Source organism: Gymnogyps californianus, chromosome 1 (genome assembly GCF_018139145.2).
Source record: "Gymnogyps californianus isolate 813 chromosome 1, ASM1813914v2, whole genome shotgun sequence".
NCBI lineage: Eukaryota > Metazoa > Chordata > Aves > Accipitriformes > Cathartidae > Gymnogyps > Gymnogyps californianus.
Window position 1 is genome coordinate 130,965,145 of NC_059471.1, and position 288,358 is coordinate 131,253,502.

Sequence of the window (288,358 nt, forward strand, 5' to 3'; positions counted from 1 at the left end):
AAGCAGTCCTACAAACAAGACTCAATTGTGAATGATCCTGTTGATAAAGTAGCTCTACTTGGCACTATAGCCACATTTGAAACTTCACCTCCACCCTTTTCTTCAAGCAGAAGGCCAGATTACAGCCCAGTTGCACTGACCACACACGAGACGGTGTATCCACGTGCCAGGTAAGAACTGCAGCTTGGGTAGCAGCTCAGGTTTATGGTAACCATGAAGACGCTCCCACCCAAAGCGTTCCCCAGTCATGCCCAGGAACTCCTTTCCTGAAGGTACCAGGCACACAGATTGTTATGGGGAAAAGATGCACAACACAGGACATCTGCTGCTCTGCGACAGGCCACACAATTGGTCCCAGTAGAGGTGCTGAGTACGTCACTCAAGGGCTTCATTAAAAGGTCAACGATTAAATCATTCTCCTTATCAACTACTTAAAAATCGCTTTTGCTTTCTGAAATAAAAACAACGCAGCAAGAGCAAAATGATCATGCTGAGCGTTTCTTCTGAGTGTTTGCTGTTCACGTCAGTTCTCAGTGAGTTACAGGACCTTCCCAAAGGACTGAGATTAAGCCCATCACTTTTTCCCCACAGCTTCCTTAATCGGTGATCTGAAAATCACGTATGCAGAGAGCAATTCAGCTGCAGGTATCAGGCAGAGATGAGTGAGGACCACGCTGAATAACGTAGACACAATGCAGATTTGGTGTGTACACTGGCTTGGGCCTCTAGTCCAGGTACAGTCTCTGCAGACCACCTCCCCAGGACCTGGCTCAGGCTACTCATGCCATTAGTGACTCCCTGGCTACAAAGCCAGATCCCACTCCCAGAACCAGTTCCACCCAGAAGCATCAGTATTAGAGGAGGACACAGAACTGTTGCTCAATGCCTCAGGCCGTCCTCTTCCACAGCACAGGGGTGGGCATTTAACAACCTTCCTCCCTAGCCCCAAAAAAGGGGAGAATAAACTCCTCCAGTAGACAGGAGGAACAAAGGAGAAGAGGCTCTGCTGCCTACATCTTCGGTACAGTAAGGGCTTCTTCTCGTAACATTTTGGTGAAAGCGTTGAGCACACGATACATTGAGTTTTGCTGCTCTTGTGCTAACCGCACTGTAATCGCAAGCAGTCCTGCCTCATCTGGACGAGGAATCTGGTTTTCAAGGGAAGCACAGCTGAGAAAGGCTTCAAACAGGATCTGATTAGCCAATTAAAAACAGATGCTGTGCTGGCAGACAGGCTGCTGTGGATGATCTGATACTATCCCCTTCCCCTCGTTTTTGTACATAATGTCCTTCCAAGCAAAGCCACCTCCCCCATAGCTATGTCTAAATTGCATTGGGAATCTTGGCATTTTTTCAGTTATACATGTTGTGAATGGTTTTGCCATATAAAATGTTTTAGAGGGATTGTAGAGTCAAGTAGTTGACTGCTTATCAGAAATCCACCTGGTATTCAAAGGAGGCAGAGGCCATGCTGCAGAGCGCCTGGGGCTGTAGCATTTTAATCTCGGCAGTCCTTAACCTTTACACAGCATTTTCCCCCCTTCTCCTGGAGGAGAGAGCTCCATAGACTCCGGGACCAGAACAGGAACACCCTCCCCACCACCCCACATGCTTTGCTTATTTTTAAGCATACAGGCTAAGAGGGCTCTGTATCCCAATACTGAGGCATAAAACATCTTTCTCTTGTTCACCTTTGGAAGGAAACAGCACCTTGCAGCAGCTTCGCTTGCCTCTTGCTGCTGCAGTACAGCTCAGGGCTGCTTTAGCTCATCCACACCCTCATCTTAGCCTAGTGCAGAGACTGCATGTTGCTGGTCTACATACGCAGTCATTTATCCCTCTAACTCAGGACTGATTCCTTTCCCATGGGAGACTGAAGAAAATCCAGTGGGTCAGTTGCCTTAGAAGTACAGGCTAGGAATTGGTGTTAGTCCTCCTTGGCAATGGAGGATCACAAATTGAGTTGTTCTAGGTAGACTGCTTCTTACCCTCTTCCCCAAACACAGCTGAAACACTCCCCTTAGTCTCCCAAGACTGCACTTGCTAACAGAAGTCACTGGGATCAGTTCCTATTGAGCCACAATCAATGTATCCAGGAATTTCTGTAGTATGCTTAGAGGTGCAAACAAGTTTCAGATTGGGACTGTTCATTCGGTGGCTTGGTCACAGATGTAACAGGAGATTCATCCCAGAGAGGCCAAGGAAAGGGGATAACTCCTTTTGCTTTTGTTTTTCAGTTTGACAAAGAAGGGCTGATAACAGCTTGTTGAATAGCAGAACCATCTAAATTAATTTCACATGGAGTGTCTGGTCTCAGCAGCAGGATGCTAATCCTTTGCAGCACTACAGCCACAAGAGTGCTCAGGGACAGGCCAGGGAGAAAGCCTCATTCAGTGCAAAGCTGAGGCAACACAGGCACATACAACAGGAAAAACAGGGGTTTAGGCTACTGCTGGGGCAGAGAAGATGCCAGAGAAACTCAGCAGCTCTGTTTTCATTCTAGGATCTTGGAAGCAGGAGAGCACAGGAAAAGAGCAGCTCAGCTTCAAGTGTATATGGCAAATTCACACCGGCTCAATGGCCTGTAGAAAGCTGACATTCTGACTGCCCACAACTTTTTGCCACTTCCTACTCCCAACAGCATCCAGTTAAGAAACAAGCACAAAACACAACAGGAGAAGCAGCCACCAGATACTTTACCCTTCGCTGCCTTGGCAATTGCTTCAGACTCTGGCTTGGCCCAACGACAACAGGTAAGCCAAAATACTTTGAGTCACCTGTCCATGGTCAGACATCAGCTTGACAGACTCTGGCTATTAAGACTTCTAATTGCAGTGTCAGCAAAGGAATAGAGGGAAGCTTTCAGAAGAGGTGTGGCTAATGAGTGCCTAAGCACCACATCGGAGTTTTACTGACAACAACGATGTCACTCTACTGTCAACATCACACAGGGTGTTCCAGTGGTAATAACAACACTCATAATTACGCTAATGGACTTCTCTATGGAGACTCCCCTTTTGAGCCTGCAGATGGTGTGAAATAGCTTTAAGCAAGGCAATAAAACCTTCATCAGAACTTTTAATTCTGCAGTGACTGCACTGGGTAGGGGTGTTAAAATGCACACAGAGTTATGACATACACAGACTGCCTCCCTGGCCTCTTCAAGAGGAAAGCATTGTATTCACCCTTAACTAGGGCATGCCAGTGTTTATCTCAGCCTAAACCAAATGCAGTTCAGCTGGTTTAATGCAATTTTTTTGCATATTAGAATTAAACAATTAAATTTTAATAGCAATGAATATCCTGAGCACTTCAATGATTTGGTTTTTTTCACTGGCATGCTACATTTAAAAGTCTCCATTAAAAACAATAAATTGGTAAATTGCCACAACTCCAGACTCACTGGAAAATGCAGGATCTTTGCAGCACAATGCAGGTCTGTCTTGCCACTGAGTTTGTGAGACTTGGGTAAAAAAAAAAAAATTAAAGCAAAGTCTTTCAAGGGAAAAATATACACAATAAGATGCACAGTGCCAAGATCTCTTTTTTGCTTTGCAAATGCTCTGGAGGCACATTTGCACTTCACTGAGCCAAGTCATTTCTTAAAATGACTGGACTAGGGTTTGAAAAACGTGCAGACTGAGTCCTAAGAAGAACTGTTTAGGTTTTATGACTCTGAGCCATCTGTGAGCTAAAGGGACAGAAACCATCTAAAAACTGTGAACCCGAGAGTTCGGTTTTCACAATATGCTCTGAATCACCTTTAATCTGCCTATTAAGTGGACACTGGGTGTTCTGCAACAGCCTCACTGAAAATGCCATGGGTGTGAAAAACAGCAGATGGTTAATGGGGGTGGAAACCTATACAAATCGTTAGAGAAGCATGGAAAATTCATTGCTGGCTATAAAAGTCACTAGACAAGGGCAGCTGTAAACAGCTAGGTGAAAAGAGGAGGTAGGGACACGTGGTAGCTGCTCTGTATAGACTGCTGCTATTTCCTTCTCAGAACCCACCAGAAAAGTGCTGAAAGAATCACATGTGAACTGACCATAAGGTGCAACACTCCCACATATTAACACCAAGGTGGTTTTCCATTATGCTACAGTTTCCAGCTTTTAGCAGCACCTTGGATCTGATAATGGAATCGTGTAAGGACCCTGGAGGACACTTAAAAAGCAAAACCATTTGCTTTTTGTATGTTGTATATGCATAACTGTTAAACCCCAGCCAAGTGATTATCTTGATCTGTAACTGACATACCAACGTGCTGAGGATATGTGGAGTATACAACATTAAGCCAGGAGGCCAAGGTAGGAAAGAAAGGAAACTCAGTATGGCCCATCTTTCACTGCGCTCCTAACTTACAAAAGCCCAGACTCTCAGACTGCAAACACAAATTATGACATGCAATTAGATGACCAAGACAGGATTTTTTTTTCCTGTTTATCCCAACAGTTTACAGTATCTTTAAACAGCAGAGAGATATCTATTTCAATCAACTCAATGGGCATGAATAACCACCTTCTAAGGTATCTCACGATGACTTTTGCTTATGCTCAAAAAAGGTAGTTATTGCAGAAGTGGCAGAACAAGGAAAACTGAAGTTTGGCAAAGACAGAGTAGCAGATACAAGTCAGGGCAGGAAAGCAGCTAGAATGAAAACTGTGCCATCATTTTCATATGTTGTGACATTCTTCCTACCAGGGATTCCATCCTTCTGTATTTGGGACTGCCATCCCTGATTATGTTTTTTTTACAAGGGAGCCTTCTCCCTCTTTTAGCTTTCCATTGGCAGGCTGAAAAACTTTTCACCTCCAGTTTCATAAGTACCCTGTGGCTGAGCTCTCTTACATGTATCACGTCTGTCAAAAATCAGTGTCAGTGTAACAGGAAGGAAGAGGGACACTGGTATCTCTAAGAAACAATCTCTGCCACCAGAGGTTGGGGTTGGAGTCACTGTTTCTTCCTCCCCTCCATACATACTTCAGGCAGATGGCATTCATTTATCATACAAACACATCTGGCCATGTCAAAGGAGAACGTAAACAACTATAGTTAGAGAAATGAAACCGCAAATGCTTTTCAATTTTATTCTTACTGGGAGGGTAGTGGCATCCTGACATGTCACATCATCCAATGAAAACTGACAAGGACTTTATCAAGGCTCCTAGCTCACCTAGCATTTATGGTACTAAGTCTTGCAGTGATCTTGGCTTGGCTGTAGTGCTTTGTTCAGCCTGCAGACATGGCATTCCCAATTCCAGATAGTTTTGCTGGGTCGAGACCAAAGTAATCAGCACTAACAGAAAGGAAAAGTAATCAGATGCGAAACACAGAGACCATATGATGAACAATGTGTCAGGCTGGTACTGCACGGTATTTGTACAGACCAGTCAGAAATGGGTATTACAAATGGAGCTGGAAAATGGTAATAGTTAAAAACATGATCAAGTGTTTTTGATGGATTTCCTAGAAAAGAGAAAGTCTGTTCAGAAATAAATGTAACAGCCTCAAAACAAACCAAAATAAAATGTACCTAGTGATCTTTAAATCAACTTTTCCATTGGATAAATATATTTGAAATAGTTGTACAGTTCACAGTGGCATAAAGTTCTCTGATTGCTTGAGTGCTTGAAAATATCTCATCAGTAAAAAAATACCAGAGCTGGGGGAGGAAAACCCTCTCTCTGAATTCTGTACATGGGCAAATGCACAGGTTTTGGCAGGCATCAGGTCATTGGATCCACGGGAAACCAGCAGCATTGCAGGACTGCAGATCACAAGTCAGGGGATGGAGGATAAGAAGAATAGTAAGGCCCATTTTCCTGCAATGAGAACAGCATGAGCAGTTGAACAAAAGTCTTCTCCAATACACCTTGGTGCAATGGATGACAACACAGAGGCAGAAATAAACAGGTACTCCTGGCTTTGTCTTCCACGAGCACAGCGACTGCCACAATTCACCCAGGAGAGGACTGTGCTGGTAGTCAGGCAAAAATAGGCCTTGGTTTTGCCTCTGTTTTAAGCAAAAAGTGCAGGTTAAAATTGTGCCATTAAGCCAAAGCTGTGATGCAAGGAAGCCACAAATGCTAGCATAGCCAGTCACTCAAGACAAAGTTGCTTACACAGACACACAGCTCTGGCTATTACTTTGTAGTTACAGCACATCCTCTTTGGAATGATTTGGCCAATGCAAGCCATATTCATTCCACCATTTGGTTAGAGACCTGAGATGGTGAAGGGAAGAGGAGGAGGAACCAAGACAAAGGCAAGGCACCCTTCTACAGTTCCATTTCTCCCCACTGCTTCCCCCCACCCCCCCCTCCCCGCATGCTTGTTGGTATGTTGGACAGGGAAGATGAAACACAGTATTTGTTTTCGCAGTCAGTGTAAGGTAGATAGCAGGCATATAACATGCATATCTTGCCTACAGGGTCTTAGTGTGTTATGTTACAGTTCTTGGCTGAAGAAAGGTAGTCTGCCTTTTATGCACATAGGAGATTGCTCTACTGGGAAAGGAGTCTGCTTCTTAGCCAAGCCCTCTACTTGGACTGATGTAGAAAAAAAAAATTTTTTAAGAAAACTGTTACTCACAGAAGAACAACTAGACTCTCCAGGAACCCTCCCGTTCTTCTCCCCATTCTTAACGTGTGGAAGTCAGCCCCTTTAAAGCTCTTGCAGAGCAGAATGGGAGAAGCACAAGAACTACGTTTAGGAGCAAAGACTCATGCTTGCCACATGCAATCACTTACCCTGGCATCATACTCGAGGACGAAAGGGGGGAGATCAATCTGTTCTGGGGGTATGGCTGTGAATAACTGCTGAAGGCTTTCCACATAGTGGATTTTGTCCTTTAGCCCTGAGACTGTAAAGGTTGTGAAAAACCATGCTGAGACCTGAAAATAAACCCCAACAAAAACAAATTAAGATGGTGCTGTTTCAAAACCTTCAAGTTCAACATAATACTCCATAGTTAAACAGGCTTGAGTTAAACTTGAAACACTAATATCATGGCAATAACACAACAAGGTCAGGAAGTACACACCACTGACTGCTAGCAAGCACTGTCTTGAGAGCTTTCAAGCTAGTGTTTTCTGACTCCACACTCACTCGCCCCCAACCGCCAGTTTAAGGTCCCTTTCTACTGTACAAGAGTGACAGCTATTCTGCTATTTGTCTTCAAAAAAACATCAGTATAGTGGCACATTTTCACTTCCAGTTTAGCCAGCTCAGAATATGACCTATTTGACTCTAGATCTGACAGAAGCATTTTCAACCCTTTGCCTTCAAGTTTTCATAGAAAAGGCAACTTGAGGGAGAGAAAGAGAGAGACTTTCAGCTGTTCAAAGGTCCTATTTAAATCTCCTCTCTGCTTTGGGTTGGCTGAGTGAGTGTGTCCTTCTGTTTTATCACATTGCTTATCAAAGCCACATCAACTTTACAAAATATTACTTTAAGCATTCACACCTCTGTCTCTTTTGGATGTAAACAGGGTAAGGAATTTTTGTTTTGCAAAGGCCAGTGAGACACCACTGATACTTCTACAAGTTATTAAATATTCCTGTTTAGATTGACTGCACAAGCTTTTACGTTTCAACCCACCTTCTCCAAAATTAAGCACTGTATTATTTTAGTTTATTTCTTATGTAGTCTTTTCCTGGCAGACTAAAGGGAAAGAAGAAACCGTTCTACAGGTCACAAATGCTCATATTAGGGACCACTCACATGGTCCTGGGCAACCAGCTCTTGCTGACCCTGCTTGAGCAGGGGGGCTGGACCAGATGACCTCCAGAGGTTCCTTCCAACCTTGACCATTCTGTGGTTGTTTGATAGTTGTACTTTGACTGCAGTAAGTTAACAGAAAAGAAGCAACACCGCAAGAAAAGCCTTGAGGAAAGCTGGAGTTTCAAATAAACTAAAACTTCAGGTCAATAAAAGTGATTTGCCTGAATATAAGATTTAAAGAAAAAGTCAATACCTAAAAGCTGTCCTGGAATAACTACGCTGCCTCCTCAAAACAGCATATTTTCATGAGAAGGGAACAACGAAAAAGAGAAAAGGAGGTAGAGAACATTTAAGATTGGTTCATTATTTTAAGGGCAGAATTAGAGATGTATGTTAGCAGAGAGCCGGGAGACAGATTATTACTGACATCCATTATTTACTGTATTTTTCCAGCAAGACCTCTTATGAGTGCCACCGGATGACAGTTTAATGAGTGAAAAATACCCTCTCAATCCTGTACCAAAGTAGCATGCATTCCAAGGCATATTATGAATTACAATCATTAAACATAATTGCTATGGATGTTTAGTGTATAAAAGTCTAATAGGGAATATTTTTGCAGCCATCACGAAAACTGGTATTGGGAAAAGCGATTCCACCCGCCCCACCGCAGTATACAGGCCATTGTAGTTTGACACATCTTACCCAATAACACAGAAAAAAAAGGGAGGGGGGCAGAAGTGTTTCTAGAGTTTTTCTATTATCTCCATTCTCAATAATCACAGGTTATAGAAACAGTAATATGAGAGCAACCATTTCCTTATTGGTAAGAGGACACAGAACTTTAAATTAAACCAAATCCATGTTAATGCACTGAAAGCAGAATAAGTTATACCAGAGCAGTCAAAAAAAGTTAAAAATCTAGACGTCTGCTGAAGTTTTCCTTCATTTTTCTTGTCCTGCAGTTCTGAATCTGAACAAAAGGCTATCAAAGTCACTCTGCCAAGCTACAAAACCACAGGGTTGAAGTATCAGATGTCTTTCCCTCAAAAAACCAGCACAACATAGATAAAGTGTGTCACCAATCTCTTAATTAGGTCATACTCCAAAGAGAAACTTACTAAGATCTGGGAAATTTTATTACAATCAGGAGGATCTTGTGTAGAAAAAGCTAAGTGATTTGCAACAACCTTTATATTGGCATCTGATCTCCAGAAACTGCTTTTATGACTGTTACAGAAAAACAAGACAAAAATTGTTCATGATAAATACAAAGATTATGATGACTATGAATATCTAATTTGAGTATTCAGGTATGTTTCAGTTTCGAAACATTCTTGATTCACAGCCAAGTTACTACATTTATGAAAACAGAATTTCTCTGGGTGAGATTGTTTCAGATCCAGCCACTCACGCTTCAACTCAGAACGTGAGCTCTAAAAAGCTTCATTTGGAGAGCTCTCAGATGAGAGGAGCAGAGAGGATTCACACAAAAATGCCCCAAAGAGCCCTTTATATCTATAGCAATAACAATCAGAAGTACATTTACATGCAAGAGTACGAAGAAACTTGTGATAGCACTTCAAGGGTATCTTAATCTAAGGCCTGGTGGTGAAGTGTTCACACAGCAAGAGTTGCTGCCAGCCTAAAAAACCTGCTATTGCCTATGCTGCGATTTCATCACAAGGACGGTTACGTTTCAGCAGCACAAGAGAATCAAGTTCTTCACAGATCACAAGAACGCTCACATCAAAGCATGAATAAAGGCAGGATCAGTGTACAAAAATGGATTGTGCAGTGACACACGCTGCTTCAGTTACTCTGTGTTTTAGGATAACTGCTGAACCCTCCCTCCCTGCATACCAAACCCCATCTATTCTAGACAGGCAATTATTCTCAGAATATACCCAATTTAAAACAGTTTCATATCTAGAAAAAAAAAAGAATCATGATTGGCACCATAAAGTACATTGAGAACTATGCTTGTTTTCTAGGGGCACATGAGTTTCCAAGAGACATGATGAAAAGCTTCTTGATCCCTTTTAGCCCAGAAATAAGCAAAGCAACCCTAACAGATGGCAGCCATCCACTGTGCCAGGATTCAATACTGCTGTAAAATGGACAATTTATATCAGAGATTTAAGAATGAGATATATGTACAAGAGTGATGTGTTTGGGAAGCTGCATGAATGCACAAGCCTTCCTCCTGCATTTGAGACGGGGTATTTTCCACTACTCCTAGGGAAGGAAGTCAATGCTCCAAATAGGAAGATGAATGTGCCAAACATTTTTTTAAGATATTTGAGGCTTCTGAGCTAGCAATCTTCCAGGGGGACAACAGCCCTGAAATAGCCAAAAAAGAAGGGGAGAGAAAAATCATTCCCTCTTAGCAGCCACCTTCTCCACCACGACTTTCTGCTGCATATTCCCCATCATGTTTCAGAAGCTGATAGTCCCTGCAACAGCCAGCAGCAATCCCACTTGCCTTTCACAGTTAGAGAAAAGGCTTGCCAGAAAGACATGGACACACATCCTCTTTTGTCTCCAGCTGTGCTGCTAGAACAGGATACAAACCAGTTCCATTTCCAGCAAGTTAGAGAACTCTATGTCTCTCACCCTCCCTGCTTCCCACCAACTATCTGTTTGCCCCACAGATCTGGTGAGTCCCACCACATTTCCCAAATGGGCAGAGAACACGGCAACAGACTGGTGAACACGAGTTCTCATCTTCCAACAAAAAAAGGTTTCTCAACCAAATAGAAATGTATGTTAAGAGAGGAGGGGGATAAAGCGCTGCTGAGAATCTAAAACACTAGTACTTCCTAGCTTCAACTTTTCCACTCAACTGTGGGACTTTAGTAATGTTCTATGCCAGCTCCTATATTTTCAGGAGCATCAGAGCTGGAAGCTCTAATTCTAGCACTCAGACCTCAGATCTGTACCCTGTGGGAATAATTAATACCCTGACAGAAACTGGAAGGTATACTGTTGGGAAGCCTCAGTCTCGTCTACATAAAAACAAGGAAGCTCTAAGTCTCATGGTGTCCAGCTGTGCACATGCAAAGAAAGGACTCTTTGGAAATTTAGCAAAGAAATTCTTGCTGAATGTGTGCAAACAGATGTTTTTTCCAGGCGTATAATTTTCTCAAATTTGATCAATGTCAGCAAAAAGCAGAATAAACACAGAGGTTAATCTGATGTGAACACGGAGGATCACATTTTTAACTGTTTTAATAGGACAAACAAAAATTTTAGGAAGGGCTGTTGCTGTCACTTAGTTCATCTGAAGTACTCATACTGCTGCAATATGAGTAGTGTGTATGAAGTACAGAAGGGAGCAAGCTCCATTTTCTGTTGCCCCACACAGATCATAGCCAAGGATAGTATCTTACTGCTTGACAAGTTCAGTTTTTCATGTCCTGAAGGCTTAACAGGGCTTTTCTGCACTCCGTCACAAAGGCATTCTTCCCATCTTTCTTTGCTACTCTACGCTCTGTAATCCTGACTAATCTCATTGCTGCTTGACACACTGCCCTCACCAGGGCAGCTCTGTAAGTGATACGCAGCACACATGCAATGCCTCTTGTGGGGAAAGAAAAGTTGAAACATCCAGGAAATGAACTACACAAAAAAGAATTCCCAGAGTTTTTGGTCATGGTTTGTCACCCTGCCAACCAGACAGTAGGAAAAAGGACAAAATGTTTCTCTTTGAAAGGAACAAGATCCAAAGCTTCCACCTGTCTCTCAAAAGCACACGCAAAACAGGGCACAGACAGCTGCACCACATTGGGGTTCAGCTTATCACTAAGGCTGGAAGACTACAGCTAGATCAAAGATGGGGATGAATTTCAAGTTCTGACTGTGGATCCAGAAGATACTGCCTAATTTTGAAAGTCTTCTATGTACCTCCATGTTCTTCATACTGCAGTATTACATGCTACTCTGCCAACACCCAAAATACACTTTTCTTTTGTACTATTTACCTCACCTTTGAACGAAATGTTGGGTGGACAAAATACAGTGCCTTCAAGTTCCTCTTGTACCTGGTTTAGAGAAAGAAAAAATTCTTTAAAAGTGACTTGTAATTAACCTCACCTACACAACCCAACTGTCAAAACATAGATCATTTTGCTTAAGTGCCTGTGATGTAATTTTTCAAAGTTAGATCTAATATAAGGGCAGATACCAGAAAACTAAATGTAAGGGCGGGGGGAAGGGGGGGAGGCAGGAAGGCAGAATGATTATTTTTCAGGTAAAGACATCACAGCCTGCAGTCTTTTGCGTGGACACTGGAAGTTATGGACAAATTATGACTGCCAATGTTACCCAAGCCTCTTCTCTCACAACTAGCAACATACTTTTAACAAAGCCAGGCTCCAGAAACTCCACCTCTGGATAGAGACAGACAATACACCCAGTATGCTTCTCCAACAGCTCCAGAAGGGAGACTGCAGAGGACAGAACTTCCTGGTTTAATAGATGGTTTTGAGAAGGAAAGAAAACATATCTTCCTTCCTCTTGCCTTTGTTATTTATTTAGGTCTTTGTCCCAGCAAAACTCTCTCACAAATAAATGGGAAACCAGATACAGGGAATGACAAACATTTGCATAGCACAGAGGAAGACCAGACGGGGTTCTTCTCCTATTGACACTCACTTGGCATCAACAACATCATAGAGTTTCTTCAAGAAATTAGAGTCTAGTTGATTGTAATCATTTGTGAGCGTATGGAAGTACACCAGGACATATTCCTTCACTGCAATATGATCCATGACATGGATGAAATACAGAAGAGCCTGAGACAGAAAGAAATGAAATTTATATTTGCAAAGAACTCTTTCACAGTTGCATTACATCTTAATATGCTTCCTTTAATTCATGCACAAATCAGGAATCATGAGGCTGGGTGGCATTATGTTACAGCTACAAAAGCAAGGTGAACATTCCAAGTCTTCAACTTGACTGTAGTAACTTAGATGTCTTTTTTGTCTAGCTGACCTCACAGATGGAGATAAATTCTTGCTGTTTCCATGAAAAACTAATTTGACTCATTACATTTCACTCTTCATGTCTTGGCAGTTACAAAAGCAGGGCAAGTCTCTTTCTTCTTGAGAAGAAAAAGTAGTCCATGTTAGGGCTGTTTTTCTAAAAATAGTCCAGTTCCTCCTTGAAAAAAGCCACCCTAACTCACACAAAGCTTTATAAGGGAATACATTTTTATCTGCCTATAAAAATAGTTTCTATTTACTCTCTTTTAAGTCTTCTACAGATGTTTCTAGTATTAACACCAAATTACCCTTATAATCAGACTCTTACATCCCGAACGTTCACATTCAACCTACACAACTCTAGTTTTACAAAGCTTTACCTTTTCCATGTCTATCAATGTTACAGGGATATTCCTTCCAACCACCACCATTACTGTGCGGCCACAGTTATCTACACCTACAAAAGAAAGAAAAATATGTCTCTGAACTTCTCTCAGTCATGCCAGGTTTTGGAGTTGGTCCCTTTCAAACCAGGGAGAACCAGCCAAAGCTCAGAATTTCTGCAACACAGCTTGTTTTCATCTTAACAACAGAGGAAATACGCTTAGAGTTACTGTTCTCACTATACCAGTAGCTACTCTGATCCAAAAAAGTGTGCATCACATTCGAGAAACTTAAGTCTTAAGGACTGCAATTTTATGTTGCCTGTGTACTCCACATTTACCTAAATCTCAAGTAATAACATGGATTTTATTTATAAAAAACCCCTTCACTTGCAGTTCTACCACCAAAGCAAACTTCTTCCTAGAAACCAAACTCTGAAATCTAATGCACAGATTCCCAGAGCACGCCTTATGGACCCTCCTGCAGCCCACAGGCTCCTGCAGAGCCTTGTCTAAGGCAAACAGAAGAATTTAAAATCGCAGCTACTGAGCAGAAGGTATCACACAGCCTTGGTGTTGGCACAAAGATCAAGGTAAGTATCTGGATTTTTGGGAGGCCAAAGATATCCACCGAAGTGCTGAACAGACTTTCTCTGCAGAAACACAGCTATGCTTTTGAAAGCCTGACTACTTGCCTGTTTCTTCCTGTCATGGCGCAAAGTAGCAATAAGCCACTGGGACTATGGCAAGTTTTTACGTCCGAGTATGATGCTACCTAAGGAGTAAAAGCGAACTGAAGAGTACAGGTTCCCCATCTCTGCTTCCCAGGCTGCAAGGACCTCACAGCTATTATATTCCACTGAACTCTCCATTGGGTTGTTGAATCTCTCCCTCATCTCCCCATCTACTGAACTCAATGTTGCAAGATGTGCTGCCCATGGTACTCAGCCATTAGTACTAGGAGACACATACCGAGGAGAGCAACACAAACCTAACCTGAGGGAAATAAAGCAAGCCATTTTGTTCAAGCAAGCTGTATTAGAAGTTGCTTTGGTAACTGCTTATTCTCTACACTAATCATCTGAAAGCAAAATTCATTTCTTTGTAACAAAGGGGACTGAATTATCTCATACAGAGCACCTTATGCATTGGCTTAATCTAACAGTACTGATTTACATCTAAAGCTACAGATAATTCAGGATAGGCATGTATCCTCAGACTGTTAAAGCAGAGCAGTTTAGGAGTTTACCACACAGTCTTTCAAAGCCAATCAAGAGAGAATTCCTGCTTTACTGCAGAGATATTGCCTACTTCTTGGCCAGGCTTCTAGCTTAATAACATGACTTACTGTATACTCAAGTCCAAAGAAAATATTGTATTTTTATTTTGTATTTTTACTTTAAGACAATATACATCAGTCATCGGTACCTTGAACTTACCTGTCTGGTACAAGGCTTTAAGAGAAGCAATATCAGAGAGGTCTTCAGCTCTTGCCTGACACAGCCAGCGATTATAACTAGAAAGTTAAAAAACATCTGGTCAGATCTAATCCCCCTTTGGATTACCATTAGAAACCTGAAGAGGTATATGGGAAGGGAAAGACAAAAAAGCTCTTTCTGACTTAGCCCTCTCTCTAATGTTGTGGTTTTCTGACCTATGGAGCAACTATGAAGTTGTTAAAGAAAGAAGTGTTGGGGCAGGGGGGAAGATTTGAGTGTCTTAGTTACAGACCTCGCGATTTTCACTAGGGCAATGAATATGCACCAACTAGTAACTGTAGTGGCATTGCATTTGGGCTGAAAAGATTTCAGAATTTTTTTCCCTTTAAATACCTCAGCGTCAGTGTTTAAAAAATAGGAAAAAAATCTCTTTCGAAAGTCTAGAAGTCGAACACAACTACGCAGCAACCAGTGTCACATATGGATTCCCCCCCCGTTTGAACAGTGAACAACTTAGTGCCTCATCTGACAAAACAAGCCAAGCATCATGCCTCAAGAGGACTCCAGCATGGAACGGGTTTTAAGAAACTGATCATGCACATTGGGGGGGGGAGGAAGCCTCAGCATTCATTTATTTATCTTTCTGTTTTGAGAGACAGAAGAAAGATGTTTTGCTATCTGCCCAGAGCCTCAGGAGCAAGTGGGCAGTACTGAAAGCACGCCACTACAGAACATGGTGACTCAACAGTGACATCTTGTGGCAAGGAGATAAGGCAGCTGGTTGGAGGACCTGGGCATGCTAGTGGGTTCATCACTAGCTTCTCTTTTCCTCCTACTGCCCCTTCCCTTCTCCCTTCAGGCCAAAGAGGCTACCACAGCGATCCAGGGTGACACCAGGCTTTATCTGTATTTCCTTGCCAGAAGATTAGGCTTTACAGATAACAAAATCATCATAAGGGGTGGTCCTCTGAACAGCTAACTAACACAAAACATTGACACAGACAAGGAAATTCTCACTTCCTCTGATGCTGTTTTTGCAGTGCTGCCTCTGACAACTGTCCCTGAAGGATGAGGCGTCTCTGTTTATCAACGTCTCCTTCCATGCGGGCAAAAGCATGGGAACCAATGAAAGACAAATCTGCCTCCAGACCCTCTTCATCTGAAGCATCTGCAGTAGAAACAAAGGTAGTGTAAAATGTTCACGCTGCATACAAGACAGCAATGCTACTGCTGAATTACTATGTATTCATAGTATATGACTGTGAGCCAACCCAGTCATCACGCTACAAACCAACACAAAACCCCACAACGTACCATGACGTGGCTCTGATATCTCACCAGTACCACTGACAGATAATAGCATGCGATTGATCACTGCGGACTCCGTTAAAATGTTGGTTTGCCTGAAAACTAACTGGGCAAGTCCTAGTCATCAGCTTCTAACAAAGGGATAACTGTTAACTCTCTCAAAAAAACCTAAGTCTGGAGAGAGTGATTTGGGCTTTACAGTTGTCCTACTTGTCACAGGGGGAAAAATAAGTATGCAGATGGACAGATGCTGCAGCTTTATTCAGTTTAGAAGCTGCACTGTAGAAAGGGCTCACTTCTTTTTATATCATTGACACTGCTTGAACAGATGCTGTAGAACTGGTGGTAAACTGAATTTAGATATTTTTATACTATTGTTTAAAACATGACTGTGTGATGAAATACAAGAGCACAGGCTTGCTTGCTGGTAACATACCAGAATGCTCCACTAAACTTGATGTCATCAAGGAATATTACTAAGGCTTCTAGTACTACCTCTCTGGGCAATCTGGATGGGAACCAAGTTTCCCAGTTTTAGTGTGACATGCTATAGTAGCAATGGGACAAAAGTGCAGGATTCTGCTATACCCATTTGCTCCTACATATGCAAAACCACTAATTTCACGAATTATTAGCTAGTGGTTGAATGCCTCACACTGATCAGCCACAGCTGCAAATACCACTCTAACCAGCAGTTTGGACAGAGGGGGGAAAAAAAAAAAAAAAAAGATTGGAGTCTGATCAGCAGGAGTAGGTACATCAGGTATCAAACTGTGAACAGGAAACTTAAGTTGTCTGTATCCTCACTGCATATTCAGCCTTATTCCAATTGGCCACACAAAAGTAGAAAAACCTTTGAAACCCATTCCAAGTTATCTGCTTTTGATAGTTTAAGGCTTTGCCTGAAAAAGTGTAAAACTTTCACAGCACTGCTTAATAAATAAGGCAGAACATGCCAGCGATGCCCATTTATATATTAAATTCTTTTGCCATATGTATCTCACCTCCTCAACCCTGACATCTAGGCAACCTCTTTACAAACAGACTTCTTTCACTGAGCTTTGACAGCATTTCCCCAACATTGATCTCTGGGCTGATCTAGTTCTTCTATCTTTTAGGGAGTTTCTGCTAGTTTTCATTGAGCATCTACTAGTTTGATGCACATGCCGTATCAACAGAATCTTATCATTTGAGACAAGATTTGCTAATATATAAGCAACACTTTGCTAATATATAAGACAGACCATTAACAATAATGCCTTTTTAAGTTAGGGGCTGCACAAAATTCTGCAAAAAACCTGCAAAGGTCCTAATCGCTTTGGGAGAAAATTTGCAAAGGGAATGAACTACCCCACCTCTCCCTCCAAGAAAGAAAGACAGAACAACAGCTCTACTGCATCTCTAACCACATCACTCTACACAACAAGGCAGAAAGCAGAAGTTACTGCTGTGGAACACATGAAGCCAACAAGGCAGCTTGACAACTGTCTTCATTATAGCCTGCCTTGGGTGAGGTGGGATAGGAAAACATCCCTCTGCTTCCCATGTGCCTTTTCTGTTTTTCCATTGACTTTCACACAGAGATACTTATTCCAAAGTTCAGTTAAGAACTCACCATCCGGAACACCTGGCTTTTCAGTAATCCTGATCTGCCGCTCTGGTACTACAGGCTCGCCTTCCGCATTGCCAATATCTGCAGGGAGGTAAGGCAAGGATTGTATCTCTTCTTCCAACGATCTTGGAAAATATAGAGGCAGCAACTTCTGGTAAGTGGCCTACAAATAAGAAAAATGCGTGAAGGGTCTATCACGCATCCTTGCTCTTCAGTTAACACCTGCCCTTGTAGCAAGGACCTTCTCAGCAGTTTGGAGGCAAAATACCACTTCCCTCAATGGCTCATTTTGGGCTGTTACCTGGCAATAAAGGCAGATAACCTTGATAAAGGTTAACTTTTTTCTGCTACACCAGCACATGACCTTGAGAGGACTCTGCTTTAACCTGCATGAACTCAGGTAGATTGCAGATACTTTAGCTTTGTAATGAAGTTACAATACACATGAATGACAGACTTCAGCAAAGGCTGCTTACATTAAAATGCACCACTACACAGATCACCTTTAGTGATCTGACTGGGAAAAAAGAAGCAGCAATAACCAAGAGAAACCCTCTCCACATGGAGGAAAATAGTGAAAATCTCTACTGAACATTGTAATACTTCACCTGTTCTCTCAAACTCTCTCCAGCAGTTTTAGAACCCCCAACAAGTTAGTTATTTTCCTCATCCAAATGCCACAGAACCTGAACGCAGTGTGGGTGTTCTGCCCAGGAGCTGCTATTAGCAAGTCCGATATACAAGAGAAGTCAATATTCAAACTGCTAGCATCTGTCTGAACACAGATCATTAAATGTCAAGCTTGTTATTTCAACAGGCCAGTAAGCAAGGTTTAAGATGTTTGTAGGTGATCTGTGGACATGCTAAACTGGCCCTTTTAAAGCACAAGGGAAGCAGCATTGTGTAAAGGAGGAAATCTTGTATGAGGAATTTCCTTTCTGGCTGGCAGATACCATCCAGCACAACTGCATGCTATAACCTCTAGTATTGGTTCCTGTTCATGGCTCAGGAACATGGAAGCCAGAAATGGAAAGATTCTGAATATGTCCATAGTGACTGCTAAGAGCATAAACAGTACTGGAAAAGATGCTGTGCTAGTAGGAGACAGAAGGATACTGTGGGACCAAAAGTCTATGTGATTTGAAGGGGAAATCCGACTCCAGCTCTACAATACAGGAGTTCATACTGCTGCAGAGAAGATCAAACATGCCCATGAATTTTGGTGGAATGAAAATCAAGGAGATACCTCTTCAAGCTCAGAGACTGCAAACACCACCTTCTCCAAAGTCTCTCCATGAATCTCCAGGAACCTTCTAACTGTGCCTGCAAGGAAGAAGATTAAATGTAGTTAGCAAAACAGGAGGAGAAATTTACACACATGACAACAAGTGAGGAAGTCAACAGTGTGCAGAATAGAGAGACACATCTCTTTCCTCATACAAAGTAGCTCCACAGGCTGTATGCAAGTGTGGATTAAGTGGTAGTTTAACACACCAAATGGGTTGTTGGCCATATTGGAAATTCCATCTCCACTCTCATTTTAGAGATAGATACAAAAAGAGAAAAAGTCTCTCTCTGATTTTAGCTTACTAGGTATTCCTCAGTCTGTGGAATGGGATTCCATGGACCTGCAAAATCAAGCCAAATCCTTCCTTTACAGAGTCCTGTGCAAATTGCCAAAACCAGACATTCCTAGAACAAGTCATTGTGCCCTAAGTTATCAGGAAAGCAAGATGATAAGCAAGCTACAGCAGAAGCTGGTACAAGACAGAGTCAGCCACACAAAACCTCTGGGGTCAGCTATGCCAAAGAGGCATATAAAAATTATATTTGTAAATCATGAGAGAATTTATTTCCTCTATTACTTTTTTTGGACTCCCCCAAAGCTTTAGCATAATACAGGGACACAGTCAAGTTCCTAAGCATTTGCAGCTGAGGGGAGAAAAATGTTTTGTAACCAAGCTCCGAGTCAGACATATCCTTGTACAGATGAGGTCCTTGAGCTGCAAAAATCTTGACATGTCAGGATTTTCAAGTGCTTTCCTGTCAGACTGCCAAGAGAGAAAGTGTCCAAACAAATAGGTTGGTCTAGCAATATTTTATTAAGTAGCATATAGCCCTACAGAGACAACAGAAGAGAGCAATAAAGGAAAGAAGTCTACTCTACAGAGAGTACATTAGTGTGAGTTCTTCAAGAAACAGCAGAGGAAAAAGAGCTATTTTCAAATGCTTCCTGTATAGAAATTAATATGTAATTCAGTTGACCTGCAACACTACTTTACGGGACAAATGCAGTCGTGCGGTTCCACAGCAAACAGTTTTCTGAATCTATGTGAGCAGATGTTTTCACATGTCTACTCAACAGGCAGATAGCAGAGAAAACAACGGACTTGTTTCTCCAATGTCAGCACCTCTGCTAAACAGAGGGTAAGAAAGATTTCTCCAGTCAACTTGCACAGCAAGAAGAAAACACATTCCTTCCATCTGCAACAACTTTCCTATTGTGCAGGATTACCATGCAGGAAGGTCCAGGGACTGAGTGGTGGTGGAAAGCAGACAGGAGCAAGCCAATAGAAGTGAAAAAGTCAAAAGAGAAGAGAACCAGGCAAGTATATAATATTCTTCTCTGAGAACTTTTCTATTCTTTAAGTATTTTCAGCCTAGGAAATTTTCGGATTTGTTTTTAGTAGCCTTCATTTTTTTTCTTTAATACAGTTTCCTCTTGAACCCAAACAAGTTTGAAAACTTTTAGCATCTACAATGCTTTTTGTTAAGAAGTTCCATAAAACAAATAGTGTAAGCAAAAGAACCATTTCCCCCTGTTTGTTCTGAACCTGATTCATACTAGCATTGTTTGAAGGTTCTTATTTTGGGAGACAGTGAACAGCTGATTCCTATTCACCACTTCCATGCCACTCATGAGTTTATAGACATCTATCACACTCCCTTCAAGTTCAGCGTATTCCAGTGTGAAAAAGACTTTAGCTTACTTAGCTATTTCTTGCCTTTCCCTATTCTTGTTGACCTCCTCAACTTCTAGTTCTACTATTTTTTTTTTTTGAATGTGCAGCTTTAAAGGGTGGACAAAACACAGATTTATAGCATAACATTCTTCATTTTGTTGTGTCTTACTCAGCTTGCTGTTTTGAATTCCAGTGAGCTGCTGTTTTCATGGAACTATTATAATATCAAGATTTTGCTTCCTAGGATTACCACATCATCTTGCATGTGAAGGCAGAAGCATATCACTTTACATTTGGATACGCTGATGACATTAAAATGGCAGATGGAATTCACTCTGTTGCTTGAGGTCTGTCTACAGCTATTCAACAATAAGGCCTCATCTTTGCTATTCTGAACAATTTCTATTACCAGCAAACTCTCTCACCTCACTGTTCAGCATCTTTTCCAGGTTATTAGTTAATATATTGAAGATTGCAAGTTCCAGCACAGATTCTCATGGATCTTTACTGATGACCTCTGAACAGACAAAGGATCATTTATTTTTATCCTCCATTTCCTGATCAACCATGGAAGGCCTTGCCTTTTTACAGCCTCTAACAAACTACAGCCCCCTAAAAAAGGTTTCCCCATATCAACAGCAGTCTGTCAGAGGTAAGCAATCTGCTGGATACTGCCATCCAGTTTATGTCACTTTCCAACAAACTTACGCAGTGCTATGTGGGTTGCATCCTCCAAGGGGTAGCATCTTTTCAGAGAGTTAATGACACAAAATCCTACAGAGCACATTGCCTGTTCCCTGAAATCCAGAAAAAGAGAAACAAATGAATAGACTGTCAGATGAGAAAAATGTCTGTCAGTACAGTAGATAACACAAGTACTTTCTTTCCCCTGCCTCTATGCAGCAGCAATCCTCTTTCAGGTTTTTGCAGAAGGATTCTTTCCTGGCGAGATGTATACATACCACCATTAAGCACAGCAGGAGCGAACCATTAATGATTCCACACTGTTTCCTCTTGTGTTTGTTCTCAGATTTCTCCTTCTACCTCAGCTATGTTGTTCCTGCAGTTTCTCATCTCCTGAATGAAGAAGTTCTTCCCTCAAGCTCCCTGCAATCCTTTCCAAAATACTTTCCTTCCTGTATAGGATTGACAGTGAGGAGAAGGAGGGGAAAAGAAGGTACTCTTTATTGTAAACATTCTCCTGTTCCTCCACCTGACCTATCACTTGTTTTGTTAGAGGTCTAGACACAGACCAAGGTGGCTTACTCAATCCTAGGTATGATTAGACAATCATTGGCATGGAGTTATACATACTTTAAGATCAGTAAGTTGCTTCCAGCACAGAGCCACATTTTCAGAAGAGTAAAGCAGAGGTATTGCCAACAGTCATCAGAAGAGTTTGAGCAAGCTCAGAGTTGGTAGACAATTTCACAAGCGTCAAAAGTTACTCTAGAGAATAGATTGACTGAAAGGCATTCAGAATTCAGTAAGCAGAACTATTAGAATTTTTAAATTGTTTTTAACATGTTTAAATTCAGGCCTGACTTTGCTTGTTACTTCTGAGGCAGAAGAAAACTGGCACATACTAGAAACCTTAGCTGTAATCTTGATTATGAAATGGTTACTACTGCACTGTAATGCACAGTCCAGACTTGGAAGAATTGATCTTCCCAACCCTAAGAAATTGTTAAGTATATCTTCTGACATTGCTCTTGTTCAGGTATTTTTTGTGACTGCTACCATTACAAAAGCCATCACAGGAGAAGAACAGAATACATGAAAGAACACAGAAAAACAGAAAGGAAAAAACCTGTTAGCTAAAAGGAAGTAGAAAATACCACAGATGAAAGAGGAAAACCTACAAACCCATCTGCAGCAACTGTGGATTTAGAAATAACCTTGCACCCTGACTCAGAGTTTTAGATGGCTGTTGTATGAAGGCAGGGAGGCCAAATATATGAACTGATACAGCAGTCAGATCTGCCTGTGGGTATGTCCGTGTGGCTGCAGAGACACGTGAAGCTGCTGCTTGAGCAAGCTCATTTAAAGCTTTTTGCAGCATGGAATCTAATGCAATTATTAATGCTGCTTCTCCTCAGAGTAACTGAATGCTGCACAGCTCTAGCTACACTGTTTCAGGACTTGAACCAGCTCAGGTCTCTCTGCACATTTTATCTACACCGCAACACAGATAAAAGGCATGAAGTATATCATGAAGCCACTAACGTTCTTGTGTCCTTAACAAAATCCAGTATACATAAGAAGATATTCACAACCATTTGGCCTCTGTGCAGATCTGAGTATCTAGAACAGATGTGCCACGGATGGCAAACCCTCATGTAAGTTGTCGTCTGCTTACTTCGCGAGCTGCAGGACATTGCGGTAACAGCTGTATAGAGAACTCTCAGCTGCTGTGCGATACCGGCTTTTGTATTTGGGTCCCACTGTGTGAATGATGAAACGTGCAGCCAAATTAAATCCTTTGGTGAGTTTAGCCTCGCCTGTCCTGCACCCTGAAAAAAATAAACACAAGGACAAATGCCAATGTCATGATAGGAAAGCTAGAAGTATTCAAGCCCTTGATTTCCTCCAGAGTCAGACAACTCCACTTCATATACAGAAGTCAGTGGTTTAGACATCAAATGTTAAGGATAGTATTCTATCTTATAACAGCTGCTTAGTATCACCTAGTCAGGTTGAGGATATGAAAGCTGTGCTCATTCCTCTCAATTTTAAAAGTATGCATACAAGGACAAACCAGAAATTGCTAGAAATGCTGTCTTAATTGCACTGCTTATTATGCTACATACAGAGCCAAAGGGAGACATGATTTAACAATGTGCAGAGAACTGATGCACAAATATGCTATACAACCAGCAATAAAAAGTCCTTCTGAATTTAACAACTTGGTTTGGGGAGACCGCTTTTTGGATAAAAGGACTACAAGTCTCCTGAATCAAACCTACCAGCTGTTGGCAAAGCTATTAAAAATGAATAGATCAAGCACTTGTTTCATCTACGCTCCCAAACAAGGTAGCTTGCTTTGTTTTGCAAGTTTCTTCACATCCACAAGGCGGAAGTATGATTCTCATGGAGATCATACTTTCTTGACAGACTAGGTGTCTAGTCTCAAGGCAAAGAAGTTCAAGCAACACTTTTAATTGTTCTGTTCACAGCACCCTCCAGTTACATACTCTAGGATCATTTACTGCATGCTAGCACACTTTACATCTTTACCTCTTTTTGGTTTTGACTGTTCTTTGGCTATCCCCTGGAAGTTACTCATACTTAATTCCTGTAATTTTTCGCAAGCAAAATCAGTTTGTCAGACCCTATCCATAGACCTCTCTATTCCCTTCAGTTTGTCAATACATTTCTGATAATGAAAAATCCAGGAACAGCTACTGTGTTTGAAGTCTGTTTTTTCTTCAGCACCTGGAAGAGTCTGCTAACTCTCCCCTTCTTCACCCAGATCTAGTCCGCTCCAGTTCTGGACAGCTGAAGAAGTACTTCTAGTCTTTCTCTTTCCCTGCCCTTAAAGATAAGCATTTTCCACCTTCTTCCTTCTGCTTGTACAACTGCACTTCAGCTTTCTGATCTGGCTGAAAACTAATACTTTCACTGGATTAGCTTTCAACCTGATCTTATAGGTTGCTAGTGCCCATGAAAAGGAATGAGACGTGAACAAGTGGCTGCGACCACCCTTCTGGCAGCAGCACCACAGTACCTTGGCTTAAGTCAATCATCAAGCTGCCCACTGAATAGGAGCATTCACCTCTCCCACTCCACTCTGTTCCTCGTGGTGTTCACGCAGGCTATCAGCATGCATGAAAGCATATTTTATGGCAAGAGACATTCCAGGTTGAGAATCTCTCTTACTCAAAACTTTAAGCATGTCTTTTTAATGGCAACAACATGTTGCCTTTAAGCCAATATCTTGTAAACTTTTTGATCCAATAAATCACATCATTAGCTTCTATAGACCTCCTTTTTTGTTCTGGGTTAATCAGAAAGAATATAACAGCATACTAAAACTAAGCATACTCTTCTGAATTACTGCACATCCTCTAAGACACCTCAGCTCAAGAGAGCAACTAAATAAACACAATATGGAAAAAGTAGAAGCTAAACCCGAAACACTTAATATATCAGATATCAAGTTTCTCTTCTTCCTCTGTGGTACATCCAAGTCACGCAACTTGAAAAAAGCAAGCAAAGGCCTGTAGGAAAAATTGTCTTGTGAAAAGGAATGAAGCAAGTTTGGCTGAGGTATAGTTGTGAATTCAGTAGGGAAACTAATAAATTCAGACAACCAGATGTAGCATCAGTAATCTCTAACTACACTTACATCACACTTAGTACTTCCCAATGCCTTCTGCCTGGAGATCTCTACAAAATTTATAAAACTAAAATGAGCAGCAAGTATTATTCTGATTTTAAGATACAGGGTGAGGTGAGCTAGTACAGTGAGCTGCGCAGGTCAAGGTCTGTGGCAAAACTGGGAACAAAGTCAAGATCTTATTTTTTATCCAATGAGATTTCAAATATTAGAACAGCTTCTCTCCAAGTTTAAAATGGAAAGTCTGAATCCTCCATATAAAGTGTGCAGCAGAGAAAAAGTCTTACTGGAGTTGGAAGACTACTATGTATTGCTGTTACAGAAGGTCTTTATTAGACTGCAACAAGTATGTGTTGATAGGCAAGCATATATCAATAGCGCTTCATTTGCAAGCCTGTACCCTTGGCTGTAGTATTTCTGTGTTAATCAAACTACACGTTGTTCCCAGGAACGCACAAGTTAGCTGAGCATTAAAGCAAGCACAGGCCTTCGAAAGGTCAGCATGTCACATGCTTTAAGATCACGATTTTTCTTGGAGTCTATGAAACATGAACATATACCAAGCAGTAGGAATAGAGGAGGAGAGAACTAACTGAAAATCACCACTGCACCATTTTACAGCTTTAGAGCAAAGAGCATACATTTTCACCTCTTCCTGAGAACATTCTCCTATGAAAAAAGTTGAAAGTCAAATGTTTTGGAAACAAACATGGGAAATGCAATGGGAAAGAGCGCAAAAAGGAGGCAGAGGTGACAAAGAATCATAAACTAATTTCTTAACTAAGCTCCCTTCCACTTCTGCTACCATGAAAGACACATTAAAACACATTAAGGGTGCACAAAAGCCAAAGCTGTAACCCAGCCTCTCCTCCCTCCCCCATGCAACACACCAGTAGAGTGTCACAGAAGACCTGATTTCTGAAAAGCTCGTGTCACAAGATTAAAAGGAAACTATCATGTTTAGGGAGTCATGAACCTGCAGAATGCATTACAGAGAGAACACATCAGTGTCATCACAGGGATGGAGGATGCAAAACTACATAAAACTCAGTATGGTAAACGGGAATTTAAGAAGCTAAGCCCAACTTTTACAAATAAGTCCCTACAGAGCTGACAGATCTCAAATTTTAAGGACTCCCTGAAATGTTGTCCCTCTCTTCCCACCTCACAGTGCACACAAGAAACCCAAGTTTATTTGAGAAGAGTTCTGGTGTACATAGCAGGGTCCTAACTATTCTATAACATCTGCTGTATTTTAACAGTTGTTTCCACCCAAAGAACACACTGACTTTTCCCTCTCCTATGAAATGGTTACTCTTCCTCCTGTTTTACTTCCAGGTTACTCACAAAAAGCAAGCTGAATCAGCAAAATATGATTTTATAAAAACAGAGGATGTCTATTCAACTGTAGTTTAAGCTACTGGGAGTTTGTATTAGAAATATTACGGGTCTTCTATCTGTTTTGTTACTACACGATAAGGGGACAGAGCTGTTACCCAGGAGAGTGAGCAGTACTACTCAGGGATCAGTTGGGTCTCAAAATTCAGCTCAATACCATAGTTACTAGAAATGTGAATTCTGAACTGCAAACTATATCAGACTTCTGTATAACCTTGGATAACTATAAACTCTTTGTTCCTCACACACAAAATAAGGAAAGTCTTCATCTAACAGGGACTGGAAATAAAGCTGAGCATTTGTAAATTTCACTATCAGCCATAAACCCTGTTAATAAAGAATCCAGGTAAAGCAAATCTCATCCATTTCCAGAATAGCCTTCCATTAAGGATGGTCTTGTAACTTTCTAATAAAACCTTCTGTTGTGCAGAAGAGGCAAATGAACTGAACAATTTAAGTAGTCACTAAGACTTTATTTAGACATGCGGTGCTTTATCATTCCATCTATTATTGCCATTGTTTCCTGAAAGACTGTGTGTATATTAATAGCCTGAAAGAAGATACACAAAGTGTATATTAGAACCCACTTAATTTCTGCAATGGTGAACTTCAGTTCCTGTCTTCTACAGTGTATGCACACTGAACAGGATAAAAGCAAAATCTGAAGATGTACAAGACTGGCCCCTCAAGTAAAAGTTCTGATAAGCTAACTACTCTAATTGGCTTCAGATAACAATGGGAATTATTGTATCACAAAGGGCTCAGCAACTCATCTGCCACAGATCTTCAATGATCTGTAACCTGAATGGCAAAAGAGAAGAGAGTAGATTGGCAGGCATTTCTTCCATTTATTTCACATTAACACCAGATGTTGGCGGGGGGGGGAGCTATACCTCGATTTTAGTTTGTGCCCAAATCCTGATGCTTTGTACTATGCAAGGACAGTAGATTTCAATACGATAAAAACATCTCCAGCCACTTACCTTTGAGCTTCTGGAGTTCATCTCTCAGGTCAGGCCCAGCATGCATGAATATACTTTCAGATACTGGATTCTTATCAGTGAGAGACTCATTACTGGTATTTACTATGGCTGTGCAGTTCAATAATGCTACATCTCCTTTCCTGAGGAAACAAGGAAACAGTTTATTGCAGGCTAAATGTAAGATTAAGCAGGATGTTCTCAAATAAGTGCTGACAAGCAAGGAAATGCCAAGTTAAAGGAAAAGCATTAACAATACTCCAGGGCCCACATAGTGTAGCGTACCGTGACATGCTCACCATGCAGAATCATCCTTTGCCTCTAACTGATGAGGAAAGATCGCATGCAACCCATCATTTCCTTAAAAACTCCCAGCCTCAACAGTAACTTAGTGATGTATGTAGAAAAGACAGTGTTGTAGTTGTACATAAGGCAGTTTAACCAGCAGAACATATGAAGCAGCGTGCTAAACTGATGGAGTGTAATGTGTTCCAAAAAAACATATATTCTCTCTGGAGATAAGAGGACAGTCCTTGTGGTGTATTAATTTCAAAACTTCAACAATTTTTTCAATTTTTTTTTTTTTGTTTGCATACACACTATTCAGGGCACATTACTGCTGCTGCTCTTCCTCAGTCCACTGAGGATCTAGAGTAACACTGCAGCTACACAAGTTTTCATTGCTTTTGTTCCGAAATTGTGAACCCGCAATTTGATCACGTTCATTCTGCTGTTCAAGGATCAGACATGCAGAAGATAAACAAAGCAGAGATGCATAAGAGACAATGGAGGAGCAGAACTCTGACCTGCTTTTTGTCACAGCAGCCATTAGAGATTTTGGGATCAAAGAGCATAGGAAGGGAAATAAAGATTCCCACACACAGGGAAAGATTCAAATAACAGTTGAAATTGCACACATTTATTACACCCAAGCCAAGTCATAAGAGATGTTTAACCTTTTACTTCTCTCTTTCTTTACTTAATCAGGTTCAGGAAATCCATTAACAGTCCTATTTCCTTCATGTATTAACCAGAAAGAGGTTCAGGCTGATCCCTCAATCTGTGTCCCTGAGAAATCCTTCTCTCTTCACATTGATTAATAAAGAGTTACTCACCTAGAGAGCAGGTTCAAGTATCTGAGTTACAGGAAAGAAAAACTGATGGAGTAAGTTCACCTCAGCACACTGTACTTTATCAATAGATTTTGGTAGAAAAACACGGAGATAGAAAACAGAATGGGGGGTGGGGTGGAGGGGGGGGGTGGGGGAAGCCCGAAGCAAGCCACAAGAACCACATGAAAGAAAGAAATACTGATCTAAACCAGAAAAGTGAAAGCAGAATAAAGCCAGTAAAGAAAGAAAAAAGCTAGTAGACGGCAAGCATATTTTTTAAAAATTTAAAAAATTGTATTAAAGTGCCCAATTAGGTTTTGATATTAAGCATACAGTATGACAGTAGGAAGTACAGCTCCAGTCTGCTGCATCAAGGAATGCCTAGGAACACGCAATTTATAACCTATGGTAGAGCAAAATCTCAGACTTGCAGATTTACAGTGAACAAAAAGACTATTTTCTTCCCAGATCTGTAATGTTTCATTCAAGAAAAGAGGGTTTAAAGGCTTTATTCTAGAGCAGTGATCGTTATATAAGGCTATCAGATCCTGCAGTAAATGGAGAAGTGATGACAAACACACTAGAGCCACATAGAACTTACCATAAGATTATTTTTGCATTAATGTCTTTCCTGTATGGAAAAGGTGATCTAACATCAACTTGAGCTTTTTCAACAGGATTTTGGTGAGAGTCCAGCTGCTTAGCCTCATAGGCATCAGTCCAGCCTGGCAGACTGTCAACATCCACAAATTGGGAAGGAGCACCCAAGGGATCCATGGAATGGAAACAACAACAACTCCTTCCCTCTGCTAACTTGTCACACTCCAATTCTCACTGGAGTCTTCCAGGTGCTTTAAAGGAAGAAAACCAAACCAGGTCACCAGCTGTTCATTAAAAGTAATTCCTGTGCAGCCAGACCTTTCACAAGACTGCAATGCAATTACAGCTAGCAGAAAACAGAAATACAGATTTGCCACTCAACCACTCCCTCTTTCTGTTTTGTTATCTGTATGCAAAAAGGCAATGCAAATACTTGCAGTAAGACAAACCTTTTCTAATAGTGCAAGATGAAAACACCTTCTCTATTAAATTGGTCTAACTGGCTTGTGATCTTGCGTTTTGAAAATGCTGAAAACAAATTCCCAAGTGTATAGAAAGGACCTTAGTCTTTCTGCAAATGATTATTTCTTTATCTAAACAAAAAGCAAATTTGTAGCAGGGTATGTATAATCTGTCCCTTCAGAAATTTTGGTCTAGCCCTGGGTCATACTTTAAAAAAAAAAACAAACACCAAACCAAAAGAAAATACACAACCTCCCAAACCACCACAATCCCAAACCCCAAAAACCCTAAACGCAAAAAAACCCCTTACAAACAAACCAATGAAAACATCCTCCCTCCCCCCAAATCGTACAACCCTTGCAGTTCAGTGAATTCTGAAGCACTGCAAATAAGACTTACAGTTGCTTACTTCTTACAGTCATGCACTTAGGCACAAAACCCCTTCACCCAAATAGGTTTTGCAAGAAAGAGAGCAAAGTTGTGAATTTGAATGCTGGCCCAATGAACTTGCAGACTGAACTCTGCCATCTGACTTTTTTTTTTTTTTTTAAAGGCTGAGATGACACTGGTTGCTAGATTAAGACTCAAACTCGCTGAAACATACTGTTCAATTGCCAGCACATAACACCTAGGCTACTACACTTTCATTGTAACTACTAAACCATACTAGTGAATAAAGCTAGCACAAACGCACTCACATAAGCAACTTCAGTTTGCCATGCACACACCTACTATTTAACCTTTTTCACAGGTTCATAATCGATAATAATTTTGTAAAGACAGCATCCACAAATGGTAATTCTGAAACATGAATTATGAGGTATATTCATTAGCTAGGAAAAAAACCCAAAACAACCAAACATCCAAACTCAAACTGAGGTGTAATAAAGGCTGACACTAGGACAAAGATAGCCCTAAGAGCATCTAAATAAGATTTTTGCCACAAAGAGCTGGGAGAAAGGCAGTGAACAAGAAGATAAGAGCGGTTAGACTGGCTCCAACCAAAAGCTCATCTACAACGGTGTCTTCCCTCTGATGAACAGCCAAAAATAGGGGCCTAAGTACGACAGCGAGAGGCAGGCAGAAGAAGAGGGGTGCACACAAGCTCCTCCTGGATATCCCCCCCCGCCCCCCATTTGTTGCCCGGGGGCCTCCTGCGGCAGAGGCGGCCCCTGCGGGGATGACAGGCTCGCAAGGCGGAACAAAGCGCTGCGAGCGGGACTAGAGGCCCCCAAAGCCCTCGGGCGAGGATGTCGTGCCCCTGCCCGCGAGGAGGGCGCTGTCTCTCCCACCTCTTGCAACCCACCGCCCGCACCCGGGCTGCCGGTAACCAGCACCGCCGGGGGCGAGGCCGGCGAACGGTCAGCTGCTCCATCCCACACCCCCCCCCCCGCTCCACCCAGCCCCTATCAGGGCGGAACCGCCGCCGCCCAGAGCGGCCGCGCAGTAACTCACGGGCAGGCCGCGCCGCCGCCGCTACCAGCCCCGCCCGGCCAGAGGGTCTCGGTCGGCGCCGGTTTGGCGACATCACCCAGAAAAGCGGAGCCGCTGCCGCCGCGCACTTCCGCTTCCGGGAGTAGCCCCGCCCCAGGTTGCCCGGCCGCCGGCTTCACCGCCTCACTTCCGGCGAGGGCTGTCCCTGCCCGCTCCGACGCACCTCCGGCCTCGGCACGTGTGTGGCGGCCGGTTGCAACGGCCGGGCGGGGCGGGACGGGGTTTACCGCAGCGCCTTCCCTCCCTTTCCCCCTCAGCCCGGTTCTCCCCTCGGCGCCGCCATGGGCCTCACCCGGCAGTACCTGCGCTACGGGCCCACCGCGCTCTTCGGGCTGGTGGCCAGCGCCAGGGGCAACGCGGCCTTCGTGGCGCTGCGCGGCGAGCGGGGCCGCTGCGTGGCCGTGCCGGCCTGCGAGCACGTCTTCGTGTGGGACACGCGGAAAGGAGAGAAGGTGAGAGCGGGGTCTTCCCGGGCAGCCCTCCCTGGGGCTGCGGTGGTGGGGCGCGGGGGGTGGGGGGTAGTGTGCGGCGCTTTTGGACCACCTGAAGCAAAGCTGTTTGTGTTAGTAGGCTACGTTTTAAGGGAAGCGTCACCTCCACAGCTTCCCCCCTTTTCTGTAATCTGAGCACACCTTGTGGTGCGGGTCTGCAGCTCTGGGTGCGCCCTGGCTGAATCTCACTGTTGATTCTTTGAGATTTGTCTTTGGTACCTCAGTTGGGGAAAAGTACTTGCTGCCACAGTGACTGGAAAGCCTTTCCCTGTTGAGCTGGCGACCAGCAGCAGCACTGTGTGAAAGTTCTCGGATGAAACAGGGTTGTCGTGGAGTTTGTGTTTTGCCTGTGGAAGTGGGCTTCCCATGTGAAGGTTGTATCCCATAGGGGGGTTAGGAGCTGTAACTTTAAGGACTTTGCCAGATGTTTCCTCCTGTCAGATTCTGAAATCATTGTAAGTACTACTGTCCACTACAAACTGAATTCAGGATTTGCTTTAGCAGCCACTAGAGTGGTGACTGCTGGCATGTTGTTTTGGAGATGTTTTTATCATTCTCCAGTTCCTGTGCAGTCCATGGAAAAGCAGCTCTGTCCTATACCTGAGAAAGGCCAAGCAAGAGAGGATGAGTCGGGAAGAAGCTTTCAGACTTTACTGTCAAACAGTGTTCGTTGTTCTCTGGCACTTAAAATGCAGGGGCAGAAATTGGGGCTTCTGAGTTCCAGGCCTCATTCTGCACCAGTTTGCTGTTTCTTTGTGAGAAATTACTTCACTTTTTGCTGCTGTCTGCCTTGTAAAATGAGGCTAATGACCCTGTATTCAGCACAGGAAGCTGAAAAATGAACTTCTAAAGTGGCAGAAGTGCTCAGTTAGAAGTTCAGTAGAAGAGCAGAGTATATTCTTTCTGTTCTGTAAGTATCTGGCTCTGACGTGTCATTTATCAACATTATACATGTTTTGTCTCCTAAAAATTGCAGGTTCTTATCCTTAAGGGTCTCAAGCAGGAGGTCAGTTGCCTCTGCCCCTCTCCAGATGGGTTGCACTTGGCTGTTGGGTATGAAGATGGATCAATCCGTGTCTTCAGCCTCCTAAGCGGAGAAGCGAATATCACTTTCAATGGACACAAGGCTGCAGTTACAGCCCTGCAGTATGACCATCTGGGTGGCCGGCTGGTATCTGGCTCAAAGGTGAGGGCTGCGCATCTGGAGGACAGCCCTTTCATAGAGATGCTCCATGGAGAAGGCTGACCTGCACTAAAATGTTTGATATTTTAAGTGGGTTACGTGGCCTATGCCTGTAGCGAGAGGATGGCAGTGAGAGGAATTAGGGGTGCAAGACAGCAATGGAGTTGGGGAGCCCAGGGCTGGGAGAATAGCAGGGGTTGCAGGGCAGGAGTGGGGTACTAGTAGAGCTGTTAAAGTGAAGAAGCTTGTGATGTCAGGAATAGCAAAAGCAACTCAAGCCAGGGCAGAGGTGCATTTATTGGTCTGAATGAACCTTTGGGGAAGGAATGTCACTTGCATTAATCATCGCAGACACTCAAATTCAGAGTGAGAAAGCGTGCTCTCAGGTAGTCTTTTCAGTCTCATAGCAGGGGTAGACGTTTTGCAGAGACAAAGGCCAGTCACTTGGAGACACTCTGTTCCAGGATACAGATGTCATCGTGTGGGATATCATCAATGAGAGCGGTCTGTACCGGCTCAGAGGACACAAGGATGCTGTCACTCAAGTCCTTTTCTTGAAGGAGAAGAACCTGTTGGTCACCAGGTGAGCCAGGCTAAGTGTAATGGTCAATCAGGAAAGCAGCCATGATTTTACTTGCAATTTAGACATCCTAAGTGCTACAGCCATTTGTATTTTCCTTCTCGACTCCTGATATCTCAGACCCACCAGTATCTTAGAATATGATTTTGTCACGTCCACATATTTCTTAAGTCTGGTGCCTGAATCCAAATGTGGTAAGCAGAACTGAAATGGCTGTCCTGAAAAAGTGTTTGGAAAAGGGTTTAACTTGCTGGTAAATATAGCAACTTAGAATTATTGTAACAAGGAATAGTGATAATATGTTCATTATGTATGTAACCATTTTTGCTGTTTATCTTGAAGAATTCAGCAGACTTTACCTTCTGTATGTGTAATTCACACAGCAATGTGACAGAAAAATTGCTTCCTAGTAAGCTGTAATTATAGGAATTAATTAAAAGATGATAGATGGTTTTTTGAGATGGTTTTTAGTTATTCAACAAGCTGCTAGTTGACTGTATCCATTTAATAATAAACGGTTGACAGAAGATACTCTTGTTCAAATATCAGTCAATAATTTTTTATTTATTAATATGTCCTCTAATAGCTTAATAGAAAAGTGCATCCAATCAGTTCAGTATAAAATTAGAACAAGTTTCTTGTGCTTTTTTTGTTTCAAATGGAAAAAAGTATTTTGTTGGTTTGGTAGATGATGCCTGTTTCTTAATGCAATTTCAAGTCTTTGCAGGTCAGCTTTAGAAATACTTCTTAATTCTCTCAGTAGCTAAATTGAGATAAAGAATTCCTCTCTTTTTTTTTTTTTTTTTTTTTTTGTTATTAACAGAGTAGAGATGTTATCCTGTTTTTCTGGAGATGCAAAGTTTTGCTTCCTTACTTTAGATTGGTTTTTTTGCCCAAGCAGCTAACTGCAGTCCTTTGTGTACAGAATTTTTTGTGATATTTTCATATGTCCAATTCACAAGTTCCTATGGATCTTATGTAACAAAAGAGATGAATTAACAATAAATATCACTTGTAATCAGAATATTTTTGACCTGAAGGAGCTTAATAATGGAACAAGTTTTATATTTCGATTTAGTCGAAACTTACTGAGGAAAATAGGCTCTAACAAAGTTACCAAAAATTAAAAAAGTATTAATTGTTGTAGGGTGTACTGAAAGAACCTGTATAAATGTTCAAATTACTTTTCTTGGGTGCTGTTGTAGTATTGGGGTAGCATAATATAGCCAGAAAAGTGTTTTCAGGGAGATCTAATCCTATGGGGGCTTTGAAGGACTGAAACAGCTGTAATTCTCCATTAGTAGGAGCAGCTCCAAATCACTGTTCAAAATGAAGGAACCTGCTTTTCTTGTAGCCTGGTCAATGCGCAGGCATGGCACAGGTTGAGAATGTGGAGGGGGGTTTTAGAGGCAGCTTTAGAACTGATCAGCACTTTGCACTTATTGTTCTCACCCTAAGTCAAGAGTATTGTTCTCACCCTAAATAAGTGAGAAGAGAGGCTGTGTGACTTGCTAGATACCTTTTTGCAGTACTTTTGTATTGCTATACTTTGTTCTTGCATAGCTTGTGAAATTCAATGTCTGAGCAGCTGCTCTGTGATGTGTTGTGGCATGTTTTAGATTTTTTGTATTTGTACCACTTTTCTAAGCATGTGAGCTCTGGCAGTCTTTCCTCATGTCTTGAGTTTTTCTTCTTTCTTCCAGTGGCAAAGACACATTGGTGAAATGGTGGGATCTGGACACCCAGCACTGCTTCAAAACTCTGGTTGGACATCGTACTGAGGTAAAGAGGATGTGTGGGGAGCTGTTGGGGTGGAGGGATTTTGGATTACATGTCATGGCTCACTTTGTGCTTTCCCTGCCTTCAGGAGTTGTAAACTGGCACCGTGATACATTTTGCTTGTCATTATGCTTTAGGGATGAGCAAATGAGAAACTTCCAAACTTTCCAGGAGGTGTCATCAACATGCAGTGGGTGACAATTCCAACACAGATGTCCTCAGAGGAGGTCCTGGCTGGATCTAGTCTCTTCTTGGTTGCCGTTTAAATAAATCAATTAAAGATGCTTTGCTGTTGTTATGATAGTTAAAGGAGCCATAAGCCAATTCCTCATGTTGTGCCTCTGGACAGGTTTGGGGGATGGCTTTGATATCCGAAGAGAAGCGTCTGATCACTGGGAGTGCTGACAGTGAGCTGAGGGTGTGGGATATCACGTACATCCAGGAGGTAAGATATTCCTTCTGTAACCCTTCACAGTCTTGCCCAGCTGCTTGTCTTTGGACTAAGATGGGACTGGAACATGTTAAATCTGATTGACGTTCTGGGAAACAGAGCCAAAGCAATGTCTTTGCTGTCTGAGGGGTCCAGAAGCTGCTCTTGGGATAGACTTTGCTGGTTTTTGTGTTTTGAGCTTTCAAGTGAAGCTGTGAGCACTTCCAGAACGAGATTTCCAGAGTGCATCAGATCTACCTGCCTTCTGGCTTATGGTTAGAGAAGACAGTGTTGTGGGTGGATGATAAGCAGGGGAAGACGTGGAGTGGTTTGTGCCTACAGGCATGCCGTAGGCCACTCCTTTTGTTGCAGGGTACGCTAACCACTTGTTCCTCCAGGGAAATGAAGTGTGAGACAAACCAGAACACCATAGCTCTTGTGGTTTAAGGTACTCCTTACAGTTTTTTTGTCTGTGAACAGGTAAAAGACCCTGATGAGCCAGAATCCAAGAAAAGCAAAGGGTCTTCACCTGGAGCAGAAGAAAACACTGAAGAGGATGAGACCGTAGAGTTGGATGAGCATCCTGAGGAAGTAAGCTCAATTTTCCATGCTGTCTGTGGGATGGTGTATCTAACCCTATTTGCATGGTGCTGCTTGCAGAGCCAGCAGGAGTTGTAGAGTTGCTCACACATTGCTTCTCTGTATTGGGTTTATACCCCGAGTGTCATATTTAGTCTGTTAGGGAAAATGTGGTAATTCTTGTCTTGCTTCGTAACATCTTCCTCAGCAGCAGTTACTGCCTCGTCTACCTGCAAAACAGCAGCAGAAGTATGCATGCCAAAACACATACACGTTATTCTCCACTGAAAGCTTTTTCTTTGCCCTCTGTTTGGGGAGGACTAGCAAATATTTAAAGTTCGACAGTGCTAACAGAGCTCTTTCATCAAACAACATGGGAATAAAATAGTTACTAGCTGATTGGCAGCTGCTGAATTCAGTGCTGATGCTCAGCTTTGCAGGTCAGTAGCAGAAGCTGAGAGGTCAGAGTTGCACCATAATGAAATATGGTGTGAGATTCGATTGCAGAAAGCCATTCCCACTTGTGCTGCTGGTGGAGACTTTACTGAATCTGTCTTTCCAGTGGAACTTTCTGGGGTCCTGCTCAGATTTCAGACTACTTGTAGGTACGGTAGATACCAGACCTTGTTAAATACTTTTCCAGCTTCCTCTCCAGAGGATTTCTCTCCCTTCAACCACCCGTTCAAGAGTCTCTGTTCTCACCTTCTCTGCCTCTTCTGACAGAGGAACTGAGCTCTCCTGCATTTGTAGCATAAACATTCAGCTCTCTCTCTTAAATGGCTATGGTTTGCCGATAAAGTTAAGTTATTCTTCCACTGATACTGTCAATGATTATTTTCAGCTAAAATGCAACAAAGGAGATAAGCATTTGTGTGAGCTACAGGCTTGTTTTGTCCCTAGATTATCCTTGCTAGCTGTTCTACCAGGACCCTGTAGGTTGATTTCCCCCTCTTCTCCTCTTGACTTCCCTTGCCAGTAGGTTTCTGAGTTTGCTTGAGAAGATCACTTGACCTTTCAGACCGAAGTTGTTGTTCTTTCCCTACAGCGCCTCGTAAAGTGCAGCAAAGTTGGATCCATCATGCGGGAAGGGAGAGACCGAGTAGTTACTCTTGCCACAGACCGAACGGGCAAGATTTTGGCCTGCCATGTAAGTAATGGAGGGCTCTGCTATCAAGCTGTAAAGGAGGCTGAGACCTTGGGTAATTTCTGTAAGGGCCAGCCAGGGCTTTGCGTGCCTTTGACTTTGTTTGCTCTGTCTCTAGGGAACAGGTGCTGTTCTGGAAGTGTTCTCTGTCCTTTCTGAAGAGGAAGTCCAAAAGAAATTGGAAAAGAAAATGAAGAAAGCAAAGAAAAAAGCCAAGTAAGAAGTCTTTTTGATGTATTTGGATGCTGTCTGTGTCCAGAGAACTGTTAGAAAAGCCCTTCAGCAGCATGACACAGTGGTTCAACTCCAGGATACTGGTCATTCTGTCTGTGCTAGCTGTTGTATTTTGGGGTCACTGTTCCTGCGCATCCTTGGTGCTTGTCTGAGCAACACTGCTCCTAGAGACTAAGGAAATACCTTTATTTCTGAGTCTTCCCCCTGCAAACAAAGCTAATGTGTGCAAAAGAATGGATATAAAATGGGTTTTTCAGAGCTGCTCACTTCTGCCTGACATTCATATTTACACTGCTTGGTGCATCAAATTAAATCCTTGATAGGATGTACAGGAATGAGAGTTTCATCTGAGAAGTCAGAGTGACTCTGATACCTCATCTCCTGTTTTACAGCAGGCAGAGATACAGGTGAGAGCTTTCTTAATGTTTACTTCGTGTTAAGTGTCTCTCTGGGCATCCTGGCACTTAACAGGTGCCTCACAACAGCCCTTAGGGAGAGGTCTGGCTCCAGGGTAGAAACTGAAACACAGGGCATGTAAATCTGGAGATGCATTTTGGCAATGGCTGAGGACTTCTGGTGAGTAGTAGGAGATGAGCAGAAGTTGATCTCCCTCTCAAACACAGCTTTCTGTTGTCTGTTTTGTATCCATCTTTCTAACGTGCCTTGTTCAAGTGCTTTGGCTCCAGAGGAGGTTGCCTTTTTTAGGACAGTTTGTCTCTGTAATAGTCTGCATGCCAGCATAAACTTCACTGTCTCACCCTGTTCTTAAATGTAGTTAGCACTGCTGGATAAGAGGGCAGTTGTCTTCAGCAGGCTAAGTGGTTTCCTTATGTTATTTTCTGTCTCTGTGTTAGTCTGTGTTGGCTGTGCTGGTTTATTTGACTCTCCTCCATTATCTGACATTTCTAGACAGAACTCTGAAGAGGAGCCTGAAAGGAGTGTGGAGCTGAGCCTGCAGGAGGAGATTCAGCGGGTCACTAACATCAGAGCTTCTTCTAAAATCAAGTGAGTGGAAAGCCTGTTGTAGAGGCTGAGCTGTGGTTATGCAGCTACATGGGGAGAGCTCTGCACAGCCCAGTATAGGGAGAGGTGGAAGAAGTTTCCACCTCGACATCTGTTCAGCTTGGAGTAGGGGAGAGGCCTACCATGATCTCCAGTCCATTCGCACCTTTTCCACAAGTGGTCCCCTTCTTGCACACCTCTGTGGCTTAGTGTGCACTTGCTTGTGGCATGCACTCTGTCTATATTTCTCTTTCTCAGTTGTTCTTAATACTTGATCCCCCCTACATTTTGTCTTATTGCACCTGTGTACAACTCTGCTTTTGTCTAATCAAACAGGTCATTTGACTTGATTCTCTCTCCAAAAGGAGAGCTGAAGATCGTACTGCTGCTCCAGAACAACATCATTGAGTCGTACAACCTGAACCTGTTAGCACAAGTCCCACAGGCTGTCCGTGCATCCAAGATAACCATTGGAGGCCACCGCAGTGATGTCAGGACGTTGGCTTTTAGCTCTGACAACATTGCCATTCTCTCAGCAGCTGCAGAGTCTGTAAAGATTTGGAACAGGTACGCAGTCCAGTTGTGTCAGTCCCCTCTGCCCTATGTCTGTCGGTCTTCCGGAACTCAGGGATGCTGTGTTCAGAGAGGCAGAGATAAGGAAGAGGGGACGATGGAGAAATATAAAATAGTGAATGAAGTAGAGGAAGTAAATAGAAGACTATTTGACTTTTTTCCTTATTAGGGAAACTGAGAAGCTATAGAACTAAACCTGCATAATTACTTCATGGAGTTTGATGCTGTAAAGCAGCACTGAGGCTAAGTTTAGTGGCAGGTATGGAAAGACAAATTGCTAAACACAAAGGTCATACATAGCAGTCTAGTATAGACTGTATTTTTTTTTTTTTTCCCCCTTTTTAATAAGAGGTACTAACTGTTACCATAAAGTAGCTACTGCCTGTTCTTTAGGGAACACGTGGGTTTCTTGGCATCTTCTCTGAAGGATCTAGTATTAGACTGAATAGGCTGCTGTTTTGATCTAGAGTGTTGTCCCAGTGTTTCCTGAGTGGTGCCGATTTTCAAGCTCTTTCCTTTGAGCATGCTGTCTTATACTCCTCCCTCCTCTCCTGAATGACAGGAATTACTGTTTGAGAACAGGAGCTCTGTCTTTGCTCATAACAGCAATAAGTCATGATGGTGGACTATGTAATGGCATGTTTTTATGGAAAATGTTCTTGGCAGTAGTGCTGGATAGCATTTGGGTCATAGGATGGTGGTGGTGTATCTTCTGGCCCCAGCTGAAAAGACAGCTGTGGGCAGAGGGCACTTTGGAGCATGTCTCAGTGGGCCAGATTTTGTGTGTGATAAGAGGTTTTGGGCTCTGCCTTTGTCCACAGATCGACCTTGCAGTGCATCCGGACAATGGACTGTGAGTATGCGCTCTGCTCCCTCTTTGTCCCAGGAGATCGGCAGGTCATCATTGGCACCAAGGTAAATAGTGTCCTTCTGCACTTCAGACTGCCTAGGTCTGGAAATATGTTATGAAAATGTCATTAAGGCAGCCTTACAGAAAATGCATTGCATCTCCTGATCTGGAGCACTGTTTTAGGTGTGAAAACCTCTCTGACAGTCGGGTTGTGCTCTGTTCCCAGACTCTTTATGTAGCTCTTGTGGCTTGAGCTGGACAGCTGGGGAGAGCTTTGGGAAGTCCCTGATGGAAATCAGGAGTTTGGCCATCTGTGCATAACAGCCGTCTAATGAAGCTGGCTGTTTGGGAGGTGGGTGGCTGGGGTGCTCTTCTGCTAGGAGCTATCATGTGTCGTGAAGGCAGAGGGGCTGATTTATCCTCTGTGATGTATCTTTCTCCCCAGACAGGGAAGCTGCAGCTGTATGACCTGGCTTCTGGGAGTCTGATGGAGACACTTGATGCTCACGACGGGGCAGTGTGGTCCATTGCTCTTTCACCAGATCAGGTAACTCAGCCACCCTTCTATCGTACGTTGCACGCCTTTTCATGTAGCTCCTTCCTATAGTGCTGTGTTTGCACTACTCATGGGAGTGTGGGAACCCCTCATCCTGGGAGGTGGAGGATGCAGCTGGTAGTGTCTAAGAACTTTAACTGTGGATACATGCACAGCTTGATGAAATATCTCTCTAGTTGTGTGGCACATGGCAATGAGTCTTTGGGCTGAGTGGGGCCGTCCTCATCATCTCATTTGGCTTCTGCATGATTGAGAACACTTGGACTTCCCTGGTGGAGTCCGTGTGTGCAGCAATACATACCTTGTGGATGTGTTCCAGCTGTGGAGAGCTTCAGCCCCTCGTAACCTGCTGCAGTAGCTGATTATCCTCCTTGTTAAATTTGCTGCTTGTCTGCTGGATTAAAGATCTTGTTAACATAGTGATGTTTTTTCTTTGTGTTGCACTCTTCGGTGACCGAGTCACCCTCCCCATCTATCTGATGGTCATTACGCTGAACTTCTCCTGTCCCTGCAGGATGTGTTTTCCAGGCTCTTAATTGTTCTTGTGGTACTTTTTAAGTTACTGTAGTCTTTTTTTGCTGGTGGCCCCAGGATCTGGGTGCACTGTGTGATAGGAATTATACCAGTGCCAAATGCACCAGTGCCTTTTGAATCCATCCAAGGACTTAATTAGCTCTTTTGGCAATAGCTCTGCAGTGAGAGTGTGTATTCAGATAATAATCCACTGTGTCCCTCAAAGCCCGTTTTGGGGCACTGGTTTGCAGAAGGCTTATATGTGGGGCTTAGATCCTTGCTTCCTAACGTATAAATTGATGTTTTGGTTCTGTTGGGGCACTCTTTTTCAGATAGATTGAATAGCTCTGACATTATATAGATATATTTAATTGGTTATTTTTCTAGTAATCCATAAAATCTGTAAGCAATGTAGTATCAAGTTACTAGGTATTTCTCATTTAAAATTAAGCTTTGAAACCTCTTAGCTGGTCTTTAATCTATGGAGTATGTGCTCTATTGAACTATATTGTCCTAGTTTTGTAATGAAAATGTAACACAAGACCAAGAGGCATGCCTTGCGTGAGCAACACTGTTACTATTATCAACTACAGCTTTAATCTTAAGGAAAAGGATAATCCCCGTCAAATTAATCTTCCGTAAGCTCTTTTCTCCATATTCAGTTTACAAACTCTTGTTTGATGGAAACTGCAATTACCTGTTACTTCTGTTGACCATGGTCACAGTTACCAGGCCTGCCTGTTTACTCTGTCTGAATGATGGTGTTACATTAGTTTCTTCCTGCATCTCCCCCAGCGTTTCCAAAGTTGCTGAGAATGGACATTGACAGTTTAGAGAATACCTCATTCTGCTCTGTAAAAGTCTTGGATTTGGGGGATCTGAACCATTGATTTATAAATATCTGGCATAGGTAGCTGCTTTTTGACAGCCTTCTGAGTTTTTGGAGCAGTTTTTCATCACTGTCTTGTAATGTGATTATGGTACATGGTTTTTCCCTGAGCACAACATATGAGAAATGTTTACTGAACCCATGTTTACTGAGGATTACTGTTTAATAGTTCTCGTACTTCCCTCTAGAAATGGGTCAGTACTACTGAAAAGATTTTTTTTTTATTTTTTATTTTTTTTGCTTTAAATGTGCCCATTTTACATGCACACACTCACTCTATTTGGCCTAACCACCCTGGCTGTAAAAATCTGTTTGTGTCTTTTACTCCTTGTATCAGTTTTTCTCCATTACCACAGTTCAGGTTCATATTGGTTTCTATCAATTTCCACTTTCTTCTGTTTGTTGTGTATGCCTTTCTTATTTTTCTTACATGGTCATGTTGCACTAGACGCTGCAGTGGTTTTTAGTGGAATCAAAACCATAGCAAGTAATAACCTGCCTGAGATTCGTTCACCCTACAGATTAAAACATATGGGACAGATTTTACCCTTGTTCTTAATGGAGAGGGGATAATGTTGAACTGTTCTTCCTTTAGAAGGCTGTGCTTGTGGGGTGGTGGTAAGGTGTGTGTGATCCCATAACAGTGAGAGTGTCAATTTGCCCACAAAACACAAGCACATCATTACCTACAGCTGAGATGTCTGCTTTCAGTCCTAAAGTTTCAGTCCATGTCTTGATTTACATTTGGAGTCTTTGTCTTAGACCTCCCTGCCAGAGCTTTTGAAATTGTTGTTGTTGCTCAGCCAATGGATAATGTGTGCTCCAACCAGAGCAAGTGCTCCTGGTGGTGTCCAGTTAATCATTGATACTGTAGGAATGTGGGACATTTGAAAAACCTCCTTGTGTGTTGACAATTCCTTGCTGTAGAATTTCTTTGGGTTATAGCAAAACTGGTTTCACAATAATTTTTTTGTTTTCCTCTGCAGCGTGGCTTTGTGACAGGAGGTGCTGATAAATGTGTCAAGTTCTGGGAGTTTGAGCTTGTGAAGGATGAGAGCAGTGTTCAGAAAAGGTGAGAAAATAAACATTTCTAGACTCCATTCAGCTGCAGTATCCATTGTCATTGATGGATGCTTTGGCCTTTGCTGTGCACTGTAAGAAGTGCCCGTGACATGTACGTGGAACACGTGGAAAAGAGTGTGAGTTCAGTGATGTTTTGTGAAGGTCTGAGCTTAGCTGGGGAAGGGCACTTGCCACATTCTGATCCCTTGCTTGTGTGTGAGTTTAGCTTCTAATCACAGGACAGGCCTCCAGATCATTAAGCAGTAAATTTAGCAGTGAAGTCTATCAGCCTGCAGAGCTGTGCTTATTTCCAGTCCTGTCTTGTTCAAGTTGTAATGAGGAGTGAGATGCTGCGTGTTAGAACTAACTTGCTTTCCCAGGGTGCAATGTGGGAGTTGTATTCATACCTCTTCCCAACTTGTTTGCTTGGGATAACAATTATTTTTTTCCTCTTGTTGCCAGGCTTTCCATGAAACATGTGCGCATTTTGCAGCTGGATGAAGATGTTCTCTGTGTGCGGTACAGCCCCAACCAGAAACTGCTGGCTGTCTCCTTACTGGATTGCACTGTGAAGATTTTCTACATTGACACGCTCAAGGTGCATGACCAAAGGAGCTGTGAGGCTGTGCAGGGAGTGATGTAATTGTAGCCTGAAAGATCAGGAATACATAGGAAAAGTGTCTGTTTATTGTGGGACACTAGTAGGAATCAAAGAGAGACCATGCATCCCACTTCAGGTGCCTGTTTGCTAGCAAACCTGACAGAACCATGGCTGGCCCACACCGAGGAGAAGATCCTTTTTTAGTCTGGAAAGTGTTGTGAAACCTGCAGGTGGCAAGGTTCAGTCTAAACCCTGTGGCCATGGTGGTACTCCAGAGCTGCAAGGCACTGTAGAGGTGGGGATGGATGTGTCACACATGGCATTAAATAGGGCATAGCAGAGGCAAAGCCTGGGGGAGGAGAATCTTCCTTGTGAGCAGTGTGTGGTGGTGGTGGTGTGAGTTGTGTATTAGCACGTGAATGTTAGGGAATGACACAAGACAGACCAGCACTGACAGATAGGCGGACACAGAGATAAACTCCATAGGCAGTGATGATTAGCACCAGTTAGCTCAGCTTGCTTGGGTACTTCCACCCTTCTCTCAGTTCTGCCATCATGGCCCTGCTGCTAACAGTGTTCAGGGCAAGAATGAAAGTGGGGCACTGCTAGAAAGACAGAGCTCCTGAGGCAGAGCAGAACTAGCCTGGAGCTTGGGATTTTCACACATCTCTACTCAGCACGTCTAACTGAGACACCTTTCTTCTGCTTCAGTTTTTCCTCTCTCTGTACGGACACAAGCTGCCAGTGCTGTGTATGGACATCTCCTATGTAAGTATCGTTAGGGCTGTGTGTTAGGTGGGACTGTGGTGATATGGATGACTGCAAGAACCTCTGCTGGCAGCAAGGCCTCTAGGATAATGCTTTCTTGTCACCTCCTTGCTCCCGACTTAGCAGTTTCTTGATGGGACACAGCAAGCCCTCCTTATCCCACAGTCCTGTGCTCACTGGGAGGGGCACAGAGTAGCGGTCATGACAGAACTGACCAGGGCATTGTGTGAGCGAGTGGAAATCAAAATGCTGTGGTGGTTCCCTACACTCGCCTTAAGAGGTACAGCCTGCTCTCTGCTAAAGTTACTAACTGTGTGAGAGGAGCCTGAATTCTTTGTTAGTGGGAGCAGAGAGCAGGTGCTGAGGTGGAGCAGCCTCTTCATGCCTGTTCATTCTTGGGCTGCATCTTGCTCTGGGGTGTCCTTGGAGTGAGGCTCATTGGAAGCCAAAAATGTCGAGATATAGCTAAGGACTTAAATACCTGCAGAGGTTCAGAAAAGAGCCAGGGTGCTGTCAGTGGGCTGTGCCAGTACCACAAGCATGGGCCACCCTGGTGAGAGGAGGTGGAGGGATCAGGAGGGCATGTTTCAGGAGCCAGGTGTCTGCCTGCTCAGCGCTGCTTAGTCACTGGGTCAGCAGCAATTCCTCATAGGGCTGCCAGCCAGCTACCCACACCCTCCTCACTCTTCGTTGCTCTGTAGGATGGGACTCTAATTGCAACCGGCTCTGCTGACAGGAATGTGAAGATTTGGGGCTTGGATTTTGGGGACTGTCACCGCTCCCTCTTTGCCCATGATGACAGGTCAGTCAAATCCTACAGCATCTCTGGGCTGTGGGCTGTCTTACCTCCAAGGGGTTGTGATCCAGCCATAACCCTTTTGTCCAGAATAGAGCGGGGAGAGGTCTGCAGTGTTCCCCAAGTGGGTGAATTTGAGTCTTTTTCCCTTCCAGCGTGATGTATCTGCAGTTTGTGGCGAAATCCCATCTCTTCTTCACAGCTGGGAAGGACAGCAAGATTAAGCAGTGGGATGCAGATAAATTTGAGCACATCCAGACGCTGGAGGTAGGAAGTTTTGGAGACTGTTGAAAGGAAGCATTATCCCTGCATGAGCAGCACTTCCCTCAGGGGCTGGAAGCTGGGTGGTGTTCATGTCTTACCTCTTCTGTCTACCATGCAGGGGCATCACCAGGAGGTGTGGTGTTTGGCACTCAGTCCCAATGGAGACTATGTGGTGTCGGCATCCCATGACAAGTCCCTGCGCCTCTGGGAAAGAACGAGGGAGCCACTTGTTTTGGAGGAGGAGAGGGAGATGGTGAGAATTGCATCCTTCCTGCCAAAGACAACTTCCAGACCTGTTTTATCCCTGGCAGGCAGATTCTACTCCATTTAAGCATGTGTTCTACTCCATTTGAGCATGTATTGTGAGGAATCATACTCACAGAAGGACTTCAATAGGGAGGAAACTCGGGGGGTCTCTAGTCCAACCCCTTGCTCACTGCAGGATAACCGTACAGGTGTATCAGACTGCTCAGAGACTTGTCTTGATACATGAACATCTCCAAGGAAGGAGATTTTCCAGGCTGTCTGAGCACCTGTTCCAGTGCTGAAGCACCGTTGGGGTTGGTGGACAAATTTGTTTCACATATCCAATTGGAATTCCCTTGGAACAATTTGTGATTCTTGTCTTTTCACTGTATCCCTCAGAGGAGTCTGGCTCCATCTCCCCTTCTTAAAGCAGTTCTCAAACCACAGTGAGGGAAGGATGTAGACACATGTGCAGAAGCAGGAGTGGATGAGAAACCTGCAATAAACGTTTTGGTTTGGTTTTGTGGGTTTTGTTTTTTTTTTTTTTTTGTCCCAGCCTGTTTGCAGAGAGCTGAGGTGACCCATAGGCACCATCTTGATGCCCAGTGGTTGGTGTGCTAGGAATGATGGTAGTAAAAGGAGAGACAGAGACAGCTCCTTTTCCACATGCCAGAAAAGTGTGTTTTGGGTCAAGTTTGAGTAGCAAGGTGGGCATGAATACACCAGTAGTGAATTACACACTGATGGGGCCCTAGTCATGTGAGAGACACCAGACAGGAGGCTCTTTCCTCTTGCAGGCTAGGACAACCCTGGGACTTTTCTAGACTTGTTTCTTCTGTGCTGCTTGGGACCAGGGACAAGCGGGCATTTTGCACTGGCATTGTTGATCTCTGCTGATTTGTCCTGGTTTTGCAATGGGCTGCACGAAGCTGTAGGCTCCCATGCTCAACCAGTCTGGAAGGCACTGGTACCCTTGCTTGCTGCCTGCTCACCTGTGTTAATATGTTGTGTTCTCATCCACTGTAGCAACGAGAAGCCGAATATGAAGAGAGTGTGGCAAAGGAAGAGCAGCCTGTGGTGAGTTGCAGCGAGTGTGTGTCAGTCTGACTGAACAAAGTCTGGAACAACTATTTCTGTAAGAGGCTTCAAAGAGGTGTCAGAGAGGACTGATAATTTTCTTGCTTTGAGAAGGTGCAGGGGGCAAGGTGCTGCTGAAGCTGTGGTTGCCCTATGATGCAGTTGACTCTGGTACTTCCTACAGACAACTTCAGGAGAGTGTGTGGAGCTGGCCAAACTGCTACACAGTAGCTGTGGATGCTGAAACCTTGCTGTGCTGTTGCCCTTCCTGTCTCCCCAGTTCAGGTCCACGCCAGCTCTGTACCAAGGCTGGGCTGCCTTCTGACAGCTGCTTCCAGGTCCATGTAGTGCAGAACGGGTGGGGAAGCCTGATCCCTCTTGCTTAGATGCTTGGGTTGTGTTGCCGATCGTTTTGACACTGATCGGATCACTCTGCCTCTGTTGGCAGAACCAGAGCTGTGTTTACCTGCCTCCCAGAGCTCAGTGTTAGCACAGTGCCTCTGTTCCTGAGGAAGAGCTGTGCACTTGGGAAATCCTGTATTTCCCCAGATAAATGACCAGTTTAGGGAATGGGGCTGATCTTTTTCTTAGTACGGACTGTGGTAGGATGCAGGGGGTGCCTACGTGTATGAGGCGCTCAGCTGCAGAAGGAGGGAGCTGCAAACTCTGTATTTTGTAGGTGGCTGGAGAGACGCAAGGAGAGACAGGGCTGGCAGGAAAGAAGACTATTGAAACCATCAAAGCGGTAAGATTGTGTGGGTCCACCAGCATTGCTTTGTGCCTTATCAATCTCTCAAGGAGAGGGGCTGTCGCACGGTCGGAGCATCAGTTTGAAGTTTGTAACCTGTGCTGTCACGTAAGGGCAGATGGCCTCTGCCTGCAAGAGCAGTCTGTCCTGCTCCATGGCCAACAGGGAGGGGTCTGACTCTGGAGAGTCAGGCACCAGGAATTATCTCCTCCCGAGATCTCTCCAGGGAATGAGGTGTGAGGTTCCTGTAGCTGCAGCTTTCTCTGCCTGTCACGTGTGGGACAGATGGGGCTGCTCTTGCCCTTTGGAGTTTGTGGCCCAAAGGAGCACAAGGCAGCTGGGACGTCCTCTAGGCGCAGGCCTCTCCCCAAAGGGCTGCCCAGTCCTGTGGGCATCTGTGAAAGGTGGAAATGTATTGCAGTGCCTGAGATGGGACGTGTACCAGGAAGGTGTGGGAGTGGGTAATTTCATGGCCACAGATTTCAACAGTCTGGTGCTCTTGTAAATACAGAGGCAGTCCTTAATCTGAATAGTCAAAATGGCCCGACTCTGGCTTGTGCCTCAAAGGGGTATTGCTTGCTGGGGGTGGAGTTCAATGTCAAGGCAACAATTGAAGCTGCAGCAGAGAGCACCTGGGGCAGTGGGGGGAATGTGGATGGAGTTTGACATCTTCAGGACGTGATTGATGTGCTCAGGGTAGTGGTGCAGTCTGGACTAGAGGTTATTTTTCTGAGCAAGATGTCCTGTGATGCTCCATGTCAGCCCCTCTGCTTCCACCTGCATTTGTCCAGTTGGACTTGAGCTTTGCTTTGGCTTGTCTGGTGTCACTGATGTGCCGTTCTTGTGCTGCACAGGCTGAGCGCATCATGGAAGCTATCGAGCTGTATAGAGAAGAGATGGCAAAACTAAAGGAACACAAGGCCATATGCAAAGCTGCAGGAAAAGAGGTAAAAGACTGAGGAATGTACCAGTCCCAAGGTGTGTTGGATGTATCCTTCCAGCTCAGGTGGAAAGGCTCAGCATGCAGATAAAATCAGGACAGCTGGAAGTAGCAGAGATTTGCTGAAATCTTTTGGAGAACAAAATGGCACTGTGCTCTGGGGCATGGTTGCTGGTGTGTTCTTTCCAATGACCTTTATGTTTAAAGTCACAGTAGGATGTAAGTTTTATCCCTGGGAGCGCATGCTGCTGCAAATTCATCCCAAAGCCTATTCTTTGCCTTCATCTCAACACTCCCTGCTAAATAAGGGGCTGTGATATAAGTGGGAAAAAATGACAATTAAGAAGTGGAAGAAAATTCATACATGTTTGAGTTAGTCATATACATCTGAGAATGAGATTGTTTAGTGGCTGCAAGTGAGGCCTTCAGCGATGTTCTGGGGAGGGTGCAGGTGTGGGAATTGCAGGAAGACGCTTGATAAAAGCTCTCTTCTACTGTGGGTTAAAGTTTTCTCCATGAATATGCATTCGTACACACACACCTGCCTCATTCTAACCCATTCTGTGTCTCCAGGTTCCCTTTCCCGTCAATCCCATCCTCCGTGCCTATGGAAATATTACAGTAAGTGGAATGCCTAGGCCATGGGCTGTGGGTCATTCTCAACTGGAGTAGGGCTGGTTGATTTGCTGGCTGAGCCAAAACACTGGGTTGCTGTGGGGAAGGGAGGACTACTTGGTTCAACTTGAAATGAAAACTCAGCACTTTTGCTTGTGCAAAGTGAACACAGTTTGGGTTTTTTGTGGTGTGGGTTGTTTTTTTTTTTTTAATATCTTGCATGTGTGTTACAAAAGTTTAACCCCATCAGGGTTAAACATAACCCTGATGGTAGCCATGACCTTATCATGTACCTTATGAGTCAGTGGTTTACAGTATTCTTCAAGATATGGGAAAGCTAGTTCAAACCTTTCATGTGCCTAAGGGCACACCTCCTGCTGCCAGGAGAGTGCAGTTGCCATGCTATAGCATATTCCAGAGGAGCTGTGCCATCTTACACAAAATACCTGAGCACCCACTGGAATGCGTAATTGAGAACCCATGACACTGTGCCCCCCACCACGTGACATGGGTAAGCAGTTACCCAGAGCCATTCTCTCCCTTCCTCTGTGAATATAGGCATATTTAATTGCAAGTTGAATAGATTGAACGGAGGTGAATGGCATCTTATGGCTTAGTAGCTAGCAATTTCTTTGGAGGCGGGTGATGTTTGATTGAATCCCACTGTACAGAGAAGGGAATTTGAACCTGTTCCCAAAGTCTTGGAAGAATGTGCTAGTCCAAGTGCTAGGCCGCTGGGTAAAAACATAGCTGCAAGTTATGACATGTCCTGTTATGTGGTGAACTGACCATGATGAGCATTCAGTATGTCAGACCATGAGCAAAAATACTTCATGCACTGACAGTCGCTTTTCCTCTTTCTTGGGAGAGGCTCTGCTTGTGGAACACTTGTCCCAACGTACCTACTGTGTTGCCTTGACTCAGGAAGCAGGAGCTGGAAGCACATGAAGGCTTCCTGACCTTAAATCACTGCCTGTGTAGCTGTAACCACAGCAGGGCAGCTCTGAGCGAGGCAGGGCTGTGTTGTAGCTGCGCAGGTTTATTTCTATGGCATTGGTACAGCAGTTACTGACTCTGTTTCTATTCCTAAAGAATTTACATTGAGAAAATTCTGTGTGGTAGTTACATGTCCAGGTATTGCAGGCTAGAGCTGGTCCCTTTACCCACTCATGTTACACTAGTACACTAAACTCTGAGAATTTTGGACTATACAAAATACACATACATGGATGCATGGATTTCACCGATAAATAAAAATCCACTACTGTGAGTAGATTAGTTTTGGTTTTCCTGGTTTATTCCAATGTATACTGCTAGATAGCATTTTTAATTACCCTTAGGAAGATCCTTGTTTTTTCATTCTCCCCTTTTCTGAAGAGTATGTCAATGCCAGATGAAACAGCCTTTTGTCTTCCTTCTAACCACCTGTAATCACCTTACAAGAGCCCTTCTGTCCCTTCCTCCATCATTATAGGTATATTTAATTATAAGTTGAATAGACTGAACAGAAGTGAATGAAATCCTATGACTCAGTAGTTAGGCACTTTTCTTTGGCAGTTCCCAGCTCTGCTCTGCATCTGCCAAACACTTTCAGCAGATAAACAGGGGTAGCAGGAATTAAGTCTTTGGGAGATGAGTTTGTGTAAGGTTTGATATGCATAATTTGTCTGTTTCACCAAGCTTTTTATCCATTTTGCACAAGATTCATTGACCTGAATATGAGATGATTTAGCTGGTTGAATATAAATTAGATTTTTCACAATATTCTTCACCAGTTTAGAGTATCCTGAGAAGGCTACATTTATGTTTTGGGGAGGGAGAACTTCTCAGACTGGCAGCTGATTGAAGCTGAAGGGTTTTCCTCTTTGTTATATTCAGCTTGATCTGTCCAACTCACAAGACGTGATTGTGTGTTTTTAACTGGGTGAAACAGACCTTAAGACACGTTTGTCCTGGAATGTTTCTCGATATGCAGAGCTGGTGTCTTTCCTCTGTTACAGCCTTCTGCGTACGTGCTAGAAGTTTTCAAGAAGGTCAAGTCGAGGTGAGTCCCAAGAGCCTTATTGCTGAACAGGTTTGTGACTGAGTATTGGATTTCTGGGCCCAGGACTGGTTGTGGTCGTGGAACAGTCTCTTGTGCTGGGTATGGGCAGTGCTAGAGAGTCTGGAGTTACTGTTCCTGGCAGCCTCTTTTGGAGTGTGCATGGAATTGGGGAATGGAAATTGTTCCTTCCATGGGGAGTGCTGGATGAAGCTTGTGTATGTGGGTTGGCTGCTTGGAGATGCACGTGTATGTAGAGCAGCTTGGGCATGCTGAGGAGGGAAGATTGTGTGCCTGTTCCCTGTGCCAGAAGATGTCTCCTGGCCTGGGCTGTAGTCTGTGCAGATGCACTGTGCTTTGAGGGCAGTCACAGACCAGCAGTGATGAATCCTTAGCACAGCTTTTGTACCAGAACCTACCTATAAGGAAATGTTTCCTGCTCATCTGTCGCAGTGCAGTGGCTGAGACTAATGCTTCTGTCCCTTTGCTTTCTCCTCAGTGAGCTGGAAGAGTCTCTCCTTGTGCTGCCCTTCTCCTATGTCCCTGACCTGCTCAGACTGTTCAATGAATATATTCAGCTGGGTTCAGAAGTTGAACTCCTGTGCCGAGCTCTCCTCTTCCTGCTCAAGTGAGTCTTTCATCTGCCCAGACAGATCTGCTAGTCTTTGTTCAGTTGCTATTGCTGTCCAGAACCTGGATCCGAGGAAGCCCTAACAGGGCACTGGTCAGTAGTGGGCCTGCTGGTTCCTTTGGGCCCCTCCTGTTGGTGCATGTCATGAACTCACTTTGCGCCAGTTACATGAACAGAGAGCTACTCCTTGCTCCTGTGCTGCGAGACAGTGCTTTGGGACAGCACAGAGCTGGGGAATATACCGTTTCCTAGAGCTGCAAAGATGACATTGCTTGCCGTGAACACATGTACCATAAGAGTGTGGGGAAAATTTGGGCTTTTTCATGTGTCTCTGGGTCTGAAGCTCTTGGGAAGCGTCCTTGTGAATAAAGATGTGGTCCCTGCAGGAGATAAGGAATCACTGCAGCCCTCAGCGAATGGTGTGTGGGAATGGATTGATTGGATGCAGAGCGTTGACATGCCCAGATGGGGCTGCTGGTCCTGGTCCCCCAAGTCTCAATGGTGTGAAAGATCCTGCATCAAGGCTGAAATGGCACTGTTGACTGGCACAGAGTGACTATAGAGCCCATGCCCTCAGAGGGTGCCTCAGAGAGACCTTCCCCTTGAACCACTGTATGTTAAAGAGAAGCTTCAGAAAATAGCTTTTCCAGATAAATCTGCCCATGCATGTTGTATAAGGCTGGTCTGGGAGGCCTAATTTAAGAAAAGTCCTATGTCCAGAACATACAGAGGCTCAGGAGAGGGGCTTTCTGATGTTTCTAAGAACAATGCTGCAATACATCACTGCCTGCTTTGTTCCCAGGATACATTTTGGGCAGATCACAAGCAACCACATGCTGGTGACAGTGATAGAAAATCTGAAGAAAACCACCATCTCCAGAGTCAGTGAGGCCCGGGTGAGTGTTGCACCCTCCCCTTTTCCAGGATCTGGAATATCAGGATGGGCCAATGTCTGGGAGCATGTGTTGTCTGTGGTGTCCAGTGGGAAAGTTGGTTGGGGGTCTGAGACCATTTCACCTTTCTCCTGTGCAAATAGGCTGCCTTTTCCTTATGTTCTTCCTGATGTGACACTACCCAGTGATAAGCCTGCACTTACGCTCCCTCCCTCATTTACTCTTGGTTTTCTTTGATGTATGTATTTGGGCTTTGGCTTGCTAGTTTCTAAATATGTGGGAGGTAAATAAACTAGTTCTCTTCGGCTTTTCTGTGGGCTACTAGTCTCTCCAATAATGCAGACTGTGCATCTTCCCAGAGGTAACTTCAGGTGCCTGGCAGCAACTTGTCTTTCAGAAAATACAGTGGATTATAGCTGCTCTTAAGAGAGAACTGTGGGGAACAGAGTGCAGTACTGACTGATCTCCTACTCAGCTGAAATTTACATTTAAATAATGTTGCTTTATTTAAATCTGTGGATTGTCTTGCTTTCATCATTTCTTAGTAGAGGGTGGCCAGTGCAGGACCCTTTGCCCCCTAACAAGCTTGAGATGTGCCCAACAGTGTGGTGCTGGTCTGTCTCTACAGGATGTGCTGGGATTCAACATGGCAGGGCTCCAGTACCTGAAGAGGGAGATTGAGGCCAAGGATGAGGTGTCATTTTTTGCTGATGCTACTGACCGTTTTGAGGAGAAGAAGAGGAAGAGGAAGAAGAAAGAGAAGATGGTTCTTGCAGTGCTCTAGCATTTGCTGCCCAAGACCCAGAGCACCTGGATGGGGTCATGTAACCTCAGTGCTGGCCATGGAAGTGTTCTTGTGGCTGAACATCTGTGATGATGTCCGGTGACTGGGACAAAGTCTGTCCCTTCCCTATGTGGTATACCCAGCATATATCTCTGAGATGAACTCTCTGTAGTCTGCTGCAAATGTATGCACTTGAACTATTTCTCAGGTGGCTGTCAAAGGTACATGCTTTTCCTCCAGCGGAATGCCCGTCAGAAATGGAGTTGATTTCTCCTGCGGAAGACATCAGCTCATTCTGGCAGTGTTGACTCAATGGAGTGAATCCAATGGACTGCTGGTGAGACCATGCTCTATCTAGGGAAGGCAGCTGGCAAGATTTTATGCTGTTTTGACACCTGCTGGTGGTTTGTGGCAGTGCTTAGAGCCCCTGGGCAAAGCTATGTGACTTCTGCCAAAGTGCGAGAAATTGGTCTACAGCTGCTCGCTTTTTAGTGGGACAGGGAAAAACATGGCTGCACTCTATTAAAGGCATATTTATATATGCTTTATGAGACAACTTTGTTCATGGAGTTTTGTCCTGATATTTCTCTAGTAAAGCCTCAACTGCCTTGCCCTGTGTGTCAGTTCTGAAAGGATTTTTTTCCAGAGAATAAAATCTGTGGGAGCAAATGAAAGGACTACCATCCAGGATTGTGCTATTCTGTAGAGTTGGCAGACTGAGCATGAGAAGCGTGGGTTGTTTGCATTGTACTTGCTCCAGTTTTTAGAAATTGCACTGAATTGTTGCAATGTTGTGCTTGTCCTGTATCAGGTAAAATGATTTATTTTCACAGCAGGGGCAGTGAGGCAGGATAAAGTGAGCAAGTCTCTGCTGCTGTTGGTAAGTTGTTAGTTTCTAGTACATGCTGTCTTTTTTACCAGTAATTGCACATTTGGTGGATGTGGTGGGGGCTGCTTCTGGGTACTTTGCTGACTGTTGGACTTACAGGTCTGACTCGGGTACTCCAAGCTGGACTTCTTTCTAACTTGAGCTTCATATGGATTTTTAATTGCATCCCAGTTGTTACTGACGACTGTCTTTGAGTTAGGTTCTCTATTACTAGCAATTATGCACAAGGCAAACAGTTCAGTTGGTCAATCTTTTGGCAGCACCTCAGGTGTAATAACCACACCTCTCAGAATAACTGTTGTTAGTAAATAACTTTGTCAGGGGGCTAACAGTTCACTTGCTTCTTCAGAGTCTGGGTAATTTACAGCAGCACTTCATGCTCCAATTCCAGGAGATGGGTCTCAGACTCTTTATGGAAATAGCAGTCTTCATACAGCTCTGCCAGTTGTTTCTGGGTACCTCTATAATTTTATATTTCTCTAGATATGGATGAAATTTGTGATCAAACAGCTCTACTCAAACATGTCTCCATCTTATTCTGTTCTGTTCCATCTTATTCTGTTGTATTCCTTTACTCCTCCCAAAGGAGACCCTCATAAGAGGGATTACTGCAGTGGGAGGGAGAGGAGGCACTGTAGGATGATGAATTGTGTTGGTAACCTCAGTTGACATCTTGTATCCACGTCAGCTGCTGCTGAAATGGGCTAGCCCACTGGGAAAACAAAGAAAGGAAAGTGTTACAAATGGAGGGGTGGCTCGTGACACCACAGTGCACCTTCAGCAGTGATGACTGAGGAGAGACATACCAAAACCAGGTACGAAAAGGGGAAGCCTGACTCTATGCCTCCGTGTGTTGTGCTCTGTTTACCTTAATGCCAGGGAGATAAATGTTATGGAACCTACGTAATGAGCTGCTGTTTGATGATCCTCTGGGAGGGCTGGGAGAAAAAACATGGCCACAGGTGCACATGAGCTCGGGGACTGATGACAAGGATGTAGATGGTGGTATAGAAGAGTAACTTGGGATGCAGAGTCATCTTCTCATGATGATGACAGATGTCTCCTTTGATCTAAGTTGGAAGAGTTGGAATTCCTTCACCTTTGTCTCTGCTGTCACCGGGATGTGGGAAGAATCCTTGGAAGAAAAGGTCTTTGAGGTGGTAGAAAGTGGTTGTCCTCTCTCCATAGGTGCTGACACAGGCTTCCCCTGTGAACTTTCCCTCTGGTTCTCTGATTTGTATCACTTGTGACCAGTCTGTACTGGCAACAGTGGCTTGCCTCAGTGCCCAGAATGCACTCCCAAGGGGACTGATGTAGGACTGTTGGCTGTGTCTGCAGAAAACTGAAAAGCACCAGGGCAGAAATCAGCAGAGACAGTAGCAAAATCATTGGTGTTGGGAGAATCCTGGATCAAGTTTGACACTGCTTCATGTGGTGTTTTCTCATCTGTGGGTAGGGCTTAAACAATGCTCGCAGCTGGGTATCTGTTTCGGCACCTTCCTGAGCTGGCTTTCAGCCTTGGTTAATAGGTCAAATCTGACTCAAAGAGCTGGACAAATAGTCATGTCTGGTGGGGCAGTGGAAAACACCAAGGCAGTACTCAGACGGCTACTGAGGGAGCTCAGCACACGCTTTAAATGGAAGAGGTCTGCCCTGTGCCAACAATCCACAGATATACTAGAATTCTGATATCCTTGGGTACCTCAACTTGCCCTTTCTTATGTGAAATTCCCTGGATTTACAAACCTGAGCAGGAAAGCACTTGCAAATACAGAGCCAACTTAAAATGTGTGTCGTTAAGAGTATGTGTCTCACTTTACAGTGTGGATGGGAGAGTCCAAAACTGGCATTCATATTTAACGCTGGTGAAAGCTATTATTTAATCCCCAGTCATGGGATTCTCAGTCACTGTACAGTGTTGAGAGAACAAGTCATCTGCATATATCAAGGAAAATTCCCCATCTCTCAGGATGTCACATGCTGGAAAAAGGATGAAGCACAGGAAAGCACCTCATTGGAAATGACTTCATAAAAAGAAAGCAGAACTGCACTTGGATATACAAATATGGTGTCTCACAAAGAGGCTGAGATGTTTCTTTTAGTCACTACTGCGGAAGTAGTAACAAAGTGGGGAAAAGAGGCCATCTCTAAGTGGCTCAGTCTTCCACTATGAAGAGTGATGTGCAGATGAGCATTTGAAGATGATCATGTCTGGTAGTGAACAAGAGGATATAAGCAGAATCCCTCTCTGTCAAGTGTAACTTTGTGTACTCATAATCCCCATCTGGTGTCTGCAGCTAATTAAAGGTAGGTGAACACACAGAGAGTTAAGCCTATCATTGTGAAAGCAAACAGAAACTTAGGAATTGGAAGAACAGAGCAGATCAGCAGCTCTTTCTTGAAGAATCACAGTTGACTTCAGTGAAACCTGCTGCATGCTCAGTACTTCAAAAAGATTTCAGGTGCCTTAACACAGATTATAGAAACCTAACCCCTTTTAAACCTATCAGGAACCATCCAGCACTCTTCTGAAGTGCAGAGTATCAAACACTGGGGTTGAAATACAGTAATCTTTCCACTGCTTGTGTTTCAGACAGCCACATCAGAAGGCTGTGCAACTTTTGGACCACCTTTCCCATTAATAGGGGACAGACACAATATTTATTCACGTTAATCTGATTAAATAAATGAAAAAGCCTACATTGGGATGTTCCCATAATGTTGGACTAAAATCTGGGTATTTCAGTATTGCTGATCTTCATGTTATTCTTCTAGGGCTCTGACCTGTAGTGAAAGAGGAGAGAAAATTAACATGAATGGAAAAAAAGAAAAAAACAAGTGGTGTGCGAGCACTGTGATTGCTACAGACTGGTTTCAGTAGAACTGGCCTATACTCTTGCTGTTGGAAGGGAACAACATGAGAAAGGGTTCTCACATGGGCTTCAACTAGATTAAGAGTTTGCTTTTATTTCACAAATTGAGTGGCATAAAAATCATAACCACGAGTTCAGGATTGGCAGTCTACTTAGTAATACTGAAGGCTTTCATCGGCAGCTTCCTATGCAGTATTTAATTTTGAGTATATTAAGAGAATCTTTGTGAAATGTTGTAAATATAAATGAGAAATAACTAAGAAAATATAAATGAGATATGACTAAGTTTGGTCAGGTGATGCTTCATCAGTGATTTTTGCTTGTTGGCCTCTACTAGGAGGTGTGGCAAATTTGTGATCAAGTCCAATATTGCAGGGAAGTTTCTGGGTCTCAGTGGAGAGAATCATTGGCTCTGGTGATAACCACCTGGGAAAGGTGATAGGAAGTTAAAAAGTTGTCACACTGCCTCTGCAAAGACTTAACTATTTCTATTCCGGATGGTTGAACAAGACTATTTAACCAAATACAGGACTTAACCTAGGAGTGTGTTTCATGTTTTGTGAGACTAAACCAACCAGTCCAGAGTTCCTTGACATGTTTGAGAGAGATACGGTTTTGAGTCCAAGAGATTTTGTGGGGAGGAATGTTTGAAGAGGCATTTGGTACAGTTGCTTGGGTAGCATGGGGTAGCTGTAGCCAGCTTCAGTAGGAACTATCAATCAATTCACAAAAAGACTTTGTCAGAACAGAAGGGAGATTTGGCTATGGTGATGGCAACTGTGATTAGCTGGATTAGCCATGTGGGAGGCAAATACCATGTAGTTAATTTCTCTCCACTTGGAGCTTTTAATGGGAGATGAGACTGATCAGAATTTCTGGTGGGACAGGGGGGTGTCTCACTGAAATGTGAACTGACTGGGTGAGTACTTCTCTTCCATTTCAACACGAAGTGAGAGAAGTTTGTCTAAATTGCCTTCACTGATGAGCTCCAGATTGTAAGCCCCTAAGCTGGAAGGCATTAAATTTGCTGTTCTTCTAGACCATAATTGCATGTTACTCTGAGGGTAAAAGTCCACACTGGAAAAGGTAAGAAGATATTTGAACAGGAAAAAAAAACTGTTTGATGTACTCTGGGCAGTCCTTGTGCAGATGCAGCAGTCAGAGGTGCATGTCTCTCTGCGAAGTTTCTTTTGAGAACTGACTGATGTGGTCGCTTTTCTTTTTCTCCAGAGGAGAGGAAATGAGATACAGCTGGGATTTCTTTACTGACTTGTTAGATAACATGGCAGACTTACAGATGTTAAAGTTGAAAGAAAAAGATGATGTCAGTGTTACACATATGAGGCAAATGGGGATTCTTGAGCTGAGGAGAGAAGAAACATCCATAGGGTTCCTGTTTATGAACTGTCACCATCGATTGTATGGTAGAGTGCCTGAGTTGATATAGGTGAGATGAAACACCAGCCTAATGTTAAACATGTTGGCTGGTGGTTTGAGGAGAAATTCCCAATAAGGCTTTCTTGTTCACAGGGAAGACTTATCCATTCTCTGTATAGTCTGATTCTCTAAGGTTACAGAAATGTGCTGTATGAAACAACATGTGCAGAGGGTTGTGTGTGCTTGGACTTGTCATGTTAAGGTTGCTCTGTCTATCTGTAAGACTCCTGTCCCTTATTAGACTTGCTGTCAGTGTCAGAGGGTCAGCAGTAAGACTTGGGTTTAGAAAGTGAAGAGTGTTAGAGAGAGGCTGATTTATTAGGGCTTAACTGGAATAAATCCAGCCTCCTGCTGCCAGGAGGCTGAAGGACTTGTTTAATATGGAGACAGTTAAGTGAAGGATTTGGGACAGGACTGGGGAGGCTCTGCTGTGAGTGCCTCCACTGAGCTGAGCAGTTGTAGTAATCTGTAAATCTCTTGCAGTGAGTCCTTTGGTTAATGTCACCCAGTGCTTCCCTTTTCTTGTCTCAGGTCGTCATGTCTGTGATGTGTGCATGACAGCTTTGCTGTCAGTTGCATGAGGTTTGTTGACAATGTGGATCAGAAGCCAAGAGGAGGTAAAACAACTGTACTTTAATTTACAGCTGGTATTACTGTATCCAGTACTTACATTAACTAGAAAGCTTTCGGGGTAGTGTAATCCGGAACCGCGGCTTGGGGCTTGTAGGAACCGCCCGGACTGTCGCTGCCATCCCACCCTGGGGGTATCCTTGTGGGCGGCACTCATAAATGTCATTGGTTAACACAGGTGGAATATCATGTTAAGGATCTAACCATTTCTGTACATTTATGTAACTAAAATAATATGTGTGGAGGCTGAAATGAATTCTGGAAGTAAGGCTGTGAAACAACTTGAATCTGGACTACTGCCCTCAGCTCAAAGATTGAAGACCAGGTAAAAATATTGGGGAAGGGCACATGTTTTGGAGGCTGGTCTGCAACTGTGTCTGAGGACTGGGTGAGTGGGAACAGAGCAGGAGCTGGTTTTGCTGCTATGCCACCAGTCATGTCTAGCTCAGCTCCACAACAAAGGGCATGAAAGACTTCTTTGGGGTCACTGTGAAGTAAATTTGGGGAGTTTCAATGTCACTCCTAGAGCATATAAAGCCTCAGTGGAGTTGCTGTTAGCTAGTACTCTGGTCAGTCTCGGAGGACCCTGAAGTTCTCCTTTCTTTGGTAAGGGTCGCCCTTAGCAGGAGTGGAGTTTCTGACATGTTTGGATACACCTTGCCTTGCTATTTCTTTTATAGCTTCCCAGAAGACCTCTTCTCACAGGCTTTTAAGTGTAAATTTGATTAAAAGTCAAACAGAACTTCACCGTTTCTTCTGAACTTGCCCTTAAAAAATGAGCCTGTAATTTTATCTAAAAAATAATAGTTTCTGGAGCACACGGGAAAGAGAAATAATAGTTCCTGACTTTGTTGTTTTCTTTTATTCTACCTCTGTCCTCAATTAAACAACTGAAAAGCCCACTGAACCCACACTGGGCTGATTCCTGACAGCATTCATGCACTTCTGTGCTTGCGTCTCTGCTGACACAGGGATTGTCTCATTTATCTGTTTAGTATCCAGGATGATACATGATTTTGTTGCTCATGAGGCTGTGCCATCAGATGCTACTATAGGTTCCAAAATGTTATAAAGGATTTCCATTGGGGGTGGTGGGAAAGAGTTCCTATTATTTTCATTTATTTTTTAAAAGCCACATCTTTCTGAGCTTACCATTCTTCCTTTTCCCACTTTTGAAAACCTTGTTACTCTGATGTAAATTGCTTTTGGCATCAGAATCTTAAATTGTTCATTTGTTGTGCTTTTGAAAACACCCATTTGTGTGGTTCTGAAAAGGACAGTAAAGCTTGCTGCCTCAGCAGTCTGCACTGGAAACGATGCTTAAGGCTCCTGACAGGTGGACGGTCCCCAGGGTTGGTGCTAGAAGGTGTGGTTTGGAAGTAAGACAACAAAGGATATTTGCTCTCACAGGCAGAAGAAGAGTCTCTGTTTCTGTTAATATTTCAATATCATAGGAAATTTCTTCAAGGCCACCAGTATCTTCCCCTCCAATTATCGTGGCAAAAATCTCTATCTCCAGTTCAACCTGCAAGCCTGCTGCCACCTAGGAGAGACAGAGGATTACTCACAGGTAAGGTGCATGTTTCATACATAGTCCCCTCTAGCAGTCCTTGGAGCTGGTTCTTGTTCTGCGTTGTCTGATGAAATTAAAGACTTGGTACCTAGCACACATGATTGTGCTTGCCAGTTACCCAGTATCTGTTTCACTAGAAAGGTCTGTACAAAACAGTGTCTCTTCACATTGCAGTTTGAAAGAAAACTGCCAGGTATTTGCATTTTTTTTCCCCTTAAATTTCATTTTAGGTTCCAGGGAGAAAAGGGGAATTGGGACAGCTGGGAGAGAACGAAAAAGAAAGGTGATCGATGCCCCATGCCTGTCAGTGTTTAAGAGGCATTTGGACAATGCTCTTAATACCACGCTTTAACTTTTGGTCAGCGCTGAAGTTGTCAGGCAGTTGGACTGGATGGTCGTTGTAGGTCCCTTCCAACTGAAATATAATATTCTATTCTAAAAAGAACATAGAGGTAGGGAGAAAAGGGACAGATGTGTGGAGAGGAAAAGAGAATGGAAATTATTCCAGCCATCTATCTGGACTTCTGTAAGGCCTTTGAGATGGTCCCCCACAACATCCTTCTCTCTAAACTGGAGAGATACGGATTTGATGGATGGATTGTTCAGTGGATGAGGAATTGGTTGGATGGTCGCATCCAGAGAGTTGTGGTCAATGGCTCAATGTCGTGATGGAGATCGGTGACAAGTGGTGTCCCTCAGGGGCCCATATTGGTACCAGTACTGTTTAATATCTTCATCAATGACAGACAGTGGGATCAAGTGTGCCCTCAGCAAGTTTGCAGACAACACCAAGCTGAGCGGTGCGGTTGACGTGCCTGAGGGACGGGATGCCATCCAGAGGGACCTGGACAGGCTTGAGAAGTGGGCCTGTGTGAACCTCATGAGGTTCAACAAGGCCAAGTGCAAGGACCTGCACCTGGGTCAGGGCAACCCCCAGTATCAATACAGGCTGGGGGATGAAGGGATTGAGAGCACTCCTGCTGAGAAGGACTTGTGGGTACTAGTGGATGAAAAGCTGGACATGAGCTGACAATGTGCACTCACAGCCCAGAAGTCCAACCATATCCTGGGCTGCATCAAAAGAAGCGTGGCCAGCAGGTAGAGGGAGGTGATTCTGCCCCTCTACTCCGCTCTGGTGAGACCCCACCTGGAGTACTGCGTCCAGCTCTGGGGCCCTCAGGACAGGAAAGACATGGACATGTTTGTCGGAGCGGGACCAGAGGAGGGCCACAAAAATGATCAGAGGGATGGAACACCTCTCCTATGGAGAAAGGCTGAGAGAGTTGGGGTCATTCAGCTTAGAGAAGAGAAGGCTCTGGGGAGACCTTATTGTGCCTTTCAATACTTAAAGGGGGCTTCTAAGAAAGATGGGGACAAACTTTTTAGTAGGGCCTGTTGCAATAGGACAAGGGGTAATGGTTTTAAACTAAAAGAGGGTAGATTTAGACTAGATATAAGGAAGAAATTTTTTACGATGAGGGTGGTAAAACACTGGAACAGGTTGCCCAGAGAGGTGGTAGATGCCCCATCCCTGGAAACATTCAAGGTCAGATTGGATGGGGCTCTAAGCAACCTGATCTAGTTGAAAATGTCCCTGCTCATTGCAGGGGAGGTTGGACTAGATGACCTTTAAAGGTCCCTTCCAACCCAAACTATTGTATGATTTTAAGTACTGAGTTATGGCTATGGCTCTGGACTAGGAGGTTTAACTTGCATTCTGGCACCGCCTCCTTGCACAAGTCATTGCTTCTTGATTCCATGCCTGTAAAAGCATTGGCAAGGATATTGTCTGGTATTACCTGGATGCTGTGGGGATACTGGCCAGCACAATATTTATTCAGATACAACACGCAGGTGAAGAGAGAGACTGAACAAAAGCAGAAATCATGAATGCTTCCTACTTAATGGGACAATTCCACATGCTATGGTGCTTTGCTAGATAAAAGACTTAAGGTGGAGAATAGTTGCAAGCAGGAGAAGAAATGGTTGAGGCAAGAGTTTACTAAGTTCAACTCTTGAAGGTATGAGGACAGGAGATAAAAGTCTAGGCGTAAGACACAGCAGATATAACAAATACCCTAAACGATGGGGAATCTCAGAGGTAGTGGTGGAGTATCCCGTTTGCTTCAAAAAAGCTCTCTTTAACCTCAGTGCTTGACCTGCTGCTTTCCACTGAACTTAACATGTTTATCCCTCTGCATTCTGGCGCAGGCTCTGAGACTCAGAGCGCATGGGGTGCTTGGTTGAAGGCAGCAGAGAGACAGTGGAAGGCAGCATCACTTCAAATAACTTCAAACAAATCATGTCCCCTGCCAGCTCTATTCCCAGACAGCTGGTGCAAGAGGACCCCTAGATGGCCTGAGGGCCAGCTGAGTCTAGCAAAAAACAAAAGATCTTCTGTGTAACCTACAGGTCCTGGTGTGTACATCACTCTCAGTCCTGTGTGCGGAGGTGGTTGCTTCACCCGAAACCTGTCAGAAAGAGAAGAGAATCAGTTTGCCAGAAACTGTTTCAGGCAGACAGAAGGCACTGCTGGGAAGCAGGCTGTCTGCTCTTCCTCTACTTGTACAAATGACAGCAGAATTTGTTAGCTCATCCTTCCCGTCACAATGTACAACTTGGGCTACAGCGGTTTTCCTGGGCTTCTCGCCAAGGCTCAGGTTTCTAACAAAAAAACCCAAAGGAGCAGATTAATGGGCCAAAGTAAGTCTCCAAAGAGCTCATTACACTACCTGTTCCTTACAACAGAATGTGAAACATCAGCATTCTAAGCCTGCATACACAACGGAAGCTGAAGTACAAATTACATCTTCTTGACAAACACCTGTGTGTTGCACACTCAGAAGTCCTTTACCATCTTTATTTAATGTCTTTAGTGTATTTAATTTTATTTATTTATTTATTTATTTAATGTTGATATTATTCTATTGCAGAAGGCATGATACTGGTATAAATTTCATCTAAATCTTTAATTTCATGCTACCCACTAAGGCAGTAGTTTCACGTCTTTGTTTCTCACTGATCGTTTCACATCTGTGCAGTCCTTTTGTGCACGGAACTTCCACTGTTAAGATCTCTAAAGATCATTAGAGCAGATACGACCTCTACTTTTGCATGGCTCTGGACTTTATCCTGTGGTTTTCTTTTCCACCTAAAGAACAGTTACTAGCATGCACTTGCACCAGAAGCTGTTAAAGGAAAAGCAGTAGAAGACGCATTCCTAGTATGTGGCTCCATCTTATGGAAAGCTCTGGCAGACTTATAAAGTGGCTCTCAGAATTCCTGCGCTTTCTCTGGAGTGCTGTCTGTTATGAGAAACTGGACTTGATTTTTGTCAGGATGTCCCAGCAAGTTCAGGCTATGGTATGGACAGTTTGGAAGGCACATAGATAACTACTGACCCTGTCATGGAAAAGTTTTGACTTCAGCATGAGGCAGACACAGCTCAGAATTGCCCACCATTGGCCCTACCCCTGCCCTCAGCATGTTCTGCTGTCATTCAGCAGCTAGCCACTTAGCTCTCCTCTCAAAGCATCAATTAAAAGGCTTAAAGATAAGCTGGATTTATCAGAATCAAGGTGGTATTTTCCTTGACTGCCTACATATAGTGCCCTGAGGGGGGGAAGTAATGCGCACATCTTGAGCTCTAGGATGTCGGTATGTGATCTGCTGATGTATCATGGCATGCGCCATGACGCTTAAATGTGCATTAAAGGAAAAAATGTCTCTTTGAGGCCATATCTAACCAGACTTATTTAAAAAAAAAAATCATCTCTGCCATCCATCCTGATGGAACAAGCTGTACAGTAGTCTCTCGGCTGGTCTTGAACAGATTTCTAAAGTGCCTATCTGGCTGAGTACTCACAAGAGATCATGATGATCCCAGCAGGGTAAGTATCCTGTGAGCTCCTCTTTTCATGATTATTAGCTACCCGAGGAGGAGGAACAACAAATGTCAGACATAAATGTTTACTTCATTCCAGCACTGCGGTACCACACTAAAGGTGACTTTACTGTCACTGACTGTGAATGCTGAGACAGTGTCACTGTGACACCTCTCTTGACTCTCTTTTTAAAGAGGACATCAAACTGTAGGTCACCTGCATCCAGAAAAGGGAAGTTTGGCAGGTGCTTGCTCATGTGAAGAGTGCTCCAAAGAAACAGCATCCAGAAGCTGCAGCACATCGGGGCCATGAGACTTGCACACTCAAGCCCAAGAATGTTTAATGAATACCCTCCTTACTGTTTTCATTAACCAGTGCTAATGTTGCAGGAAAAACCAAAGACTATTTATCACCAGTGCTAAGAGGAGGAACCAGCTTTTGAATGACCTAGACCAACATGACAGTAGGACATTTATTTCCATGCTTCCAGTTATCCTCCCTCTCCTGGCACCTGTGTGTCTAGCAGAAAAAAGGCCCATATAACAGGAATTGTCCAAGCCTGGCTTACTCTAAGTTTCTGGAAGAACAGTATAAAACTGTCCATTCGGACAAATGGATGAGACTGGCCTAAATAGCAGCTTTCAGTTAACTGCTAAATAAACTAAGAACTGCTGCAGGAGGTAATCGAGGATAGGTGGGAGTGAGAGGCTGACATTAGAAAACTTTGGTGGGAATAGCTATCTTAGAACACAGGAATTTAAAAAGCTTGGTTTTGGCTTTGGGGCTTTTGAGCCATCTGAAATGAAGGCTTCCCACCAAGTACTGCAATTCTTGAAACCATCTGGTGGGATTATAACCATTCGAATGAAGGTATTTTGAAGTGTTAAACACCTTAGGTGTTTTATCGAGGTGGTCCAGAAGCTGTAAGGACTTAGAGACTCTTGTTGCAGGCTCTCCTTTAAGCTAAAAAGCAAGGTACATATAGCACAGCTAAGGCAAGCGCAGTTGAGCAAACTGAGTGGGAGGAATATGCTTTGCCCTCTTTTCTGTCACATGTATGGCACCTGGGAGGACAGGGGTCATAAGCACACCTGCCTGAATACTGCCAAAGTAAAGCCACTGGAACTGTGCTGGTGTGACTGAATAAACATATGCGCAGTCACTCAAAAGGGGAATTCTAGTACAGAAGAGCAATCACAGGCATTTTCTTACTGTATTTATATATTCTTTAAACCACAGCTGGGTAAATATGATAATTTCCTGTGATTTGTCACGCAGGACGAGAGACAATCTGCTGGACTGCAGACCTAGAAATGGACTTACTTATCCTCACCCCATTGGAACACAGTGCAGTGCTATTTTGTCCCACGCACTGACAGGGGTGACACTAAGGGAAACGCGTGCACAAATAAATGCTTTATTTCATCCTCATCCTCTGCTTGTTCCCAGTGTCATCACTGGAGCTGCTTCTCAGTGCAGCTAAAGACATGTGTCTGCCTGAATACAGCTGTGCCCATTTAGATTGTATGACTTGCACCATCCAGCAACAATTCCCAAAGCCAAATGTAATACTGGTTACCATGAAAGACTTTCGTCCCTGAACCTGAGAAGTTCAATAAGAACCAGTAAATAATCTGCAATGGCCAGGACTATGCATACAGGACCTGCTGTTCCTTACTGCTTTCCATCTTCCTAATAACACTAATATGCAAATAATGCTGAAGTATTCCTCATGTTATCTCCTCTCCTCTATCCAGTCAGTCATTATCAAATGATTCCAAATAGAAAAATACCATTTGTTATCTCATGTTAATCAGATCAAAAGGTTGACAATTAACAAGCAATGCATATTTGGACAGTTAAAAAACCAAGGTACTAAAAATTCAAACTAACCTTGAGAAGTTCACACCAACATTCTTCAGGATCACAGTGGCTGCATAGGTGCAGCCTTCCTTTAGCACTCCAAGCATCACTCTGGGTGGAATGAGATGGAAGCCACTAAGATGCTGTCTTGTTGCAAGAGAAGATGTGTTGACCTTTCCTGCGACAGGATCTTCTATCTTTGCAAACAGAATTAAAATATCAGACAAGAGAGAAAGTTGGTGGCCATCAAGTTAGGTTCAGAGTTACTTAACCAACATTTGACCTCTGTCCACTCATCCTGCAGAATTACAAAAAGACATCCTAATTTGAGTAAAAACTGAAGAGGCACTTTGAATATTGTCTGCAAATTTATACTGGTTTGAGTTTTCAGACATATTAAGCCATTGAGATGTCTCAGGGGGAACAGGGGAAGCTCTGCTCTTTCGGAAATCAGAGCTTTCATGTGGGTGCCTGGTGTAGAACTGTGCTTTTGGCGTACAAGTTTGTCCTAGCAGTTGAGAGGAAAAATACTTTTAGAATTGCCAGCAAACTTACAGATAAACTGCAACCACTATGTTTCAGTAAACAGATTCAAAATACCTTCCCGTATTGCTCCAGAGTGAAGATTTTATGCAAAAGAGCTGACTGAGATGAGATTAATATTAACAAAAAAGATGTTATTTTACCTTTTTATTTGGTATGGAGTTTGGTTTTCTCCCCTGAAGGGATGATGGTAATTTCACTTTCTCTCTTCTTGGCTGTCCTGCAGCATTCACCAGCAGACTGTGAACTTTATGTTGAAAGGGTGTCTCTTGTGATCTTGCAGCCTTGTTTAAGTCTGGAAAGGAAAGATTTCCAAAAGCATGAAAAACTAAACATCATATTCAGCCTAATCCTAAAGTTCATGTTCAGGTAAGATTTTTATTTTCTATGAAAGCATTTCATTAGCACAAGGACAGAAGAATTGGTCTCATATTTAAGAGGTCAAGAAAGGCATTAAGAAATCCCCTAATAGTAGCAAGTAATTAAAATCTAACTAATAAGCAAAGTTGTACTGTAATTATTAGAACTAATGAGTTAGAAGCGTCTCAGTGGAAAATCGCAATGAAGATATAAACACCTGTGAAAGTGATTAAAAACAGAAGAGGAGGTATAAAACCCCAAGCACTAAAATCAAAATTGAGGACATTACTATTCCAAAGGCATGCCTGCACAGCGCAATGATCAGTTGTGCAGAAACACCCAGGCTGGTCAAGTCAAATCTGTATGTCCATATTAGAACAAATTCCAGTCCAGGCCCCAAAGCAGTACTGCTCTGCCAGCACAAGCAACTAGGATGCCCTGTCTCTGAGCAGGATTTATTGTCCTGAATGCAACAATTCATTCATATGGATGACCTGTATGCTTCTGACTCAGGTTAAGATGATCTTAGCTATCTTTTCATATTTGAACTGTGCTCTACTGCCTAATAGAGATAGACTGAGCATAGGGATGGCCAGAGCAACTTAAATCTAAATACAACTTCTTTTGCTTGACAGCCTAAGACTCATGTAGTTTATTGTCAAGTACTAATCTGTACTTCCAGAGCCACAGGGTAGGTGACGAAAGGAAGTCTATGGATTATACATAAATAATAGAGGAAATTTAGCAAGTTTGAAGGTAACAGCCCTTGCAGAGCCCTACTAGTAAAAAAGGGTACCAGTATGTGTGGAAGGGAAAGGAAGGGGAGAAGGGAAGCTGTAACTATGGAATGCAAGGATAGATTTTGCGAGTATGCACTGCCAAAGCTCAGCTGGTGTGGCATTATGTGAGAGCCAAAGGTTGGAGCTAATTAAAGCAGACTGGTGGCTATCCAGTGGTGATCATCCAAGGCTGTCACCACAAGCAGATGCACCAACAGAGTGAACGACAGTAGACATAGCAAGGAAAGCAGAACTGAACGGGGATGTTTAAATGGCAAAGACCATTTAACCACAGCAAACTCTGTTACAGAGTCATCTGTTACAGGCCTTAATGAACAGGAAAAATTGACTTGTACTTTTTTTTTTTTTTTTTTTTTAAGTAATTACTTCTTGGCTTTGTCTGCAATTCTACCATCCCCGTCATCCCCATGTTGTTATAGCAGTCAGGGTGAAGGAGGGAATCTCTCCCATTAGTTTTATACCTCTCTCCGTTTCTGCCAGTCTTGCATTCAGATATATTCAGAATGCTGAACAGAGATAGGTGGACTTAAATTTCTATTGTAAATATTTGGCAAAAGTTATAAGAAGATAGATATTAACCTGCTCCAAACTACATTCTGGAAGGCAGCTTTACCTGTTGTGCTGCTGGAACCTTCATTTTGTTTGGAATAAGCCTGCAGCAGAAGACCAGGTGAAGGTGAGGAATCACTCACAGTATTGAGACATTCAGATGCTAAAGGGAAAATAATGGAATACTGTGACAACTGTGTTTCATGATCATCATCATCATTTTCATAAAACACATGGAAAAAAAAAATCACAAAGTCTTTGGCACTTTAATTTAGACCATCTTTGAAAGCTGTCTACATAAACATGAGAGGCTAGGTAAATTCTGCATGGGACATTTTGCTCCACTGGGCAACAGGGATCAAAAATGCATATCTTGTGATTAGTCATTTCTTGTTCTCTGGCTAACTGAGCAGTAAGTCATAAAGGGCTAACGGACAATCCAACACAGGTCTTCTGGTGATTGCAGTATGGTGATTGCAAAATGAGGAAATATAGGAATTAGTGGGGGTCTGAAAAAGCCCCATGGAGGACTGCTTTCCTGATATGATTCTTTGCTGTGTATGACTTTTAATCTCACTATGAGATTATTTCAGTAACTTGTCAGGGCTGCTTTTCAAACAGAACTGAAGTATTCCTCTCAATGCTGTAAAGCTCAAACCTAAGATGATGGTTCACTCTTTCACTGCTTCCTGTCATCCAGTCACTGCTTTCCTCCTATATTCTCCAAACTATCCTTAGCCTGCATGTTTCCTATTCCATATCGCTTTTGCCCCAGTCCCCAAGCTGCCCCTCTTACCATTGAGTTTCAGAATTCCATCTCCCATTTTTTTTCCTACAGTCATACTAGTCTTTTTCTAAACTTGGCCTCCTCGGTTCTTGCTCATCCACCCCCAACTATTGTTTATTCCGTTTAAGTTTTTCTTGAGCATTTTGCATCCATCCACCCCTCATTCATAGCACAACTCTTCAGCTTTGCATCCAAAGCCTATGGTGCTTCCACATTCAGTGATGTCTGCAAAGGCTCCTTTAACACGCTAAATATAGACGTCTCATAGACCACATTTATATTAGTGGATTAAACAGGAACACTCCCAGATACTGGAACATGCTAGTCTATACTTGTTAGAACACTGCTATGATACTGACTGTGCAACTTAGCAGTCTCCCCAGAAACACTCTTGGGTACACAAGTTTTGGCCAGGGAAAAGGCCATCTTGTTTTGGGAGACTGAATTTACATAGCCTACTCCATACTGGTGGATCTCAATGTCAGGGAATGCTGCTGGGTATGTTTCATGTATCAGAATACATATAGCCATTGTGGTCCAAGTAGTTCATGTGTCAAAATGACTGGGAATACATGGGGTCAGATAATGTAATCTTAAATTTAACTGCAATATGAAATGAGACAACTGGATAAAACAATGAAGACAACACTAAAATGTTGCCAGACGGTAGATTACCTCTACTGGGTTTTTTGATTGTCTCTAGAGGGTAATTCCCACTTTCTTTTTTTTGAACTGGAGGAAGTTCCATAGACAGTGCTTCCACATCAGGAAACTAGAGAAAAGTAAGAAAGAGGGCTTAGGTCTCCCAACTAAACACTGGGAAAAAAACCCAGCAGACACCCCCCCCCCCGGCAAAAAAAAAAAAAAAAAAAAAAGAAAAAAAAAGGGGTGCAAAGGAAACAAACAAGCAGAGCCAAAGTGTTAACTATAAAAAAGATATACGTAAGTATACCTCAGATTCCAAAGTACATTTTTGAGTATGCTTTATGCACTTAAAGCATTTATCAGGTGAGATTACAACAGGAAAGTTCCCAAGGCCACCTTTAACCCAGGAGGGTTAGTCTTACCAATTCCCTCTCTAGTTAGCAGAGAGAGGTTTTTGAGGGGTAAGTGAAAAGACCTGAGGTTGAGCTTCTGCTCTGAATCAGACTCTCTCCAGAATTTATGTAAGGAACCTACAGAGTTTGTACTCAATAAATATATACCATCTCCAAGATATGTTTCCTTTGACAAGGGCATATAATTCCTAGTATTAATTCTGCCACGACTGTCCTCTGTAATAGTTTCTTGAGATAAATTGAGGCTGAGAAGTAAACCCACAACTGTCTTTGTGGGACTATGACAGAAATTACCTGGCCTAACACAAACTCATCCAGTTTTCAGCTACATACCTTTTTTTGGAAAAACTCCTTGCCAAATTCTGATTGAAAATATGGAGGAATGACTTTGTTTCTTATTGCCATTAAGGACTTCTTTTCTTCATCAAGTTCTTTCCTAAGTAAGTTTTAACATTATTGGTAAGGAAAAGAAAGAAAAAAGCATTATAACCAAGTTCACCTTGTTTTTCAGTATTATATTTAAAACATTGAGGAACGGAAGTGATCAAGGCAAGTGGCATTTTTTTTTTCTGGTTAATCACATTGAGCGATATTCTTGTAATTGGAAATTTTCTCAGTGATAGATCAAGAACAAGCTGGTCTGGCACGCACAGACAATGTCCTCCTCAGATATGGAGGCTATGATATATGGAGGGGCTAATCAAAATGCATATGGTCGGTGGGATGGCTGCTATGAAGAGCTCCTCCTCAAAACATGCTCTAGTTCTCTAAATCTTGTGGAACATGTCTGAGACTGCCAATAGTGTCTTTCCAACCTTCCAACAAACATTTAAATCTGCGAATTGGTATTTCAGATGCATTGCTAAGATTTATAATACAAAATCAATCTAATTTCCTTATTTTATCACAGAAAAACTTGATGGCTCTGTGGATACAGAAAAAGCTGTTCAAACTTCTGAAGGTAAGATTCACCAGAGTAAAGACCAGTTATGTTTTCAGCTTGATTTAGTCCAGTTTTACACTACTATAGCTTCACTGACTTGCAGGGTCTAATATCAGCTATGACATTATCACTCTTAATCATATTGAGAGTTTTGACACTGGCTTTAGAGCCAGAATTGCACATGATATTGTTGGGTGCTGGCTACTTGGATATATATGTTTAAAGTCATTCTTTAAATAGTATGTAAAGAATATGCAAAACAGTGTAAAATGCTACATTAAAATATAAATCTGAAATTTTAAAAGTTTTTTAATCTCCTGCAAGTCAGTTAGAAAGTAATTAAGAAGTAGTATGGAAGAGAACTTAGTTTTCAATTGCTATTTAAGCTTTCACAAAAATAAGAAAGAAAAAGATTCTGATCATAATATTAGTTCATCACCATTTCAAGTTACTCTATTTAATCTAAGAAATAGTGAATGACCTAAACAGCTATCAATATAATTATTTTAAGTTCATTGTGAATGAATGTATGTAACTGATAACTTTCTCTTTATTAATCCTAGTTCACGTATCAGGTTTTCTATTTCAACATAAAAATATGCAATTAATTTAATTCTTTAAATTTAAACAGTCATGCTTGGATTACACTGAGGAATTTGACATTCCAGCAGATTCACAAAGCCCTTTTCTCTAGAACTGAAAATGATAATGCTTTTAATGCACAATGCTTAAATGACAAGTTTTTGTGAGGTACTAAAGAATTATATAATGCAGCAATATAATTATGTATCTCCATAGAATAAGAGTCTGTAAACTTACTTTCCAAAAATCACATTTGTCTCTCAATTAATAGTGGCTTTGCGATTACTCCTATTTTTTTTCAAATGCTTTTGTGAGTTACCATATCTGCAGATTGAAATCCAGTGACTTTCGATTTACACCTGAGCAGAAATTCTCATGAAAACTCATCTATCTGATTGTGAAATGTACAATTTTTAGCAATATATGCTGTTTCAAAGCATCTATATAGATTTTTTTCTTGAACTCAGCTTCAGCATTCATCAGTGGGAGATAAAGGGCAATTTTTTTAGAAACTTGAGAGTAAGTGAAATCAAGGGGATTAGAATTAAAATTGAGGGTCAGCCTTAAATACAACTTTTGGTGTTACAAAGATTTTTATGTTTATACACATACGCACATGCGCACACACATTTCCTCCTGTAAAAGCACTTCTACTCTGAAGATTATAGCACCTGCCTCAGAACTGCCATGAGAAATACTTTACAAACAGGAAACTGAAGTACTGGTAATTCCCAAAGTAGAATGTTCAAATGTGGCAAAAAGGGCCTTGCTTTAGCAAGGCATTGATTTTTAAGATGACCCTAATCTTAAGGTTCTTCTTAAAGATAATGAGTTTACCTACTGTCCACATGTTTTACCTCCTAAAATGTCCTCAGAAATGCAGCTGCATTTCCAAGGTGTAAACCATGAGTGTATCCTGCACTTTATAGTGCACTCCACAATGAAGTGGGGAGGGACAGAAGCCTGAACAATCAAATGAGGAAGCGGTGGATGTGGTAGGCAAGCAAAGGGCCTGGGGTGATATGAACAGAAGGGACATCACAATTAACAAAACAGGGCTGAAGTGGGGTCACACCAAGCATATGCATGTAAATAAGGAAATGCCTACAGGATGGCATTATGGTCAAAACTTTCAGACCCTTTCTGGGCAATTGGCACGGCTGGGTGCCTCTCTGAAGTGCCTGTACACTACTGCATGCAGCACAGGTGACAAACAGGAGCAATTAAAAGTCTGTGTGCACTTACAGGGCTATAACCCCATTGATATCACAGAGAAGTGGAAGGATAGCTCACATGAATAGAGTGCTGTGTGGATGGATACAAGCTCTTTAGGAAGGGCAGGCCACGAAGGCAAGGAGGGGAAGTTGCCCTGTATGCAAGAGAGCAGCTGGAAAGCATGGAGCTCTGCCTGGGGATGGGTGATGAGCCAGCTGAGAGCTTATAGGTTGGGATTAGTGGGCAGACCAACATGGATGACGTTGTTGTGCGTGTCTGCTATAGACCAGCTGATCAGGAAGAAGGGTAGATGTGGCTTTCTTCAGACAACTGGAAGAAGCCTCATGTTCATAATACGTGGTCCTCATGAGGGACTTAAGCCACCCCACCCACCACTGGAAAGCAGCTCTGCAGAGAAGGACCTAGGAGTCCTGGTGGACACCAAATTGAACATGAATCAACAGTGCGCCCTTGAGGCAAAGACAACCAGCAGAATCCTGGGCTGCATGAGAAGGAGTGTTATCAGCAGGTCCAGGGAGGTGAACCTTTCCCTTCTGCTTAGCACTAGTGAAACCACATGTGGAGTACTGTGTCCGTTTCTGAGCTCCCTGATACATGAAAGGGCCACAAAGATGATTAAGGGCTTGGAGGATCTTTCATATGAGGAGAGGCTGAGAGAGCTGGGACAGTTTTGTCTTGAGAAGCTTTGAAGCACCACCATGTGATAGACAAGTCTGGGGTTCTACTTGAAAAATCAGCTGAGATTTGTGGAATATCCAAAATCTTAACCTAAAGCATCAGCATTTGAAAATATTAATATAAATTATTTTCCACACTGGTGGCAGAACCAGAAAACAGAACACAGGGCTTCTGATTTCAGCCGTGTTTTGAACAGTATAAGTTAACAGTCACACTGCTAGGTTTTGAAAACAATGAGAGACTCAAACCATCCATTCAGCATTTCTGTTGCAGAAAACACCCCATTATTTGCTAGCAAACCATCGGACCATTATCCAAGACCTGGTGAAATCAATAACAGTCTTTCCAAAAGCAGACTTAAGTTGGCTCATAAAATAAGTAACTTTCTGTCCTACTAATACTATTACCTGTGCTCTTCTAGTCTGCTCTGCCACTTGGACACTGGTGTTACTCCTTCTGGGCTGAATGATTAGGAAAGAAAAAAAGTAGTGAAAATGAGAAAACTAGCATTATGTTGTATAAGCACAAAAATATTTACAAGATAACCCTGGAAAGAAAATGCTCTTTATGAGAGTATGTTATGTTAACATCTCAGGTGACTTCTGACTTGGACTTGTGTGGTTTGCACAAAATTGTTTGCTCATATCTGCATTTTTATTATATTATTCAATCAAAGAAACCCTCAAAATCCTTGTCCAACAAACTTTAAAGTATCTTTCAGATAAGGAAAGAGAGGCACAGAGGGACAAAATAACCATAGGAAAAGCTAGTAAAACATTGTGATATGTATCTAGACATCTAGGTCCCGGTCCTTAATGACAGTCAGTAAAGTACATTGCCTTGCTTGTGTGCTTGGTTCCATCCTTTGTGTTATTTACATTTGCATCAGTTCTCACTGGTCTGTCCTACCTGAACCTCTGCCGTTGGTCCTCTCTTTGTGTAGCGATTGTCTTCTCTGTGTGACACTGGCGATGAGACGCCACTGCCTGTTCGTACAGCTCAGTTATGTGAGCTGCAAGGTAAAGAGTATTATTGAATGTGCATGTTCTGCTAAGCACTGCTAAGTGTTATGAATAAAAAACATAAAAGGATATATTTTTAATGCATCTTTCTGTCACTTGATGAAAATCTAACGGATTCTTTATTACTGTGAGGGAAGAGGCAGAAAGAACTTCATTCCAAAATCAAGTTCAGAACATTAACAGATAGGAAATTAATTCAATTCAATGTAGAAAGCCCCAAAAGCAGATTAAGTTCATACCCCTACCCTGTATTTCCTGAAATATCTTTATGTTCTTTCAAGATACAAATCAAATACCTGTGAATAGGAAAAGTTGCTGACATTCAGCCACTTTCTGACTGGGGAGCAACATTCCAGGTCTCTTATCTCCAGCTGAAGAAAATAATGTGGGCTTTCAGGGACCTTTATTACTTTCGGCTTGCTTAAGTTGTGCTTAATTGTGGCTGCAAAGCAGCCATAATCAACATTCTCATGGAAGGAACTACTAGTTCAATATGTATAATGGAGAAAAGCCAGTTTTTCTATACTGAAGATTGTGACCAGCTCTGGGGCTTTAATAAAGAGTTTCCCTGTCCTCTGACATCTTTTATAAAATGTGTTGTTTACTTCATGCCTTGAACCTAAACCATAAGTCCAAAGAAATTTCCTTGGTTGAAAACAAATTTCTGTGGCAAAACTTAGGATATGAGTATTTGAGAGATATGGTCCTATTTGACTATGACAATATCTCTTAGTGTTTCGGGAATTATGTAATTGCACACTTCAAAATTTGGGGGGTTTTGGTCAGCTTTTTCACCATAAAATATACTTTTATTTTTCTGCTTTTTCTATTTTTACTTCTTTTAAAGAGCTTTTCTTTCCTACTATCTTCTTCATTAATAATGTTGTGTTAAAATTGCACCTCCATTTAAATCAGGAAACTGTGTAGCAAGCATTTGTTGCAGCAGTTTCCATTTACTTTGCACAGTATGCTTTTTTTAACAAGCAGAAATACTCTTGACAGGGCAGGAAGGACAGAAAAATAATACTTTAAAGGCTAGCATTACTATGGGATTGACTACTATGGATTTTTCTATGGAAAAGGCTTAAGGATTTTTAAAAGAAACAAACATCTTAATTTTTATTTTTACCTATTGAAAACATTAATACGTGTTAACAAGTCTCTTATGAAAACTTTAACAGAAATTCACGAGGGAAAGCTAATACATTGTTCCATCTTTTCCCTTAGGCAAGGTTAATGTGACCAAAACAAGTGATCATTTGAGATCAGATTTTCAAGTGTAATAAATAACCAGGATTTATCTAGTTGCTTTGAAAAACTTGTCTGAAAAGTTGATACTTGTATAAAAGTAACCAAGAACTGTCATAGTTCTTATACCTAAGAAAACTCAATACATGTGGACATATGAGTCAAAATGCCAAATACACATGCCTAAACACAATAATTTTTTTTTAGAGGTACTGAATCATTGATGCTAACAAGTTCTAATCACCTGTGAAAGTCACACAGAAGCACGTACATAGCACATAGATGAATTCACCTTTATGCTCCTTCTTTAAAAATAATACTACAGTACTTTAAAACTTACTATGTCATTTTAATATTTTAAAAGATAGATATTCAATTTTTATTACCTCTATCACTGAGATTTTCAGTTGACTTCTCCCAGTTAGGGAAGGACTGCAATGAAGAAGGAATAACTGTGACCATGTGAGAAACAGACCTCACAACAGCAGCATCCTGTTCAAAGGATTTCCATCCTAAACAAGTGTTATCTTGCTACCTGAGAATGTGACTACAAGAATGAAGGTATTTCAGTGTGTTAGAAAACATGAGCTGGGAAAAAAGGAAATGAAGTACAATTTCCCTGGTCTAAACAGGTATTTGTTTCCTTCTTGATGACCTACTTCACAGATGGCTTTGTATTTTATATGGTTGCTGCTTATTAAATCAACTAAGCCAATTCATAATCAAACTCAAATCCTTCTGCAAAGGATTTGAACCAGATCTAAAACTCATGGTCACAACGAGAAGTCAAATGGGAAATGTGTTCAGGAATTTGTAGGCTTCCTTACTGAGGAGCTCTCTTGTGGTTGGTTTACAGTAAAGTGTTTGAGGGGTAAGAGACTCTAAACTAAGCTGTTTCCTGTATTCTCATGCTGTCCTGGAAGCTGTTAACTGGAAGCCAGAGTTCCTGTGACCAGGCAGTCTAGGTTGTAACAGAGCTAGGGAACACTGGAGACTTGGGAGGAGCGTGACACCGATTCCTGGGTCACAGCAGGTTCACAGTGAGACTCTACTGCTCAGAAAAGAGCTGTCCAATGTGAAATCTGTACCTGGAAATGTGCTCATGGTAGCCAGGACAATCAACAATAATTAGTCACTAGTCAAGCTCATTGGAACCGAGCAGCATGTGAGATTCAGCACCCGGATCTCATCAAAGCAAATAAAAGTCTGCCTAGAGGACAGAGGCAGATGGAGTTACTGATAGATCACTTCTCTATGTTCCTCCTTCCAGAAAAGTTGTGAGCTCCTTCCTGTTTTTTTGCTAGATACTTCTTTACTCTCTTTTTAAGACTTGTATGTCACTTGAAAGTACTGAGCAAAAAATATATACGAAAGCTTGTAATATCAAAAAGTAGGCTTTAGTTTCAGCAAATGAAAATGCTAACTTGGCTAAAAAGTTCAGAGGCAAATTCTAGAATTACATGTGGTTTTTTTTAAGCTTGTATGGAAAAAAAAATAGGAAAGTTATAGATCTATCCAGAAAGCTAGGAAAAGGAAATTAACAGCATTTAAAACTGGAAAGATCTCATTCCTAATGTTTTTGCATGTTGAGACAAGGTTTAAAAGGTAGACTCTAAGGCCAAGATGATGTTTGTTTGCTAGAATACGCTCACTTTTGAAAGGTCAATAGATCATCTGGAGGTGAATATTTGAACTAACATGGCCAGATCTTATTTTTCAAATGCCAGATTTTTTAATTCAGTATGTTTGAATTCACTATATGCGTGTTACTTGATTAAGTGGAAATAAAGGTATTTCCTAAATGAGACTCAAAAAGAAAAGTGTTTAATAACTACTAAAAATCTAGCGTGTGAATTCACATCATGCAAGGTACCAAATCTAAAGGAAGCTGTAGGAAACAAATTATTTAAAGAACTGAAATAGAGCAAACTGATCACTCTTTACATAAGATGTAAGAAGTGTTTCTCTCATTCATCCTAATTCATTCCACCCACTTCTGCTGCTCGAAGTTTTCTGCTGCTTGAACTTTTCTAATTTTTTTTTTTACCACTCATCTCCCACTAACCTCACTGTTTCCTGACTGCTACCCCAAGTCCCTCTTCCTCTATTTACCCACCTTTCCCATTATCTATTCCCCTCCCTTTTCTTTTCATGCTCTAATTATCTGTGCAAATTAGCAGAGTACATTTTTCAATAAATATAAATGCTGCTCAGCAGTAGTAACAATATTCCTCCAGATTGTTTTTGGATTATCCCAAAAGCAGGGTTTAAACTCTCACTATGGAGGTGGCTGTGGTTGAAATACAAGTCTCCCAGCCGCAATGAAAACAGACTGGAAACATTTTCATCCTAATGTTGGGGGATGTACACATTTCAGTAATTTTGGCCTGTGTGTTTGGGATTGTATCATTCCATAGAGCCAAACTCTTGAACTGTTTTGAGCATTGCTTCCCCAAAATGGCAGTAGTGCCATTCAGTAGCCTAGCTGAATGCCGAGTGTGGCTCTGCTTTACCATTAAACTACAGCAGAGCTGGCACTGTGCTATCCTAACATCTGCTATTTTATTAACGGATAATGATGTGTTTTAAGGCTGACACTTCCAATGCAATACAATGGTTTTGTTGGAAAAAGTAGTTAAAAATTGTATTTTTCTCACTGTAACCAGTTCAAGGAGAGTTGCAGCATTCTCCTTTTCCTCTTCTGTTCTTGGTTCTTTTACATTCATGTCTTCCAGCTCATTTTCCTGCTTTAAAATGTTGTCTATATATTCCTGGTGGAACAATAAAAAGAACAAGAAAGATGCAGATGTTTTCTTTGCAGAGGTAGACTTAAGGGGCACATATATAGAGAAAATAGTTTGTAGAAGTGATGGATGTATATGCTTCTTCTCAATGTCATAAAGGCCCCTTCTGTGAATTTGTGTGAATGGGTTATATAGATATCTAAAGGTTTGCATGGAGAGATAGTTTTTAAAAAACCCAACAGGTCAAAGAGAGGAGTACATGCTGAGAAGGTAGCAGGTGAAAGCTTACCAAGGACTCTGAAGACTAGCAAGACTATTGAATCTGCAAGAAGTAATATACTAAGGACACCAAGAGTCTGCTGAAGCTCTACCAGGCCACTAGCACACATTAGCATCCACAATGAACTGTGTCACTCAGACCACATCCAACAGCTGTCTAGATGCCCCTGGTGTGTCGCTGTGACCCCCTGCTTCTGAGTAGGCAGGTAGGTTTGGCCTCCCAACTGTTGCACCAGCTAGGCAAGTACAAGTGAGCGTGCAAGTGTTTGAGTAAACTATGTGAGTGAATAAAGGAATGTGTTGAGTAAATAGCTGCTATTAATAATAATCAATTATATTACTAAGATCAGCTTAATGAATAAAAGGTGTTCTAACAAACATTGTTTGTGATCTGAATCTCCCTCCTGTTTGATGTCCTATTAGGGAAAAGGAAATTTACAACATCATAATTGAAAAATTAGGTTCAGAAAAAAATCTGAAGCTCTGTTTTTAGACAGATCTTTACTTTGCCAGAATCACACTAAGTGCTACAAAAAAGAACACTTTTCTTTTCCCACACTTTATTCTTTAGAAGATCAGCTGGATGGAAAAAAAGGGTCCTTACAGAAGGTTGTCCTAACACACCACTCTGCCAGAAAGTTACATGCAGTACCGAGCTTTATGAATAAACAAGGTTTGCAAAAGCAATCTGTTTCCAGTTCCAGTTTTTTTTCATTCCTTTATACCTCTTTTATCTTAAAGGAGATGGAGAAAGAATACCTTTTTCTTTAGATCTTGATTTAGTTCTGACAAAGTGAATATTTGGCTCAAGATTTAAGATACCTCCTTCTGGAAAAATCCATTAATTAAATATTGATATATAAGCAATGAGGATATTTCCATTGCACATTAGCGCAATTATTACAAATGTTTTCTCGGTGCCAATAATTGCAATTCCTCCTTCCCAATATAACAGACAGCGTTGTTCTTTCTCTAAAAGCCAACAACAGATCTGGTCAATGGAGAGACTTACCTTGGGACTTTGGTGTGGAACTTTTTTTATAGCGTTGCCTTTGAAAGATCAGTATGCAAATTAAAGAATCATTTTTATATATTTATAGACTGTAAAAGGGTAAAATTTAATTCTGGTAGACTAGCATGTCCCAAACTTGCCAAGGCTGAACAGCTGTCAATGTTTTTCTATTGCAAGCATGTCGTCTTTGAAATGTAATGGGGGGGCGGAATCTAACTGGCTACAACATGCTACTACCTTCACAAATTTCACATGCTGTCGATTTTCAAATTCAGTCTGCAATGCCATCATCAAAATATGTTAAATAAATAAATTATAGAACACATGTATTTTGTTATTCTCTAATTGGTAAGTAATAATGAGTTTTTAACTCTAAAATCTCTTCTAAGAGCATCTTCACAATGTGAATTAAATAAATCAATGTTTTATACCAAAACTGAGAACTACAAAGCTGCTGACAAGGATCAACTGCACAACTTTCAGATTCCATCTCAGAACACTTGCACATGAAGTGTAGCTTGCACCTTGTTATGAACCAGTCAATCATGAGGGATGGACATACACGTTGTCAGAAGGCTACATAGCTATTTGCTAGACACAGATAGAGTGACAGAACTCAGACTTGAACCTGGAAATATTCTGTACTGATTTATGAAAACAAACACATAACCAAAACTAGAGTGTGTCTCAGTGACCCGGTCACCAAGTTAACTGTAGAATTATGGTGGGTTAGAAATTCTTGTACAACTTTGTAGATTTAAGTTTTTAAGGCTTTGTGAAGGAAAACAAACCCTAAGCAAAGTAAAAGCAAAGTATAGATATCAATATTGACAGAAAGGAAACTATCTGTTAGTGTACTATCTGTGATGTGTACTGGACTGGATCCCACGTATTTGCACAGAAAAGTAGGTTCCACAAGAGATGAGTGAAAACAGTTGAGCTGCTTCAGAAATACACTTTTCTTAGAGCATCCGTCTACATATGAAATGCTGATTGTTCTTCAAAAGTAGCAAAATTTTTGTCTCAGGCATATACTGCCAATTCATGTCACCCAATTTGTCTGTTCTCTATTGCTCACTGGAAGAATCAATAAATGTGATTGTAGTACCTTAAGGGAAAGCTGCAGCTTTTCTCTTAGTTCATCACTGAGTGGCTCATACTGGAATAGCTGACGGATTTGCAGTTTATTAGGACATTTTCGCACAGGTACTGGCAAGCATGTCTGCTCTTTGGATCCAATGCAGAGACCTCTCCAAATACGTGTTCTGACTGAGGGACTTGTGGTCTTCCTCTGAACATAGACAAGAACAAGCAAAAAGAGCAAGAGGCTACTTATATTACTGACTAAATGCAGATATCGGCAACGTGTGTCTCAGCTGAAAAGCACATGCTCTCCAGCATCATAGATCTAGACAATAAAGTCAGTAGAGTCTTGGGCACAATTTATCTATTCTAATACTTCTTCATCTGACAAGATGAGCTCCCCTTAAAATTGCTGTATCACCTTACTGAGAGTAGAAGCAGCCCAAGGTGACTACGTTTTTCCTGACACAGCCTGCCCCTTGCTTTGCCTGCTTAATAAACTGGACTTAACAACGTCACATTGTTTAGAGCTCCGTTTCCCCCGTGACAAACATCTATTGCTTAAGCAGCAAAAGACAGTTTTGAAACAATTATACCTCAAGAGGAGAAAACGTGTCCCAGGTCCTTGACTGAAGATTTGGAGGAACAATACTCTCTGGTTCTTTCTTGATTACCCAGGGGGACGCTTCAGCCAAAGGGCGGAGGACAGTAATACTTAAAACACCTGGTTCAAAGACACAGTTTGCTAAGAATCAGTTCAAACCCAAAAATGATGGACAAGTGCCTCAAACCTCCAGAAAAATATACTTACCTAAGTATAAAAACCCTCATTATCAAGTGGTAAAACTCCATGTGAAAACGCGATACTCGTGGCTACAGATAACATCAGATCACTAAGGTGATTATAGAATAGTTGGACAAGTTCAGATTACTCAGACCATGTTTAACAACAGACTGCCTGTGCTACTTGCTTTGAGTCTTTGGTAACAGCTCAGTTGTATAGTGTGTGGAGTATCCCAAACAAGGAAGAGCAGACCATTGACCCATGTTTACTGAATACTAATCTCAGAAGTACATCATATTCGGAACATGCGTAATTCTTCACTGTATTTTATACTTCACAATCTGATCACTGGATGGATTCCATTAGAGATGATTTATTATCTCTTTTTATTGTTCTGATTAATTTTGATGTTCTTCAAAATATTTTTTCCAACCCAACCCAAAAATCTACTTAATCTACTATCATCTACCCCATAGGTGGCCTTCAAAATGGATATGACCACTGAGGTACTTGTCACAATGATACGAAATTGTAGAGCCTTGGTGTCAAGGCAAATAGAGCCAGTATTGAGAAAGGTAGAGTATGAAGTCGGGAAAAGCAGATGTGCTACTATTACAAATGACTGCTGGTTGTGAGCAGGTTTTCTTGACTGGGATTTTCACTGGGTATGTATTTTCTCCATTTTCCTGATCTTTCCACCTTCCCTATCTTTCTGTCTCCCTCAGTGCCCTTTCTCTTTGCCTTTTCCCATGGCAAAATTATTTCACTCAGTTTATGCAATGGGGAACTGGTCATTATTGTGAATAGAAGCAGCATTTAAAAATGTGCAAAACCTGATAATAGTAGGTAGGAAAGCTGTTCCCCATGCTTATGATATAAATCTTTGAGAAGAATGTCTTAGTACTTTATGTCTTGAAGCAAACTATGCTTATCATCCCCCCATATACAGGGGAACTATACGTTCCTGTCTTTTTAAAGATATATTTATTTTCTTAGGATCTACCTGTTACACCACAGTGTATTTTATAGAAACACAGTATCTCCAACTAACTTTACAATGATAACCAATCATTTCAGAATGTAACTTCTTGTATTGCTGCTACGAGGTGGTTGGTGCCATGTACTATTGGCATCCCCTATTTCAGTCATATCTTTCCAGCTTCTTAATAACATATATTTATCCTTTCCAACAGCAAGACTAAGGGTCACCATCAGAGTATCATTGTCTTCATTGATAAATAGAGCTATATGATTAATGAAGACTGTGATACATTCAATGTTTTTTGATGGTAAATACACAGACGATCTATGCATTTGATAATCACTTTTGTTTGCGTGTCTGAGAGCGGATAAAGATATGCCAGTTGTTTGTTCACTTATCCCTTCACAGTGTCATTCAGTTAATTCTCTGCTTCCTAGAGTTTTCCACAAGCTCCTTCTTCCCCATGCTTCACTGCCAGAAGTGTGGGTGCCTCTCTACATGGGGAAAAAAATTTTCAAATTTCCTGTCCAAATAAGAGTTTTGAAACTTCTGACTCCACCTTTGTAATTATTTCTGTTATTAGTTCATCGGAAAAGAAATAAAATTTTCCTACCTGGATGTTCTTGTACAGGATCCTGCAAAACAGCAGCAGCGGGATCACTACAGGCTTCAGCAAGATATTTGTGTACGTCCCTGCTCCGCAGGAGCTCGGTTCCAGAACCATCCGCGTAGACGATGAAGAACCTACACAGCCAGCCACACACATCGATTGTATCAGGCATAGGAGGCAAGGTGTTGGCAGCGGGGATCTGCAGGGTGGCCTCTGTGAGGAAAGGCCAGGGGCTGTCCTACGCTGGACACAGACGGTCCCAGCCGGCTCCAACAGACCCCCTGCAGGACACAGCTGAGCCCCTCAGCCAACATGGTGGCGCCTCAGGGAAAGTGTGTGTAAGAAAGGGCAAAATGCCACACAGGCAGTGACGAGTGAGGGAAAAAGTACGAGAAACAGCCCTGCAGACACTGAGGTCAGAGAAGGAGGAGGGAGAGGAGGTGCTCCTGGTGCCAGCACAGAGATTCCCCTGCAGCCTGTGGGGAGGACCATGGTGGAGCACGTATTCCACTGCAGCCTGTGGACAGGACCACACCAGTGCAGGCAGATACTTCCTGAAGGAACTACAGCCCGTGGAGAGCCCATGCTGGAGCAGATTTAACCAAAAGGACTGTAGCCTATGGGAAGGACCCACAATAGAGCAGGGGAAAAATGTGAGGAGGAAGGAGCAGCAGAGAAGAGCTGATGGACTGATTGCAACCTCCCGTCCCCTGCGCTGCTGGGGTGGGGAGGAGGTAGAGGAGTCAGGAATGAGGCAGTGATGTTGAGCCTGAGAAAAAGAGGGGATGGGGGAAGGTGTTTTAGTTTTCGTCTTTGTTTCTCACCATCTAACTCTATTTTAATCGGCAATAAATTATATTAATTTTCCACAAGTTGAGTCTGTTTTGCCAGTGACGGTAATTGGAAAGTGATCTCCCTGTCTTTATCTTGACCCATGACCTTTTGCATCTTATTTTGCCCCCTTGTCCTGTTGAGGAGGGGGAATGAGAGCGTGGCTGGGTGGGCGTTTGGCAGCTGGCCGAGGTCAACCCACCACACTGATCAAATCCAATGGCTTTCAAATTGCATTCTTTTCTAGATGACAAAAGTGAAAAAGTACTGAGATGACACAAGAAAATGGAACTCCAAGATGACAACATCAAATGTGCAAATACAGAGTACTGAACAAAGGAAGTGCAAATCTACAAACCCTGTACAAATAGTGTAGTGAAGAAAGAAAGTGTAAACCTGTGAATCCAGTGCAGTTTACCTGGGGACATGCTCATCATAAGTGATAGGTTTGTTAACTTCTGGGAGTGCTGATGCTGAACTTCTGTCTTCCTTGTCATCAGAGCCAATGCTAGGAACACACACAGATGTGCTGCCATCAGCCATGACCTATAATAGAAATTATACAAAATGACTTGAGTTACATGATACATTTAAAACAGTAACTTGCTGCTGAACTGTAATATGACCTAGCCCAGTGAAAGAGACAGAAAAAAGATATTTCAGGTTGAGCAGCCTGGAATTTACAGGAAAAAGAAATGAAGAAGAAAACTGAAAAGAGTGAAAAAAGCAAAACAAACATTTCTAGAAAGAAATGCCGTATCATAAATGCTAGTATCACATCCTGATATTTAATAGATCCTCAAGGATTCTTAGTTGTCAAATGGGGCCATCCATGCTTACATTCCATCTTCAACATATATATCTGCAGGCATCAATAGGCAACTTCACACAAAAATACTCACTTGCTGGTCAAGCCAGGTAACTGTATACTCAGACAGGTACTGATGTACCTCTGTGAGGTATATATGTCTCTGTGTATATACACCTATACACACAGATACACACAAATACATACATAGTTATATATATGTCTATATGCTAATACATTAGTTAATAATTACATAGTACATACATATATATTCATATATAGATGTATATATAAATATAAATGTGTATATATATATAAATGTGTATATACATACAGGTGTGTGTATATATTCACCTATATATAGATATATAGGTGAATGTATGTATAAATATATACCCTTATATATACACACATTTATACACATGTTGACATATGAAGAGATATAAATGATATACATATGCATTATATATATCTATCTATCTACCTATATATATTTGGTGTATATATGTATGTATAAATATATACACATCTATATACATGTTGATATATGAAGAGATATAGATAGATATAGATACAGATTATATATTTATATTTCTCTACCTATATATACCTGTAGATATATATAGGTATATATGTACAGAGAGGTCCCTTTTTAGGCATTTATTCACTTTGAAAATATGGTCTCAGATAATCTTATGATAATACTGAGTGAATTTCTACAGTATTTCCTTCTTGCGATTATTAAACTCACGTGCCACTAACACACGCACCCAAGGTATAATAATGCCTCTAATTCTTAGTATAGTCAGTTGAAGGACAGTTGCCTTTGGAAGATACAGTTTAAACCAGAGTGATTCAAAAGGGCAGTCCATGAACTGAATCTGACACACCCAGTCCACACCCATTTTGCCATAGTCTCAGGCATGACTAGGACAGAGGAAGAACCAACCCTACTACACCTATACCTGGTTGCCATCCCTACCAACCATTAATCTCACCTGTCTTACTACACTCCCCCATATCCCCTGTGATCACTTGCTCCCACAATACCTTCAACTGCCTCACAGCCTCCTCAACCTCCTTCCTTTGTTCCCTAAGCATCAGCTGAGAAAAAGCAGGATGTGCTGATGCCGATTCCAAGCAACTTCTGTGCTGCTTTGAATTGCATTGATTTTGTAGGAACTTGATATCTTTGAAATTTCTACCTTTCTGTTGATCAGTTCAAAATTTGTTAGGGAGAGATTGACAGATAGCATAGATTTATATAAGCACTGTTTCTTCAGCCTAGGAAACCAGGTTAAAAACCGTATTATAATGCATATGTCCAGCGGAACCTCAGTGCTGTTTCACAGGAATCTGGGGAAATGGTAATGATTACAATTGCAACAATAGAAAGTATACTCTAAGGATGTCACATTTTGAATCTTTGATTAGAACCTTTAATTAGAAAACAGTATGTAGGTCACAGACACTTAGATGATGTTTCCTGAACTCAAAACTAAGTACTAACCTAGCTCTAAAACATCTCTTAGGTGTGAAAGGATCACAGCACAATCAGTAAGACTTTAAAGACTGAGTCATTCCTTTTACAACAATATTTGCCTTACCAGGCAGATCAGAGTGTTTCTATGGACCTTCTGAAAAGCCAATATCCTCTCTCATTTTTAATCCTCATTTGCAGAGATGATTTTTTGCTAATAAGACAAGTCACGCTAATTAAGGTAACTTTACAGGTGATGTAAACTGTAGACCATGTGTTTTATTTCAATCTCTCTAAAAAGGGGGAAATACCAAAAAAGGGAAACCAATCACATCCTCAAGAACATTTCAGAGACCTGATTCAGGAGCTGTTCCTTCTGGCTAGCTAGGATACTTTAAGAATAAGTACTACAAGGCTACAAGATGACTTTGAGAGATGTTTATAAGATAAAATTACTTAAAATGCAGAAACTTGTTTCCTTCCATGTATTTTACCTTAAAAAGATTTCCTTCAGGATCCATCATCTCACAAATAGTGCTGGAATTGTGTTTCATAATGTATCTCCCTGCTTGTTTCTCTTCTTTCTTGCTGATGAAATTGTAAACTTCATGGGTATAAACTGCTGAGCAATCTTCATCAATGAAAAGAGAGCCTGTCTTGATGGGTAAAACCTAACACAGTAAGAAGGGAAGAGGTTCAGTCCTGAAAGATGAAATCTTCAGTTTAGAGGTACCATGAAAATGAAGAACAGATGCAAATCGAGAGGAGAGCTCTCAGACCTTTACTACTGAATCATCCAGTTTTGAGGGACTAGAGGGAGAGAAAGAAGGAAGATAAGGTCCTGGAGTTAGGCTGATATTAGTCTGTGTAATATTTTCTTTAACTTCAGGAAATTTACGCTTGTGATTTAAATATACTACACAGTTGTGAGGAAATATCATAGAATACCTCAGGTTGGAAGGGATCCATACAGATCATTGAGTCTAACTCCCTGATCCTCGCAGGACTACCTAAAACTAGACCATATGACTAAGAGCATCGTCCAGATGCTCCTTGAACTCTGACAGGCTTGATGCTGTGACCACTTCCCTGGGGACCCTGTTCTAGTGACTGACCACCCTCTCAGTGAAGAACCTGTTCCTAATGTCCAGTCTGAACCTCCCCTGACACAGCTTCATTCCATTTCCTCATGTCCTATTGCTGGTCACCAGAGGGAGGAGGTCAGCACATCCCCCTCCGCTGCCCCCTTGAGGAAGCTGTAGACTGCGATGAGGTCACTCCTCAGCCTTCTGTTCTCCAAGCTGAACAAAGTCACCTCAGCCGCTCCTCATAAGTCTTGCCCTCGACACCTTTCACCACCTTGGTCACCCTCCTCTGGATACACTCTAATAGTTTGATGTCCTCCTTATATTGAGGTGCCCAAAACTGCACACAGTGCTTGAGGTGGGGCTGCACCAGTGCAGTGTGGAGTGGGACAATCACCTCCCTTGACCAGCTAGCTATGCTGTGCTTGATGCACCCCAGGACACAGTTGGCCCTTTTTGCCGCCGGGGCACACTGTTGATTCATATTCAACTTGCCATTCACCCAAACCCCTACATCTCTTTCCGTGGGGCTGCTCTCCAGCCTCTTGTCCCCCAATTTGTATGTATAACCAGGACTACCCCATCTCAGGTGGAGAATCCAGCACTTGCTCATGTTAAATTTCATACAGTTGGTGATTGCCCAGCTCTGCAGTCTATCCAGATCGCTCTGTAAGGCCTCTCTACCCTTGAGGGAGTCCACAGCTCCTCCTAGCTTAGTATCATCATCAAACTTACTTAATGTACATTCGACTCCTACGTCCAGATCATTTATAAAACCATTAAAGAGCACTGGCCCTAAAATTGAGCCTTGGGCAGCCCCACTGGTGACTGGTCACCAGCCTGATGTAACCCCATTTACTATAACTCTTTGAGCCCGACCCATCAGCCAATTGCTCACTCAACATACGGACTTGTCTAGCTGTGTGCTGGACATTTTGTCCAGAAGGATACTGTGAGAGACAGTATCAAAAGCTTTGCTAAAATAAAAAACTACATCTACTGGTTTCCTTTGGTCAACTAGATGGGTGACATTGCCATAAAAGAAAATTAAGTTAGTTAAGCAGGGCTTTCCCCTCATGAACCTGTGCTGGCTATGACCAATGACTGTATTGTCTCTCAAGCGTTTTTCAATAACTCCCAGAATAACCTTCTCCATAATTTTAGCAGGCACTGAAGTGAGAGACAGGCCTGTAATTACCAGGGTCTTCCTTCTTACCCTTCTTGAAAATTGGGACAACATTTGCCAGCTTCCATTCGACTGGGACCTCTAATATCTAAATACTGGCAGAGTATAAAAGAGATGGAATCATAGGATTTGTGAAGGCCATAGAGAAGGAAGTTAAAATAGTCAAGGTGAGAGACACTGATGGCAGGGAACTTGGAACACAAAGATACACTTCACTGTCACAAACTAAAAATAATTCCCACCTGATATGTTCCCTGTGGCTTTGCTATAATAGAGGTCCCATCTCCAAAGACGGTAGTACAGGTACCGTCCTCACAATTTGTTATAACAGTAGCAAACTCAGGATTCTCTACTTGCATACATTTCACCTTCCTTGTGACGGCTTCTGAGGGTTCATCTAAGAATTAATACAGAACAACTAGACAGGAGCACATGAACCATGGAAAAGTCTTAGGATTCAATTTGCTTTTTCTTTCATAAGGCTGGACCTTTATCTTCTCAGTAAAAGACCCTCAGACTTCATAACATCCTTTATCACATAATTTTATGTTAGGTAAACAATATGCAACCTTCAAATTTTTGGACTGTGCACTGAATATAGGAAAATCCAACAGCAAAAAATGTCTGTAACCATCTGTGGCTGGTGTGGTCAGGAGAGCACTCTCTAATTTATCAAGTACATTACTAACCATAATGATCTGGATATTTGTAACATACAAGTTGGACCACTGAAATTTTTCATGCCTGTGATACAAGCTCTAAGATGTGAAGAAATTCCTTTTCAGCAGGAGAAGTCACAGAAAACAAATCAAACTGGTATGTTAATCTGGCCATTGCCTTCCCATTGAATAGACAGACCAGTTCAAGGTCATTGTTTTGATTTTTAAAATCCCACAGGGAGGTGTTCCACAACCAGAACTTTCTACTGTGTTTGAACACAACAGTCCTGACACCCGCACAGTAAATGTACACTTCATGTTAACTACAGAATTTATCCAGCAACTGAACCAAGCATACAGAATATACTGCCAGCCAGAAGAAACACAGGTGACGATTAGCCCCACTCATTTCAGGTGAATGTAGTTTCACTTCTGCTAGGTGTGGCATTTTCCACGGCCATATTCAATCAAATTTTGAATACCTCCAAGGTTGGTGAGTCCATGGCCTCTCTGGGGAACATGAGTATGACCTGGTCCTTATACACCTATTCAGTTAAGACTCAAATCAACTTGCTTGTTTTATCAGGGTAGGTGGAGAGCAGCCAATGAACATATCAGAACTCAGGCACTGTGGTCTCATGGTGAAGGTGGGTCATATAAGTGTACACATGGAAAGAAGGGAATTTGCTTGTTTGCTACAATGTAATTTTTGCACTGAATACTGATGAAAAAAAGACCAAGCAGACAAACTAAGCCTAGACTGCAGTAGTGGATTTGTTATCTAGGCTACTGGTATGAGCCTTCTTTAGTATATTTTGACAATTATCTGCTTCACAAGATATAGCAGAGATAAGTGGTCCCCTTTTGATTTTACCTGTTTCCTCACTATCCTCTGGTACTAAAATTTCTTCACAGTTTTGATAAAAAGTCTTGATCCTAGTACCATCAGCATGATCTACTATTCTGCTGCCATCCAGCTTCTCAACAATTATCACTTCATCATCTCGTACAGTCATAACCTGAAAGAATGAAGGAATACTCTTCTATATTAGCTCTTGTAACACTTGTAACAGCAACAACTGTAAGACAAGGCATTATGTACTGAAACTCTGATGAAGCTAGACTACTGCAACTTTATCTACTTCAGAGACCGAGGACTTGCATCTTCTTCAAAATCTAAAGCTTTTGTATTAATAACAGTGTAATAACACAACCTGTAGGATATATGTTCAAAGAACAAATCCTACAACTTATATGAAGGCAGCCCTGTCTCTTAGCTTAGTAGACAGTGCTATAATAACACAAAAACAGTAATACCGTTCCATCAGCTGGGTCAGTTGCCTGATACATTAAGAGTGGCTTCAGATCCATTCTCTTTGCTCCCTCAGTGCCCACTCGAATGCCTGATGGAGTTGTTGTTATCCAGGTTCCTGCCTTGTTCTCCTTAGGTTGCTCAGAATTAACCAGACTCTGCACAGTATTTTCAAACAACTCGTCCTTGTTTGGGTGCGATATACTGTTTCTGTCACTGCCTTTTGCTGCACAAACAAAAGTTTCTGTATCAGACTTGGTATTCTCTAAGGCAAAAGACAAAATCAATAAAGTGAAGAGTTTCTGTGAGTATTGGTTTTGACAGAATTGAAAGAAGAACTATTTATCAGGCTGGAGGAAAATTACAAGTGCTGTTACTCAAAGGTGTGCCCTTGAACTAATCTTATTTAATGTGTTCACTAATGATATAGAAAAAGTAAACAGCATGATAATGACACCTGATTATGACATGACTGTGGAAGAGACTATCAATGCAGAAGAAAATCTGAATGGACTACAGAAAAAAAAGCATCCAAAACTGTCCCATGAGCTTGAAGATTAAAGTAATAGGAATTTGATACAGCCTATTAGAATGAAATTTAATGCAAAAAGGAATAAAAATAATTTACACTTCAGACAAGTTTGCAACAGCAGAAGAAAAGAAAGATCTGGAGGTATCATCCATACAGAACGAGTACAAGTTATCAGTGTGAAAATACCGTGACAAAAAAAGCAAACACAATCTTATGGTGCATCAGAAGAAAAGGGATGGAGATTCCACTGTGAAAGCTAATGGAGGGACCTTATTAAGAATGTGACAGAGAACTCTGGTCTCCTATATTCAAGAAAAGGAACTTAGACTAGGTGTATGCAAAAGACAACAGCATAGTCCAGAGAGGCGTCTAAAAGGCTTACAGTACATCCTAGCAAAAAAAAAAAAAAAAAAAAAAAAAAAGGGGGGGGGGGCAAAAAGAGATGAAACTTTTCACTATAAATTTGTGAAGACTAAGCAGTGGAGAGGAAGGGTGGGGGAAAAAAGTGGTCATAAATAAAGGATAAGGAATAAAGGATATACACTGGCCACAGATACTGAGACTGAAAATTAGAAGATGGTTTGTCAGGGAAGTTCTCAAACCATCCTTCCAGTTATCCTAAGGAATATCCTAAGAACAAGGACTGGACTTGATGACTTGAAAGTCTTTTTTTGAGAGACTTTTCTCTTTGGCAGCAACTTCTATTTGCATACTTCCAATAAATTATACGTTAATACTATGACAGGTCATAGTTATTCTTTGCACTAAGGAGCACTGACAGTGATCTCGGACTACACTCTGAGGTATGAAGTAAACTTTTATTTGGTTCTTTCTCAGCCAAACAAAATGTATGAATGGTTATATTGGGACAGACCACAAGTCCATACAACCAATTAATAATGACCAATGGTAGGTGCATTGGAATACATACAATGAGAAAGAAAAATATAGTAAGTCCTCTGCGAGAGAAGCATTTCTCAACACCAAGACTAAAATCTGTATAACACTAAGTAAGGATTTGACACTACTGTAGTTACAAGGATTTATTTTAAAATACTTTGTGTTGAATCACTCTGCTACCGATGTAGTCCTTAAATATCCTTTTACTTATGAGAGTCCTAGGATGCTAGAAGAAAAAGAAATCTGGAGCAGGAGAGAAATTATTTGATATGAAGGTAACAAATTAGCAATGTGCAGCAGCTGAGTACAGACAAAATTGCATTTTCACACTGGCAGAATTCTCAGACTAAAGAAATATGCCCTTTATTAAGTATCATCAGCCCTACTAACTTCAAATCTGTCCAAAACACTGGAAATGTTACCTTTCTTAGTGCTGGTCTCAGGTGAAGGCTCTGATTCTGGTAATGGTTGCATGTTATCTGGAATTGTAGGTGGTGGTAGGACAGGGCCAGAATCAGGACTCCTACTCACTGTGCCATCAGCAAACAGAATCTACAGCAATCAAGGACATACTAGAGGTTAAAATCACTTCAAACACCTATAGAAAGTCTCAAAAGAATGTGTCCTAAATGCAAGAGTCACTAGAATATTGTGAGTGATGGAGGGCAAAAAAAGTCTCTCAATGAATAGAAGAAATAAAGAAGCTATCAAAAATAAAGACCTGCTAATTGCTGCAGTTCACATATATAATTAATGGGAACTCTATTCAGTAACAAATAGGCATTATAAAAGTAAACAGTAAAGATTATTCTTTGACTATTTAAGTGGTCAAAGGTTGATGACTTTTTTTTTTTTGTAGCAGTGGTAATGCATCTGTATCACCATATCGATCTGTATTCAGGTATTCCACATGTGTAGGATTGCTGTTAATTTTTTAGCCATCAAGACAGCTAACAAAAAGAAGTCATGGTTATTTATCTTATTGTAGCTGGTTTCTGAGATCTATTGTCCATTACACTCAACTCTGGATATGCATGTTCCCTGTGTGGCAGGGAACAATTGTCCCTGAATTAATTTACAAATACAGTACAGATGTTCTAGGGAGAAGATGGTACGATGTGGAAAACAAATGGACAATGTATAGAAACATCTCAAGAGTTACAGTTACTGTAAGGTAATTAACTTCTGAAATGGATACGCTTCTCAGAAATCTTGGCTAAATAGTTTAAGATCTAATGTAATAAATGAATGTAAAGAACTTGTACTAGGAATTGTGGTCTACTTAGAAAAAAAACTTGAGGAAAGAAGGAATTATTTTGACAGTTTCTGAGTCAAAACAGATGACTCCTCTTTTCACCTGTTTGCTAACTACACATAGTGTCTTAGACTTTAAAAAGACAGTTGCTTGTAAATTGATTACAGTATCTGCAAGGATGGTATGTAGCCTATAGCACCTAAAAGGAACCAGAACTCTGGGCAACCTAAATATGTGTAAACAGAGAAGGTACTTAGGAATATAAAGTCCTTTTGATGAAAATTTAGGATACCTAAAGGTGTCCACAGGACTGAAGAACAGTTCAGGTCTTTTCTGGATCCCATATGACTGTTTAGATGACTGAAAAAATATATGGATGCTTTTGTGGTGCCAAAAATACCCAAAGCCCAACTGATCTACACATCAGATGTTTAAGTCCGGGAATGTAGTTCTCAAAACCATATTCAGCTATTTCCTAATCCCAAAGATGCCTAAAATCTTCACATGCCTAAAATTTTCATCATTAACATTCCCTATGTGCCTTAAGTTCTGATTCTGAACAAAGCCAAGAGCATTTTAGTCTTGACATGGCTGCATAACTCAGTGGTTACTTAACTCCTTCATCTACAAACTGGACACTTTTCTGTCTCAGTTGACAAGCACAAGTTCAAGGGTAATCACACACACAGGCTGCTTTCAATGAATTCTACTAAACATACCTGGGTAGATCCATCCATCATGTACTTTATGACAGTTCCTTGACTGGTGATGACTCTTGACACCTCTTGTTCTGTTTGCCTTGCCACAGGTGTATATAGATGAGAGTTCTTTACCTGTTGGGGATAACTCTGCCTAACCAGAATTTCCAGAGTAGGCTGCTTGGCCTGTTCTCTTTTGGTGTCTTCATGCTTTATTTCACCTTCTGTAACCTCATGTTCCTTCTCTCCACTTTCCATAACCTCTTCCTCCTTTACATCATTTGCTTTGGCCTCACCTTTCTCAGCCTCCTCTTCCTTGGCTTTGGCCTCACTTTCCTTTACCACCTCTTTCTCAGCTTCAGCTGTAGTGGCTTCACCTTTCAAATCTGAAAATAAATCCTAGATTACTTAATACTGCGTAGCACACATTCAAACAGTGCTAAAGAGCCAGCATCATGGTGTCTACAGAAGGTATGCAACTTCAGGTGAGTAAGACTAACCCTCCTTGGCTTCGTCTGTAATCCACAGAGTAAGGGACAGATTCTGTTTTTCAGAGAACAATTCAAAGCAGTCATCTACTCAGAAACTCTGCATCCTCCTGTGGAGGTGTCTGTCTTTCCAAATGAAAATAAGGGAAATTTGAAGATGGATTTATTATGGATGCTGAACTTTTGGAAGACTGACACTAGGTGAGAGGAATTTCCTAACTGCCCATAAAGGTGAAAAAAGCTATGAGTTTCACCAAGTTTGAGTTTGTATAGGAACTAAAGTTAGATATTTTGTCTACTTGAAGAAATAAGGTTTTTAGATTAAACTATGGCAGTGTGTTGAGTATGCTAATGAGTATAATTATGGTAGTTGTGTCAAGAGACCACATGTATGTGTCCGTAATTGCTCTGTTCACCTCAGCTATTCAGCATTTCAACTTATGCTCCTTGCCAAACTATGTATGTTTGAAAACCCTCTGCATCTTCTTTACTTCATACCAGATTGATCAGAGCACATTTACCCTAAACTGGCAAAATCTGCCAAGCTGGCTGCATCTGCAGGGGCATTACCACCGGAGACAGAGATGTGATCATCCCACTCTACTCAGCACTTGTCAGGCCGCACTTGGAGTACTGTGTCCAGTTCTGGTCCCCACAATTCAAGAAAGACGTGGACAGACTGAAGACGGTCCAAAGGAGGGCCACAGAGATGATAAAAGGGCTGGAAAATCTGTCCCATGAGGAAAGGCTGAAGGAGTTAGGTCTCTTCTCCCCGGAGAAGGCACAGGGGGGACCTCATCACAGTATTCCAGTACTTAAAGGGCAGCTACAAAGAGCACAGAGGCGCTCTCTTCACAAGGAGCCACATGGAGAAGACAAGGGACAATGGGTACAAGTTGCACCAGGAGAGGTTTCATCTTGATATAAGAAAGAAATTTTTTACAGTGAGAACAATCATTCACTAGAACAACCTCCTCAGGGACGTGGTAGAGCAGACCCCATTGCTGCAGGTTTTCAAGATGCAATTGGACAGGGTGCTAGATAATCTCATCTAGGCTCCCTTTTCCACAAAAGGTTCGACCAGATGATCTTTCAAGGTCCCTTCCAACCTGGGCTGTTCTAGGATTCTATGATTTTGATGTTAAAAGGAAAGAGAAGCGTGAGAAGAAAAATGAGGGAAGCTTTTACTAACAATTCAGGTCTATGCGGCCAAAAAAAATAAAGCAAGACATTCCTCTCTCACATGATTATAAATTTGTGTTGGATCCTTGTGTACCATACTACGTTTATTAATGCTATTTAATATGAATTTCTTATTTTTTATTAATTTATATACACTGGTCTTACCACTTGGCTGGTTTCTAAGAGGTATGTTGTTTCATCAGTTGCCAGGAAGACAAATGATTCCGCCGGGTTTTATGCAACAGCTCACACATAGGATGTGTTGGAATTACTGCTAGCATGTACTTGGTGTGTGTGATAAATTTGGTTTATTCCTGGATATAGGCACCTCTGTAGTTGTGCTGATCTATTTTCACATACTCATTATCGTCAGTACAGCCTGGGCTGGACAGATTTGTTGTACATAGGTATTAAATGACATCTGTAGGTGGCTGTTTTTAAAATTGATCAGATGACAATAACAAACTTCACATTTGTCTGCTTCAAAACCTAATGACATGACTACAAAACCCCAAGTTTACTATAGCTTACATTATGCAAAGATGAACCTCATGCTGGTTTTCAAAAACACTGGGAAACAGAATCATTGCAGAAGGATAAGTCAGACACAGAAACTTATAAGTATCTATATACCCCATCAGTCTTCTAAAGGACATTCAACGATAAGGGCAGAAAGGCTTATTACGACCATCTTCTCTGTATGTACTGGATGGCATAAACCAAAGGACTTACGTGAAATAATTCCTGTTTGAAACTGATCATTTTTTTTAGAAAGGCAACAAAACCTGATTGTAAAATATCCAGCAGCAGAGAGTCCATCACAGCCTGGGTTAGTTTTGTTAATCATTCTTACCATTAAAAAATGAGTATAACTTAAATCTAGTATAAAGTACTACTTTCCAGTTTCAAGCCCCTGAAATTTGTAATACCTTTGTATACTATGTTTACCAGCTATCACCAAAATTCTGTTTCCTTATACCTCCAGACTGGCACCAGTCACTCCTTTGACCTTTTTCTTGGTAACTAAATTGAGTTCTTTGGTGACATGAGCTCACTATAAGATACATCTTCCAATGCTTTAATCATTCTTGTCACTCTTCCCTGAATCTTTCAAAATATGAACATCTTGTCTTGTGGACTTAAGAACAGTACATACGATTCCAAAGGAGGTGCAGATATAGGTAACATAACAATCTTCCTGTTATCACTCAAGATTCCTCGATATATATGCATTTATGAATTGAATTTGCTCATTTTTCTTTAGTATTCCAATATACGTGCATACTCAACTGATTATCCAACATGACTCCCAAGTGCATTTTAAGGTTGCTGTTTTCCTGCCCCCAATCTGTTATGTCCAACAACTTGCAATTCTAGATTTTACGTTTGTTTGAACCAGAACACATTATTTACGTTGCAAATACTATAAATAGACATTATGACAGACTTAGCAATCTGAGACGTTAAAAAAATTCATATTGTTACATCTAAACCCATCAAGGCAGAAATAATTTTCTTCTGTAATTTTAACTTCTTTTAAATTCCTTACTTTGCAGTGGCTCAGAAAACTAACCTCCAAAACTTTCACCAAGGAAAGTTAATACTAGTCCATTGGGACAGGAGACGTTCAAACTTGGGAAAGCAAGAGCATTTGACATCACTTGTGTTTGGGAAGCTGATTCTTCCATTTCCATCTACAGAATGAAACATGAATTAGTTTTATTCCACATTTTAAAAGAATAAAGAAAAAATTAGACTACAGATTTCAATTGTAACAAAACATTTAAAAAAAATGCTTTCTACCACTTATTTTTAACATTTTGAGAGTTTATGGATTCTGAAGTGGAAACATTAGCTTATTTTCTTTGATTATGCTATCTTCTTTCATTCCTCTATTAACCCTTGAAGAACAACCCTTCCTAACTTTATTCACTTTGCTGAGTCATTATGCTATCTTGTGCACAGTGTCAAGAAGAGAGGACAATAAATAGATAATGTAAAGCAGAAGAGCGTGAAATAATTCTTGAAGTTGCACATCAGTTATTTTACCTATAGTCATTAAAAGAGCACAAAAGATAAGTAGAGCAGTACTTCCAGTCTGCTGCAAATATAGCAGACTTGAGAAGGGGACAGGAAGGTATGTTTGGCAGTCAGAACGTGTAATCCTCTTTGCACTGCTCTGTAGTGGAAACTCTTCTGATGACTAGAAAAGATGAAGTTGACCTAAGGAATGTCTGAAGACCCTGGAACGTTTGGAAAAAATACAACAATAGATCCTTTGATGTCATCCCCCCCAAAACCTATGTGACAATGAACTACACTACACCAGTAGTCATAAGATGAAAACAGTTTTGGGTTGCAGACAGATGTAACAGAGAACTTGTCCTGGTATTACCCCATATTCTTGATTTTTAGGAATAGAAATATAGGGAAAAATAGGCAGATGTTTTGCCACCTGTTTTTCAGCATAAAGGATGCTGTACATTTTATGGTTATTTTACATAATATTACTGGGTAATTAAGGCTACTCTCAACACCCTAAGATTGTAGTCACAGGATCATGAGCTAGAAGTCACAGAATAGGGCAGAAGTAACCCTCAGTTGTCATCTACTTCTCTCTGTCCAATAGTTAAAAAAAAAAAAAAAAAAAAAAAAAATCGAGTATACCTATATCGTTAGAGAAAACTATTAATATAACCCATTCTAAAAATTTCCAGGGCTGGAGGTTTCGTGGCAAACTATTCCAGTGCTTCACCTTGATTAACCTTATTGACATTTTCCTACCCCTTACCCTGAATCTCTCTTGCAGAAAATTAGTTTACTTCTGATTATTTCTTCTGATTATATGGGCTAGCATATGAGATGATGGTGTCCCTCTAGTCTTTACAGAAGGCTATTCTGTCTCTCAATTCTAGATCAAACAAACCCAAACCAAGTCTTTTAATCTTTCTCCACCAGTCAAGTTTTCTAGGCCTCTGATCTTTATTGGTGCTTTCCTTAAAACTCTCCAGTGTGGCCCACATTTTTCTTGCAGTGCGGTATCCATAACAGGGCACAATATTTCAACTGGGGCCCTACCAGCCCTGAATGGAAAACAGCTTCACATATTTAGCAGGTTATACTCCTGTTTATTCACCTCAATGTGGTCTTTGCCCTTCTCACAGCAAGATGGCATTGTTGACTTATGTATAGCTTGTGATCCATCGCAACTCTCAGACCTGTCTCTGTAGAACTGTTATTGATAGAACTGTTACCCATTCTGTAGATATATATTGATTATTTATATGTAATTGTAGAACCTAGCACTTATTCTTACTGAATTGCATCCTATTTTACAGACCATGTCCATGTTAATTTGTCAAGTTTGCTTCAGGTTCTAATCCTGTCCTCCAAAATACTTGCAGACTCACATAGCCAGGTGCTGTATGCACTAATATGGATACTCTCTGTCTGAAGACATTCTAAACCAAATAGTAAAAAGCCTTTTGGAAGAGGAGGAGGAACTTAGATGTCCTCCTGACAGAATTTTAATGGTAGGGGTATTTGTTTGTATAGGGTTCGTTTGTGCCACACAATTGCTGTATGTTATGCTGAGTGCTGTTTGGCAACTCCCTACACCACTTTCCATGCTCATGCTCATGCTCTTTAAATACCTAGCTAAACCTGTTGAAATTAGGTCAGCAGGACTTTTTGTGGATATGGACAGAATCCATGTTGAAACAAGAGCCACAGCATTACTTCATCCACTAGGTAGCACAGAAGCAGCATAGGTACGTTGTGTTTAGCGAGTCTTCAAGGCTACTCTTACAACTCTCAGTATGTGTTCATTCTTGTCTTTCTTATTACTTTCTCCTCTCATTTGCTTTGTAATGGAAGCTATCTCCTGTTTCTAATAAACCTGTACTGCATTTAACCCTTCATTTCCATATTGCCCATTCTACCTCTTTGAACAGCTCAGCCCGGCTCTGTCAACAAAATTATGATCTCCATTGAACCTCCCTTGCCAAGGGAGCCGAGAAGATAAGTCATAAGCCTCTGGTGAGGGCATAGCAAGAGTGATTTTGAGAGAAATGGCCAAAAGTAACCAGAGTAGACAAAAGACCAGTTTTCCAAGACACAGTTCTGAAAAAGAAACATTCAGATCTTTAGACCAGAAGGTGGTGAACTTTTTCAGGGCAGTGCCCTAGAAAATGGTAACAAGAACTAAAGTAGAGTTTCATGAAATGCCTCTGGAATTGGAAGCCACCACAGCTGGATGAACTAGTGTTAATTTTCTGTGGAGAAATTCTGAGGAACAGGACAAAAGATAAAACAGTGCAGGAAAAGATGGCAGACCTGGTGCCACTCATGTTCTTTACATATCACCCACCAGCCTATGGAAGAAGCAGAACATAAGAGGAAGGAATGACTGGGTTAACGGAAAATAATTGGTCATGAAAAGTATTAAATGCAGTAGATTGGACTTAAATTTGTCTCAGAGTGAGAACCGGGACATTTTATTAGCAGTTCTTTCTGCATCATTTCAGCCATACTTGATTAAAGATGGAACAAAGTAGGGGGAAAATTAAACACACTACTATATGCTTTAAGTATTTTTGCAATTAGTCTGGAAAGACATTAAGAACCCCATTTAACATGCACATTATCTAGAAATGCTACTCTTTTGTAACTTGATCAGGTTAAAAGGGATAGCTTTTTATCACAACTATCATTAAAGAATTATCCCACACAGTATAATTTAGACCATTAGTGTTACATGAAACTGTTTATGGACCTCATTGCTTCGTGTTCTGATTATGCCTGTTTTCAGAAGACTGTCCTTTCTTAAACTGAAGGTGGTAACTAAATTGGTTCTCAATATTATTCATGTTCATTTCTGTCGTTCTCTCAGAGTTTGTTTTGTATTTCAATTGTGTCCATTTCTGGAACACTGCTGGTTGGAGAAAACAGCGTCAAAAAAGAAAAGAGGTTAAATCATCTCAAATAGAAAACTCCTACATCCTCTTCCACCATCCTGCTAATATCCCCTCCCATATTTCATTGAGAACTTTTCATGTAACTCATACTCTGACTGATCTGTGAGATCACTGGACCAAACAAGCCTCCTGTGGTTGCCTACAATATTCTGCCAATAATTAGCTAATGACCTGAAATAATCTAGGTTAGTCATTTTGCAGAGGGGAATTGCAACCCATTTCTGAACTGATATGGCCTCCCCCACTCACATGTTTTAATGCCAAAAAGCTTCTCATAGTGCTCTGTGGAAAATGTTCAAGATTAAACACTGTGCATTTCTGAGGCACATGGTCCTGTAATTCCTGTATTACTCTGTGCTAAGTATTCCATAACAGAAATTCAGAATCTGCTTTTGAAATGTTATCCATCCTTTCCAAAGACCTGCCCTGTGATAGAAGTACTTCAGTTATACGCAAAAGTAACTTCCTCAAGTTGCTGGTCCCTGGCTTGTGATCAGCTGGAAAGACCAAATTGCAGAGCAAGCTTTTGCAAAACTGTCTCCACTAATTTACTGGTTGGTTAGACTTTCCAATACAGGTTTTGGAAAGCACAGTAAAGTTCTCCTACTTGGTTAAACTAAAAATTAATTTCTAGAGCAGTTCTAGTCACTGAGATATTAATAATGTATCAGGTGTAACTGTAAAGCCAAAATTGACAAAAGTATGTAGACCATGGAAGACACACTGCTTTACATCACAGAGTCGTAAAGGCTAGCTTCATTAACAGCTGCCAACCTGTACATCTGACAACAACTGGAATAGTAAAACATATCTTTAGAAGCACCATAAATTGTTAGGAATTTGTTAAGGCACAGTTCAAAGCCCTCTGAGAAGAATATATGTTTCTGTTACATAAGTTTATGTATTTGAATTTTTCTTTGTTCCTTTTCTGTGTTCATTGGATAGCGTCTATTCTCTCACCTTTCCTTCTTCTTGCTTTACCAGGTCATCAGGTGGTGGAGGGCCTATTTTGCTACGGCTTGCTTTTGTAGATGGCAGAGATTTTCCTGATTTTTGTTTGATGCACTTATCTTTTTTTCCTGAAGCTGAGGTAACAGGAGAAATTATGGTCGGAATATGAACAGAAGGGATGTTCATAATTCTTGCTAAGACAGGATCTGTTTCATCATCTAAGGAAGAGAAAAGCAATATTTTTAATACAAGTAAGTTTCATAAATCTAGATGGCCACATTTTATTTTTTAACAAGATTTTGTACACTAAATTTTACCTTAGAAATAATAATCTCAGTGGGGGAGTTTATTATTTCAGATAGAGGGACTGAATATATGAAATTATTTAGAAAATCTTTCCATAGACTGACTACTTGTCAGCCTAAAAGACATCTTGAAACTATTGTTTCCCACAGATCGTCACTTGTCTCTCAAAAACAGAGAATACAATTTTTAATATTCTTTTACCTCCAGAATACTTAGATAGGTGGAGACCTTCTGAGTCTAGTATCTAGGAAATGATCACTCTTGTTATGCTTTATCATGGGCTGATCCAGCACGAACGAACTCCAGCAGTTTTGCACTACATAGATCTATTTTGCTATAATGATTCAGAAAGATTCTGATGATCTAGACTTGCTAAGACTCTCCCGATTCTTAAAGGCCAAGCATTAGGACAACCTGCTAAGCATGTTGACAGGAAGTAGTCATGTAGCCTTCCAAAACAGTTTCTCAAAAATAAAATTAATACAAACTAAGATTTTCTGTAAAACATTTTTGTTTCAACAAACTGACACTTCTTTTTAATCAGAAAACCCCAGCCAGCTCTAACGTTAATACTTTCTAACATTTCTTAACAAAAGATTTTTTTTAACGATCTTTTCTTGCTTGAAGGCAGCCTAAGTCCCAAACCTACAACTCATGAAATAGCACCTTGTTTCCCATCCAGATAATTTAAGCAATTGAATTCTTGTTTGTTTTGGAGAACTTGTTACCCCAGATGGAACAACTTATTATCCACATCTTAACAACAACCATATAGATAAGAACTGAAAACACCAGTGAGCAAAACATGAGGATCTCAGAAATCATCTTTTGAAAACCTTTCTTAAATAAATAAAGCAAGCTTGATTTGCTTAGTAGTTTCTACAAAGTATGAAGTGTAACGACAAGTCAGTCATTTCAAGAATGTCTTTAGGAAGACTTCCAAAAATCCTTTTTTTTTTGTTTTGGTAAAACTACGTTTTAATTCTGCTTCTTCCAATGACCAATATTATTTAATGTGAAAACTGATACATCAGGCAAAGAAAAGTTAAATAACTCATTGACAAATTGCAAGCCAGATCACATTCAGACAAAGAAGGAAAGAAATGCATCTGGAAGCATGCTAATGGAACCATCCTGGTGTGAGATCATAGCATTTTCTGTAATGCAGATGAAGTGTTAGTATATTTTTGGTGAAAAAGATAAAAGGTAGGCTTAAGTGCTACTATGTCCACTGTTTCCAGAAAGGTTCTGGCATAGACGGTTTTAGCTCTGCAGATAAGAAAATGCAGGGGCCACCTTAAAAATAAAGTTCTAAACTATTAGAAAGGCTGCCTGCATGTTCATTTGACTTATGGATGATTCTAGATTTATGGCAACTGCAAAGGTAACCCAAAGTTTAAGACTAGGCTAGAAGAAACTATTAGATCATCTGGTGATAAAGTCCTATTTAGGAGTCCATGGATAACAAGCCTTCCACCTCAGTTTTTAACCTTCAATCTCAGTTTTTGTCTTGGTGCCAGCATTAGGGAAATGCACAGATATCTGAATATACCCATGACCCTTAGCCTGAAAGGGAAATTTAGATCACTACAAAGATTTTTGAAATCCCCATTTTCATTAGCTGATGCATGCCTGATGCATAAGAATCTGATGCTTTGTTAGGTGGCTCTGCTTTCATGTACTGAAATTTATGCTGCGTGGCTTTTACAGCTCATTGGAAGTCTGAGGAAAGGCAAACAAATCTGTTTTATTTGTAATATGCTACAGATAAATTCTCAGCTAATTATATAAAATAGGAAAGTTTAAAATTCTCCACGGGGTCCATTCTGATACACATTTATTAGACAGCATGGCCATGGAATAAACAAGTAGTAGTACCCGTCTCCAGGTGGATGGTGAGAAGAAACAGCTGACTAAAACTTTGACAGAGCTAGTGCTCCACAGTAAAGTAGGATAGCCAAAATGAATGATTCTGAGGCAACTGTCCAATAAAATCATTAGTGAATGTAATCCATCTTGTCAGGTGAGTATAAATATCCATGCGAACACCGCAAACTGGGTATAAGCAAGTTCTTTATATATAGTGAGGGGAGCTATCCTTCACAGCTACCTGTGCTGTGAAGTGGAGCATGCTCAGTTTCAGATGACACTACTTTCCAGAGTGCTGAATTTAGGAATAGAAGCTGTTACAGGCTCTTGACCCCTAAGGAAATTTCACCTGCCCCTTTACTCTGGTTGCCCTGAAAAATGAGAACATAGTGTCTAAAGGTAACAATAAAAAAGAGTGGATAGTTGAGACTGAAGGAAAGTGTCTTTAGGAATCTTGAGAAAGATGGGAAATTCCAGAGGACTGTCAGATTAAGGAAGGTTTCCTTCCTCCTGCACACACATGCAGATTTCTAGCACTTGGAGTTGTACTCTCGTAATTTCATCAAGGCACAAAGAGCAAGTGCAAAGGTTCTATAATACCCAGAGGTGAAAGCCCCGCAGGTGCTCAAGCAGTGCCAGATTCACAAAGCAATGAGGAGCTTACTTCTAAGCCTGGCTGTAAGGTGATCTGAAGTTAGATTTTGGTCATGCTAGAGAAAACAAATAATAATTCAAAACTTAAACAAACATTAACATTTAACCAAGAAATAAAAAACATGCATAAAGCTGGCAACCGGCCTGAGGCCTTTTGTCATCTTAGCTTCCCTTAAAGGAAGATGGAAGAGATAAAATGAGAAAAACAATAAGAAAAATGAGAATTAGAGAGGTTCCAGAAAATGATTTCAGTAATGCAGGGAAAATGAGTAATTTGCACCCAATTTAACCAATCAGTGGAGAGAAACTGTGGATTACATGGCATACCATTCTACATTAGGGATGGATGGCATATGAGACTAGTCTAAGCCAGAATATTTCTGGTCAGAATTTTTCTGAGCACTTACGATACAAATACCCACAAGGGGAATTAGGCATAAGCAATGGATTGTAGAAAAACTGCAAACAATCAAAGAATGCCAGTCAACAGTGCTGCACTAAAGCTCAACATGGCAAGGATTATTCTAATGTAGAATAGGATGCTTATGGTAGATGTGAAAAAGCCTGAACATCACAGCTGACATGTAAGTGTTTAATCAGGCATGTCTCTCTCTTATGCCAAAATACAAGTTTTCATAGTCCACTACATTGTGAATACTCTCTTGGCCCAAGTTTAAAAAGTCATTTTTTAGTAATTAATTTGTAAAATGTACTTGAACAATTAAAACTGAGTGTATAGTTGAATGGTTTACCACAGTCCACACAAAGATGCATTCAATTAAATGTTTTCATATTTTAAGAGCTGAAAAATGCTGGGATTATTTTCTGATCAGAGGAGGGTTTCACTTTTATCCGTATGATGGTTTCAGTGGCCTTTCAAATGTAATGGAAACAAAAAGCTCTTGGTAAAAGCAGACGCTATTTTCACTGTGGTTTTGTGAAGCAATTGCTTCCAGTTGGTGAATGTGTTTATTGAAAGGCTGAGAGAAATCCCTCATTATGTCTGCACAACTGTAACGTAAAGTCCAATTCCTAACGTAAAATGAAAGTTCCATAATTACCTATATAAGTTTACAAAAATATTATTTCTTGGAAAACCAAGAAGACTCCTCAGCAAATCACATTTTCTTTGGCTTAAATTAATGGGCTGATTTTGCTGGGCTACTCAATAACAATACTTGCAAGTTTCTCCCTACACTGCTCTGTTTTCACAGTAAGTAAAAAAGCATGGAGACCTCCCTCCATTTTGAAATTTGAATCATAGAATATTCTTGACAATGTAATCTCATCTTGAGCCTTGCTGAAAATTCCCCACCATGTAATAACAGCTGCTGAGAAAGGCAGAATTGCATGCAACAAATTATTGGGTTAAGGAGTGTATGAAGGAAAAAAAAAAAAAAGGAAAAAAAAATAATTCCCCCTATGGTTCTCAGATATCCTCTTTTATTTGCTTACTTTACCTGCTGTCTTCCCTGTAGGTCCATAATAGCTCAGGGACAGCTGGATTCCATTTTCCAAGGTGGCTGAAAAAGATCCAAACTTGCTCACAGCCTTCTTTTGATTTTTCAATCTTCCTTTAAAAAAATTAGAATGAATTTTAAAGATAGCAACACACACCAGAACCACTTGACCTGCAAACTAATGACTGGTGTGAACAGTGGCACCTCAGTGTGGATGACTAACGTGTAAAATAGATTAATATAGGACAGGGAAAACTTTATCATTCCATTCATAGGGTAGTATATAACAGTCAGTTTTGCGTAACATAGCTGTGATTTTTCATCTAGAAATTGCATTCTAATTAGTTAGGTGTGTAAAAACAGTTTTAATAGCAACAACTAGTGAAAAGTCTTTGTGAATTTAAACAGCAAAGAACCTAGTTCTGGAGTTAAGGATCCTGGTTCCTGTTCCCTACTTGGCTGATAAGAATGCTAAACTGCTCATTTCTATCACACGTGGCCTACACACTAATAAAAGTCACTGTCTCTCAGATATTGTCACAGGGTCTGTACCTTGAGGAGAAAGTAAAAGAAAGGAGAAAAAGTTGAGAAATTAGATCCAAAGATATGTCTGGCATTCGTGAAAGTGGATCAGGAGACAAGCTCACTTAGAGGTGCAGGACAAGATGTCAAGTGATGAGTACATCATCCTTGAAAACCACATAAACTATGCAAGGTAACACCTCCGGTACAGTGACACTGGATCCTACCTTGCCTCTAGTTCAACTCCTACTGCCTTAAAGAAACATTCCACTGCTAAGAGAAAATTCTTGGGATTTCCAATATGGGGAACAGCTTCTTAAAACTGTGAGAAGCAGCAGAGGAGACTACAAAAGAAGGTTAAGGCAGACACCCAACACCTAGCCATCTCCCAGTTCTTTCATCAACAAGGCACACATGCTGAGACCTCGTCTGCTCCTATTTACTGTCTGTCATTGCAATGTTCGTTGGTGAGTACCACCTGCAGGATGCTGTTTTGCCATTTTGACTGCATTAAAAGCTTACCATTGTACCATTCAGCCACTGCCAAGTATCAGAGCGGACTGATTCTTCTCTACTGCCTTTCTATAAGGTACTCTTCTTTACACAGGAGGAAAGCTTCTCACTCATGCCAAGTACAACTTGCCTCAGATGCTAGCACACTGGTGACTGAAAGTACCACTTGGAGACCACAGATTTATACAGGTCTACTTTCAGAAGGGTAGACAAGAAACACCTCATCTGTGGAAGGGATGCAAATTTTCTATTCAGACAACCTACAATTACATCACTGGTGGCAGTTGAAGCCCAGGAGAGGAGCAAGAGCAGGATGCTTTCTAACACTGATGAAGATTAAAAGAGCTAACACACCTACCAAAAGTTATACTTTTCCAATACTCTTCAGTTCAGTGAGAGCAATTCCATAGTGCTTTTGGCAAACATACACACAAATTGTAACAGACTGGCTTCCTTCTTGGAAACACTCTCATCTGGGTTCAGAAAGGATTTGGATTCAATGCTTTCTGAGTGTTAGCAACATGTCATCCAGCAGTAGAAGGTGCTGAACTGCAGAAAGATCTGTTTCCACAGCAAAGGTCTTGAGGAGGCACTAATGCTATGGTCATCTGACTCACAAAAGGAGGTCCAGTTCAAAGGGGGAAATCTTCCCTTTCAAGGGCAGACATTTATTCTGGTCACAATGGACATGATTCAGTTTGCATCTTCTTAGGCTTTCCCAGGCCACATTAAGATCTGAAGGAGTCCTCCACTAAAGAAGAAAATTCTTAAGGGAGTGACTCTTTTCATTGATTTCCTTGCTTTGGAGAAGAGACTGGTTTGCACCTGCTGACCGGTACTGTACTTCTACATCTTGGTAAGAACTCTCTACATGGTGCTTAAGTTGGCCAACTGGATTTTTATTTCTATTTACAGAACACTGATCTTATTTACCCTTTGCCATTAGTAGGAATTTATTTTCTGTTAGTTGATAAAGTTTGCATCCAATTACTAAATATGTCAAACTACTAATTCTTTATATCAGTGATGTCAATCCACTAACCTGATCTAATTTTCTGTTCCTCATTAATTTCTTGCACTTCAATTTCTTTTAAGTTTTTCTTGGGGTCTGTAATATGAATGAAGAAATTGTGGTTGTCTTTTATCACTTTCACCTTTACCAAAGTTAGACCTGCAAAGCAATGGAATACCATTATTGCTCCCACCAGGCTTCAGAACTGTCCCACACCCAAAAAAACCCTGCACCTATAAAGCACACAAAAAAGAAAATTGCTCAGAAGTGGACTGAATTGGTTAGTAGTAGACCAAGAAGACAAAATTAAGGTTAGCTGAGTTTAGACTAAATATTCAAAAACTTCCTGACAATTAGATCTGAGAGCCTGCAGAATAACCCTGTTGCTTAGATATATTGCATTTGACTGGACAAATTATTGGAACATGCATTCTTGAAATATCATGCATTGGTTGCCATTGAACAGATAAATATGAACTGATTTTTCTCAATTTCTAATTTTCTGATACTTTAGTTATCTATCAATTGTTAACATACTACAGGAAAATGTAAACATTAGTAATGATAGAGGCTAATATGGAATTACATGGTACTCTCACAATGTCTTTAACTGAATTTCTACTACTGAGAAATGCAAAAGCATTTATGGATTAAGAAACTATGCCATCAATCAGTAACTGAGTCAAAGCAAAGCATAAAGAATTAAAGAATCACCTTTTACAAACTCTGTCTTCTCTACTTGAATCTGTCCTCCATCAGATGGGAAAAGATATTGATTTGTTCCTGATACTTGAATGAGATCCTCCCCTGTATTGTAGCCGAGAAACTGGAAAAACAAGTTTTAGATTATGCATAAATGAGAAAGGCAAGAAGCCATGAAAGAGGTAAATGAAGGACAGATCATCAGGATCCCACTGTTCTGGTCAACATTTTTTGCTTAGATGTTTAACTAATGTAATAACAACTTTAGCAAATACATAGCATGCTGTTCTCATATCCAAATAATTTCTCAGTTACTAACTGAATGTCCTGGTTTCGGCTAGGATAGAGTTAATTTTCTTCCTAGTAGGTGGTATAGTGCAGTGTTTTGGATTTAGCAGGAAAATAATGTTGATAACACACTGATGTTTTTAGTTGTTGCTAAGTAGTGTTTATACTAAGTCAAGGATTTTTCAGCTTCTCATGCCCGGCCAGCAAGAAGGCTGGAGGGGCACAAGAAGTTGGGAGGGGACACAGCCTGGACAGCTGACCCAAACAGACCAAAGAGCTATTCCATACCATATGACATCATGCCCAGTATATAAAGTGGGGGAGTTGGCTGGGAGGGGCGGATTGCGGCTTGGGAACTAACTGGGCATCGGTCAGCGAGTGGTGAGCAATTGCATTGTGCATCACTTGCTTTGTATAGTCTAATTCTTTTAGTATTACTATTGTCATATTATTATTATTATCATTATCATTATGTTTCATTCCTTTCTGTCCTATTAAACTGTCTTTATCTCAAGCCACAAGGTTTTTTTTTCCAATTCTCTCCCCTATCCCACTGGGTGGGGGGAGTGAGCAAGCAGCTGCATGGTGCTTAATTGCCGTCTGGGGTTAAACCACGACACTGAAGTAACTCGTTACACATGACAGCAGAATCTGGTCCTTCAGTGGTATGGAGCCATCATGGAAACTGAAGAGTAGCAAGTACTGGTGGCTTAACATATAATGGGAGGGAAAGAAATTCTAGCCAAGTACAAAGGGACAAAGTACGATGCCATGGGATCAGATAAAGGGCAAATAAAGATTCAGCTTTCCACCCTCTAGATTTTGGAATTCAGACACTGTAAATCTGATTCTTAGATTGCTGTGCCTTCCAAAGAGCCACAAATTGGCAAAAATTGGGTGAGTGTACTCAAGTAAGTTCAGACTGAAATGTTATATATCTCTGAGTTTGAAGTCTGTACTCAAGCAAGTTTAGACTAAAATACATTGACCTATGCAAGTTTTGGATGCAAGGCTTAGACTCTGCAAATATAAAGCAGTGCAAACTGCCTAAAAACTGTCTGGACAAAACTAGTGAAGAGTTCCCTCTGTAAGAAATAGCCCTGTTAGTATAACAGGCAGAATAGCTTGTATTAGGGCACTCCAAGAACATGAATTTTGAAACAGGAAGTGGAAGAAAGTGAACTCTTTTTACTTGATTTCCAATGTGGACAGCCAAAACTTCAACTAGGTCTAGCAGTCCCCAAATATGGCATTTGGAAGAGGTCTTTATTTTCCTCTTTCCTACCCTATCCCATGAAAATCACATTTTTAGGCAAAATTCATTCCATAAATATATTTTCCATGGGCACAAAAACATGACCAACTTATCTTTGTGTTCATGTCATATACACTAAAAACCAACCAAGTTAATTAAATAGTCTCGTGTAGGATAATCTTAAACATCAGAAACTGCTTTCCAAAACTTTTAGGAAAGGAGCTGCTGCTAAAATGGCGGAGTTAAACAAGACCTAATTAGGCTTAATTTGCCCTGAACTCCACTTTCACACTGCATAATAGCTTTGCTGTAATCTTGACTCTATGTATTAAATGGTTAGCACTTTCCTAACATGGTGCAATAATACGACTCCTTACCTTATAAACCTTCTCAGAATGTGGTTCTGGGATGTTTGGATCCTCCTCAAGTTCAGGGGCTTTTGCTGGCTCATCTTCAAACTTCTCTTTGGAAGATTTCTTGTTGGAACCTGTACTTTCTTCATGTATTATTATCTCCTGTCCTTTCTTTTTACCGCCCAAATTTTCTTTTTTTCCTTTTTTTTCTTCCTTAAGTTGTTCTTCCTCTAGTAATCGGTCCTGCTCCTCCTTCCAAGCCTACATTGAATGTTAGGAATTCAAAAGACTGTGGTTCTCTTTGTATTACAAGGTATTTCACATGTGCATGCTGAAAAGAGTACAAGTAAACAAACTCAAAGGAACCAATGTTCTAAGTCACTCTAAGACATGTTTTCCAAACGTGTCTACAGTTTTACAATATTATGCACTATATTTTGCATAGAATTACTGACCCATTCAATCCACAGGATCAGTCATTCTTGACCACAGGAGACGTATCAGATGATTATTTGTATCTTACACATTCAGTCATAAAAGAATTATTTTGTTGTGCACTTTTCCACAATGTTTATCACCAAATCAGAATGCATCACTGGTATCAGTTTATTCCCAAAACGCAACTGTGAGATAAAATGATTTTATTCTTTTACAGAAAGAGGAATGAGGTATCAATGCCAGAATTATCAACTGGTATCAGGAAGACATCTGACATTTTACGGAGTATTTAGGGCTTTGTAGCATTTTATATTCTAAGCATACCAAAGCACAAGCATTTCTGTGGAAGAAATGGTAAGCATTCACAGTTACAAGTTAAGCATTAGCCTAACTTGAGCCGTGCCAGCTCAAGTTGTGTACCCAGGAATTGGTTAACGCCATTTCATACCTACATTCCAATATCAGTACTTAAGTGCAGAGCATTACATACTATAAGAAAGATGAGACATACTTTATCTGTGAGGAGTCAAAAAAAGCAGGGGAGTACAAAATCAATTAAGCTAGATTTGTGCAGATTAATGGATAGTGCCAATGCTAAGACTTAAAAAAAACGTGTGCTTAACTCCTACCTCAGGCAGAAACTTACTGTGTGAACCTAGGCAAGTCAATTAATCTGTAGTGCATGACCATGGTCTACATCTATAAAATGGGATTCTCTGTCATAAGGGAACTTTGAGGTACCATATGTACATTTCTTAATTTCAAAGAGCTGTAGATAGTGAAAGTAGGAGTTGGGTACATAAGTATTTCCATGAATCTGGATCTTATGTTTTCTTAGCTTTATAATCAGAAAACTTCAACGAGAAGTAGGATATTATCCATAACTCTCATTTCCTAGTACTGCAATTATGAATTCCTTTTGGAATATCTAGTCTAATTCCAAACAGTCTTCCCTTAAGAAAATAACATAACTGAATCAATAAGGAATAAATTAAAGAAAATAAGAAATAAACTATACAAAAAATAGCCAAGAGGAGAAAAACTAAGAGGACTGAGTCAAGCCTATGTAAGAATGAAGGCTTACCTTCCTGGGAAAGCACTGTTATTTAGTCCATTTCAGAAATACACATGTTTTTGCCTCACCTTTAGAGAGCCTTCTCTGACAAAAGGACTTTTTTCATTGTTGGATTGAGATTCTGGAATGGTCTCCATTATGCTCTCAGATCCTGATATGCTGCCTTTGAGAAATGAAAGGGGAATAAATGAGGTTATAAATATATGAAAATTGAATAACTTTAAAAAATGGAAAAATAAAAATAAAAGAAGTGCAAGTAAATAAAAAAATGTATATTTGAAAATAGTAAAAGTATAAAAGTAGAATAAAGAAAATGTTAAATATTTTTAGAGATAAAATAGAAAGTCTGTTCAGGTTAGAAGAAAATTATTTGACAGCTAGTATTACTTGGTAGTCACAACTGGGGACCAAAGATGCTAAACAATATATGAACAAACTTAAAGACAGATGCTCTGCTTCTTGCTGTTGAAGGCTTTGTTCCTGCAACAAGCTTTTTTTATGCAGATGAGCAATGCTGAATAAACAATAAGCAGTATTTGTTATTTTTGCTACTATCACTGTTGCAGAATTCAGATCCAGTGCTTTAACCAGCTCACCAAATGCTAGAACAAGCTCAATACCAGAGTCATAGATATTACAACCTTTGAAGACAAAAAAGTGAATAAATGCTGTCTGAACCGTCAAACTTTCACTAAAAAAACCACTTACCATATCCCCTGTTTACTATTAGGGCTTTACAGCATCTATGACTCATGAAAAGGGTATCTCTCTAGGTATGTGGTTTTATAGCATGCTTGGATACCCAATATTTAACCGCTAGAAAAGATAAATTAAGGTACACTATCAGAAACTTCCAGTGAAATTACTTTGTATTAAAAAGTAGAAATTGCAGTATGGGTTACAGCAGTGCCAGTGAAATTGAAATCACCTGAAGACACTGTTGCCCATCTGCACGTCCCAGCTAGAAGCAATTACCTTCTTTCAGCAAGTGAACTTCTCTATGAATCATATCTGTCATGAGACACCAGATGGGCAAGATTCAGTCTAGCTCCTGTGACAGCTAGACAGGTACAAATTATGATTTAGAAGTCATAACTGTCCTTTTGGTTTCCAAACTATAATCAGACGTGTTAAGTGGGTTGAGGAGTAGCATTCCTATTTTTGTAAATGCTAATTGCTAGTACTAGAAGGTTTCAAAGTGCATTCTCAAAGAAGGTGAACAAAGCAAAGGCTAAATATCAACAAATCATTGTTAATACCATTTACATACACAAATAGACAATTTGGACAAAAGTTCTCTTTTGTCTAAAGGGGTTTTCAGATTTTGCTGCCTGCTCAACAGTTACTGTATGAACTGCTTACAATTCTCACTACCCAAAATGTTGCATGTAATTAAAGTTTGCTCTGCAGTCTAGTCAATTCCAGTTTCCAGTTTTAGCTTCTAGCTCACAGCTTCTGACTTCCAGCTTTTATCCTGCCCTTTTAAAAAGGAATTTTCCTGAACCGTGTTGCCAACTTTTAACTACTGCTCATCTCTTCATATGTTCAGTCATCTAAAGAGATTCATATTTGTATGTAATCCTTAAAGTAATTCCATTAAATAAACACAGCTATTGTAAATGTAAATTGACATTAAAGGTCTCCGTTTTCAGAACAGAGGATGATGCAGAATATTTAAATATGTGTACTTAATTCATTTCAAAACATATCTATGTCTAGACAGATGACAAAACAAGGTTACTCTATGAAAAAATACATGCAATTCTGCTCTGAACAACTTTGGGTCTCAGCACTCAACATGAAAAATGAATTTTCTAGGATAAAACAAAAAGATACCCACTTTTGGCTTTCTTAGGGAAGCCAGTTTTTTTGACAGCACATGCAGACAATTCAAAAGATCCTTCTGCCATGGCTTTTTCCAGTTTAAGAGAGTCTATTTCCTTAGCCATCTTCTCTTCTTGGTATTTGACTTCTTCCTCTTTCACCCAGTCTTCAATTGAGTTGGCCACCAGCTCAAGATAGTTCCTGAAAAGCACAACATTTCTCTATTTACCATAATACAGTTTTCACTAATATGATTTCAGGTCAAACAAGATCACTTGGCTTCTCAGTTTCTTATACAAATAATATTCTATAACCTTTGAGAGAAGGCTTGTGTTTGACAGGGTTTCTCTCAGTTTTTCCAGGAGGTGGTACTTTTGCCTGGCTGGTATTTGCTTAATACATCTTACGTTTGAGATTTTGGTTATCCTTTCTGCAAATGGATATTAGAAATTTGTCTTCCAAAGAACGCCTGCTCCCAAAGAAAATCCAGAAAGTCAGAAAACATAGAGATATTCAGTTTAAGAAAGGTTCATACTCATTCTCCTCCTCACTGTTTTACCACCAGGATAACTTCTTTTCTTAGTTGCTCTTGATCGATACTGTCTTTTAGAATACATTTGCTTGTTCAGCAATTGAGGTGTTATTCTATTTAATTTCTAGCTCTTCTTTATTGGTGTGACAAGAAAGGTGTTTGGAAATTGTCATCCAAATCCAGATTAGAGAATCAGTGCACCGTAGCCTGGCGTAAATTAAGAATATTCACAATTAACAATTAAGTTGAAGTGAGCACTGAATGACCAACTGATCCAGAGTTTGCAGCCGGTATCTGTGGTTGCTTTGTCTCATCTTCCAAAGATGTCTGACCTGACTGCTAAAATAGTTCATTGTGAACAACTGCTTCCAAGGTAGGATGAAGCCTGGAAGTCTTATATGCAGTTGCCACTCAACCTCTTGTTTGGAGTGTTACCATAATTCTTTAAAGTAAAATTCTTCATGTGTGCAAAACTAAAAGGGGCTTTTAAAGAATGCATGAGAGTCGGTTGTTGTGTCTTCATAATGTTTTGCATTTATAAGTTAAAGATGATTCAACTGTATTGAAAAGCTCTGTATGCGTTACAAGTTTTTGGTTGTGAACATGTAGGCAGCACAACCAGTTCTTGACCTCATGACAGTTTTAAAGTTCTTATTGCAGCATTACACTGTACAGCCAAGAGAATTAATATGTAGGCTATCTACACAGACTGGAGATGTATACAGTTCATGTACAGCTTCAAGATACACAAGTCTCTCCCAGCTTCTGCAATGTAGGTGGAGTCTGCTTTGGGAAACTTGCATGGAGAAACTGTTGATCATATACTCAGTAGGGTCAAGGTGACTCTGCTTGTAACTGAAGAAAAGTGTACAAGCTATAAAACCAAAGGTGTTGAAAACAAAAGGCAAAACTAGGCTGGAACCTAGAGCTGCCAGTACTGGAAAAACTTGATACGTTATAAATAAAAAAAGAGATTATTCGTGTGGAAAATATTTTAGGGCAATGAAACAGTCATTCAAAGTCAAAAATATACATTCTATTAATATGTGTTCTGATGTCACTACTGCCAATGTCTGACTCAGAATCATTTCTCAGAAAGGCTTATTCTTTTCCAGTAACTTGTGGAATGTGTTTACTATGAAACAGTAAACAAATGTCATAAGATTAACTTTGAGCAGAAGAATAGTTTTGATAGTGTCTGAATTCATTTGACTTCCTGATAGAGTAGCCACTTATCCTAACCGGAGTTGAAATGTTTTATGCACACATACCACTGCAGGCACATGTGCCCATGCCTTTGGATCCCCTTAGTCAGTAGCATCCATTGGATTTCACACGCAGCCTCCTGCTGCCTACCGTTTGAACAGTAAAACTCCTGATTTTTCGGATGTCCTACGTGAACTACAGGACCTGATATCCATAGAGAAGGAAGGGTAACCGGGATCTCCAGGAGCAAAAGCTGCTGCAACATAAGAAATTTAATTTCCCCCTTGCATGAGAATTTGCTGTAACAAGACCCACTGTAACCAACTGATTAGCAGGTAACAGAAGTATATTCCAGACAGCAACTATGGAACAACCCTACAAAGTGGGTCTGTGGTCTATAGGATGTCACAATAAAGAAGTAACAAGTAAACACAGGTAGAGAACTCCTAACAGGGAGATAGTCAAGCACAGCGTCTGTTGTGTATTTGTAACTCTCTTGTGGTGAAAGTGTGATTCTTAAATATATCCCAAAAATTAGAATGATAGTAATTTTAATAAAAGGAAAATCAATAAATTGTTACTAAACTCATCAGGAGCCAGTTATTTCATACAAAGGTAAAAAATAGTAATACTACTGCTTAAATAATAAGTAGGGTTTGTGCTTGTCTCTGGCAATTCAGCAGGATCTGGAAGCTAATTGCAGGCAACAGCTTGAAGCACTCCAGGTATTTAAAGACTGTCTTCCACATAAGTATTATGTTGCTTGGAAACATACACTAGCAAATATTTATGATACTTTGTCTGGAAATCTGAAATGGCCTTTAGCAAAAAGGTTGAGTAAGGTCAGAAAATGTGCTGATTATTTTGCAGAGAAAAGGCAGGTATAGATGCCACACAACAGAACCAAATGAGAGCCCATAGCTCTTCAAAGATACTAAGTAGCATACGTAGCAGTGACATTGAATATTTCTATGAAGCAAGGGCAAAGCCAAACGTTCTTGTTAGCTTTCATGCCAGTTTATTTAGGAACTCCTTGCTGCTCTGAAACAGAATCTGATAAAGTGTCACTGAACAAAGACAGCGTGCCCCAAGTAGAAGCTATCTTTAATGTCTAAGCCTTATTTCCAGTGTACATGGAAGAGTAAGAAGGAGAAAGCATATAGCTATTTCATCCTTAACTGAACTATAACGCATCTACCAGAGAACATGCTTCATTCCTTCTTTGGATGCAAAATTAGCAACTTTTGTTTTGCATGTATCAAGAGCTCCTCCCATTTCTCAATTAGCCTTGAATTGACTATTTCAATGCCCTTTCAAGGTGACCAGCCAAATTGTTCTAGGACCCCATAGATGAAGAGTTGTTGTTTCAAGGAGAAACGCTTCCTGAGGAGGTCTGGTTCCTCACTATCTGCTCCTACAGACAACACAACAACAATATACCATTGGGATGAGGTGTTACACAGTGTATGTAAACACAAAGTGACATGTTAGATGTACTAGGGTATGTGACCTGGTCTCCATGTCTGTTCCAAAAGAGCATGCGTCTCCTATAGGTCTCATGTCATATATGTCAGCCCTGTGCAGACATCACAGATACACCAGGCAGCTAAACTGGCACCACGTGTTTATGTTTAAGCAACTTGAATCAGGCCCTTAATGTCCAGTGCCCCAAAGAAGAGTAGGAATAGCTGGCAAAGTAAACAGCTCTGGGCTCCAATAGAATTTTGTGTAACAGACTTTGAGACCACTGACCCTCTGCCTGGGTCTATCTGAATGCAAGACTCAGGTTTACTTGAATACATCACCTTTAATTATCTTTTGGGGAAGATTTCAGCTGTTCTATTGTCCTGATTTCAGCTGGGACAGAGTTAACTTTCTTCTTAGTAGCTGGTACAGTGCTGTGTTTTGGATTTAGTGTGAGAATAATGTTGATAACATGCTGATGTTTTAGTTGTTGCTAAGTAGCGCTTATCTTAAGTCAAGGATTTTTCAGTTTCCCATGCTCTGCCAGCAAGCAGGTGTGCAAGAAGCTGGGAGGGAGCACAGCCAGGACAGCTGACCCAAACTAGCCAAAGGGGTATTTCATACCATGGAACGTCATGCCCAGTATATAAACAGGGGGGCAGTTGGCCGGGAGGCACGGATCGCTGCTCGGGCATCGGTCAGCAGGTGGTGAGCAACTGCATTGTGCATCACTTGTCTTTTCTTGGGTGTTATTTCTCTCTTTTTTTGTTATATTCCTTTTCATTACAATTATTATTCCTTTTCATTACAATTATTATTATATTATTATTATTATTATTAGTTAGTAGTGTATTTTATTTTACTTTAGTTATTAAACTGTTCTTATCTCAACCCATGAGTTTTACTTTTTTTTTTTTCCCTCCTCCCCACCCCACTGGGAGTGGGGAGGGGTGAGCAGCTGCGTGGTGCTTAGTTGCTGGCTGGGGTTAAACCACACCATATATACATGCAAAAAAATTGATTGACCAGACATTTAGTGGATTTGCCCAACAACCACAAAACAGCTAGCATTTTCTCCAAGGAACTTTGTGTTTCTGCTGGTAAATCTGTTCTGACTCTGGTCCCAGTCACTGCTAATCACAACAGCCTCTCTTCATGGCAAATAATTTAAGTCCAAGTGCCTGGAAAGCTGAGATGGACTCACACAGAGTTCCTTGACTGAGAGCAAAGATACAAAATACAATACAAAATATGTCTTCAGGAAGGCACACTTTGCCTATTTAGCATTCAAACCTGTTCAAATATATAGGTACCAACAAAAGTTTCCATTAAAAGATTCCTGTATTTTGATAAATGAGGTATTGCACTTACAAAGGGATGCCTGCAGACAAATTGGGGGGAGTGGGGGGTGTCCATTGGATAATTTGCTTGAAATTCTATTTGATAAATCATATCTACTTAATTGACAGAGCACCAGAGTGACATGGTTAAAGATAGCTCAGCATTGTAACTTCTTTACATATCAGTATATGGACACATATTCTATTTTTGGTCAATTATTTGGAATAGCAGTTGGATCCACATTATCATTTGTATGGCTGTTTCAGTGCAAAAATGTATTCCAAAATGAATAGGTCCACTGACAAAAGCTCTAATAGTGGACACATCAACCACTTGCATGTCTCTAACTGGTGAGCAGATAGTGACAAGGAATTAAGAAGAATGTGGTATTCTATGAAAAAATTATTCTAATAAAGGGATTCTAGCTTTTTGTGAAAAATTTTCCCAGTGACACTTGCCCAATTTATGTATATATAGTTGAAAAACCTGATAAGTATATTCTTAGACAGAATTTTCTTTTTAACCTCCCTCACCTGAAGTGTCCTCAACATAGTTTTCTTGATGTGGATATCCCTAATATGACTTTATGTGTATGTGTGCATTATATATATTTTTATAGTTTGTGATAAGGAGTCACATACAGTTACTGCATGGTTCTCCTCACTCAGAAAAACTTTGTCTCAACAGAATTCTTTTTATATAGCACTTTTTTCCACCTGCATGACTTGCTTTCTCATAAATGTGTTACATCGTGGTATCTTTTAATTTCAAAGCTTTGCCCCAAGCATAGCCATGCAGGCTTTGATTGAAAATGACTGTGAATGAGACATGAAAGATAAAATCAATTACCTGAATCCAACATTAGAGTGCAATGCAATATCCCAGGTCTCTTGGCACAAACGATACTGATTCATAGGATTGTGAAGAACCATTAGCAAAGAGTTATCTTGGGTATGATAAAAGGAATCAATACATCTGTATTCTTGGGATGCAGTATGAAGAACCTGAAAAGGAAAGAAATACAGGTACATCCTCCCTGCAGACAGTAGCATATGTACAGATGCTACACAGCACAGCTTTTAGCAAAAAGTGCTTCAGAACTTCATTCTCCTACAAGATGTATGCAAAGCATTTGGATTCCAGCAATCTGAAGTGTTCAGGCAGGTGGAAATTGAAACTCCACCGCTATTCATATTGAGAAGAGGCAGTCACTATGCTCCACCTTCTGAGACTGACCATGGATGAAAAAGTTTGGCTAAATAATAAACAAATAAATTTAAATATTAAATAGATACTTAAATAAACTTAAATAATAAAGTATTTAAATAAAAAAAACAGTAAATAAAAGCAGAACTATCATATACCAGGTAAAAAGAAAACAAATTTACTTTTTTTTAGCTCAGTTAAGTTTACTTGGTATTCAATTTGCTATACTATGACCTGCACATCTCTGAGACTTACTGTGTTCTACATTATTCCACTCTGTTCTGTACTGCCCCATCATTTTCAATTTTTACACTGTCTCCAGGCTGAAACTTATTTTATAGTTACAGCTAGAAGAAAGCCTTCTTTTAAACTATTATTTTTACAGAACTATGCAACTGAAGTAAAACTGAAATAACTCCATATCAATAAATATTCTCTTTAAACATGCAAACCTTAATAGCAGCTGGTGTAAAAATTATGTTCAGATGTGACAAGTAGTATAAGAAAATAAATACTCTTATAAAATGTTATTTTCTGTTGCAATAAAATGTTATTTTCTGTTGCAGTTATTTTCCATCAGTATCTTTTGACTAGATTCACTGATGATTAACAGTTCAGTTAGTATTAGCTATTTATGTTGCTTAAGAAGGAATTCCCTACGTACTGAAATGCATGACCAGACTTTAAAGTTGTGACACTAAAGTGGTGCTGAAAAAGTCCAAGCAGCCTTTCTTTCAGCCTTTCTTTCACCCATGTATAGCATGTGTCAGGATCGAATAAGAATTGCAGCATATGAAGCTCAAGGCAGCACAGGAACTAATAATCCACTCCTCCCAGGAGAATGCCTACCAACTTAAGCCATCTACACTTGAATTTATCTTTCACATTTATCATTCTGTCTTTCTGCAAGATGAGTTTTCGTCTTTAGCTTGCAAGATTTCTATAAATGAAGCTTGTAGCCCTGAAAGGGTGAAGTACGATTACAATAAAATTTTCTATTTGTCCATAAAACATATACTGTATAGGTATTTGCAAAGTATGCTTTCACATACACTGCACTAATGAGTCCCATAACTGCAAGGGAGGATCACCCCTAAGGGCAAGATCATTTTGTCTCCATCACACGTTTAGCTAAAAGACTCACTACCAAAAAGGACAGCTGCAGTTTGGCCAAACCAGGAAATAAAAACCCTTCTTCACACAAGAAACTGAAAAGCAGCTAAAGAACAATGGGTTTGGTAAAAATGTAAAAGGGATAAAACTGAATCAATTATCTAGCAAGGAAACACCCTGTACTCCATTACTAATTCTTTGTCCAGCATTCTGAGGGGTGACTGTATGTCTAAAGATTGTCAGCTCACAGATACCTGAAGAAGAACATGGGGTTGAAAATGCTCAGCAAAACTCCAGTCTGTCAAACAACGTCTCTGTGTCTTTTTTATTTCTTCTGAGTTTGGTCCTAGGCCATAATTTTCCGGACTCACCTCAAAATACACCAAAACAAAATCACGAATATCAACATTTCAGTGTCACTTGTATTACATTAACTGTAATCTTGTTGACTTAATAGATAAGCATCCCATGTTGCATCACAGTTAATTGCATAATGCTGCACATGTGTAGACCCGTATGGCACTATTTAATAAAAAACACAATTACTCCCAAAGGTTTTTGGTCTTGGCTCTTTTATGGCAAACATAATCTAAATATTTTTATTATTAGGTTATATGTTTTTGAGTTCTGTAAGCAATTATGAATATTTAAACGTCCTATGAAGTAATTTTAAAATTGCTATATTTATCTAGGGCTGTATGGCAGGCAGGTGTTTCTGAAGATGCCAAACTACACAGTTTATTAGTTTGACACAGTTTGGCAATTTCTCTCAAACTCTCATGTTAGTATTTGACCCCTAGTATTCAGTGAAATCAGCATAGAATTGACATTAGTAGCTTCACCAAGACCCATCACCTTAGAATTCAAAGTAAGTGATTTCATAGTGCTTAAAAGTTATGGCACTATTTGCCAAACATCACAAAATTAACATTTGCATGCAGTATTGCAAAGGAATCCCCAGTAACATGTCCTGGCATTGAACAGTATCTTCTGTTGTCTCATGCTACAGAGCACAGTTTATTCCATTCCTCACACTTGCCATATCAGAAATAAGAAGATCCAATTCTTTGTTCAAAACATGATCAGCCAGGCCTTCTCTTCCATCTTTGCCATTTGTTTCTGTATGTCCTGGAAATTGAAAGCAGAATTTTAAGAAGTGTTCCAGAAATTTCAGCCCTAAACACTAAGGTCGGAGTGATGCAATTTCCTTAGCTTCCCTGATGAGATTGCCATCAAGTTGAAGCTTCCTTTTATGACACTAGTCCTATAAAATATAGGATCACCTCTGCTACGCTTCTTTCCTAAAAGAGCACTTTAAAAGCCAGGGACAACAAGTGCCAGACAGTTAAATAAATAAATAAATAGAGAACACTTTATTTATAAGACACACTCAAATTATCCTCTTTATCTGTCCTATGCTGGCCTTGCATGGTCAACACCATTAAAAACTCTCTAAGAAGTGTCCTCCAGATTCATACACGAAGAACCATTTTTCCGCATACTATCTGAGAAACAGTAACAAGCATTCCGTTGCACAGATGACACAAAAAAAGAAGGCAAAATCAATTGTTTTAATATTTTCACACATATTTGAAAAATGCAAATTTTAAACTCTAAATTCATTTGATTTAGAGTTCTATAAGCTACTGACAGAACATTACTTCTGCTGAGGGTTTGACCAGTCATTCCATTGTTACAATGGGCACCTGATATGAACAGGATCACATGGAGACTTCAACTTCCATATTCTCATAATTTTTTGAAATAATTTCCTTTTAATACAATTCTTTATGCCCTGAGTTAGGGCAGAGATCACTAATATTTGATCAAAATTCACACATACAAGAAAAATACTCTTCCTGGGAGAAAATACTCCAAAAAGTATTTGTTCATAAGTGGCTTAGAACCAGCTCAGCTTCCAGACATACATCTTTCGGCTCTGCTTCTCTAGGAAATTAGACCTGTTTACTGACTGCCTTTAGAAGATTTAAGAAATCTGAAAGCAAATGTTTTCTCTTCCTGGTATTTGCTTTTGTGTTGCAGAAGTGTTGCAATGTTGGCGGTTATGGTTGTAACTGCAGTATTTAGTATTGTGACTAGTATAAAAGTAAAATAAACTAACACCCAAAAAAGGTTCCCAAAATTCAGAAGAGGGGCAGATAAGCAGGAATCATTTTTGTCTGCTCCAGCCTTCTATGGAAAGGATCCCATCTAAGCTGGTTGCCTAGACATCTATATTAGGAAAGCATGGGCAACATCATGAACCTAAAGGTATAGCCACTTAAACTGACCTAATTTCTACTTTTCTTGCATCCCAGAAAAATAATCACTTGTTTTTAATGTTGCTTCTTGACCAACACTGCTCCTTTAATCAGGCCAACAACTTTTCATTATGTTAGAATCTGCAGGAGAAAATGTAGAACTTTCAGAAAATTCACTCTGCATTTTCTACAAGAGGTCTTCTCCATCTCTGTTCCGGCTCTCTAAAATGTTCCCATTCTAATATGAATGAGATAGTTATAGTGGCTCAAATGCCACATAGTAACCTGCTAAAGATATACTAATTGCACAGACTGGAAATGAAGTAAGAGAAGCTGATAAAGCTGAAACATAGCTTAGACATTCTTTATGATTTTAACTTGAGGGTTTTCACGTATTTCTGGCCAAATACAGAGAGTGTCTAATGTGTCTATGAAAACTGGATGTTTAAACTTCTACTTTACGACATCAGTTCTACCATGCTAGCCTTATTCTGAATTCTTTTCATTGGTCTCACTTTCTTCAACACCTAATAGATATGTTCCTCTTTCCCTGTTACTTCTGAATTTGGCCCAAAATTTTGAATGTCAAAACTCTACGCTGGATTAACCTGTATATGAAAGAAGAGGGAAGCCTGGAAGAAAAAAATTTAAAAGGAAAAGGTATGTATGCATGTGTAATTACAATGTATAGCACACCTTTTTTAATTTTCAACTTTTTATATCACCTTCTAGAGTCCTCATGTGTAAGTTACATATTCTTTGCATTTCCTAATACTCATGTCATAAGCAATAAAACAGTCTTCTAGTACATACTTTTCTACAGATATCATTTTAAAGAGTTGCTTAAAAAACTGTTGATGTTGTCATATGAAATAGCTAGCTTTTGTCTTTATCTACTATTCCTACATAGATACTCAATGTACAGACTATACAATACTTGAAAATTCGGTGATTTGTACAAGGAAGAAAAATCACAGTCCTGCAATAGCAAATGATATGGTAAAATAAATAGTGAATTCAAATTCTTCAGGAGTAATGTAAACAGAGAGGTTTTTACCAGAGCCTTCTGGAGATTTCCCAGTGAGTTTCTTTTCCACAAGGAAGAGTTGTCTCAGCTGTCTTGCAAACCTGGCTGGATTATCCCAAGGGATATAAGACACTTCAGAATCACCTCCAACCATAGATCCAGAGCTCTCCAGGAGACCAGAGTCACTCAGCCCAGTCAGCCTCAGGCTTTCAAAAGTAAACACTCTGAAGGCTCTTTCTACTTCAGCCCAACTCAGAAGTTCTGTAAAAGAATTACAATCATTAACTGAAAATGTCCTTACGGCTCAGCAGAAGATAAATAGAAGACTATATAAGTGTATTGTTCTTGGCAACTCTGCAAAAGCCAACAACAATTTCCTTAATGGTGTTGGATCAAATTATGTGAACTACATTTTACACTGCATTCAAAGTTGAATGCTTCCAAATTGCAAAATGATATGCCTAACTATTAATCCATCTTAAATGAAGTGCTTCCTACATCTGAATACCTCCTGGCCCATTAACTTTATATAAATGATGTTGACTTTAAAATACTGAGTAGACTTTATTAAACCAGTTAACAACTAGTTATTTTCAGTTCATGAAAAGGCTTCCATTATCATGAACTTTTTTATTATCTGTAGCTTCTCAAACCAAGTATCAAATGTTTTTTTCTCTTCAGACAAAATTTTACACAGAAGTATGCAAGGTGCAAAGGCAATAATAAATCTTATTTATGGTTGTATGCATTGGTGTCCATATAACAATGATAATCACGAGAAGGACTGAATTTTAAGACAGGTAGTTCAGTGCTCAAATCATACAGAGTATCTTGAGTTTGAAATGTTTTCTCTTTACGGTAGTTAGACACCCACGCATGTCACACATCTTGAAAATGTTGGATATCTCATCTCCTGTTCAAATCAATTGCCTTCTTGATAAAAGTGAAGACATTGCTAGCTAAGTGAACAGCTGGGAGAGTTTGGCAGTATAGTATGGTCCAGTGAAGACCATCAAATTTGATACCCATCAGCTGGAATGCTACAGCAGTACAGAATACCTTAATAGTTCAGTGTCCAAAATGAACATATCAACAACTGGAAACGATACAGCGAGTGTAAATTAATCCAACACAAGGGATTTCAGGACTGAATAGCTGGGAAAGTACCTTCAAATCCTGTGCCTTATATGATGGCATAAATGTAACCAAAGGGATCTGGGTGTTTATATTTCTTAGTAGTCTAGGGTAAACTTTCAAAACTACCTAAGGGTATTTATGTAGTCTTTGGGATTGTTTCACAGTGTACGTCATAGTGGTATGCATGCTCCAAGAAAAGGTAACTGCAGAAGTGATTATGGCTGAGGAAGTGATTGTATTCTTGGTTTGATAAAGGGCCTATTATAGAAGCCATTTCATTATTAACACTAACAGCTTACACAGAATACATTCTGAAAGCCATTTATTGTCCAATAAAAATCTTCTACCTAAGATACATGTGCTCCTCCACCAAAAGGGTGTTGGTAAATAAACATACAGTTTATGACAGTGTCTCCCAAAATGCATTCTACATCCTAGGATCAAAATAGCAATTTGTACAACAATTTTTTTTTTCCCCTCAGATTTAGTAAGTGTTTGTATGTTTGTGAATATAAATAAATAAATGAGTTCTAACATACTTCCAGGTCTTAGTCATGCAATATTTAATACTCATATAGCCTTTCCCATTAACCATGAAACTGAGGTCTAAAGTTAACCCTAACTTGTATAGTAGGCTAAGGTATAAGCAAGAAAATGGGAAATTCTGCAAAGGTTTTAAGCAGCTGGAAAAACTTGTCCCAAAATTCCTGCTATTTAATAGGATCATCAACCAGAAGAAAAAAATGGAAGTTATATCTATGAAAAAGAAAATCACTTTACCACTGGTACAATAATGCATGAGCTCGTGAACTCTGGCCAAGCGTTTAGTGTTCTCTTCAGTTGAAGGAAGGGTGAAATGGATAAGTTCTGTAAGAGGCAGTCTATCCATCATTTCATGTTCAATCTTTTCTGGATTTAAGTTCTCCTGGACCTGGAACAAAAACCAAAGTACCAGAGTTAAAGTAAACGTTCACACCAGTGGATTTCTAAAAATTATGCTTGAATAAAGAAGTCTTTTTATAGCAAAAGACATAAGCATGTGCTTAAGTCAGTTGGACATAAACTTAAATTTGAGCATGTGCTCACAGTGTGTTTTTGAATCATGGTGTCAGATATTTGAGGTAGAAAAAATGAGATACATAAGAGAATAACTGATGGCATAATAACGGACACTTGTTAGAAGATATTTGCCTGTGCTAGCCAGACTCAAAAATTCTGGAATACAGAAATATGTACTGATCTATTCAGACAGGCAGCAGGTACCTTCCATGTATCTTTCAGCTGGTCTGTGCTACTTCTCATAGTAACGAAGCCTGTAAATTCGTTGATCAGTCTGTGACAACAGCATCCCTACATATTTAAGGATTTATCTTTTGAGACTTATTGGTATCTTTCAGCTTCGCTCTGTTTAGTATTACGCACTCACAGTACCTTTTTCTTGGACTGTATCTTCCAAATCTTTTTCCTCTATCCACTCCTCAAACATTGTGCTATATCCTGAATTTCCTCTTCAGCAAGTACATCATATACATCAAGCATATGCCTGCTAAGAGCATCTTTCTCGGTGATTACTCAGTCCTGCCTTCTGCTTGAACACCTCCAATGTGTCAAGCTCAATTTGTTTCTGAATACTGTTTTAATCAGTGGTTGTCAAAGTATTCCACAGACAATTTGTAATTCATGAAGCCAGGCAGACACACCTTAGCTGTGAAATCTAGAATTGTATTATCACTTGCATTACCTTCAGAGTATTTTCAAAGTCTAATGGTAAAACTACACCTTGGCTTTGGAAAACTTTGAGAAATTCACAGTGTTTTTTTGGTTCAGAAAGTCTGGGAACTGTTACTTTGCAATAATCCCAAACCTTGCAGTCTCTGAACCTTTCTGCTTTTGTTAGAATTTGGCAATGTCTTGGTTATACACTATGTTCCAACTATTTAGCCAACCTGAATACACTTCTTGTGTTCACTAACAACCTCTGTATCTTTTCTTATACTTCTCTACATCTTAGTACTTAATCCAGTCTACACGCTAAATCACCGTTATCAAGTTAGTAACTCATTTTCTGCAGTTTCATCAGTGTTTGACTACAGTAAATTAACAGAGTTCTGTAATATCTCTCATTTATGCAAAAGGCTAAACAGTCTCATTAATAATGCAAACAGATCACTGAAATCAATATAGCGCTCTATGTTTGTGATGTGTCCTCTGTCAGCAGAAGTAACTCATTGCTTCTTAAGAAGACTAAACACGTGTTAGTGTGTCTATCTCAGTAGGAAAAATCTAGGCTATACTGTTCTGCTTTGTAAAAACACCACTCCATCCTTTCTAGTGCATTGAGTATTCACTCCCTGTGGACTTTAGAACTGTTTATATATGATAGGTAGCACTATACCTTCAGCAGGTGCAACCGCTGAGCCAGGGTATCATGGTAGTTAAATAAGAGAGGGTACTTGGGGGTGACAGTCTTTTTTTCACTGTATTTACGAGAAAAGTAGTCATATAGATTCTGTTAAAAAAGAAAGATGTATTAAACCCCAATAATCAGATTTGTTTGTCATTTTAGCAAATGAACAAAAGACAACGCAAACCTTTTTTTCACTCTCAGAAAGTGAAAGAGAAGGAAGGACAGAGGCTATATGATCTGCAATGGTATGATGTAGCCCATCTGCCCGAGGCTCTGGTACCACCAGACTAGGTGGTGTAAGGTCTTCTTCACTTGCAATAACCTGGCAAACATGATATATGTTAGCTTTCATTACAGTATGACTGCTGCTTAACTTCATTAAAACTACCAAACAGATCCTGCTATAAGCTAAACACACATCCACAAATTTTGTCAGGAAAGAAAACCATAATTTTTTTCTACAAGTAGCAAAAATGCAATTCTTCATTTTAGTTCCTGCCCAAAACAAAGATTATGGAAAACAGAATTAAATGTTTTCTCCTATTATTCACTTTTGGAAGGATGAGAAGAAAAATATTTCCAACTTGAAATGTTAAGAATTGTTAATGAACACAGATAATTAAAAACTGATTGTGTATCAGGTGTTGGACCTTATTTTGAGTATTTTTGCCTGAGTCTATTTTCAGACTAAATTGCAAGAAGTAAAAAAAATAAGATTGTGCTGAAATTTTATTTCTAAAAGGAGAAGCATTTCCAAATCATACTGTGGGTCTCTGATAACTCATAGATTGTGCCTGAACTCAACAGAAGTCAGATCTGTCTAGCACTAGCATCTATATACGCCACTTCTGTGTTAGGCTTGCCCCAAGACCTTTGTACTGAGTAAAACAGTAAAAGTTCAGTATCAATAACATTGTTGCAGGACATGAAAACTTGTTATTGAGCTAGCTAAGAAATCACACTTTTTTCCTCATTTGATTATATTGCATCTGTAGTTTTGAAAAAAATAATTTTAGAATAACACTGTATATACAGGGTAAGCACACAATACGAAAGAAAACCAAAGATGTCACTTTTGAGTTGTGATTCCTTTGTATTAAACCTCCTTGGTCAGTGCCTCCATGCACAGTCTCCTATTTTAGGCTGAAACAGACGGATTTATCGATCTTTGATCAATTCATTATACCAGGTCTAAGCCGAATTAGCCACAGGAATTATAAAGAGAATATTCCCACCTGTTCCAACATGCAGTTCAGCATTACGGGTACAGAAAAGTATTCCTCAGGAATCTGACTCAGCAAGTCATTGTAATACCTCATGTCCACAGAAGTAGCCAAAAAAGAAGCTTCTTCCTCTGTTGTAATAAGAGATAAAACATTAAGATTGATTTCTTCAGAAATGCCAATTTATATTACCAACCAGTTCAACCTTCAGACAAGTTTTCTTAAAAAAGACTAACAAAGTCCATTACTGTAGAGCTCTTAAATCCGACTGTGACTAGGAACAGACAGAAAATGTGATTTTCTAAAGAACTTAGTTAACACCATTGCAGTTTCCAGAGACTTTCACAATGTATTCACCAAGAAACCACTCTCACAACATCAAATCACATCTTCAGCTTACTGTGCAAATAATTTCAGGGATTTGTGCTGTCAGATGAATGAATGGTACAACAGAGTGAGCAGCTACAGATGAGTGCTTTAATCCTTTAGACATACCCTGTGACAAAATTACTGTTGGCTGAATTTCTTCTGCTTGCCCTTTTTTCTTTGAAAGTGTAATCTGTGATGCTGGTTGTACCTAAAGGAACAAAAATAAAGATTAAAAACCTCAGAAACAGTAGAACAAATGAGGATTACACAAATAGGTGGGGGAAATTAATTTCATTTAGCTTTGGTTACTTACCCTAGACTAGACGCTAAAGTTTTAAATGGCTGGTATTAGAGGAGGGAAATCCCACCTAACTCTGAATGTAACAAGACAGTAAGAATGTAGTTTTATGAATGCTTTAAACGAGCATTCAGTAGTACTGCTACAGATGGAGTAAGCCTATTTTTTCCCTGCCACTAGTACATATCCTAATAAGCCACTTTCTTCTGCCCACTTAAGCTTTTGCCTACCATAAACAAAACAAAGAAACTGATCTTGCATAGAACTAATAATCTTTTTTTGATAGTTCACAGATCTGCAACAAGACATAGTAGCTCTGTGCAGGCATATTGATTTTTCAGACACAAGAAGGTGTCAGCAGCAGCTGCTTAAGGAATTTTTACACCTGTGATACTTTATGCCTATATGATCCTTCAAATTTTCCTTTTTCTGTTTCCCCAATGCTTGGCTATTTTTTTTTTCCATTTTTGAGGTTTTAAATGCTGAAGACAAAAATCCCAATTTCATTCACAGAAAATTACAGATGGAGTGATGGTCCAAGGTGAATTTTTGTGTGCAGAATTAACGACAGGCAATTCTAGCCTATAACCAGTTATTCTCTACGAGAAGAGAAGGATCCTTGCCTCAGTTACAGGTTGTTGTGTTGATTTGCTCTCTGATAATGCAGGCACATTAATAAACTTGGTGTTTTCCAAGTAGTTACAATGCTGTCTTCTCCAGTCCAGGCAGTCATACATTAAACAAGCAATGCTTTCAAACAGCGCAGTGCCAAATGCAAGCTATGACAGAAAATCAGATACAAAGGATGAAGTTTGCATACAAAAGTGTCATGTAACTTAGCCACATGAGTCATTACCTCTCTAACCAGCAGACCTACAACTGTTTAAAAATCTTCCAAGGATTTTTTCTCCACTAATTCAAAATGTTTTATAGAGTTATTCTAAGAAAACAAGGCCTCCTCATTTTTATTTGCCTAAACACTGCCACACCACAGTATGGACTGAGTATTGCCTAACTGCTTTAGGTGTTATAAAGTCTAACTTGTCTTAACAGTAACCATTTAAGGTCTGCTCTCTTGCAACTGGAATTTAGGTTACTTTTTTGGATGGGAAGGAATGGGAGAGGTAACTTAAAATAATTTTTTTACGTCATATGTGCATGTTTCTACTGGTGATCAACCTGCAGCATATTTGCAAGGTCAACCATTCTCCTGCCCTAGAAGGATAAAAAATAAAAACCCAATCAAGTAATCAATGCCATCTCATATTATTTTCTTTCCTTCTGTTGCCCTTTTAAAACAAAGAAAGCCTCAAGAACTGAACTACGAATTCCATAGCTGTGCAAGCAAAGGAATGTCAGCACACCGCCTGAATGTCCAAAGGCAGAGCATTGTATCTGCAAAAGTCTGACAAGGAAACAGTCAAGATTCTTGAGGTGATGTACTGTGGTTTTCACTGAAGCTTGGGAGGAATAAAAAGAAGAATAGCAACTGCTATTTTAAATGTGAAATGTTTTTGTACAAACACCAAAACCCTATTGGAGACCACATGCCACACTCAAGTTTCAGTGGCTTTAATGGACGTATTCTTCCCCTGTACATCCTACACATTGTGGAAAAGATGAAATTATTGTAATTTTTAGACAATTTCTGTCAACAGCCCTTTTCTGAGTGATTCTTTCACTTTTGTGAAAGTAGAGGAAGTCTTTTGGATTAAGAAGTTTGTCTCTAAGAGGTGGCTATCAACATCAGATGCCTCAATTTTAAGTTTCCTAAAATAAAACACGGTGAAGAAACACAACTGTCATTAAGCACTAAATACATTAACTGACCCTTAAGAAGTATTAAGCATCCATTTTCTTCAACTCAGACCCTCTTTATGCCACTTCAAAACAAGCACGTCAAATCACTGATCAGTTATGGAATACTTGTCTCAGTTTTCATAACATTTAAAGACTAGAGGAGATATTTGGGAGAGAACTTCTATTTGTGAAAACAGAATTTTCAGAGTTAATATTCTTGCACCTTTGTTTTTCCAATTCAATACTCTTCTGAAGAATGGGTTAGTATAAAAACCTTCCATTCATATATTACTTAAAAGAGATCACTAGAGCACATGAAAATTTTAATTAAAATACTGGAGTGTTTTGAATGCGCAATCTTTTAAACAAAACAAGATTTTTTACAAAGTTACAAGTAACAAAACCTGGCACCACTCAATGGGACACATGCAAATTTTAGTATAATTACAATTTTGTGATTCAATTTGCTTGCTCTCTCCTCTTCTCAGGACAGACACAGATGCTTGTCAAAACTTTTCTGAGTCTAACCATTAGCGACTCTCGAACAAAGAAAAATATTTTTGAAAGTATTTTCCTTTCTAAACATCTGAAATCTGAAAGTGGAGACTACTTGCTGTACGTAATACTCTATCATTTTTATATTGATGTCTAACAATTTGTCACAAGAGTTTTCATTCTGTATATCTTGGACTTCAGAGATGCAGCAAGCTAGCCCTCGGAGACTTTCCAGCAAGTCCACCAGAACAGACTTACTCTATCCACCTATGATTTCACAACTTATATTCTTTCCATCTGTTTCTTTAAAAACTTACAAATGTTCCTACTTCTTTAGAGCTCTGCTGAATTCTGATTTACAGAAGAATGTGAAATTACAACTACAATATTTTGGAACGCTTTCAGTGACAGATCATTTTTCTTTTATTTCAGCTATAATATAGCTGCCCGCAGGAAGCCCACAAGTAGCAACAGTCCCCTATAAGATGTGATTATGGGGAAGATATACAAGATAAAAAACTTCTTTCCCAAAAAAGGCTTCATATTTTAAGAGTAGATCAAGAGTATAAATGATAAGTAATGTTGTAAGTAGCAAGCCTACACGTTTCACCAATTGAGGCATTTTTAGTGAATGCCTTGAAAACCACTGTGGATTTAGCCAAACTCGGTTCTGATCCCTTCAGGATCAAGGGTACTTCTTAGCTCACCAGATTGTTTATATACAGGATTTAGTGTACTATAAATAAGTGTTAGGAAGATGTAGTCTGTCCTTTAACCTTACTAATATAGACCACAAATACAGTAGCTTAAATTATGGCATGCTGCTTTATTTTGCTTTAGCGGTTTATATTTTTTACTGCTGCCATTGTGGATTGAAAAATACTGGACTCTTATCTCACTATACTTGAGAACCTAGGCTGGAAAAAATTTCTAATGGTTCACTTTCTCTTGCTGTCCTGGTTTCGGCTGGGATAGAGTTAATTTTCTTCTTAGTAGCTGGTACAGTGCTGTGTTTTGGATTTAGTGTGAGAATAATGTTGATAACACGCTGATGTTTTAGTTGTTGCTAAGTAGCGCTTATCTTAAGTCAAGGATTTTTCAGTTTCCCATGCTCTGCCAGCAAGCAGGTGTACAAGAAGCTGGGAGGGAGCACAGCCAGGACAGCTGACCCAAACTAGCCAAAGGGGTATTTCATACCACGGAATGTCATGCCCAGTATATAAACAGGGGGGAGTTGGCCGGGAAGCGTGGATCGCTGCTCAGGCATCGGTCAGCAGGTGGTGAGCAATTGCATTGTGCATCACTTGTCTTGTCTTGGGTGTTATTTCTTTTTTTTGTTATATTCGTTTTCATTACAATTATTATATTATTATTATTATTATTCTTAGTTAGTAGTGTATTTTATTTTACTTTAGTTATTAAACCATTCTTATCTAAACCCACGTGTTTTGCTTTTTTTTCCTCCTCCCCACCCCATTGGGAGCGGAAGGGGTGAGCGGCTGCGTGGTGCTTAGTTGCTGGCTGAGGTTAAACCACAACACTTGCAGTGCCAATAACAGTCGTGACTCAGCAGGCTGTAATGAGTAATAAGCCACAGCCATGTTTTGGGTTGGACAGAAAGAAGCAGTACTGGGCACGCTAAAACAACATCTCATATCAAAAAGCATTCTTACATTCATTTTCATTTGTCCTCTTGTGCTGTTACGAGGACAAAAATATAATTTTTGTGTTATTTCATATGGAGATCTGACTCTCTAATGAGATCCAAATTGGGTCTATGTAAAGATGCTGAATAATAATAGCTCAAACTGTTTTAAAACTCTGCTGCTGTGGCCTACAATATTAAGAAACTTGAAGTCAGGTATTTTTATTCAAAGGACTCCTTGTGAATACATGCTGAATAAATTTGTTGGATACATAGGAAATAATTTTTGTTTAAGATTACAAATATACTAACTACTCTGGTTCTGTTTCACAGAAGACTAAGCTAAAATTCCTGTCATTTCTAAATTGGTCTTAAGTGTTACAAACCCCAAGGCATGCCATGCACTGTGAAAGCAGAATCTACTGACCAGCATTTCTCTGTCAGACCAATCAGGGGGAAAGGCACTCTCCTTAACTAGATGATGAAGTCTGGCAACATCAAAGAGACTTGATCCATGCTTTCCACTGTTCAGAACTGGCTCCAGGTATTTCCAAAATGTTTCCAGGTCTTTGGTAGCTTCATCTTTCTTTCTTTTCTCTGCTTCTACAACTAAAAATTATAAGTATTAGATGAATTATGGTACAATCTCTCCCTTTTACACAAAGCACAAATCATGTATTAGTCTTCCGTAAGTACTGTTAAAATATTCCCATCCTCAGAGTCTCAGCAAAACTCTGGCACTCAACTTTGGGATTAAAAAACTCCAGGAAGATAAAGCCTCAGTAAAACACGGTAGTTCTTTCAGAAAAGATAAAAAACAAAACGAAAACCACACCCTTACCTCTCCCCGCCAAACTAAACAACAGCAGTGAATGTTTGAAACATAGGAAACGTAAAAATCCCAGGTTGCACTTTTCCAAAGCTGCCAGCACATACCCTGGTGAACCTGTTCTTTAAGTATAGGGTAAGCAAGCCTTATTATCACAATTTTATTGGTGTGGAAATTGGGGGAAAAGGAGATTAAGGTACAGTATGACTATGAATAGCGTGCCTAGAAGTTGTATGGGTTCCATTTTTACTGCATAGTAATGATCAATTTTCAAAGATGTTCTAGGTACAGTGGAAAAAAAAAGTTCTCTCATAATGCCAATCTTACAGTCACACTCTGGAATCTAGGATCAACCATACTTTTTATAGCCTAATTTAAGAGACATAAGGACACTAAAACCTGTAGTGACTTGCTTTCGTTTGGACTTATGGGTGTTCAGCACTTCTAAAACCTAAGTATGAAGGCCAAATACCTCACTTGTATAATTCCAGTGGCCCCATGGGTTTAAAAAAAAACAACTCAGTGAGGCTGTGGACTCTTCAAAAAATGCTGATCTCCTTAAGGTTTTCAAGTTATGTATGGCTCCTGTAGCAGCCATTAGAAATGTTTGCCAATTAACTTACAAAATGGTTTTATCACGATTCGGAAGATATGTCCCATTAAGTGACTAAAAACTGGGTAGAAGACCTGGGAATTCTCTGCCAAAAGATTCTGTAGGTATAAGACATTCTCATGAGTTCAAGGAGAGACTGAACAAGTATTTAGAAAACAAACTAAATCTGTTGAGGTTTACTAAAAAGACAAAACACATCAGGATCAGGAAATCTGGCTGACTTGAAAATAACTGGTGGCTAGGTGATGTATGTGTTGAGAAGTTTCATACATGCTTTACTTATTACTCTTTTCCTTTTCCTTCCATTCCTTTCCTTTAGTCTTCCTTGGGCATTAGTTTATGAGCACTTCTGGACATAGATCACTGGCCTAGATGGTCCCTTGATCTTAAACTGTTCTACGCTCTTAACAGTTCATCTCAGTCACAGGACCATCCTTTCTCTTTGTTTTTCATCTGCTCATAAAAGATATACTCTAATTCAGGACAATACCTGACTCGTGACAATGTTCCCCTAGCAAACTCAGCTTTGAAAGCACATCTTGGCAGTGTAACAGCACCTAGGGCTGCCCAGTCAATGGATTAATCGCTTTGCATTTTTGAATGAAAGGTGAATGGCACTGTCCTAATAACACTGTAGCTAGACATTCCTGTTTTACAATAGAAGAATAACAACATTTTACTAACTCTGGCCCATTGTTTAATAATAAAAAACACACAAAAATGTGTATGACACTTAGGCTTCCCCTTTCACAGAAACATCATAGCTTGCCAGGATCAATCATTAGATGCTCTGCCCTTGACTACTGCCTCCCCTCTTCATTCTTTTGCCTGCAATCCTAAGGCTTTTCTTTTCTCAAGTATATTTTCATTATGTAAACCCTCTCAGAATGAATTAAAGTTTTCCTGAGCAACCTCAAAAGAAGGTGCAGGAGCTAGGAGAAACTGTCAATACAGAAGAGATTTGGCACAACCCCACAGAGGAACTGAATTACCTTGAAGTCTTCAGTAATAGAAATGAGACAGTACCCAGCAGTACACTACATGATTTTGGAAAAACACCAACAAAAAAATCTGTTATCATCATATAACAGTGGAATAAAAGCATCTAGTATATACTAATACATTGCATAGCGATTTTGAACCATCACTGTAAAAAGAGAAATTCTAGAATCACTAGGATGTGTCAGGTAACACATTTCCAGCAGAAATGGAGAAAAATGAATTCCATTTTGTCAGGCTGAGAGATTGGTCTGAGTTCTCTCACTAGCTCTCAGAAAAGCTGAATTAGTAGTAGCACAGCTACTACAGTGATTAGAGGAACAGAAAACTAACCGTATGAAAGGGTACTAACAGTGCTTGACTTGGTAACTTCACAAAATGAAAGCTATTAGGGGATGCAAACACCCAGGAAGGAAAAGAACACGAAAGCCGTGGTCCCTAATCCATGATTCATGTGTATTCATGCGAAGAAAAACAGAAACACTATAACATAATTGCATTTACAGGTTAATGTCTTCCCGTCTAGAAGTTTCTCCATGCATTATTGAAATGATCAACCACGACCTATTTTGTAAGTCATTCAACTGCAAAATACTTGAGTTAATGCCTGCTCCAAGGCACAATTAACTGTACCTGTATCACTGCTGACAGATGTGTCTTAATATAACCTTAAAAGCCTCAAAGACTCAATAATATTCCTACGCAGTAGGAATATTATTCCTACTCAGTACTTCACTAACCTCACCTGTGGAAAGTTTCTTCCTGCTACACTGTATTTTCTCTGTTGCCATTTAAACTCTTCATTTTCTGTCCTAGCCTTTTACAAACTTGAAAACTTTTATCATTTCTCCACTACATCATTCAGCCTCTCTTCTTAAACTTAAGGATAACAATTCCATTTTTTTCCTCCTAAGTAAAATTTTATAGATCCCTAATAATTTTTCTGATTGGCATGTATTTCTTACAAGGTCTTACCTCACTGTTGATTTGCATGATAAAATTACCTCAGGTGTTTTTTAGGACATATGCTCATTTATAATCTGGAGATGGTATTTGTTTTTTAGTGGCATAGTGATATTGCTGACTTACGTTCATTTGTGAAGTCAGAATGTCAGCTTATTTTTCAAACCTGTCATCTAGCCATGTGTTTACTAGCCTTTATTCGTACATTTAATTATTCTTGTATAAGGATACTGTATTGTCCATATTAAACAGAACAGTCTTTTTTCCAGATTATTATTCTCTATTCTATCAAGAACATTTTGCATTTGAATCACACCCCCTTATTCCAATACCCACAACAATACCAAACAATACGAGACCCAGCACAAATTCCCTTGAGTCTGCTCCATGCTTCCTTCTGTTTGATAGTAAACCTTTAACAGTTACTCTACAGAGGCCAAGATTTTTGAATGAGGCTGCACCTACTATATATTTGTTTTCATCTAGACCTATCTTGCTCACTGTGGGCCATGTGAAATAGCCTTACTAAAATCCAAATATACAACACAGACTACTCCTCTGCTCAGAAGGCCAGTACTTAATTTTGTAAGGAAATTAAACTTGTCTGACATGATTTGTTCTTGAACAGCATACGCTAGCTGTTACTCATCTGCTTGTTTTTCTTTTAAGTGGTTATAAATTATTTGTTCCGGTATTTTTCCAGAAACAGAAATTAAGCAGATTACAGTGCCTTGGCTATTTGTGTTCCTTTCCCTCTTCCTCACAGCTCTTTTTCCACTATCTCACTTGCTCTTTATGAGTTCTCAAATACAAATGAGAATGGCAGGCAAATCTTTAAATAGAATACAATTTAAGTTAATTGGAATCAGCTGATCTGGAAAGTTCTCTATCTTACCTAAGTAGCACTCATTTTACCTATTCCTCCACAATTTGAAGCTGAATCTTTCTGCTACCAGCATTAATTGCAGTTAGTTATAACTATCACCTGTCTGCAATGGTATTTGTAGTGAAAACAGATTAACCCCCCCCCCCCAACACACATGTCAACAAGAAGTACAAAAAGCCTCCCCAAAACATTAACCACTGCCAGCCTTCTCAGGATCACCTCCTGACAGTTCTTCCTCTCTGTTGAGCAGCAGACAAACATTTTCCTTGGTCCTCCTCCTCCTGCATCCCATTTTGTATCTTGGCATTTCTGATTTTGTGACAATAGGCTCATAATAAACATATATTCTCATTCCTAGTGACCTGACATATTTCTAATTCTTAAATGCTTCCTTATATCTGAGGTCCACAAAGAATGCATGGTTTAGCCAAGCTGTTTTCTTACTATGGAACCTATCCTTTCTTAGTAATGAGGAAAACTTGCATTACTACCTATAACACTACTTACACAAGATACTATCATCTATATTTAGACCTTTTTCCCCTTTAAAAAGTCTCTTCACGAATTTTACTTATTAATTATCTAAGTTTACTGAAGTCTTCCTGCTATTATACATACGAGACAAAGAAAAGATAATATAACTTTGGAAATATTTGGGGAAACCTGCCCCTGCCCCCTCACCCCCAGCAGGTGTTGTAAATAAAATGAAAATAAACAAAACCATGCTTTCTGCTCTCTGCACTTTCAACTATTTTCTAGCAAGACATTACCTTTACATTTTACAAGTTCTAACAAAACTGTAAGAAGCTGGAAATTACGTTTTCCTCTCATTCTTTTCCCAGAGATAAGATTGCTCATCGAACAAATTCAAACATGACATTACTTCTTTGAGTCCATCAGTTGGTGATGTGATTGTCTAAGTCTTAAAGACTAAATCTACATGACTCATGTTAGCTCACCTTGGCACCTTTGGGGACAGATTCCCTAATGCCCACATAATCTAACCTGTAGCATTTGTCATGAGGCAATATGAGTATCTCATTTGGTCAACATGAATGGGAAAGAAGGAATAGCACACTGAGATAGTTCAGCCTTCACAACACTTACAGGTAAATGGTTTGTATTCATCAGCAGTCAGAATGGCAGTGAGTCACACCATCCCATCTCATGTCCTTCAGCACTCCAACATAACCAACCCTCATAACCCTCTCTCCTGCCCAACATATCCAGGACACCATTCCTCTCATTTACTGGGTTGCTCGTGCCATCTCAACAGTGACAGAATCCATCATAAGGGATTTCCCAGCACCACAGAGAACATTGCAGAAAGTCAATATGCACAGTTATAATTGGAACCATAATTATTAGTCAAAAAACACAGGTAGGAACAATTACAGCTACCAACTCAGTTTTCTCACTTACACTTATTTATCACCAGACTTTGACTTAGATTTAAAATAATTCAGGTCAGAAGGGACCTCAATCTCCTGCTCAAAGCATGGTCAACAGGAAATTCAGACAACAGGTTCCAGGCTTTATCCAGCTCAGTCTTGAAAATCTCTAAAGACAGAGATCTCCCAACCTCTACGGGCAATCTACTGCAATGCTTGACTGCCTTTGGGGTAATTTCCCACGCTTCCCCTCCCCTACATCTTGCCAGAATCTTCCATTCCAATTTCAGAATCACACAATGGTTGATGTTGAAAGGGACCTCTGGGGGTGATCTAGTCCAAGTCACCTGCTCAAGCAGGGTCACCTACAGCAGGCTGCCCAGGACCATGCACAGATGGCTTTTGAATATCTCCAAGGATGAAGACTCCACAACCTCTCTGGGTAACCTGTTCCAGTGTTCAGTCGCTCTCACAGTAAAAAAGTCTTTCCTTCTGTTCAGGTGAAATCTCCTGTGTTTCAGTTTTTGCCATTGCCTCTTGTCCTGTCACTGAACACCAGTGAAAAGAGCCTGGTTTCCTCTTCTTTGCACCTTATCTTCAGGCACTTATACACATTGATGAGATCCCTCTGGGCTTTCTCTTCTCCAGGGTAAACTTTCCCAGCTCTCTCAGCCTCTCCTCATATGAGAGATACTCCAGTGCCTTAAACATCTTTATGGTCATTTGATGGACTCTCTCCAGTAGCTCCATATCTCTCCTGTACTGGGGAGCCCAGAACTGGACACAGAACTCCAGCTGTGGCCTCACCAGTGCTAAGTAGAAAGGAAGGATCAACTCCCTTGACCTGATGCAGCCCAGGATACCATTAGCCTTGTTTGCTACAAAGGCACATTGCTGGCTCACGTTCAACTTAGTGCCAACACCCCTAGGTCCTTTTCTGCCAAGCTGCTTTCCAGCTGGTCAGCCCCCACCACGAACCGGTGCATGGGGTTATTCCTCCCCAAGTGCAGGACTTTGCCCTTGCCCTTGTTGAATTTTATGAGGTTCCTGCCAGCCCATTTCTCCAGCCTGTTGAGGTCCCTCTGAACAGCAGCACAACCCTCTGGTGTTTCAGCCACTCCTCCCAGTTTTCTATCATCAGAGTACTTGCTGAGGTTATATTCTGCCCCACTATCATTAATGAAGATGTTGAGCAGGACTCATACCACTGATCACTAGGCTTCATACCACTGATCACTACCCTCTGGGCCAGGCCATTCAGTCCGTTTTCAATCCACCTCAGTGTTTGCTTATCCAGCCCATACTTCATCAGCTTCTTTATGAGGAGACAGTGCCAAAGGCCTTACTGAAGTCAAGGCAGACAATATCCACTGCTCTCCCCTCATCTACCAAGCCAGTCATTTTATCATAGAAGGTTATCAGGTTGGTTAAGAATGACTTCCCCTTGGTGAATCCATGCTGACTGACCAACTTCTTGTCCTTCATGTGCTTGGAAATTGCTTCCAGGATTAGCTGTTCCATCATCTTCCCAGGGATTGAGGTGAGTCTGAGAAGCCTTTAGTTCCCTGAGTCCTCCTTCCCACCATTTCTGAAGACAGGAGTGACACTTGCTTTCCTCCAGTCCTCAGGCACCTTTTCCAGTTGCCATGATTGTTCAAAAGTTACTGAGTGTGGCCTCGCAGTGACATCACAGCCAGCTCCCTCAGTCTTCATGAGTGCATCCCATCAGGTCCCATGGACTTACATATGTCCAGTTTGCTTAAGTATTCCCTGACCTGATCCTCTTCCACCAAGGGTATGTCTTCCTTGCTCCAGACTTTCCCGTTGTCTCTGGTGCCTGGGATTTCCAAAGGCCATTCATGATCACAACCGCTTTTTCTTCTTCCATGTACCACAATGAAGAGTCTTGCTCTGTGTTCTTGGTAACCTTCTCAGAGGTGTTAGAAGAATGCTATTAGGTGCCCCGTAAGCCTTTTCTAGATCAAGCAAGCCAAGGTTCTTCAGCCACTCCTCATCGGGTGGCTGTCTGCTGGACTCAATCAAGTTTATTAGTATCTTTCTTGTACTGTAGAGCCCAGAACTCTGTTCTCATGAAAGCCAAGTAACAGGGAATAACCACTTCACTTGATCTACTGGCTATGTTACTACAGCTCAATATGGTTAGCCTGCATTGATGACTCATATTTAGCTTGCTGTTCACCAGGATCCCAGTTCAAGAGAGGTGTTAACAGCCTGGGGACAGCTGAGTACAATTACAGGGTGTTATTCTGTGGCATATTCTTCTCTGGCTGGGGCCACAGTCCTGAAGTACCCAGCTGTGCACTTCCCTTGAAATTACCAAATAAGCGAAGTTTGCTTAGTAGCACACCTTCCTGGCCAATGATTCATAGAAGTAAGCATTTGATAAAATGTTGTTCTTTGGTGGCTGCTGCAGAAAACTATGTCTGCAACCATTGCCTGCTTAGTCAGTCCCTCTTTCTACTGTCCAGCTGAGGCAAGTTTTTGCACTGGCAAACCATTTGGTTTGGTGACCAACCAATGGCAATACCATTTTTGCACTGGCAAACACAGCTGCTCACAAGTAGTATGCACAAACACAAGGCACGGAGAGGGAGAAAAACACAGCAGGAGCAGTCTTTACTTGGATATAAAATAGTCTCCTTTCTACACAAATTTTGTTCTTATGACCAGATTACCTTCAGGTGAAAGTAAAGATTCTCCTTGAAGTTTAGTTGCTTCCAAGTATGTCTGCAACGGCTTATAATTCTCAGAAGAAATTCTAATTACACTTGAAATGTTAATCCCAAGCTCAGACATCACAGGCAACAGCTGAGGGCTGTAGAAACCCAAAATTATAAAGTAATGATGGGCACCATCATCTGGTTCATCATCTGTTCAAAACAACAAAAACAGATTAGAGCAAGGACATTCAACAGCTAAACAAAATTCAGTTTTTTCTTGACTATATAGGGATATTGCAAATTAAGGTCAGAGAAACAGTTCTTTTATAACCTCATTGGGACAATTACATAGAAGTTTCAAAATATTACGTGCATTAGACTGAAGTCTTCTGTAGCAAACCACCTAGAACTCAGCAGGAAGAATACAAGTCAGAAGTAATAATTATTTGGAGAAGCACCAGGAGAAAAACTGGAGAAGCTGATTATAACCAGAATGCTAGCTGTAGCAGCATTTCTGTAATTGCTTCTCTTTAGGCAGGAGTTTAGTGTCAGGACATACTCACATGCTCTAATGGTAGTTTAAGCTATCCTATTTTATCCTGCATAAAGCTGTCCAGGGAGCACACACAGAGTAAATTACTGTGTCTTAGATGAGAGATTACATTAGCTGTAATAATTCTGAAGGATTAGCTGCAGGTATGAGCTCACTCACTGCTGATTGCTCCCTGCCCAACAGGTTCATGTTTGCTAGATGGACTCCCTGTCAAAATCCTCATCAACTGGTAATAACAGCTCACACTAGTCCTTTTAGTTAGCAAGGGGCATATCCAAATTCATCCTAAAGTGCAGATGAGAAGTTTCATTGAGCGCCTGCCCCGTTTGGGCTTATTAGTTCTGCAGAAATATGCATAGCAACATTTCAGTAGCAAAGCAAAAGGTTAAGCATTATGTAAGTAAAAACGAGCCCTCTAGAAGCTTGACTCTAGTCTAAGTTAATTGCATAGATTCCCTTTACAGCCCATGGAGAAATACAAGGTATTCAGACAGGCATCAGGTGATTTAATTCATCCAGCATGGTTATTTATCCTAAGACAACAGAAACTGCCTGCTGAAGCTCCTGTATCTCTCCATCGACTATGGAACACATACAACTAGTGCAGACTATCCTGCATTAACAACAAAACACAGTTTTATATTCTGTTTAGCATTAAGATTCTTTCTTATGCCTACTAACACAACACACTTAAAAGTCCTTTAGCCACTCCTCAGCTCACAGGACTCATTCATCCAAGGGAGAAAAAAAAGGCAGAAAAAAACGTAGCCTGGCACTGACATCTGCCTGTGCTCAGGTACGTAGCCAGGGCTGTGCAAATGCTGCTGCCACCCAGAGCAGCAGGCTGGCAACATGGCTGTCTCTCCTCTTCTTGTAACATTAGGTAAACATAAAAGAACTTAAGAATTTGGAGAAAGACTGACTGAGTAAGCAGCCACCACGGTCCAGTACATACATTGCATAAAGCAAAATCAAAACCAGAAGAAAACTAGTCCATTATATCACTGCTAGTACTGAAACTGAACTATATATTTTGATGCCTCAGTTACTTGCAGGAAGAAAAAGCATGAGCGCATACAATTACTGGGCATTAATGATTTCTAACAAAAAAGACAGATGTCTGCATAGTGACTTACAGAGATCGAAAAACTCCAATGCATACATGCTGAAGACTGCCTGCCATTCAACAGTTATGATTATGCTAATAATCATGACAAGCTGATAATAATCAGTCAGTTCTAATAATCAGTGACTAATTCATACTGAAATGATGAAAGACATCAATGCAAGTAATCTCAAGATTACTCAAAAGCAGAAATATTCAATTTCAGAAAGGTGATAATGTCCTAGGGATGAATGACAAAATGACTGTTAGCTACCAGAAACAGATATAGATTGTCTTTGAGTTCAAGACATGGTCATATATAAGCAATAGCTCAGACTACTCTCAAGTAAAAATTGTGGCATTTTTCTCTTTTGGGTTTTTTTGCTTGATACAGCTATATTAAAACAAATATAAACAGGGGAGGTCTAGATTGGCTATTAGGAAAAATTTCTTCACTGGAAGGGTTATCAAGCATTGGAACAGGCTGCCCAGGAAAGTAGTTGAGTCACCATCTCTGAAGGTATTTAAAAGACACGTAGATGTGGCACTTAGGGACATGGTTTAGTGGTGGACTTGGCAGTGTTAGGTTTATAGTTGGACTCGATGATCTTAAAGGTCTTTTCCAACCTAAATGATTCTATGATTCTATTAGAGTGGCCAAGAGCGCTGAAAAAAATTTTCACTGTATCAACTTTAAGGATCATCCAAGACTCTTCATGTCTTCTGCTCAGACTCTTGTAAAATATGGAATGTGCATGAAGATTTTTGAAGTACTACATTCTCAGTAGAAATATTTCATGGATCTACATGTTCTTGACACTGAGAAATGGAGCTGGCACCACTTTGTCCCAAGACACAAAACAAAGCATGAGGTCCTTGAAAACCTTAATTGTCATGTTCTTGAGGAAAGACAGAAAATCCTGACACAGTTGTTTCACCACACTTAATGTTCATTTAGAATGGCCTCCAGAAGTTTTGGCAATACTTGACTTAATTTTCTCTTGGTATGGACTTCTAAGTGGAACTGTAAGGAAGAATGAAGAAACAATTACCTCTCCATAAAGCAATAGTTATGTTTTTCCTGTAGCCTAGAGTGAAGGGTTTGAGGGGTGCTGTCCTTCTTAGGGCTATGGGTTCCTCCTCGCTGTCTTCCTCAGCACAACTAAAGGAAGTAGCAAGGTCAGATTACCTTTTCCGTTGTGAGGTAGTTCCTTACTGTCTTCGGACTGGAAATCAATCCACTGAATACAATTTTTTTTGTATGAGTCAGAATCAATTTGTTTATTGTTAAGCCCAACTGTGTGGATGCACAATGCATGTGGTAAATTGTTCAGAATGGCTTCAGCTCAGTACAGTCATGACTGTAAAATTAAATACAGCGCAAGTGACCAAGCACAAAATACCTCAACAACTTCTCCTTTGAGGTCATCTGCAAGTATTGCTATTTTGTAAATATCCTTGGGACTAATGAGACAAATCCCAGTCAATAAAATCATAGTTTAACAGCAGTGCTAGTAGTTCATAATACAAAGCTACTAAGCATACTAAACAAGGATACTTTTCATGGCTGTTAGTTTTTGGAGGCAATTTGTATTTTCCTTACTTTGTCTTCTCATTAACTGTGACTAACAAAGCAGCAAAGCATGGATATCTTATACAGGTACCTGATGTTTTCTGCCCATCCCGCAAGGCAGTAGGGAGAAAAAAAAATGTTGGAGCTGGTAAAACTGTTTCTACAGGGCCTAGTGGAAGCACATTAATACCCACCCAAAGCCACACTGTACTGTACATTCTGTACCAATTTTAGTAAGATGACATGAGTTCTCTACATCACTTCAGCTTGGATTCTTAGAGGCATGAATGTTTCTTTGAACACTTCTCCTTTCAGGCCCTGAAAAACCTTAAAATCACCAAAAGAATGATGTTATAGCCAAGCCTTATCTGAAAAAATGAGGAGCTATGCATAGATAGCTACTGTTCTGTTCTTGTGTACTTTTGTAAGCTTCACTAAGATTCAGACTTGCTCTAAACACCTGGACTGATGCTTTTTAGATGCTTGAAGAGTGCCATTGATCTCGAATGAGATGCAGATGAAGGTCTGATGAAAGAGTGTGGAAAGCCTGCAACAGTTCAACTAGGGAATAGCAGGTACACATAATGCATCCAAAAATCAGCAAGTGCTTCTCCAGTGGGAGAGATCCTGTTTATGTTGATGTAGTTCAAACATATTATGGTCCAAATTAGATACAACTGTGATCTAATGAGAGCTAAGCATACTCTGCAGTATTTTTTGTTCCAGTGAAATTTGTAACCATGGGTGCTATGTATTAAGATTTTCTCAGCACTAGTTAGCATATTATTCTTTACCTCATATAGCTCATTTCTGGAGTAGATTTCTTCAGGTCTCAGTTCTATCCACATGTTTTTACAGCAAATGAAATCATATTGCCCTTTGTACAGAACCTGGCTTCATCCCCAAACAATGGTAGACAGCTCTATTATACTTAATAATACAAGGAGAAAGCCACCTTTGGATACTGACACAAATGCATTTAGTCATTCCAAAAGCTTTCTGTAAGAAAGGTTTTCTGTACGATTTGTTTAGCCACTTTCTTTTAGTCTTACACATGCTAAAACATTTTGATGTTGACATGCTACATATACCTCATCTGTATTTTATTTCTCGGACTGCACAATCTATCCTAATACTGAGCAGAACACAGTGCCCTCTTCAAATGCAAAGTGGCAATGCTTTAGTATTGCCAAATAGAACTTGACTTTTCAACACGGAGCAAAAAAAAGTACTCAGAAGTTAGGTTGCAAGATTTCTAGCAAGTTTATCAGGAGTATATCTGCATTTTTTACATACCAATGTATTTGTCTTCCTCTTCCACTATTCCCCGTCGCTTCAGCTGGGTGTCCTTTTTAACAGTGACTGGTGCTAGAGGGCCTACTTCTGTCTTTTTTCCTTTCCTTTCTTTCTCAGCTGTCTTGGCACTAGGGAGGTTCTCCTTCTTGCCAGGAGGTTTAGCTTTCTCTTTCCCTCCGTCTTTTTCCTTTTGTTGCTCTTCTGCCTGACAAGATGAATAAATTAAGTTCTCATTGTAGCCTCTGTGCAGAACAAAGGGCAGACTGCTGTAAAATTTTAGTGGTTCAATTTTTTTATTTGAACGCTTTTCCCTCTCAGCCACTATAATGTTGATGTGGTGAAGCTGTCTTGAACACTCTGCTTTATCCTTCTCAAACACACCATTCAGTTTATTATATTCTTACTAAATCATAGTGTTAAGACTTCACATTAAAAAGGAACTGTGAGAGGTAGGTAGACATTATACCTACAAAACTAATGAAATGCATACTGGTAGAAAGACAAGTAAAGAATCACTCTGCTTTAGTTACTGCCACTATAGCACTTGCATCAGCCAGAAATGTTCCCTGCACTGAAGGGAAATAAGACAAAAATTCAATTTCTGTTAAGTCTTTAGCATCTCTGTTAACACTCTTGAGTATGGTGTAAAATGGTACCAGCACTATTTTTCTTTGATGTAGATATCTGTCTACTATAAACTAGAACCAAGAGTCTTGTGCTCATTTCATACAGGATATTACTCAGCCATTCTCATTGTTTTCAAACAAAAACACCTACATTACGTTCTGCTCAGTAATTTAAGAGTAAAGAATGAAAAAAGATTTCGTAAGTATTCCAAAGCCTCAGACTATAAATCCAGAAAGCTCAGAGCCAGTCTAAAATTAAAATAATCCAAAATATATTAAGGTAAAGTGAGGTGCTGTAAGAGCAAGAAAGCCTCCACCTTATTTCTACCCAGCAGCAGTGCTACACACTAACTATGCAACAATGACATTTAAGGATTGTAAAGCTAAATTAAATACAATAAAACGATATTAACTTAACTTACTGTTGCCATCCTGCTGGTGTCACTTTAAAGGCTATTAAAGCAATGAGAAAAGCTCTCCATGCAAACGAGATAGGGCAGTTGACTCTACACAGTTGGTTTCCCTATATCCAGCTGGAAAAGCAGACTTCCCAGCTGGAGAACTTGTGTTTAGTTCAAATTCAAAACCAAAGCAGAAAATCTTTTCCTGCTTTTCCCTTCTTCATGCATTCCCTTTCTGTAAAATTTAGAAATGCCTTCAAGAGATTCTTAAAACTATTTGTGCTGTGAAATAGGGGATTTGGATGCTTTCATTATTTTCTTTCAAATTTATTCTACTTCGGACATTTCAAACCAAAGATTTTGATAGTACTACTTTGAATTCTAAGCTGATAAACACATCAAAACAGATGATACAATCATCAGGCTACAAAGTTCACAATCAGCTTTATCTATTGCATCTGCATCATTCTATGTAAATAAGTCTAAAATGAGCAGAGACATTTCTGAACTTGCCAAGATTCCAACAAAGAACGCTAGTTGACCTTAATACCTCAGGAAGTAAAAGCCTCTCCTTTCTAGGACTCTCTTCTTTTCCTCTCAATGTCATATTTCTCCTTCCCTACAAGATGCAGCTTTTTGTGGAGTTTCTAATCTTCCATTAGCTTTACATTCTGTAATTTTGTTATTTTAAGTGTCATATTACAGAATCTTACTACCTCAAACAGTTTTCTAATTCAGAAACACTTCTTCTCTTCTGCATATTAATTTAAATGCATACACCTGTCAATTTATGACAAGCTTCTGCTCTTAAGGAAATAAATACAGAAATTTCACAATGGTTTATTTTTGTTTATTCACTTGCTGTTTTTCTTCTGCCAATCCATTCTATTAACTGGTGTTTATTCTAAAATAACAATGGACAGTTATGTCGGCTTTCTGAGAACTGATCTGCTAGGAAAATCCTGGTTTCAATCCCCGAGTTGTTGGCAATGGAACTTGTACGGTACAAGCTAGTTGGAAAGGATTAAAAATTTTATGGCAGACAATTTAGAGTTAGAATTCTAAATTAAAAGTCAGTTTCTGCCCATTCAGTACTGCAGAGCATCCTCATAGCCAAGAGCCCTCCCAGTTCTTGACTCTGTCTGTCCTTCAACTGCTGCTCTCGTTTGCCTGTCATGCTTTGATAGAGATATAATCCAGAGGAGATGACAACTTTGTCCAGATTCTTTGGCTAAAACAGAGAAGAAATTGTAAGTTCCAGCGATTCTTCAACCTTCAATACCGACTATCCTCAGATTCTCCAGGGAAATAAAATTATAGTTACAAGAGTGATCTTGCCAAATCAAAGCTAAAGGCTCCATTTTAATACTGAAGTGCCTAATCTTTAAACTTCAAATTCTTGTTTTACAGTTTACTTATCAGCACTGACTGATAACTAAGAGAAAAGCCACTACTTTCTCCATTTGCTAATCAATTTTGCAATTGAGTTCTATGGAAACAGGACACAACTTTAATTTACCACCTAGCATTTAATGTTCTTGTGCTTGTGCGCTATACTTCATCCACTAATTATTCCCACAAATAGAATTATTGATAAAGAAATTTACAGACTTTTCAACTACACAAAATCCATGAAACCGTTTTCTTCTTGCATCTTTTACATGCATAGACTGCTTAGGTCTCCATGTCATCACATTTTACATTATAGTTTTTGATCAATTAACAGGGTAAACTATTGCAGCAATTATATGACTTTCTGATAATGGTCTTCAGCTGCATGAATGTTTGCTGGAAAAGGACTATAGCAAAGGCCAACTGTTCAGTAAATTGTTGAAAAGTACCGCTGACAACTTTTTTTTTTTAAATTACAGATGTTAGAAAGCAATTAGAGGTCTGATCTGATTGTGATTCTGTGCAAGCTTGGTGAAATTCCTCCTAGAACACATAAGCAATCTGACTGAGGCAATCTTGGAGCTAGTAGTGACGATCTTGAAGAATATGTGGAAGTGAGTTTTGGGAACACTGGAAAATGTGGCACCCAGTTCTGAGAAGCAGACTTCAAGATATGAACTATTTGGAGAGAGTTCAGAGGAGAGGAACAAGCATAATCAAAAACTAGAAACCATGACATATTTGGGTTTGTTTAGTTAAATATGTAATAGATTTCTGCAGAATGGAGGGTAAGAACTGTTGTCCCATACAGAGTGAGAAGTGAAGCAGTAATGAGTTTAAATTAGAGCAGGGTTGATAAGGTTAGAAACCTTTTCCAAATGGCTACGTTGCAGAGATAGTTGAGCAGTAATACTGATTGCCATAGAAAAGCGAAAGCACAGCAGTGGAAGGTTTTAAGAAGAGGTTCAACAAACATCTGCCAGGAACAGTTTATGTAAATTTTATCCTGCCTTGGTGCCGGAGGATGGAATAGATAACTTCTCCAAATTTCCTCCAGAGAGGTGATTCATGATAATAATTTCTTCATAGTGCTGCTTTGCATCTATCCTTGATACCTCTCAAGTAATAACCTCTCCTACCTTTACTTCAGCAGAGATATATTCAGCTGAAGTCAGTTTCTAGCTCTATTTTCTCTTGGTCCTAAGACTCAGCTAAGACATTACTACTTCTCACTCTAGCAAAGAGTTCTTGCACAATATTTTTTCTTTTCTTTTTTTTCCCCTGTCTCACCTGCATTTGAGTAATTGAGAGCTTCTTCCCCAAAATCTAATTAACTTAAAAAGATAAATTTCTATTCACATTTCTCTTCAATTACAGCTCTAGGAAGTTAAGCATGAGGAGAAAGCTGAATTTATGGAAACAGTACTAGAATAGAAGTGTCTTCATAAAGTTAATTAAGCATCCTCCCTAAGGCATACTATAGTACCTTCTTTTCAGCTTCTCTTCTCTGAAGGTCCTTCTGTTTGAGACAAAGCAGTTGAAATTTCAACAGCTTTCCAGTTAGTGTTACAGGAATTTCTTCACCACTGTCCAGAATGGCTTTGGCTACTTCTATCACCTGCAGAGAAAAAAAACCCCAAAATAAGTATTACTTATATAGTTTTAATATTGCATTTAACATACATTTTGCATGCTGAAATGAGGAAGTGCTATCTCACATTGTACAATGCGTGGGTCAAGATGGCCACACTTTCAGAAAAACAACATATCAGTAAGACACATAGCTATTCTTTGGTTCCTAAGACTTCAAATGAAGTTATATCTGCTATAGTATGAGATAAAACTAGAATGGAGAAAACTTCTATGATTTATATAAAGGTCAACAGACATACAGTTCTCACAGTAAAATGTCATTTTTTTAGGTTTCAAACAAAAAAGCAACATTAAGCAACTACTTACTATAAAGTAATAAATTAAAAAGCATTTAACAGATAGCAAATCAAGGGGAAAAGTTTGGAGTACTGTTTACAAAGTGACTAGTGTCTGAGGCGCTAGCCCTGAATGAAAGATAGAAACTTCTTGAAGGGAATTTGAGAGGGTCTGTCTTGGTGAAAATACACCCCCTCCCTGTGTAATTCTGATTCTGTTGGAATGCAGCCTAATTGGGGTGAAATAAGGCTATTGAGTTTTCTTAGGGTGATGACAGCAGCGGGAACATACAGCTGCATTGTCCAGATGTGTGGCATTGACAGGCTGTTTTATGACTATGTTTTTTACAGCTTGTTTCCACTAAATTTCATACAACTCACTAACATCTGGGCCGTTTTCCTTGGAGCCTCATAACCACTTTATTTACTGCGAAAAAAATAAAATAACATAAAAATACCATAAAAAGTTGTTATATGTTTCTTTTCACTTGTGTTGTCTCTGTAATAAAGTTCACCTATGTAGGAAGCGCTGTTGAGGAATAATATAACCATAATATTTTCCTACTTTTGTTTTTAAGCAACCATCAGCTTTATTTATAGCCACGGGCTGAATTAGGTGTTACTCAAATGTTCTGACATGTTTCTCTTTTCCTCTCTTGGAGCAATTACAGTTGGGCACATATGGTGTCAATTTTGCTTGCTAACATTCAGACAATGAAGGTGCACACTGCATCTCACTGAACTGTGTCTTGTCTAATGCAAACACCACCATTAGCTTTGAGCTTTCATAGCTTCTTGCCCAGCTTAGAAATTTTCACTTCTCAAGTAAAACCTAGGTAAGTGAACGTAGCCACTAAAAATGCTTCTCTGAATAAAACAAAGCCAAAATGGAATCCAGACTATTCTACGCCGAATAATTGTTTCATACAAATGAAAGCAAAGTACAGAAAAAGAAATCTCTTAAAATTCAGATTTTTCCAAATCGCATAACAGGGAGATAAAACAACCAAAACATTTGCATTTCTAAACCCTCCCAAAACAATCCTGCCCCTCTAACACTAATAAACCTGATGATCTCCTCAACATACACATAGGAAAATACATCATGGTTAAGATCAGTTCTGCTTTACATCTTTTGTATTCAGAGCAAGACTACTTACTGGTCACTATCTCAACAAGCCAACCATAGAAGGCTTCTGGAAAGACTCCCATTGACTTCAGAGTCACAGCAGAAAAATCAAGGATATGTTAAGAACAGACTTAAAAACTCCCACAGACTGTAGGCACACTAGAAACTACTAGCTATCCCAACAAAAAATAGTTACCCAGATCTAGCTACACAAATCTGTGCTCTGAAAGAAAGAGACTTTGGTAAAAAATCATAGTAATTTCCCTTAGAGGGAAAAATTCTCATATAGGTTTTTTTGCAGAAGCGGTGTTAACAGCCTATGGAAAGGGATGCTCCCAATTGCCTAATCTAGATGAGCTGCATATTTCTTGAAACACAATAGAGGGGAAACGGAGGGATTCTGGAAGGATTCCTGAGAAGTGTATATATAGTAACCCAGCTTGATGGCACTTCCTGATTTATTGTTCATGGAAGAAGGAAGGAATGCTTAGACTTTTACAACCCATTCTTCCTGAGAAGTTCAAAGCATTTTACCAGTCAAAAGCAATGCATCATGATTATTCCTATTTTGTAGATAGAGAATGCAGAAATGAAGTGACTTGTCCAAGGTCTATAGTGAGCTGGGCAACTCTGAGTGGATGGGAAGGACAAATTTTCTTACGTGAGGCATTAGAGAAGCATAAACCAAACTATTTAACAGGAGTACATTCCATGACTGTGTAGAGAGGTCAGACAAATAAGACCAAGACAAAATGAGCACACTACATTTGGCAATACAAAGAAAGCAAATAGTTTTTCATACAGCAATGTAAAATCTGCTTTATGCATAAGCAAATAAAAAACAATCCTTCATCGCTGCTATTTTAAAGACAGAACATAGATCAATCTATGCACAGTAGATAAAAGAAATTAAATTTATTACACTTATGCATGTTTACGTCATCTGTGGCCCTGTGAGTTATGCAGGCACCTGGCATAAACAGTTAAGAATCCACAGAGCCTCAATAAAAAAAAAAAAAAAAAAAAAAAGCTGAAGACAAAGACTTGGTAGGAGTACAGAAGGAATTTTTTGGGATGCTATGAAGTGGATTCATTTCAGATTGGCTATACTTCATCCCGCCAGCGATGACCTTTTTCTTATGTGAGAAACCATGGAAACTTGGATGGACAAACTCAGTTAGGTAGGGCCTCTTTTCCTTTAAAGGAAGAGGAAACTTAGCATTCCTCACACAGCAGGGGTCACATTTGTGAAGTGCAGAAAGGCTTCAGTGATGCAGTATTTGATCTCATATGGTGGCAGTATGAATCATGCAGAGATTTAGCTGCCTGGTGCAAAGGGCATGTATTTCAAGCCATTCAAACACTGCATGAGTGCTTGTAAGTGACACTATACTATTGGCAGATGCCAGCGCCATTGAGATAGGAGACGGGTCTTAAAAGTTAAGGAAACATTTAAAGTCAGAGTCTTTATGGTATCTTTCTTTGAAATGCTTCCTTTTCAATATACAGAACCATTGTGGCTGCTAAATCATAATCAGAAAAGCTTTCAAAGTGATAAATTGCATTATCAGCTTTCACAGCTTTATCACTACTTGGAAGCAGTAGCATCACTTGCTATGAACAGTGGTCAGCCCATTTCATAGTGTAGTTCTCCCATATCCAGGGTGAGCTTTCTAAAGCCCTTTCTTCCTTCTTGTTCTTGAAACTTTAAGAAATCCAGGCCATCACATATACCTCAGCTCACATAACACTTCCTAAAAAAACCCATAATGGTTCCTAGAAGAACTCCTCAGTAATTCAAATCCCTTAGTAGCTGACACAGTTCAAGTCAATTTGAAGCAGGAGAGCCATCAGTCAAGAGGCTATATGGATTACACGTACCAACCAAGTTATTATTTACTGTTCAAATGTATTTTCCCAAGTAAGCTAATAAAAGCAGGGGGGAAAAAAGCGACCTTCACTTATTACAATCTGCCATCAGTATCATGAATCCCTCACAAGCAGCTTTCACGACAGACTAGGGAACAAAAGCTGCATGTGTCATACTGATAAATTTCTTTTGTTCAAAGAAGACTTCTTTACACATACTATTAAATATTTCTGAATCTGCTTATGTCATTTCATTGACTATAGCATACTACGATCAATTATTTTGAAAGAATACCAGGAAGGCAGTGAGCTAACTGAAAAAACTTCTTTCAGATCACACCTGCAGTGTGTTGAAAGGCAATTTAGTCTCTACTATCAGGCCATTCACCTAGTTTCATTTTTCCTCTCAGAACCTCTTCCCAACTATGATGTCAAAAGATCACTTGCTTAATCATTATCCTTCACTGGTGAATTAATGACTCACAATTCAAACTGAGCTTAAGGACCCATGTAAATCAGTAAATTTATTTATTGCATATCTGAACAGAGCTCCATATAGAGCTTATGTATCCACAAGGTAGACTGTAAAACTTAAGCTAAGCCAATGAATCATCTTCGTTAACCAATGAAGACTCTACTAACATGTATTCCAGAGAATTAAAAAAAAATTAAAGTGGATTTGATGACTCCTTCTGCCCCTCGGAGTCCTTTTCAAACAAACCTACTAAAATAAGGACAGGACACTTTCACTATTGAGCAATACTGAGCAAATACATATGCTGTTCATGTACTAAATATCTGCCTTTCTATTGTGAGAACATTTCTCAAAGCAGCAGCAATGGCTGCTTGTGCCCTAGAAAAGTATGTTGTCGCTCGTATGCGTGTGTGTGTTTTTTGCCAAATCACAACACAGCTTGATCTGGTTAGCAGAAACCCAGTTAGAAATATCCATTGTAAGAAGGTCTGTTCTTTAAACCTCTCTCTACAGAAAATGTGCAACCTGAGGGCATACCTTAACTGGTTTAATCTCAGCAATGCAGAATGAGAACTTTCTAAGACATGTGTACAGCATATGTGTCTTAGTGTTACAAGTACTTAAATAATGTTTTAAGGGAAATACAAACAGGTGAATAACCTAAGTAAAAATGAGAAAATACATTACATAAAAATTAGGATGACTTTTCACCTTGGCTTTATTAAAGAGCTCATACAAGAGCTCTCATCATCTATGACATGTACCTCCTATGGCTTCCTGACCACCTAACTGCTACCAAAACAAACTGCTTTAAGGGAAGACAAAATACAATACAAATATCCAGTGATTCCAAAGATCAGTCATTAGCATTGCTATCTCAGGAAGGAGGAGTTTTATGCATAGGGAAGGTTTTCTCATGTGACCCTTCAGATATCTGTTTCCTTTTAACACTCTGATTGGGGGGAGATAGTTGAAATAGCATTTAAGTGATTTCTGAAGAACTACAGAACCCAGACCTTTTTAAAAAGAAAGGACAGGCCAGTCTGCTGTGATCTGTGCTCAGAAGAAGAGATATATTGCCATGATCAAATCTTGAAATGTTTACATGTCAGTGGTATGAATCTGCCCAGAAAGTCTCTCCATTGTGGAGCAGAATATTTTATGCTTCCGAGAAGTAAATAGTCTCCAGTAATTCCAGCCAACTGGATCCACACAATGAACATTACAAAGCTAAAGGATTTAGTCACGCTTCTCCAACATTGGTTCTGGCTAGGAAGAGAACCCAATCAGAGGTGGAACAAAAAGATTTAAGAAGCAAAGTTGACTCATCAACCCTGGTGCTGGCAGAATCCATCTAGCTACATCTTGCCAGAGTTTCCGAAGCCGCCTCAGAACTAATGGGCCAGGAAGTCCCAACAGCCTCGTAGGCTTGGCACCACAAAACTCCTAGGCAGGATCTTTCCACCTTGGTCCAGCTTTGCAACAGGGCTTTGGACATTTTTTTTTTTTCCTTTGGTGGCAAAGGATTCTGGGATTAGTAGCTCTACTTGAGAAAAATGTCTTACACTCTATTGTCCTTAATTAACCGATTATAGTCACCAGAAATTTTTGAAGGCAACAAAACAGAGAACAGCATTTCCTTTAGCTACTCCAGAGGGTCCCTCTACCAATTTAAGGATGACAGTCTTACAGACATAATTGCTCTTTGGTTTACTTACACAGAGATTTCAACAAAACCTGCACAGAAAAAGCAGGAAATTATATACCAAGTTGCATGCATGTAGGAAACCTTGCAATCTAGGAAGCAAAATCAATGTCTCACCAGTGTTCTAAAGGAGGTTTTAAATAGATAGATGAATTTCAAAAGGTATCAAGTTTCTTTCCTAGAAAATAAATCGTCAGCAATTTTGAGTTTTATGAATGGTCTCTGGCCAAATAATTACAACTAACAGTAGTAAATTAATAATAATAATACATGCAGAGGGCATTGCTTCTATAATCCTAGAATTAGGATTATGAAGAAGAGTTGCTATTCTGAAATGGAAAGAAAAGATGAACATGTTCAATTGTCTCATGTAAATAACAGAACCCGACCTCTCAGATTTTAGGAAACAGAAAATTAGAGGACACAGATTGTTTTCCTGCAGGAGCTCAAGACTTTTTGCTCCAGCTTCAGCATTTAGAAATCCTGGTACTTCTTAACATGACATATTGTCCTTAGACGGGTCCCTGGAAAGGGATACTGAACTGGAGAGACTTTAGAAATTGACTGCAAACAACTACAGTTTCTAGGACTGATTGTTTCATAGCAACAACAGTTCAGTCTCATGGAATAAATAAATCCCAAATGGAAGGCATATAATTTGATAGCTCAAAGGACTACACAGGCCACTATTGATCATGCAGTGGCATCAGATGCTCTGACAATGGCAAAGACTGACACAAAGACGTGGTGGTATGTCTTTACTCTGGGTAACATTTTATTCTTTTTAGGTGGCACGGGTTTCCTATATTTGAAATAAAAATCCCTTTGCTCTTACCCGAGGCTTAGAACTATTTACCTGATCACACACGCCCCTCTAATGCCACTAGGATGACCTAGGTCATTAAGACATCCATACTAGACTGGCATATAGAACACAGAACTAGGAGAGATCTTTGCTGTCCTGGAAAGGCAGCTGAATCCAGGTGAATGCCTTTTCTTTTGTCAGGATATTTTCTTTTGTTTCCATTTCGCAAAGTTATGAGAAGGCATTTGACAATGATATTCTACTCTCTTGGATATTGGTGCTAGCAAGTCAACTGTCTGTCCAAGCAATTTAGCAAGCACTAAGAAGTCCACCAGTGAAAGGCATTATGAAGTAAGAATTAAGGTAAGTAGGACAGGTAGAAGCTCGTGTAGCTTTTTCTCAGTAAGTTCTAGTAAAATCTTCAAGATGTAGGAAAGCTTGGAATACCTTAACGTTATCTAGGAGGAATGTGGATAACCCAAGTTTGCAGTTCATCTGAAGATGCCAAAGATTTGTGGCCTGGGGTGTGATAGCGTCTGTTCGGAATAGTTTGGCACAGTTTGGCACAGCCATAAATTGTCCCTATTCAGTTGGCAGCAGAGCAAACTGAATTGCTTATAAAGGTCTCCTGTGAGATGAAGAGAGCGGTAAATCTAATCTCAGCTGATGTGCAGACACTGGTAGTCTTCCATATGGCTTATTCATATTGATAGTCACAAATTGCTGAAGACCAATGGGAGCTGTGAAACTTGCTAAACCTAAGCTAATGAATTTTTTCCTTAGCATCCTTTTAAGTAAACTGACCTAAATACTTGGACCCAGGAGGCAGAGTAGTTAAACCCTCCTCCGAAGACAAGACAATAAATATCTCAGGTAAATGTACCACCTCAGGCAGTGGGATCATTTACATAACATACTATGTTCTGTACTACGATGTACCTGATAGGAGCTTGGTAACAGATACAACAGAGCTGTAAACAGATGAGTAGATAGTGCCCACAGCAGGATTTAAAGTCCCTTACCCTTCCCTGGAGCCAGTACCTCTCTAAAAGGCATTCCCAACTGTTTCTTGAGCATTAATCCTCTGCATACCCATACAGTATAAGGGCCAAGTCATTCTGCAATAACATTCTCTTAACTTGCATCCACACAATAGCATCTGACAAAGGCTGACTGGAGAACTGTTCCGTTATGCTTGGCAGTAGGAGGATTTAATTTGGGGGTCTCCCTGGTTTGTTTGTTGAGACTGCACAACTAGGCTGATATCTCAATATGCCTGGTGATACAGGTTGGCTGTTATGTATCTTGACTCAGACAGTAAAACTGGCACTTCTCCTGCTTTTATCAGTCCTGAAGTTTGAAGTATCATCTGAGTTGATACTTCTTCCCTCTTAGCAAGGAGATAAAATAAAGTGAGGTTTTGTATAAGAACCATTTGCCATGCAGATCTGGAAGCAAGTCAACAGGAGAATCAAACAGGTCCTGTGTTCAGCCAACGATGACAAGAAACAGAACAATTTGTAATCAGAATTCTATATTCTCTTCTGTTTAAATATTAACAGTTCCTGTATGTGACATGCAAGCTAATGTTTGCTTGCTTGTCACATGCAAGAATCAAAGAGAGATAATTCAGTGTAATCAGATGGGTAACAAGATCCTGGACAGCCTGATTTAAAAGTCCTCGCTATTTCAGATTTAAGGAAGAAAAGCAAGAAAGACAAGGGAAAGACAATGTATGCCAGCAGTGATAAGGACAATAACAGATTTACTTTTTTTTAAAACTGTATCAGGAAAAAAATATCCTTAACATGGCATTGGTGTGGTATTAAATGGAAACAGTAGAAGAGTCAATACAGATGCAGGAAAAGTAGGGCTAATCAGTGATTATTCTGCTCTATATTCGGAAAAACAACAGATAATAATGGTTGTATCACTTCATTAATAAGCAGTTATTTCCAACTGTATCAATAGAAAGTTGCAAAAAGGCAGCTTTTAAAGCTAGGCATACCAAAAACCGGTAGACCTGGACAATGCAATCGAAGTATTAAAAACAGGTAGCTGAGGAGCTCTTTAGATGATGAATATTGACTTTGACGAACTCTTGGAGAACAACAGCAGTTTTAAAGTAAATAAAGCAAGCTGATATCACACCAACGCTTAAAAAAGGGAAACTAGAATAACATACGTATTTTAAGAACTGGCAATATAATGCTGATCATTGCAGAATAACAGAGGAGCTGATATGACTTCCTCAATGTCCTAATGGAGGATTCAATGAACAACAAATAAAAGGAGGGTAAAATAACTATTACCAGTTCAATTTTGTTCTTGGGGGGGGGAAGGTGGCGGCCTTTTCAAAGAATAGCTTTCTCTGGTAAGGCTGCAATTCTAGTTGAAATAGATAACATGATATAGTGAAAAGCAGAATTCGCTAAGTATTCTTTGACTATTGATTTAGAAAGCAGTTACAAAGATTAAAACTCATTAACTGACAGATCTAAAAATGCTATTACAAACAAAGAGTCATCATCAAACAGGTGAGTTTCTTGTGGGGTCTGAAGTATACAACACATTGAGACTACTCTATTTAAAAAAGTTTGTCAGTGATCTGGGAAAAGACACAAAGTCTTCAATTATAAGATCTCCAGAAGACACAATAACCATAGGGGATATAAAGAATGTAGTGGAAAACTCATTCATACAAATAAATTTGGTTAATGTAGTTAGTATAGTGCAAGAAAGCAGTATGATTTGATTTTGTTAAATTACAAGATTTGTATCTCAGAAGAAAGAAAACACGCCGAATTTACAGGATGGACAACCTGTAAAGTGGTAACTTTGGGAAGGACTCATTGGTCAAGGATGAGCCAATCAATCCAAAATTAACTCTCAGTGCAAGGCAGCAGCCAAGATAACTTACGCAATCTTCAGATTTGTATACAATGAGCTATCAAACAGGAGTACAAGCATTATGTTATGCTTGTATTTGATATGTATTCAACAAAAACACTAAGTCCATTCGGTGTCCAAAATTAAATAAAAATAGTGAATTGTAAATGTTTGTTAGAGAAGATTCACAGAAATTATTAAAGAATTGAAAAAAAACATGATGGAATTTATTACACGTTGCTAAATAACAAGAAAAATTAAGGGACAATTTGAAAACAATCTCAAAGTTTCTACACAGAGAAGATTAATTGAAAGATTTTATTTAATTTTGTAAATATGGCTGCAAGCCATACATTGAAACATACATTTACACCAAAACTAGAAGTAACTTTTACCAGGAAAGGTCCTCCCCGGAAACAAATTAAGTTGTAGCAGATTCTCAATTGATTTCAATCATTTAGAAAAAACATCCAATCTTGATTTTAAAAATTTCAAGACAGATTATTTTTTAAAAAAAATACTGTGACCTGTGCTACAGGTCACAATAGTCTCTTCTGCCAATCAAATCTATCTATCCACTAATTTCACAGAACATAAAACAAACTGGTGATAGCAACACTGGTAAGAAATCCAACTCTTGGGCTACAGTGTTTACAAATTTTCTTGTCAGTAGCATTTCTCACCAAAAAAGAAGAATCAAAACAATTTAGTGATCTTATTTTGTGCATATATATATATTCATTTCTGTAGCATTCACTATGGTCTCTTGGGAAACCAAATCATAATTACACTTGAAAAACAAGTCTGAAGTTTTCACACCTGACCAGAAAAGTTAGCTCTCAAAGAAGTGACATAACTCCTATTTAAATCCTCTTGTAAGCCAGAACAGTGTAAACAGTAACAATGTAAACCTAAAATACTAGGCATTTACCAAGCCCTTTCCAGCTTAGACTGAGAAAAACACAGAGAGCATTGGGTCAGTTTTACTAGAGACGAAGGGAGAAGGAAAACTCTTCTTTTCAAAGGTCTGTGTCTCGCAGGTGAAGGAAAGACAAAGTGGAGAAAAAAGGCATCATTAAAGACAGGGTGCAGAATAAAAAAAATAAAATAATAAAATCACTTGCAGGAAACTTTCCTTTCAACTACACCAAACACTTCCACTACATTTGAGGTTCAAATCCCAGATAGTCCATTTACCTTTTCCTTTCCAGTATGAATGCCTTCTCCAATCACCTCCTCCTCCTAGCCCCTGCAAATTATGGGATTTGCTGCTATCACAGACTTCACTCTACTTGTGTAATAGCCTCTTCCCCTGGGTTGTGCGCTCCTTTTCTACTTAAAGCATGCTTCCACTCTTCCACAGCATACTATACAGAGCCTAGCAGAAGAATTTACTCCTTAGGTTTGCTTTTTTTCTATATATATAATTCTGCCATGCCTAGGAGCTTTTATAGTTACTCACCTATTCCTGTCCTCAAGGAATCATAAGTCTAGCAAGGATTTCTAGAGTTCAATGCACACTGCTCATGCTGCCTCCCATCCTCAAAATGCAGGAGACACCAGTAGAGTTAGCTATCTACCCAGTGATTAACAGCTGGGAAATACTTATTTACAACTGATTTATTCTGCTCCAGTCTCACAGAATTCCAGGATGAGAATGGGCCATGATTTGGATTTGGCACCTGATTTGATTATATTTTTCCAGTTTGACAACTATAGGTAGGAGCCTTGCTGTGAGAAACAGAATTAATATATTAATTCTTGACAGGTAGTGGAATAAAGATTAATATTTTTAATTGCAGTTAAGCCTTTTTGGTTACGCAGGATAGCTTGTCCTGGAGATGAGTCAGAGCAGTGTGGAAGGATGCTGCTGTTACAAGACTTCAGTTTTGCTGGCTTCACAAGCACAGGGACACATTTTGAAGGCAGTGTTCTGGGATCCACATCCAAAGAAAATTGCTCGTGTCTCTGCCATTTGTGCCTTTTTCATCTTTCCACAACCCTTTATCCCAAGCATCTCAGCTTATCCGAGAGAACCACAAAATCGTTCCACATCTCTCTCCCTTCCTTCCATCCCTCTCTCTCTCATGGCCATGTCCCTTATTCAACTGTCCATTTTCAGCAACGTCATCCACTTCTTCACACGAGTCTTCTCGCATGAAGAGGCCACATGAGGCTCCATCTTCTTTCACAATCTTTTCTCACCATGGTACTACTCCCCAGCTCCAGCTTGTTCCCGTATAAGTATGGGACAAGATTCCTTCTCAAAATTTCCTAGGTAACATAATGGCAACTTTCCTGACCCTGTCCCAGGGAGCCCAACAAAACTGGAAAACTACTCTTACAAGGAATAAATAAATAAAAATTCCTTCCATCCACACAGCCTCTGAACTCAATCTCACCAGAATTTTCAAGGGAAAAAAAAAAAAAACCAAACCCAAACAAAAAATCAGCCTCATGAACAAATCTAGTATGGAAAATTTAGGCTTGAATAGATTTTCAAAATTCAAAGTTTGGAAATAAAACACTATCATATTTAGTAGTGGTAAAGCACCTTAATTACACATGACATTACCAACCTTAATAGAAAGCTGACAAAACAGACAGGTACATAAACAATAAAAGATACATACCTTGCTTATAAAATGCATATATTTTATTCAAACATACTGTAGTTTTAGGTCTTGTCTGTTGGAAAAACTGTACATGATAAATTAATCTGATTCATTATGAAATCTGTTGATATTTTACAGGAAGTGTAACATTTTCCCTTCCATATACAAAGAAAAAAAAATTTCCATGGCATCTTTACAAGAGACTCAGCCTAACATCATTTAATTAAGTGCTGGAATTAGCACTAAATTATCAATCAGGACTCCTACTCCCATCAAGTCACTTAAAAGACAGAAAAGGTGTTAGACACCTAATTCTCCTGGATTTGGAAATCTTTTAGCTACATATTCATAAACTCTACCCTGATCCTCTTCACTTTGTACAGTAAGAGTGATATGAAATACAACACAGATGACAGAAACCTTGAAGGGAAATAATTCCTGTTGTCTGTTCTAAATTATTTTATATTGATATATAATTAGCTTGCAATATACCAAGAGCAGTTTGTTAAAGTTTCTTGACTTGTAGGCACTGCAGACTGCTGCACTGAAATTTATTAAAAACCCCTGCATTTCAGTAGACACAATGTGCAAGACCAATGACATGGGTAACAATGTTACTATTAATACCATTAATAACCACATTACTATGTATGTCGTCAGTCCCAAATTCACACACATGTACACGTCATATGTTCAAAGACCATTCAATGTCAGGAATCTCATTTACAGTCTCCCTAGAAATGAATATGCACTTGTGGAAATGCCAGTGTGTTGAATCCTACCACAAAGAAGAGAACCATATGTGGTGAAGATAGAAACGCTCCTCTTAGAAGAACATTTCACAACCCTGTGTTCTGTGCTAACCTCGTACTTGTTTATCCTTACTGCAGTGAAAGCTTTGAATGCACAAACTGCACATGGACTTTAAGTGAACGCTCAGGAGCAAATTCTGCCCAGAGAGGCGGGATCTTAATGCTTGTGGCAACATGATCAATCTTTTAATTTGCTACAGCCAGAACGGAAACTGAGTCCAAGCAAAAGGTCAGAACAGGCATTTTATATTCTCTGTTAAAGGAGGGGAGGAAAAAAATGTCTTTGAGGAGTAAAGTAAGTAGCTAATGAGACACAGCACTGACAGCTGGAATTTAATAAGTATCCACTTTGCAAGGAAAATTGCTCTTAGTAATTAAATACAGGTATCATACAAAGCTTCTGCTTAGAGCTAGACTTCAAAATCCTTCTGTCAATAGGACCGAAGAGGTTTTACATACCAGGTAATATAAGGGTGAGTTTGCCTGGGAGGCTAGTCTTAAACGAAGAGGGTTAATTGCATAAAATTCACAGTCACATCAGTGGTAAATAATTCCAAAGGGACTTTTTCAGATAGTAGTCTGGCATTACTAAAAAACAGACTGCAACTAAAAAGACCTGTTATAAAGTCCACCAAAACCTGAGACACATAAAAAGTTTATTAGTCATTGCAGAACTAAAACGCAAACAAGATCTTTTTAGAGGGATCCAAAATTCTTTATGCTCCAGGTCTGTAGGGCCATAAAACTCTACCTGAGAAAATTTTAAACAATCTTCTAATTAATCACAGGATTTTATAACCTCTCACAAGCTGTAAGTAAACATTAACAAGGTAGGAGGAAGCACTCTTTGTACTAAGCATGATTCCTAACCCCGCTGACATACCCCACTAGACGAACGAGGTTAGAATTTAACATCAAACTGAGACTATAATGGATACTAGCACACAGAGATGGTGTTTCATTTATGGGACTGCATTCCCATAAATGAAGGTATAAGTCTCTAAATTACTGGGAGCATCTGAGAGAGCAGAGTCTAATCGTTTTTCTGTAATTTGTGACACCATCATCAAAATATGACCACATAACGTATTCTTAACATAATAAAACTCATATCCCTAAAAAGACATCTTGATCCTCACTTAATTAGCAGTCCAACAGAACACTGTTGGTATCACAAAAAGAAAGCAGTTTAAGTATCTAGATGGTTGAGTGTTTTTACCAGCTACATCCAATAGATTTGCATTTACTCAGGTATGCATAACACCATCACACAGCTGTATTTACTTCAGTGTAAAAGAGCACTGACTCTCCAATACATGTTTTAACCTACCTCATAGTACATAGGCACATCCTTAACCTTTTTTCCCTTTTGATTTCCAGATTCTCTGATCTGCAAGGAAATAAAGCATTCTACTGTGAGAATATTTTAAGTTTACACAAATTATTTTACTCGTTATTCCCTTTTGCAAACACTACACCCACACTCCAAAACAGTGTGGAATCATCTTACAGTACCCCTGTACCTTAGGGAGGGAGCTTTTGTGATCAGCACCTCGAAGACAAGTCTGTAACAAAACCTCACTATTTACAGGGAGCCGACCAGCTTATACAGTAAGCTTTTCTTTTTCCATTTTTAACTCCTATGAATTAGTGTAATTTTTAAAACTTCCACAGAGTAATTCAATTGAATATGAAATTTATAGTTACCACAGACCAAAGAATTTAGTATCTATAAGTGAGATCTAGGGTTTGGTTTGTTATTAGAAGTGCCTTTCTTGGAATACCTGTCTGAAAATGTCTTCATGCGTTACCACGCTGAAGAGCTTCCGCTGTGGCACCTGCACAGCAAGAGACAGGGCCTTGGTGTGGATTTCATCCTCAGTTTTGGTCCCAACAACGAAAGCGATGCTAGGCTTCCAGTCATCCTACTTTCCAAAATAAAACATTTAAGGTATTAAAACTCAAGCAAACAAAAATGCTTCTCTGCGGTTTCAAGTAATCCTGTAGAGATGGCTACTCCCTTTAAGACATAGTAAACATCACTGTATTGATCACACTGAAATAAACTATACAACTTGAAAAAGCACATACTACTTTGTCCCAATTCTTTCTACCATCAGGTGGCAGCATTATGCTATGGAAAACACAAATGCCTACTAACAACCTCTACAAACCTCCTTGCAGGCACACGCTGCATTAGCATCACACAAAGATAAAGTACCTTTTAAATGTCATTTGCAGATTTGACAGTTCAGTAAGCAAACAAGAAATGAATTTTGAATATATGTATTATTGTCATTGAATATATGTATTATTGTGATTATCTGTTGTAGAAAAAAATAAACAAATTTCAGCTCCCTCATCCTGGGAATTAAATAATGCCCAGATACTATTATCTGAAAACTGCAGCACTATTTGTATGATGTTTTATGAGGGTGTATTTATGCATACCATGGTTCTTACACTGTTTCACTAAGTATTCTGAACTAAGAAAAATTATTTATCAATGGCAAGTTATATTTCACTACAATATTGACAAATGAAAAACACTAGCAGTTTTCAAACATTTGCAGTAAAATACACATTTTATGAAAAAAAAAATCTGATTTCAGCATTAAAGAAATGCAGAACAAGAGACCATTGGAACACATTATTTAGTGATATACATCTACAAAAGCTTCAAAATTATGTCATTTAAGCAACTTTTACTGGTTACTCTTCTTTCCCATTTCTTCTGCTTTATCCTACTGGAATCCCTTTCACAAAGCGAGTGGCTATCTCCAGCACATCTACATACAGAGAATACAGAGTATTCTCTATCAGCATCAGCGGCACCTGAAACATAAGCACTTCCAATGGTTGTGCTGTACACTCTTCAGGAATCACCAAATTATTTTTTTTTCATTGCACATCTGCATGTGTAAACTGCAAGGATATCAATAAAGCTGCATAAAGGTAAATATGGAAAGAGCTTCAGTAAGATCAAGGTAGTCCCAAGACATTGTCACGCTAATCAGGACCGGGCTAAGCAGAGTCACATACCAGTCCAGTGTGCATCATAGCAGGGAAAGATTTTAAAGATAAATTTAAGAGAGGGTGGTAATTTTAGGATTTTGATGGAAATATTTTCATACGTGTACACTACGTACAAAATCCTTGTGGAAAAGAGGAACAAAACCTGAGTTGATGGTAAAGCGAGGGAAAGGACCATTCAAAAAAAAAAAAGTTAGATGTAAATGGTAAAAGGAGAAGTTTCTTTTTCCAGTTTTACTGTACCCTTCTTCATTTGTTCTTTCTCTTAGCTGAAAAAAAGACTAACTGTTTGCAATTTGAGTAACTGATGACTTGTGATGGGAGAAAGCAACAGTTGACATAAGTTTCAAACTAGTAAATGCTTGCATGGAGGGAAACAGTTTGTCATGCTCTTAAGGTAACAAAGCATAACATCACATGAATATGGCACAATGTGATTATACATACATGCCCCATTTTATTAACCACAGAATATTCAGAGAAACAAAAAAGATGGAAAGATCACCTGGGTCACTAAGCATAGTCTTCTGAAACTGCAAGTAGCTACAGAGCAGACACCTAATCCAAAAGGGCCCCTACAGTTCCACACATCATAAACTTCCTTGATGTTTTATAGCAGCACAAAATAAACCTTAGTTTTTAAAATTACAAAATGCAGGAAAGTGCAAGCATATCACTGATGCTCTAGGAGCATGCAAACACAATGGAATTTATGAGAGGAGAGCGTCCAGCTGACCTGGGGCAGCAGGCACTGCTCAATGGAGAAGCGACGGCAGCAATGGCCTGTGTGGGGACTGCACCAAGTACACTGAATTTCTTTTTCCCCTTTCTAGTTGGGGGGCAAGGACAGGGGACGATACTTCCTCCTGCCTAAAGTTGCCAAGATAGCTACCAGTGCACAGCACTATGAAAGAGCTAGGTATTCCCATGTTATCACCAAAACACACGCACAGTAGTTGCAGTCAATCTGAATTCAAGTTAAAGTCGTCATTGTACAGCTGCCAAGAGTTGGACACAAAAAGTTTACCATTCTTTGAACAGGGCGCGTTTAGATGTCCATACTTGTGTGCAAATGCATAATTTTCTAGGCTTTCAGAATTGACATTGAAATGTCCTCATGTGGCAGTATCCTGGTGTTCCCAGGGCTCACCAGCAGAGATGGAGTCTTTAGAACAACCATCCACCTGCAACATGAGCTAATGGAGCAACTGATATCACTATGCTGTCCACTTCAGTGAGGAGCACCAAAAGAGGGGAACGAGGCCCATTAAGTCTCACATACAGATGCTGACAGCACAAGAAGAGCAAGACTCAGGAATGTCAGGTTCTACTCTAGATGCTAGGGGAAGCATGGTCCAGCAGCAATACAGAGCCTGCTCCCACAACTTCCTGCAGTTCTTCAGATATGCAAAGAAATCTCCATCAGAGTCCTAAAACCTCTGCCTTATGCCTTCTTTAGTTTCTCCTTAAAACATGCTGTTATCTCAGTGCCCACAAATTAAACCTACTTAGCACTGATTAACGTCATCCTGCAACAAAGATGTCTGTGAAACCTGTCTTCCTTATAGTCCTGTCTCTTCTTGATCTTTTGACCCCTTGGTCACAACCATCCCTAGCTCATTTCTCCTTCCATTTCCACTCTCTGTTCCTCATCTGAGTTCCACCACTTCTCCTAATGCTTCCCACATCTGTTACTTGTTCCCCTAGCTCTCGTCCTCAGTCTCCTTATCCAGCTAGTCCCTAGTTTCATCATCTGATCCCACTTCCAGCTTCCTCCATCCTCAGATTCTTTCTCCAAATCCTTATTCTCTAGCCCCTCTAATACTTCCCAGGCACTTTCAGAGTTATGTTTGAGCAATGAGACTCTCCTTCACGATACTTATGCATTCCTTGGAAAGGCACTATAAGCAACGGAGAGAGAATTTTTCTGATTTCCACTGTGGTGCCCACCTTCGCAGCAGCCTGTAACAAAGCACCAAAACAAAACATCAGGGTAAGTCCTGCTTGTGAAAAATGAATTTTTCAAAAAGTTCAGGATTTATCCAAACACAAACATTCTCAGAAAAATGTATGCCCTCAGCAAAAGGTATGCCCTTGACATCAGTGTGCCACATCTTCTTCCCCCTCTAAATTCTCTACTTCAAAGAAAAAAGCTGCTAAAGCTTCTCCACAGAAGAGCTATGAGAATATTTATAGCATAGGCAAAACACTGGCTAATATATTAAAAATAAAATACATGGAATGAGCCTCTACAGGGTAACTGGTAGTGAAAATTATAACCCAACCTAACTTAATTCTACAGAAGTACATGCAACTCGATACAAGCTCTTTCGCATAAAAATTTAAACAGTATTAGAGATAGCCCATACCTCCCTAGCTGCAAAACGAAGAAAAAAATATTCCTTTTGTAAAAAACATGCAATACCTGGGAATTGGAGCTAGATAAATACTAGAAATATGTATATACACTTTAACAGGGAATAATGATCCAGAATTCCCAGAGTCATTAATAGCATGTCATCTATTTCTAGACTGACCAATTTTGAAGCCCTTGAAGATCATTTTTCAGAAAAGCTGAACATCGAGAACAGCAACTGAAGTCAATAAGGACAGTGAATGTGCAGTGTTAGTATATAGTTTAAGGTGTTTAATTGACTATGCTCTTTTCTGACCTTAAAAATCTATTATTTTTGCAATATTGCCCTTATATTATCAATACTGTAACAGTATCCTTAATGTTCAAGGCACTGAAAGGATAGAGAAGAAACAGACCCTGCTTCTACAGCTCACCACCTAAAAATCACAACATAAAAATGAGAAGGAAAAGTAGTAAAATGTATATGGTTACTTTAAAAATATTTTCTCCCTCAATATACAACTGCTCCTCTACTTAGCTTAATTCTTCCAAATGTTATTGTAGAAGTGAGACCTCAGAAAGGATCTGAAAGAGGATAGATTAGTGACCCTAAGGCTACCTCAAATGAGGTTCCCAGCTTAAAGAACAGGATAGAGAAAACCATAAAAATAACTACTGGAAAAGCATGGAAACAATCTAGGGAGGCTGCCATTGAGAGTATAACGCAAGCACTACGTACTGTGAACAAAGACCAAAATGCAGGGAGTAGATAGCCCACAGAATCAACAATGCTGATTTAAACACGAATGAAAAAAAATGGAAGCTGGAAATGTCGCATTGGTAACTGAATATTCCTTAAACAATCTGAAACAAGCTCCAATTAAGAGGAGGCCAGACCACTCTCACTGGAAAACATCCAGTGACAATCATTGTCATAAATGACACTGTTCTCTCCCCTTCTAAAACTCTCAGCCATGTCAAGAGTTGAAACGCACCAAAGTCTCTCTCAGTGTTAGAAATAACCATCTATGCGGGAAGCTTGTATGTCCCTCAGATGAAGAGGCTCCAATCCTAGCAATATCCACCTAACTCTGAAAGCTCCAGGTAAGCAGCTAGCAGCTTTCCAAAATCCTTGTTTTCACAAAACACAGAAAGTGTCTCATCTTCCCCTGATTTTGTTCTCAACCCTCCATTGTGCCCCTCTGTAATGTGATTTTTTCCAACTGTTAAAAAACAGTACACATAGCCTATATACCTTATTTGTCACAGTAGTATTGGAACAGCATAGGTATGTTAAAAAAATCTCTAACTTCAATTTACATTGAAGAAAAAAGCAGATGTAGCTCACAAAATTTTGTTTCCTTTTTAAACATATCTTGTTTTCTCTGCTTCATTTCCTAGACACAAAAGGGCAGCTGTTCTAGAGAAGGCATTTGAACAAGTCAGGTATATTGTTTATTTTTGCAGTACCAGTTTCTAGATCTCTTTGGCCAGGAAAAGCATCAAGCAGCGGCCTCACCCCCCCCCCACCCCCCCCCCATTTCCAGGCAATCTGAGTATCTGTCATTTTGCACCATCACTTAATTCTTGTGGTATTTAATAGGGGTTTTTGTTTGGGTTTTTTGTTGGTTGTTTTTTGTTTGGTTGGTTGTTTTTTTCTTAGGGCCACAACTAGTAGGTCCATTTCATTACAGCACAATTTCAAATTTAACTGTAATGGCTGAAGAGAAACATTTGAAAACTTAAACTCCAAACATTTGAACATCAAACAGCAAGAGTTCTTTAGTCTCCTGATTTTTAAGTAATGTCTCAGAAATAATGAGATTTACTAGTAATTTATGAACACTTAGAGCAATATTACCTCTAGCACTCTTCGCTTTCAGCAATGAGGGAGCTTGTAAATCATTAAATACAGCTAGCTTTACTGGGAAAGGTTGCTCATCAGCAACTTTGTAGCCCTAACATAGTGACTGTGTAGGGCATCACTGCTAAGAAATCTGCAAGTCCACTTTCATTATCTGCTGATTGACACACACCCATACCACTAATGAATTCTGGTTTTCAGAGCCTGAGCTTTTGCTGTATAATCTGGGCAGGTTAGAGACTATCAAAGCTCAACTGAATGTTAATTCCTCTCCGAAGAGGAAGCAGTATGAATAGTAATCAAAAGTGGAGCCATCCTATTCAGAACATTTTTAGTTGCTTTACAATCTTTAATTTCAGTTCAATTTTCAGGCCCTAAAAAGCCAATAGAATGAGGGAAACCATACAGCTGGAAAGTCAGTGCAGAATGTGGCTTCCAGTTGCTATGCTTAGTTATACTAGCTAATAGGAAGATATAATAGATAACAATTATTTCAATTGTTAAGGGCTGTATTTGCCCAAAATTCACCCTTCACTTAGCAAATATTGCCCTTTAACTACTTAAAGCATGCAAAGTTTAAAACTAAGAATCTTAATTTGTATTTTGTAATTTAATTCTGCAGCGAACCCAATCAAAATATCCTGATAAATATCTGAAGGCAAATACAACTTGCAGTTCCATGTTCTTCTCTGTAGCATGTTAGAAACAAAAAAAGATGTATGTAAACTATAACGTGAGGCCCTGCAAAATCCGTATTTCCTCTGTACATGTTTTTAAGTTGTCTGTTTGCCAGTTTTCACAGTGTGTTTAGTAAAAGCAATTATTTGGTTAGTAAATACCATTTAAATCATATTTTAGTTAGCATACCCGTCCATAAAATCTTAACACCACTGGTAAAATGACTCCTTTTCATAGATCAGACTAATAAAATATTGTAAGTCATAAACACACATTAAAATGTGAAATTTCATTGCTCAGCCTATCTGGTACAATTTAAAACCAGTTCTAGTAAATTCCCTTTGACTCCACTAAAGGGAAAGAATATTCTCTAAATTGATACAAGTAAAAGATTTAAAAATTCTTTATACATTAATTATGAGGACAGAAATTTATTTAATTGATAGGAGTTCCTGTCATCTCCCAAACAATTTCAGATTTATATGGTATATCACATACAACATTGAGGAGGAGTAAGAAATAATTTTGTGCACTGTGTCTGGTGACAAGTACAATTAAAGTTGCTCAACACTTTCTTTTACACCCTGCTTTCAGTTCCTGACCTTTATATATTCAAGTTTAAATCTTGTATGCTATAAGACTAATGGGGCTGGGGGGGCAGGATAGTGTGGTTAGACTATTTGCAGAATGAGATTTGATTTTTAAAAATCATGTTTATCCTTTAATAAAAAACCCTATGTGATTAAGTAATTAAGATATTCAATTCCCTCTCCGTGTTCAAGAGGAAGGAACTAGATTTGGCAGCACAGCCATACTTGTGTCAAAGATGTGCTTTTACAGAGCACATTTATTTACATTAAGTATACCCACATTTGGCCATACTTGATGAATCTTGATTCACACATGCTCAGTAGAGATTTGTTGGCATTTGACAGTTTTGCACCGCATATGCTCCTGCCCATGACTATAAGAGCTGAATAAGAATATTCCTGCAATAAGAAATTTCAGCGGCTGCCCAGCATCACAGAAGCCCGAGTTCAACCTGACCGCAGCGGGGAGACAGTTTTTCCCATGTTCCCAAGGCTCTGCCTGCTAACAGCAAGACAGAGAAAGTGGAATTAGCTTAACTGGAACAGAAAACAGTTGGACAATACCAGAATTAAGGAACCAAGGAATCTTAATTCAGCCCCCATGGGTATAAGCATTACGATAATCTTTAATTAGGTGATCACATATTTTTTCCTATAGAATTATTGCCTCATTTGGTGAACATATTCAACATTTCTTTCCATCTGCCTCAATGTGTGGTCCTGAATAATCCTAATTCTGGCATTTCCTAAATTTTGAGCATTTTATTTCCTACCTTTTAAAATACTTCAATATAATGGTTTGCATTTAACAAATCTAATAAATTACATGTAGAAGCAGCAGAGTAAACAAAGCACTTTGTTCAGCGAATTCACTGGACAATATCCACAACCATAATAAACACCACCATAAAAAAAATAAGTCACTAATTGGCACCTTGCTAGTAAGCACGGAAGAAAGGTCAGGAACTGAGTGAGTGATGGAGATTGAACCTCCACCCCCTTCTCAGGCTTCAGGGAGGTTCTCCTAGAGTAGGGGCGAGATTCACAAGCAAGAAAGTGCTCAAGTGCCTTTGAACTCTACTGAAAAATCAACGTTCTAGGGAAAAATGGGAAACAACAGTCTTAGCTGAGCAACTTACTTCAAAAAATGATTTTGTTTGGCTGAAGTTGTACTGTATGGTTACTACCAAATAAAAGTAAAAGCAAGTAAGTATTTAAGAGATTTTTGGAAATCTGTGGCATTTTCGAGAAAACTGATTAGCCAGTTTAAAAGCCTCCTCCTAAATTCAAAAGTCCTCATACTTAACCAGAACTGCTGGCATGTTAAAAAAAACCCCAAAACACAGCAACAACAACAAAAAACACCCTCTGTTTTTTAATAGGGCACAACAGAAACCCACCAAACAAGGAAGCCCTGGAAGTCATTTGTCTCACTTGCAGAAGCAGCGCTAGATAAACACATGCTAGATAAATATTATTGTTTGCTAAACTACTACCCTATTTTGAAATCAAATTCTCTCTTGCAAGTCAAGATTTATTAGAATTGCATTGCTTACATAGAACCTGGAAACCTAAATATGCCTTTAGATCCTCACACGCTGTAAAAGGAAAAAAAGAAAAAAGAAAAAAGTGCCTTTTAGCTGCACACACTCAAGCAGGAAAATTACAGCCTCACATTTTCAACGCTAGAGTTAATGCTGTGTCAGCACCTCCATCAAACCTCGTTGTTCAGCAGTTTATAAAAAGTTCACTCCGAGCTGAAATTTGGCACCCAGAGCCCCAGAAAGAAAAGTGCCGAGGAGGAAAAGCAAGAAACCCGCTGGGCCGCTGCTCAGCGGCGAGGGGGGAAAGGGGGAGCAGCTCCGCCGCACGTCGGGACGATTCACGGCCCTCCCCGGGGCCACCCTGGGGACTCCGGGTAGCGCCCAGCAGCGATACTGCGACAACTAGGCCAAAGGAGCGGCAAAGACCGCCTCGGGCCTGGTCCCCCCCACTTTCGAGTCCTGGGGCCGGCCGGCCGGCCCGCCCGCCCACCCCGCTGCGCGCCGGGCGGCCCCTGCCCTGCCTCTCGGCTGCCTTCACCTCCTCGAGGTGGGCGGACACCAGCGCGGCCTCCCAGCTCTTGACCACGGCCCCTGCCGAGGCGACCCCGCCGGTCTTGGGCCGCTTCGGGCCCATGGCGGTGCTGGGCGGCGGGCAGGCCCCACGCGTCGCCGTGGCGACCGGCTCCCGCGGGGCGACGCCTTCCGGCCGCGCCCTGGCCGCGCCCACCGGCGGAGCAGTTCGTGTCGTACGTGCCTCCCGCCCGCGGGCAGCGGCCGGGCCCCTCCGCCGGGAGACCCCGTGCTCGGCGGGGCCGGGTGTGCGTGTCCCGCCCGGGCCCCTCTTGGGCCGACGGCGGCCTTCTCGCCCAGCCGCTGCCGCAGTGCGCTAGCGGGGCTTCTGGTGAGGTCGGCAGGAGCTTCGCTGTCCTTCGGCCGCTTTGCATCGCCATTCGCGACGCGGGCGGGCAGCTGCGGCCGCCACCTGGCGCCGCCTCCCGCACGGTGCCCAGGGGAGAGGCTTCGCCGAGGCTGCGTGGGAAGGGTTCGGGCCGTCCAGGGGGAACGGCAGCGGGCGGTGCGCGGTCACATAGACCACCACGTTAAATGTCACATCCCAAGGGCTGCACGGAACCAGCCCGCCGGCAGCTCTCGGCGTGCCCGGGGAGGAGGGCGAAGGAGTGAGCTCACGCCGCGGCGCTGGAGCGTGACCGGAGCAGCGGCCGCCTGCGGAGCAGCGAGGCGGGGGAGTGCACAGGTGTGGGCAGCCAGGCCTGCTCCCAGGCCGAAATCACTCTCCAAATACTACCATATGTTACGGCACTGGGACCAGAAGGGGAGAGGGAGGCACAGTTGGGAGAAAGCAGGAGAGCTGCCAAGATAAAGAATTCATTACAGAGGAGTCATGTCGTGATCTCACACTGGAGACGAGTGAAATATTCTGTGTGATTTAACATTTGGTGAAAATATCCCAAACCACATGCTGCCCTTCCCCCACCCCCTTATACCAACCAGGGTTGCTCAGAGCCTCCAAATCTTTATTTTAATTTTGTCGGAGCCTAAAAGCCCTGCTGTGCAGCGCGTTATTGCTTTAGTCAGAATTTCATTCTGGGATGATACTGGCCTAGTGTATCTGCCGAATAAAACACCTTTAATTACACAGTTTTAGTGGAGAAGTAGGAATTTAGGTTCATGGGGGTTGTAACGGGCAAGTCTCATACCATCTGAGTTTGCAGAAGGGTATCTTCCCTGGGTTTGCAGACAGTGATGTAGCTTATAGCATGGGAAAGCTGCACAGTAGATTTGCCAACACCCATAAACATTTTCCCCCACCCTGTTTCTTGGCAGGTGTCCATTTTTCTCTTTTTGAGGTTTTCTTTTGTTGTCCAGAAAATAATCAGACTTCAATTGTTCACAGAAACAGGCAGTGTGACATTCCCACCATACCCTTGTTCTTCATTAAAGTCTTGGATACGCAGCCTGTGCCTGCTGAGGTAGACTGAGAGAGTACGGGAAGGAGGAACAGGGCAGGATCACCAGTCGATACAGCAGAACAGGACAGAGGTATGGGGCAGAATGCACAGATAATGGTGCCAAATATCCTTATTATGAACCACTCTTCTGATTTTTCATGGCTCAGTTTTCAGGGCTGGATGTAAGCTTCAGGAGGACCAACGGCAGAGGGTTGTGCACCCAGATCCTGATGGTATGGCTGGAAATATGCACTACCATGATGTCCATGGGAGATGACAACTGCTTAATTATGCCCACACCTGGATCTGTATGCTGAGGATCATTAGGAAGGTTAAAAACCAGCAAGACTGATGTCAGCCTACAAACAGCTTTGAGAACATGAACAATAGCTGTGAGAACCATTGACTGGCCTGTTTATATCTATTGTGTGTTTGCTTGGATGCATAAGGATTATTTGAAGGAAATTGTTTTGTTCTGCTGCTTACCGTCTTAGTAAACGCATCTAGATAACTTGTTGTTTATTGTTGTTGGATGCTGTAGCAGATAGCGAGTCAAGCTGAAGTAGGACAGCTGATCACTGGGAGCTTATACCAGTTTGTTTAAAATTACCTCCACCACTCTCCCGAACAAAGGAGAGAAAGAAATTATATTCCCTATTACAAAGGGCCCTAGCATATAGTCCTAAAATAGGTTCTCCAGTAGTGAAGTCAGCTAAAGACGTCTCCTGTTTGGCTGCTTGTCCCTATCCATTCGGTTGTGCTGCCAAAGATGCTTGTAGGCCAAGCTGTAAACCAGACCACTGAAACCCTCTTGGTTAAATCCTCCAACAGATAAAAAGAGACAAATGAAAAATATTGGGAAACTACAGCCTTTGTTTCCTCCAAATGGTCTGGACTGCAAAACACCCAGTTGTCACTGGGCCATCTGAAAACCTTCAGCTTCCTTCTGGTAACTAAAAGATGAAGTTGCTGCAATCTTAAAACTTGTATTAGCAAAACTGAATGTAATTCAACTATACCAATAAGCCACAGATGAGAGGAATAGGCAAATTAAGGATCCAGAGAGACAATACACAGTTTGGGGTACCTTCTGCACAAAAAAGGAACGCACAGACGTAAGCCTGACATTTCCATGTAACAAAATTGAGTCTACCGTTAGTGCAAGAGTTAATGGGCCTATCTGTGATGACTTTGTGTATGACAAGAATATTTATGGTGAGATTTTCAGGGAGGGTGGCAACCTAAAAAGTCATAAAGTCAGCCTTTTAGTTTCTGGCTTCTTAAAAAAACCTCGTTTGTGAATACATGAGTGGAGTAATGGAAGCCATGACTTTACAATACACATGCAATTCTGAATAATACTCTATGTAAATAAAAGGTAGCTCGCCTTTCCCTGGGAGAGGGGTTAACAAGCCTGTGTATTCTGAATTTACACAGCAGGGTAAGAAAGCATGCATGGTTAATACTGTGGAGTAGCTAGACACAATAACATATTCCTGTGCCCACACTTTTAATAATAATATAGAAGGAATATTTAAAAATTAGGTATACTCTTTACCTCCTTCAGGAAGAAGAAACATTGGTTGCCTTTTATGTTAGGGTGACTTAAAGAACATTTGCACTTACTTGTTCTCCAGTAAAGTGTGGGGAGTGGAAAGGCATTACTAGTTGTAAAAGTCATGTCTTCTCTACTTGATATTTCCTGAAAGACTGCAGTTGACTAAAGAACTAGTAAAGGTTTTGGATCTTAAATAATTAAAGCCTGATTGACTGAGAGGGGAATTAATTTTAATCGTGCTTGCTTTTTTTTTTTAAGTGCTTATTTTAAATGCTTGACAAATACTTGGAAAAAATGATCTTTTCAGTAAGAAACCCTCGCCTTCAGTTGAGAAGTGAGCAAAAAGTCCTCTTTGCTTGAGTCCTTAAGAACACACTTAATTGCTTTATATTGCTTTCATAAGATTTAAATGTTTCTTAAATGGGGAGGCTTCCTGAATTATGGCTTCAGAAAGCTGTTTCCGTTTTAGAAAACTTTCCAGAAGGTTGTCTAGAACAGCTAACATGGCCTTCAGTACTGCTAAGGAAAACAGTCCTTTATATTCCTTACATTTCTAAAAGAAGAAAGGTATTTTAAAAAAAAAGTACACTTTTTTTTTTTTTTTAAGAGAGAACACTGTTCAGTCCTTTTTCCCTCAAAAAGGAAGAAGGGGAAGAACATAAAACTCATTTTGCTTTCCTTTCCAGTTTCATAGCACTGCAGCATCTGGGCTGGGAACAGCTTTTGCTTGAAGTTTGCAACCCCCCAGGACACAACCATCTCTCTCACAAGGTACACAGATTTGGCAGCTGTGGCGCATGTTTCCACAGCCTCCCTGAACTCTCACATACCAAGTTGGATGTAGGAGGTCTTTGCCTACAGTTGCTGCTCTGGCCACCAAATGATTCCTTATAATTTATTTCTCAGTCTCTAAATTCATTTATATAATTTGCATAAAGCTTCCCGCATGGACTGCATTGGCCTCGTGGATGCGGACCAAATATCTGTCTTGGCTTTAGGATCTAGAAAGCTTATTTCTACATCAGTAAATTATAAGTGCCTGTGCCCTGAAAGGGACGAAGGTTAAGCTGAGTGTAAATATATTAATGCGCTCCCCTTCTGAATGTGGCATGGTGCGCTTATAATTTTTCTAGCGCCAAAGGTCAATAATTTCTTAATTAGACTGAGTTCTAACCATAATGAAACAATAAAATAAACCCTCCTCAGATTGTAACGGGCCTTCCTAGTAAGATAAGGGTTGCTAGATGCTTGCTGAACTGTGAGAACATGCAGGGATGGTTAGAGAGAAAGGGAACAGCTAAATTGTAAAGACAATACAATTCAGTCAAGTCCTTCCGCCACATGGCAAGGCCTGCCCTCTGACGCTGGGCCACTATATGCACCAATCAATAGAACTAACCTATTTAAGCCTGTCCATCTAATAACGTGGCCAAAATCAAAGCAAGTTGTACATATTCCCTTCTCCCGCTGGCTCTAACATTTAGTGTTGGCCTGGCCAGTCATCATTTTTTTTTTTCACTCAAATATTTCCCATCAAGCTGACTTATAAACGTATGTAGCCTCTGTTGTTTATCACAAGTATGACACACAAAACAGATCAAACTTCCTTTATACATACAAATAAGTTTACATTTAAGAGTCTCCACCAACTTTGTTTTACTGGGGAAAAAAAAAAAAAAAACTTACAAGGCCCTGCATTTAATTTCAGAAAAGATGCTTTTGCAGTCTGCTCTCTCCCATGTGCATGCATGTGCGAGGAGAATGCTTTTTCCTCTCTATAGCCAATGGTATAAGGATTCCTGGCAAAGCTCAAAATGAAATCCATTATCATCTGTCAGTAAAATGACTTCCAAATTCCAGCTGGATGCTGTGCAACAGTCTCTTTAAAGAAAGACTCCCTCTGCATTTGGTATTGTAGTTCTACGTCGCTAGGTAACTGAATTTTGGAAGCAGTTCAGTGCTGCCAGTCAGCAAAAAAGTCCAATTTCAGATATCTCAGGCTTTATTCCTGCCCCCTTCCAAAACAGATCACAAGATTTTATTCTTCTCCCTAAAGAAATAAATCTGAAGAAAACATTTTCCCACCCTTCCAGAAAGCCAAACTCCCCACCTCCACCCCATTCTCCTTCACTTTCAAATCCTGTATCATTGCCTGCTTTCTTCTGGCACAAAAGCAGTAGTTTCCCTAAGGTTAGAGGGTCCTCCATGGAGATCTGCTTCTATAGCACTCCTCACTCCTACCACTGTCAAGAAAGGGAGTCTTACACAGTAGTGCTGAGCACTAACGACTAACCTTTCTCAACAGCCAAACAAAGCAAAGTCTAAATACGTACAGGTTGAAACATTATACCGTTACTGGTGCAAAAATAAAAATGTTTCTAATCCATTAAAAACAAACATTAACACCATGGAGGGTAAATAGACCTGCGATGTATGCCAGAGTTTGCACTGAAAATATTGATAATAAGTGGTGGAAAGACATGGTGTGTTTGTTTATTTTTCAAAGGAGAAGAGATTATTTATACAAATACATGCAATCCGAACTGGAATTGGAGTAATTAAATGGCTAGAACCATAATTCTTTGGCCTTGGTATCTTAATTCTGCGAACTCATATTTGGATGGTTTTTAACTGAATTTTCTGAGGGTAATGTCTAATTGCAGAATAACTAAATTGCAACAATATATATTATTCTGAAACTGTTGCTTCAACTTTAATTCCCCTTCCTTTCTTTCCAATCTATTTCCCTGAGCACATACACTCCGCAGTAGATCTAGTTCAATGAGTAGGTTTTGGAAAGAAGTACATGGAGTAATGACTATTTCCTGCCCTATTTTGGCACCTGTCTCTCTCAGTCATACTTGGGCCTAAAAACTGCTTTATAGAACAGCCATGATTAAACTTCCCAGTCCTAGGACTGTACTCCAAACCACCATCATGCCTTACCTTATCATCCACTAAATCCTTTACTCTTCCACAAACTTGAAGTCTAACTATTGTCTCCTTACCTCAGACCAGAACAGCATCCTGTGCTTCTCTCTTTCCCACCTGCATCATTCCTACTTCACAAGCTTTTCTTATTTTCCATCTCCAGAATTCAAGCTGGGCCCCAATCCCCTGAAATACTTCCCCTGGCTAGCACATACCCTTGCCTGTGTCAGCAGACTGTAGCACCATAAAGACTCAAAGCCAGCATCTCCCAGCAGCAGCAGGAGCAGATCTTTCACATTTGAAGGATCAGCACCTCTCTCCTGCCAGTCTTTGCCTCTAGATGCAGCTGGTCCATGTGATCTGTGATACACCTGTCAAGCACCCCAGCCTGCAAGCTCCTGGCACAGTGCTCCAACAAAAGTATTTATGCTGATGTGGTCCTCTCCCTCATCAGCTGTGCTGGAGTGCCTCCTCCCTTGCACTTCATCGGGCACCCCACTACCACCATTTCCCAGGCAACATATGAAATAAAAGAATTTGGGAAGGCTGGGTACTGCGATAGCTAATGAGTTGAGTTCACAACCTAAAATTTGGGTTTTACCCAATCACAACCAGCCATCCTATAGAAACTCCTCTAGATAATTTGAGAATTTACTTATTCCTGAAGGCATCAAGATCTAGACCTGAACCTATATAGTGCCCCCTGCAAGTGCTGTAGCCCCAGCTATGATTAGGAAAAGCACGGTGAGACCCAGGTGATGGGGATGAGCAGGCTATGAGCAGTCTCTGCCTGCCAGGGCCTCATCTTGCACCCTCCTACCAAGGCCAGTGAGAGATGGAAAGCATTATGAAATGTGGCTTACTTTTGTGGAATTATCTGTAATGGAGTATTACTCTTCAGCTTCTTTGGATGGACACTGTGCAGTTATGCAAAGTAACCACAAAAAAAGGCAGTTTCCTGCCCCCCAAATTCTGCATATGTATCCTATGTGCAAGATTTTAGTGAGTCTTAACAATATGGGAAGTTGAAAGAACTTGTGCTGTCGTTGTTTCTGCAAATGACAGCAAAAACAAGGCTCTATTATATTTTCTGCATTTCTTAAATTAGCTATTTGAGGGAGAGCAGATGTAATTTAAAATTCTCAGAAAAATCATTCTTTATTTAAAGAACAAATGAAATAATTTTGGGAAAGGTAAACAATATTTTCATCCCTATCAGATGCTAATGCCTGCTTTAATGTAAAAGCTCCACTTACTACTGACAGGTGTTGTATAATAAATAAAAGTTGCAAAGAAGAATCGGTAACACCTTATCATCAACATTGTACAGCTTCTGCCATGACTAGCCATTCATATGGATTCAGTAACCTTTAAGCAAATAAAATACATCAAGTGTTTACATTATATCATTACAGAGATCAAGTTTAAAAGGATTTCTAATTAGCACTTTTCTTAGTTAACAAACTGTGTTAGCATTAATTCCCATCAGCCAAATTCCTTAATTCACATTAACAGCAGTCAGAATGAAAAATCAAGCCTTTTTCCATTTCTCTCCATCTCATTACTTCAGACAAAGCAAAACATTTACTGTGGCAGGGCTGCAAAATGCTGAGGGCCATCAATGGAAAAGGTACACTAGTTAGCTAAAATCTGGTCATGCTCCCAATGTATTGACCTGCCTGTGCCAGTGTTTTCACATCATGCCATCCTTAATGCTTATTTTGTATCTAGCAATTTTTAAGAGAGGACTAGTCAGCGTTTGAAAATAAAAAGTGGAGAGATTTGAGATAAACAGCTGAGCTCAGCAGTTCGGCCCGATGTACCGGCTGTGGTGTCTAAACCTTAATTCTCTTCTACGTGGATATATTCTGAGTACACAAACATCATAAGTCATTGTGACTGTCTGTCGTCAGGTATGACAAAGTAAGACTGTGAGCAAAAAGAAAGAAAGCAGAATTTCTTAGCTTTCTTTAAAATATATGTTAAATGCCAACAGAAAGCTTTTTTTGGTGAACATGTCTTCTTCCATTTGCCTTGAATTATCTTTGCTTTTCTTCGTCATGCCACAAAATCCTATGATGACTAAGCAATAACAATTTAAAGAAAGCACTGATGAATTAGTTATTTTTACTGCAAACTCCCGTCAGTAAACCTTGAGTGCAACTACTACCAGTGTGGATCAATGAAGTGCAACTTGTCTGGTTTCCTCTTACACAAAAGTCTGACATTTGCAAGATTTATTTGAACTTTTTTTTGATTTTGCAACACCAACTATTGCTTTCCAGGACAGAAAATTAATGAACTGAAATTGAAAGGCCGTCTTCTGGTCTAATGATGTTTAGACAACACTAGAAAGACAGAGCTATGCCACCAAGAAGTGTGAGAGTTTGGGTGTAATAAAAGGCTACTCTGAAACTGAATCACTCCTAGGGTGGTTTCCATTTCAGAGGTGATGGAATTGTATTTCGGAGATCATAACGTAGCTTTTGCACAAAAGGTTCAATCAGCACTTTATGTTCCCTTTTAGAGCTTAGTACTTGGGATTGCAAGCTGGTGCAAATATATCGCTGTTATTTTGGGGCAGTAAGCTAGCTGTGGGAAAAGCTGATCAGTTCTGAAGCAAGGAAAATATTGACTACTAAAGCTCAACACTTACCTCATTCAGACCTTGCCGTCAGAGTTCGAGTAATTCTAGATGCTTCAAACAACAGGCTGAGGCCCAGATCTGTAGGCAGTTAGCTCCCCAGATACCTTGAACGATCTGAGCTTATGTACCTGGCTCACACACCTTTGGCCACACATCCTGGATCACTGGAGGTATACTCACGTCTAATTAGAGGGCTGTCTAATAGGGCAAAACAGGGCAGACTGAGCTGGCTTACCCTTCTTTTCTGCCCAGAATGAGTGGATTAGCAACGCGTAGTAGATATGATTAGCAGCACTTCTCATCCGGTGGTTCTAATAGATTTTAATGAAACATTAGTCAGTTGATCCACTATATGTACTAGGATGCTGTTCAAATCAGACACTTGGAGATCTTCACTGCCAAGCACAGTGGAATTCCCTGTAGAAAGCGCTATCCTTTTTGCTTTTCAGAAATATGGCAAAATGATGGAAAGCTTTACAGTGCTGTAAAGCAAATTCTTTGCCCGAGTGTTCATGAGAAAGGACTACTGATAATGCAGCTTGGCCTTTGGGAGGCATTCCTCAAAGCTGCATTTATGCCATCATCGATTATTTCATCAACTAGCCAGGAACAGTGTGGTTTTCTGAAAGAATGAGTACATTCCTGTTCCTGATTTTATCTATGGAGGGGATGTGAAGGCATGGAGAGAACAAAGGAGGGACAGAGCTCAGAACCCTGGGGCACACTGCATCACTGCTGCTACACACAAACAAGCAGTCCGTGCAGTTGGAAGTGTGATGAAGGGTGAGAAGGCACTACAGGCAGGCGTTTGAAGCTGGGAGAAAATAATTCCAGTTCTCTCATCAGAGAGATCCCATCACCTGGGTCTCTCAATGCAAATACACTGCTGGTGGGGCATGGTACTGGTGAGGCATAGCAATATTACCATTAGGGACTGCGCTATGTGTTTAATGTCTTTTTAAACTGAGATACCTTGACCTGCCTTAACCCATTTGTTTGCCCATCCTCCCATGCTGCGCTCTAGACCTCCACTTATATATTTGGAATTTAAAGAATTGTTGAAGGGAGGAAACATTATGCGCAGACTTTCATCCATTTGTTATCCTCAAGTCAGTGGGGAAATAGAATGTTTTAATTGAGTTTTGAAAGGCTCCTGACCTAGACGGGAAGCCCTGGAAATCATTTGCATTAGACTTTTTAAAAGAACAGCTTATCAGTCTGATAAAGATCAAGCTGGGGATGTCTTGCCCAGCTGCTTTCAAGGATATTTATGAGGATTTGATGATGGGTGCTTCAACAAGCCTGTGGGGTTTGTTGTTGGTTTTTTTTTTTCAAAGAACGTAAGACACTTCTGTACAGTAGTATTCAAAAACATAATATGAAGAAAGAAAGAGAGATAGAATAGGACAATACAAAGCTAGTTGTAATGTTAAACATCCATATTTTCAGTGTGGTTCTGTATGCATTTGTAAAGCTGGAGCTGCAAAACTCAGGCTAGATTCTTGATAGCAGTTTTCTTCTACGCAGTGAAAGAGCAAGACTGTTCTCCTCTAAGCTAACAGATGCTCAGTACTTTGTATCTATGAGAAGAAAAGTACAAGCATAGAAATGCAAACATCAGTGTGGGAGACCACAGCCTTTCCTAGGTAGAATAGATAACTAGGCTTCTTCATGGAAGAGATTATATGTATTACAGAGTTATCTCCTGTGCGATCCCCCCAACTGCACTTCAGATGAAGGCTACCCACCTGGACCAGAAACAGTGGGATGAGAGTGTACATGCTGAACCATGAAACTATAATATTTCCTATGTGATCATTTGGTTGTTTCAAACTCACACTCATGACATAGAGCTCTGGAAAACACTCATAATTATTATAATATTCTGCCAAATCTGGTGAAAGGCAGGCTTGTTACCCGATATGGAGCTTGTGGTAGCTACCTCGATTATTGGCTAGGTGGCAGTAGAGGTTATTTATGTATTGATATACGTGCACTGTACTACACCAGTTTGAAATTCAGCTCACTGTACTGGTGAAAAAGTTCCTGTTGTCACAGATCTGCTCATCCCTATGCTACTGCTGCTGTGTGCTCTCTTACATCCAGCAAAAAGCAATTTTCATAAGCATGGCTCGCTATTTATCTACAGGCTTCTTTCACATTCGTGGAATGCAAAACCAGACACCGTTCACTTGGCCCTTTTCAAGAATAAAGTTCTAATTAACATTATACAAATCAACCAGATGCCTACTGCTCCAGGACAGTGAAAGCCTGTTTTCTCTCAACTCCCCAGTAGACTCCAAATTATGTATTTCCAGTGGTCACTCTACTTGCTTTCTACAATAGCGCGTTTGGGCATGATATGGGCTGCAGTTTGCTGGTGTAGTGATGCGGGCTCATGGCATGATAATTAACCCTCTTCAGGGTGGCACCGGCGAGCAGGCAATAATGCTGGGAGCAGGAGTAGCTGTGCCAGCACCTGAACTCTTATGTCCACTCAGGGAATGTCATTCAAGATGGTGGTTTAACTCCTCCAGCAGAAGAATGCCTCCTGTCAGCATGGGAGTCTCCGTGTGGACAGTCACACTGGGCAACTGGCTGTAATTGGGAGGAGATCTGCAGTTGAGACAAGGGAGCATGTAGGGGAAGCTCGGCAGTCAATCGCCGTGATTCCCAAGAATGCCAAGGAAACTGGTGGTTTGGAGGCCATGTGAAGTACGCTGTGGGAGGACCACTGGAGACTGAGCTTGTACCAGCGCTGCGATGCAGCACCAGTCTCCAGCCCGCCAGATGCTAATCGGGTAGAGGTAACACAGCCCAGCCTGGGCCAAACATCTTTCGGAGAATCAGGCAACATGCTGATTCCACCATCGGGTCAGAGACCACCAGGATGATTTGGGTTTGGACCTCTAAACAGGAATCGATGCAGCTTGATGAGAATATGCAACTCCTGTCTCCTTCAGAGAAGGAAACTGCCCTGCAGGGATCTCTTCGCAGTGACCTTGGCCTCACTCCATAGCTGGCTGGGACGACAGGTTTCCTGGGGCTTCAGGGAATGGACACACTGATGTTTAGGCTTGGATCTGGGAAACCTGAGGCCTAGAGGAGCTGATTTACATCCTCCAGCTCCTCTTCCTCAGTCCACTGTTCGCAGCGCCCTGTGGAGCCCTCTGCAGTAGCTGGAGCTGGTGCCCCTCTGCGGCGGCAGCTGCCTTCAGCCCCGCTGCTTTGCCTTACCACCTGTTGGTAGATGCACTCTCACACGCAGCCTCGAGCCCAGGGAGATTAGACCCATTCATATCTGAAATGACTGGGGGGGCAAACTGTTAAAACTGCTCAGGCCCCTCGGTGCTGCTCCCCCACGGACCTCTGTCCCCCCTGAGCAGCTGCCCCCCCACTCCTGAAGCCCCTTGGAGCAGCTGCTGTCCGTCTGGCTGCCCTGGCCTCCTTGTCAGCTGTTTGATGTCACCCATCAATCTTCCATCTTTCCTGCAAATCTCTGATGATCGAGTTTCACATTTCCAGGACTCCGGCCGTAAAGCCCCTTTCACTGGTATAATTAGTAATTAGAGGAAAAATGTTAGCAAACTCCTCTTGGCATAAACAGACACTCAATCCCCATCTGTCAGGTCAGGAAATTCACATTAGGGCGAAGGCCCAATACAGATTTTTCTATCTGAGGTGAGTGACCGCACACGCTCTGCACTACTTAATTAAGCTGGCCACATGACAACGAGTGAGAGCTATTTATAAGTGACCACTTTGATTATAAACAATTATTTTCAGTGTTCTGAAAGTCATCGTGTCTTTCCCGCTAGGAGTCCCCATGGGCTTTAAAAGATACAAGCTCTCTCAGCAATGCTCTGCAACCCTCGGTAAGGAGACGGGAGGTCATTCATGACTGGTGTTCAAGTCCATGGTCTTTCACGGAGCTGCACTGCTGAGATGACACCATTCAGTGCAGTCATCCTATCATTCAAGCATGACAGGTAAGGCAGACTGAGGACTGGACCTCTTCAGTACAGTGAACAAATGCATTATGATATGCAGTGGGCGAAGCTGAAGACAGACTGCTTCAGACTGGAAACAAGGCCCCACATATTTAATGTGGAACACAGCTAATGGCTGGGGACAATTAGCAAGCGTTGTGACGAACGCCCTTCTCTGGAAAGCTTCCAGGCAAGATTGGATGTTTTTTCCTCCTGTAACGGATGCTATAGCTCAAAGACAAGCTAATTTAGGAAAGTCCTGTGCCTTGTGTTTTGCAGGAGGCTGGAGCAGATGATTACAATGGCTTCTTCTGGCTTTATCATCTGTAATAGAAGCAAACGATGCCAGCCAGGCCCTGCCTAATCCATAACTTGGGCTCCATGCATTGTTGTTTCCTACAGCACATCCTTTGGTCTTGTTTGGCTCCTCTTAAGAACTATTTTTTCCCCTTCTGCAGAGGAGAAAATTCATATATGACTGAGAATCAAGCCTCTGGTCCTTCCATAATTATCTGAGGGAAAGCCAGAGGTTGTACAGCTGGGCAAAAGCTCAGCAGTGGTTAAGCTTAGAAACCCTTTTCTGGGGTTTCTGTTTCATTTATAGGTGTTGGTGCAACCAAAACAAAGATAAACAAGCCAAGTCTGTGGCTGCGTTCCATGCCTGGAGTTCCATGCCTGGAGACTATAAATACAAAACCCCAGCACGACAACCAAGGCAATTCTTACGTGTCCGAAGTTTTGTGTTGCTCTGTAATCCAGTCCTGCCTGGTCTCTCCAGAAGGAAAGCAATCTCTTTCCAGGTTTCTGAGGCAAATTAAACATAGCAGCACATGGTTGGTTCAGGTACAGGCAGAGAAGCTGGGCTTGCTTGAGCCACACTCAGATAAGGAGCCATTACTAAATGGGAACTGGAAAATATGATCCGATTCTTCAAGTACTTTAATTTTAAAGTATGCAGGCCACTGTAAAGCTTAAACCTCTAGGAGCTTGAGAGGGACAGGGTGAACCACAGCTGCTGGAGTGGGAAAGGAGGAGTTTCTAGAGAAGGAGAGAACCCCCAAAATATATATGAGATGTTTCTTGTCATAGGCATTTTCTTTGCAGGATGAGTAGCTGAAGAAGGGCACAGACAATTATTTTTTTGTTGGAACCATTTCCAGATATGCTGAACACTGTGTCTCAGGGTACTAAAAATCAAACTGGACATTGAGTTCACTGTTAGATAAAAAATAGAAATTAATACAGCATCACAGGAGAAATTGTAAGAAAATCAGAGTTAAATTCTTACAGTAGCATAACCTCATACTTTTGACCTGATGCATGCCTCACAATGCTGAGCTTATTTTAAACAACTTAAAAGTCTTTGACCTTAACAGCTTAATAGTATTCTTTTAAAGTATTTTTCCGAGTTTATGTTCCTAGGCCTCAAAGAGGAAAGGTGAACTTGAGGAAAAATAAACCAGTTATGTAGGATCACACTGACATCCTTAACTCCACAACTGATAACTTAAGATCACTTTCAGCAGCCCCTGTCACTTGAGCTAACTGGAATAACTGGTAACAGCAGACGTTTGCTATTTGGTAGATGAATGAGCATTAAAAAGAGATGAGGTCATACAATTCATACTACCACATACTAATGGCTTTCAGAGAGACTCCATGGCAGGGGAGGAGTGGTGAGATGTGGACTCTCTTCCGATGGGGACTGTGATCAAAGAGGATGCCCTCTGCCAGCTCCGAACAAGCTGTGATCCTTGTGCCACATCTCTACTCCCTGGTCCTTGCTGCAGTTCTATCTTTTCCCCATCTTTAGATACATGTTGTAGTTCAATCCCTTCTCCCCATCTCTGCCCCAGTTTCTTGGCTCAGCTTGTCCCTGACTCCCTTCTCTGATTTGTGTCACCAACGTTGACTAGTTACCTGATCAATGTTTCTCTGCTGCTCTGACTTTACAATAATTTCTCCCTACCTGTGTTTCTTGCAGGTTGCTCTGTACCACTCCAGCTTCTCAGACTCTTCATTCACCCTTGGTGTTCACCCTCTTTTCTGCCTTCCATACTCTCTGCTCCCTCTCCGGCCTCTGGGTTTATCTAGACCAACTCCTTTACCTTGAACACAACTCCTACTAGAACTGATCTCTCTCCTGCCACACCTCTTCATCTGACAGGTTTCCAATATAGCTTGTGGCTCTAGCCTTCTCCCCAAGCTGAGTCTTTCCTCCTCAGATTCCTCCTCCTCTTCTCTTCTGAATGTAGCCTTCCCTTTTCCCCAGATCCCTCCCTGAGCATTATCCAAACAACTCCTGTTTGCAATTTCTATGCTCCAGTCAATTTCCTGCTCTGTATCAATTGGTTTTTATTCCTTCCCTCTCCCCTCCACATACGCTTCCATTCAGTAGGTCCTCTCCACCATGTTTTCTGAGTGCCAGTTGCAGATCATTGCAATCCTGAGGGAGTCTGTCCTACCACTGTTAACCCTAGGAGCAGTGTCTATGAGAAGCAACCTACTTGACTCATGCTACTTGCAGAGCATGCACAAAATCCTTGGTGACTTCACCTGCACAGCTCTGACCTGTGCATATCAAAATGTGACCTTTCCAACTTGGCCAAACTTTGATAGTTTTCACAAGGAGAGAAAGAAGAACACTCCTGACTCAAAAGCCATTCCTTCTGACAGGACCACATTTTCCTTTTGAACGTTAGTACCACTACAGCTTCTAAAATAAACAAATTTATCAGAACGTGTTCAATATGAGAAAAAAAAAGTCCATAATTTCATTTTTCAGTTTTTTCAGTTGATTTTTCCAAACAAGTGTCTTATCATGAATATGACAATGACCGGGGCAGGTTAGGGACAGGGAGAGGAGAAGCCAAAGTGAGTGGAGACTTGAAAAGGAAGAAATCTATGCCAAAGGTGTCTATGTCTTCCTTTCTTTATCAGCGGTTGCAGTAAGTCTTTAATAACATATGGTTGTTATGGTACCCTCTTTACCTCTCTGCTTGTCTTGTCTCCTCCTACTTCATTCAATCTCTTCTCTAATTCCTTGTCCCCAACATTTTTATTCTTCAATTCTGTACCTGTTTCATCTCTTACTCTATCTCCTTATACTTCCTTTGCACTTCATTTTGTTTTTCTTTCCTACTCTACCTCTTAATTATCTCCTAAATCTCTTCTCTTGGCTCCTTTTCCCTCGTGTCATGATTTTCTTCCCCCCTTCAATCTGCTCCATGGAATAACTCTGGCTATGAAAAAAAAAAAAAAGCCAAGAACAATAGCTATAGGGCCAGATGTCTGGACATCAGCATTCATTTGTGCTCTTATTTTTGGTCATACACAAAATGTGCCCAGCTGTTGCACTAAGCCCTTTAAGCAATCAACAAATCCCTAGTCTGCCTGCCCTGAATAAATTCATGCATAGAACCCCATCTGGAATTGCTCATCTCTTCTCAGGTCCTCTTAAACTACCTTATACTTCTGGGTCTGATTGAAGAAAGGATTTTATAAAGAATATCTTGAGAAAATATGAGCAAATCCCATCATCTTAGTTGGAAATCTCTTCAATTGACACTATGGTTTCCATTGTGAAAGCAGGGTGTGTTTCCCTTTCATTGTTCTCTGTCCTCTCTATCTGTCCCTCCCTTGTTTCATCTCCATTCCTCCATATGCTGCTGCTGTGCTGCAAATTTGCTGGAGAATGTGTCCAACTAGTTAGAGAGGGTGCAGATCTCATGGGGACTGTGAAGGGAGGCAGAGGCAGCTCTCTCCATTCAGCATGACACTGAGGGTTAATAGAAGGAAAATATTGATGTTTTATTAAATTACTCCTATAGGTCGGATCATATAACATGCCCAAGATCTAAACAATGATCCTGTTCTGGAGGAATGTGAGGTTCAGACTGATGAGATAAACCGTTTGCGGGAATATCTCTCTGAGTTCACTAAATTGCTTCCCTTATTTAATTACAAATTAATTGAAAACACTCCTTGCCCAGCGGAACAATACTTAAAACCTGATTTGTTGATAGAATCCTAATCCTCCTTAATATTCCTGTAGACTCTCCCATGATTATGTCATCAGTTTTACACTTTTTTAGACTTTGGCAAAACCTTTTATGCAGGACTCATTAACATAAATAAGAGAAATAGCTGCAGCCCTGGGGTACACAAAGCCTTATTAATCCCAGCCAGGATGATGCTGACATAAATACCAAAGTGGCACACTTGCAACTGATGTAAATTTGGTAGCAGAGACACTATCAGAGCTCAGAATGGAAAGATGTAGCTCTGTTAGCAGAAAGAGGAGATGAGTATTCAGAAAGAAAACAAATGAAATCTATGCAGGAAGAGGCTGAGTTATGGAATTAGTTGAATTTAAAGCATCTAGAGGGTCACGTGTCCTCTGCCTGTTGCATTTGTAGTCTTCAACCAGTACAAGATTACTCACCTCGCTGCACTTTTCAGTGCTTAGCACGATCTTTCTCTTGATATTCCGAAGGAGGCAGTTTGCCTGAAGCAGACAGCTCCACTGTGTGGTATAAAAACCTGGCTGACAATGAGAAAAATCAGAGTTTACTTTCAGTCCCCAAGAAGCAAGTTGCTAATTTTTCAGCCAAGCCATTGGCGTCTCAGTTTGGGATGATGTCTATTTGCCTGCTGTGAAATGCTTTGTAAAAACAATAGAAATGCAAATACAGCAGTGATAAAGTACTTAGCAATATCAAATTCTTACAAAACGTCTGTCAGCCAGCATCACAAAGTATTCTTACTCAGACAGCCCAACACTGTGAATCCAAACCACTGTCCACTTTCCTTCACCCAGATAAAAGCTCCTTCTTTCCCTTCTGTCCTATAGCTGACACTTTTCCTGAAACACTAACCATATAAAAAATTCATATGATGTACCAAAAAGGCTGACAGATCTGGGCAATTTTGGACACCACGAAGGAGGAAAGATAAAATAAGATCTGGAGATTTTGGGTCTGGATTTGTCAAAGCACCTTCCCTAGCTTCAGTGGGGACAGGATGCAGGGAAGAGGGGATGCTTTATGCAGGTTGGTCCTGGCTATTTTGGGTCGAAGGAAAAAAGTTGAAGTCTAATAGGCATGTGGTACAAATCCCAGGGCCCTGGGGACATGTGGTCTCAGGAAGATGGTCCTTGAGAAGGCAAGTACTCACTTCACACTCCCATCTCTGCAGATTTTTTTTCAAGTATAGCCCCCTCCCTAGTACATAACAGTGATCTGCTTCTGAATTAATGAAAGTATGAATTGTAATGGCACAGTGGCTAGGTGGCTTTTTTCCCTGCAGAAGTCACACCCTGATGTAGGTGGTAAAGGCTGAGAGTTACTACCGTTGTATGAGAGTTGGTTACTACCATGTATACCAATGCTAAACAGCTACAGAAGACATTTAGCTAGCTTGCAGATGGGCATAGTTCAGAGGCTTCTCTGAATCATGCCCACCTGTGTTGTAGATCTGGAAGGCTGAGACTGCATGTGCCAAGTTTTCCACATAACTGGGGCTCTTACCATAGAGGAACTAGAAGGTATTGCCCGAAGCTCTGCATTTGGTTGGGCTATTTAGCCAGGTTCCTGGGAAAATAAGATGGTAAATATAGTCTGGGGTGCTATATAAGCAAGCAGCTCCACTTTTAATCAGCTAGAGCTTATTTCAAGCTGGCAGTATCAATCCTAGATATAGTTGAGTGTTCTGGTAGTGAGTCCAGGACATGTGAATCTTCAGTAGCCCAAGGAAGTGAAAGGCTGGAGCAGCTCATCAGAAGCAACCATCAAATGAGTAAAAAAAAGGAACAGGGTTTCTGCTAGTTCCACCCTGCCAAGGGGGTGTGAGGACCTCCTTCCTCTCCTATGGAGGTGTGGGGGGGGGGATGTGCACTCCCTGTGTGGTGGGCACTCTCAGTTACCTCCTCTATAATTTCAACTAGTCAATGTCCCTGTGCATTAACAGCATCACACCATTTGCACTTGCACCCATCAGCCAGAGAGCTTTTAATAGTGCCTTTTCCTGAAGAAGACTGCTCAGTGCAACTAAATTCAATTCAGCTCCCCAAAACCACCCTGAAATAAAAATCACTGTGGGTTATGTACCCAAGAAATAGGAACTATGACTCTGGGATTGCAAAAAATGCCCAGGCACATTTGGGTAATCAAGTAACAGAAGTATTAATGTATTGATGGATATAGTGAATAAAAGGCTGTATCAATGAATATAGCTAATGGTCTCAAAGATTTCAGGATAATGGTGATATAGTTTTGGGTGTTTGCAGTGTCCCTGGGTTTTTCAAGATAAGGAAAACCCAGCAGAGGTTCCAACCAGTGGCTATGGATCAATGGAAAAAGTACAGGGACAAATGACCGAGGACTTTTAAAGATGATCTGAACATGTAATGGCTAGATACCTGTATCACCACCTATGTTTTTCTAAAAGTCAATTTACAACTTTCCTAACTTCACTCTTCCTAAGGCTAAAGTAGTCCCTTTCTTACCATTTTGACATGGTTGGAGTCACTTTAACAAAAATCAGGAAGATTAATTTCTCTTTAATTACAGTGAGAGGTGGGGATGGAAGGAGCAAGAGACCCAAAAGTCATAAATTAGTTAGGGCAGAGAGGGAGGAAAATGTTCACAAACTGCTGACAAGATTAATATGCAGTTGATGGGAAGCGCTTTCACACCAGGGTGCCAACAAATAAACACAATTCAAAAATATCATCCCGGCTGCAGTGGATAAGGGTGGATTCCCAGCGACAGAGAGGGAGGAAGGGAGGGAGGGAGGGAGGGGGAGACATTTAGAGAGGGCGGGAGACCTGTTTGCCCTGTGAAGCTTCGTGCCCAGAATTCCTCCGGTGGAATCTGATAGCGGGGGGCTAGCCGGGCCAGAGAGTTACTGCTTTCCGCATTAAAAAAAAAACAGGGAAAGGAGGCTTGGGCAGGGGAGGTTGAGGACTGTGTGTGAAAACCTGAAGATCAAGGCTGTGCACAGCTGCCGTGGGGCTGGGAGCTTCCACCTGCTGTGAGTACTGAGCTAACTTCATGAATGCTGCAGAATTTGCAGAACCTGGAGACGAACAAAAGGGTAGAGTCCTCTCCCTGCGCAGCATGCAGTGGGAGGTTGTCCCCAATTTAAGTAATGCAAAAATGTCTTGCTAATGCAGGTTGCCTCAAAAGAAAAAAAAAAAAAAACTTGGCGAGGGGGTAAGTTAGAGGAGCAAGAGGGGAGGCACTTCTACAAGCTGAACAATGTGCTGCCAGATTAACAGTTGACGATCAGTTTACAAAAAAAACTGAGAACCTGATTATTTTTCCCTTTCCTTTCACCTTTTCTGCCTTTGTTTTCTGCTTCCTCTGTCTCTCTGTAACTCTCTCATCTCACTTCCATGCTGCCATATTCTAGTATTGAGGGAAATGCTGCCATTCCACTGCCAATCACCGATTTAAAAATGCAATTTAGATAATATTTCAGCTAAGCTGGGATGTAATTGCCAGGCCTGGCAATTGGACAGGAGTGGATTATATGTCTATATATATCATCAGAGGAGGTTTAATGAAATTGTTCACTAATGAAATCTTAGCTTTAAGACTTCACATCCCTTCAGAGAACTGTGACATTAAGAGCCCTCTGCCTCTGTTATGACCGAGAAGTTGTTGTTGTGACTGCACTGTAAACAAAATGATAAAAAACCATTGCTGAAGTCAATGGGAATGCCACCAGTTACTTCAAAAAGGAGTTTTTAGTCCCTGTATTCATCTTCTTATGGTTGAAAGCACAAACATCTTAGTCCTGTCCTGCAGCTCTTCACTCTTGCAGTCCTACAACCTCTGTCCCATGCTGCTTATTTCTCCCCAGCTGTGCCACCCTTGGGGTCCCCCCCTCCAAATCTACTTCCCACCCCCTTCCAGCCTTCAGCCGTTCAATGTCTAGCACCGGCTTTGCACCCAGCAAACTACACAACGGTTTTGTGATGCGCATAAATGGGGACTATGAAGGATGATAACCGGAGTTCCTCTCCTTGCCTGTTTGCAAGGGTTTGTTTAAATCTAGGTTTCCAAAGGGAAAAGGCACTGGAGTAACTCCATCACACTGCACTTCACCTGCGCCTCTAAGCCACTATCGGATAAGGAGGCACTGTTTTACTTCTTGGGCTCATCCAGTTGGTCTTGTAACCTTTTGGTTCCCACTGGAGCATGACAGCTCTGTCTGTGTAACAGCTAATGCCTCGCAGTTGACCTCTGGGGTCAAGGACATTGTGCTGATCTGGGGATGACAGTAATAGTTCTGTTGACAGACACATTTCACCAGCTGTACAGCCGCTTGGTGGGACTTGAAGTTAACCCTTTCTGTGCCACCTGACACTGATGGCTCAAATGTAACTTGCACGAGACAGATCATCTACAGCCCCTTTGCCCTCCAGGAGGTATAAATCTCTCCAAAATAAATTGCCTCATCGTTTCAAGGAAGAAATATGCAGGTTTTAAATACCAGGCTCTCCCTATACCCTCTCTTTCTCCTCGACGTATTCTGTCCAGCTTTATGCCTCTTACCTCTTCCCTCCGTTTGCTTTCTCTCAAATCCCTGCTTGATAGTTAAAACGCTCATTTAGACCTTGCAATCTCTCTTTGGTCCCGCTCCCTGTCACTGGGACCAAGTCCTCCTGATGACAAGACTGACTCAACTACTGCACTGAGGATCGTGGCTGATTGTTGTTGATTAACCTCCTCCTTGCTCCTTTTCCAGTTTCTCTAATGTCTTTCTCTGAATTTATCTGTCCACCTCTTTCCCCTCATGCTATGGTGCCCAGTTCTTATGTTGAATGACTTCACTGTTTGCATCAGTGATGTTTTGATCTGAGTGTAGATTTCTTTTTGCTTTCATCCTCTTCAGTGCTGGCCCAATGCCCTTATTCACCCACTCAGCTGCTCTTATGGCACATTTTCTGTGAAGCACCACCTTCTTATAGTTCTCTCTCTGTTTCTTTCTCTTTATTTCCATTTCTTCCTTACTTGTCTCTCAGCCCTTTTAGGATCTCGATGGGGTCTTCTTCCCTAACAGCCTCTCTAGCATCTGTGCTCACACCTACTCTGCTTCGTTTACCTTTGACATGTTTTTTTGCCTTCTTTTCCTGTTGACTCCTTCATTGCCCCAAATAAGTGTCTCTCCAGCTCTGTTCTCTGAGTCTCCCTTAGGACTTGTGTAGGTGGCTCAGGGAATTAAAGCTTTTCAGAGCTCTCCTCACCCATGAAGCCATGGCAGCAACTGTTGTACCTGCAGTGACTTACCACTTAGCTGAGAACCACAAGAAACACTGCTGCATGCTGCATCGAGGCCACAGATCAGGCCCAGCTTCCTCATCCCTCGCCTTCTAGGAAGACTCCTGAGACTGCATGACAACTACACTTGAGCCCAGACCTGCTTACCCCACATCCAACCAATTCGTGTATGTGAACAGCAAGATGAGAGAGCCCCCCAAAAGGACTGCAACCTCTGGATCTACAAGTCTACCAGTCCCAAATTGCAATCCTGTAGGATGCAAGCATGTCCTTTGTGTTTCAAGACTGGCCTATAAAAATCAAAATAGATGGTAATTCTGCATCTGGAAAAAAACAGTATGTGGTGCCTTCTGGCATCTCTCACCCCTAGACCCTTTTCCTTTCCCCTCCTTCTCCCATATGTTAAAGATTGAATATTCTGATAGAATTGAAAGCTCCTCCTTGGAGAATAAAAGTGCCATTGGAATCCAGTCCTGTGTAGCAAGATATAAAAAGGTGAAAAAATACACAACTGAAGAAAGAGAAACAAACGTAAAATGCGTAAGATTTTGTGTTTTAAGAACTCTTGCAATGCATACAGAATCAGACAGGTCAAAATGCTCTTTTTTTTTTTACTTCTGCTTTTAACATTTTGATTCCATTTTAGATACACATTTTCATTTTTACTTGTTCCTGTTTCTGAACCCTTTTTTCCTTATGCTTAATTTTCCACTGACTTGACTGAACTACTTTGACTGCTGAGGAGTTTTTATGGAGTGAATTCGCAAATCTTTGTCCAGATCCTAACAAATATATATTGGCCATGTGCCTAAAATCACCAAGACAGCCTCCATCAGCACACACCACTCTTCCTGTCCTAATCGTAAGAACAATCCACAACTTAATTTCCCACTGAGACTGAAACATTGCTTAACACCCATTTTGATAGAGGATTTGTGAGGGGCTTGAACTACCAGAATGATATGGATCACTACAGGCACCCTCCCCCTGCCCCTCAACTTTATTAGATTAAGGAAAATCGATCTATCTCCAAAGCTACTCTCTAAGCTTACTATTGCATACGACCTTCCCCTGCTCTGGATTTAAAGAAATAGCGCACATCTCTCCATTGTCCTCTCTTAGCCACAGTGAGTTCATCAAGTTTGAAAAAAAATAGTCAAAAAGAGATGAGAAATTTTGAGAGGCTTGTATTCGTGTGTGTTTCACATATGCAGAACACACATTTTCTAGTGGACAGCAGTGAAGTGGTAAGTTCCTTCTGAATCTAAATATGATGTTCCAGTATAATTTTGCTAATAACCCTGATGCGTGTACATCCCTTATTATCATGACTGTAGTGAGTAAGTGATAAAAAACATTTATCCTCTTCCCTTGCTATGAGGAAATGCTAAGTTTGGCTTGATTTTCTAAATGAATGCATCACAAACATTATTATTTAAAAAAAAATCCAAACCTTTCCAAACAGGTGGGTTTTGCATTTAATTCTTAAAGTGGCAAGACTGAACATTCACTTTTGTTTCACCAGACTGCAAAATTCTGCAGCCTGGCCCCGGTCCTGGCCAGGCTTCTGCTTCCCATGGTCAGAAGCCTCCCTCTATCGACCGACAATTTCACTGTTTAAGAGAAGGAAGCTTTGGTTAGAAGCAAGAGCAGGAGCTGATCTGCCAGGTATCTCAGACCTCTTGCAAAAGGGCTTTGAATCTGCAATCAAAATCAAACAATGTAATAAATATATCTGCATAGTTTTGAATTGTTTCTACATTGACTTCTTTTTGTTAATTAAATGTGCACTTAATGCTATTGAAGGCGTTGGTCCAGCAGGGCTAGGAAATGAAATTCTGTTTGTTTATAAGGAATAAGCTGTCGTCCTGCCATTGTGTCTCTGTTCCTAACCGTAGTGCTAAATATGAATGACTTTGGCCTACATATTTCTCACCTGAAGGGCCTTCAAGCAAGAGCTGTGGACAACTGAATCAGTCAGGTCTAGCATTCAGGGATGACTGCACAGTCTTGGCTGTACAAACATGGTTGTCATTTAAAGTGACTCAGAAGAACTAGGAGAAATTTGCTGACCTGTTATTTTACAGTTATTTGGGAGAAGCACTCAGCATACACTGATATGTATAAATAGCCATTTTGATGGGTCCACTAATAAAAGGGAAAAAAATCAATTAAACTAAATAAATATATGCTCTGTATTTCATTTCAAACAAGGTTATCATCAGGGGAAATTATAAATTTGCAGGATTGTACTTATTTACAAACTCCAGTGTACTAGACAACAGAGAAGCAAATTCAGGCAGGCAACTAAGCAGGACCCTTTCTCAAATGTGCATTGACCTGAGTCATTGTGATGATGGAGCAGATCCTCGTGCGGCGTAAATCAGCATGGTGCCATTAACTTCAGTGGAGCGTTGATGAAGTACAACTGGATGCCTAACTTGTCTGGGAGAAACCCTCAAGGTTCTGGGCTTTGTCATGTGTACTGACATGCTGATTTATTATTAAAACTTAGGGGTACGCAGAAGTACTGGACAAGGTACGCTGCGTTGCTATTTTGAGTTGCTTAGGAAGGCTGCAATGTGCACCCAGAGACTTATTTTAACAGGGTTGCTCAGAAAGTGCAACAGGGGAGCATGAATTAAGAAAATGTAGAGAGTGAGCAAGCTGAGGGAAAGAGGCGAGTTTGAACATATTTCTAGACTCGCAAGACTACAGCTGTGGGAATAATTAAAAAAGCACACTTTTTTGGATAATTTATTTTTGAAACTCTGCAAAATTTGTCAAATCGTTTATTTGATGAGCATTATTTGACCAGCTGTACAGGGAGCCACACTGGAGTGCTGTAATGAGTGCTTTGGAATGCGACCAGCGTTAACGTGCCTGTGATAGTTGGATAATTCTTTTACCCTGCTCATTTCTGTGGTTTGCCTGTAACTATGGCCCTGCTTGATTGCTGTTATGATGTGAGCTTTGAATTCTCTCTCTCCTTTGGCCTTTTCCTTTTGGCAGTTCCCGCAGAGCTGAGCCCTGATTAGAACCACAGCAGGTCATTCGATCTTCAGATGGCTATAAAAGGTCTGTGCAAGTGGCCATCTCGCTTCTGTCCCAAATGGATGATCACGCATAGCGCACATTGCCACAGTCCTGGCATGACTTCAGCAAAACTGGCAAGTTTTCCTTCCAGAGCTAAAGCATAACACAAGGTACAAGGAGCAATTCCATTAAATGCCCCTTTAAACTGTCAAATTTAGCAGGAACTTTAAAACAGAGCAGACTTTAAAGTGACGAGGGAGAAGTACCGTTCCCCTGCTTGAAATTGCAGCTGGGTTTGTTACCATCAGGTGTGATATGAAGTCAGCATTTTCCTTGATGACTTTTTCCTTTGCCATTGTTGCAATCTGGCACTGCAGATCGGAGCCTTATTCCAGGTTTTTAAAGGGAACTGTTACTTTCCTGAAGGATTTTATTCCTTGTCTCCTTCTAAATGGATTTTGTTATTTTGTAATTTCTCAAAAATAGGTGAATTTGATAAAATCCAGATATTTGGAACCAAGATGGAGAGTTCAGATAATAACAGTTTTACTGTAGAAAAAACAGAGGTTTAAATACTCATGCTAGTAAGTAAAGTCTACAGTCATGCGCTGCTCTCTTTCATTCACAGGGTTCTTCAGAATATTGACGCCCTTTTTTCAGACACTTGCTCTGTTCAGGTGCTGGTGGCATTTCCAGGTGAAATAGAGACACCTGGGCTATGCCGGTTAGCTTCCAGCTTGGTGGGAAACACCCACAAGAGGGATCTCCGTATCTCAGTTCCTGCATGTACCTTGCTTTGTTCACAAGACAGATGCTCTGGAACACAGGCTGTCAAGTGACGGACACATAATTGTTTGTTTGGGAATCTCAGCCTTTTACACAGTTCACAAAAGACAATGTTTCAAGAATTCACTCTGATCAGACGTCGAGGCAGAGAGTGAATTTTTCTGCTGCTTGCACAGCTGTTGTCTTCAGACACTGATGTTATCAAGGGCTGAAATTCATAATGCAGAAAATCTTCATATAATTAAATGTCTCCTTTTTTTTTTGCTAAGTGCAAGTATCATCTGGGGATGCCTGGCAGAGGAACAGTACTATTTATTGCTCCATTATTTGTATTCATTATTTTAATAGTGTTCAAATGGCAGATTTCAAGCCAGAAGCCTGAAGTTTCGTTCCCAGCTCAGCTCATTGAGAATACTTTGGGCTGAAGCAGTTTGTGATTAAGTGTCCCAGTAGGAAAGAAGTATTACTTTGCTGTTCTGTCATACTGTCCTTTAAGATATCTCAATACACTCTACATTAGCTCTCATAAGTCTGATCTCAAGTTGGAAAATGTTAATAGCAAATGGCTTATGACTTTGTAGTAGCCCATTTAAGTTTTTTTCCGCAAAAGTTATTTTTGTGAATACTTTTTTAAAAGACAATTCTTTAAAAATATATGGAATCAAATGATAAAATATACAGCTTCTTGGAACATATAATCTCATTTTTGGTTTTGGTAGTTTTGATTGATCAGCTGAGATGTGAGTATTCTTCAAATCAAGGTTTTTCCACTTTCTTTGTAAAAAATCACAGTAAAATTTGTTGAGAAGAATGATCAGCTAAGGAAACAAAATGTGGTTCACAAGGTGCCACATAGAAAAGTGATTCAGCACTGATATAAACTCTGACTGTTCAGTTAATTTTCTATGCAGATCGTTATCATTAACATTAATGTTAACACTTCAGCATGTCAGGATAGCTTATAAATATCAAGAGGCCATTCTTACTGTCAGTGAATTAATTAGAATTTTTCAGGTATATTTTATTTTTATATTGGAAGTACCCTACCTCAGCTCAGTCCAAATGTTTGTGCAGAAATTAAAAGCTAAGTACTGGAATGTCCACACAAACACAAACCCAAATTCCTCTTTTATTAGTGTTCAATCACACTTATATTACACAAAGTCATATCACAGAGTTCTGACAGATGTCAGGGAACAAAAAGGCACACGCTGCCAGGTGAGCAGAGGGCTAAGACATCTGTGTTGCAAAGCCAAAGGCCAACCACAGAAATATCTTGGCAATAGCCTTCACCTGAGGGGATCAGTTGTCTCTCCTGGAATGCAAGTCCAGCAGTAGAGCAAGCACAAGGGCTTCATGTGATGAAGTACACCAAATGTCTGCTGAGATGGCCAAAGATACTGCTTTTCTCTGGTATTTCTGCCTCGGTCCTTTTCTGGAGACATCACCTTTTTTAGCAAAAGTGGAAGGATAGGAAGCACCTCTATGCCCAGATGCTGCAGCTCACAGACTGGCGTTTCAGGTTGGCCCAAAAGCTTCAAAGCCAGCTTGTAATGGGTAGTAGGAATGGACATGATGCCTGTTCTTCCACTTCAGAAAAATTCAGCAGAGCTCATCAGCTGGTTAGTAGCAACCACTTCCCATCAGAAGGAACTGTAATTGGACTCTGTATGACACACCAGGATTATCTACATTGCATGACATTCTGGGAGATCCTAATATTTCAACATTCATTTTTGTTCCCAAATCAAAACACAAGAATTTAACGACCAAAACTTCTCCTGTTAAAAAAAAAAAAAAAAAATCAGAAATGGTGAGTATTTATTTATTTATTTAATATCTTGACCAAGCAAAAACCTTGATGCATGCCCTCAAATTGATGAGGTTGGTTTGTTGAACTGACGTGGTTCGTTCTGTGAAACATCAACCCATGTTACACTGAATTCTCCCCACTAAAGCACACGTTGTCCAGGGAGTTGCTCAGCTGATGTCCTTCTCTCACAGCTCTGAGTGCAGCTCAGTGGCTGGATTGCAGCTGTCAACCTGAACCCATGATCAATTTTTGGTCAGAAGGGAAATGCTGTGATATGAAGAGGAAGGTAACTCACAGGGAACTTGATTGACAGAGCAGACACTTGTGAGTTTAACAAAGCAATGGTCTGATAGGGAAATGCAATTCAAAAAGGTACCTAACTGAGGTGGCAAAAGTTATAGATAACAAGGCCCCAAAGGAACACTCATCCTTGCATCGCCATTTGCTAAAGCAGCACCTCCCAAACATCTCTGATTGCTTGTCCAGGGACATGCGAAGTAATGGGACCAGCACAGAGATTTCATTTAATATGTATCACTGTCATCATTGTACTCGTTACCTCAGAGGCCCCTGTGATGGGACGAAGATCTCTCTATGCGAAGTGTCATACAAAGATCACAAAATAGTCCCCTTCCAGATAAAATTATGATGGAGACAAGAGGCTAGAGGGAGGAGAAGGGTCTTATCTGATGCAAAGTCTTGGAAGTTGTATGTGCTTAGGCTTCTCTCTTGGTCCTCATAGCCTGCAATGTAAGATACATTCTGAATGAATTGTCAAACATATAAACTTTCCTATCTATGATCTAGTTATGTTAAGCTTGAGGCCATCACATGATCTGATCCCGGATCATGTAAAATGTAAATGAAGATATCATCTTTCCTTGCACAGAAGGGATGAGAATCCAAGGAGGCATGGCATAGACAGTACCAGAGATAGCTCAGAGAATGCATGGGTGAAGGAAGTGATCCAGAACAGTGGAGACAGGAGTGGAAGAAGCTGCTGCTGGAAGGGAAAAGATTACTTCATAGGGAGAAACACATTTATTGTCATTTTTGTTTATTTTAAAAAGTTAGAAGAACATACTGCTATGTGTTTATATTAGAGAAGACTATATCAAAAAGTATGACAGGTATGTGGAGCAGCAGATGGTAAAGAAGATATCAATTCTAATTTCCTGTATCCTGATTCTGATTTTGCACATCTTTATAGTACACACCCAGAGCATACGGGGATCAGACATCATGGCTCACAAATCTGCATGGATGAAATGATAGCCTGCTCCCCTCTGTATGTAGCTGGAATTTCTTATGGGCTAAAGGCTTCCACCCAAAGTCTATGACATTGCTATAGTTCAGCCATGTGATGACAAAGACATGGCCAAGGCATTTTCTGCTGGGACAGCCTTCCAGCTGCCCATCAGTAGGAGGAAGTGTTTTGGGAAGTGGCTGGAGAGGGAGTATGTTTCAGGCTGGATTAATTTTTCTGTTAGTTTCTTCTTTGCTATCCTCTTTTCTGAAGTCCCCTGTCATGGTTTAAGCCCAGCCAGCAACTAAGCACCACACAGCGGCTTCCCCCTCCCCCCTCCCAGTGGGGTGGGGAGGAGGATCAGGAAAAAAACCTAAAACTCGTGGGTTGAGATAAGAGCAGTTTAACAAGTAAAGTAAAATAAAATATAATACTAACAATAATAATAATAATAATAATAATGATAGTAATGAAAAGGAATATAACAAAAAAAGAGAGAAATAAAACCCAAGAAAAGGCAAGTGATGCACAATGCAATTGCTCACCACCCGCTGACCGATGCCCAAGCAGTGATCCGCCCCTCCTGGCCAACTCCCCCCAGTTTATATACTGGGCATGACGTTCCATGCTATGGAATATCCCTTTGGGTAGTTCGGGTCAGCTGTCCTGGCTATGCTCCTCCCAGCTTCTTGTACACCTGCTTGCCAGCAGAGCATCGGAAACTGAAAAATCCTTGACTTAGGATAAGCGCTACTTAGCAACAACTAAAACACCAGTGTGTTATCAACAGTATTCTCACACTAAATCCAAAACACAGCACTGTACCAGCTACTTCGAAGAGAGTTAACTCTGTCCCAGCCAAAACCAGGACAGCCCCACAGCCCTTCCTTCCATCAAGTGACAAGGAGTGAGCTGGTCCATGGCTGAATGTTATTCCCCATTATGCAACCGCATGTGTGCCCCTCACATGATGTGGGATGCTGGCATTTTGGGCATGTGGTGGCTGTGCATCTGATCATATGACAGGAAAAGAGGAAAGGGAGAGCAGTTCTCCCATATGAGGCTATGTAGCTGGCCCCAAGCTTCCGCTATTTAAAACTTCACCTTGGTTATCTGATAGAGAATGGAGAGTGGAATTTTGTGAAGGCTCCTGAAGAAGATACTATAGGAAAACATCCTCTAAGAGGAGAGGTCAAGAGGCTGCCTATTTATTCAGATTTTGAAAACGTATTTACCCAATGCAAATATAGAAAGCACAAGCTGAACCCCAGTCAACTTTTCTCATTTCTTCTTTATTTCTTCTAAAACACAGGCTCTTGGTTTTCTCAGAACATGCGTGAAAGAGCTGGCATTCCTTGTATCAGAACTTGACAGCAAAACCAGCTCCTATGGTACTTTCAATGTTCTCACTATGAACAGAAAATCTGCTTGATACAATAGGCCTTACTAAAACTGTTTCCACCTCATTTTATGTGAGGCATCATTTTACCGGTCTGCTGTCTAAAGAAAGGAACAATCTTCAGCTCACAAAGACAGTTGCACATCAGATTTCTATTTTGATTACTTGTGTCACAGGGTCTGATTTACTGCTGGACGGAGGCTCAGTTGAGATCAGCACAGATCAGTTTAGCTTCATCCTGGTGAACTCCCTCCCCCCACCCTTACGCAACCCTTTTGGACAAGTGTGACCTGCTTAGCATGACAGTGAGTCATCAGGTTGGCTCAAATTGTCTCCCCATATCTTTGAGATGGATGATTAAGATCCAATTGCAGGCCAATTGAAAACTTAACTAACTTCAGCAGGGCCAGTAAAGCAACTCAGTTAAAGCTGAAATGAATTAATCAGTGAAGCATCCAAGGACTCTATCAGGGATCATACACAAGTGTTCACTGCTGTATCAGTTTTCCACGCAGACACATTTATTTAAGTTGTGACTACCTGTCAGAAGGAAATAGTAGCAACGTTTTCTAAGGCATCCTCTGGTAAGGTTCTCGTTATTCTGAAATAGTGTGTCTTTCTTCACAGAAGAGCCCTAAATGGAACTATATGCCACCTTGTTTTTGTGGAAGGCCGTGTAGCAGGAGTACAATACTAATGAAAAGGCATCAGCATCTGATGTTCAGAATTAGGAGGCGGGAGTAAGGCTACTGGGCATTTATGCTTTTCTCTGAGTCAGTATGAAGGACTTCCAAGAAAACTATGCTCCTGACTTTACCTGTCTATGAAAAAGGGACAAATAATGCCTCTTTATTATGTATTTGTTATATATTTTATTGTTGGTCTCCACCCTGCCACTCTATCTACCGATCATCATTGCTCCACAAGATGATGGATGTCCTACTACAGTCCTCCCCCTCAGCATGCTCACAAAATAGTTCTGATTTCAGTTGTGCGACTGTGTACCAGAAATGTGAAAATACTGACTCGGTCCTCTTCACAGAAATGCCAGAATTTCTCACTTGAGGTCAATTTACAGCACGGGGTTAGAATTAATTGCATTATTTGCTTAAATAAAAAAAAAGATAGGACTCTTTCCCACTATATCTGATGGGAATAGAAATGTGAAGGAAGCATATGGTAGAAGATGAAAAGGTAGTAGCATGGAATGATCTTAAGAAAACATAGGGCCTTTATTCAGGCTCTGTCTCTCCTTTGGAAGCTTGGTCATAAGGTGAGAAAAAAAAATCTGACATTTTACAAGGCAAATTCCTCAAATTACTTTTGTATAGCTTAAAGTTTCATGTTATCTGCAGTAACAACAGTGAGTCCAGGTATATGTCATTTGAATAGAGATGTGCAAACCTGAACAATTATCATTTACCTATTGCGAGTATGACTTACACAAATAAGAGATAGCTCTAGGACTGGCATATATGTGAGTATCTGGATAAAGCCCAGCTTGGCAATGGCAGATCAAGTAGGCTGCATATGTCTGGCAGCTTCCTCAGAATTTAACTAAATCTAAATTTAATGTTGCAATACAGTGAAGCTATTCCTCAAACTTCCTGTGAGGTGAGGGATTTAGACCTGTTACTGAATCACTGAACTGACTTTGTGGGTCCAAGAACATCTGAGACACACAAAAGAAAGACCAGAACCCCAAGAAAGCTTCTGCAGCTGGATGGTGAAACTTGTTTAAATTGCTCTGTGGTATAATGGGGAAGTTTTCTTTGGCCATCACTGATACTTCAGGAGTTTCTTGAAGGGCTTCTTTATAGGAACATCTGGGTTGACCGTAGCAATTTCATCATCAGCTCTAGCAATATTTGCAAAGCTGGTTGTCTCCATGGTTCCAGAATGAGTCATGTAAAAGAGTGCTGAGCTTGTCCTGTGTCAGAGCCTCCCATGTGTGACTGATCCCCTTCTGCTAGCTCACACACCAGACCCCATTTCATGGCTTTTCCTCATCTTTCATGGTTTAGTCACATCACAATATTCCTTTACTTGCATGGCAAAAATAACATCTGCAGGAGCTTTCCAACGTCCTGTGATTGAAAATAAGATACAGCAGGGATTCTGTGTGGGTCTAACATGCATGTGAGGATAACACAAAAGAGTGCCTTCTCACAGCTTTCACAGCAGGTCATTTTGATTGACGTATTTGTAGAGGCTACAGGGTGGATTGTAGATTCAGCTGGTATGTCAAACCAGATGGGAGAATTCCACTGAGTACACAATGAATTGAGGAGTGCAATTCTATGGCTTTCTCTGCTTCCAACAGATGGATGGGAAAGTAAAATATCTCTCCATAATCTCCTTTTCTTTCTGAGGGCCATCTCTATTCCTCTCATCACCTTCCTCCTCTCTTCTCCATCCCCTGTATTTTCCTTCTCAAATTGTGTATCCCTTCAGCTTCTCCTATCTTCTGGCTTTTCCACATAACCATTGTTTTCTCTGTCTTTCCCTCCTCTGGGTCTTTTTCGTTGCTCTTATTATTCTATGACCATAGGTGTTCCCAGTACAGAAAGAGCAGACAATACATGACAAGATGTGCAGCTCCAGAAGGAGCTAGTGAAATTTTCTATCCCAGTGTGGAATGAAAAACACAAGATCAGGTCAGGGAATGAGTGAACCTTGTGGCACTAGAGGTTTGGCAGAGTTGTCTTGCTATTTTGGGAGCTTGTTGAACTAGACGGAGTCGATAAGCCTTTTTTTCTTGTCATTTTATTCCTTCTTTTCTTTTCTTTTGGTGATTCAGTTAAGGAACCCAAAGATGTTTTCCTAGCTCAAAGGAAGCTTTTGTAAGTGTCAGAGGCAAAAGAAGTCCCCTATATGCTGGGCTGGTCCAAGTAGTTACCCTATATTATAGCTTTCAAAACAGCAAAACCTATCATTAAGGTTATGTTTGGACTTTTATTATAATCTCTCATTTCAGTGCATGGTCTCAGCTCCGGAGGTAAAATTTTTTAGGAAGTTTGACCACAATCCCATTGTATGTTTCTTAGTTACACAAGTGAAAAAAGTTTCCCATTGTATGATGTGTTTAGATGCTTTTTGCTCAAGGAATATTAAAAAAAATTAAAATAAAATAGAGGAATTTTGAAATGTGAAATTAATCCTAAATCATACTAAAAAAATTCTCTGCAGCAAAAGCAATTATCATGTTTTAAAACTTAGCCTTCTACCTACTAGATGCACTTCCCTTCCCCAGCAGCACATAACTGTCTATATAAAGAAGGTAGCTGAAGGAAGCAGTAAAAGCATCCTTCTCTTTTCACAGAGCTACACAGGTCTTCTACAAGAGGCACCAACATTGCTGCAGCGCTGTTAGTGTATCCAGCACATTTTACTTTCAAACTCAGATACCCCTAAATGTAGTATTGCAGTCCTTCAAGCCATGCTTTGGAGTTTGACCTTGGACCTGTAGAAGTGAGGCTGTGCGTACAGGAGAACATACCATCTACAAGCCATTAAATGCAATAGAAGTGAAAGGAGAAAAAAAAAAAAGGTGTGTTCAAAAAAATCCTAATCGTCAGAGCCAGAGTTGTTCAAAATATACAGAGATTTTCTTGGCTACAGACTAAACAGAAAGACCTTGTTTACATTATTTTTGGCAGGGTGGCAGGTGTATGGTAGAGGTGACTGCAAATCTTCTGGGAGAAATAAAATGCACAAAGGCCTCCTTTGCCTCTGGGAAGCCTAAACGGCCAGCTTCAGATCAGGAAGGAGTTAAAGAAGCTGGCTCCTTTGGGCTGCTGAAATGCACTTGCTACTGGTCTTGAACTCCCCTCAAACACATACCCGCTGTACCGAGCACCACTGGGGGCTTCCCACCATCATGTCCTGCCTTGCTTTGAGCCGTGGCTATTTCAAGGACTTCTCCCCTCAGCCACCATCCAGCTCTTTGTGGCCATCCCGTGTTTCTTCTCAAATGCTGACCAAGGCCATGACAGGAGACAAATGGATGGCAAAGTCTGCTTAGCAAGGGGCAATGTGTTTGTGCCTCTGCTCGCTGGCAGCCTTGCCCATTGCCCTGCAGGGACATGAGCTGATTCACCTGGAGCCCCTCCAGGCTGCCCTGTGCTGGAACTCCCTCAGGGCTTCGTGCCATGGAGGTGGCAACGGTCGCTTTGCAATGGCACAGGGAGGGCAATGAAGGTGGCACAGGTGGCCTGAGGAGGGTCGCTCGGGCTCCAGGGAGCTGAGGACTGCAGCCTTCTCTGGGTGAGGGAAGGAGCCAGGCAGGGGCAAACAAGGAGGCAGCATCCCCCTCTCCTCCAGCTGCCCCTACAGTGGCCCTCTGCCCTGCGACAGCCCTCAGGCTGTCACGGCAACATGGCAGCAGGGCAGGGGGCTGCAGTGTGGCTGACGCAGGAGGAGCAGTGGCAGCCCCGGTGGGCAGAGGCAAGGCCCAGGCCTGGGGCCACCGCATGGGCTGCCAAGGCCTGCTGGGTGGGGATGGTCAGGCAGCGACGGCTCCCCCGGCCCCAGGGCTCTCTGCAGCCTGGAGTGAGCCAGAGGGAGAGCAGCCACAGTGGCCTCCACACGCTGGCTGGGCCCGCTGGCCCCCTCTCAGTGGCCCCCGCCATGGGGCGGGAGTGGAGCCCACCTGAGGGGACGCCTGTCAGCCCTGGTGCCAGGGAAAAGTGTGGAGCAGCGCCTGGTTTCTGGAGCCGGAGGGGGGTTTGGTGTGAGGTGGGCGCTGAGCCGCGCTGGCTGTGCCAGAGCAGGGTCTGCACACACGTGGAGATACCTGAGAAACTTTAAGTGTTAAAACCTGAGACGTCTCTGGAGCTTAGACTTCAGCTGCCAGAGCCCCAGTTTTCATCCATGCAGTCTTTCACAGGTGCCCTCTTTGCTCTTCAGGCCCGTTGACTGGAAGAAGGTCTTTGTGAAGGCCAAAACAGTCATCAGAAGCTTGAATGTGGGGCAGAAGTTCCCCCACGAGCCACAAATGCCCCCAGCTGCCCCCAGCCCCACACCTCTCATGACATCAAAAGTGCAAAGAGCGTGAGATCAGGCATGTGGTGACAGACAGCATCACAGCCATCATTACTTGTTCTGAAAATGGTTTAGTGATGCACAGCCACCTCGCTGTAGCTGCCCGCTGACATAGGTAGCGGCTGAATCTGTTTTTTCAGGCTAACAAATTTAGACTTAGGCACCACCAACTCAGACTGACTGCCTACATCTTTTTAGCTATTTGTCCCCAAAGCTAATGCCTGTCCTGAATGCTGTTTAGTACGTACAGCTTCCCCTGCAGAGCAGTTTCAAAACCTGATAGGGTTTTGCAGAGTTCATAAGCTCCACAGGAGGGAGTCTTTACCTATATTTAAATACCACACCTATCTACTGAAGGTATGTCACCTACAGTAATGATTGGTAAGGGCTGATTTCTGCTTTTTCTGCAAGAGTGGTGGATCAAATGGGGTTGCACACTCTTCAGTCAACGTGATCCAGATCTCAGGACTTGGGTCTGGCAAACTTTGGAAAGTCTATGAAAAAAATTACACATGCACATGGTAGCATCACTGGTTGTTTTACAGTGAAGTGTCAAGCTCAGTTTTCTTCTAGAAATTAGAAAGTTCTTGCTTTCCCTTTTTTCCCCCATGACTTTATGAAAGTAATTTAACTTTGCCATGTGTTAGGTAAAAGAGAATAAGAAGACCCAAAGTCTAGCTAAAAGAGAGGAGTCCTGGAAATAAAAAAAAACCCTGGGAGATAAGAAGCAAAGCTCCTATATGTGGACACTCCAGGATATTTCTGAGAAGACGACAACAGTGTAGGAAAACATCTAGTCTCATGAGGGTAGAAAGCATTTGCTGTTGGCAACACTTGGCACTGTAGCGCTGACCTGAGCTGGGAGGCTGAGCAGTGACAACTGCTTCAGATGTTGCAGGTGTATATGCAGCGACAGGCAGCTCTAGCGGAAGGATGCACAGCTTCTTCATCCACCCAGTAAATCAGTGTTGGTAACACAGAAGCCTTCCTGATTCATGGATGAGAGAGAATTAAGAGCAGAGTTGTGAAGGTGGAAATAAAGTGCATAGACTTACTGTGCAAAGAGAAGGCGAAAGGTGCAAGAGTTAAGCTAGAGAGGGCTACTGCAAACAAGGGACCTGGAGTGCAGGAACCACGAATGACAACTGCAGCCTGCAGCACAGCTGAGGAAGGGAAAAGGTGGTGGATTTGAAGGACTTCTAAGGCAGCCAACATAGACTGATTGAGAGCCTTCAAGTAGATTCGGCTGGAGAAAGGGTCCAGAGAAAACAAGGAGCTTATGGAACATTCATGTCTGCCATGTTTAAAGTTTAATGTTCCTGGTGGAGAATGCTTTGATACTACCGCCTTGTCACTACTGATTTGAGAAAGGTTATAAACCTACTTGTTCTGAGAGCAGAGTTCAAGTCCCATCTCTTTACTTGAGTTTCCTTTGCCTTTACTGAGACAATAGTAAAGGAAAATTCATTTGTATGCACATTCTTGCTCTGAATCAGAGAAGGATGGCAGTAACCTTAATGACTCATAAACTCATTAGTCAGTGTAAAGGTTTTTTAAAGAGGATTTCTTAAAGTGGTTTTCCTTTTCTAGCTCCTCTAAATCTTGGATAAAGAAGTGGTTTTCTTTATAGATGGTCAGAAGTTCCTTTTCTACTTGCAGGTTGGCAAAAATGTATGGTATATAAAAACACTCCATTCCTATTTCGAGTGCCAGTAACAATGGAGCTTTCCATACAGGGAAGTTATAGGGGCTTGACAGTACAAAACAGGTTTCTCAGACCCTGCTTGGAATAGAGTAAAACAGAAAGCCCAGATGCACAGTCTGGTGGTCACTGCAATAATCAAGCATAGCTCCTATGTTATCTGCCTACTCTGACAGCCAAGATCTTTCTTCCCCAGGCATCCTATTGTATGCTCTGATAACTAAGCAGAACAGAAGTGGTATTTCTTTCCCTAAAAGGCCTCCCCTCTTTCCTCTCTCATTTCTCCACCTGCAGCTACTCTTCTGATAGGCACTTCTCCTTCAGCAGAGTGCTTTCTATCAGATCAGGTTTTGCTGGATGCCCCTGAGAGTAGTGTAACCCCTGCCCTACGCTGATGGATTGAATAAAGCCACTAATCATTAAGTGAAAGTTACACCAGACATTGTATGGAGTGAAAGGAGGGGCACAGTTTTCTGCCTCTAGGGCTTGGCAGATTTCACAACAAAACAGCTGGCTGTGAGACATGGGTGCTGATGGAATACATTAATTACTGTCGTCAAGGTTTTAGACACACTTGTGTGCTGCTGGTAATACCAGCATGCAGGATTATCAGAGAAATCGCCTGTGAAAAACAAAAAAAGTGGAGAAGGGAAGAAAGGAAATTGGAAAGAAGGTTGTCTGATTCAGGCCCATGCTGCATTTGCATGGGCAGTCTCCTCCACTTTGACCAGTGCATTCCTTCGCCTCCCCATGGTTTCCACAACAGATGCATAGAGTTTCTCTGAACATAGTGAAGTAACTCAAGGCCTTTTCTGTCCTTATCATTGTAAGTATTTATACAATAATAGAAGTCTACTGGATGATTCATAGCGACATAAATTAGAGCCAGCCTTCCCTGTTAGACTTACATACAGCTTAATGGCAGTTTGGCTGTAGTCTTTAAAAACAATAAGCAGTGGGGAAGGTACTTGTGGATTTTGGTTTGTAATTAAGAGATCATAAACTGAATTTGTCTTGCTGTTGGCTCCTTCTAGTAAAATCTGACATGTCTATTTTGTACATCGATTTTAGTAACATTATCAAACCGAGTCACTAAGTAGTCAATATTTGCATTCAGTTTGCTCCTTTTAAGTCAGAAATGATTACTAGCTTAAAGTGATGTTCACTTGAGCCGCGTTCTGTTCACCCACTCACAATGTCTGAACATCTCACAGTCTGCCATATATGTTTTCTTTCCCTTGAGACAGGGCAGGAGGACCCAAGGCTATGCCTGCATGGCCCAGTGCCCAGTCTGGAAGAGACAGATGAGAATCCATGTTCAAAACTAGCTCCGAGAGCAGTATAGCTAAGTCAGTAGATAGGTGCTGTGGTTTAACCCCAGCTGGCAACGAAGCACCACGCAGCTGCTCGCTCACTCCCCCCATCCAGTGGGATGGGGGAGAGAATCAGAAAAAAGTAAAACTCGTGGGCTGAGAGAAAGACAGTTTAATAGGACAGAAAAGAAGAAAATAATAGTAATGATAATAATAATAATAATAATAAAATGACAATAATATTACTCAAAGAATTAGAATATACAAAACAAGTGATGCACAATGCAATTGTACACCACTCGCCGACCGATGCCCAGTTAGTTCCTGAGCAGCGATCTGCCCCTCCTGGCCAACTCCCCCCAGTTTATATACTGGGCATGACATCATATGGTACGGAATATTCCTTTGGCCAGTTTGGGTCAGCTGTCCAGGCTGTGTCCCCTCCCAACTTCTTGTGCCCCTCCAGCCTTCTTGCTGGCCGGGCATGAGAAGCTGAAAAATCCTTGCCTTAGTATAAACACCACTTAGCAACAACTAAAAACATCAGTGTATTATCAACATTATTCTCATACTAAATCCAAAACATAACACTATACCAGCTACTAGGAACAAAATTAGCTCTATCCCAGCCGAAACCAGGACAATAGGATAGTACCAAGCTAGTATTTCCTTCTTGGCAGGACAATCATGATTTTGGTGAAGTGTTGCCTTGAGGTAGCTCTGCTGTTTCTAATGCCTGTGAGTTGCATCCAGTGTGCCACCTAGACTTATCTTGGGAGATTTTGTCTACCTTTACATTGTCCTTTTTTATTGTTTTGGGGTTTTCTGATGGTTTTCTTTCTCCATGCAAAAGAATGAAACGCGTCTTCTGGCCAAGTGGTGGAAGTTGGCCTTCAGCCATACTGCTCCAGGCCAGGACCTACTGAATGGGACTGTTCACCCAAAAAAGATTTGACAGCAGCATGGTAGGAGGGGTAGTGGATGGCATTCACATCCCTGCACACTGCCCCCATGATGTTCTTGTGATCATGTTAATCATAAGGAATATATAACTTATTTTGGATTACTTTGGAGACCCATGACCACTGGCATCACTTACAACAGCTCAGTTCATTACATCCATTCTTATGCAACCTGGGACAGACATGACCAGGCCAGCACCCTGTCCTTCCAAGGAGACATCAGTCATAGCCTCAAGGCACCCACCTATGTTTTAAGGAATGTTGCTTATGACCTGCTGCCCTAAATCATGCAGCTATCTCCCAGCCACACAGACCCATATGCCCTTTGTACTTTGGCCTTGAGCTCCTATAGAGCAGAGGTGGAATATACTTTTGGGAGCAGACACATGCTGCAGTACCCTCTAGAACAAGCTGGATCAAGCTGGATCATCACAGTTTGTGGCACCAGGCATAGCCAGTGTGAGAAGCCTGGCAAATTTTTCCAAGCAGGGAACATCAGGACTGAGCCACTGGTCCATCTATTCACAACTTGGCTTTGCTGCTGGTTGGTGTATGGGGCAGGGAATGAGTACACATTGTGATGCTGTGGTGATGCTGTCTGTGCACATGAAAACCAAGGTTTGCATCAGAACAGCATGACACTTGACACCTGCGTTCTTTTGGACAAAAACTGCGGTACACTTGGAAGTGCTCACAACCACTCGACCTCTTGCCCTCTTAGAACGCTTAGCTCCTTCCGGATAGCTGGGCTGGAGAGCTGTGCTGCCTGAGGATCTGAAGACACCTCTGGGACCCAAGCAGCTTGTCCATCCTGGCTGAAGGACCACAAGCTCTTTGGGAGAGGAAGATCAAATACTGAGCAGGGGTGTGAACATCCCCTTGCCTCCTGCTGAGAATTCCTTATGGTTTTCTCCCAGCAATCATTCTTTTCCATCCAGTTAGCATCCTCCATCTTCACCTCTGCCTGGGATTACTTTCACAGGCAGACTTTCTCTGCAGCTGTCTTCATCACCTACTACCTCTAAGTGCTTTTTTGTAGGGTGCTGGAGTAGGGAGGAGACGGCAATGAAGGTGTAGCTGTATCCAGTTTTCATTAGATTCACATGTGCAGGCAAAGATACTGTCTGGAGACCAGTACACTGTGCTGCTGCCAACCAGCAACCTCCTGTATCCCATAGCCAAACTTTGCACCTTTATAGGATGATGCCTTGTTTAGATTTGCTGCTTGGCAAACCAGGTTGGATAGCCTGGAGAAGAGCTCTGGATAGGATAGTATGCCAGAGAGTATGGAATTTCCTCAGCTGGAGGCAGATGATAGCATGCTAGGTGAATCATTTCTAGATTGAGAATTTTGTGCTATTTCAGGTGGCACTTTCTACCATCCTTATGTCTGAAGGATTTATGATGTGTTGACATATTGGATAATTCTTGGGTTGGAAAGGAGGAAAGGGAACTTGTGCTGTGGGGACCCAGTGGTTTGGGTTGGATTTGAGGTTCTGTTAGAAGGATCCTGGGCAAAGGCATGTCATGACAACCAGCACACCATTTCTAGTGTGTTTTAATCTCCTTGTTCCAGGCTGTGTAAAATGTGCCTTTCTTATTTTTGCTTGGAGCAGGCTGCTGGTTTTTGCTAAGTAAGTATTTAGCTGGGACTAGACTGAGTCCCAGTTAAAGTCATCCAACTGGTGGCTGGAGCTTGTGTCACTGTCATTGTCATGTTGTAGGTAGGGGTAAGGCTGAAGGCTACGAGGTCAGGCCCTTGCAGCTGTGAGCCCTGTTATGACCTGCAATGGGTTTCCCAAACCTGAGTGTGCTATTTGAGGGACAAATTCAGGAGTGTTGTAGCCAAGCCGAGTTGCATTTTGTTCAGTAGTCAAAGTAGGTTCTAGGCTTCCTTCTGCAGTGTGGTAGAACTTTGTATTTCTGTCTCATTTCTACTGGAATCTTAAAATAATAGGGGAAAGTATTTTTACGCGCAGTCTATACAGAAGCAAGCTGAGGCAAGGCTACGTTTGCAAAGTCATTGAATCAGCCAGTGGAAGAACTGGGAGTAAATGTCACAAGTTTCTGGCATTCAGTCCACTTCTCTGTTTACTAGACACGATGGCTTATCTTTGAGTTCAGAGGCAAGTGACGAGTCTCACTGTTTTCCAGCACAAGACACAGGCACCTGGTGAGGCTGAAGGGAGCTGTTAGCTTTGTAGTTCAGGGCAAGGGTGCCTCTGCTGCCCTGTGGACTACTTCATTACTAAGCTGAGCTGCCTCTTTTTAAGCCCCACCTGCCACTTTACGTGCAGTGGGGTAGAGGTCAGGCCACAACACTCCAACTAGTCATTAAGAGAAAAAGCAATTGACCTTTTTTGCTTGCATTAACTTTGCTGATCTCCAGCCCTGAAGTGTTTATTTTGAAAAAAATTCTGTCACTGCTACTGCACCAAGGAGACAGAATAATGCCATTATTATTGTTTGTTTTGGTTGGAGGAAAAGCACTCTGAACCTCTAACAAATATCCTCTTGTTAGCAATTGGAAACGTATAATTAGGACAGACTCTCTAGTTACTTTAACGAGATTTCAGTTTCCTCTCTCTCTCTCTCTTGCTGCTGCTCTCTTTCCCATTTTTAATGAGATACCAATTTCCTCCCTTCTCATTTGCAGATGCCTTTCCAATAAAACAGACAGCTTTGATTTTCATCTTAGTGTGCATTCTTAGCCTTAATTTATTCGTCTACATAAGTTGCCCACCGCACTCTCCATGTGCTAAACGGCTGTTAATCGCTGAAAAATTAACAAGGTGTTTAACGCCAAAAAAAAAAGGCTAAAAAAATCTTTTTCTTGTTAGGTGGAAAGACTTGTATTTTTCTCACGTGGCCAAAGCTCAACTAATTCTAGGCACCGAGGGCAACACAGGACACCTTTTTGCAACTACACACTATCTCTCCTCTGCTACGCTGCTTCTACTCTGTACCTACTACTCTATCTTTCCCCAAACCTCTCCCCCAGCCTTCTCCCCTATAAGCCGGAAAGAAATCCTGCACTTTCCTTTTGTAAAATTGACTCTAGGCCAGTTTATTTTAATTGCAGAAATGCTGTCAGTTTGTGGGCAGCCCAGCAGGCCCTGGAAGATTTGTAGGTGTTGAAGACACGAAGAGAGGGACCTTTCTCAGTGTAGCTGATTCAGTATAGCCAATTCTTCCCCTGAGGTTTGGGGAGATGCAGCCTTAGCAAGTTTGGTCAGCAAACTGTTTATTTATGAAAAGTTATTTCTATTTCGCTTAAATAGTGAAGTCTTTAAGACTTGCAGAAATCCTGAAACTGCATGGAGTAGAGATCACCTTGTGGCAAAGAATCTGGACTTTATGTTTTTTTCAGCCCAGCTACCAGATCAGACTTTCTGCAGGTTTGATATGTCATTTCTGTTATCTGAGATGTGCCATCATGGAGTGCTAACTCACTAGTTCTTATCTCTGCAGAAATGAGATGGCTTCATGTTTGGATTTTGTCTCATGTCCAAGACAGACAGTAGGTGTTGCAGTCAGTAGCTGGTAGCAGGCTGTGCACAGCTCCTGGTGCTGCATGATGCAGAAAATGCTGCACTGCAGAAAATGCTGCACTACAGAAAATGGTCCTGTTTACCCATCGTGGAGCATTTTCCCTCTCTCACTGTGTTACAGATGGAGAAGTGGCTTGTGCTCATTGCCTCACCTCAGTTTTACCTGGATGTCATGCTACTGTGGCATCAGAAAACCTTTTGCTCCCTTTGTTTCCAAACAAGTAATCTTCTGTAACAGTCCTCTTCTTGGCTGATATGCCTCAGTCAAACCAAAGTCGCTGGACTCTGCAGAAGAGTAGCAAGGTCATACTCTGAAACCTTCCAAAGTTCTGTGTAGGAGATTGGACAAAATGGCCTAATTGCTTTCTGATCTCAATTCTGTGAATTTGCATTTATGTTCCCATGACTTCATCTTAAAATGGAGTTTGAATCAGCCTAGGAGGTGAGCTACCAGCAATCTCTACAACTCCCAAAATGAGCAGTACTTGGAATTTGAACTTAAAGTCTATGCGTCTTTAATTCTGAGGGCTGTATCTGCATGACCCCAAATTACAGGGAATAATTAGCCCACATCTGATTTATCAAAGTCAGATGTAAAACATATGCTGCCTGATGGACTGAATTTCTTGGAGAAGTTTGGTCATAGGTGATAAGAAGTTGCATGGTTTCTCCCAGACCTGTACAAGTCTACTTAACCAAAACACTAAAAATGTGTTGGCAAATGCCCAGGCCAAGGCCGGTGCATTCCCAGCTGAACGGTGGAGCCAAGGAGAACAAGCCAAGGGAAGCAACTACCTGTAAGATCTCTGAACAAGGTCAGAGAGAGCAGCAGGGCAGAGGAGCTTGCAAGGGGAACATTGCTTCACTAGGAGTTATCTAATGAACCTAACATCACAGTATGAAATGGTTGTATTGTTTCATGCTGGGGAACCCAATTTCTGCTTGTGAACAGTGGACTTATTATGCAGCCCCCTTACTTAGACATAGTTGTTCTGTTGCTTTAGTTAAAGTTTTATCAAGTCCTTCACTTGTATCCGTGCTATTAGGCTCCAGAAAGGGTGCTAATAGTTGGGCAGGGTGGATGGGGGAGGCAGCTGTGCAGCTGCAGGGCCATTAATGCACAGTGTGATCCAGGCGAGCACAGACTGCAGGTGGTGCTGCTGGGGGCAACACAGTCACCTATGGTGAGTGAATCCAAACCTGTTTCTACTGGTGTTCTTTACTAGAGGAAGATAATCTATACCAGGATAAGCATAAAGTGTGACTGTATCCACAGCTGAGGCAATAATTCAAAGGTAAAAATAAAGTCAAGCCTCTAACCAAAACAGTTTATGCTGGTACAGAAATGTATGCCCAACAAGGCCAAATGTGTAAGCCACAGTGAAAGATTATTATTATTGTCAATATTTTTTAAGTGCTTAGGATGAATTCCCTTCTGTTCTGCATGTGAAAAGGCTTTTGGGAGGAATCCCTAAAAGCCAAGATCCTATTTACTCAGAGTCGGCATTAGTGTGAAACAGGCATATGTAAGTTTCTATAATAACAAGTTCACTTAATAACAATAGTGTTCTGGAGAAAACAGCTGCCCTCTCCTCCTTTCCGTACTGGTACATATATTCCTCAGAGCCATCCCTTCCAGCTCCCACTCTCTGTGAAAACAAACTCTGCATATAATTGTTCTCCTTAGCACAGATAATTTGGATCTTCTGGATGAAAAGTACCACAAAGGTAGAACAGAAAAAGTGGTAATAATTGCTCATTCAAAATTCATTTTCCTTTTTTGGCCATTTTGCTGGAAAGACAGGAGGCTGGAAAGATAGGAGGCACAAAGATTGAGGCCTCTTAAGATATGGGGAGAGCAGGATCTCTGTCAATCATAATGAGTGACATTGGCTGGGTAGTTCTGAGTAATCTTGAGACCTCTCTTTATGTGAAGACTGCAATACCAGAGTCAGACAGGTTTAAACTCTCACAATTAGTACAAGCTAAATGAAAACTAAGGTATTACTCAAGTAGAGTTGAAAATAGAGAATTCTTTAATGGCAAAAGCTGTAACAAGAGTTGGTGACTCAGGGTTCAGGTCACTAAAATTCAGAATTAAAATTTTAACCAGAAGAATAATGAACCATTGTAGCACTTTACCCAGGGAAGTCATAAATTCTCTGCCACTTGAAGTCTCTTAATGGAGACTCATTGTCTTTTTAAAATGTATGCTTTGATTCTGCCACAAATTAATGGCTGAGATGAAGCAATCGCTTGACAAAATTTTTTTAGTATGTTATACAGAAGTCAAACTAAATCGTCACAGAGTTCCCTTCTAGACTCTATAAATCTATGTGAGCCATCCACATGTACTTCCAGCATGAAACACCAAAGAGGGTAAAGTATTACAGTTTGAGTAATGAGATAAATATGAAGAAACCAAAACATAGGTAGGCCACTGAGGAAAAAAAAAATGTTTTCAGTGACATTTATTAGCTGTGGAACTCCATCTACAAGAGATGGTGAGAGCCAGTTCTTGAGTCATTTGAAACAGTGCTGCATTTTAAAAAAGTACAGAATTGCTGAATATAGCAAAAGGAGTGTGCCTTCTTTGGTCCCAACAGACTATTAAAACAATGGACTTTTCCACTTCTACTCCCATGATTTTTATGACAGTGTGCAAAATTTGGAGAATATTAATGAAGAGCTAGCTCACGGGAAAATTACTGCTGATGGCTGAACATCCATGGGCATGTTCATGTTTCGAATGCCTGTAGTGAACCTTTGTCAATAGTGTGGAAGCTAGTATCACCCCTTTCTCATCTCATTTGCCACAGTACATCAGTGAATGCTGGTGATCACAAATTACTTGACTTTTGTGGAAGGACAGAGAAACTGATAACTCAGTCTCTCAGCAGGTTGGTACCTAAGACTGTCACGCAGAAGGTTTGCAACTGAGGACCTGACAACATCTAACCATTGCTTGATATCCAGGAATTATCTGGCTGAATTAACTGAGGCCATCACTCAAGGCAATGTTAAAAGAGATTCAGAGGATAGACTTTAAGTGACTTCTGCACTTAACAATGTATTTTACAGGAGATGATAATTTCTAGGTCAGAATACTCTGTAAGCATGGCTAGTTACCTTGATGTGGGGACAGTGGGACGGCAGGGTAGGGTAAGAGGGTAAGTGGCAACGGTCAGCTAAAATTGTGCCTTACATCTCATATTTTGGAGGCTCGCTGGGCACACCAGAAACACTAAAAGGCAGAGAAGTATCATTTCTGTGAAGGAGGCTGCAAGCTTTCTGTTTTTGCAAGAGTGATCCCCAACTGGTTGTATTACTTTAAGTTGTTCTGTACTAGTATTGGAAAGGCCCAGGCTCTTCATTAACAGTTAATTAAGCCACAGTGGCCCTTCCTTCCCATCAGGGGTTGCCTTCATTTGCAGATTTAGTTAAAGGGATTCTGTCAAGTTGGTTGGGCTTATAATGTGACTGATCTTTACAGCTGCATAGTCCAGCAGGAAATGCCCAGAACGCGCCCCCAGGGCTCTGTCTGTCTCTCTAAACTAAAGCCCATCCTTCAAAAAGCACAGAACTGCTATTTTTTCAAGTTGCATTTTATAGCCCTGGGTGTGAGTCAGGATGTGACGGATGCTTACAGGCTGCACCCTTGTGCTCTGAGTGCAAGCACTAGCCGGCATTTACACATGTATGGTAGGCAGGCTGAGCCGATGTTTGCCTCTCTTGTAAGTACAGTGAAATACTTAGACTTGAATGGGACAATCTGAAAAGTAATCCTGCAATGGATGCAAAAGATGCAATAGACAGGATTTTGTTACTGGGAGAGCAAGTGAGTTTTCAGACAGGTAGCTAGGTGCAGGCTCCATTCAGGCTGGGGTGAGAAGGGCAAAGGTTCAGGAGTTATGTCACTCGAGTCAGTTACCCACTGAGCATGCTGGTCACGGTTGGAGCAGCAGGCAGGGAGTACATCTTCTCTTCCCTTTTGCAGCTGGTTAATGCTGGCAGGAGAAGTGGCCATATGGCTACCTCTTTTGCAGAAGTCCATACTTGTTATGCCTCTGTATGCCCAATTGCATAAAAATATTAAAAGAATAAAAAGCCTAAAGAGTTATGTATTCAAAAGCTAAGAAATCCCAGGATTAAAGTTGCCTGCCCAAGCTTAGCTCAACCTTTTTTGGAAGTGTGTTACGATGTTAGCTTTGTTAACTTAATTGTTATTCTACTTTTTTGCAGGTTACCTGCTTCATTCAGTGCACAAAATAAAGGATGCTTAGGGACTGGATCAGGGTTATGTTGTTAAGGAGGTACATATCAATGCAACTTGGGCCTCCCTTTTTATAGATGATGGAAGGTGGACAAGAGATTTTGTAGTCTCCCAGGTCAGGCAGTTGAATGCTGTTGAAAAGGGGAAAGCAGATGTGGGTAGACAAGATTGATGAAGCACTGTGGTAGTAAAACCAGGAGCTTGCCTCAAGTTTTGGGCAAGGATTGACAACTTTGCTCTTATCTGAGTTTCTGATATGTGGTTTCTGCTTCCTCCATGGTGCTCATGGAAGTTTCTCTCTTACTTATTCTGGGCAGCATAACCAGCACAGAAAATTATTTTTTCCAGCAATAGCCAGTATTCTCCCAGTGTCTGAGCAAACACTTACAATGTTAAGTCATTAGCTGTTTCAAATAATGTGCAATTTTAAGTTTGTAATTCATCGCAACACTCTCTGCCAACACTTGCTACATGACAGAACAGAAGACTGACTGCCGGTGGTTCTCTGAGCACATGGTGCAAAAAGTGGCTTCTTGGGAAGGCAAGAGTTCATGGACACACGCAGTCTTCGGTACCAGCTCGTTAACAACGTCGTTCTCCTGTGGTGGTAAAGATAACCACATCCACTGGAATCCACCACACAAGAAGCGCCATGCAGTCAAATATGTGAGTGGCAGTACTGGGTGCCAACAGGACATCCTCCTGCTACTGTGTCGACCCTCCCTGCCATTTTTTAGGCTACCTTCTTGTCACCCCACTGACCTAAGAGTTTATTTAATTTGTGCCTTTTGCATTGATCTGAGAGGACTGATAATTTCTCTAAGAATCACTCTTACGCACCACAAAGTTTCAAACTTGAGTCTGCTACAAATCCATCTGATGTCATCAGTTATCCTAACCCCGAGCAATCCGGCAGCATAGCACTGTTGTTTTCCTGGCAGTGTGACAGCAGATTAGCTCAGAATGGCCCAGAAAAAATATTTAATAACATAACAGTGGCCAATATGCAATTCTGGACATTTCTCCTTTAGTCTATAAATCAAACAAATGACTTATCAACCCCTCCTAGCCTTAATATTTTTTTTACATATACGTAGCATGCACATACAGGAAAGCTTCTAAGAGGCTTAGCGTTGTCCTGATGGTTTGCATGAAGTAACGGCTGTTGATCGGGTGGGACATCTGTGCTATCATATGACAACATGACAAGCTTGAAAGAATTTTTCCCCATAATAAAACAGCATACTTCATACAAAATCTGTGAATGTTATTTCAAGAGAGAAGTGAACTTGCTAAAGGCGATACAGTGGGTCATTGAAAAGAAAGAAAACCCTGCACTCTCCCCTACTTTAGAGGTGGTGCAATAGATAGCTTATTGTCATAGATGGTGACATGTAATACCTCTTCCCATAGAATAACTGTAGGTTGAAATACACTGTAGTAAGTGGTTTTCCAATAACTGTAAGAAATCCTGACCCATGCAGTTCCTGAAATGTGTAGGTATTTCACTGTAAGTGGTAACATCTTATGTTGCAAACTGGTTTCTGCATGGGACTCTGTCTTAACCAACATGTATCAGAAACTTTCATGTAGATCAATACCAGTTAGAGTTGAGAGACCTCGTAACATCTTGTGATTTTTGTCAGATGTGATGTTAGAAACTCAGGAGGTCATACAAAGCAGAACTAATCCGTAACATCAGGACTCCTGGGCTGACATAATGGAATTGGATGAAGGCCATCCTTGCAATTGGTAACCCCGTACTGGTGCGTGCCTTCTCCTCCTTCCCACCCAAAAGTGCCCTCCTCACCCTCAGAGGGTGACCTGCTACAGTGGTTTACAACAACTGGGAAGGACAGGCCTTTTTAAAATTGTTTTCTTTAGTGCCAATTGTGGCAAAAATAACTTTTTTTTTTCAGTATGAAAACCATATCCAAGTGATTCAGTACTTTGTACTTGAATGTAATTTCCTCTTTTGGGCCAAATGGCTTACCACATCATCAGCACATTTGTTCTCTGTACACATAGTATTTTGAGATGGAAGCATATCTAGGGTAACTGTTATCTATTAGAAGCTGAATCCCTTTTTTCCTGGCTTGTTCAACAGCCCACTTTTAGGGGATTTAAATTCCTCTCCTCCTTGTGTTCCTATCACTGTTTGGAAAAAAATTGAAGGAAATTATGAGTGACAGGTAAAAGTTAGCAAAGAACAGATCCCAAAGCCAGTGGCATCCTTGGCGCTGACTATTGAATACTCCATAAAGAGTCCTGCACGACTGCTGAGACAACCTGATAGCTTTGGTTCATGGACATTAAAATGAGATAATCAGTGATCTAATCATTGGAGCACAATTCTCTCATGACTTCACCCTCTTCATTGACTTCTGACTTCAACAAATTAGTACCATCTAATGATTCACCAAAAGTTCATTTGCAGTCTGACATGACATCTATATTTATTCTCCAGGTTTACTAGAAATGATTCCTTTATACAGAATTATTCTGCTCTGCATGTGCGTGCGCATGTACTTTCCTGGCTGATCTCAGTGGTTCCTTTTGAACTAAATGAGACCATAAGTCAGACACAGTAGAAAGAAAGAGTGTCTCTCAGGTTATACTGCTTTCAAATTATTCTTATTTAACAATCAGGATGGCTCTGAAAACACTTCTTTCCTGGATTAGCCTAATCAATGAAAAAGAAGTCAGTCAGATTTGCCTGTAAAGGTTTCTCTCAAAATTCTCAGTTACAGAAACACATCACTTCAGGGAACAATTACAGATTTTAGTGAGTGCAAAAAAGGATTATATATGCTGCCTTTTTTTTTTTTTTTTTAAATCTTTGACTGAACAGACTGCCTTATACAAACATGAATGTTACAAATAAGCACCCTGTAGCCTGTCTGGAGAGAGTTGCTGCAAGTCTGACTGTAAAGGGATTTTTTATTCCCAAGGCGAAAAGAGATGAGGCATTCTGTAGTGAAAAGATTTTTCCTGCTCAGTGTTTTATTATTCCCTCCTTATTCTGAAAAGGTTCCTTGTTTCACGGTATTGTATGTTTTTGAGTTTCTTTATGTCAGTGCAAATATCGTTTGACAGTAGCGGAGACTATGCAACGTGTAATCACATAAAAACTCACATTTGGGTATGCCTGTTTCTGTGAATTTGTATTGCACACGTGACTGTATTCAACCATCTCTGTATATGTTTCTTATTTGCAAAATGGCTTTTTCACACTTTTGACAGAACAATCCCCTGTATTTATTCTAAGCTGTACTCCCACAGATCTTTACAGCAGAATCAATCATTTCTAAATGGGAACATTTGTTCAAAAATCTATGAACTGAAATGTATGAATGTATGTGTTCAATATATGTTTGTGTGATCTTCATGTTAGTATTATTAGCTCCATTCACTTTAATGATTAATTGTAACATCCTTTTTATCTTTCTTTTGTAAAATTACTGACCAACGCTTAATGTTAAACCAAGTTTAGATCAGGGTGTTTACTTGTAGTGTGGTAGCTAAAAACATTTTAAGAAACATTACAGCCTGAATCTTCTGAGTGACTAAGTTCGGGATTTGAAAATTAATACAGAGACTTTGATCATTCAAGGGGACTGCAGACCAGGAGGCTGTGGGCCTGAGAAGAAAAACAGAAGCAGTTCAAATGATTTTGTACTAAGGAGGTGACAAAACCTCTGTGTAGGATACTGCAAAGATTACTCCTTAAGTGTTGTGTTTGATTTTGGTGTTGACTCAGAGAATGAAGTTGGAATATTGAAGAAGGTACGAAGAACAGAAAGAAAGAAGAAGTCTGGAAAACGTGCCTTAAAATGAGAGACTAAAAGAGCTTATTTTGTTTAGCCCATGAAAGGGAACATTAATGGGTAAACTAATCGCGATCAGTAGATGTCTACAAAAGGAGAAGATGTATGTCATTCTGAGACCCTTTAATCCAGTTGATGAAGGTATAATTAGATGTGGCATCTGGAAACTGAGGTTAGAAAAATGCAAATTTGAAAAAAACACACAACGTCTCAACCATGAGTATAATTAATCACCAAACAGTTTATCAAGGGAAAAGCTAAATTCGTAATGGGCTGCAGACTTCAAATTGAGAATGTTTGTCTATTTTAAAGGTACTTTCCAGACCAGTCCCAGGTTGCTGGGCAATTCCTTCATGAAAGCCTTCTCCATGTCATGGAAATTGGAATTGTTCACTCACTTCAATAGAGGACATTACATCAGTAAGGAAACGAATCTTTGAGTGAAGATGTGTTTTGCATTACAACAGATTCAATGGTAACAGTCCTGCTGGTGTTAACATCTATGAATTATCAGAACAAACAAATTAACAGGTACATCTCTAAGTTTGCCCAAATCTAAGTTTTTCCAGTTTCTTTTACACAACTTTTCAGACCTAACCCTTTGCATAGGATGCATTTTTGAAGAAGGCACTATCCATTTTGTGGAGCAGGGAAGAAAGAAGGTTCCCATTTTTAAGCATTTCTTGCAATTTTTCATCACAGCTTAGTACTCACCTGATCTGAGATATGATGTGAGGAAAATAACTGATGTGGCTTTCAGTGCTACAGTAAAATTCTGTTTTGGTTGATCAACTAAAGCATCTTTGATAGAAATTTATCATACTGGCAGTGCATCACATCCTGATGACATATGCTATGTATGGGTCTGGCCCATCAGTGTTTAGTTCCCAAACCCCTCCAAAGCCAGTGCAACTTGATTTCTGTATTTACTGATGGTCACTTAATCCTATAGGCTTCCTTCCTGCTGAGTCCTCTTGGCTAATGGCATAGGGAAAGGAATGGGGAAGCAAGAATGCTGGACTCAAAGGCTGGTTCTTCCATTAATTTATCATATAAGCAACTACAAGAGATGTGTCCTCTGTGGTTTTGGTTCCTTTAATGGCCATGCCACTTGCTCAGGATGCTTTTGGTTCACAAAAGCTGAGAAAGCATGTATTCTCTTTCCTCATCTTGCTCTCACGGTCATATGCTATTGTGGTGACAGCACCTGAATCTGTTCAGGGGCTTCTTAAAATATAGAAAACATCACTGTAACACAGCTGAAATGAAGTACGGAAAAAAATGTGACATCTTATGTCCCTCCAATTCTGTTTTATGTAGAGTTTCAGTCTACAATGTTTATGAACTAGTACAATGTTCAACTGAAGATGTCTAGTCAGAGAAGTTTTGGGGTTTATTGCTTTTTTTAAAACCTTAGGAATATCATGCATACAAGTCTTGTTTTTCATGCTTGCTAAAATTCTTTGCTGGAAAGACCCAGAGATGCTAATTTAAAATTCTTAATAGAAAAGACATGTTGAACTGTTAACTAAAGACCTTTTCTTTGAGCTGATGAATGGAGCACTTCAACAAGGTGGAATCTGACAAAATCAAATATAAAATAATTTTGTATAGTCTGAATAGAAATTACTTCTCCTTTCACCCTTTATGCCCAACTATTTTAAGTACTGCCGTTGCTTAGTGGCTCTCTTATGTCAAGCCCAACAGCCAAGGCATGGGACATGAGGGTCTACTGTCATCTCTTCTGCTGTGCCCTGCTGGCTGTAGGACAAATGACTGACCCATTACCCTAGCTGGAAAGGCCCCTGAACAATGGGGTTACAGCTCCTCACTCTAGCACCAAGCTGTGACACTAGGAGAGTTACAAGCCACCTGTGTTGGACTGGCACTCCTGCTGCCCCTAAAGCCCTGTGAAAATGGAGGAAAATCTGCTGCTACCACCATTTTCAGCAGCATGTCAATTACACTTGTTCCAAGGGGGGTTCAATGACATGGTACGTAAATTGGCAGTAGCAGCTGGTGACACAGCTATCCCAGGTCTCTACCTCAGCAGTGGAGCAGGACAGATGTTTGCAGAGGTACAGCAAGCAGTAGTCAAACGCAGTGTTTAGGGCATCGTTTCTCTCCCTGGTTCTCCTATTGTCACATTGTTATCAGAAAAAGACCCAGGGCAAATGGATATAGTGCCAAACATGAGCTAGCGGTCCAGTTTGTAGGGGATCTGAGGAAACCTCACCTTGAGCCCACACTCAGAAACATGGAAGCTAAAGTATTCTGTCCAGACAGTCAGTAATGAGCCATACTGTGCTATCTGTGAGCTGCATAGAAAGATGTAAATCAATAGCAGTCAGTAGAAGGGGATGTTGTGATATATCAAGTTGTCAAATCTGAGACAACACACCGTGGGAGAGATTACTACTCCCAAAGTATGCAGGCAGTAGTTCCAAACCTGTCTTTGCCCTTCCCCTTGTGTGTAAATAATGAAAGCTGTTGTTCGTCTCTCTTTGTACCCTGTTCATAGCTTGTAATCTGAGTTTACAGGACATCATTTGTTTGGGGCTCAATCCTTTGTTACCCCCTCAACAGGTAATGTTGTGTTGAAGAGGTTTATATGCCTTTCTCAACTTAGAGCAAGGTGAGCATCCTTCCCTATCACTCTCACAAAGTTTTACTCCTTCCTACTGCTCTGTGCTGACTGATCTGTCAGCTACTCCCGCTGTGCCGGTGGCCACCTCCCAGTCGCTCCTGCTGTGCTTCAGGTCTTTTCTTAGAGGAGGATCAGTGACATGCAGAGTCCTGATGGAACAGAGCCACAGCAAAGGTGGTGCAAGAGGAGCTACCAGGGGAGTTTTCTCTCTGCAGGAGTCCTCAAGGGCTAAACCCCACCACTTACAGTCCATTTCCTTTCCTTTGCTCCTCACTACTTGCTTGGCTGCTTAGAGCTGCCACCCGGTTGATTAACAGGAACAATGAATGGATGCAACAAGGTGGAAAGGGTGGTGGCAAGTCTCATAATTTCTCACAGGAGGATGCTCTGTGGAATGAAGGAGGAGGAAGCAAATCACCTAATTTTGACCACAACAGGGAGCTGCCTGGTAAGGTCTGAAAAAAGGAAACCAAGGCACTTAAAAAATCATTTACCTGATGCTCCCTCATACTATCATGGCAGCCTCGACTGTTCTGTTTTACCATGTGAACACATTCAAAACCTTTATGCATCCTGCAGAAGCCCAAGTGAGTGCACACTGCCCCTCTGGGGCTGCCAGCTCCAGGGCAGGCTGAATGCCTGTGGAGCCCCATGGTCCAAGGAGCTCTGACTGGTATCTGGGGTGTGGACTTCCATTGGATGGAGATTTCCCTTTTCAACCAAAGTGAGAACAGCTTTAATGGGCATTCTCTGGCACCTGCTTTCTCCCATTTTTTCATCTCTCTTGTCTTTGCTGTAAATCTGTGAATCCAAGTGGGACAGATTTCTCTATGACACCCTTAATTTATTTGGTCTGTTGCCAGAAATGTGTTTCTTCCTACACATGCAGAGTGATTGCAAGGCCGCTTGCTCTGCTGAAGCTGTCTCTGTCCTCCACAGAGACACTTAGGTAGAATCAAGCCCCTTTCTTTCCCCATACTGCAGCATACCCAGCGCTTACGGAGCACATATCACAGAAAAATATCCTTTTCAGTGAGGGAACAGGAATACATAAGTGCTGCCTTCTTTGTCCTTCCTTTCATCTAACCACCCCCCTAGATGTTTCAGATTCTGTGGTTCACCCATAGCCAAATAATGCTCTTGTTTTTGCACAGCAGGAAAGACGGGGATTTTGAAAATGGACACGTAACAGTTCCTTAAGTCTGCTGCTTATCAAATATTTCCTGGCAACTCTCTCTAATCACTGATCCCTCTCTCAGATTTTCTCTCTGAAGCAATTGCAGCCTGGTGTTTTATAATCAGCTTTCCTTCCATTTGATAAAGTTCAGAACAACCTTCAGTGGAAATCATTTCACTTGGTAAAACCAGCTATGGTTGGGCACCCTGCAAATAACACCCAACCCTACTAATCAAGCATGTAATATAAATGAACCCCCTAGTTCACTCATTATTAAACATCTTGTCCTCACCTCTACAAGAACTAAAAGCTATCCAATTTTACATTTTTTCCAGTGGTATTTGTCAGCACTCTCTTTCTTTAATGAAAAAGTTTTATAGGGAAGACACTATATAACTACATTCCTTATTTTTCAGAGGAGTACAGGACCAGATTTCTAAAGCCAGTTAGATGTCTAAATAGCATTGTATATGTAACCCATAATCTCCTGACCCTACCTATGGTGATGAAAGATATTCCAGTTGTCTCTGCTTTTAGAACAGTTATTAAAAGATCTCACTGAGCGTATCTTACCTACCAGCTATCTTTATTCCTTGTGGTTCACTTTCTTCAAATATAGCACCTCTGTACTGTTGCAGTCTAAAGTTGAGAACTTACCCTGATGAACTGAAGAAGTTTGTGCTGGTAAGCTGTCAACTTTGCCTGGATACTGATCTGATTTTACGGAGTGTATTCCTTTTGAAACTTTCCAAATGTTCGGTAATACAACCATTAAACCACCCTACATGTACTATGATTTAAAGCTTTAGAATTTAGGAGACGTGACTCAGGGTTTTTCTGTTTTCATCCTCATCTTGCTTCCAGCCTGATAGCAAAGATTATATTGATTTTCTCATTGAGGCATGCCTGAGAAGCACTGTGTGTTCTTACAATCCCAGCCAAGCTTGAGACCAGTGGCAGATGACCATGTTTGTTAGTTTTCTGCCCTTATCCACCAACTCCAATGTCATTCTTCATCTTCTCAAAGAATTTGACTGGCATTGCCTACACTTCTGGTATGTGTTTTGATTCTGTGTGATATCATGCCAAGATACTGCAATGGTCAGGTTTTATTCAGTCATGCCTACATAATGTTCAGTATTGTCATCTGGAATTAGAGTGCAAATTTTTATATAAATGGTCCCACTACAGACCATGGTCCCATCTTTTTTTTGGCACATTTATTTAGAATAAAATAAAACACAAGGAGGATAATCTGTTTACATATTTAACATTGTGTAATATTTCCATAAAACCTATATCGGCTGACATATGGCTAATGTGGCTAAATTCCTCTCACCTCTTACTGACGAGCGCAATGGGCTTTTTTCTTCTGCTTTTATGTCTTGATTGTGTGTTTGAGGTGGACAGGTTTATCTGTGCTTCCATGGAAAAAGACCATCCACTCTTATGAGTATGAATAAAGTTTTATCTGTTTGACACCTGTGACTTTTTTTTCCCAGGATGAGATTTCTCCTAAGAGAACGGTTTAATCTGGGCCACTTCTAGTTTGGATATCATACCTCTGAGAAATTTCTCTGCCCTGGAATAGCATAGTGAGTAATTTCTGCAACTTTGAAAGAATTTTAGCAATTTTAACAGCGTCCCTGTTTGATTGGCTGTGTGACGGAGATGAGGTCTTCCTTTTCACAGATAATTACCACAACCTTTCTGAAAGAAAACCAAAGTCTTATGCTTTTTGGGTATGCCGTGCCTGCTGAAATTCCTCTTTGCTTAGTCTCTGATAGTTACTGTTGTAATGTCTGGCAGTCTGTCTAGCTGCCAGAAGTCTATAGAGCAATTAACAGTAGCAATGTAGTTTGTATGGATTCCTGTGAAAAAAAAATCCATTTCTGCTTTAGTGCAGTGCTTCCTCCTGCATGAACTGTGTTTTCTTACACTGACGGCAGCTCTTCAACAGGTCTCTGGTACCTGTAGTCTTATTTGTCCTGTGTATGGTGTTTGTGACCAACTTGTTTCTGTTCCTGAGTTATGTGCTCCCAGCCCTACAGTTCTTTTCATGCCACGCTTCCTGAAAAGAGACTTTCCTAAAGCTGTGTCTGCGTGGCATGGTGCACTGAGCTAGTCCTGCAGCCCTGTGCTTTCCCTGGTGTAACAGAGCGTGTTTCTCAGCACAGCGGATGGGTCTGTGTGGAGCACCGTGCTAATGCAGAACGACCGTCTCTGGAGCCTGCCTCGCTATCTCTCCATGGCACTGTCTGCTGTGTGTGTACCCTAAATTTTTATATGTTGTCATATTATAGTGACCTCTCCTGGAGATCCACTAACTATCACTCTATCATTGCCACTTCTTTTCCAGCAGCACTGAAGACCGATTTTTCAGCCAGTAGAATTATACTTCAGCACATGGAAATACTGAATGACGTATAACTCCAGTTTTATTTAATCTCAGTAGATCTTAATTTTAATAACCTAATAGTAATGCTGCCTCACCTTGTTTAGTTGCCGCAATCCCCAATTTCTTGTGTAGGTAAATACCTTAATACTCTCGTGTTCTTACTCTTAAATGCATGGTAATTGTCATTATTTGACATTCAGCAGCTATAAAGGTTATAGTTAAACCAATTGCTTCCTTAACTGTGTTTAGGGCACTTAATCTGCACCAGAGAATTTGGGGATTTTCTCAAGTTCTTCTAACACCTCTGTCTGTGTGTAAATGCACATTACAGGCAGTCTGCTGCATCAGCCTCGTGTTGTCTCAGCTTCTTGCAAACTCCCTCCAGATGTCAGAGTAACCTCCTGCTTCGTAAAACTAATCAGAATCCACAGTGAACCACGTCCCCCCGCACAGACTCCAACTGTTGCTTTTTGTGCTTGAATGGCCGATCCCCTCCCTCTCCCCTGCCTCTGGTGTGCTGCCTGGCACAGGTAACAAATGCTTCGTCACTGACCCGTACTGGTGTGAAGGCCCCTGGGTTCAATTAAATGGAGCAAGAGGCAGTAAATAAACCGCATGGGCCAGGGCATTAAATAACTCAGTGCAGAGAAGAATCAGATGCCGAGGAGGTTTGGTTTGGAGGTGGGCCGCGTGCACTTGCACCCACGCTGCAATTTAATACCCTTGCTGCAAGTTAATGACAATTGCAATCAGGCAGGGTGATGTCCCCTTTCTTCCTTCCATTCCTGTTTTTTTTACATTCCCAGTGCTCTCCCCAATAAATTAAAGCCTTTCTCCCCACCCCACCCCCTCCTCCTTTTCCTATTTTGTTTTACTGCCTTCATGCTGTTCTCCTTTATTTCCAGCATTTTATTTCAAGGAGTGGGTTTGAAGTGCTCTCAGCCCATCTGCTGGTTTGGTTTAGAACAAGGACTGGAATGAGACAAGGGGTTTTGGAAGTCATGAACTATTTATAGCGTATTTGTTCTTTCACATTGGCACTAAACTTTGTTTATAGAATCACCTGCAGTAGAACCTGAGCCAGGGGACCACAGCTCACTTGATCTAAAATTGGCTTTATTTCTTGGGTTTCTTAACAGAGACCACATGTGTGTGTATGCTGCGGGCCAATGCGTGTTTGATGCTTGCACACATGTCGAAAGCACAAACACAAAGTGCCCATGAGTGTGTGTGTGTAAAGTGCTCCAAGTGTGCCCTTATGAAATACTCTTACAGATCATACATGTACGTGGAATAAGAAGGGAGTTGTACACGTGCATTACCACTGTCTAGAAAGTAAAGGTCCCAAGAGAAAACGTGAATGAAAATTTTTCATTACAATTTCTCCGGTTGGTTTTCATTTTCTCCAAACAGTATTTTTGTCTTGGGTTGGCCCATTGAAACACAATGCTCATTTTTGTTTTCCTTCTGCATTAAATATTTTTCTTTTTTTCAAAACAAAACAACAATTTAAATTGAAACCAAAGGAAATCTGTCATTTTAAATTGCTATTTTGACATAAAAGCATTTCATTTATTTTTCTAAGCAAAAATTGACATTTTAATTTGAACCAAAACAAAATTTTTCATTTACTTTCAAAGTATCAATTACAAATGAAAATATTTTCGTTACTTCTGCTCAGAAAGTCAGACTATTTCATGCTTCCAAAATTGCAGGTATGTGGGTTTGCAATGTTTGTGTGTGCATAATTGTGGTGGTGTGACTGTATTGTGCAGGATGCGTGTTGAGTATTTGCAGGTGTTACACATACATACATTTTGCAGAATGTACCCTCATCCGTATAGTTTGTACATCCACGTTTGCACAGTGGTGGTAAGATATGCACACATATGTTGAGTTCGTGCCAGTAATATCTACAAGTATTTATGTTTTTCGGTTTTCCTTGTGAATGTGTTTTTAATGTGTATGGTCTTGTTGCAGTGTTGCCAACAGTGTTAAAAATAACGGAGCAAGACTGAGTAAGTCATAAGATTGGGGAAAATGATAGATTTTGGTTTCTTTTGTCCACTTTCTCTTTTTTTCCTTAGCTTGTCAGATTCATGTTTTCAATCTGATCTTTACAGCTTTGATGACAGAAGAGCAACATTTTCATTGTAAAGGTAGATTTCTGATTCTGCAGTGATCATTTTGCTGTAAGATCTGAGGTTTAAGAAAAGTCATGAAGAAAATAGCAGGACATGCATTAAATTTTGGGAGCTGATAAAAAGGGTTTCTGTTTCTGTTTGTGGGGTAGATAACTGGGTATGTGCTTGTATTAGCAGTGCTATATACTCATGCTTTGTGCTTGCATGCATCTGTAGGATAACTAAATGTTTATGTGCTTTTACCACGTGTTGGTGTGCATAATGTATATTTTTTAGCTATATTAAAGTTTAGCTTCTAGTCTAAATCAGCCACTTAAGCACTTCATAGTAAGTAGAGAGAAACTTTCAAAGCAAGCAACTCCTGTCCTAAGATTCATCTCCTCTGACGGTGGAGGCACTTAGGACAAGACATCTATTTAGGCTAGCCATCTAATTTTTAGGTATGCTGACTGCATGTGTTCAGGACATGTATGGTTGCTTGTGATTTATACAGATGTTGGAATCCATATGGCAGTTCTGTTTGTATGTGCAATATGCATGTGGACACTTGTGCAATATCTGTGTACATACATATCTATGAAAAGCAGTCGGCAGGGGTTTTTGCAGAGCATACTGTGAGTATGAAATACTTCAGTCTTCATTCAACTCAGATCAGACAATTCTGCTATGCTCTGCTTACCTAAAATATTTCAGAGCAGCTCAGTACAGCATTAGGCCAAATGCCGGTGTTATAACTTAGTCTGTTAATGTTTTCCCAGAGCTAAGCTCCCTGGAAGTCCCCGTTTCCCACAGTGCCATACAGGTTTCTTGTTGCCAGTTTCTGCCTGGCTCCAGAAGGCATGAGCTGGCCGGCGAGAGGGAGCGTGATGTCATCAGGGAGCATGGCCCTTCGCAGAGCACCAAGGGCATTTGTTAGGGTACCAACCTGCAGTCCCTGCGAGGCAATTTACCATGATGAGGCAATGTAGATTCACAATAGCATTGATCCACATGGAAGTGTTTTAATTTGGGTAATGTTGATGTGATATGTCTGCACTGAAAAATATGAAAATGCAATGTTGTGCCATTTTTTGTAAAAGTGTAATTTTCTTTCTCTGAGAAATGTTAACATTTCAATTGTTAAGCTGGGATAAAATAAGAAGGTGAGATGTCAGAATTTTCTGTTGGATAAATATTCTGAATCTTGCTTAGTTTTGCATTTACAGGTAGTCTGTGTATTTGAGTAGGTGTATGAATATTCTAGATTTAATGGGAGCACTTGCGGTCAACACGGTGAATACTTTCTGTGAACTGAATAAAAGGTATGAAACTAGAATGTGTCTAGTTACATATCTAGACTTTTTCTAGTTTGTAAATACTCATGTTAGCATTTTGGGAATCAGATCCTAAGCAAGCAAGGACTGGTGTAGCTCCACTGACTTCAGTTGACTCCTGCCAGGACGGTTTGTGGCCTGGAAAACATGCTTACTATGAGAGATTAGAAGGGATCTATTTGTTTCACTTGTAAAAGAGCTTAAGAAACAATTCAATCATGTTCTATAATTACTTATGTGAGGAGAAGATATCTGATATTACAGGGCTCTTTGGTCTAGCAGACAAAGGTATAACAAGATCTGACAGCTGAACAATTCAAACCTAATATAAGGTACAGTTTTTTAATAGTGGATGTACTTAAGCTTCGGGACAGATAAGCAATAGATAAGGTAAATCCTGCATCACTCTGAACCTTTAAAATAAGACTGCATGGTTCCCTAAAAGATGTGCAGTGGATTGACTTTGAGCTGTTGAGTCACAAACCGAATTACTGGGGGATGATTCATGGCAGGTGCCAGGCCAGTGAGAGCCGAAAGGATCAGACCACAATTATTAGACATAAAAGCCCAGTAAAAGCCATACGAATGAGAGTCTCAGTGATCGGTTAATAATTATCAGATCAAGATTACCTGCTGCATCAAACGAAGAACTGATTATCTGTTTGCATCAAACGAAGAACTGCACCTCGCTCCTCCGTGCATGCATGCACACATAGGGCACGTGCATTCATGTTATTTATTTCAGGCTGTGACGTGTGTTTGCTGCCAGCCGCCTGGGGCATACCTGTTGGGGTGCTCCCATACACAGCGTGTCGCGAGCCTCTGCCGGTAGCGGGGAGCGGCGCGGAGATTTATACCGTGCCTCCAGGAATCCCCAGCAGGGCCCCTCTGGTGAACTTTGGCTCCCCGGCTTGCTGCCAAGCATTAACTACAATACTCGCACTTGTTTTTGACAACAGCACGCAGGTTGTATTTCACCAATTGCTATTTTGGTTTGGGAGTTATGGCAGAAATGTCTCTGGGTGCTCGGCTGGTATAAGCGGAGTGGGAGATTTACTCTTATTGTGTAATGTCACCTTTCAGGCAGTGGTTGAGACGAAAATTATGGGATGTCGTTTGCTCTTTTTATTAAATTTCAAGGGTATGCACCTCTTGTGTGGGAGGAGTGTCTGGGGAGTAACTCTGGCCTGATTCTGCCTAGAGGGGTAGCCTCAGCTATCGGGCACCTTTTAAAATACAAATTGGTCCTTTTTTTCTTTTTTTTTGGTCAGTAAGTTGGGACCAGAGGCAGCAGCAGTTGCCATCTTCCAAACTGCTGCCTGTGATGATAGATGAGTTTGGCCCTGGAAGCACAGAGAGATACTGGACTCAGCACAACACAGATGTTGCGATGCAGCCAAATTAAGCTTTAGTGGGAATGTGCAAGTTGGGTCTTAGTCAGAGTATCTCATGCCTGCCTGCCTCGCTGAAAAGCAAGAGCAAAATCTTAGCAGCTGACCTGGTGGGATATACACTTGCCCAAAATATTCTGTTACTGGCTGCAGATGAACCAGCATCTGATCTGCTGGGTGACTTTCCGAAGGATCTCACAGCCGTGGGGTGGGGAGGCAAAGGAGCCCTCCAAAAGAAATATTGATTTCTGCAATCTTCATATCACAATTCTCCATAAATCACAACACAGGAGATAAACTAGAGATGTTACAATGGCAGGTCATGCTTATTCCTTAGACCTGGCTCAGTATACAACAAGAAACAAACCTGAATGTTATAGACTATGAGAAATATTCCTGGGAGCTTCTGGGATAAAATAGAAACAGGTTGCTAAATTGATTAGTAAAATGGAGATTGTAACAGTGGTTATGACATAAATTGCTAGTCTACACAGCTAGTAAGATTAACTGGCTAACATTATTCCTTAAACCAACACACCAATAAAACTTAATGAGGAAGCGTCTAGAGACCCCTGGTTATAGATGGCAAAAGCCGTCTCTAGGTGAAGATCCTGTACAACACTTTCAACCTGATAGAGGGAAAGAGGAAAAACAGGAAAGAGGTAATGGAAAAGAGTGGAATGTGGATACAGTGAAAACAGCATCAGGAAAATGAAAAAAAGTTCTCAATAATGGTTTCATGTTGCAGAATGGTAAACACGAAATATAGTAAAGGTGGCAAAGAAGTAAGGGATGAAGGGATGAATATTCTTTATTTATTTTATCAGCCTCTTGAGATTGTAATCAATGCATTCTTTATCTTAACGTGATGGGGTAACCCAAAATTAAGAAGTCAAAGGGGACAAATATGTCTTGCAGTCTTTCTTAAAAATAATTTTATTTTTTCTCTAGCTGAAGATAAAGGGGAGGGAATATCAGATCCTGAGATTTTCCCCTGGTAGAGAAGTCCAGTCCTGGGGATGTCAGTTAGAACCTCCTGATAGGATATAACTAAATTGCAACAGGAGGGCAGAAGGGATCTAAAAATTGCCTGAAAAGCAATTCTTCCTTGTGACCAACAAAAGGGACAGACTGTAGACAAATATAGTTTCTGGAGGGTGAAAGTTAAAACTAGATCGGATTGCCAAACACAAAACTCTGTAAGAGACTGTGTAAATAGAAAAATACAAATGAGAATGTGCTAGCAGATAGATATTCTTTCTTTTTTTATATGACCTGTCTGTTGTGTGGCTTTACCACTCAGCATATGTGAAAATAAAACTGAAGGAGAATTAATTCTTATATACTCCTAACATTATTACGGACATTCCTCTTTTTAAAAATCCTCCCTATTTAAAGAAGTGCATGGGGGCGTGGGGGGATAGATATGTTTTCTGCTTATACAATAAAAAAGTGTATATCTGCTATAGGCATCAGGAAGGACAATTTCCACTCATGCTGGAGAAAAACAGAGTAGCTTTGAACGTACCGGTTTTGGTTTTTTTCACTGCACAAACGTATGCGTGGATTAAAGCTGTTAGAAAAACATTGAAACTATTTCACAAAAAAACCCCAAATATGAAATTGTTTCTCCTTTGGGTGAATAAAGGTAGAATGTTTTTCAGTTTTTCATGTTTGTACAGCTTTTTCTATTTTTCCCAAATACGGTTTTATTTTTACTGTTTTTTCTTTTGATCACTGAAAGCAAATACCATTGAGAATGTCAATGCTTTTATTTCACTTTTACTTTTTAATTGTGCTTCATATGGCTTTTTAAGACTGTGTCAACTTAGAAAAACTAGTTTAAGAAGGAAAATAATTGAAACTGAAACTGCTAACATGCAACTTCATCAGCTTTGAAAAAGAGCAGCTGAGTTGTAGGTTTTTTCCTGTAACTTTTCCAGTGCTGTGAATTTGAAAAGAAATAAATACTGAAAAATTGAATAAAATAAATGTCAAGAAAAAAGAAAAGTCGAACAAAGTAAATATCAACAAAGCTCTAAATATAATCCAGTCTGTTGTAATTCACATTCCAGGATTTTGAAACATTTTGATTGACAGAGAGCAGAAAAAAAAAATTAAATTACTTTTTTAAAGAAAATTCTGCTTCTAAGAAAGAGTTGGTTTTGTGCAATACAAATTTCCAATAGAAATTTTTGATCAGCAAGAATTTAGTGTCATGTTTAAAATAGTTAAGACAAATCAAAAGAGGATATTTTATTCCAAAATTTGCATTTTAAAACCAGTTCCCACCTAGACTCCAGAAAGCAAATGGAATGCATGAAAATTTGGTTTGATTACTCTGTTGCAGGTTTTTTCATGGGCTCATAAGACACCTCTGACCACGCAGTGATACGATGTGGTCTGATGTGACGGTACCCTTGCACAGTCTCCGGTCCTGGTGAGCCCGCTCGGCTGTTTTTCTTCTTTCTCCACTTTCTTCTTTCTCACTCTCCTGCCAAGTTTTCCCTTTCAGTCTTCCTTCTTGTGAGGTGGGTATAAAAAAGCTTAGTATACAAAAACTCACATAATGATACTCTGAGGGCGAATTACATCCTTGCTCCCCTAGGCAGCTCAGAGTTGCCTGGAATATAGGAAAACAGTGCAGATTTAGGCTCTAGCAGTAATTTTTATCACTGCTATTTAGGAAATGGTTCTGGAGTCTCTTCTTGGCAGCCCTCTTTTACATCCATCAGCAATGCAGCATAACCGTAGCATCAGCACTAAGTACGAATTCTCACACCCTGCTGGGGACTCAGGACAAGCCTCCCACAAATAGCTTTCCATTTCCATCCTGAATTCGGCATTAGCCAATTTAGAGGCAATATATGGCTCTAGGAATAGGCTGTCATGTACAGTATGCACAAGACAGCTCTCCCCTAATCTCATCTAATTGGCAACAGGAGTTGCTGTCATTAGGCACAGAGTGTGAGAGGCATTAGAGTCATTAGTGTTTGTGCAGGCTATCAGAGGGAGGTCAAACATTTGCAGAGATTCAGACACGTTCCCTAGGAAGATGTGGCACTCCTGACTTTTACTGCTTCCACTAAGTGAATTCCTCAGGAGGATTGCATATTTGCCATAGTACTATGCTCATGAAGAAGAATGAGAAAATAAAGATTTTTAGCTCAGACTGATAATAGCTTTGAGGGACATGGAAAATGGAATATTTTTAATATTTTTTTGTGTAGGAATTTAATAAGTGATGATCTACTCCTCCGCCTCTGAAATATAGATGCTCCTTGTGAAATAATATTCTGGAAAATGTTAATTTCAGATAGATCGAAACATTTGATTTTGACACCCTCTTTTAAAAATATTAAATCAAAATATGCACTACAAAGAAAAACATTACAGAAAGTAATTTCAAGGTCACAGCCCAAGGCTTCGTTCAGAGAAACCCTGGCCTTTTGATAGTGTTAGAACATCTCCTCCAGCTTTTTCTCTGAAGCAAAAACTCCGTGAAATCGTCACAGATTTGTGAAACAATTCCACTTCAATGAAATTAATTCCCTGACGGTAAATAGTTCTGCTAGACGTCTTCAACAAGCAACAGTGCAATTTGACCGTAGTTCTGGTACCCAGACCAGTATAAAATGCTGACTTGGCTTTTGAGAGAGGCCCCGGGACTGCAGAAAGCCATTTCCAGCTGAGAGTACGGTTTCTATGTACTTAGTCAGAGAGGTTTTGTTTTTGTTCAGCTGGCAGAACTCCTGCCTGCAGGTCAAGGCGGGGGACGCTGAATTATCCCATGTGGTAGCACCAAGGACACGCTCCCCCAGGTCTGACCAGGGGCTCGGAGCCGTAACAGCCAGCTCTGCTCCAGCTTCGGGCCATGGCTCATCTCCCCATCTCCAAGACACTGACAGCAGCACTGGCTGTTTTCAGCTGTCCCTCCTGCTTTCCCGAGCATCCCGCACAGCCTGCCTCCTGGCCCACCCCAACCTCCCCATCCTTGCCCTACAAGGCTTCTCTTCGCCAGTCCCACAGAAAACTCCTTGTAGCTTTGGGTTTATTTAAGTGGAGACTGTCTCACCACAAACACCTCATTTGTGCCTTTTCTTTCTCCAGATAATTTGGGATTCATGCAGGGTTGTGGTTCGAGGAAAATCCAAGTCCAAGTGGAGTGCTTGGTCAGATCATGGCTCAGGCGGGCGGTCTTCACTCGACAGTGGCATTTCATCCTCCAGGCCACTGCACCTTCACAGAAGCAGAGAAAAATGTGTATTTCTGTGAACACAGAATTCCTCCACCACGCTTTTTGTTTGCACTGAGCTTTTCCGTATTGCAGGCTGTGAACAGAAATGGTCGGGTAGTTCATTTTGCCACCGGTAAAGGTTTGCAGCTGCTCAGTCTTCCCCTTCGTCCTACTGCCTGAAGTTCCTTTAGGGCTCCCACTGTACAGATGATACAGCAACAAATGAAAAGCCACTGCAGGTACCAAGATGTTACTGGAGAGGTATAAGCCATGAAACCTTCCCTGCTGACAAAGTTCCCTGGAGCACAAGCAGGAGATAGTGCTAGAGCAGATAACGTGAGTTGGAGCTGCCACAGGAAATAGCTTTGGTCTTGTCAGTGTTGTAAAACTAGTCTGCAGAGGCAGTTGTGATGATAATAACAACAGCAATTGCTGTTGTGAGAGGTAACATTTTGGACAATGCTGTTGTACTGTGACTGTAGGATGTCACAGTACCTTGTCACAGGGAGAAGCAATGCTATATGGTAAGAAAACATGGTGAATCTACAGCTAGTATCTTTGAAGTGCAAGACCTCTGAGGCTGGTGAGCAATGCGGGGCTGGCGTTATTTCTCGCCAGCCCTCCCAATGCCATGCCCCTAACATGGAAGTAACAGAGACAAAGCACCACCAAGCTCCTGGTCCCTTTTCAGTTTGCCTCCAGAAATCACTCTCATGAAATCCCCAAGCATGGCAGGCAATGATGACTTTAGCATATCAGCTTCTAACTCTTTTCCCTCCATTCTTTGCCTCATTTTAAATGAATTTTTTAAAAAATCACAAAGTGCTGCTTGGCCAGCACATCTGGGTGATTTAGCTAGGACATCAGCCATAGGTGATGAAAGCGGTCAGTGCCATACTGAAGATAAAATAGATAGATGTTTTCCCTGGTGCTGGCTAACAAAACATTTTCCTGCCGCTCCTCATTACAATTTCATATTAAAGATACTTAAAGAGGCATGTTAACGGTGGGGCAAATAAGGCACTAGTACTGTTCGTTGGAAAGGAAGCTATCTAATTATCGGAGCACCCACAAGGGATGGTGATCGCACTGGGATGTGTGACAGGTGCATATGGCTCTGCTGCAGATGTCCTTCAAGTAAGCCCGTGTCCCATTTTGGGGCACAGTTTCCACACTTGCTTTACAAGCAGGCAGTGGGCCAGCCCCACCTCATCCCCGCAGCACAGGTCCTGCCTTGTCCTTTTCCTCGTACCCAGACAACTGTTCGCTCTGGTTTCTTTGCCTGGCTGCTCATGTGGGTGCACAGATACACAGGATAGCAGAAGGAGGGGCACAGGATGGAGGAAGGGTTTAGCAGCTGGCAACGGGGTTGCTGCTTTTGCAGCAGTGCCAGCTTACGCCCATCTAAAGCATCAACAACAGGTTGATGGTGCTGTTCCACGTTGCAGCTAAGCCTACGACACAGCAGTTGGGGAAGGTGTTTGTGGGGCCTGCTTCCTTCTCCACACCATAAACGTCTTCCCACTTCTGTGCTCCTGCTGTTTCTTTTACATCTCTCTGGTGCTATTCTGATCCCCCAGTGCTATAGGAAGTTTAAACACCATAATACTGACCTTACTACTGGGCTAGCTGTGTGAATCACCCTCCAGTGGGATCAGGTGAGCACCAGGACAGGAGCAGGTGACAAGGTTTTGGGACTGGTGCAGCCAGGAAAGGGAACTAGGACCTGAGAGAAGAATGCCTTTCAGTAGCAGCTAGGCAGACCAACTTGGCCATAACATGGATTTGTCACCTAAATCTCTGATCGCCTGTGTTTTGCATGGGAAATCTTGCTTTTGAGTAAGCACTTTCTCCATTCACTGATATTCACAGCTCCCAGTGTTGCCTCTCTCCAACTCTTTTGGCTCCAGAAGAAATGAAGGTGGTATTCCCTTTCACTGCTGTGTCTGCGCAGAGAGAAAAATGGCTGCTGGGGATGCCGTAGGTGGAGTTGCTACATTGTGAGGCAGAGGAACGGAGAAACTGGTCTCTGGACATCCTTTTCAGGACCATTTTCTGGAATTCTCTGGTTGTGCGGGGTGAAATGATGAGCTGAGAAGACCTTGAATCTATCCCAGTATTTGATGTCTATGACCTTGCAAATATGCTCATTTGTGGGAAGTGACTTATTGACACCGGTGCATTGTTTAGCCTAAAGTATCTGGCAGAAAGAATTTAAACAAACATCCTACTTCAAGTATTGTTTTAAACAGCCAAGAATGGTATATTCTAATCCTGAAAAATAATTAGAAGTAGCTGAAGTAACACATAAGTGGAAAAAAAAGTTCTCCTTTTAAAAAAAGTGTTCCTTTATGCATTTTTCCCTTAAAAGACACACACGGGAGTACACATTGTTGCACTGTACAGTGTACCTTCCCTGTGTGCCACAAGGCACTTATAATAGGTGGAAGAGACAGTACAGTCACATGCTGTTAAGAGATTACCTGGAGGCTTCAGTGCAGAACAGAGTCTTGCTGTCATGCAAGATGAACAAAGTCCATTCAACTCTCAGTTCCTAGTTGCTTGCCATGGTTATACTGTGCAGGTGGAGGGGCTGGAGGAGGGAGAATCAGAGGAGCAGGAGTGGGACTTTGTGCTGATCCAGACCCGTTCTGTAGCCAGAAAAATATCCTGAAAAACAGCATTTCCCACTAGCTGTCCTGCTGATCTAAGCTGGCCATTTATGATGGATGTCAAGGTAGATGTGGAACTGGAGGTGAGACCTTCCTCTGAAGCTGGATCAGGTGTTAAGGAAATAGGCAACTCCCTGCTTATGGCTAGAATTTCTAAGGACACATCTGAATGTGCAGTTGGCACTGATTTAATTATTTCAGCAGTTAAGTTGGTAGAGCACTCCCCGACTGTGGATAGATTTTCCAGTACAACTATGTCATACTGGTACAGCTTGTTCTTGTACAACACATACAGACGATCAGTGGTGTAAGGCATTGGTATAACTATCTGCTCTATAGGGACCATAACTTGTCTGTTATAAAAACTGTTTGTTGAAGAAGGAGAGAAGGGTGGCAGGAGGCAGGACGTTGTACTGGATCTTATTATTCCTACTGAAGAAATCAGCCAGATCACGTGCACAGGGACAGTTAAATGAGAGCACAGAGATGAGGAAACTACAAGGTAACTAAGAAATAGCTGTATTGTAGATTACTGAATCATATTATTCCTGTAGGTTTTGCTGGTACTTGGCAGCTGGTAAATGATAAAGAGTGTTTATACTGCTGATATAAATCAAAGCAGAAAAGAGCCCCAGGACTCCACCAGAGTACACTGTGTGTTCCTATGGGAATCTGTCCCAGCATTGCTTTCATTTGAATCCTCCTTTGTTTATTTTGCAAAACAGAAAAATTATTCTGAAGGACTTTTGGCTCCTCCAACTCCTGCTTGGGATATTCCAGCTTCCAACGAAAATCAGACACCCTCTGGCTCCAGACTAGTAACTCCCCACTGTTTTCCCTAACCACTAAGAGGTCTAGCACATACAATTTTGAACTGAGTATCTAAACACAAAGAAATTTAAAATACTGTGACAGACTAGAAGTTGTGTTTTTTTAATCACAGTTATAATTTTTGTGTCCCGTTACTCATTAGAGACAAGGAAACTTCCATTTAAGCTTGAAGAAAAGAGTTAAAAATTATTAAATGTAATGGTTCTCCACATAGCGTGTAAGACATTTGAACTCAACTGGCAAGAAAAAGCAAGATGAAGTACTTTTTAGAGTGGTAACTATTGTCATTATAGGCCAAAAACCAAGTGAGGCGCTGAATTACCAATGAGAATAAAATTGTGGGTCAGCAAAACAGCTTTCCAAAGTCATATAGGTTAAAATGAGACCAATAGGGAAAAGCTTTGCAGAGGACATCTGATTTGGTTGGTGAGAAAAGAACAGGATTAGGGACTTAGAAAGAAAACTCTGGTCTCCTTCTAGATTTCTCAAGTAAACATCTGCCAGCAACCAGTAGAGACACAACCCTGACTTTCTGATGCACCTGTACCTCTGACACATCCCAGCCTGTCTAGGTTAGGGTATGGAGCCTCTTAGTACTGCTTGCCGGGACTGACATTTAAAAAACAGGTAGCTCAGAGGAAGAGACTGCAAACAACAGAAAATGGTAAGGAGAAACTTTAGTCAAGCAGTCTCCTTTTCATCATCTTTCAGGGCATTTTTCGGTGAGTCTTCTTCTACCCAAGGGAAAGAGGAGCTTTCAGAGAAGAGGAAGTGTCCTAGCCATTTCAGTCTGGTGGTGGTGGCCAACCATTCTTCTGTGCTATTTTTAACACTGTAGGACAAAGATATCCTGGAGGTGACTGAATTTGGAGGTAACTTTTCTTTCCTCTGGCCAGAGCCCAGTCAGACTCAAGTTTCCTTATGAGCTTCATCCTTTCTGACACCTCTTTCAATGTAAAATCCCTCAAACTGGTAGTCACGTACAGGCACAAATCCATTGTGGTCTCCACACAGACCACTGCATGTAGGCAATTCATGTCACTGCTGGAGAAGAATCCCTTTGTCTTCCAAGTTAAAATCTCACTTGTGTGAGCTGCACTTCTCTATGTACAGCTAATTAACAGTTTAAATTCAGGTTGACTAAATCTCACTTTCTCAGTTCTCGGGGACAGCATCACCATTCTGCTGGTCACTCAGAGTCTATGTGGGCAGAGCCTGTGACACAGGAATCCCCTCCAGACCATATACACACTTTGCACAGTGTGATGGGGATTTGAGCTTCCATATACACAGCTAAACTCTCATCTAAGTTCTGTCAGTTTGCATTTTGTGTTCATAGCCTGCCACTGTGATCATGTCACCTTTTGTTTGCAACCTTCTTCTGCTTCTTCTGCACCTCCTGCATTAAATGCAAGGAGCTAGTCTTTCCTTTCTAGCTGTCTGCAGTCAATTCTTATACTATCTATTATCTCTCATTCACTTGGAAGATATTGGATCTTTGGCCAGCCTATGGTGCCATACCATAGTGCGTGCATGTTACATTTTCAGATCTAATGACCATGTTTTCTCCTTTTCTGCCCCTCATTCCTGGAGGAGTTCCCTGTAATCATAGACAAAAGCGGCTCCACCAGCCTCTTTCAGGCTTGGCTGGCTGGAAAAATTGTGACGGAAGTGTTTTCGTGGTTGCTGGCATGTGATGGTTTGCTGCGACTGGAAGGTTGTGCAAGTCCCACGTGAGGCCAGCCTGCCAGGAGAGCATCCCCGGCGGGGGCTCTGTGCCCCCTCTCACCCAACGTTGCAACAATTCCGGTTTTTGTTCTGGCTGGACTGCCTCCAAGTGCTGAGATGCGAATTCCTCTGCCAATAAAATGCCTCTCTTGGCTCGGTTCTCTTTCCAATTGTTTTTCTTCCAGCGATGCCTACGGTGACAATGGCTAGGTTGCAGCCCATTGCACTGACCAGCGTTGTCTCTCTGTGTCTGTGTGCTCGTTCAATGGTCTGTAGCTGCCCATTGTCTTTTGTCTTATGACCACTTTGAGGGGCAGAACTAAGTTTTCATTTTGTCCCTAGACCTGTGGGACTTTGGTGGAAAAACAGGCATCTTATGCCCCACAGTAACAAGAAACAATAAGATGCTTTCTTTCAGTAGGAGGACAAATGCTAAGTTCTTACTCAGGCAAATTCCCATTAGCTATAGCACAGCTGAATGTTGCTTGAGTAGAAACACGGGAAGAAGCTAAGGATTTGGTTCAAGAAAAAATAAATAAAATACACACTGTCCTCAGCCTTCTGCATATTGAAAAGCATGCTATCTGCACACTAGCATAGCGAAGAGCGCATTCTTAGCACATTGTAAGCAGCAGACACAAAGCTGGTCTGCTTATGGGGAGTAAGTGGAAAAGAAACTGCATCATTTCGGTCGTGGTTTGCACAAGATGTATACCAAGACTGCATGTCCTGATGCATCTTCTGCACAACCACATGGTGAACCAAGTTGTCAGTCTTCTATGTTCTCAGGAATAGAAAATGGGAGCTATAGACTATGTCAATCCTAAAAAATAAAATGAGCCATGAAGGAGAGTGGCATACCTACCATTGCCCAAAATGCCCACAGGAAATACTCACTGGCCTGCGCTGTCCCTTAGGCTGTGCCTTGGCTTTGTCCACGAGGGTCAGTTGCCTTGGGGAAGCTGTGTCAGGGCATGTGCTGAAAGTTAACATTACAGATGATTGTTGACTAGTTCTTGAGCCTCTGTTGCAACCCTAGTTAGTTTATTAGCAGAGATATAGCCTTACACACCAGAAGCACATAAATACAAAAGGTGAGGATTCAAAAGAAAACTGCAAGTTCACAGGCAAGAAGTGTGCATAAAAAACCACAGATAAGAGCCTGGATAAATGGATTAATTAAATGACTAGTTTTGAAATTCATAGTGTCCCCATGCCCTGTCCAAGATAGGAATGCAGCTCTCCTAGGTGCTTCATAAATCAGTAGCATTGGATGTCCCCTGTACGTGACAGCTAACAGTCTGATTACATAAAATACTTTAAAAGGGGGATAAGAAGCAAAGAGATAAATGAACAATTTTTAAGTAAACCCAGTTATGCTCAGTTTTGAGTATAAATGCATTCATGCTTATCTTTTATGAGAAACTGTAAAAGAATGAACTGATGTCTCATTAGACACATTTGCACATTCTTTTTCAAGAACGGCTAAGATTAAAAAGGCTGTGGCAGTATGGGTCTGAGGAAGCCATTCCATAATTTTGGAGCCTGGGATCTATTCATTAAGAGATGTCATGAATCAGAAATTTCAGTGACTTGAGAATGCAGATTATTTCCTTATTGCTTACTCTGAAAGTGCTGCTTTCATTCCATGTATCCCTGAAACAGATGATGGGGTACAAATTCAGTGATTGGCAGGGTTAATACAGGTCAGTACATTCATCCTTAAATGTTGATCAGTAGCATAGTTAAAAAGCAAAGAATTTGCTTTCAGTGTTTGCAAGTAGAAAGAAACTTAACAAGTTAGATTTAATACAAGTTTACCAGAAGGTGGAGCTGGATAGTAAATCTAAACAATAACTTGCAACTAATACATTCCAAGGATTATTCCAGTACAGAAGAATGAATGTGGTTGGTGTACCAGTAGTTTCCGTGCGCTGCAATTCAGATACTACAACTGCTAAAAGTTGGCATTTATTACCTGGACAGAACTCTAATGATCAGAGTAGCCACAAAAATGTTCTTGAATAATATAGTGGTGATACAAAGAAGACTGCAAAAGTATGATCTGAAAATAAAGAAAATGACATGCTAATTTTAACTCCAATCCTCCAAAGGATTTAAGCATATGCATGTCTTTGGGACTGTAAATGGAGTTACTCTGTCATGTGCATGTTACCCTGACTTAAAGTCTTCTTCAGGAAACTTTAACCTGCATTGTATGCAAGACATATTTAAAAAATAAAAAATCCCCAAACCAGCAGTTGAAGTAACCAAAATCAGACCCAGAAGCTTTTCACCTATTAGAAGGGTACCTTTACTTTCGTGTCACTCCGCTACAAGCCATTTTTTTCTAGACTACAATAGAAATACATAGAAACACTCATTTTTTTCCATCTGCTAAAACTTCTGCAGGTACTGATATCAATTGGGAAAGATCATAGCAATGAAAAAAGGTAATATAGCAAAACCAATGTTATCCTCTGTAAGGGTATGATGTTAGCCATATATATGCCATTAGCCATAACCTCATTTCTGGAAATCCTTTGCATTTTTGTGTTGCAAACAGAACAGACTGACCAACATATGCAGGTGAAGAGCACAAAGTCTGAAATTGAGGCTGTAGGGGAAAGTAACCTTCAGACAATAGAACACACATATAATGATAAATAGCCTTATCAGACTTATCATGGGCTACCTTTTAAAATTATATCACAGTATATTTCATATTCCCATCCCTGGCAGGTTGTCATATTTCCACACAAATATTTCTTTGGGCAGGTGAGGCAGAAGTTTAACTTCATCTTTTTGTCCTGATTCATGAAAAATCTCCTTGAAAGAGCATCCTTCACTTTGTGGCAGGCCAGACTGCCTGTCCATCCCATAGCCAGGCTTATTAAGTCTTATAAACTGTCCCTGGCTGCAGGCATTTTAGCAGAGACTGGAGCTGGGGTTGTGATGATATGAAAGCCCCAGCTTCATTTTGAAGTTGAATTTCCCTGGAGGAAACTTTCTTCCCCTGGCTGACCTGCCAGTCTTTTGTCAGTCTCTTGGTATCAAACTCAGACTGCGAAGTGTTCAACTGAAGCATCCACCACAGACATCTTTGCTATCTCCACAGTTCAACAAGGTCTAAAAGCAAAGGTTTACAAGTAACCCAGCAGCCATACTGTTTGTGAATCCATCCTCTCAGGGAAGACATGGGCTTGAAACAGACTGGTGACTGGAGAGCCTCAAACCTGGCAGCGGTATTCATAACCCATGGTCAACCTGCCAAGCATGCAGCTGGTCTCCAGCTTCTGCAGGGTATGGTGGCACAGCACAGACCTCAGCTTTCATCTGGATCACATGGCTTCTCAGAGCAGTTGCAAAGGTCAGGACCAGATGTATTGAACTGTTGGCTTTGTCTGTGAAGTACTGTTTGGGCAGATTTGAGGGACAGGTGCATGCTCTGGCTTCCTCCTTTTGGAAAGACTTCCTTAACCATGCGTTATTGCTCAGTGGTGCTGGGCATCAGAGCAGCATGATGTGCCCCTTCCTTGGTAATATTTGCAGTGATGAGTATTACTATGCCAAAGGAACCCCCAAAGATAACCAATAAAGACCAGCATCAACCACAGATGAAGCCCAAAGTGAGGAGGACTGCAGGTGTCCTCACAATGGTCCTATGCTCTCTCTTCCTTTTCAGCCCATCTGCAGATCATGATGGAAGCCAGTTTTGATCAGGAGATGTCTAACAAATAATGAAGAATGGGCACCAGGCTCAGGGCCCACATTCACTCCGTTCCTACTGCAGGGAATCTCAGAATAAAGGGCTGTGAAAACCTGGCAAAGGCTGTTTGAAGAGCTTGTTCAGCAAAATGATTTTCCACAGGCAGAAAGAATATGGTAAACCTTTTCAGTGGAAGAAATAATAAATACAGAGCTCCATTGTGTTCCGTCACAACTGACACAAGGCTCGTATGATTAATGATTAATGCCAGCCCGGTAAAGCCCTCCCAAATATACCTCCCAAAGAAGGAGGAAGGCAGAGGGTTTAGGTCTTCAGCTGAGGTACCTGAATTAATTTAAATACGATTGTATCTCACATGCTTGGTCTTAATTGTCTCCTCCTGAAAATTCAATACCTGCATTCATGCTCCTGGGCTCCAGGGATTCCAGAGCACCACACTGTCCCCACTGAAAGGAAATGAAAAATCGGCTGATGCTAACCAGACCCCTTCAGCAACTTTACCCATTTAAGTGCTGTATCCTGCAGAGTGATTAATGATTTTTTTCCTTTTACATCTAACAGCAAAGAAAGAAGGAAAGAAAGAACGTGTACTGTCGTTCACCTTCTAGCCAATAGACTACAAAGGCATAGTTTGCCAGGATATGCACTTTCCTCCTGTGTGTGATTTATTTTTTGTGTATATCTGATGTTGCCTCTTCCTTGTATATGGTTGGAGCCTGCAGCATCTTATCAGCAAAAGGTTTGGCTCACTCTTGTATATGGCTAGCATTCTGCTTTCTTTGAGCCTTTTTAAAACTGCAACCTGAACCTGCTCACCAGCCCTTTATTAACATGTGTTTTATGGTACAGGTGTAATAATTAATCCAAATGGTTAGCAGATGTGGCTGTCTATCTCTGGGCATGTCAGTTCCTACACACCACCCCTTAATCAAGCAGTGCCCAAGCAATGCCAAAGTAAATGAAAGAAAATAAATTCCACAGAGATATTTATGAGGGCCACCTGGACAGGGAAATACCTTGGCCTTTGCCTGTCCCCTGCTCCAGGTGGCTACAAAAGACTGAAGTCCCTTACTAAATACAGGTCAAATCAATCTTGCAGGGAGCTGAAAATGAAAAGCTGTGCTTGGCTCCCTCATTTAACAATAATGAAATTTTGTACATGTGTTCTAAGGAAGCCTGCCCACTTCACCTTATTTATTTGAAATTTCCCTTCTTTTTACCAGTGCCAGCACCTGCTGGACTTCACATAATTCAGGTTGCTGGTTCCTGCCTCTGCTTCTGGCAAGCCAAAGCTAAGGATCTTCTTTGTGTTATCAGCTGGACTCCGGGTGTTGCTTTGCAAATCACGAAGGGAGACGCCAGATTTTTACGCTCCTGCCATTTCCACATCTCTTTTTTCAGTTATTTATAATCTTCACATGGGTAATTCCTGGCAGATTTTCAGCACGTTCAGCTTTTGCTGGGACGAAAGTCTTTGCCCGTGAAGGGGTGATTGTTCCAGCCTGCCCTGGGGGGAGCCCGTCCCTGGTGGAAGCTGCAGCCTCAGCTGCCCTACAGTATCATGGCAAAATGCACCTCCCGTCACCTAGGAAGATTCCATGTATCTGCTGCATCACATCCAGCTGCTCCTCTCTGGGGAACAACCACCCTGAGGACACCGTGGACGGAAACCCAGGTATTCCCTGGGGTGGTGTGGTGGGTTGACCCTGGCTGGATGCCAGGTCCCCACCAAAGCTGCTCTATCACTCCCCTCCTCAACTGGACAGGGGAGAGAAAGTATAATGAAAGGCTTGTGGGTCGAGATAAGGACAGGGAGAGATCACTCACCAATTACCGTCACAGGCATAACAGACTCAACTCGGGGAAATTAGTTAAATTTATTACCAATCAAATCAGAGTAGGATAATGAGAAATAAAACCAAATCTTAAAAACACCTTCCCCCCACCCCTCCCTTCTTCCCAGGCTTAACTTTACTCCCGATTTTCTCTATCTCCTCCCCTCCAGCGGTGCAGGGGGACAGGGAATGGGGGTTGCAGCCAGTTCATCACATGTTGTTTCTGCTGCTCCTTCCTCCTCAGGGGGAGGACTCCTCACACTCTTCCGCTGCTCCAGCGTGGGGTCCCTCCCATGGGAGACAGTCCTCCATGAACTTCTCCAACATGAGTCCTTCCCATGGGCTGCAGTTCTTCACGAACTGCTCCAGCATGGGTCCCTTCCACAAGGTGCATTCCTTCAGGAACAGACTGCTCCAGCGTGGGTCCTCCACGGGGTCACAAGTCCTGCCAGCAAACCTGCTCCAGCGTGGGCTCCTCTCTCCATGGGTCCACAGGTCCTGCCAAGAGCCTGCTCCAGCGCAGGCTTCCCACGGGGTCACAGCCTGCTTTGGGCATCCTGCTGCTCCGGCGTGGGGCCCTCCACGGGCCGCAGGTGGATATCTGCTTCACCATGGACCTCCATGGGCTGCAGGGGGACAGCCTGCCTCACCATGGTCTCGCACCTGGAGCACCTCCTCCTCCTCCTTCTTCACTGACCTTGGTGTCTGCAGGGCTGTTTCTCTCACATATTCTCACTCCTCTCCTCCAGCTGCCATTGTTGTGCAGCAGGTTTTTTTTCCCCTTCTTAAATACATTATCCCAGAGGCACTACCACCGTTGCTGATGGGCTCAGCCTTGGCCAGCGGTGGGTCTGTCTTGGAGCCAGCTGGCATTGGCTCTGTTGGACATAGGGGAGGCTTCTAGCAGCTTCTCACAGAAGCCACCCCTGTAGCCCCCCCGCTACCAAAACCTTGCCACACAAACCCAATACAAGTGGGCAGGAGTTCTGCTAAGAAAGGGTTGGAAAATGAAGCTTCTGAAGAACAGGCGTTGAATATTCCTTACATCCATGGCCATTGAATTCTCAGTGAATGAGAAGCAGCCAATGCTGGAAGAAAGCTGTGCATGACAGAAGAAATCAGCTGACATCCTTATAGCTGTAAATCCATTTTATCCACATAACAAAAAATGCGGGTATCAGTGCAGGTAGTTCTGTCATGGGCACTGCTTAGTGCATAGCAACCATGATGCCAGGCTACATAGGTAAAACAATGTGCCAAAAATAATATACAAATAAATTAAAGCTGATAATGGGTGTGTACCTTGCTATTTTAACATGTAAGCTCCTTTCCTAATCAAATAAAGATAGGAAAAATTTTCCCTTAGGTTGTTGTTCATCTATTTGGCAAGTTTTGCCTAGTAAGCCTGTATATCGACTGCTGCCGCAGATGCAAAAGCAAAACAGATGGATCATTGGAGTGCAGCTTAATGCGCTGATTATCCTGATACAGTTGAAATATTTATTGAAAACTGTCATGCAAACACAAGGGGAATCAAAACCTTTTTGAATTTGAACTATTACTGCTTAAATTTCCCCACTATTCAGTCATGCTAAAGAGAAATTACTGAACAAAACCAAGTACATGATTCATGATTAAATCCGTGAGACCTATTAGCTATCAGCTTTCCATTAACCAGTCTGAAACTCCATGCCAAGAAGTGTCACAGTCTGCTTAGAACAGCAGTGGGGCCAGCCTCAACCAAATGGCAGCAGCAGCTAAAATCTCCTGAAGTATGCTGATTTCGTAACATATCTCTCCGTATTTTCATTCCCCCTACACAAGGTCTGAATGTTGGAACGAATTGTCATTGATAACATGGAGGTGCCTAATAGCCCTATGCATCCAGAGTCTCCTCTTTTCATCTTAAAGAGGTTTTGGAATATGAATGTTCACAGAAGTGTGTTAAATGGATTATGCTTCCATTATTTTAATTTGTTTATTTGCAACATGAGAACAGCATGAAGTAAACACCTGGTAAGTTTCAACTGGCAAAGTTCAGATGTTCTTTGGTTATGAAGGCACAAAAATAGCATCTTTTTAGAACAAGCACATAAAAAACAATTCAGAAAAGCCATGCGTCGTGTAACTTGAAAACTGACATTTTTCTTGTGGCTTCCAAAAATATCCACTTCTGCACTGAGACTAATGCCTGTTACAGTTTAGCCAAAACAGGGTCAAAGCAGGTGGTTTAAGATTAAAGTCCCACATCAAATTAACTATGATATTTAATATCTGGTAAATACTCTCCAGGGCAAGTTGAATAAGAGACTTTATTATACGCAACAGATTGAAGTAAATAAAAAGTGTGAGGCAAACAAAACATCCACTCTCTGTAATGAAGCATTCCCTCCACAGCCCAGTCTCGAGGGAAGAGAAAGAAAAGGAAGACCAGCGGTCAGAAGAAATACTTTAGATGTGAAGGAAGCATGTGTCTGGCAGCTTCAGACGTGCACATGAAAAGTAGACTGTTGGAACCAAAGGGTTTCTCCATATGTTGAACTCTGAGTCTCCCATTTCTTCCAGAAATGATTAGCTAAGGATATTTTCCACTTTTCAGTCAAAGAGAAGAGAAAAGAAAATACCACAGGGAGACGTTAGATATGCCACTGGGAAATGTACATCTTCTTATCTCTCTCTACGAGTATCTCTTCCAATCTTTCTTCTCCACCTGCCCCAGACCCTGGGCTGCTAAGCCAAGTTTCTAGGGGATTATAGTTTCCTGAGTCTTCCTGTTGATCATTTATAATTACTGGCATGAGATTGGCTTTTTTTCTCCAGTTCTGTGGAACATCCTCAGGAATCTAAGATTTATTTAAAAGTTATGTCAGTGGCTCAGAAAACTCCTTAGCCAATTCTTTCAAAACTCCTGGCTGCAGTGGATATTTGTTCTTTGGCATCCTAAGGACAAAGCTTATATGTTGGAGGTAAGACACATGGCACAAAAGCAGTGTGCAGCTCAAACAGGGTCTGTCTGTCCTGTATCAACGGTAGAATACACACGAGTTACACAGCTTAATCAAAATTAGTATCTTCATTCCCTTCACAAAGCTGTCAGTACTATCTCCCTTGCTTGTTCTTGCACATCTGAGAAAAGGAGGACAGCTACAGATGCAGCTGGACACCGTGTGGATTGCTGTCTGCGCATATTTCTACTCATTCAGTTATTTTCTAGGCCCTGCTTTTGCTGTTTTAGCTCCCCATTCATTCATATATGTGAAATTCGCTTTATAGGTATGAACAGAGGAATGGTTGTCTCTCTGGTCACTGTACTCACCGAACATGCTGGTACTTAAATGCCAATACGGATGTTCCAAATTGTTGAAGCTTTGTGCTCTGCATGGAAGATGGCAATTGTGCAAAAAGCCCTCCTTGGCCAAAGGACCACAGTAAAGAGCCTTAAAGATGAAAGGGAGAATTCTGGACTTTGAGAACAGGGCTGTAAACTCTGGCAATCTTTAAAAATGTAAAATATGTGCATGTCTGTGTAAAAGCTTTCCGACAACACTGCTTTTAAAGGGAAAGTAGGGTGACTGAAATAATCAGATGCCTGTCTAAAACTGGTAGGCAAAATAGTAGAGGCTGCGACAGAGCTTCTGTAGTCAAAAATTAGTATGTTCAAAGTGGATTTATGTAAAATAGATCTTGTCCAAGTAGCTTGAGATATAGGGGAGATCAAGTTCTGAATACAGTGCATAAAGATTAGTATGTCAATAAAATAGCCTTCAGTATGGAATTTCATTTGGTGTCACTATGTGTTTTCATTCAGGAAGTGGCAAAATAAAAAAATAATGCCGTTTATGTTAAATGTTTTAAAAATGAATTGATAAATTGGAAAGTAATACTATAAATCTGGAATCTTTGTTAAATAGGTGTGTTTTATGTGGAGCTCTGCATGGGTCAGTTTTCAGAATTAAACTATTTAGTATTAGTATCAATGACCAGGAAAAAAATAGGCGGTTACCTCTGACAAAGACTGGATATGACACAAAGATTATGGAGTGCAAAAAAAAAAAAAGGCAAGAAGATAAAACAGTGATGCAGACCAGATTGCCTGGTGAAACAGATGCAAGCAACACATTAGGAAGTGAAGGCATTCATTTGGAAAAAAGAAACCAGGCCATACTGACAGAATACACTGTACATGTACTCTGGAGGGTGCTTGGGACCACAGTGAGTATGCAGTCAAATAGGAGCTCCCTGAGGACCCCCAGAAAGGGTTGCAGAGGTGAATTAGAAAGGAGAAAAATGAATAGAGGTGTGGTATTTGGTGAAGATGTGGCCATAACATCTATATTCACTAGTGTCCACAATCCAAGCTGGATAGTGAATAGCAGGAAAAGTCTCATAGGAGAATCAAGAGGATAAGTAAAAGGCTGGAAAACTTACGCTGGAGTAAAAGACTCCAAAAGAGCTCAGTCTCTTAAAGAATGTTATAAAGATGACTGTCCATATCTACCAACACTGAGAACATTGTTTTGTTTTGTTTTGTTTTTTACCTACTGGAGAAAGGCATCACGGGATCCAATGTCTGAAAAATCCAAGTATGGTAACTTCAGACCAAAGATAAGGCACACATGTTCTTACCAGAGAAGGACAGCCAATCATCAAAAGAACAGATCTGGTGGCTACGCAAGGTTCTCTATCACTGGCAATTTGAAAATTAAGATTGACTGTTTCTCCTAAAGATGTGCCTTACTTCCAAAAGGAAGTAATTCAGGGAAGAAATGGTCTGGCCTGTGCTACCCTGGAGGTCAGGATCGATGTGCAGGCTACTCCCCTCTGGCTTTATAAACCATGAATCAGTTCCTTAATTCTTTCATGGGGAGGTCTATGCTTTTGGGGTTTGTTTTTCCTTTTGAATTGAAATTAGACATTATTGCATTTGTAGCATTAATTCTCCCAGACAACCAATAAATCAGACACATATTTTGCCTGGGATGTTTAGTTCACTTTAGCCACAAAAAGACTAAGGAGGAACTTGGACTAGAACATGTGTATTACAAAGGGAGGAAGAGATAGCTTTATGAGCTGTGATGAGATGACCTCATCCAACATTGGCTTTCTTAGATGTCAAAACCCTAATTGTTTGGGATTGTTTTTCTCTATTTGTTGTTTGCTTGTTTTCTTTTAATTGAGGCTAAACTTAAAAACAGAGAGAAAAGTTACGATGGAGCCAAAGCAGGACGAGCAGTCATTTTTTTCCCAGGAATTATCCCAAGATTTTAACTTGAAGTGGGTTTAATCTAAAGACTGCAACCTCCCTGTAGCCACATGTTGAATCAATTGAAAAGCAACCAACAGGTAAATATCTCTAGCACGGCACTGCTAATAATGTAGCAGACCTTTAGCAAAAGAGGAAACCCTTTTGACCCCTCTTGTGAAAGCTTTTCTGTGGCCTCAGGTTTGGTTGATTTTTTGTTAAACTGTCATTACGAATGCAAGAAGCAGACACCTGCAAGAAGCTGATAACTTTACATACATCAACAAGGGGGGAAAGCAGAGGCAAATAGGTTTTATTTGGCTTTAACAGAACACCAGGGAGAAATACAGAGAGAGATTGACTGACAAGGGCTTCAGTAGAAAGCCGTCAGCTCGTAATGTGAGAAAGTGCTTGTAAATGTACAAAAAGCCTGTGGCCCTTTCCGAAACTAGGACACTTCGCCTGAAATATTCTACTTTTTCCCCATTGTTTCCTATCCTCCTGTGTTGAGGTCTAACCACAGAACAAGGCACCACTGACCCACACTGCCGTTCTGTATATCCATCTGGAACATGTCAAACATTGGCAGCCTGCCCCTATGCAAAACTCTGAAAGGGGAAGGAGGTAACCAGTACATATTTTTAAAACAAATAAATTCTCCTGTGTGCTATGATCCTATCAGATTTTGCATCCTAAAAAGAGGCAGGCTAGGGTCACCATGTAAATAGGGAACTTCCAAGGAACCTTGAGGTACTAGGACAAGAGTGTCAGAAGAAGATATCAGAAGTTGAGAAGATAACATGCTTCTCTTGAAGTGAAGAATCAATACAGTAGGGTTACTGGAGACATCTTCTGTCAATTTAGACATAAAACACGTCTCTTGCCTACTTCTAGGCAAATAATATTCATGAATAATACCAGTTTTTTCACAGCAGACAATTAAAGAATTTATGAAGTATTTTGTTCCTATTACTTGAAAATGTCTAGTCCTAAAAAAAGTAGGACCACTGAAGATTTTACAGAGCTATTTGCTACAATTAAAATATTAACCCCAATTCTCAGTCAAATTTTACCTCTGATTGATACCATCTCATCTTCTAACTTTACTCCAATAGGACTGGGGATTTTTCACACTCTGCCCTACACTGTTTTAAAGGGATATGTTGTTTCATAAAATACCTTGTAGAGCCTCTAACAATAGAGAAGCATGTCCTTCAGGAGATGCAGGTAGTAACTGTTTTTTCTAACATGTATATTGTCATTTTATTTGTGCATAGAATAAAATTTAGGTTGTGGTTGTTGTACGTGCGTTATAGTGCATACCTTCTGTAATTCTTCTGCTTTCCCTGAAGTTACTTGTTTTTCACATGCTTGAAAGTTATCATATTTCAGTGTTTTTAAATGCTAACATTTTATTTATGTTTCTATACTGTCTTCACTGCAAAAATAAAACATAGAGTAGTTCGGACAAAAAAATACTGATCAATTTTAATATAAAAAAATATTAAAATGTATTGGATTGCTTTCTAGAAAACTACTGGTGTGTTTATAAATTAGTTCCACAGTTTAGAGATGCTTTGGGATATTGTTGTTGCTCTTAGCAGTTTAAGGTAAGTACCTGCAGCACTTTTTGGAACCTAAATGGACAGTAGACTTAGGATGAGTTTCTTCCCTACTGCAATCATTGTGAGACAGATTCTCAGCTTCTGTAAATTAATATAGGATCAGCTTTATGATGACTTAAAATATTAAGGGACTTTTTCCCTATTTATGCAGTAAGATGGTGTCAGGCATCTGGCTGCCTGGGTTGATTCTTGGAATCTAAAATCAATAGAATAAAAACCATACCGATTACCAATGTAAATCATATGGAATAACATATCTCAGGTCCCAATTCATATGGGAAATGACAGTTTCATTGCTTGAGTAACAGGTAAGCTCAGGACTTAGAGACAGTTTCTCGAAGAGAGTAATTTGTTACCTTTTATGCCTCACTTCATCTGGGTAGTGGGGAAAAAAATGTTTCACATACTTTTAGATTTTTTTAGTTGCTTGAGTTGCCTCAATTGCTTCCCATTGCTGCTGCAATTCCCTTCCCTCGCCAGGCTTTGCTATAACTTGAAAAGTCAGAGATATCTAAGAAAGCAAAGAGATGCCTAAGATGCAATACATATACAGACATTTAACGTATAAATATTGAGAAGTGGGATTCTGTCCTAGCAGATTACAAGAGCCTGGTGTCTGGTGTGAATATAAGTGAACATAAGTGAATATAAGGATATTCACTTACCACAATTTAAAAATAATGTCGACAATGCCCCAAAGTGTCTTTTTACCCCAGCTCTTGGTTTCCATCAGTCCTGCACAGTACAGAATAAACCTAGGGAGAGATACATGTGCCTGTTGTTAAGTTGGGTAGGAGAACATGAAAACCATAAGAACATGAGAAGAAATAAGGACTCTGTGAGCCGACCACACTTTACAGGTACTCTCTATCTGGGGGAACTTCTCAGGAAGAATACAGGTTTCTTAGCATTTTTTATACAGTTACACAGAAAGAAGTCTACCCATTGTGAAAGAGGCTGAGGTAATGTTCTCGTATTTTATTCTAGTACCTGTTTTTAGGGAAGTTAGAATTAAAACTCTTGAGTCTGTGAGAAAACAGAGATTCACGGGACCATGGCAGGCTTTGTGCCTTAAATATTTTTTTTCTTTTTTCTTTTTATTAAAACAAAAATGTATTGGAAAGTGTCATTATATTATCAAAGTGAAGTTATGATAATTTAAAACAGTTGAAGTTTTGCTCCACAGTGTTTTATATTATTTAACAACAGAGCAAGTGATATATTGCACCATGGTACTATGACTATTGTTCTGTTTCTATGAAGGAGAAAGAGAAAGAGATTTCTGAGCCCTGAAGATTAAGACATGTATCACCATCTCTTGTGGCTCAATGTCCCTCCAAGGTTTTACCTACAGTCAAATACATGGCTTCATTATGTTGAGTTGCATTTGTTATCCAAATGACACCATTTTCCCCCCTGACCGTTGACTGATGTTTGAAATCTGTATCTAAAAAATAACCTGGCATATTTTTTTATTTCCATAAAAGCTGGTTGTGTTATTTTCCCTCCCTCAGCACCCCACAAAATTCATGTAAGTAGTAGATAAGGTGAACTGAGAACAGTTACTCTAAAAACTGCGGAGGCACATGATGAAACTGGTAGCACACAATTTTAAAACAAATGAAAGAAAGTACTTTTTTAACACAACGGATGTAAACTTCTGGCATCTGTTGCCACAGGAGATTGTAGAGACAGAATTCAGGATTTAGGCAAATTTGTGGATAGCAGGTCCATAAAATGGACTAAAAGGGCTAGTAAGGGATGTACTCTCTAGCATCCTTAATTCAATGATTGTATATTCTGGGGACCACAGGTAGTGGCTAGGTTTGTGTGTTACCCCAAAACTGCGTATGCTGTTGCCACTGCCAGAGTCAGCTATAGGGCTAGATGGACCTCAGCTCTGGCCCCAAAGGCAAGAATTTTCTCCATCCAGTCTGTGGACTCAGGATTTAATTCATCCAACCTTTAATATGGAAAACTGAGATTTCTCCCTGGCTTTTCTTTGGTATTACTGTGAAGAGCTCAATAGTTTATGTTCCTAGCAAAAGGTGAGGGGAGCCTGAGAGCTGCCTGCTGGCAGGTGGATGGAGAAGACAGAGAAGGCAGAGCCAGCGCTTCCAAGAATGCCCGCTGGCTGTGGAAGTTCAGCTTCGGATGCTGGTTTTTCACTTCACTTCACTTCACTTTCATTTCACTTTATTTGTTCAAATCACAGCTTGCCACTTTCATCCACTCTGCGTTTGAGTGAAGAAGCCCTTCGGTTCTTCACATAACCCTGCTGGGCTTCAGCAACAGGAGCAGAGGGAGAAAGCAGAGAGCATCTTCCATTTCTGCTCTGACAGATGTTACCTGAGCGGCCTCTGGCAGCAGGGAGAAGCAGTTGCACCAGAAACCACCCACAGCCTCTGCAGAGCCAGGTTAAGGTGTACTAGCCGGCCCATTTGTTTCTGAGGAATAGCCAGCACGCTTCTGGCTAGAGTAGGGGTGGCAAAGAGCTCAGACAGGGAGTGCTGGGCACTACAGAAAGATCCTCAGAGATAATAATAAACAGCGTTGCCTTCTGCCTGGGGAGTGAAGGTACCTCCAAGCGGTGCAGCCAGTGCAGCCAAAAGACCTAAGGCTATGTCAGGTTGGACCAAGGAGGAGCAGCAAAGGCTCCTCTGCTGCTTGCAAAGGTCTCTGAGGCTTTTTGCTGCTCTGTGGCAGCTTTGGCATACATATCCGTGTCTATGTAAGGGAGGAATCTATTGGTTTTGTTTTCAGAATTTCATTCTGAAAGTGATAAAAATTTCTATTTGTTAGAGTATTTTCTATTCTATTCCTATTCTGTTTCAAATTTTCTATTTGCTGACTGCAATGTCAAAGCTGTGAGGCAGGTCAGAGAAGAAGCTTCATAAATAACCTCCATAGTGCAATTTTATGTTTGTGAAGACATTTGTTCTTTTTCATTGTTGTTGTTCTCATAACTGAACAGCAAGGCTGAAAGTCTAACAGACCAGATAATATTACAATGTTCAGATTAATCTCATTTTTATGATTTTTATGGCTTTGCACCTTATTGTTTGGCAGTTAGTGGGAATAGATCAACTTTCCCCCAATTTTGAAAGCTGATTATCTCCTTTCCTCTTTAAGATAAGCAAACCCAATTGCATTTTCTTGGATAACCCAGCCGTGTGGTCTAGCCTTCCTATAAGGCTCACCTTGTTTAAGTGTTTATGCCTATTTGTTGTACACTTTAGCTTTTGCACAAGTGGCCAAATGCTAGTTCTTCATCATCACAAGCATAATGCACTGAGTAAAATCCATGATTTTAGGGCTGGGATCTTTTGCATCAGTAACAGAGTTAAGGAGGGAAAAAGAGCATCTGAAGAGCAACGAACAGGAGCTGCTCCTCTCTGATGTTGTCTTCTGCACCCACCTGGAAGAATGGATGTTAGGGCGCTGCTTAAAGTATGTTTTTGCCCTAGAGAGCACCTGTGTAAAGAGAGCTCATGCAGATCTTTTTCCCTTGCATGTCAGAACTGTACCTGCTCAGTATGGATGCACCATTTACGGTGAGGTTTTATCCTTGCTTCCAAGCACTGCCAGCACAGTCAAGAGAGCAGCACTTGAGGCCAGTTCCTCCAGAGGCAGCAGCCAGGTGACTTGCTGAGATCTTGCTGGCAGCACCTCGTCTGACCCCCGGCTGCTCATGGGACTGCAGGTGTGTCCTTGGGGGCGTAACTGCTGTGCTCTCGCAGGCACCCGGGTGCACGAGAGCTGGTGAGCATGGGCTAGTAAAACCTAGGCTGCAGCCTTGCACGATGCTCTGGAAGGACAGTGGCTTTTTCCTGGTGCTGAGTGATGGGATCCAGCAGCATCTGCAGCACCGTAGCGCCTGGAGCCAACACAGAGGTGTGCAGGGGTGCAGGATGGAGAAAGGGGTCCTAGTTGTCCCTGCTGCAGCGTTTGTGCTCAGGTTTTGGTCTCCTTTGGTCTGGAAGAGGTTTGCTGACCCTGTGACACACAGCTCGGCGTGCAGCACACCTTCTGGCGGGGGAAGGACCCAGGGACAAGGGGAAGCTTTGGGGCCATAGAGTATGCTGCTTGGAGCAGCTTTGGCAGCCTGCACTTTCTCTTTTAACAATATGAATTAGTAGTTGTTATTAGCATAAAATCACCAGTTAAAACACTCTCAGCTCATTTTTTAACAGTGGAGCTAATTGCCCTTAAGTGCCTGAGCTCCAGCAAAACGAAATGGCACCTTTGTGCAGAAACCCCCAGTGTTTCCCTGGTACATCCATAACAACCTTTAAAATAAGCCGTTACAATTCTGACATGGTACCAGCCTGACACCTTGGGCTGGGATTTAATTTTGAGTTATGGCAGCGTTAGGAAAACATATGATGTGGCCGTTTGTTTGCAGAAAGAAGGGGGAAAAAATCATAAAACCCTCTTTTTTTATGAGCTGTCGCTTGATTCGTTCCTGGAGCCCCAAGTAGCAAGCGTCTAAATCAATGCACACAGCTGTTCTTGCTTCTCGGAGCCCAGCAGGTGTACTACTCAATGCGCCTGCCATCTCCCCCCACTCACATAACAAATAATAACGTCTTACACACACCAGCCATCCATCACAGTTATGGCCAGCCCCGGTGAGGCCGCTGTTCTCAGGGTAGTGTGGAGATTATTTTTTTTTCTTCTTTTTTTTCTTTTTTCTCCCCGTGCCTTTTTACTGTAGAAATACCCTGCCCATGGATTATTAGTCACACTTTCTGGAGTCCTTTAATTGAATAACCTTTGGCTCTTGTGGCAAAGAAAAAAAAAACCAAAAAAACCCCAAACCCCACACACCACAGTGTTTATTTGTGTTAAAAAACAATAGGCATATTGTGACTGGCGAAATCAATTAGTCTTCCTCTGCAGTAAGGGCCCACATCTGGTGTGATTTAAGTTAATGTAAGGGAAGGGCCGCAGAGGCCCGAAGACCCTGAGTTCTCATTTCAACAGGTGACAGAGAAGGCATAAAAGGCTAATATATACTACAAGTGCAGAGGCAAGGCTATAAATACTGGAAGGTTTGCTTAGCAGGTAAAACAAAGCTAACCAATAATGCAAAAATAAATACCTTCCTGAGACAGCCTGTCACCTGGCATGAGTGGAGGCAGGAGGAGGGGCGGCACAGGGATGGCTTGGGAGGCACAGGGTGCTGGGCAGCACGAAGGAGCTGGGTTTGCTGTTTGGCTTGGGGCGCCTTCCTTCCACAGGGAAGATAACAGTGGGAAAAAGATATGGGGGTGTTTGTTCAGCTCCTGCGTGATTTCCCTCGGCTGGGGTCTAAAGGCACTTGCAAGAGCCCCTGGCTCTGCCTGCGTCTGACGGCGACCCAGGTAATTCCTGCTGGCCCATCTCAATTCAATCGCCTGTCGCTTCAGCTGCCCTGTTCGTTTTTACTCACTTGTGCTACAGCGACACAGCACTTCTCAAAAATGGTCTTGTGCGTACCTAGAGTTTGTTGCACTTCACTGAGAGGTAAAGAGGATCAGGTGAGGTAGATTATTTTTTTTTTTAGCAAACTGATTTTGCAGAGTTCTGGTAGGATCTGTAAGCCATTGTACTCACGAAGCCTGGTTTCCTATGGATTTGTACCCTGCATCCCTACCGCTCTTCTCTTATTCTGCTGCTGCATGAAGCCAACTCCCTGCCTCTCCCTTGGCAGTGCCTTCAGTCCTCCTAGCTTCTCCTAGACCTTCCCCTATTCCCTCCATCTGACTTCAATATCCCCAGCTCCTTCCTCTGCCTTTCCATTACTGAAAACACTAATGTGGCACTTTGTCCATTAGTCAGCTGCCAATTTTCATAAAAATTTAAGGAACTTACCTCAGAGCCATTCAGCTCTCCCTCAAATTTGGTTGCAATTGTCCTTTAAGTTCAGCAGGTCTTAGGAAGGCACTGACATGCTCAAGAGGATGGATGCTGCAATTACAAAGGTTTTTTACATTGTAAAGTAGACTGAAGGGTGTTCTGTAAACACCATGTGTGGATTTGCAGATACACATTTCTGCAAAGTTCGTATAAGGCCAGAACATTCAAACTGATGGTTTTGGCAACTTCTCTCCAATGTATTTCTGTAATGCTTGGACCATTTGCTTGGTGTCTGTCTGTGCATCCTGAGCTCCTGCAGCCAGCCACTCCAGTAATTCTGGCACAGCTGGAAACCGAGACTCTGAACCGGGGAGCCACCCACAGGTGACAGTCCTGGAAAGGCACCAGGGTGGGTGCACACCAAGAGGGCAGAGGCTATAGACCCACCTGAGGAGTGTCAGGAGCCTTGTATTTGCCTGGCAAGGGACGAAGGGAGAGTGCTTCTGGAGCTGTCCCCGATGCTGAGCACCATGCACCTCTCTCCAGCCCTGCTGTATCTGCACAATGTACAACAGCACAATAGATCAACAGGATTGGATGCATGAAGGGAGATTCACTTTCAACAAAAAGATGCTGTTACTATAATTATTGTTCCTGAGCGTTTGATATCCCCTTATTAACAGCCACCTAGGAGGGGGAAATATGTATATTGTATGGTCCCTGAGTATAAACCCTACTGGGAAAATGTATCCTCGGCCTGAATCACTCTTTCTTTGTAGTGGGGATGTGTTTTGGTTCACTAATTCCAGTGACTTGTCCAAGTGGGAAATTTGATGATTTCTTTTTAATTTCTTCACACCAGTGATAAAGTTAGCCTGCAGCCACAAAGTTAGTCTGCACTGCCCTCCAGACAGAGACTATAGGCAGGTACTGGGACTTGAAATAATATCACGATGATAATAAAAGTTTTTGTTGTTTTTTTTTTTTTTTAAATCAGTTTCCAACAGCTGGTTGCCAGTTGCCCTCTGACACAGACACATAAAAGGGAAGTAGTGAGTCCTGTACCAGCAGGGATCACTGGAAGAAATGCAGCCCTCATAAATCAAGCCAGCACTGTTACATAGCTTTAGTACAATGAAGTGCACATGTGCAAGGGCGACTGAAGAGGGACCCCACTCACTGGCTGGGAGCAAACAGACCTAGCTCTCAGGGAAAGGGTATTCCTGCCACCATGGCAAGTGGTGGGAAGGACCTGGTGCATGCTGCTTCTGGGATCCTTAATGAGAAGCAAGCAAGACTTCGGATGGGGCAAGAGTCCTCATTGTAGTACTCTGAGGTTCTCATGTAGTTTCCATTGTTTTGCCAGTTAACAAGCCCACAGCAGTGGAGTTCCTACTCTCCCCATAGAAGATCAAATCACTACATGACATATCTTCATGGCAGATGGAAAATATCTTCCATTTGCTTCAATATACCCCCTTGCTTTCACTCATATCCACCGAGGTCACCTTTAGCAATGCTACTTTCTCCCTATAATCTTTGAAGCCTTGGAGGGATTACTCGTGTCATGTCACCACTGCAGCAGAATGTCAAGCCAGACATGTTTCTTCTTTTAGTCTTCCTTTAGTTGATTCATCAACTTTATGTGCCAGCCCTGCACATAACACTGCATAGCACTGGCCAGAGAACGTCAGCAGTAACTTCTGCACTGACCTATATAACATAAGGCTCAAATAGGCTAGAGATGCCTATCCTTTTTTGCGCAAAGAAGTTACAAACATTATTCCAGAAGCAGGGAATCATACTGGGCTGGGCAGGCCCTGTAGGTATGACATTTCCTACAGTTTCCTACAGTTCAGCTGTCCAGCTTATGCATCCCTTTCCTGCTCATTGCCTGTTCCTCAGGTTTAAAGAGCCCCTGGCAAAGGCACAGGCTGGGAACAGACTTCTGCCACAAGAGGAAATGATGCAGATTTTTCCCAGGTGACTTCTTCCCTGAAGACCATTGGATTCTCCCACATCAACCTCTCAACGAGACCAAAGTCTTCATCATGAGGTTCAGGGTGCCCACTACGTGATGGAGGGGTCATTCTAGCCACCTAGAGTAGGCAGCTACCACCAGTTTACCCCATACTCAGGAGAAGGGACCATCCAAGGCAGTCCCTGAGCTGGTTGAATTGTTTAGGTGCTCCATGGATCACCTCTGAACTGTCATACACTTTAGAAAGAAATGCAGCAGTAACTTAAAGACTTCAGGAGCTGAGAGTCTTCTGCATCCTATGCTCATTCCAAAGGTTCATTATTGCCCGTTCCCCTTGCTTAAATTCAAGTTACAGTCACTGGATTTTGTTTCATTTGGTGGATTAACTAATATCGGACAACTTCTCCGAGTTATACACTGTTTGAAGCCCTTGAGTGATTAATTCCTCCCTGTCAGGGAGAGAGGTAGAGTTTAACAGGGAAGCTTTTAAGTGTATAGATCAGTTATACAATAAACTCTTCAGTGGTCCAGTCGTTGCAATTAACAGGGGTGACACAACAGAGTTTATCAGTACAATGTTATGGACACCTCAATTTGGGATATGCGTTTAAGGTTTCACACAGCCAGCAGTTGCGTATCAGTAGCATTTCAAAACATACATGAATATTTTTTTCATCACAAAAGGTATTGCATTTAATATGGTGTGGGTTGACCCCACACAAGCACCCACACAGCCACTTGCGGATTCCCCCCACTCCAGTGGGACAGGGGAGGGAATAGGAAGAGCAAAAATGAGAAAACTTGTGAGCTGAGATTAAAAAAAAAAACAGTTTAATAGATGAAAGAAATAGGAAACAAAAGAAGTGATGCAAAGGCAATCACTCACCACATCCCACAAGCAGACCAATGCCCAGGCAGTGTCCAAGCAACAGCTACTTCAGAAGACAATAGCTACCCCCCAACTTCTTCACCTACCCCAGTTTTTATTGCTGAGCATGAAGTTGTATAGTGTGGAGTATCCCTTCTGCCAATTCAGGTCAGATGTCCTGGCAGCGTCCCCTCCGAACCTGTTGCCTACCGCCAGCCTACTCACTGGGAAGTGTGTGTGTGTGTGTGTGCAGAGAGAGACACAGAGAAAGCCTTGACACTGTGCAAGCACTGTTCAGCAACAGCCAAAATACTAGTGTGTTATCAACACTACTTTAGCCACAAATCCAAAACACACCACCATACAAGCTGCCATGAAGAATGTTAACTCCATCCCAGCCGGACACAGTTCAAATACAAAGTTCCATCTTCAAGACACAGAAATTAGTCTCTATCTGTGCTAGAAGCTCACTGAGGACTAGTGATCATGGAAGAAATGGTACAGACTGTAAATAATGAGAGTGTAAATGAATCACTGGCAAGTCTGGGTTACATGGCAAATTGGGATCACTCTTTTTAAATTAACATACAGCCAAATTCAGTGTTATAGGCAGAAGAATAAGCCGTACTTTTGAAAGAGAGATTATATCCTGGCACACTGAATAGGTTTAAAAGTCTTAGAGAACAAGCATTTGGCATGATCTCTCCATCTCTCCACCTGGTGCAGATGGCAGAAAGAACTAATGCAGTCATTAGGTAGGTGTGAAAGTGCACGGAAGAGTGAAGACTTTACCTCTGTATAGAGCCCTGGTGAAAATGGGATGGGGATAATTCATTCAATTCCAGGTTCCCTGTTTTTAAATATTTTCAAAATTGACAAGAGAGCAGAGAAGAGCCATAACAATTGCTTGGGAGCTACGGAAACTTCAGTTATAGAAAAAGTGGAGAAACTTTGAGACCCGATTACTCTTTTCCCTTGAATAGACTATTCAGAGGTGGGTATTACACTGTGGAAATACTTCCATGGAAAGCAAACACTAAATGCTTTAGGGTTTTTTGTCCGCCATAGGAAGGCATAATTAGTACTGATGACAGAAGGCTAAAGCCAGACAAATCCAAATTGAAAATAGGCACGTATTTTGATAATAAAGGTAGTCATTACAAATTACCAGGAACAATGGTGGGAGTCTCTATCTCTTCCTGTCTTTAGACATGTACGTTAATAAACAACACATAGGGTTGAATTTCAAGGTCTTGTGGTAACCATGAGGACCGATTAGATGTCTGAATGCTCTTTATCTCTCTGAGGTTGTGAAATGAGTCAGCTCTTAACTTTATTTTGGATAAACTACATTGATTATAGCTTTTACAGTAAGACATACTAGAATATCTTACATGGGAATTGCTGTTGCTACTCCTTTCTCAAGTTTTGTAACATCAGTGAGTTCAGACAGATTCATCATATCAGTACAGACATGATGTAGATGCTCTTAGGTTTTCCAGCGATCTTTTGAAGTGGGGGCACCAGAAACTGCACACTCCCCTGTGTAACACAATGGTTTATCATTCCTCATAAAGCTTTGCAGACCACCTCCTTTAGTCCACTAAATGGTTCCTGTAGATATATTAGTTGCTGATGTAACTTTCTCACTAGCTTTCATTTTCTGTCCACTTATGAAGGCTCACCAGGTTTTTGGACTTGTGCTTTCACCTCAATGTCACTGAAAATCTTTCCTAATTAAATAGATGCCATTTGTTAAAAATCAGGATGTCATTCACTGTGAAGCTCTCAAAAAATCTGAACTCGGTGGGCCATACTTTTTGTCTTCATGACTTACAGCTCCTAAAGGTTTTCTCTTACCTGTTTTGTGCTCAGGCGCATTCATGGATTTATTTTTCCCAAAAAGTTACAGATTGTAGATTACTATATATTTCGTTTGCCATGTCTGTATTGTCTCCTTTTCATGATGAGATGAACTGTGAGTAATTACTTCATGCAAGCATGTGGAGTTTAAATAGGTGCTAAGTACTTTCAAACAAAAGCTGTAACAAATGCCTGTGCGTGTGCAAGCCCTGGGTTAAGCATTTAAAGAAACGAAAAGTTGGCATCCTACTAGATGATGAAAAATGACTAGAAAGGTTGGACAGGCTGTGGGACTGGATCATAGGAGGGAGGTTTGCTGGCATGTATGCAGATGCTTTTTTTCCAGTTCAGCCAGCTGTAACATATAAACTGCTGAAATATGTTTCATACTGTTTCATAAAAATGTGTGTTGATTTGTTTGTCTTAGAGCAATACTTGTGAACAAATAAGAAATAGTTTTATGAATCATTTTAAATAAAAATAGAAAGAAAAGAAAAGAACAAATAGAAAAAAAATCCTTCTACCTACTTAGTAAAATGAAAAGTCATTGAAGTTAAATTTGAAAAACAACTCTTTCCTCAAAAACATAGTTAGCAAAATACATCAATAAGCTATCCTTGGCCTCTTTATCTTTTGGCTGGCCATGAAGTAGTATGGCTTTAAAAATTAACTCCAGGTAAAGGAATGAGCAGTGGTCTCATACTTTGGTTTGTCAGTGTGTACGACAGAGGTGAATGTAAAGCTGTGCCTACTTCAAGAGTAATCACACTCTTCCCAGAGGACAGCATGTGGCTGCAAAAACTAATACGAGCCTGCATGAGAGTGTAGAACTAGTAGAAGCATTTTTTTTGTTTTTATTTTGGGTTAACTTGGGCTACAGACATCCTTTTACAATGACTATTTCCCAAAAGATGCTGACAGCTGCGGTTTGGAAGCTCCCAAGGTAAAACTGCCTGTGTTAGGAGTGCTGAGCTCCGTATGGATGATCACGTTGTAACCGCGTGTTCGGTGCAGGTGGCAATCTGCAGGGTTACAGACTGTAGACTTTTATTTTATTCTTCTTCTTCCATGTCTCCTCCAGCAAGGGAGGGATGTGGAGCAGTGAGGGCAGAACACTGGTGATGCGTCCTCCCTCCTGCATGGCGTTATTGTCAGCTCTGCGGAGCCGTCAGGCGTGAAGCTGAGAAGGTTTCTCACCTTCTCTTGCTGCTGGTGGCAGCACATCAGCCTGTCTTTCACTCCATTATGGCCCAAACCGCTTTAGCAGTGTTTCAGCAGTGATGCACGAACCGCGAGCCACTCAAAGTGGTTTGCAGACATTAATCAACTGACTGTGATTTGTAGTGCTTAAGATGGAATATGATCACAGAAGTGCCTCCATTTACTTATCTATAAATTACCTACAGCTATCCCCTATCTTTCCATATCATGGTGACAGTGTGCAGTTAATTGATTCACAGGGGTAAAGAGCTTTAAGACCATCAGATGGAAGATGTTACAGAAGTAAGTGGTGGTAAGAAGTGGTGTTTTGGCAGGACGGCGATGTGCATTTCACGCCATGGGGATGGTGTAAATGAGGTATTTGCTTCGCATTCTTGGGCTCCCTCCGTGTGTGGTGCAGGAAAAGCAGTCGCCCTCTGTGAAAGCAGGTTTTATGTTGTGTGACATAAACGCTAGAGACCACTCTATGTGCTGGGACATATGATACAGCTGACTTGCGGGCAAAATAATATAACCCACACCTCTCTGCCACGTCGGGATAAATCCCAGAGTGCACCTCTCAGAACAAGCATATCCTGTCGTGAAATGTCAAGCAATCAGCATCAATAAATAATGAGTTGAAAACGGCAAGGTGGTGTAAAACTGCACAGTCGCGCTTGGGAAGGTAGGGAAGCTGATTAAGTGCTATTTCCTGATCTGTAAATCATCAATTCCAAACCTCTTTGTGTGTTGTCTATAAAATATTGGCTGTGGGCCTTTTGTTATAAAAAGGTAACTAATTTTTATAGCAGCCCCGTAAATAGTAATTAACGTGCCACAAACTGAACAACATCCTGCTGTAAAAAATGGGGAAACGGTGTGCCTATTTTTTAAGAGACCTGCATTCGTGCCTGGATAGGGATGAATTCTTGTTTGCCCCTGTTTGGGTGGGTAGGTGCACATGCAATGCTGTGTTGGAAAGCTCTAGTTCCTTGCTTTTGTCCTGCCTTAGGAACAGCCCTGGCATGACCTGGGAAGGACCAGTGATCTGAAGTCCACAGTCTCTTTTCGGTGCCTGCTGTATCAGAGGAGGCAGAAAGGAATGATGAAGTAGACGATTACTGAATACAGCATTTTTCTTTCCAGCCTCTATCACTTAATGTTTGGCTTATGCCCTGAAACATGAGAAGGACTTAGATCTCTTCTCAAAGCATTTTTTCCGAGTCTGTCTAATAAAACTGTATATGCTCTCATTATCCATATAAATCCCTAATCCCTTTCTGAACAGCAACAAACTGTTGACCTCAGTGATACAGTGAATCCCACAGGTTCAGCATTTGTGCTCAAACAGAAGAAAACCAACCAGCCCCCCCACCTTCCCCCCTCCACTTCCTCAGTTTTAAACTAATAATCTTATGGTATAGTCAGTGCCCCTTGTTCCCTAAGGAGAGGGTAGACAAGCATGTCAAATTTACAGTACGTGTAACACGCCACGCACATGGACCATGGGAGGGTCCAGAGCTGGGAGAAGAGGGAGAACTATGCAGCCTGGCTGGATCCGTGTTACATGACCTGGAGTATGTGCACAGCTCCAGGAGGTGTTAACGGCCTGCAGCAACAACAGCCCTGGTCCTTTTGCCCCCCACTGCCTTCCTTTAGAAAATTTGCACCTGGCCACATAAAAGCTGAGAACAGAGACCTTCAGATGCTCCTGCTGGCAGCTACATCTTCATGTCACAGTGACGGGAGCTGTGCACAGAGCACCCACCTCAGCTTTTTCTGCCCCACTTCGAGAGGGAAAGCAGGCAGTTGGGCTGCTAAGCCATTGCCCTGGCTTCTTGATGTGCGTGCAGCTAGTGGCAGAACTAGTTGGTGCTACACATTAGATTTATTTCTGAATCCAACACATTGATTTGATAATTCCAGCATTGGCACAGCCCTGTGAATTAAAGGATGTTACAAGCTTGCACTCTGGTATGTTGCCTTATCTGTTATATTTTACTCAGTGAATAAAAGGAGAAAAGAGATTAAAACATTATTAAGTGATTTTTGTCATTTTGGGTTGTATCCCTGTGGATAAGGAAGGCTCAGGGCAAGGTAGAGCTGTATCACACCATTGTTGCTCCACATCTGTGATGGCCTCGGTGCAGTCAGCTATTCGTCCAGTGCCTTCCAACTCCTTTGTGGTATCTGTAGTCTTTCTTGGTCTCACAGCACATCTCAGTCTCTTCACTTGCTCTACGATCAGCAGTGTTTAACTCCTGCTCTGCCCTGTCTTTTGATGCCCATGTACAGGCACACTGTCATTCATGATCCACACACACAGATGCAGTATTTCCTCTATAAATCTTTACAAGTACATTAGCAAGTAGCATGGCACAGGAGGAGCAAACCAATAGATTAAAAAAGCTTGTGCTGTGGCTGCTACATCAACACTGTACATATTTCAGGGTGTTAGCTTTGTAATAGAGTTACTGCAGCCTGAGAGACAGTGTCCCTGCTACTCATGTGGCTTGAAGCTGTCAGAGGGGAAGCCATCCTATAAACCTTTGCTTTCCAGGCTGTGGGCCCCTCAGCGGGCCGTGCCCAGGAGCACCACACTGCCTTTTTGGCAGTCTCACGCAGATCATGATGGACATCCTTATTCCTGCTACTGTTACCCACAGGACCTCAGGCAGGGGAGCAAGCCTTGCTTCTGTTCCTGGTCATGTTGCTGTCAGGTTGCTGTTCCTGTCTCATTTCTGTTCCCGTTCCTTTGAGAGTGACACTCAGGGGCTTACTGCTTAGACCTGCTGGTGAGGGGTGCACTAGCACCTACCCTCCTGAATGTACTTTTGTCGGAGGAGGAAGCTAGGGATGATGACTTTCTGGGAGTCTTTGCTGATGCAACTGCTTCACCTGGTTTGATTGAAGGTTCTGGTCCCAGGAGAAGGGCTCTGACGGGAGGCGGCAGCACTTTTCCTAGGACAGGGGCAGACAGCAGCAGGTGCAGAACTCTCAGATGCAGTGAGTGAGCATGGCAGAACATTAAAAAAAAGGAGTAATAGAAGAAACAAAGGTTTCAGCAAGGTGGGGAGAACAACAAGAGGAATTAAGCCAGGTAGAGAAGGGGAAGGATGCTGAGGAATGAGAAGAGGCAAGGTCATGATGCTCCTGTGAAGAGGAGCACTTGACCCTTCTGTCCCCCTCCATGCTACATTGTGCCCCTTGTGTTCACTCTTACTTAGACAAACATTGTTGTCTTCACTGTGGATTAGGGTCAATCACACCATCTTTGCGTGAGATTATGTTATAGACACCCAGACGATGAACACAGTGTGTTCTGATTCCACTCTGCCAGGGATGCTGCAGTTGCTCAGGAGCTTTGACCTGAGATAGATACCATTTTCCCGCTACTGTGGTAACTGGTGTTTACAGCTCTGCAAGGCAATGGCAAAAAATGTATGCTTTTTAATATGTAAAATCTCTTTATGCAAGAGCTTACATATTGGTACAGGATTTCAGATTTTGCTGAACTTTTTGTGGCACCCAAACTGTGGTAACTCAAATCACTCATCTTTAAAACCATATTTTTAAGCAGGAAACTGAATAACGTCCTCAATTAAGAATATAGTGATAAAGGCACGTAGTGATTTCACAAGAAATATTGATGATTAAAAATAGTTTCCTGCCCCCTAAAGCATGGGACCACTCCACAACCGCTCCACAACCACTGAATTGCTACTGAAGTCAACAGGCAGCATAAAAATGCAACAGCAAAATCCTAATATGCAGAAAAATCTACTTTGGCCACTAAGGCCCAGAGTCCCAAAGAGCTTACTACCTGTCTGCTATTGATTGCAGTGGGAATGGGAGTCAGGTTCCCAAGTACCTACCAGAAACTTAGCCCAAGTGACAAGATAATGCCTCTTTGTAACTCTCCAGCCTGATTTATCCACTTCTGACAGAGTTCTATGAACAGGGTCTGGTTAAGAAATATGAACTTGTTAAACCTTGCTGAAAGGTTTGGAGAAAGACTGCAATCTCCAGCGAGCAAAGTGCGTATCTCCCAGAGCAGGCTGCATGCTGGGGCCATTCATCACAAGCCACGGGGAGGGGTCTGGCAGGGAACAATTGATATGGTTTTGCCATTGAAGAGACAGTTTCCCTTTACAACATATGGAAGACAGATTACACAGGCCTGTCCTAATGTGAGTGGAGCTCAGATGGGAAGAATACATGGGCAAGAGAGGGACATCTAGGAATCAGTATCATCTGACACCCATTTTCTGTTTTCAATATGCAGACCCGTGCCTTGCTGCCTCTGGAAGCATCTTCCTCTGCTTGCATTTCAGTTCTCCCTGCAGATATACCCTCTGTGTCCTAAACCCCAGGGTCTTTCATCTTGCATGGCTGGTGGCAGAAACTAATGGAAGAGGCTGGCCCTTCCCAACACACCTCCACCTCCACCTTTCTGTCCTCCCCTAGCAGGCTCGCCAGGTTTTCAAAGTGACAAATTTAGACATGAAAAGTGTTGGCAGGATGTCACAGGAAAGTGGTTGGGTACACAACAGTGAGGATGGTGGGAAAATGCTTCTCCAAACATCATGTCTTCTTCCACTACAGATCTGGTTCTTCACCTTTATTTTCTCCTTTCCTGACCCACATGAACCAGCTACAACCAACCTTAACAAAGCACTGGCAGTCTGTTTTTTCATGAGGAGCACACATGCCGTAATCAAGGCAGCTAAGGGGAAGAAAGGAGAATCTAAGTTAAAATATGGATTCACCCTTAGAGAAGTAAAGCAACTCACAAAGCAATGTTACAAAACAAATATGCAAATTGCAATGAGAAAACAGAGAAAGAAATAGAAAGAAAAAAAAAAGCAACACACATCAGTAAGTTCCTTAAAGGGAAGACAAAATGTACAGTAAATGCCTCTTAAGAATACAGTCTTTCTTGGGGAAAATTTCATCAGGTTTTACAAAAGAGAAAAAGTTGGACTGACGAAGACTATATGAAAGAAAAAAAAGATATAGCAAAGGTATGTGTCAGAACAAAATAAGCAGGGAGAGAAACCAAGCAAATAAATGTTTCTTAGGATTTCTGTTCAAAAAAGTGATGTCAACATGCAGTGTTGCCTGCCTGCCCTGTGTGGGGCAGTGCCTTGGCCTGCAGCCCATTTGGTGTGATGTTCAGATGAAAGATGTGTGTCCTCTTTCAGACTAAGGGTGAATAGGTATCCCACATGAGTGGGATCGCAGACAAAAAGGGAAGTGTGAGTCCACAGAAAGGTTCATCCGTGGCAGGAGTGGAGGTAAGTCAGGGTTAGAAGAGCAGAGGTGTAAGAGTCTCTTGCCTTTTAACACTGCAGAGAAGAAGAGAGGCAGGAAAGGGGTCAGGGAAATTTCTTAGAGAAGTCAGTGAGAGAGAAAATGAAAGGAATAACATTCCTCTTAATGTAGGACAATTCCTTGCTTGGTAAGAGAAGAGACTGATTCTTTACAGTCCAGATGTTTTACAGCAGTTACATGTCAAAATTAAGAGCTGTGTAGAATACCGAGCTTGAGATGCAGAAGATACCGCAAGTTAACATACCTGCAAAGCATCAGGTGCATTAAAGCCTCAGAAAATTGAATTAAATTGACAGATCTGCTTGCAGGGAAAGGAACAGTTCAGCTCAGAGATACAGTAAGAATTTTTCAAAAAATGAAAAAACCACAAAAATTGTACAGAAAAGTTTTCTTTGTTCATGTTTATGGTATCCCAACATTGCACAGGATCATCCCTCCCCTCCACTGGCAGTATTCTTGGCTTCCACCACTCTCCACTGAGGAGTCCCGAGCCCTGACCGCCTCTTTCAGTCCACCACACAAGAGACTATACATCATCGTTATTATTACTGAGGTGGTGTGCCGGTTCTCCAATAATTCATTGATGCTTTGTGTGGTAGGTACAAAAACTGCAGCCTGTGGACTAGAGCTCACTGTTGGGGAGTTCCTCCAGAGACTTCATTTTAAAAGTTATTCACTTCACCCGAAGTTGTCAAGATATATCTGTCAGGGCCCTTAACGCACTGAAAGGCCTTAATGGCCCTGAGCAGCGAGGCCACTCCACCGACCCACACTGTCTATGGGCCCTGGGCTCTGCTTCAGCTCAGGAACCTATGGACCTATGTTGTAGTCTCATATCCAGTCCCGTCTCTGGCCCCCTTCTCCATCTGTTTCTCACTGAGCACCCCAGAGGGACCCTGGATATGATCCATCACCTTGCCTTGGTTGGGGCTCTCAACAGAAATGGTTATCAGCCCCCCGGTGCTGCCCTCCCTCTCCAGGTCCCTGCCTGGGCTGGGATCGCCCTCGGCTCCCCACTTGTCCTCCCTTGTGTGGCAGCCCCACTCTTACTGCTTCCTTACGATCTCGCTACTTTGCGTGACCTTGATTTGCATTAGTGCAGGGGCAAATGCCTGTCCCCTCTCTTGTCACTATGTATGTAGTGAATGTAGGAAAAGACAAGGGAGAGAAAGGAAAGGTTTACAGCAGATGGAAACATGCTGTTGAAGACAATGTCCCTGTAAAATTGCTGAAGGGCCTATTGATATTGCTCTTGGGCTATTCTCTACCTACTTGCTGAGACCACAGGGCGTTCACTGAAGAAAGGTTGCTTGAGAGAGAAATTTCACTGGGTTTTTTGGTTTTGTTTTTCAAGGAATAGTTTTGCCTCTGGGACAGGGGAGGTTATAATTCTTTGAGGCTCGATCTGACAGACCTTCCTATGGGGTAATAAACACTGATGAATCTAGGAAGAGATGTCAAGGCCATTTATTTTAAGATTAGCTAAAAAAATGATGAAGTCAGGGAAGGAAAGTCTGAGTGCACTGAAGAGGGCATCTTGCATTTTAGGGGCTAGCAGACATTGGGGAAATGTGGGAACGTACCAAGCAACAAGAGGAGTGGGGCCTCTTGTCTCTGGGTGGCCACAGCTTTATAGCAAAATGAGGCTGTGTAATTACTTCTTGTAACAGGCTTCTTGTATTTGATTTTTTTTTTTATCCTGTAAGTTGAGCAAACAGACCCTTAAGCAGTTGCACCGGCTACATTAGTCTCTCAGCGTGGGTGTGTTAGAGGAACGCTGGTGCTGACTTTTCTTACAGACAAGAAATAGATGCTGGGGGTGGGAGATTTACAGTGTCTGTCAGAGTCATGAGGGATTAAAAATGAGTTGCTTGATGGAGTGAGGCTCATGATTTGGGATTAGCCTGTACATCACATATCCCCATCTGAAATGGAGAACATTTGGCAGGAGTGGGAGGGCCTCTTCATAAAACTTAGGCAGCATGTCACTGGTTAGTGGCCAAAACTATGGACCTGAAACTTACCTTTAGTGAAGTTGTTTTTAGTGGGGAGAAGTTGGTGGAAGACTAGGCCAGAAAAAAAGGAGACTGCTGTGGTTGCAATTCAAGATGAGAAAGTTTTGTGGTATAGAGAAAGAAGAAAGGCAGGAACGTTTTTCTCTTTCCTTTCCTCCAGACTATTTAGACAGCTGCACTACCAAACGACAGAAGGCCTGACAAGAAGCAAAAGGAGGCTATGGAAGAGGGAAGATAAGGACAGAGCTTGATAATGCTTGTTTTTTCTCATTCTTGGAATAGCATCCCTAATCTCCCTCCTCAACCATTTTGATGAGATCAGAAATGGACTCGTCTTCTCCAAACACTTAGCTTGGTGTTACAAATCAATGATCTTACTTGTTGAGTGCTGTCTTCTTCTAGGAGCATCTTCACCTAGATGCTCCTAGGTGAAGACGCTACCCATTCTCTTCACCCTAGGTGAAGAGGCAACCCATGTGAAGCAACACAACTTTGTTAAAGTTCTCACTACCATCTCTCCTTTTTTTTTTTTACTCTTGTTCATCCAGAATGCTTCTTTATACACAGTAACAGTGATGCCACAAGTCGGCAATGAATTAATTTTTCAAATTTTACTTTTGTAGCAATCACATCTCATGAGCATATGTAGTGATGCTTAAAACTTTTGATACATCAATATCAATTCAGACATTAACTTCACTCCTGCTCTGTACACACATCTTAACCTTCAGGTGGCCCTTGAAGTTAGACAACTTCATTAGTGTATTTTTTATTTCAGCACCTGGTAGATATATGGATATTGCTATGGTACTCTCTCTTTCCTTTACTCTGTGTGTCTGTGTAGCTATATTACAGACATTATATCAATGAGCTCATCGAAATGAATGGAAAAACAGTCACATTTATCTAAATCATCAGCTAGTTGAATTGTAAGGTCATCATCCAACTTAATTCTTTAACTTTATCCCTGCTGTTTAGCGTGCATTTTATATCCAGTCATTTCAGTTTTGTTATCATAGGCTTAAGATAATGGCTTGGCATAAGAGATGCTTGTTCCTCCTGTGAAATCACCATCAGATAGAAGTTTTTGATGTGCAATGCAGCCTGCCACTTGAGAGCTTGCCAATACAATATTATTTGCTGTCATTGGAAACTTCTGTAGTGAAGTGCAGTGCCTAGGAATGTTTGTCATTTCAAAAGGGAAAGATCCTTTCTTTAACCTCTTTCATTTGAAAGCAAGTTTTTATGATGTCTTTCAAAATACCATTTAACACTAAAATATTCTAAAAAATCTACTTTCAGAATCCAGAAGATGTAATGGCTTCCAATTTTGTTTCATCACGCAGTACTTGACTGTTCCCTCATGCCTGAAAGTCTCAGACTACTGCTTTATGGTACATTTTTGCATTTAGACTCCAGAGCCACAGTGTAAATATGTCAGTGATTGCTTGTGCACAGAGCTTGGGTGTGTTTATGCAACAAGCTAGGTCACGTAATAAATATTGTAAACATTTTTGCATATATCACTAACAGTTTTACTCTGCTAGCCTTTAAATAACACCCCGCTATGTATCAAGCCTGCTTTTGAGGCTCAGCACCCATAAAACAGAGAGTGGGTGTTGCATAGAGTGCTAAAGCCATGTTTGCAGTAATGTGGATGAGAAGCATTTTTTTACATTTATTCTCAGAGCCTGCATGTAATGAAACCATGTATTGTTGTATTACAAAAGGAATAAGCCTGTGATAAAAAAAATGGCACTGTAATTAATCGCCACCGGTGCGATGCCAGATCTCTGCTGGTGCCAGCATTTTGCCATCACCAGTTTAATTCTTTCCCTGCTTCATCTTCATTCCCTCTCTGCTCTGTCTTCACCTAGAAATCAATTTGCTTTTCCTCCCCACCTTAGTCTTCTCACCTCCCTTTAGGCTGTGCATCCCCAAACTCCTGGTGATCCTTTCCTTCTTGCCTGGTCTCTGCCTCCTTTGTCCTGCCCTCCAGCTGCTCTGTTGCCTTGTTTCAGGTCCACCAGTGAACATTCACTCTAGTCTTTTTCTCCTCCAGTCTCTGCCCACAGCTACCTTGCTCCTCCCTGCACCCCAAATGCTTTGCATCTTTCCTCTCCCTTAATTTGCTGTAGATAAGAAAGGGAGAGAGGTTTATGGAAAGAGCATGGGAGAAGTCCAGTTCTTTGTCTGTCTCTGGGGGCTGCCTGGGGAGAAGGAGAGGTGGCTCCAGGGAGGTGCATCCTTTTGAGCACCAGAGCAGTCCCTCCAGCTTGAGGCACTACCTGAGCCATTAGCCTGTGGGTCTATCCACTGTCTCAGAATTACTCTGAGCACAGCATATCCAGACTGTCCAGCTTTCAGCTAACGTGTTTGGATGCTTTTAGACAAGGCAGTTGTAGAAGCAATAGGTAAGCTTGCATTTTGTGCCTGATATTAAGTATATGTTGCCGCAGTTAGATTGCCACTTGTACCTGTGTTAGGTAGCTTAAAGCCAGCTTGGATGTGCCCTCAGCACATGGCAAAATGCAAGATACCTTGTTAAGTGGAGAAAAGGAGGAAGAGAGCTTTAAGTGCTGCTCTTGAAACCAGGAGACTCAAAGTGATCCCTGATAGCCCTTGTCATCTCTCGGCTCTATCTGCGTGCACCTCTGTGTGAATCCATTTGCAGGGCAGCAACAGAGCCAAAACCATGTGGAAAAGACAGGAAGGTGAGGAGGCAGGAAGCGACAGTGCCTGGAAAATTATTCCCCCCCACCCTGCCCTCCCTTCTTCCCTGTTGTGCAGAGGTTCAAATATGATCCAAAGGGCTTTCCTGGGTTCCTTGAGTTTGATATATCTCAGAAGGGCCCAAGGCTCTGTTAAGTTTAGTTCTTTACTGAGAAATGAAAGGAGAAACATAAGGCATCGTGTCTCCTATGCCTGTCCATATGTGGCAATGAAGCGATGCACAGTTAAGTTACGGAGATCTGTGATCAGGAATGAAAAGGTTAATTGTAGTGACATTTAAGCTGTTATGTCTGGGCATTGGAGGGCTTATGTGCACCCAAACTGGAACCAAAATAGCAACTTGGGTTTAAATCTGAACTTAGCAGTGAATCTTGGTGTGACAATGCTGTGCTTTTACATTCAGAGTGGCCTTTTCCTGTTAAGCAAATCTCCATCAGATTTGCACAGAAGACACTGGAGCTGACATAGGGGTTTGTCTATCCCCGATTCTGGCAGTGATTTAACCAAATCAGGTTAGTATGTGGATAAGCCTCCAAACTATTCATGTACACACTTGAACTACAGGTATGATTTATAGGGCTGGTCCTTTTTTAGTTCCAGCCTATGTATAGATCAACCCTGAATTAACACCATGCTAAGATGAATGGTACTGTTCATACCTCTTAGAGCTGGTGTTCCAGTTGGCCTGAAGATAAAATAACATCTGTTCATGGCAGAGCTTGAAAAAATGTAAGTGAAAAGGGGCCGTCTTCTCTATGATAATACATGAACACTGTCTCTTGACTTGATTTTTGGCATGTTTGCTGTGAATGCATTCGTATGTATAAATAGACTATAAGGAAGAAAAAAAAAACAAGCAGGAAGAGGCTCAAATTAAAGAACACAAATACCCAAGGGCTGTTAAAAGGCAATGGCAGAATGATAACCTTCGAGGACCCAGTCTAGAAATGGAAGTATTTTGATATTTCATACTTGGACAAAGGACTGAGAGCTGAAGGACCCCAAAAGAGACTGACCTTGTGGCTGAGGCGGTGGTAACCATAAGTTTTTCAACAAATGGATCAGGCAATGACTCTCAACTTTTTAATGAAAGTTAAAGCTGATCCTGGCAAAAAGCTGGCACCTTTTTCAAGCAGCTGTGTAATGATATGGCTACCTACAAGCCCCATCTTGCCCCTACCGGCTCTCCCTTAATTATATCTTTAAGAGAAACTTTGTGTGATCTTCTGTTCTCCTATTTCTTCTGCCTTCTGATACATGGGTATTTTTTCCTGTGATTTGCATCCCACAGTACTTTGTAGTCCTAACCCACAGTCCTTTACCACTGTCTTGAGGCCAAAGCACGGAAATGCAGATGATTTGGGTGTAGATTTATTGAGTGTGTGCTGGGAGATAATTTGCTTGCACGAAAACTGCGTTATGGAATGAGCCTCTGATGCTCAATGAGGAGTGTTTCGAGCAAGACCAGAGACTAAAGTAGTATTGTCAGAGGTATTGTATCTGGAAAGAGCTGCTTATATGCATTAAGCCTATAGCAAAACACTTAGGATGAAGGAAGAAACTGTGCTTTTAGTGGTCATTAGCTCTTGGAGAATAACTTCTGGCGTTACTTGGGCTCACTCCGATTGGCCCTTCCAGGTATGCAACGATGCTGTGAAATTTCCTTTGCCGTTCTGCTTTCTCAGTCCGGGGAGAAGGGAACTGCACTCTATTAAAGGATTTTTTTCCCCCTCTTTTACAAGGTTGTTTGTTATCTCGGAATGCAGGCCTGCACTGGAGCGTGTAATTACAACACCATGTCCTGGGTTAGAAAGAACTCAGACACTAAATTGTCCATGTCATCACCTGAATTTGACCATGAAATATAGCACAGAGGGACTAGGAAGGCAGCCTGTAAAGAGGTGAGGGCTGAATGGGCATTTTGGTGCACTGGGCAAATCCAATCTGCTCAATCCATTGCTGCAGTCCCACCGTGGCCATTTAATATTATTACCTGCTTCTTGCCCTTGAAATTGTGCTTCCACCTCTCTTTCCATGAGGTGTGTCTGAGTGGAGGAGGTCAGGGTTAGGGAAGAGTGTAATAAAACATGACTCATTTTACATGGGTGATCAGAGTCCTATTAACTTGCAAAGGAGTTGATTTTTTAAAGAATGTCTTTTTTTTTCTCGTTCATTTTTTTCTGTCTGCAGACACTAGAAAACAGAGGTCAGCTCTACTGTTCAGGGTGTTCAGAGATACCCCCAAAGCTGGAATAAAACCACTTCTTACACTCCTTTTTGCGGAAATTCTTCATTTTATTCGCTTGAGCATCTTACTGTTACCACAAATTCTGAGGTTAAGACTTTTTCTGTGCTTCCACTGCGTGTTAGAGCAGAAAAAACTGTCAAGTCACCTATCTCCAGGACAAGGAAACAGCTCTTGCAGGGACCTTCTCTGAGCTCAAAAGAGAAAGGTCTGTGTGAGGCAGCTTCGTCAACCTGGTGACCGGTACGTGTCTGGAGAGAGAAGGCAGCTGTACCCAGTATTTCTCTTCTCTACTTACAGGTACCACCTGCCATAGTGCAAACAGGAAGAAAGGTTTGCAGAAGGTTATGTATGAGAAATAAAGACTTGCAGGGAAGTGTTTGTGCTTCTTCAGGCTTTGGGACCAAAAGAGATCTAGGATGACAAAAACGATGGACCAAAAGGAAGAGCAGGACAATGACAGAAAGCAGTAGCTGCAGAATATAAAGACCACCTCTGTCTCTCCCTTAGTAGTTCTTCTCAATAACTTCACAAAAGAAAGTTTTGGTATGAGCATGTGTGTTCATATATATGTGAAATAAAATCCTGTGAGTTGTACCAAAATATTTTGTCGTAAATTCCACTCTTCAACAAAAAATATTTAACAAATTTCAGATGGTTGTATTTCTGACACGCAATACCTTCTGTGACAGCATTCTCACACACAGTGCCCAGGCACCCTCTCCCCTCTGGATTCCCCACATTATTCACCACACTTACTTCACAGTACATTGGTATTAATAAGTGAATATTTTTTTTACATTTGAAAAGGCTGTGATACATAGTTATATTTATTCCCTTTATATACTTTCATGATTAACTGTAGGCTTCGGAATAACAAAGAAAAAAATCTCAGAATTACATGCTCAATGGATCATTGATAACTGTGTCGATGTTTTAAACCAGCACAACACTCTCTGAAGTGACAATTTAGGTTGTGTGATTAAACATCATTAATTCGGCATTAAACATCAAGTCAGGAAATGCTAGTGTGGAGGCTGCATCTTTGCTTATTTATTTGACTTAACAAAGTTTGATAGCTTGCTTGTACACTCGATGTCTGTGAATATGAATTGGTGCCTGCAGCATCACTAAAGGAAGCATGGAGAGTCTGTAGGGCCTTTATAAGGTAAGGCCTTTATAAGGTAAGGCCTTTTTAAGCTAAGGTTAAGGATAGCTTTGTGGCTGTTTTAAAATAATGGCCTGTTTCAATACATGATTGTCCAATGTGGTTCTGCAATGTCCTGAATGCATCAGATCTGCTCCACTTTGAGCTTCCAATGTGCAACCAATATGGCCCTCTCAAGTTAGAAACAGATCTGGTGAACTAAGTTAATCTAGCTGCAAACAGTATGCTGTGAATAATGCTGGCCAGGCTGGTAAGGCACTAACTTGGTGGTAGTATCAGTATCTGTGGAACTTCTATCTGAAGAAGAAAAATAGATGAAAAGGCAGTTGGGAATTGTCTTCTGCAATCTATGTTTTGAACGTATACAACATTGTAAAGATGTGTGCATTCTAGTAGCCAAATTTTTGCAGAGAATTTTGCTGTTAAAATCTGATTATGGTTTGTTCTTATCTATGATGCAAAAATTTGTGGTTTATCCTGGCATACGTAAGGATCATTTTCACTGAAGTAGTGCAGTAAAAAACAGGGTGCTGAAAAGGTCATGCTGATATGCTCTCATCTCAGAGGAATGCTGGAAAACAAATGTCCTGCTTGTTCGAACCCACCTTCCCTAAGGAAAATAAATGAAGCAGGAGTGCTCCATATGTGTTGTGATACAAACTAGTCTATCTGCTTTTACGGAGAAAGGCTTTATCTTTCTTTAGCACAGTCGTAAGTCAGTCATCTCCAATTCCCCAGCTATTTCTTGGCCCCTTTCAAAAGCTGAACAAGTTAACATGCAAGAGGCTTTCTAGTCTGCAGAAGCAGTTGCTATACTTCTGTGTAAACTCCACATCCTTACAAATATCTGTGCAATTCTATATTTTCTTTCCTTCTAAACCGTTTGACAAAGCCATCAGCTCTCAGTGATTTAAGTCACTTGAGTTTTTCAGATTGCTCTGAAACTTTCACCTTGCAGATTACACTTCTTATGGTTACACTCATTTCCCATAAAAGGATCTTTTCAATAAGAATTTCCCCATTGTTTTCCATGATAAAAACATGCAGAGAACTCATCTTTGCTGCTGCTCTGCTTCCTGGAAATTGCTCTTGTGCCATCATCTTTCCCAGATATAGCTAGAGCCTTCTTGCCTTCTTGTTTCTAATGCATCCAGTGTATTTTTCAGTTTGACTCAGTGTCTCTGAGTATCTGTTGTACCTATCAGTTTTCCACCTTTTTATTTCCAATTTCTTTCCAACTCTATGGTATGACTTGTGCTATGTTAAGGCAGATATTTTTTTAGTAAGTTTTCAAATCCTCATAACAGAGGCTTTTTTTTTTTTTGCACAGTTTAGTTCATGCTTTTCCCTACTCACTTGTCCTTCTCCTGGGGCTTAAACTCCCGCTAGCACCTAGGGAAGCATGCTGTACATACTCCATAATGGATTAGGTCCCACTTACAAAAGTAAATCTGTCAATATCTACATCAGTGGGGATTAGACATCTAACTGACTGAACATATCGGAGATCTGGGAGTCCGGGGAGAAGATCCCTTCTGCAGTCAGATCGGAGATCTGACTTTCAAAGAGACTTAGATCAGATTTTCAGGTGCAAGCAGGTATCTACCAGCATTTTAAAAGGTTAGGTTCCTTGTGCCTCTTGAGTTCAGGGGAATTTAGGTGCTTATTGTGGCAGACTGTTGCTGAAATTCTCAAGAAATGCCTTTCTGTACCTGCAGGCACCTCAAAACCTCAGAAAGCCAGGCTGGAAGTACTCTTGAAAATGGAACATAAACTGCTAAGGCTGAGGCACTTTTGAAAACGTCAGTGAAAGCTTTTATTTGCCCTCAGCCTGCATCAGCCCAAGTTCTCCCATAACTCTAAAGCCCACCCTTACAAAGTTTAGTATTGCTCTTCCCTCATCCCACTGGGAAATACCAGGATCGCTCTGGGGCTTTTCCAGGACCCAGTCTCTCCTTCTCTCATCTGCCTTGTTGAATGGAGGATAATAAGGTAAAATTTGCTGTGCACGTGATTTTTGCATGTGAAGTTCAGTTGAACAGGCCATGTAAACACACCATTACAATCTTTCTTGAATGAATTGGAGGTAAACATTATCTTTACAAGGGAATTATATTCAGTCTCTTCTAAGAAAGGTAGGAGGCCTATTCCTTCAGGACATGTTGGAAAACACTCTTTTGGGCATTTTCACAGTATCCCAGTAGTTACTGCTGATCAGTGTGTCACCACCACCACTGCATCTGTGAAGCAATGTAGACTGTGGAAGACAGTCACTCAGACAAAACTATGTTAGCTTCAATGGTACAGATTAATGGAGCTTCGGTGATACAGATTAAAGGGTTTATCAAAAGTTCTAAGGTTGCAGATTAGTGAAATGATGATTCAAAAATGCACATACAAAAGCTTCCCTACTCAGTTCATATTTTACTAGGATCTGCGTGAATTTCCTAATTGTAGGGAGAAAGAGGTTTCTCTGAGTCCTGATGAATGAAATAGAAAAACTAGGAAAAGGGTGCCAAGGCACCTGCTCTGCTGGGAGTCTCCTAACCCCTTCTTTGGTATTGTATGCAAGACTGAAAGGATGTTGCTGTCCTCCAGGTGCTCTACACTTGATACCAAAACACAGTCCCTAATTGTGGCTTTCTGGTTAACAAGGTGAGTGGTATTATAAGAAAAGGACCATACACCTTTCTTGTGCAAAAAGTCTATATCTGGAGGAGTTGTAATTCTCTGGCTGCCCCCAAACCATTTCTCTGCATGTAGCAGTCCAATTTAACAGTGCCAGAAGTCCCAGCAGCACACGCAAATCAAAGAGATTCACAGTTTTGGTAACCTGCCTGCAATAGCCAAACCTGAAGCACTGTCTCCCTGAAGGGAGGAGCTGGCTGGCAGAAGACCACACGCCGAGACCATTGGCCGCCTTTAGACCACCGGTCCCCTAGAGCGGCCCAGTGGCACAGCACTGCAGAGAATGGCTAGCAGGTGACGAGGACTTGCCATGCCAGCCAGCTGGCTGTGAGCAGAACATCTGGAAAACATGTAGGCGGTGCAATCAGAAGTGTAAGATCTGGCTGGTACACTCTGACCCGTGTCCACATTAGGTGGCTTTGCTATATTTCTGGGACCTTAAGGGCTACATAAACGCAAGCTTCTTGGCAAACTGAATACTTTCAGCTAATAGTCACTTTACAGACTGTAGTCAGAGCTCTCAGTTCAGAAGAATTCAGATTTTTTATTTTAAAAGTCATTTTAATTTAAAAAGTCTCACTTAACTTGCCTTTTCTGTCTAGCATTCATGGGGATGTTACATGCCTGAATAGGTTTTGCATTCTGCGATCTTTATTGGGTTTGCTTATAATCTGTAAGTTGGCTGAGTCCTGAAAACTCACTTCCAATTCCTTCTAAAGAAAGTTTCTTAAGAAATCAGGCTATGGAAATATCAGCCTCACTGTTCTCTCTTTTCACAGAGAATTACACGGTCTGTATACATTCCTTCACTTTCCAGTCTGCATTACCAGAACTGTTTTAAAACAGCCAGAACCGAAGGAGTTTTGTAAGTGCTGAGGAAAATTTCAAAATTATTTTAATTTCATCTGTCCTTTACACTGAATAATTATTTGCTTTTAAGAATTATTACCTAAGTGTTAATTCTGGTTGCAATGCTTTCATTTGTTCATTTTCCACACAAAAAATGTTTCAAAACTTGGGGTTTTTTTCCCTCTAAAAATATCCCAACATGTGGCCGTACTGATTAATCAACATTGTCAGCACAAAACCTCTTTTCCTGCCCACACAAAAGTGAAACAGCAACTGACCACAAAAAAGGAGAAAATTGCAATAATTGAGGAAAAAACACAGCAAGAGAATTCTAATGGATGCAGAAGGGAGGTTACAGCGACTGAGATTCAAAACTATTTTAAGAAAAATGAGTACAGTAATCAGAAGCAAACCAAGGAGTTACTCATGTACAGAAAACACCACATGTATGTTTGGGATCAGATCTTCCGAGCACTTGCCATGGCGTGCCTTTCCAGCGAGGACATTGTGTTCAGGGTCCTTTAGGTCCAAGCCTTCTGTCAGGCTTGTAAGTACAAGGATTAAACTCAAATGCAGGATGAATGAGAGAATAAAATCTGAGCAAGAAACAAGAACAAGAAAAATCATATGATGATTACTGCAGACTTGGCAAAGAAGACCGTGATGCTGACTACAAATCAAACCAAGAATATCAGGAGTGATAATTTAGAAGGCAAAAAAAGTTTACAAAAGACAAATTTACAAAAATCAAAATGCAAATCTGGTTATGTCTTTTAGTGCATCCTCAACAACTAAAAAAAAAAAAAAATGGTGAGCAGGGAAACCAGTTCATCCATTGCTTTCATAAATGCAGTACTGGAATGTTACATGCCTGCCAGGTTGGCCAGGCAAGCATGCCACTATGCTAAAATGAACTGTAGAGTGAAAAGATAATTAAAGGAAAAAAGAAAGGAAAAACTGAACTGAAAAATAAATATCAAGTGGAAAAAAAAGGATTAAAGTGCAAAAAATACAAAAAGGAATGTAGTGTAACTTCCTTATGTATGGAAGCATTAATTGAACTGAAAAGAAAAGCTTGTCTGAAGTTTTCAACTTGAAAATACCTGGTTTTCCCATTACAGCACCTTTTCTTATTTGAAGATTTCCATGTTGTGCTTGCTGGTTGTTCCAGTTGTTCTGGTTGCTGTTTGTCCCATTGTACTGGTCTCCTCATTGCATGCATTTTTGTATTTAGCTCAGCATAATAAGCCATTGTAGTTCCAATGGTCAGGAAAGGTGTTTAAAATATCGGTGCACTGGCGTACAGCAGTATAGTGTTTGACTACCCCTGGTTTTGCTGACATCATTTTGGAGGGGTATTATGTGCTTGTAAGGATTGCTAACCGCTCTGCAAATTGTGCATTAATTTTTTTACAGATTTGCTAATATTCCACAGGCAGCAGGCACTGTAGTCCTGTCCTCCAAGCATGATGTTTTTCCCTGGGATGGAAAACCTGATTTTTACACCTTTCTTAAATGTACCCTGAAAGAATGAAGCCTTCCCTACAGAGAATGCCTGACTTCTTTGGTAGTCTGCTGCCATGAAAGATTTGTCTTGTCTCAGCTGCTCACAGCCAGGTTGACTTCTGACTTTCCTGAATGTCGGAAGGAAACACAGTTCAAAACTTTATTGCTGCTGCTGCTGCTGCTGCCAGAAGACAATACAGTATTTTCAAAGAACTCCTGTAAAAAATCCATGGAGTACATTGAATTCCTCTGGTTTATAATATAAGGAACCATAAGGAAAAAACCTACCTCCTCATTCTGCCTCTTCCAAGGAGGACATTAAAGTGACAGATTTAAAGGACATTTACAACTCCATTGAGCCAGGAGGACTTGATTTCGTTTTTCCACATAGGAAAGAGGTGTTGGGTATGTGTGTGTTCTGGGATGATATGTGGCTGCTGCCGGCCTTTCCAGATGGCCTGTGATGTCATTGCTAAAGATCCTGAAATCTGCTGCATGAGGAAA

General features: G+C 41.1%; 3 protein-coding genes and 1 long non-coding RNA gene across 4 annotated transcripts; 2 read left to right on the top strand and 2 right to left on the bottom strand.

The window, feature by feature from the left end:
• Positions 1–3,791: 3,791 nt before the first annotated feature.
• Positions 3,792–30,824, bottom strand: GDAP2 (ganglioside induced differentiation associated protein 2). The gene is made up of 14 exons (XM_050913766.1): positions 30,766–30,824; positions 28,850–29,099; positions 27,140–27,279; positions 22,779–22,932; positions 21,128–21,216; positions 18,703–18,779; positions 17,460–17,619; positions 15,554–15,704; positions 14,537–14,613; positions 13,095–13,171; positions 12,383–12,522; positions 11,715–11,769; positions 6,754–6,897; positions 3,792–5,826 (listed from the first exon to the last, which is right to left on the bottom strand). Exons 2-14 carry the CDS (start codon positions 29,023–29,025, stop codon positions 5,779–5,781), a joined length of 1,488 nt encoding a protein of 495 aa, XP_050769723.1. The 5' UTR covers positions 29,026–29,099; positions 30,766–30,824; the 3' UTR covers positions 3,792–5,778.
• A 218-nt stretch (positions 30,825–31,042) lies between these two features.
• WDR3 (WD repeat domain 3) lies at positions 31,043–53,732 on the top strand. The gene is made up of 26 exons (XM_050914899.1): positions 31,043–31,256; positions 32,272–32,481; positions 32,943–33,061; positions 34,762–34,840; positions 35,187–35,282; positions 35,748–35,858; positions 36,892–36,993; positions 37,109–37,206; positions 38,134–38,229; positions 38,563–38,793; positions 39,621–39,714; positions 40,095–40,196; positions 42,594–42,679; positions 43,132–43,267; positions 43,982–44,038; positions 44,740–44,840; positions 44,990–45,101; positions 45,217–45,351; positions 46,371–46,421; positions 47,101–47,166; positions 48,024–48,116; positions 48,683–48,730; positions 50,725–50,768; positions 51,265–51,393; positions 52,199–52,292; positions 52,918–53,732. Exons 1-26 carry the CDS (start codon positions 31,086–31,088, stop codon positions 53,071–53,073), a joined length of 2,817 nt encoding a protein of 938 aa, XP_050770856.1. The 5' UTR covers positions 31,043–31,085; the 3' UTR covers positions 53,074–53,732.
• A 2,883-nt stretch (positions 53,733–56,615) lies between these two features.
• SPAG17 (sperm associated antigen 17) lies at positions 56,616–173,894 on the bottom strand. The gene is made up of 48 exons (XM_050894300.1): positions 173,799–173,894; positions 164,980–165,120; positions 164,526–164,585; positions 150,455–150,586; positions 146,550–146,754; positions 142,038–142,232; positions 134,088–134,269; positions 130,344–130,499; positions 129,549–129,630; positions 129,066–129,184; positions 128,015–128,152; positions 127,819–127,932; positions 126,204–126,354; positions 124,317–124,547; positions 122,038–122,126; positions 121,253–121,369; positions 119,529–119,683; positions 114,153–114,337; positions 112,381–112,475; positions 110,824–111,060; positions 108,916–109,027; positions 108,232–108,360; positions 106,155–106,268; positions 101,875–102,083; positions 97,512–97,632; positions 94,290–94,654; positions 92,738–92,867; positions 90,889–91,109; positions 90,446–90,590; positions 89,155–89,309; positions 87,136–87,312; positions 84,772–84,899; positions 83,526–83,656; positions 81,743–81,870; positions 81,172–81,354; positions 78,686–78,799; positions 76,415–76,460; positions 74,668–74,770; positions 74,166–74,219; positions 70,653–70,755; positions 69,937–70,033; positions 68,539–68,637; positions 66,909–67,060; positions 66,253–66,419; positions 62,886–62,946; positions 60,301–60,445; positions 58,943–59,080; positions 56,616–56,746 (listed from the first exon to the last, which is right to left on the bottom strand). The coding sequence occupies exons 1-47, from the start codon at positions 173,892–173,894 to the stop codon at positions 58,944–58,946; spliced, it is 6,606 nt and encodes a 2,201-aa protein (XP_050750257.1). The 3' UTR covers positions 56,616–56,746; position 58,943.
• A 479-nt stretch (positions 173,895–174,373) lies between these two features.
• LOC127029425 (uncharacterized) lies at positions 174,374–176,308 on the top strand. The gene is made up of 3 exons (XR_007768194.1): positions 174,374–174,515; positions 175,176–175,321; positions 175,398–176,308. It is a non-coding gene; the product is annotated as an uncharacterized LOC127029425 (long non-coding RNA).
• The last annotated feature ends 112,050 nt before the right edge of the window (positions 176,309–288,358 follow it).

Coding starts and splice junctions, on each gene's coding strand:
- GDAP2 (XM_050913766.1), bottom strand. CDS start 29,025: ATGGATCCCTTGGGTGCTCCTTCCCAATTTGTGGATGTTGACAGTCTG. Junction 14,614..15,553: donor CAAAAACAGCATCAGAGGAA/GTGAGAATTTCC, acceptor TTAACTTTCTAG/TTATAATCGCTGGCTGTGTC. Junction 5,827..6,753: donor TCCTCGAGTATGATGCCAGG/GTAAGTGATTGC, acceptor TTCTCATTGCAG/GAAAATGGGCCTTACTATTC.
- WDR3 (XM_050914899.1), top strand. CDS start 31,086: ATGGGCCTCACCCGGCAGTACCTGCGCTACGGGCCCACCGCGCTCTTC. Junction 37,207..38,133: donor AAAGCAAAGAAAAAAGCCAA/GTAAGAAGTCTT, acceptor TGACATTTCTAG/ACAGAACTCTGAAGAGGAGC. Junction 43,268..43,981: donor TCTACATTGACACGCTCAAG/GTGCATGACCAA, acceptor CTTCTGCTTCAG/TTTTTCCTCTCTCTGTACGG.
- SPAG17 (XM_050894300.1), bottom strand. CDS start 173,894: ATGGGCCCGAAGCGGCCCAAGACCGGCGGGGTCGCCTCGGCAGGGGCC. Junction 106,269..108,231: donor GGAACAGAAAATTAGATCAG/GTTAGTGGATTG, acceptor ATTTTTTTAAAG/GAAGATTGAAAAATCAAAAG. Junction 83,657..84,771: donor TATGATGAGCATGTCCCCAG/GTAAACTGCACT, acceptor CTGGCTGTGTAG/GTTCTTCATCGTCTACGCGG.